The sequence below is a fragment of the Saccopteryx bilineata genome, chromosome 4 (assembly GCF_036850765.1).
Source record: "Saccopteryx bilineata isolate mSacBil1 chromosome 4, mSacBil1_pri_phased_curated, whole genome shotgun sequence".
Classification (NCBI taxonomy): Eukaryota; Metazoa; Chordata; class Mammalia; order Chiroptera; family Emballonuridae; genus Saccopteryx; species Saccopteryx bilineata.
In genome coordinates, this window is record NC_089493.1 from 54416408 (window position 1) to 54655332 (window position 238925).

Consider the following 238925-nt stretch of genomic DNA (forward strand, 5'->3'; position numbering starts at 1 on the left):
GGGCGATGCTCTGCCCCTCCGGGGTGTCGCTCTGCCGCGACCAGAGCCACTCTAGCGCCTGGGGCAGAGGCCAAGGAGCCATCCCCAGCGCCCGGGCCATCTTTGCTCCAATGGAGCCTTGGCTGCGGGAGGGGAAGAGAGAGACAGAGAGGAAAGAGGGGGGTGGGGTGGGGGTGGAGAAGCAAATGGGCGTTTCTCCTATGTGCCCTGGCCGGGCATCGAACCCGGGTCCCCCGCACGCCAGGCCGACGCTGTACCGCTGAGCCAACCGGCCAGGGCCTCTAGGCTCTGATCATTTTAAACAGGTTTCTCCCCCTGAATGTCTAGTGGGATATGTAAAAGAACAGCAATTCCACCACCCACTATGTGCCAGTAGCTGTCCCAGTTTGGGTGGTAACTCAATACACCCTTCCAGAGTTTCAGAACACCTCCAATGAGAGTCATTACTTCAGTGGTCTCAGCAATCAACTCCATTTCTCCATGCATAAAATGGGGTTAGCAGCTGCTGTTCCATCTTCCTCAGAATTTGGTGAGAATCAGGATCATGGATATGCAAGTACTTTGAAAATTATACAGCACTGCAGAGGTGAGGTTAATGTACCCTTTGTGTAGGACGTGAACTTACATTTAATCGCTATATCATTTCCTTCCACAGCCCTTGATGAGACTCCTTGCAACCCAACCCCTGAGAGCTACCTTATTCGGTTGCCCCATGATTGCTTCCAGAATGCTACCAACTCCTTCTACTATGATGTGGGCCGCTGCCCTGTCAAGACTTGTGCAGGGCAGCAGGATAATGGGATCAGGTGCCGGGATGCTGTGGAGTACTGTTGTGGCATCTCCAAAATGGAGGAGAGGGAGATCCAGTGCAGTGGGTACACGCTGCCCACCAAGGTGGCCAAGGAGTGTAACTGCCAGAGGTGCACAGAGACACGGAGTATTGTGCGGGGCCGTGTCAGCGCTGCTGACAACGGGGAACCTATGCGCTTTGGCCATGTGTACATGGGGAACACCCGCGTGAGCATGACTGGCTACAAGGGCACTTTCACCCTCCACATTCCCCAGGACACTGAGAGGCTGGTGCTCACATTTGTGGACAGGCTGCAGAAGTTCGTCAACACCACCAAAGTGCTGCCCTTCAATAAGAAGGGGAGTGCCGTCTTTCATGAGATCAAAATGCTTCGACGGAAGGAGCCCATCACCTTGGAGGCCATGGACACTAACATTATCCCTTTGGGGGAGGTGGATGGTGAAGACCCTGTGGCTGAGCTAGAGATCCCATACAAGAGTTTCTACAAGCCAAACGGGGAGCCCTACACAGGAAAAGTAAAGGCTAGTGTGACCTTCCTGGATCCCCGCAATATTTCCACAGCCTCAGCTGCCCAGAGTGACCTGAACTTTATCAATGATGAAGGAGACACCTTCCCTCTTCGGACATATGGCATGTTCTCTGTGGACTTCAGAGATGAGGCAACCTCCGAGTCACTTCATGTTGGCAAGGTGAAGGTTCATCTTGACTCGACCCAAGTCAAGATGCCAGAGCATGTGCCCACTATGAAACTCTGGTCTCTCAACCCAGACACGGGGCTGTGGGAGGAGGAAGGTGACTTCAAATTTGAAAGCCAAAGGCGGAACAAAAGAGAAGAGAGAACCTTCCTGGTGGGCAACATGGAGATCCGAGAGAGGAGGCTTTTTAACCTGGATGTCCCTGAAAGCAGGAGGTGCTTTATCAAAGTGAGAGCCTACAGGAGTGAGAGGTTCTTGCCCAGTGAACAGATCCAGGGGGTTGTGGTCTCTGTGATCAACCTGGAGCCCAGGACTGGCTTCTCATCCAACCCCAGGGCCTGGGGCCGCTTTGACAGTGTCATCACAGGCCCCAATGGGGCCTGTCTGCCTGCCTTCTGTGATGACCAGTCCCCTGATGCCTACTCTGCCTATGTCTTGGCAAGCCTGGGTGGGGAAGAACTGGAAGCAGTGGCATCTTCTCCTAAATTCAACCCAAATGCAATTGGTGTCCCTCAGCCCTACCTCAACAAACTCAAGTACCGTCGGACAGACCACGAGGACCCACGGGTTAAGAAGACAGCCTTCCAAATCAGCATGGCCAAGCCAAGGCCCAACTCAGCTGAGGAGAGCAATGGGCCCATTTATGCCTTTGAGAACCTCCGGGCATGCGAGGAGGCACCGCCCAGTGCGGCCCACTTCCGGTTCTATCAGATTGAGGGGGATCGGTATGACTACAACACTGTCCCCTTCAATGAGGATGACCCCATGAGCTGGACTGAAGACTACCTGACCTGGTGGCCCAAGCCAATGGAGTTCAGGGCCTGCTACATTAAGGTGAAGATTGTAGGGCCAATAGAGGTGAATGTGCGATCCCGAAACATGGGGGGCACCCACCGACAAACTGTGGGGAAGCTGTATGGGATCCGGGATGTGAAAAGTACACGGGACAGGGACCAGGCCAATGTCTCATCTGCTTGTGTGGAGTTCAAGTGCAGTGGGATGCTCTATGACCAGGATCGTGTGGACCGCACACTAGTGAAGATCATCCCCCAAGGCAGCTGCCACCGAGTCAGTGTAAATTCCATGCTGCATGAATATCTGGTCAACCACCTACCACTGGCAGTCAACAATGACACCAGTGAGTACACCATGCTGGCACCCCTGGATCCACTAGGCCATAACTATGGAATCTACACTGTCACTGACCAGGACCCTCGTGTGGCCAAGGAGATCGCACTTGGCCGGTGCTTTGATGGCACATCCGATGGCTCCTCCAGAATCATGAAGAGCAACGTGGGAGTGGCCCTCACCTTTAACTGCATAGAGAGGCAGGTGGGTCGCCAGAGTGCCTTCCAGTACCTCCAAAGCGCCCCGGTCCGGTCCCCTGCCTCCGGCACCGTCAGAGGAAGAGTGCCCTCCGGGAGGCAGCAGCGGGCAAGTAGAAGTGGCCAGCGCCGGCCTGGCCAGCGCAGGCTTGGAGGAGTGGCCTCTCTGAGATTGCCTGGGGTTGCTCAGCAGCCTCTGAACAACTGAGTTTTGTGGTTCTTCTCTTCTCCCCCCACCTCACGTGACAGCCATTGTGAGACTGAAGTACAAACTGTCACTCGGTTAATTTAAGCACATCTGTTCTGGTGCAATTGGCTTGTTTGTTTCTTCATGTCTTTACTTACTTTGTCCCGTGATACTGATTGGCATGTAGCCTCCCAAATGGCAAAATAAGGCCCCTTTGATCTGTTCTTTGAAAGAAATACCAGAAATTGGTCATTGGCAAACTCTGTGGCTTTGACTGTTTTTCGTATAGTACCTTCAATGGAAATACCCTTTCTTTTCTTTTTGCGTGGTTTGCCCACCTTTGTGATAATGATAATCTGAAATTGAAGATCAAATAATCAATATAAAGTATATTTCCTGGTCTTGCTTCATGGTACGTAAGTAAGGTCTTCATCACAGCTCAGATATAAATGATGGTGAAATAAAGGAATAAACTCCAATATTTTTACTTGAAATGTAAATAAGTTATTTCTTTGCGGAATCTGGGACTGTAGTGCACATTTAATGTTAAGCTATTGAATATAGGATAATCATAGTTCTCTACCAAGTCTGGAAAAAACATCTCGTGTCCATGACTGTACCAGGCTGCTAATGACATTAACATGTTTCCCTTTACATTTGCTTTTGTTCTTGCTAGAAGCCCAGTGCAGCCCAGAGCAGATGTCAATAAATGCACATTTTGTACTTGATTTTGAGACTGCTGTCCTGTCTTTTAACGATTAAAGCAAGTCAGCTGCTTGGGGAGACATAGGGGACTCTGGAAAGCAATCATAAGGTGGCGTGAGCCACTGCCCCCTCTAAGTGACAAGGCCGGGGAATTAGACACACACTCCACGATCAAGTTTGTTCTCATGGGTCATATTTTCCACTTCCAGGGAAGAGCAGAGATTCCTGGAGTTATGAACATGTTCTGGGCTCCTGAGCACAGCTAAACACGTCCCAATTTTTTTTCTTTCTTTCCAATACTGGGGAGCTTATACAATAGCTTGGCCCAGGGTCTGGCCAGCTGGCCAAGTGGTCTTTCAGCAACCCCCCACAGCCTGCTGCCTTCTCCAGCTGGGCTGGCTGACCTCATTCAGAAATGATGGGCTTTCTCTTTTTCTTTTATTCCCAGGCTATTCTATTCTAAATACACCCAGCTTTTCCAGACACCAGATTTCTACTGTGTAACAGCCTCTGTTCCTTGAGTAAAACAACTGTTCCAAATGAATAGGGTTTTGTTTTTAGAAAAGGTGTTTGGTTTAAAATAGTAAATCAGAGACTGGTGAATAGTGCCAGAGTGATTTTAGAGGCATCAACAGCCAGGGCAGGGGGGATGCACTGATTGCCCCTCTCCCAATCCCTCCAGAATCTGTCAGGAAGAGGCATGGGGATTGGCAGACATTTATTATCAGGGACAGAAAGCTTTCCTTGATCTCCTGGCTGACTCATTGCAGCTCCTTTGTCCACCTTTGCCCTGGACTGGATTTGTACTCTTGGATGCTGATCTGCCCAGCTCCCAGGAGTTTGGTTCATAATCAATTAGAAATTTCTCTGGCTGAGCACCCTTTCCCTATGACCTCTGAGAAAGTGAGCACATGCAGGGCTGGGGCCTAGTCGCCTTGTGATTGCTCTTTGACTCACTTCCAGACTAGGATCCCCAGGGAGCGGCTCTCACTGACTGCCCGGGGTGGGGTGTGACTGTCCCTGCTGAGAGTCAGTGATTAGCTATCTGCAGCACAGATGCCTTACTGCCTCAGGAGCCAATGCGTACTGCTTTCATCTGACCACCCAGTTCCCTTCCCACTCACTGAGAGGGGCACTGAAAAAGATGAACTCGCTGGGCTCCAGCCCCAGGCCCTTCCCTTTCTGTTCTACACTGAGGGTTGGAATAAATGGACTCCAGCAGGTGGCAACTGGTACCTGACTTTTTTCTTCACTCATCATTTATTGAGTGCCTACTCCATGCCAAGCTACATGTGTGCAAGTGGACAGAACTTTATTTTTTTTAATTAATTCTGTTTACATAGATTCTAGTAGAACTTTATAAGTATATAAAATAAGCCACACATAATGGCACTCCCACTTGGGGTGGTAGTCGGAGGAGAATTCTTGGAGAAGGTCTGATTTGTGGTTTCTAATTTGAGGTCTGAATTAGCTGAAGGCGTGGCTGTCAGGGCCAAGGAGCACAAGTGGAAACATCTTGGAGGCTGGGAGGGAATGGCATATACATCTCTTTCAGATAAAGAAACACTGTTGAGCTCATGACACCTAATTTCTAAGCATCTTACTCCCAAAGACAGATGTGCTGCCTTGCTAGCTGCATGAGTTTGGTCCAGTTGGTTTCCCTGGTCCTCATTTTCTTTACCTATAAATGAAGGAGTTGGTTGTACACCTAAAAACTAATATAATGTTATATCAATTATGTTCCAAGAGCTAGATATTTTTTAAATCATTATTAATAAAGGAGTTGGTCTAGATTAGAATCTAAACCATCTCTAAAGTCCTGCACATGGTTTTTAGTGAGGCTAAGAGCACAGCTCCCAGTATGCCTTTGCTTCACCAAACTGCTGATGATTCACCGGGTGTTTCCTTCCCCTGTGGAGACTCTGCACACTGGATGGACAAAACGTTCATTTCAGAGAAGCCCTGGGGTTTCGGTCTCAACCTGCTGTATGCTGGCTGAGCACCCAGTTACTGAGAGTGAACTGTATGAGGATGGACACCAGGTGGCAGGGAGGAAGGGCACAGACAGAAAGATGGAAGGGCCAGTCATGCTGCTTCTGCTCCTAACCTAGGAAGTTTTCCAGGCAGAATACTCTCTCTAGTTTGGAGAGCTCTGGGAGCTAGGGTGATAGAGGAAAATGTCAGGACAAGAACAGAGTTTTGAAAGATTGAGAAAACCTAGACAAGCCAAGTTGGAGGCAGTGCAGGGGTGAGTGGCACTTCCAGTACAGGGATTGGCTAGAGGCAAGGAGGAGAGGTGGGACTGTGCACTGGAAGGCTTTTGGTTACAAGTGACCTGGGTACTAGCAGACATGAGGAAGGATTGGAACCGGGAAGTGCAAAGCCGTCAGAATCCAGGCCATTACTCTCTCTGGTTTTGATTTTCTTATTTTCTCACACTCAGTGGTTTTTGTTCTCTGTCAATCTCTCAGTCCTGCTCTATATTTTCTGTTTCTCAGATTGAGTCTCTGACTCTGTTTCTCTCTCCTCTTTCTCGGTCTCTCTCTCTCTCTCTCTCTCTCTATTTCTCAGTCTCTTCTCTCTGCAGGAACCCTTCTCTTTGCAGATCAGTTTTCTCTATTCCCCTGGCTTCCTAGAAGAGGTGGCATTTCCTCAAGTCAAAGAAGAGCCCAGTCCTAAATCCAGATTTCTTGGAGAGAGAATCTAATTGGCTCAGTTTAAAAGCAGGCTCCACCTCTAGTCTAACTGACTGTGGCCATACTGGGGGTGGGCCATAAAGGGCAGCCCTATTAGCCAAGGTTGCTGAGGAGGTGGGGCAATTCTCATAGAAAGGGAATCCTGGTGAATTGGGGACACACCCCAAAAGGTCAATACTTCAGGGGACAGTGAGCAGATCATTGTGGGCTTGCTGGAAGTTCAGGGTTTTTCATTTTCAAATACCTGTATCAGGGGATTTTAAATATGTCAAATGAGATCTATTCTTTGAAATCTGAAGTCTTGCGTCAAGATTTAGTACGTGGTCAGTTTTTGCAGTTTCCATGTGTGGGGGTGGGGTGGTGGTGGGGAAAATTTATTCTGAATCATTGGGTACAGGTTTCCATATAAGACTATTAACTCACACTTGTTAATTGTTCAGTACAGGAAGGAGTGTGCTGAAATTGTCCACTAGGTGATGCACTTGCCATTTTCACGCTGTGATTCCTCATTTAGGCTTTATTTATTTTGAGGTTATTTTAATGGATGTCTATTATGTATCGAATTCTCATGTCTTCTTATATGTTGAATCTTTTATCGTTATACAGGGTGGGGCAAAAGTAGGTTTAGAGTTGTTTGTATGGAAAATACTAAAATAAACTGTTTTGTGTACTCACAACTATAAATTACCCCCCATATAATTAATGTTAATTGTTCCCATAATGCTTTTTTGACTTAAAGCCTATTTTGTATAATAATGTATCTCCCAACTTTCTTTTGGTATTTGCTCAGTATATCTTTTTCTTTAATTAAATTTTTTTTTTTTTTTTTATTGAAAGGCTAGGAGGCTGAGAGATAGACTTCTGCATGTGCCTAGACCAGGATCCACCTGGCGAGCCCCCTACAGGGTGGTCCTCTGCCCATCTGGGACTGCTGCTCCATTGATCAGCAATGGAGCTATTTTAGCACCTGAGGCAAGGCCAAGGAGCCATCCTCAGCACCTGGGACCAACTTGCTCAAACCATTCGAGCCATGGCTGCAAGAGGAGAAGAGAGAGAGAGAGAAGGGGAAGAGTGGAGAAGGAAATGGTTGCTTCTCCTGTATGCCCTGACCAGGAATTGAACCTGGGCCTTCCACATGCCGGGCCGGCGCTCTACCACTGAGCCAACTGGCCAGGGTCTTCAGTATATCTTCTTTTTTTTTTTTTTTTTTTTTTACAGAGGCAGAGATAGACAGGGACAGACAGACAGGAATGGAGAGAGATGAGAAGCATCAATCATTAGTTTTTCGTTGCACGTTGCGACTTCTTAGTTGTTCATTGATTGCTTTCTCATATGTGCCTTGACCGCAGGCCTTCAGCAGACCGAGTAACCCCTTGCTGGAGCCAGCGACCTTGGGTCCAAGCTGGTGAGCTTTTTGCTCAAGCCAGATGAGCCTGCGCTCAAGCTGGCGACCTCGGGTCTCCAACCTAGGTCCTTCCGCATCCTAGTCCGATGCTCTATCCACTGCGCCACCACCTGGTCAGGCAGTATATCTTTTTAAATCTTTTTACTTTTAACCTTATGTGTCTTGTTTGTGTTGTTAATTTATTTTGTTCCTTACAGTCCATATATGAGTGAAATCATATAGTACTTGTCTTTCACTTAACATAATACTCTCCACATCCATTCATGCAGTTACAAAGAGTAAGATTTCCTTCTTTTTTATGGTTGAGCAGTATTTCATTGTATAGATGTTCCCAGAGGCACATTAAGGTCAGCTGAGGCCCTGGGCACAGAAGAAACTATTGGGCTCCTTAAAAAAAAGAGACAGGGAAAATAAAAATATATGTTAACCATATTTTTAAATAAATAAAAAATATTATGTATTATTAATATTAAAATTGCACATATGAAACCAAACTTGGTGTCATTAGAAAAAAAGTGTGAAGTTGGGGTTTTGTGGGGCCCTTCAGAAGTTGGGGCCCAGGGTGCATGCCTAGTGTGCCCGCTGTTTAATCTGCCTTTGGATGTACCACAGATTTTTTTTTTCTTCAATTTATTTTTGTCCTCTTTTTCTTTTTTTCTTATTAAATTTAATGCAGTGACATTGATAAATCAGGGTACATATGTTGAGAGAAAACATCTCCAGATTATTTTGACAGTTGATTGTGCTGTATACCCCTCCCCCAAAGTCAAATTGTCTTCTGTCACCTTTTATCTGGTTTTCTTTGTGCCCCTCCCCTCCCCCCACCCCCCACCCCCATTGCCATCACATTCTTGTTCATGTCTCTGAGTCTCATTTTTATGTCCCATCTATGTATGGATTCATATAGTTTTTAGTTTTTTCTGATTCCCTTAATTCCCACCAGCAGTGCAGGAGGGTTCCCTTTTCTCCACATCCTCGCCAGCACTTATTCTGTGTTGTTTTGTTGATGAGCGCCATTCTGGCTGGTGTGAGGTGATATCTCATTGTGGTTTTAATTTGCATTTCTCTAATGATTAGTGATGTTGAGCATTTTTTCATCTGCCTATTGGCCATCTGTATGTCCTCTTTGGAGAAGTGTCTATTCATTTCTTTTTCCCATTTTTTGATTGGATTGTTTGTTTTCCTGGTGTTGAGATTTACAAGTTCTTTATAAATTTTGGTTATTAACCCCTTATCAGACGTATTGTCAAATATGTTCTCCCATTGTGTAGTTTGTCTTTTTATTCTGTTCTTATTGTCTTTAGCTGTGCAGACGCTTTTTAGTTTGATATAGTCCCATTTGTTTATCCTGTCTTTTATTTCACTTCCCCGTGGAGATAAATCAGCAAATATATTGCTCTGAGAGATGTCGGAGAGCTTACTGCCTATGTTTTCTTCTAAGATGCTTATGGTTTCACGGCCTACATTTAAGTCTTTTATCCATTTTGAGTTTATTTTTGTGAGTGGTGTAAGCTGGTGATCTACTTTCATTTTTTTGCAGGTAGCTGTCCAATTTTCCCAACACTATTTGTTAAAGAGGCTGTCTTTATTCCATTGTATTTCCTTACCTCCTTTGTCAAATATCAGTTGTCCATAGAGCTGTGGGTTTATTTCTGGGTTCTCTGTTCTGTTCCATTGATCAATATGCCTGTTCTTATGCCAGTACCAGGCTGTTTTGAGTACAATGGCCTTGTAGTATAACTTGATATCAGGAAGTGTGATACCTCCCACTTTATTCTTCTTTTTTAAGATTGCTGAGGCATTATGGCTGAATACTAGTTTATTTTATCTAATCTAACAATCTGCCTTTTAACCAGTGAGTCTAGTAAATACATATGGTGATTGGTTATATTTGGACTTGTTTTTAGCATCTTACCTGATGGTTTTTTTGGGGGGAAAATAACTTTTTTTTTTTTTTAATTTTTCAGTAGGGAGAAGCAGGGAGGCAGAAAGACTCTTGCATGTGCCTGACTGGATCCACCTGGCAAGCCCACTAGGGGGCGATACTCTGCCCATCTGGGGTGTTGCTCCATTGTAACCAGAGCCATTCTAGCACCTGAGGCAGAGGCCATGGAGCCATCCTGAGCACCCAGGTCAACTTTGCTTCAATGGAGCCTTGGCTACAGGAGGTGGAGAGAGAGAGAAAAAAAGAGGGGGAAGGGTGGAGAAGCAGATTGGCACTTCTCCTATGTGCCCTGGCTGGGAATTGAACCAAGGACATCCACATGCTGGGCCGAGGCTCTACCACTGTGCAAACAGGCCAGGGCTGAAATGACTTTTTTTTTTAATTTTTTAAATTGATTTTTAAAAATTAATTTATTTTTATTTATTTATTCATTTTAGAGAGGAGAGAGAGAGAGACAGAGAGAGAGAAGAGAGAGAGACAGAGGGGAGGAGCTGGAAGCATCAACTCCCATATGTGCCTTGACCAGGCAAGCCCAGGGTTTCGAACCGGCGACCTCAGCATTTCCAGGTCGACACTTTATCCATTGAGCCACCACAGGTCAGGCCTACTAAAATTGATTTTTGAGAGAGAGAAAGAGTGAGATATCAATTTCTTGTTCCACCTATTTATTCGCTCATTGGTTGATTCTTGTATGTGCCCTGATCCAGGATCGAATCTGCAACCTTGGTGTATCTAGACGACACTCTGGTCAACTGAGCTACCTGGCCTAGGTTTTAAATAATTTTTCTTTAATATTGTCAGCTTTAGGACTGAGTAATATTTTTTCTTTTTTTAAATTTCTATTTATTGATTTTAGTGAGAGAGGAAGAGAGAGAAAGAGAGAGACAGAAATAGGAACATCAATCTGTTACTGTATGTGCTCTGACTGGGAGTCAAAATGGTAACCTCTGTTCTTCTGGATGGTGCTCTAACCAACTGAGCAATGCAACAAAGTGAGTAATATTTTCCTTATACAAATTTTTCCTTATATTTATCTGGGAGTTTTACACTTTTTCTATTCTTTTAGTGTTTTCTCTTTAATTTTTTATTATACACACGGATTTTAACAAAATCAAACAAAGTTAAATTGTATCTTCACTTCTCAAACAATATTTTAAGGATTTTTGCCCCTCAAAACACACATTATTTTATACCATGTTTGTTTAGGTTTATTTATATGTTTATCACCTCAGACCTTGCTTTTAAGGTCATTTTTGTTTTTCCTGAAGTATAGCTTTTAGAAATTATTGTAGTAGAGGACTGTTTTTGGTAGAACTATCAGGTTTTTAAAAGTGGGATATAATTCACATGCCATAAAATTCACCATTTTAAAGTGTACAATTTAATAGCTCTTAGTATATTAACAAAGTTATAAAAACTACCATCACTTTCTATTTCCTGGACATTTTTACACTGGGAAGAAATCCCATACAGGGTAGCAGTCACTTCCTGTTCCTCCACTCCCAACCCCCAGCAACTATTTTGTCTTTATGGATTAGCCTATTCTTGACATTTCATATAAATGCAGTCAAACAATATGTAGTCTTTCATGCCTGGCTTCTTTCACTTAGCATGTTTTCAAGGTTTGTTTATATTGTAGCATGTATCAATATTCCACTACTTTTTTATGGTAGAATAATATTTCATTGTGTGGACATACCAAATTTTATCTATTAATCAGTTGAACATTTAAGTTGTGTCCACTTTCTGCCTGTTTTGAATAATGCTGGTATGAACATTCATGTACCTATTTTTTTTTTTTTCATTTTTTTCTAAAGCTGGAAACAGGGAGAGACAGTCAGACAGACTCCCGCATGCGCCCGACCGGGATTCACCCGGCACGCCCACCAGGGGCGACGCTCTGCCCACCAGGGGACGATGCTCTGCCCATCCTGGGCGTCGCCATGTTGCGACCAGAGCCACTCTAGCGCCTGGGGCAGAGGCCACAGAGCCATCCCCAGTGCCCGGGCCATCTTTGCTCCAATGGAGCCTTGGCTGCCGGAGGGGAAGAGAGAGACAGAGAGGAAGGCGCGGCGGAGGGGTGGAGAAGCAAATGTGCGCTTCTCCTGTGTGCCCTGGCCGGGAATCGAACCCGGGTCCTCCGCACGCTAGGCCGACGCTCAACCGCTGAGCCAACCGGCCAGGGCCCTATTTTTTTTTTTTTTTTTTCAAGAGCGAGAGAAAGACAGGGAGAGAGAGAGAAGCATCAGCTTGTTGCTTTATTGTTGTTGTTCATTGACGGCTTCTCATATGTGCCTTTGACCAGGGAGTGGAAAAGTGACCTCATGATCAAGTGGAACCAGTGACCCCTTGCTCAAGCTGGCAACCCCTTGTTCAAGTCAGAGACCTTGGGGTCAAGCTGGTGACCTTGGGATTGTGTTGATGATCCTGTGCTGGCTGGTGTTGGGGCTGGTGACCTTGGGTTTTGGTGACCTCAGCATTCCAAATGGGTGCTCTATCCACTGCATCACCCCTCATCAGTCTATGTACCCATTTTTATACAAATACATCATTTCAATTCTCTTAGGTATATATTCAGGAGTGGAATTGCTATGTCATGTGTGAGGAACTACCCAACTGTTTTCCACAGCAGCTACCCCATTTTAAATTCCCACCAGCACTGTGTGAGGGTTCTAACTTCCCTTTGTCCTTGCCAACAATTGGCATTTCTGCTATTTTAAGTTATAGCTGTCTAGTGAGTATAAAGAGGTATCTCATTATGGTTTTGGTTTGCATCATTTCTCTAATGGCAAATAATGTTGAGCATCTTTTCATCTCATTTGTATATCTTTTTTTTAAAGAAATGTCTATTCAAATCCTTTGTCCATTAGTCTCTTCAGGCTGCTATAACAAAAATATCAAAGACCAAGTGGCTTATAAACAACAGAAAAGGATTTCTCACAGTTTTGGAGGCAGGGAAGTCCAAGATCAAGGTGCTGACAGATTTGGTGTCTGGTAAGTATCTGCTTCCTGGTTCATAGATGCATGGTAGAAAGGGCAAGGGAGCTCTCTGAGGTCTTTTTTATAAGAGCACTAATCCCATTCATGAGGGCTCCACACTCACAACTTAATTACCTCCTATAAAGCCAATAGCCACAGCCACCATCACAGCCACCTGGCTCATGCAGGTTCGCATTTGATTCGAATAGATGGTAATGAAACAACAGAGCCAAGAACTGGTGGGCCATTAGCTTTAATCCTAGCTTGCACCCAGTGGGCAAGAAATACACATAGTGGGAAAACACTTCCCTTTCCATTCAGGGCTCCCAAAGCCACTGACTTATTCGAGTTTCCTAGAATCAAAGGTTTCTAGCTTACCAGCCTTATTCACCTCTGTTCCCCATCTCTTTCTCCCTGCACAAACTCTGCACAAACTGGCTTGTCCTTCAGTACTCCGCCATCTTGGCTGCTTCTCCTCTCCTCCACGTGGCCTTTTTCTGCTCTCCTCTCTAATGCTAATCTCAGGAACCAAGAGAGAGCAAGCTCTTGGTCTGCCCCATTTTATAGTGTAGAAATCAAAACCTTTAATCCAATATACAAAAAAGGAAGTCTCTGATACAAAGTCACTTAGGGTGGGAAAGGCTTAGTCTTAAACCTAAGCCTTAGGGTATAAAAACCCTGCCTGCTTACAGCCTGTCCCCCCCACCCAATGCAAACTATAAGCAGGCAAACATATACATCATATTTGCAAACTTATTTGACCCACACCTCCCAAAGGCCTCACATCCTAATACCATCACATTGGGGATTAGGCTTCAACATATGAATTTGGTGGTGGGGGCACCACAAACATTCAATCTATAGCACCCATTTTAAAACTGGGTTGTCTTTTTATTGTTCAGTTTTAAGAGATCCTTATGTAATACTGTAAATGCGATCTATATCCATGTCAATACTTGATTTGCAAATATTTTTCCCATTCTGTGGGTTGTCTTTTCACTTCTTGATAGTGTCCTTTGAAGCACAAAAAATTTTTATTTTGATGAAGTCTAATTCACTTATTCATTTATTTTTGGTTGCTTGTGCTTTTCGTATCTTATCTAAGAAATTGTTGCTTTAAGTAATCCAAAATCATAAATTGAACACCTATATTCTTCCAAGAGCTTTATGGTTTTAATATTTACATTTAGGTCTTTGATTCCTTTTGAACTAAATTATGTACAAGAATATAGGTAGGGGGTTTAACCATTTGTATTTGGATATCCTGATGAGCCAGCACCATTTGGCAAAAGGAGTCTTCTTTCCTCTGAATGGGCTTGGCACTCTTGTTGAAAACTGACTGCAAATGTGAAGGTTTACTTCTGAACTTTTAATTATATTCTATTGCTCTGTCTATCTATTCTTATGACAGTACCACTCTGTCTTGATTAGTTTTGTAGTTAGTTTTGAAACCATGAAGTGAGTCCTTCAACTTTGTTCTATGTTTTTATTATCTGCAAATGTATTTTGCCCTAATGCCTGAAGATAATTTTGCCACTACACAAAAACTAATTCAATTTATCCATGTATTTTAACAATTATATTTTTCATCTTCAAAAAGTTTTGAAAAGGAACAACAACAAAAACCATCTGGTTATGTTTGATAGCCTCCAATTGCTTGCTCATTTTAAAAATGATTCCTGGCCCTGGCTGGTGGCACAGTGAACAGAGCATCATTCCAGAGTGCCGAGGTCATTCATTAGATCCTAGGGGCTTCCAGCTCAAGCTTGGGGTCGCTGGCTTGGCCCCAGGGTTGCCTGCTCAATCCTGAGGGTGCCAGCTTGACCCCAAGGTCACCAGTTTGAACCTGGTCAGGACATATATGAGAAGCAATCAATGGATGCACAACTAAGTGGAACAACAAACTGATGCTTCTTTCTCTCTCTCTCTCCTCCCCTTTTTAGCTCTCAAAATAATTAAAAAAACAACAACCCTGGGTTGCCCTGGCCGGTTGGCTCAGTGGTAGAGCGTCAGCCTGGCGTGCGGGGGACCCGGGTTCGATTCCCGGCCAGGGCACATAGGAGAAGCGCCCATTTGCTTCTCCACCCCCACCCCCTCCTTCCTCTCTGTCTCTCTCTTCCCCTCCCGCAGCCAAGGCTCCATTGGAGCAAAGATGGCCCGGGCGCTGGGGATGGCTCCTTGGCCTCTGCCCCAGGCGCTAGAGTGGCTCTGGTCGCCGCAGAGCGACACCCCGGAGGGGCAGAGCATCGCCCCCTGGTGGGCGTGCCGGGTGGATCCCGGGAGTCTGTCTGACTGTCTCTCCCCGTTTCCAGCTTCAGAAAAATACAAAAACCAACCAACCAAACAAACAAACAAACAAAAAAACCAAAAAAAAAAAACACCCCTGGGTTTATTTTTGATTCTTTAAAACGTATATTATAAATTTTCATTTTATGTAGTAAAGTGGGACTAGTATGAGGATTAATTGAACATATATATGAACATATAGCAGTATATATTAGTTAAAAGCATAGAGTAACTTCTAAGTGTTTATTGTTATTACTGCTAGAAATGGAAAAGACTGAAAATTTGTGTAGATTTAATAAGGTAATGCTTCAATTTTGTGGTTTCACAGGAAATTGAATGACATAAAATGCAATTTTATTCCCTTTATTTAAGCTCCAAAACTTTTAAACTTTTATTTTGATCTGTTTGGAGTAGAAATCCTTACAATAAAGTATATATTCTATCTTTTACAAAACAGAAGTAACATAATTTAATCTTTTCTTGATGGATTAGTATTATTAATTATTATGGTAGTTAATAATGGCAAGTACGGCTGATATGATATATAAGAAATCTGACCAATACCAAAGGACTTCAGACTAGATACTCCTCTTGTTGAGATCTTATATCCATTTTTCCATTTCCTCCTTTTTAGTCAGGCTCTTAGATAACTCTTTGGCTGCAGTCAATATGCCTGGTTCTAGCACCTCTCTCATTTCTAATTTACTCAGTTGTAGGCTGGGGATCTATATCACCAAAGCAATATTAAAAATGAGTAAATAGACTCAGAATGAGATTATGAAGGCCTCGGTATGAGTAAAGTACATGAACTCTGACATGCCAACTCTGCAATATCCATTTTGTTGACTCAAGACTTTTCTCTTCATTTCCTTATTTTGACTAATTTACCAATGAGTACTACTTTACATACACAGCCCAGTGGGTGTGTGTGTATGAATAAATATTGCTTTTAAGTAATGAGTTATTACAGTTGTTATGAAGTAAATATCACTTTTATTATTTAATATTATGGCTAATGCAGGTTAATTGCAAATTGAAAAAGACATAAACCAAGAGTCCATATCCTCTCTCTTTCACCTCCTTTTCAGTTTTTCATTAGAAATCAAACAAGCTCCTTAGAATGCTAAGGTAAAAAAAGGCAGGGTTACGTCATTAACAAGCTGGCCAGGAATCACAACTAAAGGAATTTTTTATAGGCATAAAGGAGAGCCATAAATTACATACTGCACAGTAAAAAAAAATCTTTATTTATGAAGCATCTACTCTATAACATGGATCAAAGAATCATTTATTCCTCATATTAACCCTAGGAGGCCAAGAACACCTCAATTTATAGTTGAAAAAACAGGCTTATGAAATAACTTGCCAGAAGTCACACAGCTGGTAAGTGACTCAGCTGGGATCCACACACCAGTCATGCCCCCACTGACATCTGTGCCTTTTAGAGAATACTAAACAAGCATTTTCTAGCACTGTCTTCAAGATTTGGTATGCCAAAATTTCCAATGATTAGGCTTGAAAACACACCCTTCTTCCCCCTCCATTCAAAGAGGGAAGCCATGGTGAGTTAGGGCCATCTGCTGGTCATCTCCCTGAACATCAGAATGAAGGACTATCCTATAACTGAGGGCAAGGAGGGTCTTGTGCTCTCTGAAGTCTCCACAAAGGAAAAAGAAAGTTATAGACACAGGTAACAGCGTGAAGACTGCAGGAGGGAAAGGGGGTGGGGGGAGGTGGAAGAGGGTTTAGGGCAAATAGATGGTGTTGGAGCGAGACTTGACTTGGGGTGGTGAACACACATTGCAATATACAGATGATGTATATTATAGAACTGTACACCTGAAACCTGTATAATGTTATTAACCAATGTCACCTTAATCAAGTCAATTAAAAAATTTAAAAATAAATAAATATACACTAAGTATCCCACAGGTCACTTTCAGACATGCACACCATAGATGAATTCATAGGAGAAAATTGGAACCAAATTGCTGAGATTTGTTATCATTTATAACATATTTCTAATTTTATGAAATTAAAAAATGGTTGTTTCCACCAGAAAACACAATGTCACCACCAGCCCCCACAGATAGGCCCAGGAGGATGGTGAGCACCCAGCAGTACACCCCTTAGTCTCCCCACAATACCAAAGCTGGGCAGTGACTCCCTGAGGGAGAAAGCAGTGGCAATTGGAGGGAGTCTAATAAAGAGACCTTTAGCCTGACCAGGCAGTGGTCCAGTGGATAGAGCATCGGACTGGGATGCAGAGGACCCAGGTTCGAGACCCCGAGGTCACCAGCTGAGCGTGGGCTCATCTGGTTTGAGCAGGGCTCACCAGCCAAGGTTGGACCCAAGGTTGCTCGGTCTGCTGAAGGCCCATGGTCAAGGCACATATGAGAAAGCAATCAATGAACAACTAAGGTGTCACAACGAAAAACTGATGATTGGTGCTTCTCATCTCTCTCCATTCCTGTCTGTCTGTCCCTATCTATCCCTCTCTCTGACTCTCTCAGGGGGAGGGGGAAAGAGACCTTTAGAAATAAAAGCACAGGCTTCTACCACCAAAGTGAAAATTCACCTTATTCAGCTCTGCAAATATACCTTAGCATCACCTAATTCTAGTATTCTAGCAGTAAAAAATAGATTCCTGAGTCCACTCCAGACTATTTTATCAAAACTTTTAGTGGCAGGGCCTAGGTATATTTTAACACACAATCCAGGTCATTCATTCTTAAGGAAGTATGGGAGGGGGTGTCACTGCCTTAACGGAATGGCAGCTTTTTAGTCACTGATGTGAGATATATGGGTAGGGAGTGGAGATTCTGCAGACCCTTAAAATCTTTCCAGTTTTGGAGGAAGACATAGGAAAGTAATAAAAACAGTAGCAGTTAGGGTGTGAATCCTGGTTCTGCTGTGACCTTGGACAAGTCACTTAAACCCTCTGTCTTGATTTTCTCAGCTGCCAAACTGGAGTTCAAATAACAACCTCACTTGCTGTGACAATAAGATGAGATTAGAATGAAAGCATTCTGCATAATCCTATACAGCGTTGTATTGTTTTGAGTCTCATACTGTCTCTAGACATAAACTCTTTTTATAGTCCTTATCTTCTAAACTATAAATGTTGAGTTCTTATGTGCCTAGCAGAATCAATGTCTGCTTATCTAAAGGATCAGTGTTCAGCCTTGAAAAAAAAAATGCCTTTATTCAGAAGATACAGCAATTCCCAATGGAATGATGGCTCTCTGTAAGGCTCAAGCTGGCGACCTTGGGGTTTCGAGCCTGGACCTCAGTGTTCCAGGCCAACACCTTATCCACTGTGCCACCACTTGGTTAGGCAATTCCCGCTTTTTTATATCTGAAAAATTCAGTGCTAAATTGGATGACTCCCTGACTCTAATCTATATTTTTCACTTTGCAACTCACAATGTTCACAATCTTGGGAGGTAGAATCAAGTATAAAAGAAGCCTGACTAGGCGGTAGCGCAGTGGATAGAGTGTCAGACTGGGACACGGAGGACCCAGGTTCGAGACTCCGAGGTCGCCAGCTTGAGCGTGGGCTCATCTGATTTGAACAAAGATCACCAGCCTGGACCCAAGGTCGCTGTAGCCCCATGGTCAAGGCACATATGAGAAAGCAATCAATGAACAACTAAGGTGTCGCAACGAAAAACTAATGATTGATGCTTCTCATCTCTCTCCGTTCCTGTCTGTCCCTATCTGTCCCTCTCTCTGACTCTCTCTCTTCTCTGTAAAAAAAAAAAAAAAAGGTATAAAAGAAATAAAAAGAATTTTATGGAAAATGGAGACATGTCAAGTTCTCTGTCTTCAGCTATGTTGTTCATATATGTAAATATATGTAAATAAGATAAGGAGGCAGCTCCTAGAAACTGAGCTGAAAAATTGCAACTGACTTTCTTTTTAAAGCGTTATTAACCTGTCAGAACAGAGCTGAAAGTAGGTGTGATGTAGAAGTATTTTGTTCCAAAGAGCTGATAAGATGTGACCACAGGTATTTGCCACTTTTCTGATAGAGGACCCATTTTTATCACAGGGAAAATCTCAAATCCAGAATTTGAGGGGACAGCCTGTTAGGAACGTGGCCAGAGGTTATATATGAAGTGCCAGCTGAGAAAGAGGGTCCTAGTGAGTCTCTGGAGCCTCACTGCTCTTTGCTAGGATGCCAAGCTCTGCTCCATTTCATGGCTACCTGGCTATCCCCTGGAGCAAGGACAGTGTCCCAACCTGTGAATTTCAGGTCAGGGAATGTACACTCGTAAAATGGAACATGTTCCCTTGTCAAATAGCCAAGTAGTTTCTAAAGAATGATCCCTTACATTCGAACCCTTTCCAATATAGATGTTATTTTATTTAAACTTGACACTCCTCTGTGCTCAAATACCAAATGGGAAGTCTTGTTATATGCCCATGGTATAAGTTCTCTAATTTGAGCACAACTATAAGACTTACATCAACAAAGAGGTTAGTGTCCCAATCCATGCCTGTTGGGTGCTAATCCACATATATTCTGACCCACAGAAGACTGTTTTAAGGGGATGCATTGAAACTACCAAAATCATGTTGCCTGTGTGACGAAACCATCACTAGTCTGATGCCAAAGCCACATGACCCTTGTTCACATTACTGAGAAAAAGTTAAACAGCTGTGTATAGTTCCCTTTGTTTTGTACTTTCTAGGGCAAAGTCTACATTCTGCTAATCAGAAATCTCCTGGGAATTCCATCTAGGGCACTGAGTCAGTTGGATTAATCATTGTATAAGTTTGTAGTATTTGTGTTTATTAACACTCACCTCTTTGGCAATTATAATCTGCTCTAATTATATGTCAGGTTTTCTGAAGACATCATCACAGGTTTCTGCTAAACAAAAGTATTGTTGCAAGGTAAGTACTTAACCAAGTACTTCAAATTTCTACTGTGTATTCAGTACAAGCATGTAATTAAATACTTGCCTTCAAAGAGCTCCCAGTCCAGTTGAGATACAGGCAAAATACACAATATATCAGTTCATAGTAAAATGAAATGCTCAGTTGTCCTGAGAATAATATAAGGATATAATACCCAACAATATTAGGATATTCCTATGTCATACTGGCCCTAAAGTGGAATACACATATATTTTTACTTACTGTCTTTTATTTCTCCACTAGAATGGAAGCTCCATGAGGGAAACATTTTTGTTTAATGTTATTTCCTCAATGCCTAGCACGTAATTGGTGTTTAATAAACCGTTATTGACTGAGTGAAAAAGAAGTCAAATTCTTAGAGAAAGGGAAAGCTACATGGAGTGCTCCCAGATGAGCCTTGACTTCACTAAGCTTTTATTCAGCTTGCTTTATAGCACTCTATAGATTTTAGCAAACAATTTACTTATAGAATAAGAATGAAATGTGTATATAATTGAAATAGAAGAGTGGGATGAATATTTAAATCGGGTGTTAGGGTCCATGTAACCTGCTTAGGTTATTGCTAAAAGGAGAGATTTGTCCTACAATCGATGTTTTGAAACATTGTTTTAAAGCAGAACTCCTTTTTCAAACAAAACCCCAATACATGAAACAGAATAGAGCTGCTCTGAACGACTTTGGGGTGGCATGAGGGAGGAGACGGGAAAGGTCCACCCCCTTAGTCCCCTCACCACCACCACAGAAGCTATGGCTTCTGAGGAATTCTAAGAACACAATTTGAAAACACTGTATTGAAAGAACTTTAGAATCTCTACTTTCTCAAAATTCTATTAATGGAGGGAGCTGAAAAAAACCTGGGCTCTGTTCTGGTATCTGCCGCTTTAAGCTGAGGGAGTACTAGGAGTCAGCTGAGAGAGAGAGAGAGAGAGAGAGAGAGAGAGAGAAACACAACACGCAAAACAGCACTGCCTGGGCCAAGGCCAAGGCCCGTTCTCATAGACTCACGGAAGTAGAAGCCACATTTTTCTGCTCCAAGACTGATGAAGGCTAAATAATTTGTGTTGCCTAGTCTTGACTCTAGCTTGCACACACCCCCACCCCCCAAGTCAGAACTAGAAGCATCCAAACCCAACCTGCAACTTCTCTGGGCTTCTGAGTTAATCAGAATCTTAATACGCAAAGTAAATATTCAGGCGCCAACTCAGATGGGAAAAGAGTCTGATTAATTTGTCACCATCTTCCACTTCGTACAGGGTCAATTTGCTTTAGCTGTCCAGAGAAGAATCAGCCATGCACGCAGAAGACTCAAAGGGTAACAGAAGAGTTAATGAAGGAAAGGTTTAACGAACCAGGCAGAGTTGTAAAGCAGCTAGGGACTAGCAATAGCTCTAAGTCATCACCACTGGCTTGAAAAAACAGAGAGAGCTATCATCCAAAAACTGTTGCTAGGGAGACTAGGTAAAAATACCACTTCATATTAACAAGTGAGGAAACTAAGGAAAATAAGGAGCACAGGATGTGGAATCCCGATGGAAGAAATTTATTTAATCTGAGGGATTTAACCGCAGTGAAGACCTTTAAAGGCTCCACCGGGGGCGGGCTAAGCCACTGGTCTCACTTTCGTCCTTCCTTGCCACCAACCGAAAATGAGCAGAGCAGGACTTGACTGCGACAGATTGGGACTACTATTTCTGGCTTTTATCTTTCCGAGCCTATCTCAAACTTTTCAACACCAAGATAAAGGTGCTTCCGGAAGAATTGCATGGTGGGACTTGTAGTTCTTACAGTTACGACCAGCCTCCTTCGTAGAGCGTTCATTGGCTCCCAGGTCTCCGCCCCCTTCCCTCACCGTCCGTCGGTGTCTCACGTACACACACGCAACACGTGCCAACACCCCCCTCCCTAGGCCTAGGACGCAGGCGCGCGCACGCTCCCCGGGCTCTGTAGGCGGGTGGGGGAGGGATGGGGAGAAGGAGGAGGGGAGGGAGGGAGAGGGGTTAAGGTATCTACTCTCTTGGGTAGACGGCAGTGGGCCACTAACAGCTCGAAGGCCTGGTAACTGCGAGGCCGGTGAACTCTGCCCTGGGTCGAGGGTCGCGGTCGGGTCCGGAGCCTGGTCAGCGCACCCTGCGAGGAGGAGTCGGCCCACTGAGACTCGGAGGACAGCAGGGGAGAAGCCCCGGCCTAGGCCCCGCGGACATGTCCGGCTGCGGCGCTTGTAGTTGCGGAGCAGTCGCCGCGCGGCTCATCTCTTCCTCGCTCGCCTCCGCGCAGAGAGGTACTACTTTGTTACCACTGGGTCCGGAGTGTGCCGGCCGACGTGGGGACCCCGGGGAGAGCCAGAGGCCCACCCGACCGCGAGGGTGAGGGATGCGGGGCGCTTCGCCGGCCCCCCACCCCCACCAACTTTCCCCGTGGAATGGGGCTCTGCCAACCTCTGGAGCAGCTGTTTCTCAGTTTTGAAGTATAACCCCTGAGTTCCCCGGCCCGCGCACTTTCAGGCCCCCGGACTTGAGGGCCGGAATGTGGCCGCTTCGCAGGAACCCTGAAAGGCACCAAATGCTCCTCCTTTCGTTAGATCCCCAGACCGTACTCAGCGCTCCAGAGACTGCCGTCAGCCCCTGCTGCGGCTCCTCTTCCGGACCGCGACCGGGTTCCCCTCGAGCCGGTCGGGAGCTGAGAGAAGGGCTCGGGTGAGGGGCTGCCACGGTCGGAGCCTTGGGGCCGCGGGGCGCCGAGCAGGCCGTCGTGGCCGCGGAGCGCGCGAGACCCGCGGCGTCACTGTCATTGTGTGGCCGCTTACGCCGGACAGAAACAGGTCTCAGAGCACTTCCTGGCGCCCGGAAAACTTCCTGGGCCCGCAGGAAAGCGTCCGGGAGAGTCGGGAAAGTCCCCCACGAATTAAGTACTGAGATCGCTCAGCAGTTGTTTTTCCAGCTTGACAGTTCCAGATAGTTTCTTAAGCGTGGCGCTTGTTTACCTTTGCTTTCTGTGTATCAGGAGCTGTGACAGTGGCACTCCAGCCAGGAGATTCCAGAAAAGAAACCATTCTTTTCTCTTCCCCGAATCTGTGAATATCAGGCTATGAGGCTAGATCCTCTTATAATCACTAACTTATAAACAAATTTATTTTAATTTGGTTTGTCAGTTTATGACCCTTGGATAAAAAAAACCCAAAAAACCCATTTCCTAAATTTTAGGTTAATTATAAAACTTCAGTAAGTGTACATTTTCTGACAGTTTATTTCATGGAGGAATTAAATGAAAATGTGGGCAGAAACATTTTGTAAAATGATATATGTGTAAAGGAGTGAATTTAGTCCCAAGATCTTGTTAAACCTGAACAAGTATATGTCCCTATTCCAGGAATTTGAGTTGCAAACACTTGAAAGTTATACTTGATTTTATAGACTTGGCGTATATATGTTGAGGGTCTACTATGAGCCGGGCTGTTTTGGTGCTGGATATAGTGTGATGAACAAATCCTCACCTTCAATTTTTTTTTTTAAGACTTTATTTACTGATTTTAGAGAGAGGAGAGAGAGAGAGAAAGGCAGGGGGGTGGAGCGTAAGCATCAACTCAGTACGTAATTGTTTCTGGTATGTACCTTGACCAGCCGGGTTTTGAACCAGACCTCCAGAGACCTCAGCAATTCCAGGTGGAGACTTTATCCACTGTGCCACCACAGATTGTTTTTAGAAGTGGATAAAGTATATGTGTGTTCAAGACCATTATAGAATTTAATATTTTTGCACGACAAACAGCAAGAGATTTTCACATTGATATAGGACTTTCCCAAGAGTTAATTACATAAAATACTTATTTTCTATAGTAGAAGCTCTTAATTAAAAGTCTACAAAAATGTAGCGCTCTCTCTCTCTCTCTCTCTCTCTATATATATATATATATATTTTTTAAGGATTTATAAAACTCCAGGAGGATTTTTATTTGAAATTCCTGGAAAGAGGAAGAAAGGCAAAAGAGAAAAGTCAGAATTGAACTTTAGCTAGTTTATTATTCCTATAAATAATAGAATTAAGAATTTTAACATAAGACCAAAAAAAAAACTTGATCAAAATAATCTAACAAATTGTAAAATGAATTAAGGATAAAAGGGAGCCTGTTTTCTCTCTCACCTCCCAACCACCCCTCTCCTTCCCCCAGGCGTATATCCTTGCCTTTTTTTTCCTTCTCAACTCGGAGGGCCCTTTTGCCTCTGTAGCTTGTTTCCTGAGCCAATGCTGCCTAGCTGGCTCACTTCTACTTTTCTGACTTTCTAAATAAACTTTTGCTTGTATTTGAAATAAATAAATAAATAAATAAATAAATAAAAGGGGACATTTCAGAGCTGCTTTCAAGTACAGTGTTATTCTCTATTTCTACTCATGTTAATTTTAGACTTAAATTTTATATGGTAGTTTATGAAAAATTATTTGGTAAATTGTCATACTAGATACTGGATGTATTTTCCTGATGGGTTATGTTTATCCTACTTAGTATGTTTTTCCTCTTTAGTTTTTTTGAATATGAAACCTATAATAAAGTAGAAATTTTAAATAATTTTCTACCAAAGTTGCTGGTATTTTCCAGTTTTAATGTATATTTTTTTAAAATGTACTTTGCATATGTAAGTCATTTTGTTTTCTAAATATGAGTATTTGGAAATGCTTGATTCCATTTAAAAGATTCTGAATGGCACTATTTGGTCTGAATTTGGCTGTGAAAATTAAGGGATCACGTGCTTTCTGTCCTTGTCTATATAAAAGGTGTCACCTCATGAGGCTGTAATGATGTGAAGATGCCCATACATGTTGTCCATAATTTTCATGATAGTTATGTAATGTGCCTAGACTTTAATTTTAGTTCTCTCTCGCTCTTACTCTCGCTCGCTGCAGTTAAATACAGTACAATTTAAACAAGGCAGAGTAAATAAATGATATAGCATCTTTATCGCAATTTTTTTTTAAGTGACAGAGAGAGTCAAAGAGAGATAGATAGGGACAGACAGACAGGAACAGAGAGAGATGAGAAGCATCATTAGGTTTTTGTTGCGACACCTTAGTTGTTCATTGATTGCCTTCTCATATGTGCCTTGACCGTGGGGCTGCAGCAGACTGAGTGACCCCTTGCTCGAGCCAGGGACCTTGAGCCAAAGCTCGTGAGCTTTGCTCAAACCAGATATGCCCGTGCTCAAGCTGGCGACCTTGGGGTCTCGAACCTGGGTGCTCCACATCCCAGTCAGTCACTCTATCCACTGCGCCACCACCCGGTCAGGCCAAACTATTTTTTAATCAACATTTCTCTTTTCTTGGCATATTCATCTTCAAACCTTAGTGACAAACCTTAGTGACTAACCTTAGTGACAAACCATCAAACATTTTTAAACTCAAGGAAAGCTATCAAAGGAAGGATGCTATTTTTTCTTTTAAGATACTCTGAATTCATGGAACAATAACTTGAGCATAAAATAATTTTGAGACTGATAAAAGCAATAATCATGTACTAAGTTGCTGGTTTTGTTTGTGAGGTTTGAATTTTTTTTTTCCAATTTGTGGTAAAGGTTAGAGGCCAAGTGTTTAAGCAAGCGTTTAACTTGATTTGCCATTTCATCAATTGTTATGCACTTAAATATTGTCACTGCAAATAATTAAAGATGTTTTATTCTTTCACTCTCTAAAATATGAGTTAAAGAGTGGTTTATCTTTTAAACTGAATCATTTGTATGTTTTTGGAAAATACTTAATTCAAGGTTGAATATAGGCAAATATTTAAAAGTTGAAATAACTCTCCTAGTTTTTTTTTTTTTTTTTTTTTTTAATTCTGAAGCTGGAAACGGGAAGAGACAGTCAGACTCCCACATGCGCCTGACCGGGATCCACCCGGCACGCCCACCAGGGGGCGATGCTCTGCCCACCAGGGGGCAATGTTCTGCCCCTCCTGGGGCGGGGGGTCGCTCTGCCGGGACCAGAGCCACTCTAGGGCCTGGGGCAGAGGCCAAGGAGCCATCTTTGCTCCAATGGAGCCTTGGCTGCTGGGGGGGGGGGGACAGAGACGAAGGAGGGGGGGTGGAGAAGCAAATGGGCGCTTCTCCTATGTGCCCTGGCCGGGAATCGAACCCGGGTTCTCTGCACGCCAGGCCGACGCTCTACCGCTGAGCCAACCGGCCAGGGCCTCTCCTAGTTTTTAATAACCTGAAATAAGTGTACCTTACTCTAATATTTAAGTTGCATTGAAACTCAGAAAGCTTTATCTGTATGACAGAAGTTTTATAAATGGTTTAATTTTTAACTGTCTTTTTGTCATTGCTGCCAAGTAGCCTTTCAAAATATACTTTACAGAAATATTTCCCTTTTTGGTTTTAGGGTTTTTCATTCTAGGTTTATAGGCCTCCAAAGGGATCTAGGGATATAAATCAGAGATTCTGTGAACTTTATTTTCACAAATCTTCACATGAAACACAGCATTTTCTTAAATTTTTAATGCATGCAACAAACTACAGTAGTAGCAGTGAATTTGTTATTAATCAAAATCACAAATATTTTCATATCACATTACAACTGCATATATCTCAAAATACTGTTTATACTTTTCACATCTTTGAAATCATGGTAGTTATTAAAAAAGCTATTAGATCTTATTTAATTTTGTTAGTAAAGAAGGATATTTTAAAAATATTATTTTATTTTATTTTTTTAGAAAGGAAGTTCTTTTTTAAAAAAATTTTATTTTTTACAGAGACAGTGAGTCAGAGAGAGGGATAGACAGGGACAGACAGACAGGAACAGAGAGAGATGAGAAGCATCAATCATCAACTCTTCATCGCGTGTTGCAACACCCTAGTTGTTCATTGACTGCTTTCTCATATGTGCCCTGACCACGGGCCTTCAGCAGACTGGGTAACCCCTTGCTGGAGCCAGTGACCTTGGGTTCAAGCTGGTGGGCTTTTTGCTCAAACCAGATGAGCCTGCGCTCAAGCTGGCGACCTCGGGGTCTTGAACTTGGGTCCTCCGCATCCCAGTCCCACACTCCATCCACTGCACCACAGCCCGGTCAGGCTAAAAAATATTTTGATAACTACTTCAGTGTAATTACTTTTCTTTGTTAGATATTTTATTCTATACATTTAAAAACATTCTGAGCCTGACCTGTGGTGGCACAGTGAATAAAGCATTGACCTGGAATGTTGAGGTCGCAGGTTCGGAACCCTGGGTTTACTTGGTAAAGACCCATATAGGAGTTGATGCTTCCTACTCCTCCCTCCTTACTGTCACTGTGTCTGTCTCCTCTCCAAAATGAATAAATAAGGTCTTTAAAAAATAAAATGTTGCCTGACCTGTAGTGGCGCAGTGGATGAAGCGTCGACCTGGAGATGCTGAGGTTGCCGGTTCGGAACCCTGGGCTTGCCTGGTCGGGGCACGTGTGGGAGTTGATGCTTCCAGTTCCTCCCCACCTTCTCTCTCTGTCTCTCCCTCTCCCTTTCTCTCTCCTCTCTAAAATGAATAAATAAAATTTTAAAAAAATGTTAATTAAACAAAAACATTATTCTGAGAAGGGGCCTGTTCATAGACTTCCCCAGACCGTTAAAGGAGTTCATGACACAGAAAGGGTTATAAACTGATTAGTTTGCTGCAATGATTTCTGTGACAATTTATATGATTGGTGAGTGACTGGTTATTTAATTGTTTAGTGGTTTAAAAAGTGTGGTCCCGCCTGACCTGTGGTGGCGCAGTGGATAAAGCGTCGACCTGGAAATACTGAGGTCGCCGGTTCAAAACCCTGGGCTTGCCTGGTCAAGGCACATATGGGAGTTGATGCTTCCAGCTCCTCCCCCCCCCTTCTCTCTCTCTGTCTCTCTCTCTCTCTCTGTCTCTGTCTCTCTCTCTCTCTGTCTCTCCCTCTCCTCTAAAATGAATAAATAAAAATTAAAATAAAAAAAAGAATTAATTAAAAAAAAAAAACAAACAAAAAAATAAATAAAAAGTGTGGTCCCAAACCAGCAGTATCGGCATCACCTGAGAACTTGTTAGAAATACATTCTTGGCCTGGTCAGGTAGTTCAGTTTGTTAGAGCATTATCCTGATATGCCACGGTTGCAGTTTGATCCTGGGTCAGGGCACATACAAGACTCAATCAAAGAATGCATATATAAGTGGAATTAGAAAAATTGGTGTTTCTCTCTTCCCCTCTCCCCCATCTCCCCTCTCTCACTCCTTCCCCCCCCTCTCCTCTCCTCTCTCTTTCTCTCCTCACTCCCCTCCTCTTTCTAAAATCAATAAAGTAAAAAATAAGAAAGAAATGCATTCTTGTGTCCCATTTCATACTTTTTGAATCAAAACAGGGAAGACCTTCTGCAATCTGTTTTAATAAGCTCTCCAGGTGATTCTGATACATGCTTAAATTTGAGAACCATGGGTATAGTATTTATGGCATCTTGTTACTAGTCTATAGATTATAGGAATTTAAAACAGCAATATAGTACCATACCATCAGGGCCAGCAAAGAAATTCTTAAATTTAGAAGTTTAAATGATACCATGTTTATCAGGTAGTATTTTTTTTTTTTTAGGGAGAGAGGAGGGAAGAAAGATGAGGAGCATCAACTCATAGTTACAGCACCTTATTTGTTCATTGATTGCTTCTCATATGTGCCTTTACTGGGGTGCTCAAGCCAAGCCAGTGACCCCTTGCTCAATCCAGCAACTTTGGATTCAAGCCACTGACCAAGGGGTCATGTCTATGATCCCACGCTCAAGCTGGTGACCCCACACCCAAGCCAGTGACCTCGGGATTCTGAACATGGGTTCTTATCCCAGGCTGGCAGTTTATCCACTGCACCACCGCCTGGTCAGGCTCAGATAGTATTTTTTGTGGTGACTATATAGATGCATTGGTTTCATATGTTACTTGATAAGTTATTTAAGGGGAAGGATGTATTTTTCTTTCTATTCAAGTAGACTTTAATTTTTATTCCATTTAAATTTTCAAAGATATTTTCTTTCAGCTTATTTTCTAATAAATATTGTAAATTGTTAAACACTGTTTTAAAAGATATATTTTATTGTAAATGGGAAATAATATACTATATGTAGTACTTCATTGTTCTAAATATCCAAGTACAAATAGCCTCACATAATTTTGTTATAGTTTTTGTTTTCTTTGTGAATACATTGTATTAGCTCAATTAAAACATGCTTACATGACCAGGCAGTGGTGTAGTGGATAGAACATTGGTCTGGGTTGTTGAGGACCCAGGTTCAAAACCCCGAGGTTGCCAGCTTGAGCACAAGCTTATCTAGCTTGAGCACGAGCTCGCCAGCTTGAGTACAGGGTCGCTGGCTATAGTGCGGGATCATAGACATAACCCCCTGGTCGCTAACTTGAGCCCAAAGGTCTTCGGCTTGAAGCCCAAGGTTTCTGGCTTGAGCAAGGGAATCACTGGCTCAGCTGGACACCCCCCCCCGTATGCCCCCCCTAACAAGACACATATGAGAAAGCAATCGATGAACAACTAAAGTTCCACAAAGATAAGTTAATGCTTCTCATCTCTCTCCCCTCCTGTGTCTGTCTCTCTCTCACTACATAGGTTATAATTTATTTTGCTACTTTTTATATTATTATGAACATTTTCAAACACACAAAATAGAACAATGAACTGCCAAATACCTGTCGTCCAGCCTCAATGTCCATTTAACTCTGCATTATTGATTTCATCTATCCCTCTCCCCCATTACTTTTTCTAGACCTTTTTATATTGTCATAGTCTTTAAATCATATTATATCCTTGGACAAACATTAGTGTTTAGCTTAAAATTTATTAACTGTCTTAAAATGGCTGTTGTCATTTCCTGTAAAAAATAGAAATATTACACTTGAGAAAATTTGAAATGTCTTTTGAAAACATTACTTAAAAGAAAATCAAATGTAGTTTCTTTTCTTACTATATTTAAGTTTAATAATGTTAAGGAAAATTTTACAGTCTATAGATTAGGGACTTGGGGGTGTTATAAATCTAAACCTATTCTGGTATTTTTTGTGAATTTATGTACAGATGAGAAAACTTGGTTCCTCTTATTTATATCTTTCCTGAGAAGTTTAGTGGGTTCATTTTTGTACTTTGTGGAACAGGTGATGGCGTAGGGGGAGCGATCTTCAACCTTTTTTATCCCATGGCACATATAAACTAATCACTACAATTATGTGGCGCACCAAAAAATACATTTTTTGCCAACTTTATAAAAAATAGGTATAATTTGCCTGGCCTGTGGTGGCGCAGTGGATAAAGCGTTGACCTGGAATGCTGAGGTTGTCAGTTCAAAACCCTGGGCTTGCCCGGTCAAGGCACATATGGGAGTTGAAGCTTCCTGCTCCTCCCCCCTTTCTCTCTCTCTCTCTCTCTCTCTCTCTCTCCCTCTCCCTCTCTCCTCTAAAATGAATAAATAAATAAAAATAATTCTAAAAATAGGTATAGCCTGACCAGGCGGTGGCGCAGTGGATAGAGCGTCAAACTGGGATGCGGAAGGACCCAGGTTCGAGACCCCGAGGTCTTCAGCTTGAGTGCAGGCTCATCTGGTTTGAGCAAGGCTCACCAGCTTGAGCCCACAGTCGCTGGCTCGAGCAAGGGGTTACTCGGTCTGCTCAAGGCCCGCGGTCAAGGCACATATGAGAAAGCGATCAATGAACAACTAAGGAACCACAACGAAGAATTGATGTTTCTCATCTCTCTCCCTTCCTGTCTGTCTGTCCCTATCTGTCCCTCTCTCTGTCTCTGCCAAAAAAAAAAAAAAATAAAAATTAAAAAAAAAAATAAAATGTTAAAAAAAATAGGTATAATTTGATGGTTTACCAAAAAAAAGATAGTAATTACCTACCCTTTTTAGTCTGAGGTGACTTTAAAAAAATGAGGTGCCCATACTTGTATGCAAGGATTTCTGCTATCAAGAATTAACCAGTCAAACTTTGTGACCAACCAATAAGATGCAACTCTATTATATGACCTATATATTTATGGTTCAAGACAGGGCATTCACACTGGACTGCTGCCATTGTGTTGGCTGCTTTTTTTTTTTTTAATTTGACAGTTTAATGGAAAAGAGCTTGTACCCCGATTAAATAGTTAGGTATTGCGTGTTTTAAACTAATAAGAACACTTGAGCTTTGCTGAAAGACTGAGAAATGAGGGTATTGTGTGTTTTAAAAATTCTTGCAGCGCCTGACCAGGTGGTGGCGCAGTGGATAGAGCGTCGGACTGGGATGCAGAAGGACCGAGGTTCGAGACCCCGAGGTCGCCAGCTTGAGTGCGGGCTCACCTGGCTTGAGCAAAGAGCTCACCAGCTTGGACCCAAGGCCCCTGGCTCCAGCAGGGGGTTACTCGGTCTGCTGAAGGCCCACGGTCAAGGCACATGTGAGAAAGCAATCAATATACAACTAAGAAGTCGCAATGCGCAACGAGAAACTGATGATTGATGCTTCTCATCTCTCTCCGTTCCTGTCTGTCTGTCCCTATCTCTGCCTCTGTAAAAAAAAAAAAAAAAAAAAAAAATTCTTGCAGCATACCAGTTGAAAATCGTTGGGCTAGGGTGATCTAAAGAAACTAGTTCTAACGTTGTACACTATTGGAAAATTGGAATTAAAGCTAGTTACATGATTAAGCAATTGTTTTTGACTCGTTTGAAGGACATAATTTTAAACCACTTTTTGCCTTTGGATACAATACACAGTAAGTGTATGATCTCTTAAAAGACAGAAATAAAAATGTAAAACCTGAGTTGAGAATTTTTCAGGGAATACAATGAGGGAGGCAAAAACCTGCTTCTTAAATTTATTTAAGTACTTTATTAACATTAATATACATATTCTTTTTATTATTTATTACCTTCTAACAGCACTCTGGTAAACTGCTGGGAAACTTTCTTCTTGGCTATTCATTAATGTAGGTTAGCTTATGCAAAGTTCTGGGTATCCCTGGTCCTGAAATCTGTGGAATTTTGTTTAATTAAGTGCCATTCAGTTTTCTTGTGTACGAAACACTTTTTTTTTTTTTTAATTTTAGGAAACACTCTTAAAGACCAGCTTGGGAAATTGCCCCACAGTATGCAGTATATAGCTTTCTTGCCATTGCCTATAATTGTTTTGGGATTTATTTTGTATTCATATAAGTAAAACGAGGGGTCAGCAAACAATGACCCCATGGACCAAGGATGGCCACACCTGTTTGTTTATATGTTGTTTACATTTACTTTCCTGTTATAGGCAGAGTAGTTGTGACTTAGACTGTGTCGCCCCCAAAGCTGAAACTATTTACTGTCCTGACCTTTTACAGAAAAGGTTTGCCAAATAATAACTTATATTCCTTTAAAGACTTTTAACTTTATGTCAAAACGTTAAAATCTTTGAAAACAAAATGGTTACACAGCATTTATTGAATTATATTTTTCTGTAAGATTGAAATATTTCATTGAAATGTTTGTTTTAATGAACAACACATGACTTTTTAAAAAATATTATATATTGCAAGCAACACTCTGTGGCAGATGCAAAACTGTCTGACACAATTTCAGCTTGCTATACTAACAAAGTCTAACCTATTCGGGTACTCTCTTCTCCATGAGACAAACCTTTGTATAGACTTAGACAATGTAAAAATATATATATATTACCCTAGTATAACCAAAGAGACAGACAAGAATTCACGTCAACTGATTATTCTCAATGTTAGAAATAAGAATAAGAATATAGGATATAAATGGCCATTTCTTCCTACAAGTGAGGCAGATTTTGAACTACTTATTTTAATCTTTGAAAGAGTCACTTTATTCACTTTCAAAGGACAGGGCTGGGAAGGAATCCTTATTTACCTGGAATCTGTCCAAGGCGCAGGTCTGGCCTGTTTTTGAGAAGGCTTTGCCTCTGATGGTATCATCACTATTTTCTTTACCAGTTTGTACTACTGTGAAAACTATAGCTTTTTTTTAACCTCCTTTATGCTTAAGGGATTTTTGTTTCTAGGGGATTTATTGAAAGCATGGTAATATTTGATGTGTAGATAATAAATTTTATTACATTTTCAGGTATTTCTTGTGGTCGCATTCATATACCCGTTTTAGGAAGGCTTGGGACCTTTGAAACTTATATTCTACGAAGAGTTCCTTTTAGAGCCTTTACAGAAACACCAGCATACTTAGCCTCAAAAGATGGAATAAGTAAAGATGGCTCTGGAGATGGAAATAAGGTATTCTGTTTTTATTGACATCTATACATATATTCGAGTTCCTAGGTAATTAAATGTGATAAAAGTACTCTGTATCCCATTGGTTTATATATGTTTTCTGTGGGAAATCTGAAATACATAAAGTGAGCTGAAGACTTGTATGTAATTTTATTTTGTTTTCAGTTTTAACCATAAAATCATTTTATAAATTGCATTTAAGCTGTAATTTAAAAGTTGTAACAACCCAAAGTAGTAAAGTAGCTTCATTAAATAACCTATGTAGTCAATCTCTTGGGTTGAATTATGAATAGCCATCATTTCCTGCTTTCACACAACTTTTACAACTCATAATAGTATAAACCCACTTCATCCTCTATTTAAAATTCTTGGGTATCTCTATGACAATGCTGGGCTTCTTTATAGGTAGCAAGTAGATAGTTGGTGATTGTATTGGGTTGTTGGTGAATTACTACCAATTTTTATATTATATGAATTTTACTGACACTTGAGTTAATATTATATAGGAGACAAAATGCTCAGTGCTTTCATATTCGCACTTAATCCTAACAGTGAGTCTCTGACGTAGGTGATGTTATCTTCATTTTAGAGATGAAAAAAGTTAGATTCAAGAAAGTTAAGAATTACTCCTTGCTGTGATGATAACTCCCTATTCAATTTCATGGAAATGTAGGTTTATTGGGTAGTTTCTTTACTTATTGTAATTTTTTTCTCCTTAGTTCTTATTAAACTATTGATTATACATGCTGGCACACACCTACATTTACCAGCAATAGTAGAGATATAAATTACGCAAATAATTCCGTTCTAGAAATTATAAAAATTGTACGATTAATTATAAACTATGTGTGTATGTGTGAATATATATATATGTATATATATATATATATTTTTTTGTTTGTGAGAGAGAGAGAGACAGGTAGGCAGGCAGGAAAGGAGAGCAATGAGAAGCATCAACTCATATTTGTAGCACTTTAGTTGTTCATTGATTGCTTCTCATACGTGCCTTGACTGAGGGGCTCAAGCCGAGCCAGTGACTCCTTGCTCAAGCCAGTGACATGGGGTCCTGTCGATAATCCCACGCCCAAGCTGGTGACCCTACGCTCATGCTGGTGAGCCTGCACTCAAGCCAGATGAGCCCTCACTCAACCCGGTGACCTTGGGGTTTCGAACCTGGGACCTCAGCATCCCAGATTGATGCTTTATCCACTGTGCCACCACCGGTCAGGCTATAAACTATATTGTTTATATTTAAATTTACATATAAAATGGTTGCCTGAAAGTAATAATTGACACTCTTTTTTTTCCTTCTCCAAAAACATTAGAAATCAGCGAGTGAGGGAAGCAATAAGAAATCAGGCTCTGGGAATTCTGGGAAAGGTGGAAACCAGCTGCGCTGTCCTAAATGTGGTGACTTGTGCACACATGTAGAGACCTTTGTGTGTAAGTATTACTTCTGTTGTTCTTTTTCTCGACCTTTTCTGTAATTTAACTGCATATAAATATATAAAATTAAAAAAAATATATATATATATAAATTATATAAGCCAGGACTATTTTCTTCCTGAACTTACATAATTTCCTCTTATGTTCACCAGACACTAAAAATCCCCAAGACTAATAATATTTTGCACTGTGGTATAGGGAGAGTTTAAGAAATCTATTTTCTTTATTTTGCTTATGTGTGTTGATTTTAACTTTGGATTTTATGAATTTTTTAACTTTAACTTTTTATTATCTTTTAATTCAGTTTATATGATATGCATCTGTGAAAGAATTCAAATTTATTGAATGAAAGACTTTGCTTATGATTTACAAAACAGTTGAAAAACAAGTTGTTGAAGTGGTAGCATTTAGTGAATTAAATAGTACAGTTCTGTAGGAGGGATCTGTAATTGATGTACATTTCATTGAAAAAAACAGTTTTAGGTCACCATGCAGATTTATACAATAATCAAATGCAGAAAAACACAAGGCCCTGGCCAATTGGCTCAGTGGATAGAACATCTGCCTAGCATGTGGACGTACTGGTTCAATCCCCAGTCAGGGCACACATAAGAAGGAACCATCTGCTTCTCTTCTCTTCCCTTCCCATCCCTTCCCTTTCCCCCTTCTCTCTCTCTTACCCTTCCACAGTGAGTGGCTTAGTTGGTTGGAGTGTCAGCCTCGGGTGCTGTGGATAGCTTGGTTGATTCGAGCATCAGCCCCAGATGGTATTGCCAGTGGATCCTGGCCAGGGTGCTTGCAGGGTCTCTATCTCCCCTCCTCTCACTTAAAAAAAAAAAGGAAAGAAAAAGAAAACACAAAAAAGTAAAGTTCTACATGATCCCAACTGGGCTACCCTTTCCTTGATCATAAGAGAACCAAATGATTTTAGAAGCTAAAGCTATTAAGTTCACAGAAGTGTAATACACTCAACAAAGACTTTTTATTTTTAAGAAAAAAGTATGTTTTCTAATTTTCTCTTAGCATAAATTTTCATTCTATTCAGTGGAACCAAAACCTCTTGAACCCCTTTCACTGTCATCCAAAACTTGAACTTCCTGTTTCTGGGTGAAAAATCCGTTCACAAATGAGTTGTACAATTTGTTCACCCTTTTTTACTTCAGACTTTTCTATGCCAAAATTAAACAGTACAACAATATTTCATCTGTAATCTTCATTTATGACACCAGTTCCTACATCTATGAAGTGTTTTGCAGTCAAGCCAGAATGTGGAAGTACTTTTCCATAGCATCTAGGAGAAAGAGCTGTCTAAATGTCCGTTTACACAGGGTTTTCTCCTAGGGTACTGTATAGTCCTAGGCACTGTACAGGTCATAGCCCGCAGCCTGCACAGACCCCTTGTTAAGGGCAGTGGCTTGCTCTGAGAGCCAGGTAAAGCCACTTGCTGGGAGAGATGGCAAGTGTCTCTCCAGAGCACAGCATGGCAGAGCAGAAGGGGGATGAGAGGTGGCAGCAGAGGGAATGAGAGGGCACAGGGTTGGATCTTGTGAATTTTTGTGCATGTAACCATTAAGCTGTAGAATAACCAAGGCTTATTTATTCTGTATTTATTATTTCATTCTTGACATACCTATTGATCATCTCATAAAACTGGAGAGGTCAGTCATTCAAGTATTAAGGTATTTTTCTTCTCTGAGTACTTATCAGAGGAGTTATGCTCTCAATTCTAGGAAATATATCTGATAATCATTAATGAATCAGACACTAAGAGAAGGAAGAAATCAACAGTTCTACTTTTGCTGTTAGTATTAACAACTCTGAAATGCAAAGATGTTACTACAGATATTTTGTTTAGTGAATCAAATAACTAATTTCCTACATGATTAGAGTTAATGGTAATGACTCAAGAGTAAATTACCATTATATTACTGTGTCAACCTTCCTATACAGCCCAATTATGAAAAGGTTGATGGTAAGGTCTGGCAGAAGTTTCAGTTTCTGATGATTAGCTGGAGAGGATTCTCTGTATTCTAACCTAAATATTGAGACTTCAGTTACAGTTTTACATATATCAGCAGTATTAATTGGCCACTATATGAAAAAGTACTACATGTAGCATGTTTTGACAGTTTTGGAAAGACTATTAAAGTAATTCCAGTCTGTAGCTGGAATGTTATAGGTTCTGATTGTAGTTTTTACCTAGTAGAGATCAAAGAGAAAAATCAGTCAGAATGAATTATTAATTTGGATTGCAAAATAAAATTAAAATGGTAGAACTACATGATGTAACTTCTGTATAATATTTGCTGTTAACAAAATTTGGTATAATATCTAAAAAAGTCAACTTATAATGGCAGCATCATATTCTATATATTTTAATCAAGAAATTTCCCCCTTTTTCCAGAGAAAGATTTCAACTCCTATAGATCTAGGAGTAATTTCTTAGAGTAGAAAAGCAAAGGAACTAACATTTGATGCCTATATATTTTATTCTCACTGTCTTTTATCAGGACAGAAAATATCCTCATTTTTATCAGTGAAGAAGCTGAAATTGATTGAGCAAGTTTAAATAACATCTAAGGTCACACAGAGCACTCAAGATTTGCTTTTCAGAAGTCCCTATCTCATATATTTCTAGCAACTGGAATTTTTTGGCCTTGATGTTAACTTTATTTTTCTTTAATGCAGTGTTTTCAAAACCTACCAGGCCACTGTTGTTTAACAGTAAATTAAGTGAACATTGAGGGTGACTGTTAACCATAGATTCCCTTCTTTCCTAGAGATTAAGATTCTGTAGATGTTGGGTAGGATCCTAGAATCTGTAAATGTAACAGTGAGATCAAGTGTGGGAAACCCTCTATATTAATCAATTCAGTTCTGAGGTGGTCCGTTTCCTTTGGGAGTTCTAATAGGGTAGGGGGATATAGAAGAAAAGAGTAAAAGAAGAATACATATATGTAATTTAGTAAGCAATGCTCTGTTGAGTCAGACACTGCTAGGCTCAGAAGTCATAGCTGAACATGACACTCACTGTTCTTGTCCAGTGGATCTTTACTACTGAGGAGTAACAGATCCTCCTTTGATTTTGTTGATCCATAATAAAAGTCTCTTCAGAATGCATCCCTTTTGAATGCAGTGGATTTTCTGTGTCTACTCATTGAAAATTGGGTCATTGTAGTTCTAAATGGTTTTGTTTAATCTCAGACTATTCATTTTGTTTGAATCTGTATTTGTTTAGTTACTAGTTCATAAACATCTTTTTATGTGCTTTTAGTTGTAGTTCTTTTGTGAATGGCTTATTTAGATAATTGTCTACTTTCTGTCACTTTTAATTAATTTTTTAAAGATTTTATTATTCATTTTTTGGGGGGGAGAGAGAAATAGAATGGGAGAAGGAGCAGGAAACATCAACTCTCATATGTGCCTTGACCAGGCAATCCCAGGGTTTCAAACTGGCAATCTCAGCATTCCAGGTAGACACTTCATTTACATTTTTAATTACCTGAGGAATATATGTGGGTATCCCCCTTTGTGAAAAAGTAGAGCATTGTAGATAAAGCTAAAGATAAATTTTTGTAGTATATTTTTATTAAACATAAAACTTTTTAAAAGCATAAATAGCAAAATATTGTTCATGTTTTTACAAATTGCTATTCCAACTCAGCAATGTCTTGGGTGTAGTCCTTTCCTTTTTAAAATTCTATTATTTTTTTTTTAATTAAAATTTTTTTTTAGAGATGAGAAATATCAATTCATAGTTGCATCACTTTAGTTGTTCGTTGATTGCTTCTTATATATGCCTTGATTACGGGGCTCCAGCTGAGCCAGTGATCCCTTGCTCAAGCCTGTGACTTTTCACCTCAAGCCAGTGACCTTGGGATCATGTTTATGATCCCACACTCAAGCTTGGCACCCTGCGCTCAAGCTGGTGAGCCTGCATTCAACCCAGATGAGCCTGCACTTAAGCTGGTGACCTGGGGGTTTCGAACCTGGGTCCGCAGTGTCCCAGGTCAATGCTCTACTGCACCACCACTGGTCAGGGTCATTTTTTTTTTTTTTTTTGCATTTTTCCAAAGCTGGAAATGGGGAGGCAGTCAGACGACAGACTCCCGCATGCGCCCGACCGGGATCCACCCGGCATGCCCACTAGGGGGCGATGCTCTGCCCCTCTGGGGTGTCGCTCTGTTGCATTCAGAGCCATTCTAGCGCCTGAGGTAGAGGCCACAGAGCCATCCTCAGCGCCCAGGCCATCTTTTTGCTCCAATGGAGCCTCGGCTGCGGGAGGGGAAGAGAGAGTCAGAGAGGAAGGAGAGGGGGAGGGGTGGAGAAGCAGATGGGAGCTTCTCCTGTGTGCCGTGGCCGGGAATCGAACCCAGGACTCCTGCACGCCAGGCCGATGCTCTACTACTGAGCCAACTGGGCAGGGCCAGGGTCATTTTTGAAATTTAAATTTTTTTATTGAGCTATCATTTATATACCATACAATTCACCCTTTGAAAGTGTATATTTCGGCCTGACCTGTGGTGGTGCAGTGGATAAAGCGTCGACCTGGAAATGCTGAGGTCGCCGGTTCAAAACCCTGAGCTTGCCTGGTCAAGGCACATATGGGAGTTAATGCTTCCAGCTCCTCCCCCTGTCTCTCTCTCCTCTCCCCTCCCTCCCTCCCTCCCTCTCTCTCTCTCTCTCTCTCTCTCTCTCTCTCCTCTCTAAAATGAATAAATTAAAAAAAAAATTTTTTTTTAAGTGTACATTTCATGGGTTTTTAGTATATTCACCAAGTTATAGTCATAACCACTGTCTAATTCAGAACATTTTCAAACCCTAAAAGAAACTCTATACTCTTTTTTTTTTGTTGTATTTTTCTGAAGTTGGAAACGGGGAGGCGGGGAGGCAGTCAGATAGACTCCCGCATGCGCCTGACCGGGATCCACCGGCACGCCCACCAGGGGGCGATGCTCTGCCCATCTGGGGCATCGCTCTATTGCAACCAGAGCCATTCTAGCGCCTGAGACAGAGGCCACAGAGCCATCCTCAGCGCCCGGGCCAACTTTGCTCCAATGGAGCCCCAGCTGCGGGAGGGGAAGAGAGAGACAGAGAGGAAGGAGAGGGGGAGGGGTGGAGAAGCAGATGGGCGCTTCTCCTGTGTGCCCTGGCCAGGAATCGAACCCGGACTTCTGCACGCCCAGCTGACACTCTACCACTGAGCCAACCTGCCAGGGCCTAACTCTATACTCTTTTAGCAGTCACTTTCTACCCTTCCCCTCCCAGCCCTGGCAACCATTAATCTATTTGTTGTCTCTATGGATTTGTCTATTCTCGGTATTTTATATACATAGAATTATATAATATGTGGCATTTTGTGTGTGGCTTCTTTTATTTAGCATGTTTTCAAGGTTCATTTGTGTTGCATTATGTATCTGTACTGCACTGCTCTTTATGGCTGAATAGTAGTATTTCATTGTTTATTCAACCATTGATGAAGATTTGGGTTGTTTCTACTTGTTGGCTATATGAATAATGCTACAGTGAACATTTGTGTACATGTTTTATTTTTACCTGTGTATATGCTTAGGAATGGAATTGCTGGGTAAACTGGTAAGTCTATGTTTAGCTTTTTAAAGAACTGCCAAACTGTTTTCCACAGATTGTACCATCCTATAACCCAATTAGCAGTGTATAAGGGTTCTAGTTTTTCCTTATCATTTTCAACACTTTACATTATCTATCTTTTTTATTGTAGCTATCACAGGGATTTGATTTACATTTTTCTTAATGAGTAATGATGTTAAACATTTTTTTCATATCTATTGCCCATTTGTATGTCTTCTTTGGAGAAAAGAATATTTAAATCTTATGTTCATTTTAAATTGGGGTTTTTTTTATTGTTGAGTTATGAGAGTTCTTTATTCTGAGTGCTAGACCCTTATTCAAATACATGATTTGTAAATATTTTCTCTCATTCTATGGGTAGTTCTTTTCTTTTGAATGCTGTATAGCAGGAATCAGTAAACTTTTGCTATAAAAGACCAAATAGTAAATATTTTAGGCTTTGTGGGCCATATGGTCTCTGTCACAATTATTCTCCTTTGTCGTTATAGAGCCAAAGCAACCACAGATAATGTAAGTGAACGAGTATGTCTGTGTTCCAGTAAAACTTTGTACTGGACACTGAGATTTGAATTTCCTATAACTTTCATTGTCATTTTTTCTAAAATGTAAAGACTATTTTTAGCTCATGGACCTTGCTATATATAGTCTATCTCACAAGTATATTTGTAGTAATTTCTGTGTTGTCTTATAGTGGTACTACTTTTCCTTGACTTCGTGGAAATAAAATACCATTCTTATAGATACCATTATGAATGTATAGGAAATCATCAGAAATTGAAATAATATCTAAGAAAGTTTTGATTATAATGACTTAAGATATGCTGTTCTTAGCCCACTTAAAAAATAACTTGTCAAACCTAAATAGTTTCTCCACTTTAAGTAGAGGCTTTAGTTTTTATTTTTATGTATATAATACTTTTATTTTTTTCATTTTTCCAAAGCTAGAAATGGGGAGGCAGTCAGACAGACTCCTGCATGCGCCTGACTGGGATCCACCTGGCATGTCCACCAGGGGGCGATACTCTGCCCCTCTGGGGCATCGCTTTGTTGCATCCAGAGCCATTCTAGCGCCTGAGGCAGAGGCCACAGAGCCATCCTCAGTGCCCGGGCCATCTTTGCTCCAATGGAGCCTCGGCTGTGGGAGGGGAAGAGAGAGACAGAGAGGAAGGAGAAGGGGAGGGGTGGAGAAGCAGATGGGTGCTTCTCCTATGTGCCCTGGCCGGGAATCAAACCCGGGACTCCTGCACACCAGGCCAACGCTCTACCACTGAGCCAACCGGCCAGGGCCTGTATATAATACTTTTTGAAGGCTTACTGCACTTACATGTCCTATAGGGTGGAATTAAAGTTTTCTGCAGTGTTTTGGAGATTTTATGTTGAACCCTGAAACTTGTTTAAAATCATGAAAAACTTTTATTCCAACAAATCTCCTAGAGTTTTTACCAAGGTAGTCTCTCTGCTATTGGTATATTATACAGGCATGTTGACTAGGATCAATATTCGGTATATCCAAGGATGTAAGATACTTGTACTAATCATTTTTTTAAAAAGTGGTTTATTGGGCGCTGGCCAGTTGTCTCAGCGGTAGAGTGTCGGCCTGGCATGTGGAAGTCCTAGGTCAAATTCCTGGTCAGGGCACACAGGAGAAGCACCTATCTGCTTCTCCACTCTTCTCCCTCTCCTTCCTCTCTGTCTCTCTCTTCCCTTTCCGCAGCCAAGGCTCCATTGGAGCAAAGTTGGCCTGGGCGCTGAGGACGGCTCCATGGCCTGCGCCTCAGGCGCTAGAATGGCTCCTGTTGCCACGGAGCAACGCCCCAGATGGGCAGAGCATTACCCCTCATGGGCATGCGGGTGGATCCTGGTTGGGAGCATGCAGGAGTCTGTCCAACTGCCTCCCTGCTTCTAACTTCAGAAAAATACAAAAAAAAAGTGGTTTATTTATCCCCTGATAATTTAACAAAGTTAGAGCTTTGCCTTTAGTTTTTTAAATAGCATTTTGTTAAATAAAATCGAATCTTTAAAAAAAAATGTATTGATTTAGAAAGAGAGAGAAATATTCATTTGTTGTTCCACTCATGCCTTCATTGGTTGATTCTTGTATGTACCCTGACTGGAGATTGAACCTGCAACCTTGGTATATTGGAATAATACTAACCAACTGAGCTACCCAACTACTTAGCCAGAGCTAAAATGGAATCTTTCAACTTGGATATATGTTGAACACGTTTCAGTGTATATATTCCAGTAGAATTTTTTTTTTTTTACAGGGACAGAGAGAGGGATAGATAGGGACAGACAGACAGGAATGGAGAGAGATGAGAAGCATCAATCATCAGTTTTTCGTTGTGACACCTTAGTTGTTCATTGATTGCTTTCTCAGATGTGCCTTGACTGTGGGCCTTCAGCAGACCGAGTAACCTCTTGCTCGAGCCAGCGACCTTGGGTCCAAGCTGGTGAGCTTTTTTTGCTCAAGTCAGATGAGCCCACGCTCAAGCTGGTGACCTCGGGGTCTCGAAGCTGGGTCCTCCGTATCCCAGTCTGACACTATCCACTGTGCCACCGCCTGGTCAGGCTATTCCAGTAGAATTTAAGGAAACTTTCAACAGTAAGCAAAGAGGGATCTGATTCATTGGTGTTAAATCTCTTTTTGCTTTGACCTAATTTCTTCAGAGAAATATTTTGTTTGTGTGTCCTCAGGCCAGATTTTCTTGTCACACAGAGGCTTCTCTGTCCTTTAATCATTGCCCTGTTTATTATCACTAACAATTGTAAGCTGGTACCTCAAAATGAAGGCATTGATGGGAAATGGTGATAAAGTATTTGGGCTTGGATTAATTGAAAGTGCTTGGAATAGCTTGATATTTTCTTTAGATAAGCATTCCCTTTTTTAGTTTAAAATGTGCTGCTAGAATTCTCCAGAATGTGTTTGTTATTTATTTTTTTATTTTTCCATTGATTTGAAAGTGAGAGAGAGAGGCATCAACTCATTGTTCACTTAGTTGTGCACTCATTGGTTGCTTCTCGTATGTGCCATGACTGGGGAACAAACCCAAAACCTTGGCTTATCTGGACAATGCTGTATTCACTGAGCCACCTTGCCAGAGTCAGAATGTATTGTTATTTTTTAGGTGAGAGGAGGGGAGATAATGAGACAGACTCCTGCATGTGCCCCAACTGGGATTCATCTGGCAACCTTGTCTGGGGCCAATGCTCGCGACTGAGCTATTTTTATTGTCTGACTCTGATTGGCTCTGACCAACCGAGCTGTCCTCAGGGCCGTGCTCACACCAATGGAGCCAATGGCTACGGGAGGGGAAGAAGGAGAGAAGGGAGCGAGGGAGTGGGGGAGAGAAGTAGATGGTTGCTTCTGTGTGCCCAGACCAGGAATTGAACCCGAGACGTCCATATGCCAGGCTGACACTCTATCCACTGAGCCACCACCATCCAGGGCCCAGAATTTTTTTTGTTGTTGTTGTAGTTGTTTTTGTATTTTTCTGAAGTGAGAAGCAGGGAGGCAGAGAGACAGACTCCTGCATGCGCCCGACTGGGATCCACCCTGCAAGCCCACTAGGGGGGCGATGTTCTGCCCATCTGGGCCATTGCTCCGTTGCAGCTGGAGCCATTCTAGTGCCTGAGGCGAGGCCATGGAGCCATCCTCAGCGCCTGGACCAACCTTCCTCAAATGGAGCCTTGGCTGTGAGAGGGGAAGAGAGAGATAGAAAGGAGAAAGGGAAGGATAGAGAAGCAGATGAGCGCTTCTCCTATGTGCCCTGGCCAGAAATGGAATCTGGTACTTCCACACGCTGGGCTGACACTCGACCACTGAGCCAACTGGCCAGGGCCCCGGAATGTTAGTTTTGATTGGCCTTGTGTTTAAGAATGAATACATAAAGCCTGACCTGTGGTGGCACACTGGATAAGGTGTTAACCTGGAATGCTGAGGTCGCCAGTTCAAAACCGTGGGCTTACCCTGTCAAAGCACATAGGAGAAGCAATGAGTTGATGCTTCCTGCTCTTCCCCTCCCTCTGCCTTTCTCCTTCTCTCCTCTCTCTAAAATCAATAAGTAAAATCTTTTTTTTTTTTTTTGTATTTTTGTATTTTTCTGAAGCTGGAAACGGGGAGAGACAGTCAGACAGACTCCCGCATGCGCCCGACCGGGATCCACCCGGCACGCCCACCAGGGGCGACACTCTGCCCACCAGGGGGCGATGCTCTGCCCCTCCGGGGCATTGCTCTGCCGCGACCAGAGCCACTCTAGCGCCTGGGGCAGAGGCCAAGGAGCCATCCCCAGCGCCCGGGCCATCTTTGCTCCAATGGAGTCTCCGCTGCGGGAGGGGAAGAGAGAGACAGAGAGGAAGGAGGGGGGGGTGGAGAAGCAAATGGGCGCTTCTCCTATGTGCCCTGGCTGGGAATCGAACCCAGGTCCCCCGCACGCCAGGCCGATGCTCTACCGCTGAACCAACTGGCCAGGGCCAATAAATAAAATCTTTAAAAAAAAAAAATTAAAGGCCTGTCCTGTGACGGGCTCATCAGCTTGAATGCAGGCTCACCAGCCTGAACACGGGGTTGCTAGCTTGACCCTGCAGGATTATAGACATGATCCCAAGGTCACAGGCTTAAGCAAAAAGTCACTGGCTCAGCTTGAGCTCCCCAGCCAAGGCACATATAAGAATCAGTGAGCAACTGAAGTGGTGCAACTATGAGCTGCTTATGTCTCTCCCTTTGTGTCTCTCTTGCTCTCTTTCTCTTGCTAAAAATAAATAAGATTAACTTTAGTGTTTGAGAAATTAAAAGACTGTCAGCCAGTCTTTTAATGAATTATATCATAAAATGGGCCCTGGCCGGTTGGCTCAGCGGTAGAGCGTCGGCCTGGCGTGCAGGGGACCCGGGTTCAATTCCCGGCCAGGGCACATAGGAGAAGCGCCCATTTGCTTCTCCACCCCCCCCTCCTTCCTCTCTGTCTCTCTCTTCCCCTCCCGCAGCCAAGGCTCCATTGGAGCAAAGATAGCCCGGGCGCTGGGGATGGCTCCTTGGCCTCTGCCCCAGGCGCTAGAGTGGCTCTGGTCCCGGCAGAGCAACGCCCCGGAGGGGCAGAGCATCGCCCGCTGGTGGGCAGAGCATTGCCCCTGGTGGGCAGAGCATTGCCCCTGGTGGGCGTGCCGGGTGGATCCCGGTCGGGCGCATGCGGGAGTCTGTCTGACGGTCTCTCCCCGTTTCAGCTTCAGAAAAATACAAAAAAAAAAAAAAAGAAAAGAATTATATCATAAAATGAAAGAACCTAGTGGAAATTAAGAAAATGTAGTTTGCTGGCCCTGGCCGGTTGGCTCAGCGGTAGAGCGTCGGCCTGGCGTGCGGGGGATCCGGGTTCGATGCCCGGCCAGGGCACACAGGAGAAGCGCCCATTTGCTTCTCCACCCCCCCCCCCCTCCTTCCTCTCTGTCTCTCTCTTCCCCTCCCGCAGCCAAGGCTCCATTGGAGCAAAGATGGCCCGGGCACTGGGGATGGCTCCTTGGCCTCTGCCCCAGGCGCTAGAGTGGCTCTGGTCGCGGCAGAGCAACGCCCCAGAGGGGCAGAGCATCGTCCCCTGGTGGGCAGAGCGTCGCCCCTGGTGGGCGTACCGGGTGGATCCCGGTCGGGCGCATGCGGGAGTCTGTCTGACTGTCTCTCCCCGTTTCCAGCTTCAGAAAAAAAAGAAAAGAAAATGTAGTTTGCTAAACTTATCTATCTTCATCACCTATCTTAGATATAAACGAGGCTGTTTGTTGTGGCTAGGGAGTGAACTACAAGCCTACTTTTTGTCAAGCACATAATTTTAATTTGCAGTGAGTCTTTGAGGTGAAACACTGGAATTATTTATCTATTGACCTTTCTTTAACAGCATCTACCCGTTTTGTGAAGTGTGAAAAATGTCATCATTTTTTTGTTGTGCTATCGGAAGCAGACTCAAAGAAAAGCATAATTAAAGAACCTGAATCAGCAGCAGAAGCTGTAAAATTGGCATTTCAACAGAAACCACCTCCTCCTCCCAAGAAGGTAAAAAGTCTTAGCTCAGTCTTACAAGCATTTTATCTTGAAAACATTTCATTTCTCTCCTCTCCCTGATTTATATTGGATCCTAATACTAGTATCTAAACATATATTGTAAGTTATTAATATGGACTATCTATATCTGGCTAAATTGTTTTTGATATTTGATGCTTAGGATTTATATATGGAATCCATTGCCTTTCATGATTACTGTATTCAGTAACAATGAAATGTAGTCAGATGATTATTAAAATAGTGTTAATACTAAATCCAAAATGACAACCTTAAAATAGAGCAAATATGGATTTATTTTTGTTAATTTAAGCACCTAAATAATGCCAGCCTGTGATCCCCCATTAAATTTGTCTATTTTGTTTGTTTATTTATTTATTTATTAAGTGAAAAATGGGGAGGCAGAGAAACAGACTCCTGCATGCGCCCCAACCGGGATCCACCTGGCAAGCCCCCCTGTGGGGTTGATGCTTTGCCCATTTGGGGCCTTTGCTCCGTTGCTCAGCAATCAAGCTATTTTAGTGCCTGAGGTGAGACCATGAAGCCATCCTCAGCACCTAGGGCCACCTTGCTGAGCCATGGCTGCAGGAGGAGAAGAGAGAGAGAAGAGAAGAGGGGTGGAGAAGCAGATGGTCGTTTCTCCTGTGTGTCCTGACTGGGAATTGAACATGGGACATCCACACACCGGGCTGGTGCTGTACTGCTGGGCCAGCTGGCCAGGGCAAATTTGGCTATTTTATGATAAACGGTGTTAGACTAACAATGGAGGTCAGTAATTTTTTCATGGCTAGTGTGCTGGCACTTTCCATTATAGTATTGTGGCTTTTGTGGTATGGGCTCTTTCCAGGAGTCTCAGACAGACTATGATTTGGCCATATGAAACACAACAGAGTGTACTACTAGCTTCATTGGGTGGGTACTTGGTGTGCACTTCTTAGAACAGGGAGCTCTGCTGCTGGGCAGTGTGCCCTGTGTTCTGGCCATGTCTCAGATGTTTGTACTCTTCAGTTATTTCTCACCCTCTGTCTCAGTATAGCTTTCTTCTACTCTGTTTAGATATCATTACATTTATCTCTTCATCCAAATGTGCTGTGGCAGATTTAATAATTCATGAGTATAATTTGTGAGGAATGAAGATTTTTTAAAACCATAATAAAATGCTTATGGTTGACAGCTAAAGAATTTATCATATAAAAATAAATAATGTAATAGAAAATATAGCTGTTGCCCTGGTGGAATAGCTTAGTCAGTTAGAAAATCATCCTGATATGCAAAGGCTGCCTGTTCGATCCCCAGTCAGGGCACATACAGAAACAGATCAGTGTTTCTGTGTCTCTCCCTCTCCCTCTCCATTAATTTGTGTAGTCTTCAGACATCTGAGTCAAAGTTCTAGAAAATAGTCAATTAAACTATTTTCCAGAGTTAGTGAATATTAATAGTTCATTTCTATTTGCTGAAAGTTGAAGAAATTTATGCCAGTTTTTAAAGCTGTTGGCAATATTCAAACATTGAATAGAGCTTTAATTTCTTCAAAGAACAAAGCTCTTCTATTGCTGTGTAGATAAATAGTAGTTTTAAAGTTAATATCTAAGAAAAGGCTAAATGTGTGTGTGTGTGACTGTTAAAACATATATATTGGTAGTATAATGGCTTTTGATTATATAATGCCTACTTTAGAAAAGGGTAGTTTTATAATGCATTGTCTCTGTGAAGACTGTTATTCATATGATTGAGAGAGGTATAGAAAGGATTGATTTTAATGATTTACATTAATAATGATACCTTTAGACTCTAGGTATTCTAAGTGACTTTAATATTAACTTTTAAAAATTAGGATCAATGGCATTGTTTATAGAATAGAAACTAGTGTAGAACTAGAAGAAGACAGTGAAACTTTCAGGGGTCGTCAAACTTTTTATAAAAACGCCCACTTTTGCAGTGCTGGTCAACCTGGTCCCTACCGCCCACTAGTGGGCGGTCCAGCTTTCATGGTGGGCCAATCGCAGCGCTGTTTGGTTGCGAGGTAGGGACCAGGTTTTAAATTTTTAAATTTTTTAGTGAAGTGGGTGGCAGGGAGGCAGAGAGACAGACTCTGCATGTGCCCTGATTGGGATCCACCCAGCAAGCCCCTTACAGGGTGATGCTCTGTCCGTGGGGCTGCTGCTCCATTGTTTGGCAACTGAACCATCTCAGTGCCTGAGGCTAGGCCATGGAGCCATCCTCAGCACCTGGGGCCAACTTGCTTGACCCATTTGAGCCATGGCCGCAGGAGGAGGAGAGAGAGAAGAGGGGGGGAAAGGTTGAGAAGCAGATGGTCACTTCTCCTGTGTGCCCTGACTGGAATCAAACCTGGGCCCTCCACATGCCAGGCCGACACTCTACTGCTGAGCCAACTGGCCAGGGCCTGGAAAATTTTTTTTATGAGTCTTTGTTCAAATTTAAAACTGGAAGCAAATATGTTCAGTGTATAACTTTTTTATGTGTGTTTTTATGATAGCTCATATTAAATTATTCATACCTAATTACTTTTCAGATTTATAACTACCTCGACAAGTATGTTGTTGGCCAGTCATTTGCTAAGAAGGTGCTTTCAGTTGCTGTGTACAATCATTATAAGAGAATATATAATAATATCCCAGCTAATCTGAGGCAACAAGCAGAGGTTGAGAAGCAGACATCATTAACACCTAGAGGTTAGTGGTTTGATACTTGGCCAAAATAGAGATTACTGTGTTTAGAAATATCTTTATTGCAATTCCTTGCTCTTGTCTTAAAATGTTTTTAGTATAATACAGTCAGGTCACTTCTTATTAGAGGATTATGAAATGATTTTGGTAATTTGCCAACAGCAACTTTTTAAAAAAGTTAATTGATATGAATAGAAAGTACCAGAGCACATTAACTGTAATTAAATACCATTTCTTAAAACCTTTGCTTTTAGATATATGTGCATGGGTTCTGAGTCACAGAGTAAAATGTATTTCTTACCGAGGGTCTCAGTGAAAAATGTTTGGAAGTCACTGGGGTAGAGGTTGAGATATCATCCTGGATTATAGACCTCACCCCAACTAGTTCTCCGTGACTCTACCATTGCAATGCTCTATGTGACTCTGAGTTCTTCTCTTTTGGGTTCAGGATACAGATTTCATCTGCCTAAGTTTGTGTGTGTACGTGTATGTACACACACGTGCATGCACGTGCATATGGAGATAATGCTTTCAGAACATATATATGACTTTCATTTTTGGGCTCCAGCTGTAGTGCACAAGGTTGGGGCAAATTTGTAAGTGATTTAAAGTATAATTCCTATTAATGATAGATTCTAATGCAGCAATAAATGATGTAATCTCAACTTATTGTGGACAATAATGTGTTATATTAATAGAATGGTTTTATTAAAAAACTGAATAGCCTGACCAGGCGGTGGCACAGTGGATAGAGCATCAGACTGGGATGCAGAAGAACCAGGTTCGAGACCCTGAGGTCGCCAGCTTAAGCGCGGGCTCATCTGGTTTGAGCAAAAGCTCACCGGCTTGAGCCCAAGGTCACTGGCTCGAGCAAGGGGTTACTCAGTCTGCTGACGGCCCATGGTCAAGGCACATATGAGAAAACAATCATTGAACAACTAAGCTGTTGCAACGCGCAACGAAAAACTAATGATTGATGCTTCTCATCTCTCCATTCCTGTCTGTCTGTCCCTGTCTACCCTCTCTCTGACTCTCTCCTCTCTGTCTCAAAAAAAACAAACAAAACAAAAACAGAAACAAAAACAAAAACTGAATAAAGTGTAAATATTTAAAATTTTGTTATTGACCATGGAGCTCTGATTTCTTAAGTAAGTCTATAGTTATCATTTTACATTATTTTAGTCATCATTATACAATTGGAGGGTGTTCTGCTGAATTCTTACTTTTATAAAACTCTAATATCTTGTGATTACTTTTAGTAGCTACTAAATATATAACTGGCTCAATGAAGACTCTTGTTGAGCTTACTGCAAAATAGTTATGGGGTAGTATCAGTTACTCTATTTTTAGAAAGTATAAGTCATAGTAACTAATGAAGAGTTGGAACCTTCATTTTTATAAAGTCCAAATAGCACTGCTTAGTAATGGAGCAAACTGATTTTCCTGGTTTCTTCAGTCAACAAATCAATAATTAAGCTGTTCTAGTTGTAGAAAAACAATTGATTATATAATATTTATAGTATGAAGGGTTTAAACTCTTATGGAAGACTTAAATTATTACTATTAAAATAGATGCCAACTTTGTATTTAACAAGTGTGAATATTAGCAACTGGATAGCCATCATTAAGTATGTTAGGTTTTTTTTTTAATATAGATAGTATGCAGCATATAGATTCTTTCATAATCTTTTGAAAGGCTTAAAAAAGTTAATGAACACATTCTTTATCTTTGTAAGGGACAAGAAGTAGATACTCTTTATTTGTTCCCCTAAACAAATATGTAATGCTTTCATGTTGCCATTTCCATCTTTCTTAGAGTTAGAAATAAGAAGACGGGAGGATGAGTACAGATTTACAAGTAAGTGACCTCTCCTCAGGTCCTCCTCTGTAATCATTCTTCCTTTTGAGATTACCTCAGTGAAGTATATTCCCAGTAGTAATGGGGACATGTATTTGCTTGTGTTTTACCAAAAAAGATGTTGTATATTACCTAAACATATATTATCATACATGTTATATATAACTTTGGAACAATTTTCCATAACTAATTTGTGTAGTTTGTATATGTTGGGTTATTTCAGATATTTGATTTTATCTTTTCTGTTGTGGCATTTTGTAAAGCATAATATAGAGAGATTAAAAAGTATTGTGTAAGCTTTTTTTTTATAAATGTAGACCTACATATTAACAGGAGTTGTATTCAATATTTGTAAAAATTTATAGCTTGCCATTTTATCTCTTTCTCTTTTCTGCCATACAGTTAGAGTTGGTCTGCATAATTATAAGTGACAGAAATGAGGAGGGGGCGATTATTTTCCAGCTACTCTTTGCCAGAAACCACATTGTTTATTCTTTGGTGTATATGAAACCTTGCAAATTATGTATAAGCCCAACTCACTGTTTCCAGCCCTGGATTGCCCCTTGAAGCATCACAGGTCTGATAGAGGGTGTGGAAGGACCTGATACATCAAGTATAGTGCCATTTTGATGTCTTGCATCTATTTGTTTGGAGAGTGATATAATTGCTGCACAGAGGGTGAAGGTTTCAGGAATATCATAAAAAGATTTACATGGCCCTTTGTTTCAGTAATTAAAATAACAAATATAAGTAAACAAATAATACACTGGTATAAACATTTTTCACTTACAAGTTTGATGCATTTGCTTTGCCTTTGACCCAAGCAGTATTATCTACTATTTGAAGCGTACTATATATATACTTTGTGCCCTGAGAACATAACCAACTAATTTACCAACTCTGGCATGAGACTTTCTTCATGATAAAATGAAGAAACAGAAAGTTCAATAGAATTAGATTACATATAAGAATGTAAGATCTACTCCTGGCCGGGTAGCTTAATTGATTAGGGCATCATCCCAATACACTGAGGTTACAGGGTTGATCCCCAGTGTCAAACAGTGAATAAATAAATACGGGGAACAACAAATTAATCCCCTTCTCTCTCCCCTTCCCCCTCCTCTGTTCTCCCCTTTCTCCCCCCCATTCTCCCCTCCCCATCTATTCCCTTCCCTCATCTCTCTCCCTTTTTCCCCTCCCCTCCCCCTCCTTTCTTCCTTCCCTTCTTCCTTCTCCCTCTCTCCCTCTAAAAAATCAATAAATAAAATTGAAGAAAAGAATGTAAGGTCTAAATAATACACTTTAAATGCATATATAATATATATTTTATAATCCAACAATATAACCAAATGTGCTGTCAATATTATATTCATAAATTTGGGCAGATGGCTAGTGAAACTAGTAGCAAAGAAAAGTCTATAGTGACTATTTTGAAAAAATACAGATTATATGTAGTGTTTTAATGTAATTTAAATGTTAACAAGTAATAGTATTTACGAACTTAGGTAAAAATTTATATATATTGATTGACTTGAAAATTAATATTTTGAAAGCTTAAATAGAATTTGTTTCCATGTATAGTTTAGTCTTATCCTACGTGGGATTTTAAGTTCTAAGTGAAAGCATTAGGCCAAAGACATATATAATCAAAATATTCTTGAAAGATTCTTTGGAAATCACATTAGATATCAAATACTATATAATAAGACTGGTGACTGATAGTAGAAGTACCCCATGCCATAAAAATTTACAATCTGTATTTGGGACAAAGTGACTGGGAACTGGGAGTGGGACATTATACGGGTCTCATTCATGAGCTTCTTGATTTCTTTGTATCCCAGGTCTTGTTCATGAGCTTGTTCATTTCTTTGTACAAAAAGAAGAGAAAACCCACTAAAAACAAAAAAGACTGATGGTTTTTTCTCCATCATTGGAACATATATTTTTCTTAAGTTGAGCACCAGGTGAAATATACTGCTCACAAAAATTAGGGGATATTTCAAAATGAATATGAAGCAATTAAAAAAAAGCATTTGATTTTTTTTATTAAACAAGAACATCAGAAAAGCAAACAAGTCAAAGAAAGTTGTTCAATTATGCAAATGAGATGCAAAACCAACTTTTAATTCATTGGTGAAATGCACTATACAAAAGGCTGAAAGTACTGGAGTATCTGCACGTTCCCTGATCCCCTAATTTTTTGTGAGTGGTGTAGTTGGCTTGCATTTAAGGGCTATATTATAGAAATACTTAAAAAACTAGCTGAATAGCAATGCTAATAGCAAAATCTTCTATGATGCTTATAAAACTGTCTTACCAGGCACTCTTCTAAGTGTTTTACCTATATTAACTCATTTAATCTTCCCAACCTCTTGTAAGACAGAAACTTATTTTCACCCTCATTTTACAGATGAGAAAACTGAAGCGCACAGAAATTTTAAGTAGTTTGTCCACGGTCATACAGCTGATGAATTAGTTATGCAGCTAACTACTATACTGTCTGCCTGTTCATAGTCCTCATTATAGACCGTTGTTTATGCAGTGAGCGATATGCAGAAACAGGACTAAAAGAATGTGGCATATTTTCATAAAATGTAATGATTAACATCATCTAGGTTCTGCACTATTTAAATTCTTTAACTTAAATCATTTTTAAAAACTTTTTATTTAGAAAATTAAATTTAACAGGGTGACATTGATGAATAAGAGTATAATAGGTTTCAGGTAAACATTTCTATAGCATTTGAACTGTTGATTATGTTGTATACCCATCACCCAAAGTCAAGTCATTTTTCGTCACCTTATATTTGTCCCTCTTTACACTCTTCCCCTCACTGCCTCCCCCCTTCAACCTAAATCACTGAGGAAGTCAAATACATGCATCATGCGTCTTAGTTGTAGTTAATATGCTTCTTGCAATTTTATTCAAATTATTTACCTAAATCATTTGTTTGTAGTTGGGAAAACACCTACATTGGACCCAAGCTGCTTCTTAGTTTGTTAAAATTCCTAACTAGATTTTTCGGAAATTTTTTAAAAAAGCAAACAGTTTTGGCCCTGGCCGGTTGGCTCAGTGGTAGAGCTTCGGCCTGGCGTGCAGGGGTACCGGGTTCGATTCCGGACCAGGGCACACAGGAGAAGCGCCCATCTGCTTCTCCACCCCTCCCCCTCCCCCTCTCCTTCCTCTCTGTCTCTCTCTTCCCCTCCGGCAGCTGAGGCTCCATTGGAGCAAAGATGGCCCCGCTGCTGGGGATGGCTCCTTGGCCTCTGCCCCAGGCGCTGGAGTGGCTCTGGTCGCGACAGAGCGACGCCCCGGAGGGGCAGAGCATCGCCCCCTGGTGGGCGTGCCGGGTGGATCCTGGTCGGGCGCATGCGGGAGTCTGTCTGACTGTCTCTCCCCGTTTCCAGCTTCAGAAAAAAAAATGCAAAAAAAAAAAAATAAATAAATAGATAAAAGATATTTTAAAAAAAAGCAAACAGTTTTGCTAGGGACAACTAGTTAACTAACTGCACTCAAATAAGGAACTGCATTTTTTTTTTTTGGCCTGGTGTGGATTGTAATGAAGCATAGCATTGTGAATTAGTCAGTAATTCTCAAATGTAGCACAATTCAATTTAAATTTATTAAATGCCTATTACTTTTGATGAATAGAATAACCCTTTATCTTAAGTGTGACCACTAAGATAGTTTTAAAGTGTGACAGCCCAGATGGCCTGATCTGTGGTGGCACAGTGGATAAAACATCAACCTGGAACGCTGAGGTTGCTGGTTCGAAACTCTGGACTTGGCCCAGTCAAGGCACATAACGGGAGTTCGTGCTTCCTGCTCCTCCCCCCTTTCTCTCTCTCTAAAATGAATGAATTCTTAAAAAAATAAAAAATAAATAAAAAATAAAGTGACAGCCAGATGGACTAGGACCATAATAATAGTTGTGTCTGCTGGACATCTATCTACTGTTTTAAAACAATAATGCATTGGAAAATACTGATATTCTTAACCCATTTATTAAGAACAACTTAAAAATAAATTCAGAAAATATAAGCAAGTATGATATGAGCACAAAAGCCTGAAATGCTGAGAACCAGGAGTGATATGGATATTTATATAAGTCTGGACAATTGAAAATACTATTGGGATTCTTTCCTTCAGTCAAGGGAGAGTGAGAATAAAATTTTATTGTTTATTTTTGTTTTAGGAATCTGCTGATAAACCGATAGATAGTTCACCAGCAGTATCAATCCTATCATAGTTAAGTGTTGTATCTTTAATAAAGGGACTAGAAAGATCCAGTTGAGATCCTATAAATCCAATTCAGACAAGGCCAGGGATAGTGAGTCTTACCATATCTGGTTTCCCTGGTAGACTCACAGAATTATTCTTAGATGCTAAAGAGACTGTATATTCTTACACCTCCCACAACCATGTTTTTGAAATTGGTAGGAAAGCAATTATTACCACTTTATAAATTAGGAAACAGCACTAAGTTTGTATGACTTGCCTCAAATCATATAGCCATTTAGAGACAAAAGAAGGATCAAAACTAAAGCTTTCTGACTTCTAGCACTGTTCTCTTTCCTTTATACTGTTTTCCCTTGAGTGAAAGGGCATTCTTCATATAGGCTTACATAAATAAGAAGAGGAGTTTAAAGATAATTCATCCCCTTTGCTTGAGGTTCCCTGAGTAATCGTGTCTTGTAAATTTGTTACTAGATAATTGGAAATTTTCTTTCTTTTTAGGTAAGACATTGTCAAAAGATTTAAATTTTTCTAAGTAAGTGATAAGTTTTAGATAAAAGATTTTATTGGGCATTTTTTCAAGTAAAATCAAATGAAGTTCTAGTAATTTCTTTGGCATTTTTTCAGAATTACTTCAGATTGCTGGGATTAGTCCACATGGCAATGCTTTAGGGGCATCAGTGCAGCAACAGGTAAATCAGCAGATGCCTCAGGAAAAACGAGGAGGAGAAGTATTGGATTCCTCCCATGATGACATAAAACTTGAAAAGAGTAATATATTGCTGCTTGGACCAACTGGGTCAGGTAAATAACTTCCTGAAAAAATGTACTGTTCATTTTTAAAAATACAATGTAAATGATTCTGTAACCTGTGTTTTGTGATGGGGAGATCCTGGCTCTTGAGAAGAATCGAAGGCTAATCTTATGCATACATTATCACTATTTCTGCATAGACTTCCAAATGAATTTGAGGCATTGGTATTGCCCTTAATACCAGTTTCTAACATTTTAACAAAGATAATAAAAGTAACGTACCATTGCCCTTAATACCAATGTCTAACATTTTAACAAAGATAATAAAAGTTTAGTAACATACCATTAGGTCTGAATAATAGTGGAGAAAAGATGTGATTTTTTTATTGTATACTATTCACATTTATTTCTCATTTTTTAGAGAATTTGTATGTCAGCGTATTTTTACTAAACTTTTTGTTACTGTTTTCTATTTGTAGGTAAAACTCTGCTGGCACAAACTCTAGCTAAATGCCTTGATGTCCCTTTTGCTATCTGTGACTGTACAACTTTGACTCAGGCTGGATATGTAGGTGAAGATATTGAATCTGTAATTGCCAAACTGCTCCAAGATGCCAATTATAATGTAGAAAAAGCACAGCAAGGTATGTTTTCAGCATAGCTCGTCTGTCCCCAGATGTAGTCTATTGAGAAAACAGTCTAATATTAAGAGCTAATACAATTCTTATTTTGAATCAAGGAGTAAAATTCTATAATTATATAAAAGTAGCTCTGTTAAACATTTTCTAGTATACTGAGGGCCAAAAGTTTGCTTTGTTTTGTCGTCATTAGGTGACTACTAGAGTAAAAACTGGCTAAATTACTATTTTATTAGGTCCTTAATACTGTCGTTGTGTTTGGTGTTCTGACTCTCCTCTAGACCTCTAATGCTAGGGTGGGGTGGGGAGGGGGACAAGGGCATGGGCAGGAAAGTGCAGGATGAATCTAGAAACAGAATAGCCTGTTGTCCTATAGGATGTCATAGCTACTGCATTTCTCCTTTCCCCATGTATCACCTGTCCTTGTTTACATGAAGAGCTTGACAGTTTCCTGTCCAAATTCCTTTGAGACAATAATATAGTTGGGAAAGAGTAAGCCAAAGTTTTGCTAGTATCAGCACTGCGTGTACCTCCTGCTTCTACGCTAGACATCTGTCTCAGCTCCTAGCATAAAGACCCTGAAAACATCAGTGGGGTAGATAACTATTGTTAGAGAGAATTGGTTATCATAACCAACTGATATTATATAAATGATAAAAAAGTTGTAGAAAATGATGAATAGGAGAGATAGTGGTATATTTTTATAACATTAAGCCATTGAATAGGTGAAGTGTGAAAGATCAAATAAATTTGTTCTCTGGCTACCTAGTCTTTTAAAGCTCACGTTGTCTTGTGTATATCTTTTTCATATTATAAATAGATTCCTCCTTAAATTATAGGAATTGTCTTTCTGGATGAAGTAGATAAGATTGGCAGTGTGCCAGGCATTCATCAGTTACGGGATGTAGGTGGAGAAGGCGTTCAGCAAGTAAGCAGTTGAATATTTTGTTCAAGCCCACTAAAAGGAAGGGAATACATCAACCTCCCAATATTGTACGTTTGGTTTCATATTCAATTAGATTCTGTTTTGTTTATTTTTTCCAACCCCAGCTCCACGTACCATTTTAAAGTACTTCGGATCCTAAGAGAAAGCTATTGACAATATTAAATACCAAATTATCTTTCTTAGGAAATGAAAAGTATTTTAAAGAACAGAAAAAAATGAAATTTAATTTTTGTTGGTTTTATTCCTCAAAGGCCCAGTTAAACATTTCTAGAGGAGCCTTAAAAGTTCTGGTTCTAATGAGACACAAATAAACTATATAAATGTATCTCATTCTTTTTACTGAGTTAGATAGGATAAAATAGTGTTTCATTCCTTGTAGTATCATAATTGAAGTCTTAATGATATGTTGGTCAAATGACCTTTTACTGGTAACTAATTATGACAAACTACAGAATAAGGAAAATTTTTTTCTTCTTTTTCACCAAGACATAGAGAGTTACAATTACAATTTTAAAATATGCTAGATAATTTTTTATAAAGGCATAATATAGATATTCTCAAAGGTTAACACTAGGAATAGAATAAAATTTTTATTTATATGTAAGACAAATCTATATTTTCAAATTTTGAATGTTCCCACAAATGTGGATACCTTCTTGTAGAGTCATAGTTCTGTATGTCAGAATTATGTCTTCACCGTCAAAAACAACCTCTCAGTTAATGGTTTCCCAAATGCATCAGGAGTCCTGTAATTATTCCAAATAAATTTATAAATTATTAATGTGATAGACGCATTAGATTTTCATGTTAGTTGTAGAAATTTAGGAGTTTTCTTTAGTTATGCTCATTGACCATAACCACATATTATTTTCCCCATTGAATCCCATTATCTAAAGTAGAATAAATGATACATTTGTATGATGATGCTCTAAATCATTCATTCTTTATTTAGGGCTTATTAAAACTACTAGAAGGCACAATAGTCAATGTTCCAGAAAAGAATTCCCGCAAGCTACGTGGAGAAACGGTACAAGTTGATACAACAAACATCCTGTTTGTTGCGTCTGGTGCTTTCAATGGTTTAGATAGAATCATCAGCAGGAGGAAAAATGAAAAGGTAAGTTTTTCTGAGGGGTTACTGGGATAGAGAGCATCTGTTCAGAGGATAGACACTCAGTTTCCATTCTCATATCTGCTGGCTGCCAGCTGTGAATATTTTCTTTTTCAATTGTGAATTTTTAAGAGTTAGGTTTTCTTAGAGCATACCAGAAATACATTTCTAGGTTTTTTTATTTTATTTCAGAGTAGTAAATGCGAAGATTTCTAAATATCATCTATATATGGGCATTTTTAAAGTATAACTTGATTTCATATTTATATTTCATTTAAGGAGTTACTTTATTAGGTACTGTATCAGTAAAATTTCTATTCATTCCTCTCTCAATTCACTGAAGCCCAGTAAAGAGCTTGTCTCCATTGGCCCAGCTGATAGATCACTGCTGATATTCACAAATGTAAGGAAGCAGTTTGGGGATTGGAGGAAAGGTTGTAAATACCTTTTTTATAGATGCTTCTTAAACATTCTTATAAACCTTGATTTTAACTGGAACTTACTTATTGTATCCTCAAGGTACATGGCCAGTACTATTTGTTGATAGATTATAATAAAACATATTATCAACATAGAATCCCAAAAGGCCTGTATTTTCTGTGTCTTTGTGTTTTACATAATGACTAGCCACAAACAATTTCTTTTACATAACAATGTTCTACCTAAATGAATACAGCTTTGCTGTATCATTTGCTTTAAGTCTCTCTCCTTGGCTTTGCATGCACTAGTTTCAGTAGTTTAGTAGTAGTAAAAATATAATGCTGCTATTGGGAAGGTTGCCTGTGGTAATTCCTTTGCATAGTCTAGATGAGAAACTATTGTACAATTACTAACAGAGCCATGCAATGCTGTTTTATTATTCCTCAGTACCAGGTCTTATTCAGTATGGATCAAGTTATATTTTCTACTTTTCATATTATTAATTTGGATTATTTGCTTCTGAAATTCTATATAAATTAGCCTAACAAATTTGAAATTGTTTGTGTGTGTGTTTGTGTGAGTATGAAAGAAAGAGAGAAAGATAACTTTATATTTGAAATTCTGTAACCAAAGGCAGAAAGGCAGGGACCATGTTCTGATATTTATAATTAACAATTCCAGCCCTGGCTGGTTGGCTCTGTGGTAGAGTGTCAACTGGGCATGTGGATGTCCTGAGTTCGATTCCCAGTCAGGGCACACAGGAGAAGCACCCATCTACTTCTCCACCCTTCCCCCTCTCTTTTATCTCTCTCTCTCTCTTCCCCTCTCACAGCCAAGGCTCCATTGGAGCAAAGTTGGCCAGGGCGCTGAGGAAGGCTCCATGGCCTCCACCTCAGGTGCTAGAGTCTTTCCGGTTGCAACAGAGCAGTTGCCCAGATGAGCAGAGCATCACCCCCTAATGGGCATGTGGGGTGGATCCCTGTTGAGCGCATGCAGGAGTCTATCTCTTTGCCTCCCTGCTTCTCACTTCAGAAAAATAAAAATTAAAAAAAAATTGTCAAAAAATTTGAAGCTAAAATATGTAGAAAAGAACAGTTAAAATTGGCCCTGGCCGGTTGGCTCAGTGGTAGAGCGTCGGCCTGGTGTGCAGGAGTCCGGGTTCGATTCCCGGCCAGAGCACACAGGAGAAGCGCCCATCTGCTTCTCCACCCCTCCCCCTCTCCTTCCTCTCTGTCTCTCTCTTCCCCTCCCACAGCCAAGGCTCCATTGGAGCAAAGTTGGCCCGGGAGCTGGGGGTGGCTTTATGGCCTCTGCCTCAGGCGCTAGAATGGCTCTGGTTGCAACGGAGCAACACCCCAGATGGGCAGAGCATCGCCCCCTGGTGGGCATGCCGGGTGGATCCCGGTCGGGTGCATGCGGGAGTCTGTCTGACTGCCTCCCCTTTTCCAACTTCAGAAAAATACAAAAAAAAAAAAAGAAGAAGAACAGTTAAAATTAATGTGAGTAAAAAGTTCAGAAACACATAAAAGGTAGGTTTAGGTCATATGAGGTCTTCAGGACAGACAGATTAAAAAAAAAGTTTGTCACGAATTTTTTTTTTTTTTTTTTTTTTTACAGAGACAGAGAGTCAAAGAGAGGGATAGATAGGGACAGACAGACAGGAACGGAGAGAGATGAGAAGCATCAATCATCAGTTTTTCGTTGTGACACCTTAAGTTGTTCATTGATTGCTTTCTCATATGTGCCTTGATGGTGGGCCTTCAGCAAACCGAGTAACCCCTTGCTCGAGCCAGCGACCTTGGGTCCAAGTTGGTGAGCTTTTTGCTCAAACCAGATGAGCCTGCGCTCAAGTTGGCGACCTCGGGGTCTCGAACCTGTGTCCTTCCGCATCCCAGTCCGACACTCTATCCACTGCGCCACCACCTGGTCAGGCTGTCACGGATTTTTATGAAAAGGAGACAGGCATAAGAATCTTCAACAGCCTGACCTGTGGTGGCGCAGTGGATAAAGTGTCAACCTGGAAATGCTGAGGTTGCCGGTTCAAAATCCTGGGCTTGCCTGGTCAAGGCACATATGGGAGTTGATACTTCCTGCCCCCCCCCTTCTCTATAATAAGTAAATAAAATCTTTAAAAAAAAAAAAAGAATCTTTAACAGTGATTTTATAGAGGATTAAACACATCCATGTGGCTATTTTATCAATCCTTGTTGAAAGCCAGGGGTACAATATTAAATAATATACTTGAATTCCAAACATATCAAAGTGCTTGCAGCCCTAAGTTTTATTCCTCTAGCTCATGCCCTCCACTTCCTCAGTCTAGTTGGCAAAACATATTCATCCTTCAAGACTTGGTCTGTTAAGTGATTAGGCAATTTCTCTGTGAAGGCTTTCTTTACCTCTTACTCTCTCTCCTCTGTAGGTGCCTTTTTTCCTCCTTTCTACTTCATTGTTTCCTGTACAGTTGTCCTTTATTGCACCTATGATACTTGAATAACTTTAAGTGTTCTCTAAATAAGCCCTTTTAGGGTAAGGACTGTGGTCAGTTTGTGTCCCCGGTATCTTATAATAATGCTTAATTTTTATATAATAAATATGTATATACTTATTACTATATATAATACATGCTTATTAATAAGTGCTCAAATTACTGAATTAAAGGTATTTTGCTTTCTGATACACTAACTGTTCATGTACACAGCTTAGAGAATCAGAGAATTGATTTTTAACTTAGGCTATTTTTTCACACATCATGTGCTTACACTTTTGCCAAAAGCTATATATCATATCAAAATTAAACTTTCTTATGATTGCCTAGACTAGTATAGTTCTTTTATATTGACTGAAGTAAGATTCATACACCTTCAATATCCAATCTTTTATAGCAAAGTTAGCATCCTTATTTGTCATCTTTATAGGTTCTTTATAAAAATCTAATCTTGTTATTCTAATTCATTGGTAGCTGTATGCAATCCCAAATCATGATTTTAATAGAACAGTTAGCAGTGACTAATAAGGCTGCTTGTTCCATAGGCATTACTCCTATTTACATTATTACAAAATTAACTTTCTTACACAATAATTACTATCTCTGTTTTCACAGTTCTTACACATTTTGGAAACCACATTAGTTCAGAGATCTCACAAAATCCCAGCAATATCATTATCTGTGTTCTAAGGGACTTCCCTTCATAATTCTTACTTACCTACTTTTACTAGATATCATTCTTTGAGAGTTGGTTACTATATAGTGGTACGTTCTCAATTCTGAAGGCAGGTAGACTTGAGTTCGAATCCTGTCTTTACCACAATAGCTTGGTCAAGGTACTTCTCTAGTCCCATTTGTTTCATTTGTAAAATGTGAATGATAATAGAACTTTTTCTGTTGCAAAGATCACATGAGATGTGCATGCAAAGTACTTAGTGTATTTCAACTTTATTCTGCTGTTTATAATATCCACCTGTTCTTCTGCAGTATCTTGGATTTGGAACACCATCTAATCTGGGAAAAGGCAGAAGGGCTGCCGCTGCTGCAGACCTTGCCAATCGAAGTGGGGAATCAAATACTCACCAAGACATTGAAGAAAAAGATCGATTATTACGTCATGTAGAAGCCAGAGATCTCATTGAATTTGGCATGATTCCTGAGTTTGTGGGAAGGTTGCCTGTGGTAGTTCCTTTGCATAGCCTAGATGAGAAAACACTTGTACAAATACTAACTGAACCACGTAATGCTGTTATTCCGCAGTACCAGGCCTTATTCAGCATGGATAAGGTAAGATTTTTATTTTTCATACTTAGTTAATTTATGGGTTTTTGCTGTTGAAACTACATAAATTAGCATAAGAAATAAAAAAGTAGGCCCTGGCTGGTGGATAGAGTGTCAGCCCAGCATATGGACATTCCGGATTCGATCCCCAGTCAGGGCACACAAGGGAAGCAAACCATCTGCTTCTCTCCCCCCCTTCTCCATTTGTTCCCTCTTCCTCTCATAGCTGGTGGTTTGATTGGTTTGAGCATGGCCCTGGGCCCTGAGGATAGCTCGGTTGGCCTGAGCATCGGCCTCAGGCATTGAGGATAGCTTGGTTAATTTGAGCATCTGCCTCAGATGAAGGTTGCTGGTGAATCCCAGTCAGGATGCATGTGGCTGTCTGCCTCATTATCTCCCCTTCTCTTACTTAAAAGAAAATACAAACAAAGATAAAAATAAATAAAAAAGCAGTCCTGTTCATTTGGAATACCAACCTATTCCACACTAAATATAGATCTAGGAATCAGATAAGGTACATTTTTGTTGTATTAGACGTTTAGGAGTTGCCTTTGTTTTTTCTTAAACTCTTCATTGTAGTTTAAAGTCCAAAAACATATAAATGAATGAATGAATGAATAAATGATTCTACCAGCCTATTATTCTCAACCCCTCAAGCCAGACACACAGGATTGTCCTTTCAGCCTTGATATTCTAAATGCTGTTTTTGTTATATACTGTGTATACTTTTATATACCATACTTTTTTCTATGAAGTTTTATTAGCTCCCACATCCGCTTCTCTGGAGCCAGGTGCATGGAGGTCATTCAAGCCCACACAACCAGTCTGATAACAAATGTTTTGGGGTGTTTTTTTTTGTATTTTTCTGAAGCTGGAAACGGGGAGAGACAGTCAGATAGACTCTCACATGCACCAGACCGGGATCCACCCGGCACGCCCACCAGGGGCTACGCTCTGCCCACCAGGGAGCGATGCTCTGCCCCTCCGGGGCGTCACTTTGCCACGACCAAAGCCACTCTAGCGCCTGGGGCAGAGGCCAAGGAGCCATCCCCAGCGCCTGGGCCATCTTTTGCTCCAATAGAGCCTTGGCTGAGGGAGGGGAAGAGAGAGACAGAGAGGAAGGGGGGGGGGTGGAGAAGCAAATGGGCACGTCTCCTGTGTGCCCTGGCCGGGAATCGAACCCGGGTCCCCTGCACGCCAGGCCTACGCTCTACCGCTGAGCCAACCGGCCAGGGCCTGTTTTGGGTTTTATGAACTTAGTATCTCTAAATATTAGTCTCCTCTCCATTGCCACTGCCATTACCTCAACTCAGGCTCCTTTATCATTTTTCACCTTGACCAATGCATTTGGTTCCTGACTGGTCAGTCTCCCTGTCTCAAATCTGTCTCTGACCATCACTACTATCATCTTCCACTCACTTCCAGAGTGAGTCATTTTTAAATGATTGAGCACAGTGCCCAGAAAACAGATATTAATGAATGTTAATAATATAATAATTCTTAATAAATATTTACTGAGCGAATAAACACAAAGCTAATTATTTTACTCCCCTCCTTAAAACCCTTTAGTGGTCCCTGCTCTTATTTAGCTGCCCCCACTTTGGTGTTCTACTAGCACAGTGTGCATTCACTGTGCTGTTTATGGTAGTTTGCCAATTTGTCAGCATGTAGTAGATTAAGTTCCTTTAGGGCAAAGAGGGTGTCTAATTCATCATTCAGTCTCTAATATATAAACACATTGGGGTTCAATAATTGTTGAATGAAGTCCTAGAAAGTACATGTTAATCTAGGAAAAAAACTCCTCAAGGATTAAGGACAAACTTGTTCATAATACTGATGCCTTCTGATAGGTTAACTGATTGAAACAGGTGGTGCTTCTTGAAGGCAAGGTTCTAAAACTCCATGAGCTATATACCTTACTTAAAATTACATTATCTGGAGGTAGAAATTAGTAACCAAAAGCTGTTTAATGCTAAGATTTTGTGAAATCTGTTGTTCCCAAGTACTTGATTTTTTGGTATGTTAAATTCTTGATAATTTGAACTCTGTTTTGAAATGTGTGGTAATGTAGAGACTTGTGTAAAGTTTTATCTTTGTACTATGAGAGGGTTAGTAGCACTCTTTAAAATGTATGTTTTCTAGAAAGAAATTGATAGTCTAAAAATGCTTTAAATATAAGAGGGGATAGATGGGGTTAGTCAAGACATAAAGATTCTGGCCCTGTATTTCTAAGTAGTAGGTAAGCAGTGTACTTACCCCTCTGGCATGCTTTTTTTTTTTTTTTTTTTTTTTTTTTTTAAGCGAGAGAGTGAGAGATGTGAGAAGCATCAACTCAAAGTTGTGGCACTTTAGTTGTTCATTGATTGCTTCTCATATGTGCCTTGACTGGGGGGGGGGGGGGGGTAAGAAGCTCCAGCCAAGCTAGTGACCCCTTGCTTAAGCTAGCAACCTTGGGCTTCAAGCCAGCAACCTTTGGACTCAAGCTGCCGGCTTCCGGGTTTTGAACCTGGGACCTCAGTGTCTTAGGTCGACGCTCTGTCCACTGCATCACCGCCTGGTCAGCCTCTGGCACTTTTTTATCTGTGAAGTCAGGGCATTTGTTCCTTTTTGTTCTAAAAAGACCATTAATGGTGGTAGGTAGTAATAGTTAATAGGTAAAATGCTATATGGATATATTGAGAAAATATCATGTATTATATAAGTTCTCATTTTCTTTAAATGTATTTTTAGTGTGAACTGAATGTTACTGAGGATGCTTTGAAAGCTATAGCTAGACTGGCACTGGAACGAAAAACAGGTGCACGAGGTCTTCGGTCCATAATGGTAAGTTGGTGTTATTATTACAAAAACTAGATTATTTTTTATCTGAATTTTGAGAATATTAGGCTTCCATGTTTTCTTTTTGGAAATATAGTATATCCAGATAATTGGCCAAGTGTTTTAATGATTTTTTTTTTTTTTTGGTCACAGTAGATTATATTTTCCTTCTTTCTAAAAAGAAATTAAAGTGTTTGCAACAAAGGACACATATGATATCATTAATGAAATAGAAATCAGATCAAGGGAGGGAGAATTTCAGAAAATTCTGCACAGGCTTTTTAACTAAGCCTTAGAGTGCCTTCCCAGAGCCATTGAAATTCTCCTTTTTGTTATTTGCTTGAAATTAATTTGCAGATACCATGCCACTGTAACCCTAAATTTTTCAGTATGGTATGAACTCACTATTTTTTATTTTGTAACAAATCCTAGATACCCAGCCTGTTTTCAGCCACAACCTACACTTTCTTAGAGTTCTTTTCCCTACCCCAAGGTCTAGCTGTATAGTAGATTACTATTTCCCTGCATGCTCCCAAAGCAAGATCGTGTTCCTATTTTCTTTTAAGGATTTCACTGCTAACTCTTACTTCTCTCATCTTTGTAGGATAGTTTGAGATTATACTCTAATGAAGGCCTAGACTTCAAGTGTTACTGATTAAGGACAAACACACACACACATATATATATGAACATGCAAACTAGAAGAGTAGGTGATAGTGTTGACATTTTTTAGGAAATTTGATGTCCTCAACCAATATTTTTCTTAAGATGGAATGTAATCCAGCCTCTACTTAAGCAAAACTAGTTTTCTTTTTTGTTATTTAGAAACTTAAATTTAAGAAGGTGACACTGATCAATAAGAGTACATAGGTTTTAGGTCAACATTTCTATAGCATTTGAACTGTTTATTATATTGTATACCCGTCACCCAAAGTCAAGTTGTTTTCCATCACCTTATATTTGTCCCTCTTCATACCCTTTCTCCTATGTTCTCCCCCTGAACTAGTTTCCTTTAGTCAACAACTTTAGATCTACTGCAGTACTTGAGATAAATGCTTATTTGAAATCATAGTAAAAATTGAAGAGCTTGGTAGGGTAGAGATGATTTAGGATTAAATCTTTTTTTTTTTTTTTTTTAGGTGAGAGGAGGGGAGATAGTGAGGCAGACTCCTGCATTCACCCTGACCGGGATCCACCCGGCAATCCCATTTGGGGCCCATGCTCGAAGACCGAGCCATTTTTAGCACCTGCGGCTGGTGCGCTCATATGGAGCTATCCTCAGTGTCTGGAACCACAGTTGATCCAATCCAGCCACTGTCTGTGGGAGGGGAAGAGGGAGAGAAGGGGGACCTGGGAGAGAAGCAGATGGTTGCTTCTTCTGTGTGCCCTGACCAGGAATCGAACCCTGGATATCCACACACTGGGCCAATGCTCTGTCCACTGACCCACTGGCCAGGGTGGATAAAACTATTTTACAAGTAAGGATTACCAGTTGGTCATTCGTGGTCATAGAATATGCCAGGAATGCTTTTGAGAAACAATTGAATTCAGAAATAGTGTTTTTTTATATGTATGTGCATGGTGACCTAAGGAGGCAGAGTACAAATAGCCTTTCCTTATAGAATGACTTCCTTCTGAATTTAGTTAGAAGATTTTTTAATATAAAGAATATAGGCCTGACCTGTGGTGGTGCAGTGGATAAAGCGTCGACCTGGAAATGCTGAGGTCACCGGTTCGAAGCCCTGGGCTTGCCTGGTCAAGGCACATATGAGAGTTGACGCTTCCAGCTCCTCCCCCCTTCTCTCTCTGTCTCTCTCTCCTCTCTCTCCCTCTCTAAAAATGAATAATATATACATATACATATATATGTATATGTGTATATATATATATATATATATATATATAGAATATAAAAGCTTTTTCATTGACTTTTACCACATTCAGTTCCTGGTACATAATAGGTACCCAGTAATAGTTATTGAGTTCTGATTTCTATTTGTGGCCTGTAGAATACAAGTATGCTGTGTGTAACCTCAGTTTCCTATGTCATTCATTACTTTTTATCTCTTTAGGAAAAGCTGTTACTAGAACCAATGTTCGAAGTCCCTAATTCTGATATTGTATGTGTGGAGGTTGACAAAGAAGTAGTAGAAGGAAAAAAGGAACCAGGATACATCCGGTAAAGTTTATTGTCAAGCTAGAACAGATCTAAAATTTAAGATCAGCTCTTTAGTGCTGTAGTTTATTGGTTCATCATAAAAACCCTTATATTTAGAAGGGAAGTAATAATCATAAATTTTCTTTAGAAAAATATTCTAATTTTGGTTTATAAAATAATGTTTTTTGAGTCTTTTGAAAATTTATCTTTAAAATCAACCTAAAAATGACACAAAAGTTATCCAAATGAAGAGATTTAAATAAGCTTTACTGCTAATTCTGTAATTTGTGAATTGGCTTGTTTTGTGATTTTCACAAGACCAAAACTTTGTGTACATAATTTTTCTCTCATTTGTATTATATCAGTTGACAAATTTGACACATAATTTTTACTGCTTTTTCTATTCCAGGGGTCAGCAAACTTTCTTGTAAAGGGCTAGCTAAATACTGTAGGGCCATACAGTCTGTATTGTAACTACTCCCACTGCCCTTATAAAAGCAGATACAATCTGTAAATGAATGAGCATGTCTTTGTTCCATTAAATCTTCATTTACAAAACAGGTAATGGGCCTGTAGGCTGTAGTTTACTGACCTGATCTATTCAGTAAATATTTATTATACAGTGCTTGATGGTTAATGTTACTTATACAAAAGTTTGGTTTCTGTTTTAACTGTCACAAGGTATGTAATGTTTTATGTTTGTTTATCTTCTAAGATAACTTAGGAGGCAGCTGACTGGTTTTGAACAACTTTGGTTATTTAAAGATACAATCTTTTATTTTTGTTTTTTAATGACATTAAAGGAATTGTGGTAGTCTGATCATAATTTTGACTAGTTTGATTCAAGTCAAATTTGATCAGAAGCTGTCATCTTCTTTACCTTGTGTGCTAAAAGTCTAGCATTTGACTAGAAATAATACATTCTAACTTTTTGCTGAAGAAATAGATGTTTTTAAGCCTTCACAATTAAAGCCGTGTCAGTTTATTTCAATAATACATTTGTTAGGGAAAATGTTGGGAAAAGTACTTCTAACTCTTGGTTGTGGGGTCTAAATGTTTCCCATATTTCATTAGGCAATTTTTTTTTTTTTTTTTTTTTGTATTTTTGTGAAGCTGGAAACGGGGAGAGACAGTCAGACAGACTCCCGCATGCGCCCGACCGGGATCCACCCTGCACGCCCACCAGGGGCGGTGCTCTGCCTCTCCAGGACGTCGCTCTGCCGCGACCAGAGCCACTGTAGCGCCTGGGGCAGAGGCCAAGGAGCCATCCCCAGTGCCCGGGCCATCTTTGCTCCAATGGAGTCTTGGCTGCGGGAGGGGAAGAGAGAGACAGAGAGGAAGGAGGGGGGTGGAGAAGCAAATGGGCGCTTCTCCTATGTGCCCTGGCCAGGAATCGAACCCGGGTCCCCCGCACACCAGGCCGACGCTCTACCGCTGAGCCAACCAGCCAGGGCTCACTAGGCAATCTTAATATTAAAAGTGCTTTTTATATTTCCATTTTTTGTGGGCTATGTTAGCAAGGTGGATTACTATATTGAGTCTAGAAATCATGTTTACCCCTCATTTTTATTTAAAAAAATAAACCAAGCTGATGGCTTTTCTTTTTAGGGCTCCAACGAAAGAATCCTCTGAGGAGGAGTATGATTCTGGAGTTGAAGAAGAAGGATGGCCTCGCCAAGCAGATGCTGCAAATAGCTAAACTGTCAGATTTTTGTCCTGTATATAAAGCTTTTCCTTCTGTGTTTAAAATTGTAACTGTCTCTACAGTCTGACATTAAAAGCATTGGATCTGTATTGGATATCATACATGGTCAGAACCTTTAGGATGAAAATCAGATCATGTATATTAGGTAACATCACATTGATTGGTACAGAGGACATTATGTGGACTTGAATGACACAGTGTTCAAAGATAAAATGTACATTATCATAGTTCAGTTTTTAAAAAGATATGCTGAAACTAAATTCTTAGGGATTCTTTTAAGCAATGCAGGTGTTGTAATAACTGTGGATTATAATAATGTTACTCTACAAATGGGAAAATAAATTCTTTAAAATGGAAGATTGAGATACCATTTTTTAGTTTAATTTTTTTTACCCATATTTGTTTCCTAAAGATACTAGAATTTTATTCATCTTAAACATTGGAACAGGTAGTTCCCAAGAAGTTAAAATTTTTATGGAAAATGTACCCTGAAGAACCATATTTTAATGGTTTAACTGTATTCTTAGTCTTATCTGCTAATGCATGACACTATCTTCCCAGTTGATACTATAAAAAAGATCATTCTCTTGCTGACTTGTCTGATTGACTTGCCATCTTTAATACATAGTACCACAGGGGAGCAGATGGAATTGAAGTCTGCCTTAAATCTTCAGAAAAAGACTACATCTAATTCTAAAAGTAGCATGTAGCATCAGTCATAATAGCAGCAATATGCTGAACTAAATAAAACATCCTAGTTGTGCACTTACCTAAAGTACTCAGCTAGTTTTTTGTTTTATTTTTTTCGTGCTGGATATTTGTCTAATTCTTTGGTTTCATAGAATATTAAAGAAAACTGTACTTTGCTATTGGCATAAGTTAATGTGTTCACACTAAAATATTATTAGTCTTCATTACAGGGTGGGGCAAAAGTTATAGTTCATATGGAAAATAATACAATAATAAGAATAAACTCTATTTTGCATACTCATGACTGTAAACCTACTTTTGCCACTCCCTGTATATATATAATAAAACTGGGGGAACTTTGGGGGACTTAAAAAATTATTTGTTTGCATAAATATTAAAATATTTGGGTACCCTTTAAGCTTTTTCTTCTGTTACAATTTTCTATGCTATTCAGTTTAAACTTACTTGAAATCGTTTAAATCAGAGTACATTGAAATATTGGGTTTTATTTTTTGGTTTATAGACTCTTGAGTTTTCCTTTTACCCCCTTTTCCTTAGGAAGAGAACCTAAATCTATTAGCAAATTCTAAATCCTGTTGGTGAAGAGTTGGCTTTCTATGATGTAATAAGAGAAATGAACTCTCTATCTATGTCTGGGGTAGGACCAGAAGGGCACTTTTACAGAGTGTTTATTAAGCCTGGTTGCTGTAGTCTGGAACAGGAACAAGTATCCGTCTTAGTCTCCCTAGTAATGGTTAAAGTTTTTCTCAGGAATTCTTTCATATTATGATTATTCAGTGTCTTTTTTCTATGGCCTCATTATTTTCCTTTTTGTAGAGTGAAATTGGAGTAACAACTAAATATATTAAAGGTAATCCTCCAGAAATGGACTGAGAGGTATTTTAGTCCCGACAACTTACATTTGGTTTGGAATTTGTTAACAAAATATAATTGATTGATGTTTTTAAATCAAACTCAACTGAGTATAACATTTGTATCTTGAAACTTATGTTTTGGCATTTGAATAAAACACAAGGACTAAATGAATGCCAGTGTGGTGGTGTGTCCATAATGCAGTGCCATTTTTAAAAGGACACAGATATCATGAGCTGCTTTATTCTAATGTTTAGTTAATCCTTGGCACTTGCATATCCTGCTAATAAATTCTAGTTATAAATTCCATGAACAAAAAGTCTGATATTAAAGTTTATGTTAAACATTTTTTGAAAACCCTTGAATATCCTGCATGGGCCTTATTTAGGGACCCAGGCCAAGCTTTTAAAGTAGCTTACTAGTATAGTAGGAGAAGCAAACACAAACATCGCTGTGTTATCATAATAGAAGTGAGGTAGGTACCAGGTTTGGTGGCACAAAAGGTGGTGGCCCAGATGAATCTGGAAGAGCAAGTATGACTTTTCCAGAAAGGAATAATGAAAATATCAGGAATTTGAAACAACTAAGGAGTTTTAGGAGTTGCTAGGCAACAAATGTGACTTCAAATTACTGCTCTGAGATGACCATTAAATATATATTCTCTCCCTCTCCAGTCAACTGAAGAATTTTTCTCATATTTCAGTGAGAAACCAAAAAGATGAAAGTCACCTTCCCATCATCAAATCTATACCTACTTGAGCACCCCACCTTTTTTCTCTAGTTACAACTGAAGAATCCCTCTTACAAACTCTCACTCCGCATCCTTATTATGAAGGGATTCCATCATTCCTTCTCATTTCTCAAGACCTTTATTTCTTTTGTCAGTATCTCTACTACGTTATTTGTCTTCTGAATCATTCCCAGCAGAATCTAGTATTTCCTGTCCTATTAGCAAACCTGCCAAGTTTATTTTCACTTGTCTTTCTGACTACATGTGGTGAAGACCATGCCTGTTTTAACTGTAACAGCACTTACTAAAGTACTTCGTATATTTGGTGCTCCATACATTTTTTGTTTTTTTGTTTTTTTTAATGAGAGGAGGGGAGATAGACTCCCACATGTTTCCTGACCGGGATTCACCTGGCAACCCCTGCCTGGAGCTGATTCTCAAATCAAAGTGAGCTATTTTTAGTGCCTGAGGCCAACCCTGGGACCAACTGAGCCACCGACTGTGAGAGCGGAAGGGAGAGAGAAGGGGGGAGGGAAGGGGAGAGAAGCAGATGGTTGCTTCTCATGTGTGCCCTGACTGGGTATGGAACCTGGGACATCTGCACACTGAGTGGATGCTCTGTCCACAGAGAAAACAGGCCAGGGTACTCCACACATTTTAAAACAAATTATACCTTGTAAGCCAGGTTAACTTGTAATTTTATGCAGAAAGTAGTGGGGTATCAAAAGGGTTTTAAGAGCCTGACCAGGCAGCGGCACAGTGGATAGAGTGTCAGACTGGGATGCAGAGGACCCAGGTTTGAAACGCCAGGTTGCTGGCTTGAGCTTGGGCTCACCAGCTTGAGAGCAGGATCACTGGCTTGAGTGTGGGATCATAGACATGACCCCATTGTCGCTGGCTTGAAGTCCAAGGTTGCTGGCTTGAGCAAGGGGTCACTCGCTCTGCTGTAACCCCCCAGTCAAGGCACATATGAGAAAGCAGTCAATGAACTAAGGAGCTGCAGGAAAAGAACTGATGCTCTCCCTTCCTGTCTGTCTGTCCCTATCAGTCCTTCTCTCTGTCTCACAAAAAAAAAAAAATTTTTTTAAGAGAACAAAATGTAAAAGGGTTTTAAGTAGAAAAATTGGATATCATTAGTTGTGTTTTTAGGTTGTTGGGAAGTGGAGGTGCTGAGGAAAATGGAGGGAAACATGATTAGAGGCCTACTCATGGACATTTCTCTAGCACTTGCCCCTTTATCTCCTACCTCATCACTGTCTTCCTGTGTTTCAGGACAGTTCTCATCAGCATACAAGTAAAACACAAGTCTCTTGAACTCAGGTCCCCTCCACAGTAAACTAAAAGTTGATCTTGCTCTTTCCAATTCCAGTTCCTTTCCAAGCTTTGATTCAAAGTGAGTTTAGAAGTTAGTGGAAGACTTTGCACAGAGAAATGACAATCTGACTTAAGTTTTGACAGACCATTCTGGTTGCCGTGTAAGTGAATAGAATATAGAGGAGCAAGGATTGAATCAGGGACACGGGGGCTATTATAATAAGCTTGCCAGGCAATGATGGTTTGGACTAAGGTGCTAGCAGTGGGAGTGGAAGAGTGGGTGGGTAGATGATTTTGAAAATCTGAAAAGTGGTATCCTGTGTTCTTCAATGGGGAAACTCAGTATTCCAAAGGTGTCCATTATCCCTGCATTAATTTATATATTTAATGTTTCAATAAAATACCAATAAGGTTTTAAATTAAGACATTCTGAAGTTTATATGGAAAAGTAGGCAAGAATGGTAAAAATAATGTGTACTCATATAGTGCTTACTCTGTCACTGTTCTTTTTTCTTTTTTTTTTACAGAGGCAGAGATAGACAGGGACAGACAGACAGGAATGGAGAGAGATGAGAAGCATCAATCATTAGTTTTTCGTTGCGCGTTGCGACTTTTTAGTTGTTCATTGATTGCTTTCTCATATGTGCCTTGACCGTGGGCCTTCAGTAGACCGAGTAACCCCTTGCTGGAGCCAGCGACCTTGGGTCCAAGCTGGTGAGCTTTTTTTTTTTCTCAAGCCAGATGAGCCTGCGCTCAAGCTGGCGACTTCGGGGTCTCGAACCTGGGTCCTTCCGCATCCCAGTCCACTGCGCCACCACCTGGTCAGGCTGTCACTGTTCATTTAATGGAACAACTTGATGAGGTAGATTCTATGATCAACCCTTCTTAAGAGGTGAAACTGAAGCCCAGTGGTTAAGTAGCTTTCCTAAGGTCACACAACTAGTGACAGGATTTAACCCCAGGTAGATTGGTTCCAGAGCCTCTCCACGTAACCAACACACTGAAAAAATAATGAGGTACTACTGCCTCTTCTATTAAAAATAATTATATATATAGCTTTACAAGTTTAAGGATGTGCCAGTATATGAATTAACAGGCAGACCAAAGGAAAAGAATGGAAAGTCCAGAAATACTGTAGATTCCAGATATATATGGGGATTTGGTATTGGAAATAATGATATTTCAAATTAGGATAAGAATATTCAATAAATGGTAATGACAATTGAGTATCCATCTAGAAAATACAAAGTTATAGCCATGCCTTACCTAATAAATTTTAAGATAAGCCTTTAAATGTTATGTCAAGGATTACATAATACATAAGTAAATATTATATAGAGTATTACAAAGAATTTCTGAGAAATAGGAGAGATCCCTTGGGAAGTGGGGTCAGGTCCTGCTTGGTTCTTTGCTACAGAGCTGGGCTCTTACTCAAAAGGGCACTCATTACTTTTGCTTTAAAAGGTAAAGAAATAGGACCTGGCCAGGTAGTTCAGTTGGTTAGAGTATGGTCTTAATATGCCAAGGTTTTGGGTTCAATACCGGTCAGAGAACATACAAGAATCAACTAATGATGCATGAATGGGTGAAACAACAAATTGATGTTTCTCTTTCCCTGTCTCCCTCTCTCCCTAAAAACCAGTAAATAAATTAAAAAAAAAAATTTAAAGATCTAATCATATTAGGAAAAAGTAAAGAAAAAGAATTTAAGGACCTATGGCTAAGAGTTCTTAGACTAGACTCCAAAGGCATGATCAATAAAAGGAAAAACTGATAACTTGGACTTCACCAAAATTAAAGACTTATGCCCCACAAACAAAACAAAAAACCTTTTTAAAAAGATGAAAAGACAAGCTATAAACTGGGAGAGACTATTTGTAAGCCATGTTTTAGATAAAGGGCTGGTATCTAGAATATATAAAGAACTCTCAAAATCATCAATAAAAAAACAAATTAGAAAAATGGGCAAAAGACATGATCAGACATCTCAATGAAGAAGATATACAGATGGAAAATAAGCATATGAAAAGACATTCACATAGTCATTAAAGAAGTGCAAATTAAAACCACAGTGAGATCACTACATACCTATGAGGATGCCTAAAAAAAAAAAGTAATGCCTGACCAGGCAGTGGCGCAGAGGATAGAGCATCAAACTGGGAGGCAGAGGACCCAGGTTCGAGACCCCGAGGCTGTGGTTTGTTACTTTTCAAACTTTTTCCAGTCTGCCCTTCCTCCCTCAGTCCAAACCCTTGAGGTCACTAGTTGGAGCGTAAGATTATTACAGGTCCCACCTCTTCTGCATTTTTCTGGTTTCTCCTCTCAATATGAATCTTCAATGATCTCAAAATAGTTTAATTTTTTAAAAAACCAGTCATGCAGCATGGCCTTCCCTTTGGTGACTCATTGTTCCTAAGATTTGAGATCCTGGCGTCTATAATCTCCACCTCCTAGGATCACCAGCTCCCTTCATGCTTTTTGTGCTCCATTCGCACTGGCGTTCTCTCAAAAGCTAGGTGGCTTTTGCAAATGCTGTCCCCATCTGAACCGTGCTTCCCCTTCTTCTATTTAATTCCTACTTTTCAGACCTCAGATGAAGCCTTTTCCTTAGGCCAACGTTCCCTAACCTCTCTAAAATCAAATTCTCCTATAAACTCCTTGCCCCGTATTTTCCTTTTCGATAGTATTGTACTTATATTCACCGCGACACTTTAACATTAGTTTGCATAATTACTTGATTAATGCCTTTTCTTTACCAGACAGTTTCACAGGCGAGAAACTGTATCAGTCTCACTGCAAAGCAGCTGGCTCCACATCTAGAACGCTCAGTAAGAACAGTATGAAGGCTTGAATGAATGGTTACGCCTGCGCCGGGTTCTCTAAACCGGACGCACAACACTGGCGTTGCACGTGGTATACGTCGCACGAGGTATACGTCACTTTCTCCCGGAAGACCCTTTCTCGGAAAACCACTCAAATTGCTGTCACTTCTCAGAATCCTTCGGTGGTGGCCATGGCTCTACCGCCCTTCTTCACCCCGGATCGCCCGGGCCCGCTGCCCCCGCAGCCGCTGCCTCCTGCTCCCTTCGGCTGCCCACCGCCGCCGCTGCCCTCCCCGGCTTTCCCACCGCCTCTTCCCCAGCGGCCTGGCCCCTTTCCGGGGGCCTCCGCCCCCTTCCTCCAGCCTCCGCTGGCTTTGCAGCCCCGGGCCCCTGGGGAAGCCTCCCGCGGCGGCGGCAGCGGCGGTAGCGCCTTCTACCCGGTGCCGCCACCGCCCCTGCCTCCGCCGCCTCCCCAGTGCCGGCCCTTCCCGGGGATCGACACCGGCGAGCGCCCGCGGCCGCCGCCTCCAGGCCCGGGGCCGCCCTGGAGCCCGCGCTGGCCTGAGGCGCCGCCACCCGACGTATTTGGGGACGTTGCCCTGCAACGCCTGCGCGACCGGCAATGGCTAGAGGCGGTGTTCGGGACCCCGCGGCGGGTGGGCTGTCCGGTGCCCCCGCGCACGCCCGTGGGGCCCAGCCTGGGCGAAGTGCGCGCGCGGTTACGCGGGGCTCTGCGCCTAGTGCGGCGGCTGCGCGGCCTGGGCCAGGCCCTGCGCGAGGCCGAGGCGGACGGCGCGGCCTGGGCACAGCTGCACGCCCAGGCGGCGCCCCTGCGCGCGGAGCTGGCCGAGCGACTTCAGTTGCTGACCCAGGCCGCCTATGTGGGCGAGGCACGGCGGAGGCTCGAGAGGGTCCGACGTCGCCGGCTGCGGCTTCGCGAAAGGGCCAGGGAACGCGAGGCCGAGCGGGAGGCCGAGGCCGCGCGAGCTGCGGAGCGCGAGCAAGAGATTGACCGCTGGCGGGTCAAGTGCGTGCAAGAGGTGGAGGAGAAGAAGCGGGTAAGAGCAGTGGTTGCGCATGGGAGCAAGGATAATAGTGTTTGGAACGTGAAGGTGCAGGAGGTTTGACCTACCATTTCCCAGGTGGAGCCTCTTTTTCCTCATTTGTATAACAAAAAGATAGCTTTTTCTTTCCGACCTCATATCTTCGTATTGATCGCGTGTTGATGATATGTAGTATGTGTACAACGCAAATGCCCTAGGTGCACTACAAAGACCTGTAATCACAAGATTACATAGTGGCGTTGCAGGGATGACATCTCCTGCGCCAAGCTTCTCGCATTCTGACATCAACATTCAAGACTAACAAGCATCTGGTCCTAGATGATTTATTTTAAGACTACAAAATATAGAGACCTTGGGACATTTGCTCAGAGAACATATACCCTAATTGGCTGATGGGTCAATAGTGATGATTTCCCTAGGATTCCTTTGTTTACAAGCTTTAAATCACATATCAGGAGATTCAACAATGGTGTTTTTTGAGCACTTACTATATACTAGGCACTATGCTAAGGTTGATACATATACCAGATCGTGAATCCTTTTAACAGCCTGACAGGTAGGTTAGGTATTAACTCAACTTTACAGATTGGCAAATTAAGGCATAGGGAGATTAACCTGACAACAATCACACAACTGGCTTGTGGCAATTTCACTCCTGATTGGAGCCCAGGTTGTGTGATTCCAAAGCCTGTTGATCTGTTTTGAGGGTGAAACTGGAAATTGGTCAGATGGTTGTTTAAGACACTGTCATTACTTTTGAGTGCTTCTAGGCATCCCCCCCTTCCTCCACTCTCCATTACCAGCTAGCGTTTCCTCCTCCTCCTCCTGGTGTCTTCTACAGCCAGAGTTTGATTTAACTCCCCTTCTGAAGTGTATTGATGGACAGTTTTGTCTTCAAGTTACCAAAAACATCAGTGCTTTTGAGAAGAACACTTGGAGGCAACACTTCCTTAATCTAAGGAAGTTTGAGTTAGTTCAGACATTTAATGAGGGCCCACTATATACTAGGCCCAGTGCTAGGTGCTAGGAATAGAGAAATAGGGCATAGTGCTTGTTCTTAAGGGGCTTAGAGCCCCATAGGGAATCATATCTGTATAGCGTTGCGTGTTAGGATGTCATATGTAGGTGCTATAGGAGCCCAGAAAAGGAATATCTAATCCTTTGAGAAAGGTGTCTGGGAAGGCTTGGATGATAAAGTGACAACTGAACTGAGTCTTAAAGAAATGTCAAAGCCAAGTGAGAGCAACAGGTGCTGTTCAGGCAGAGGGAGTAACACACAGAGAAGTGTGAAACAGCATGATATAGCTGAAATGGTGAAACAGGTTCTGGTTTGACAGATGAGAAAGAGCTTTAGGCAAAAGCATCCTTACCACCTATGGTGAGGGTGTTGGAGATAGTCCCTTGAGCAGTGGATTGAGGAACCAGAATTAGTGAGCCAACTTAAGAAGAGTAGGATAGGGTCTTCATATGTTTGTTATGTTGATGATCCTTGGCAGTGGTGATTTTTAGGTTGTCATTGAGCATTGTAGAGTCCTGCGCCTTTTCAGTCCCATTCCTTATCTTCCTTGCTAGCTCCAATCTTTGGGTCCAGGTTTCTACATTTTTAATCAGAGCCCCAACTTTACAAGGAAATTTGAATGCAGATGTTTTTTGGACCACACTTTGAGAAACTCTGAGGATGAAACAAAGACCAATGCCATGTGGAAGCTGCAGAAAGGATAATCCTTTGGATGCACCAGTGTAGAGGGGTATTTTTGTGCACGATCTGGGAAATTGGAGTGTAGGTCTAGTAGAGTCTTTCTTAACCCTGGGACTCTCTGATCTCCGAAACCTCACTGCTGGGCACCTGTCCTGTCCTCATGGGCTCTTTTCTCCTCCAGGAGCAGGAACTTAAAGCTGCTGCTGATGGTGTCTTATCTGAAGTGAGGAAAAAACAAGCAGACACGAAAAGAATGGTGGACATTCTTCGGGCCTTGGAGAAATTGAGGAAACTCAGGAAAGAGGCTGCAGCAAGGAAAGGTAACCATGGCTTTCTGTTTCTACTGGCACTTCTCCCTTTGTTCCCCTGCTTCTTGCCTTTCTTTACCAGAGTGTTTGCCCTCCCCCAAAATTTTGAAAGAAAATGCTTGATACAAACTGAGCTTGTCAGCAGTACCTCAGAACTTTTGAAGTAGGAAGTCTCAGAAGATGTTTAGCACTTGGTAGCCAAAGCTGAAAGACAGGTGTGAGATCCCACTGTACCATCTTCCCCTTCACTCATCATTCCCACCCCAGACATTCCTGGCTACATTTTTGCAAGTGAAGTTAACATGCTTGGTCAACTTTACTCATGTGCGTAGTTGAAAGCTATCCTATCCTATCCTTACTTGATGCTTCTGAAGGTGTTGAAACTTGGCATGTTCCTTCAGATACATTTCAAACCTGAAACATGGATATTTGAAGAGGCAGGAAGGATTGGACAGGGAGTGAGTGCCCTGTAAAAGCCTCTTCATCTGCATGTCCCTTTTGGACTCAGAAAACCTCAGTGGTCTCCTCTTGCTTCTAGAGTTCCCAGTTTGCTTTCCATTTGCCTGTTCAGGTCTTTGCTCTTGACAGTCTATTCAGCTGGAGGGCCCTCATTCCCATCTTCGCTATTTGAAGTTCTCACTGTCCTTCAAAACCAAATTTAGATGGAATATCTTCCATTCTTCTCTGCTCTGGGTTGAGGCGACCTCCTGCTCCTTCTCACTTGCACCTGGTTTGGGCTACATGCTGCCTTGTTTAGTAGGTTGTAGGCATTGACCTTCATCAGGGATATTTGAGAGTACACAAATTAGCAAATACCATGATAGCAAATGCATTATTCTCTGTGGTTTAAAATAAAAATGAAAAGGACCTGTGGTGGCGCAGTGGATAAAGCGTCGACCTGGAAATGCTGAGGTCGCCAGTTCAAAACCCTGGGCTTGCCTGGTCAATGCACATATGGGAGTTGATGCTTCCAGCTCCTCCCCCCTTCTCTCTTTGTCTCTCTCTCCTCTCTCTCTCCCTTTCTCTCTCCTCTCTAAAATGAATAAATAAAATTGAAAAAAATAAATAAATGAAAAGTACAATTCAGACCCTTAAATAAAATGTTGTTGGGATGTGACCATTGTGTGTTCAGCCAGGTTTATTCACTAGCTAAGTGATGTGCTTCTGCATTTCATCCCTTAGAGTGGCTGAAGGTGAGGTCAGCAATATTTTGCCAAGTGAATTTACAATCATAATTTCCCACAATTAGCCTCCCTCTATTTGGTCCAAAAGAAAGAATAAATTTTAGGAGGAATTATAATTTATAAAAAATAGGCTCTGGCCTGACCAGGTGGTGGTGTAGTGGATAGAGTGTCGGGCTGGGACATGGAGGACCCAGGTTCAAAACCCTGAGGTCACCGGCTTGAGCGTGGGCTCATGTAGCTTGAGTGCGGGCTCACCAGCTTGAGTGCAGGGTCACTGGCTTGAGCATGGATCATAGACATGACCCCATGGTCACTGGCTTGAAGCCCAAGGTCGCTGGCTTGAACCAAGGTTACTGGCTTGAGCAAGGGGTCACTCAGTCTGCTGTAACCCCCTGATCAAGGCACATATGAGAAACCAATCAATGAACAACTAAGGTACCGCAATGAAAAATTGATGTTTCTCATCTCTCTCCCTTCCTATCTGTCTCTATCTGTCCCATTCTCTGTCCCTCTTTCTGTCATAAAAAAAAAAGGCTCTAAAGTTTACTGATTTGAATTTTAAAATGACTTGGTTGCTTTGTGTACTTTAAAAGAAAACAAGCAGCTTTCTTAACTTCTCTCTTCAGGCGTATGCACCTTGAAGAGTAAGTTGCTTACCTCCAAGTAAGTACTAAGAAAATGAGGCTGGATATGTAAAGTAGGGCCACATCACAAAGTGTGTTATGGGCCAGGCTAGACATGTCACCCTTGCTTACAGCTGAGGGGAACCATTGAGAGAGTTTAAGCAGAGAGTGAAATGATGACAAAGATCAGTGCTGACAGAGCAGAGAAAGGTCTGGAGCATCTAGGAAGAGAGACCAGTAAGGCTGTTGTAGTCTGGGCAGAGATAATGTGGGAGTATGAACTACAGGCCAGATGGTGAGTTGGAGAAAAGTAAAGTGGAGAGAGCAAGACAGTGTGTGTGTGTGCATAGAAATAAATAATTTGGGGAACTCAGCATGTAGGAGCTGAAGGGAAAAAATGATTTCCAGGTTCTGGCTCGATGTACTGAATGAATGATGATACCATTTTAATTGGTCAGGAAGGCAGGAGGAGGAGGAGAAGGAGGAGGCGGCGGTGGCTTTGGGTTGACAAGTTCAGCTTGGGACCTGTTGAGTATGAGATGCCTTTGGGACATCCGGATAAGGGTTCATGAGCCTGTAAATGGACCGTAAGGACGTTGTACAGTGTGTTCGTAAAGTCATGGTGCACTTTTGACCAGTCACAGGAAAGCAACAAAAGACGATAGAAATGTGAAATCTGCACCAAATAAAAGGAAAACTCTCCCAGGTTTCATACCTATTCAGTACAGTTCGATGTGGGCTCACGCACAGATTTTTTAGGGCTCCTTAGGTAGCTATCCCGTATAGCCTCTACAGACTCGTCACTGACTGATGGCCTACCAGAACGGGGTTTCTCCACCAAACTGCCGGTTTCCTTCAACTGCTTATCCCACCGAGTAATGTTATTCCTATGTGGTGGCGCTTCGTTATAAACGCGCCGATATTCACGTTGCATTTTGGTCACGGATTCGAATTTAGCAAGCCACAGAACACACTGAACTTTCCTCTGTACCATCCACATCTCGACTGGCATATATACTGCTCCGCTGTATACACGGTGTTATGTCATCATCTGTGCATGCGCACATGCTGCCACATCATCCTACAGAAACTGGGAGGGTTTTCCTTTTATTTGGTGCAGATTTCACATTTCTATCGTCTTTTGTTGCTTTCCTGTGACCGGTCAAAAGTGCACCATGACTTTATGGACACACTGTATATTGTGCTGAGTGCCAAAAAGACAAAGTCCAGGAGAATGTTAAAATTAAGATAAAGAAAGAGGATGCCACAAAAGAGATAAAGAGAGGTCAGAGAGCCAGGAGAAAAAGATTACTTCCTGCAGAGTGGCAAATGCTCAGAGAGATTGTGCAGTCTTGGTATGTTTCCTTGAACTTCTTTGTGCTTCAGTTTCTTCATCTGTAAGAAAGGAATGATGATAGCACTTACCCAGGAGGTGTTACAGTGATTAAATTAGTAAACATGAGTAAAGTACTTAAAACAGTCCTGGAACATAGTAAATGCTGTATAAGTGTTTCATCTTATTCTTATCACATAATAAAAAGCTTGAGAAACATCCATAGGAATTAGTACCCTGCAGATTACTGACCTATGTTAGGGGCATTTCAGTGGAGTGGTAGGAGTAGAATCCTACTGCTGGAGTGGATCAAAGGGAGTAGGACATAAGAAAAACAAAGAGTGAGTTTAACTTACTAAAAGTTTGCCTGTGCCTGACCAGTGGTGGTACAATGGATAGAGCTTTGACCTGGGACACTGAGGTATCTGGTTTGAAACCCTTAGGTTGCCGGCTTGAGCACAAGCTCATTGGCTTGAGTATGGGCTTGCCAGCCTGAGTGCAGGGTTGCTGGCTTGAGCCCAAAGGTCGCTGGCTTGAAGCCCAAGGTCGCTGGCTTGCACAAGGGGTCACTCGCTCTGCTATAACCTCCTGGCCAAGGCACATATGAGAATGCAATCAGTGAATAACTAAGGAGACTAAGGAGCCACAGCAAAGAATTGAGGTTCCTCATCTCTCTCCCTTCCTTTCTGTCTGTCCCTATCTGTCCCTCTATCTGTCTCTGTCACAAAAATAAAAATAAAAAAGAATAACATTTTCAAGGACCGACAGGATGGACCACATTTCCATCACTCTAAGATGACTCATTTAGCATTAAAACAGCTTTTATATTGTGAGGCCATTCTGGTATGAGTGCACAATTGCAATCTACATGGGTATTCATTAAATTTAAAAAGTTTTCCTTAGAAAATTTTATGAAAAATTTTACACATACAAAAATAGAACACCTAAATAAAATAACCATCATCAATTATGATGCCATTATCACATGAAATTGGTAATAGTTCTTGGATATCACCTAATAACTAGCCTAAAATGTTCCCAGTTGTGGCTCTAGCTGTGTTGGCTAGACTATTAGCTGACTCCACAGTTAAATCAGGGTGACCAACCACCCCAGGTTTCCCAGGACACTGGGCTTTCAAATGCTAAAACCAGGCACACTGAAACATGTGGCCACCCTCGTCTTTGCAGCAGACTGTGACGTCAGTGTGTTTGGGTGAGTGTATTTCTTCCTTAATATTTACATGTGTTCTTCATGAACTTCAGATTGAGAGGGAGAACTGGGGGAGTATCACAATGAAGAAGTACAGACAGTGCCTTCCTGTAGTGAGCCTACTCTCCAACTGTAGGGTCAAAACCATTAGAAATAAACAAAATCACAGGTTAAGTTGTATGCTCCAGAGAGAAGAATCAGAGGAAAGAGAAAATCAGGATAGGGTCAGATTAATTAGAGACTCGAGGAGAGCAAATTTGCCTGACCAGGTGGTGGCACAGTGGATAGAGCATCGGACTGGGATGTGAAGGACCCAGGTTCAGGACCCCAAGATCACTGACTTGAGCACAGGCTCACCAGCTTGAGCGTGGGGTCGCTGGCTTGAGCGTGGGATCATAGACATGACCCCATGGTTGCTGGCTTGAGCAAGGGGTCACTTGCTCTGCTATAGCTCCCTCCATCAAGGCATGTATGAGAAAGCAGTCAGTGAACAACTAAGGAGCTGCAACAAAGAATTGATGCTTCTCATCTCTCTCCCTTCCTGTCTGTCCCTATTGTCCCTCTCTCTGACTCTGTCAAAAAAAAAAAAAAAAAAAAAATCAAATTTATCCTTGAAGATTGGTTAGAATTCACAAATTCTAAGCCAATTCCTTCTGTAAGTGAGACTTGGAGTCTGCTCATTAGAACACAGACTTTGGGGTGAGAAAATGTTGTAACTAAAATACCATTTGGATCTCGTTGCCTAGGGGTCTGTCCTCCAGCCTTAGCAGATGAGACTTTCGAGCATCATCTTCAGCGACTGAGAAAACTCATTAAAAAACGCTCTGAACTCTATGAAGCTGAAGAGAGAGCCCTCAGAGTTATGTTGGAAGGAGAACAAGAAGAAGAGAGGAAAAGAGAACTAGAAAAGAAACAGAGGAAAGAAAAAGAGAAAATTTTACTGCAGAAGCGTGAAATTGAGTCCAAGTTATTTGGGGATCCAGGTAAGTTCCTCTGTAACCAGTGGAGAAAAGGAAAATACTAGATTGACTTTTCCTCATGGGTGACCTCACCCTAAGCTAAGGGGTAGTAGGCAACAGTGACACCTTCGGGGTTTGAAATTCTAAACTGCATTCTGGAAATCATGGATAGAGATGAAACCCATTTGATCATATTGTTGTTATAGGCTTGGTCATCTTGCCTTGACGACTTTAGATATGAAATACGATAATGTGCTGTTCTGGCTTTTCTTTTTCAGATGAGTTCCCACTCGCTCACCTCTTGCAGCCTTTCCGACAGTATTACCTCCAAGCTGAGCACTCCCTGCCGGCGCTGATCCAAATAAGGTCAGAGGGGCACGCTCTGTGTCACATGTATCTTTTTTTTTTTTAAGTTTCTAGTGGGCTTATATAAAGTTTCCGAGTTTCAGGGAAGCTGCGCACGTCTTGTGTAGTCCTCATTCACCCTTGAGAACCAGATGTCCCTATTTTAACAGGTGAAGAAACAAAATCAAGTTGTGGCTGGCTCTTTTGTGTTCTCTCAGGCTGTGCTGTTATATTGACTTGAAGCTTTGACCTCTGTTTTCTAGTTTTTTTCTGTTAAACAGACCCGCCTCCACTTGCCTGTAGAGACGAAGACCCATGCTGCTGACTTGTGAGTTCTTACAGATCAAAGCCAGGAGAGCTAGGAACAAGGAGTCTCATCTTTATATGCTAAATTTTGTAGCTCTCTAGGTCTCACTCTATTCACCTATAGAATGAAAATGGTGGACCAGAATGTGACCTTCAAACTTTGGCAATAGTTCTCTTCCCAAATGCAGTCTTTGGACAAATCAGTTTATAAGACAGAATGATTGAATGGGTTCCACAGGCAGCTTAAATCTGTTATTGACTGGAGGCACTTTGTTGTTTCTAGACTCCCCAGACCATCTACTTGGGCCCTGGGGGCTTCAAAGCCTGTTTTGAAAACCTAAGTGATCTGCCCTGGCCAGTTGGCTCAGTGGTAGAGCGTCGGCCTGGCGTGCGGAGGTCCCGGGTTCGATTCCTGGCCAGGGCACACAGGAGAAGCACCCATCTGCTTCTCCACCCCTCCCCCTCTCCTTCCTCTCTGTCTTTCTCTTCCCCTCCCGCAGTGAGGCTCCATTGGAGCAAAGATGGCCCGGGCGCTGGGGATGGCTCCTTGGCCTCTGCCCCAGGCGCTGGAGTGGCTCTGGTTGCAACAGAGCCATGCCCCGGAGGGGCAAAGCATCGCCCCCTGGTGGGCAGAGCATCGCCCCATGGTGAGCATGCTGGGTGGATCCCGGTCGGGCGCATGCGGGAGTCTGTCTGACTGTCTCTCCCTGTTTCCAGCTTCAGAAAAATACAAAACAAACAAACAAAAAAAACCCTAAGTGATCTGTTCTCTGAGATTCCTTCCAAAGCTCCGACAATGCTCTTTTGTATACCAACTTTATGTTCTGGGAAAAGTGTATTTCTGGCTAATATACAAGTTTTAGCTTTTAAATGTGAGTACATCTAATTCTTATTATTTAGGGTAACTGTTCTAAAAAGCCACAAGTACTGAATGAAAGAATACTGAACTGCCGTTCCTAAAAGACGTACAGGGTTAGGTTTCTATGAGCCTCTGGCCATAACATTTTTGTCAAATGATCAATAGAAAACATTGTTTTATGGGACCTGGCCGGTTGGCTCAGCAGTAGAGCATAGGCCCAGCATGTGAATGTCCGGGGTTCGATTCCCAGTCAGAGCACACAGGAGAAGCGACCATCTGCTTCTCCACCCCTCTCCCTTCTCTCTCTGTCTCTTCTATCTCTCTTCCCCTCCCGAAGTCATGGCTTGGTTGGAGCAAATTGGTTCTGGGTGCTGAGGATGGCTCCGTGGCCTTGCCTCAAGTGCTAAAAACAAACAAACAGTAGCTCAGTTGCAGAGCAACAGCACAACAGCCCCAGATGGGCAGAGCATCACCCCATAGGTGGCAGGCCGGGTCGATACGGGTTGGGGAGCATGCTGGAGTCTGTCTCTCTGCCTCCTCACTTCTCACTTAAGAAGAATTAAAAACAAAAACATTATTTTATGAGTATTTCTTTTGAAAAACACTGTTATTTACTATATCTTGTTGATTCATTAACATTGAACTCATGGCTAACAGCATAACTTATGCCTGAACGTAGTTTATGTAACATACATGTATTCTCCGTAAGGCACATCACAGCCTTCTCGTGCTCGCTAGCACTTCGGTACTATACTTTGGTGTCATTTTAAATGGCAAAATTGCCAATAAAAAACACAAAAATGCAAAAAAAGTGATACTAAATAGACTGTTTACAGTATGAGAGCTGAAAAGAAGCAGAGTGTCACCTTGTTCAACCTCAGTTGGAGTGTGCCTGTTGGTGACTCATACTTTTCACCACTCTGCATGTTGGCAAGTGACCACAAAAATACCACAAGTAATGATTTGGGGGTTACAAATAAATTTTAGTGAATAGGCAGATTTACAAATATGGAATCTGCAAATAATGAGAATTGACTATACGTATATTATCTGTAAGATTATAAGTTCTTTGGAGTTTTTTCCCCTTTTTATATGTACATTTAAGAAATACAGTTTTTTGCGTAATTCCTAGTAATCTAGTTCTTTTAGTATATGTACTTCTGAAGTGAGCACAGGAATCTAGTTCTTTAGTGGACTAGTACATCAGTCATTGAAAAGGTAAGTTCTGAAATAGAATACTTAGTTGCTGAACATCTTGCTTGGACTAAAACAGAAATAAACATTTATTCTATGATGTTCTTATTAAGGCATGATTGGGATCAGTACCTGGTGCCATCTGATCATCCTAAAGGCAACTTCGTTCCCCAAGGATGGGTTCTTCCCCCGCTCCCCAGCAACGACATCTGGGCAACTGCCATTAAGCTGCAATAATAAAGATGCTCCAGGCGTATGGACCAGGCAACGCTCTTTCCAGCTGTAAATACTAGTGATGCTGCCATCTTCTTGTGCTGTAGATTAAACAACCACCTGTAAACTCCACATGGCATAGCCTTACCCAGAAATTATATTTGCCTTCTGTGCTCTGTCCTGGCCAGAGGGGCTTCTTGAATCAGGAGATTAATCTGGTTCTTTAGGTAGGGACCTGGATAAATTGGGGCTCTTACCACATGCCCTGGTCCACTGAATTTGCCTCTGTTTTGAGGGGCTTGGTCCAGAGTGACTTGCTGATTTACTCAACTTTCTTGTGTGGTAGTGGGTAAGTACACACTCTACCCTCGACACAGGTGTGCACTGGGTGGTTCAGCAGCCCTGTGCCCAGCACTGAGTGCGAAGGCAAGCCTGATGCAAAACTTCCTTGCCCTTCTTACCCAAAAAGCCCCCTGACTTCCAGGTAGGAAGGTCAGAAATGTTTTACCTTTGATTTTGTGAATCCCACTTTCACTACAGACTGAGGAGCCATAGACTGTGGGCTGGGCTGGGCTGGCAGGAGAGCTGGCGGCGTAGTCGGATTGTCCCGTGGAGAACTTGGAGCACCTGAAGGGTGCCTGTACCCAAATTGGATCATGTTTTAATGGATGATGGCACACTTTCCCCGTGTTGGAAGGGTCCTAATGAAAGGAACTGCTTTTTAAGTTCCTAGAGGTCTAGTTGTTCAGAATCCCTAAGGATAGAAATTTATTTCCCTATGGGAGTAAGAACTTAATCTAGTGCACTCAGTAGGGGACGGAATTGCTATGGAATTTTCTTTGGAACTCAAGCTCCAAAAATATCCATGCGGTTAAAGCTGGGGAGAAGCAGATAAAAATAATAAAATTTATTTTTTTACATTCATTAATAAATGCTGTTGTGCCTGGAGATGATCAATGATATGTCAGTTTTTTATTTTGTTTTGCCTTTTGTCATTTATTATTATTTATTTTTCAAAAAAGCTAAATAAATATCATTTTTATTTTTTAGTTTGAGCCATTGCCCCCAATTTGTTCCCTCTCAAGTCACTACACACACATTCGCATTGATAAAACACATTTTTCACTGTAAAATTCAAACTTAGGCATTTGCTATAGGAGAGTGAATCTCAAACACTAAACTTCGTAGAATCCACCTCTGGATAGGCAGGGAAGGACACCGTTAACTTTGGAAGTGATTTCATGAAGTTGAAAGCTGTTGGGTGCAAGATGCCAACACCTTTGTCCCTTTGTGTTGTTTAACCCACTCTTAAACTTATGTAGAGTGCATTGCACAGTTACCAGGGTGTATGCAAGCCAGCATGCCTCCCAAGTGTGTGTCTAAGCTCATAAACCTGAAAATCTGATGTGATTAGCCTCACATAACCCCATGGGCACATGCCTCACATAACCCCATGGGCTTGTGTGCCCTTTTGTTATATAAATCTCCACCATTTGCTCTGGTGAGGTACAGAAAAAGTAGAAATGAAAGATGACTTGTACGTTGTACGTTTGGTTTCCGGACAGCCTTGCCGTTAAGACATTGCTTTGATGGGGCAGGGACGTGAAGCAGGGACTCTGGAAAAATCAGGCAGCACAACCCAAGAAGGCATTTAATGCCAGGTGGAGAAAACCATTTCCTTTGCTCTCTGGCAGTTTCTGCAAAGTTTTAATAAAGTGAGAGTTATCTTTGTCTGGTTTTTGTTTTGTAACTTTTTCTTGATATATTGCCTTGTGTAGTGGTGGTGGCAGCAGCCACTGGTACTTAGAAAGAAAAGATTTATAGTGGTATCTTTAACAAATGATATGTCTGAGAATATGGACAGTGTCATAGTAATCTTATCCCACAGTCTTAAAAAAACTTTGTAGAAAATTTCAAACATATCAAAAGTAAAGAGAATAATACAATATTTCCCATATACCCATCATCCAGCTTCAAATAATTGTCAACTCATGGACAATCTTGTTTCATCTGTACCTTCACCAAACACTCTGCAGTATTTTGAAGCAAATCCTAGACATACTTCATAAGTTTTTCAGTATATACCTCTAAAAGATATTTTAAAATTTTAACCACAGCGCTCTATCACACCTAGTGAAATAAATAACTCCTTTCTTAATAACATAAAAAAACTAGTCAGTGTTCAAATTTCCTTACTAATGTGTGTTTTACATTTTGTACAAATCAACCTCTTGATGCAATCTATGCATTGTTGATTGATATGTCTGTTAAGTGTTTGATAATTTATAGATCTCTCCTGTTTACTTGTGTACACTCCTGCACTTTTTCTCTCCCTTGTAATATATTACTTGAAAAAAATCAGGTCATTTCTTCCTGAAGAGTTCCCAGTCTGGATTTTGCTAATTGTATCCTTCTGATAGCATGTTCCTCTGTTCTGTATTTCTTATAATTTGGTGATTAGACAGAGCTGTACTGTCTGATATGGTAGCCATGTGTAGTTATTGGGCACTTGAAATTGGCAGTTTGAATCGAAACAGATTGCATTGAGATGTACAATTACCTATGTGGCTCACATTTCTGTTGGACAGTGCTGATCTAAAGACTTGACCATATTTAGATTGAAATTTTCTGGTAAGACCATTTCCTAAACCTGGTGTGCACTCCAGGAGAACTAATGTCGGTTGTCTTTGTGATCTGAGCAACCACTAATAATCAAAACCTAGATTCATTCATTTCGGGTTGCAAAATAGTGATAGTTTAATTCTGCCATTCTTTCTTTGTTAGCTGGAATACTTCAAAAAAGAGAACTATTCCCTTATCAACTATTTTGTTACCTTGTGGGGTATAATTTGCATTGGAAAGGCAAGAGATAAATATGTTATTTCCTTGATTTACTAGTTTTCAAAATAATGGTTTCCTAGCCCAACCAAAGGTGACTAGAGAATTTTGTGTTTCAAGTATCATTATGAAGTCAGATCTAAACATATTTGTCTTTCAATTATTTCATTGTTCTCTTTATTGATTGCACCACCTTTAGTGGGAGGAGCCTCTAACTCAGCTTTTGAGTTCCCATTTGATCTCATCATTCTGCTCCAAATTTATTTTTCTATCCCAGGTCTGGAAGCAGTCATTTCTCCAATGACCTCAGGTCCCTCTAAAGTGGAAAAGGTATTTATAGGCCATAACCTGCAAGATAGGGGTGCTCATTGTTATTGCTGGTCATTGCTAATCAATTATTTTTTTCTGTTAGAATTAAGTGTTAGGTTTGGGTTCAGGGCTCCTTTATATCCAAAACCCCTTTAATCTCAAATTCCCCTCACTTAACCTTCCACTAGGGCAACTTCTTCATTAAGCATCTCCCTCACCCAACCTCCCCATCACTTTAAGCAACTCCCCCCACCCTGGGAAAGTTCTGAGAAATGTCCTTGGGACAAGGCCATCAGAAGGGACCTGAGGGTTGGGAAAGGGAGACAGTCTGTGACCAAGGCCATAAACCAGGATATGCTAATCTGAGCATGTCTAGGTGCACCAACCTCATGCCAGCAAATGCCTGCAGCAACCCCTATATCTAACTCTTCTTCCTGCAGCTTGGGGCTGACACCCTTTGTTGGCCTCATCCCATCTGCACCCAGATGCTTTTAAAATAAACTTTCCTTTGGAACACACTAGCCTTGTGTTTTCAGTTGAGCCCACTGTTTCTGCCTTTCATTAAGAACTACAGTTCTGGCCCTGGCCAGATGGTTCAGTGGTAGAGCGTCGGCCTGGTGTGCAGGAGTCCTGGGTTTGATTCCCGGCCAGGGCACACAGGAGAGGCGCCCATCTGCTTCTCCACCCCTCCCCCTCTCCTTCCTCTCTGTCTCTCTCTTCCCCTCCCACAGCCAAGGCTCCATTGGAGCAAAGTTGGCCCGGGCACTGAGGATGGCTCTGTGGCCTCCACCTCAGGCGCTAGAATGCCTCTGGTTGCAACAGAGCAATGCCCCAGATGGGCAGAGCATCTCCCCTTGGTGGGCATGCCGGGTGGATCCCGGTCGGGCGCATGCGGGAGTCTGTCTCCCTGCCTTCCTGTTTCCAACTTCAGAAAAATACAAAAAAAAAAAAAAAGAACTACAGTTCTGTTGAGCCTCCAGCCCTTGTCTAAGTCATGTCTTTTTTACACCTATATGTAAATGCTCTATATATTCAACATTAATCAAGTGAGAGAAACTCAGCCAAAGACTAGCCAGAAAAGTGTTGATTCATTGTGTCCTATATGCAAGAATATTGTTTATCTTATTTCCCAGTAGAGGAGAACCTGGACTTGTGAGAAGCTTTAACAGAAGCATTCATTTTTGAGAAGTAAATATAGGGAAGATTATAAGATGAAATAAATAGATTAATTATACATTAAATACTAAGAGTGTTCATCCCAAGTGGCTGAGTTTATGACGTCAAAGACTTTGCTGTAAGCCAACCAACTTAATCACTCTAAAACCATTCATGTTTCTGTGGGCACGTGACTTTTGTGCAAGGAAGTATCAAGAAGCTTAGCTGGGATTATACCATCTGTTATAGCATTTCACTCACTTGTACGAGTTTTGTCCGCAGGGACAATCCTGGGAATTGCAAGGTGAGTTCAAATTATGTCTTATTCTATTCAAAGAAATAAATATATCAGGAATGTGAAATGCTATGAAACATTAGTGATACATATTAAGGACTAGAGGTTGCATGAGGCATTTCCAACTTAATCTCTTTTTTTTTAATGCTTGTAATCAATAAGCTATTTCTGTATAATTCACTGTTTGCTTCTGGGTACTTCCTGACCTGCCACATCTGGCTATCCAGGAAGAATTTGTTTCCAAAGCAGGTTCCATTTGCCTTTTGGAATAAACTGGGTTTCTGAAGCCAAGATTGAAGTCTTTGAGGTTATTGGTGTTAAAGTGCATAACTAAGCAGAGGGAGACACTTCTCAACATTATTAATTCATGCTTGATAGAATCTAGACACCTGGATTTGAACTTGTACTTGGGAAATGACTTTTATTTATTGTTTGCTAGGTATGATGTTAAGAGCTAGAGACATAAAAAGTAGCAAACAGGATTCCTGCCATCCTGGAGTTAAGAGTCTAGAGTAAAGAAGCCCAATGATTACACAGGTAATTAGAGTCACTTATAATTTTAATAAATGCTAAAAGAAAAAGTGCTTAGTCACTAATTTTTATATTTCGTTGTTCAAATATTTATTAAGTGACTGTTGAGGTTCAGATAATTTGCTAAAAACAAGGGCTATGAGCAAAGTACTAAATAAATCCTAACACAGGTTTTAAGGGAGATAAGATATTATCCAGTAATCATAAAAAGTGTGCTGAGTGATTTGAAGGACAAATATGGTTCTATAAGATTAACTAGGCCTCCCCGCCCCCCAAATTGAGTGTTGTGTAATGCATTTAGGTGAAGTAGAAAATATATAGTAAGGGTAAGAATTGTCATTATTCAGTTTACAAAGTCAAATGTATTTCATCCTGTGAGTCACAGTAAAAAAAAAAAATGTCTGGAAAGCCACTGTGCAAGGTAGATCTATCCAAGTTTGGGGGTCAGGGAAAGCTTTTTTGAAGAAATGTTTCAGCTGAGCTCTAAAGAATGAACAACTATTAACTAGTAGGGAAGAGACATGGAAGAATATAGCAAGTATTTGGAATAGCATATGTAGGAGCCCTGTGTTGGATCAAGAGACCAGAGACCGAAACGATTGAAGGTCAACACAACTATTATAAATTAAGACAGTGAGAGGGGAGAGGCAAGTCACTGCATGGCTTTGGAAGCCCTGTCAGGAGTTTGAGTTTTGCTTCTTAGAGCAGCTGGTAACGACTGGAAGCTTTTAAGCAGAAGAATGGCTTAATTTGCTGCTTTGAAATGATCACTTTTGTCCCAGTGTGTAGAACAATTATAATAACAGGGCACAAGAGGAAATATGGACGCCAGTTGTCCAGGTGAGAAATAATAGGGGCTTGGATTCTCATGACAGCAATGGAGGTAGTATGAGATTAAAGAGAAAAACTTGGCAGGGATTTGAGATGGGTGGCAATGAAGGGGAGGAAACTGTGGGAGTGAGTCCCAATATTGTGCACCTTAGACATTCCTTGAGATAAAGAATCCTGGGGGGATGAGGAGCAGCTTGGGGGAGGGGAAACTCAATTTCCTTGGGGTATGTTGCATTTGAGGCACCTGTGAGACATCGTGGAGGAGCTGCCTTGTAGGCATTTGTGTTTATGAGTTTGATCTCAGAAGAGGACTGGAAAATTTATTGTATGAGCATATAGATTACTGAAGCTATGGGCAAGGATGAAATCATTTAGAGAGTATAATGGAGATCTTATAAATAATACTGGCCTTGGCCAGTTGGCGCAGTGGTAGAGCATTGGCCTCATGTGTGGAAGTCCCGGGTTCAATTCCTGGTCAGGGCACACAGGAGAAGCGACCATCTGCTTCTCCACCCCTCCCCTTTCTCTCTTTCTCTCTCTCTCTCTCTCTCTCCCTCCCTCTGTCCTCCCCTCCTGCAGCTATGGCTTGATTGGTTCAAGCAAAGTTGGCCCCAGGTGCTGAGGATGGCTCCATGACCTCACCTCAGGCTCTTAAATAGGTCGGTTACTGAGCAACAGAGCAATGGCCCCAAATGGGCAGAGCATCGCCCCCTAGTGGTCTTGGCGGGTGGATTCCAGTTGGGGTATATGCAGGAGTCTGTCACTCTGCCCCCCACTTCTTCACTTAGTAATAATAATAGTAATAATAATAAATAAAAATGCCATTGCCTGGGTTCCTTGTAGACTGATTACTATAACCCCCATCCACTCTGCCCCTGTCCCCAGCCTCAGATGATAGCCAAATGGGCACAGACCTAGGGACTGGTGTTGGAGAGATCCTGTATGATGCTGTTTGCTGAAATATCACAGATTGGTGTTCCTAGTATCCTCACTTGCTCCACTGCCTACTGCATGGAGTCAGCACCCAGCCTAAACTTTAGGGTCTGCTCAGCTGTATTTACCCCAGTCTATCCTTTCAGTCTTACTACAGACTGCTTCCCAGCACATACTATCTACTTGGGTCTCCCCTTCATTCTGCCCACCTCTGCTCCCTGGCTCAGGTTGTTCCGTACCTGAAGTTATGCTCTCCATCCCCCCTTTTCCTTGCTCACAGGCTGTTGGCCCACCCTCAGGGTCCAGGTCAAGCCCCATCTTTCTGAAGCTTCCCAGCCCCCACAAGGACTAGAATACTCACCTTCCTTTGAAGAATATCATCACTTAATGATCTGCACTTCTCATTTGGTATTTAGCAGAAGTGATTGTCATTTTAGAATATGTTCTAATTAGATTACTGTAGCCCTTGCTATTCTTCATTTTTTAATTATTTTTATTTATTCATTTTTAGAGAGGAGAGAGAGAGACAGAGGAGAGAGAGACAGAGAAAGAGAAGGGGGGAGGAGCTGGAAGCATCAACTCCCATATGTGCCTTGACCAGGCAAGTCCAGGGTTTTGAACCGGCGACCTCAGCATTTCCAGGTCGACACTTTATCCACTGCGCCACCACAGGTCAGGCTAGCCCTTGCTATTCTTAAGAGTTGTATTTCTAGAACCCTCAAATGCTTAAAGTACTCCAGAGCAGGTGTAGAACTGAGTAAAGAATATCTATTTAGGATGCAGATGCTGGGTCAGAGGTAAGGACAAGGGTGGCCCTGTACCTGCTCAGTGGACAGGCAGTTTACTTGGGTCTCAAAAAAACTGTGGTCCTTCCCCATAGCTCAAAACTCTAATGATAGCCAAAAATGTAAATGAGAAACCTGAGAATGCCAAAATTTGCTAACTTTCCTGGGTTCTCTACAACCCACTGTACCTCAATGTCCCTTGTAAGAATAGGGGGATGGGACAGATAACTTATTGATCACACAGGGACCTGTCTGGTCCTGTAGCATAGAGAGCCACTCTAAAGTGCTGGGAGACAGTGTTTTGAGTCTTATAGACAGTAAGATATGGATAAGAATGAGTTTACATCGGAAATAAGGGAATTAAGGGGATTTGCCCATCTGGCCTCATTTGATCTCTCTACACTCAGATTACCTACTCTAAGTCTTCACATGATGCTCTAATGTGGGCATGGGGATGACCCCAGGGAACCCTAGCAGCAGGGCTTTGCACCATCTTGATAGGGATGACATTATATTAAGCCAGAGGTACTCCCTGGTAAACATGATTGTTTGCAAAATGCCAGACTGCAGTCAGAAATCTAGATTAAAGTATATTTTATAGGCAGTCATGAACTTGAATTCTTGTGAATGCATGTTGTTTTGTTTTTTAAGGCAGCAGAATCTTTTATGTAATATTGTTTAAAATACATAAAAAAATCGCCTGACCTGTGGTGGCGCAGTGGATAACGCATCGACCTGGAAATGCTGAGGTCGCCGGTTCAAAACCCTGGGCTTGCCTGGTCAAGGCACATATGGGAGTTGATGCTTCCAGCTCCTCCCGCCTTCTCTCTCTCTCTCTCCCTCTCTCTCTCCTCTTTAAAAATGAATAAAGAAAAAAAGGAAAAAAAAGATTAAAAAAAAAAAAATCAAATCCCTGGTTATTGTGATTATTAAACCAACAGATACTATACTTGATCTCAGCCAAAAGGCCCATAAACTATGTGTGAATGAGTTTATAAATTCTTAGATTTCAGCTTTAATGGATACTGTTAACTAATACTAATTGACTTTCTCACCAACAATGCACGAGAGTTCCAGATGTTTCCACATCCTCATCATTTGATATTATCAGGCTTTAAATTTTTTAATTATGTCTGTTCGTGTGTGTGTGTATGTGTGTAGTGATATTTCATTCTTTAATTTTGCATTTTCCTGATAGCTAAGGAGGTTAGATTATATGTTTGTTGGCTATTTGGATAGCCTCTTTTGTGAAGTGCCTATTAAAATTTCTTGCCTATTTTTGAACTGGGACTTTTCTTACTGATTTGTGGAAGTTATATATTGAATATGAGTCCTTTGTCGGTTACATGTGCTGCAAATACCTTCTACTCTTGTGATATATATTTTTTTACTCTCTTTTTTAAAAAATATTTTTAAATTTATTTATTTTTTACAGAGACAGAGAGAGGGATAGACAGGGACAGACAGACAGGAACGGAGAGAGATGAGAAGCATCAATTATTAGTTTTTCATTGCGCGTTGCAACACCTTAGTTGTTCATTGATTGCTTTCTCATATGTGCCTTGACTGCGGGCCTTCAGCAGACCCAGTAACCCTTTGCTGGAGCCAGCGACCTTGGGTTCAAGCTGGTGGGCTTTTTGCTCAAACCAGATAAGCCCATGCTCAAGCTGGCGACCTCGGGGTCTCAAACCTGGGTCCTCTGCATCCCAGTCCGACGCTCTATCCACTGCGCCACCGCCTGGTCAGGCTATTTTTTTTTACTCTCAATGCTATCTTCTGATGAATGAAAGAAACTCTAATGCAACCCAATTTATCAGTATTTTCCTTCATGGTTAGTCATTTTTGTCATCTGTTTAAAAAATATTTGCCTATTCTAATCCCATGAATGTATTCTCCAATTTTATCCTCATGCTTTACCTTTATATCTTTTGCATTTTGATCTGTGGTATACGTAAAATTAATTTTTGTGTATGATGTGAGGTAGAGGTCAAGATTTTTATTTTCTAGATGAATATCAAATTGATCCACAACAGTGATTTTTCAACCAGAGTGTCACAAGAATTTTTAAAATATGCAGTACCTAACTATTTAGTCAGGGGCACTGACCTCTTTTCCCTTAGATCGTCAAATAGGAAAAATGACAGCAGCCAATACAGCAATAGCTATCTGGTATGAATGAATCAAAATTATACCTATTTTTTTTATCACATTGGCAAAAAAATAGATATTTTTGGTGTGCCACAGAATTTCAGTAATTAGTTTGTGTGTGCTGTGAAATGAAAAAGGTTGAAAATTGCTGATCCAGAATCATTTCTTGAAAAGACCTTCATTTTCCTATTGCTCTGCAGGCTCGTAAATTAAGGATCTATGTATGTGTGGATCTGTTTCTGGACTTTCTTTTCTGGTCTATCGGTCACTTCGTAAGTCCTATGTGTCAGTTCCGCACTGTCTTAGTTCCAGTAACTTTAAAATAAGTCTTGATATCCAGAAGTATAAATCTTCTAACTTTGTTGCATCTTCTTCAAGATTGTCTTGGCTTTTCTTCGCTCTTTTTACATTTCATTTAAATTTTAGAATTAGTTTGCCAATTTCCACCAAAAAAAGTGATGGAATTTTGATACGTGGGATCCATAAATCAATTCAGGGAGAATTCATATCTTTATAATATTGAGTCTTAGAGCCCATGGTTATGGTATGATCCTCCCTTTATAGTTTCTGTGTAGACATCTTATACATCTTGTGTTATATTGAGTCCCAGGTAGTTGATGCTAATATAAAAGTTATCTTTTAAAAATTTCATATAAATGGTATCTTTTAAATTTTTTATTTAAAAGTAATTTTTGTTAAGCTTTTTTCGTTAATGTTCATGAGATTGGCCTCTTATTTTCTTGTCAAGTTTGGTATTAAAGTGATGCCAAACGAGTTTGAAAGTATTCCTTCTTTTTTGGAAGAGTTTTGTAATTTGATATTTCTTTCTTAAACGTTTGAGTGAAAACTCTTTTTTAAGATTCTAATCCACTGCTTTTGATGTTTATTAGGTTAACAAAAACTGTACACTTTTGGGGGGTGTTGAAAGCTCTTTTGACACGAGACTTTAGAACTAGTTATAGACCACGTTTTGGGAAACAATGGCCTAGAGTTAGATTTAAACATGAAATAGTGAATTCTGGTCAGCTTGAATGCTCTTGTTTTTATTCATTTCCTCCCTTATGCAGCACTGGCCACTTCACCTTTTCCTTTTCGGCTGTGTGGGACTCAGCTAAGTCACCACACAGAGCACTGAGGCCACCGGAGACCTGAGCAGAGTCCTCAGGACTGTGCTCTCTCCCTGCCACCAGGCAGCCTGCTCAGCCTGCTCAGGCATCTCCACACTCCTCTGACAGAATGAATGCCCTCGATGATGTCCCTTTCAAGGTGCCCAATGGCTTTGTGATAGGCACAGAGCTTCTTCCAGGGCCAGAACTCAGTGTCCCAGCCTGCAGGGAGCTTCTGCTTGGTTCTATGGTGAGTGCCTCTCTCTGTCTGTCTGTCTATCCCCTAGTCCAGGGGTCCCCAAACTACGGCCTGCGGGCCACATGTGGCCCCCGGAGGCCATTTATCCAGCCCCCGCCGCACTTCCAGAAGGGGCACCTCTTTCATTGGTGGTCAGTGAGAGCACATTGACCATCTCATTATCCAAAAGCAGGCCCATAGTTCCCATTGAAATACTGGTCAGTTTGTTGATTTAAATTTACTTGTTCTTTATTTTAAATACTGTATTTGTCCCCCCCCCCTTTTTTTTTTTACTTTAAAATAAGATATGTGCAGTGTGCATAGGGATTTGTTCATAGTTTTTTTATAGTCCGGCCCTCCAGTGGTCTGAGGTACAGTGAACTGGTCCCCTGTGTAAAAAGTTTGGGGACCCCTGCCCTAGTCCCTGCGTCTGTGGGTCTGATGCTAAGCCTCATGGGACCTTGTTCCTTGATTTTAAAGGGCAGCTAGGCCTGCTCTGGTATATTCCATGGAGTTTGGAAATAACCTAAGAGGAAAAGGTGTTTCATGAGGAAGGCTGGTTGCCTGGTGATGGGGATTATGGAATGGGTCTTATTTTAGCCTTCAGATAACTGGAAGGTCACCTATATAAAGTGCCTGAGGGTCATAGCACAGATGTTCTGTTTCCTCCCTTCCCTATTAGCTTGCTGCCATGTCTAAAATTCTACCATTAGATTCACTCCTTTGGGTTACATTAGTTCCTGAATCCTCTGTTAAAATGCAGTTACCTGGGACGGGACACATTAGAAAGGATTACTGTGCCCCATGTCTTCCCTAGAGGCACCCTTAAAGCGCCCTTTGCCCCATGGCTTACCGACTAGGATATGGCCCAGTGTATGTGGTCATATAATATATGGCCTCAGGATAAACATGATTATTTAACTTCCAGGAGAAGTAAGTTTATTTGAAGATTTAAGGGGAACTTAGTGCATTTAAATTATTACACAGATGTATGATGGGGTAGAAGGCAAAATCCACATGAATTCTTTTGTTTGTTTATTTATTTATTTATTTATTTATTTTTAACAGAGAGAGAGTCAGAGAGAGGGATAGACAGGGACAGACAGACAGGAATGGAGAGATGAGAAGCATCAATCATTAGTTTTTCATTGTGCATTGCAACACCTTAGTTGTTCATTGATTGCCTTCTTATACATGCCTTGACCGCGGGCATTCAGCAGACCGAGTAACCCCTTGCTGGAGCCAGCGACCTTGGGCTCAAGCTGGTGAGCTTTTGCTCAAACCAGATGAGCCCTCGCTCAAGCTGGCGACCTCAGGGTCTTGAACCTGGGTCTTCCACATCCCAGTCCGACGCTCTATCCACTGAGCCACGGCCCGGTCAGGCCACATGAATTCTTTTAAATGAAAGAATAAGATTGCAAACAACTGTGGAGCTGGCATTGGGCCTCTTGGGGCTGAGTCCTCAGACTCTTGCGTGCTTATTCTCCAGTCTGCAAAGTGCTTCGTGGAATAATTTGAGGAACATGAGAAACCCGAGGCCCAGAAAAAGGAAATGAATTGGCCAAAATTAGCGGCAAGACACAAATCCAGGTTCTGACTCCAGATCATTTAATATTAGCCAAGAGCAGGATTGCAATGTGAGAGACACCAAACAGGTGATGTTTGAAGACAAAAAAAGGGGTTGTGGGAAGTCAGGAGCAGAGAGCACAGTCCAGGAAGGAGAGGCCTGGGGAGTCAGGTAGAGAGGATTGAGTGGCCTGGGCACAGCAGCAGTAGTGGTGCAGTTAGCTTCATCTGCAGAGCTGGAGTTGCGCTGAGGCTCCTCAGGTCAGAGGTTTCCAGAGCTGAAATAAGCTTCTTAAAGCCCAAAGCAGTCTGTGTGGGGCAGGAACTCTTGCTCTCCCCAGGCAGCCTGTGCTGTGGGTGTTCACTCTGGCAGGAGCCTGTATTGTTGCTTTACTGAGCTCCAGTGGAGGTGGGATTACCACAGCTTTTCCCTTCCTGCTGAACTCAAGCCAGGCTGGGAAGAGGCTATTCTTCTCCTAGTAGCAGAAACAAGGCACATTCTGCCAAGTCCATGACTAGTGTCCTAGCCAACTGCTGACCTCTTGCTTGTAGGGTGAACACCTGCAACCCCCTGAGCCTGTTCCCTGCCTGAGCCTCCATTTCTTTTACTGTTTGGCCAAACTAACAAATAGAGAAAGATGAGATTCTAAGTATGATTTACAGCCTCTCCTGATCAGTCCTTTGAGTTCACTGAGCTGTATTCCCCATGTTAAGAACTTGAAATGCATTTTCCCATAACAACAATGTTATCTATGGTGGTTAGAGTACCAGATAGACCTATAGTGGCCTAAAGGGGGAAAATAACAGCTACCATTTATTGAGCACCTGCTATGCACCAAGCCCATGCTAGGTGCTCTTTACATGTTTACTCTTCTCTCTCATTTCTATGACCCTTTCAGCAGCTGGGTGTTTCTACTCCATGGCACAGGAAATCAAATCTTCCACCAAGTGAGAGCACAAGTAGGAGCTCTCACAGGGTCTCATGGCTTGTGAGTGATACAGCCAGGATTCCAACAGAAGTCTGTCAGATCCCAAAGCCCATGCCCACCCCTTCACCTTGCTCCTTTCCAAGGAGCCCTTTCTTGCATTTTTTTTTTTTTGTATTTTTCTGAAGCTGGAAACAGGGAGGCAGTCAGACAGACTCCCGCATGCGCCTGACCGGGATCCACCTGGCATGCCCACCAGGGGGCGATGCTCTGCCCATCCAGAGCGTCGCTTCTGTTGCGACCAGAGCCGCTCTAGCGCCTGAGGCAGAGGCCATGGAGCCATCCCCAGCGCCCGGGCCATCCTTGCTCCAATGGAGCCTTGGCTGCGGGAGGGAAGAGAGAGACAGAGAGGAAGGAGAGGGGGAGGGTTGGAGAAGCAGATGGGCGCTTCTCCTGTGTACCCTGGCCGAGAATCGAACCGGGGACTTCTGCACGCCAGGCCGACACTCTACCACTGAGCCAACCAGCCAGGGTCCCTTTCTTGCATATTTAACAAGCAAGCTTGACTCGAAAGAACCACTGAGCTGCCTGACCAGGCAATGGAGCACTGGATAGAGCGTCGGACTGGGATGCGGAGGACCCAGGTTCAAGACCCCGAGGTCGCCAGCTTTAGCATGGGCTCATCTGGTTTGAGCAAAGCTCACCAGCTTGGACCCAAAGTCACTGGCTTGAGCAAGGGGTTACTTGGTCTGCTGTGCCCCCCCCTCAAGGCACATATGAGAAAGCAGTCAATGAATAACTAAGGTGAAGCAACGAAAAACTGAAGATTGATGCTTCTCATCTCTCTATTCCTGTCTGTCTGTCCCTATCTATTCCTTTCTCTGACTCTCTCTCTCTGTCTCTGTAAAAAAAAAGAAAGAAAAAAAAGAACCACTGAGCTAAAGCCAGCCCATTCCTTGCATATTTAAAGCCTCTTCAAGTCTGTTTTGTCATTTTATAGTATATATAGTCATAGAGCGGGACTCGATAATTATTTTCTATGAAGGGCCAGAAGTAAAAATTGTAGGGAAAGAGCAGACTTGAGTGATTGCCCAAGTTTTTACAGACATTAGGGAAAGGAGAAGATGGGCATGGCTCTGTTCCAATAACACTTCATTTACAAAAACAAGGTGAGGGGGTCAGTGTGGCCCCCAGACACAGTTTGCTTACCCTGCCACCATTGCCTTCCCTTCTGCTCTATTCCCCTCCCCACCCCACCACAGGCCACTCTGTTACTCACTGTATATTCTTCTAGAGATTCTTATGTCTGTATATACAAGCAAATACAGCTATTTCCTCCCTTTTTCATCCCAAAGGTAGCATTTTATATACATTGTTCTTGATTTTTCACTTAATATATATATATATATATATATATATATATATATATATTTTTTTTTTTTTTTTTTTTTTTTTTTTTTGTATTTTTCTGAAGCTGGAAACAGGGAGAGACAGTCAGACAGACTCCCGCATGCGCCCTACCGGGATCCACCCGGCACGCCCACCAGGGGGCGACGCTCTGCCCACCAGGGGGCGATGCTCTGCCCCTCCGGGGCATCACTCTGCCGCAACCAGAGCCACTCTAGCGCCTGGGGCAGAGGCCAAGGAGCCATCCCCAGCGCCCGGGCCATCTTTGCTCCAATGGAGCCTTGGCTGTGGGAGGGGAAGAGAGAGACAGAGAGGAAGGAGGGGGGATGGAGAAGCAAATGGGCGCTTCTCCTATGTGCCCTGGCCGGGAATCGAACCCGGGTCCCCCGCACGCCAGGCCGACGCTCTACCGCTGAGCCAACTGGCCAGGGCCTCACTTAATATATTTTAAGATCTTCCATATCTGTACATAGAAAGCTTCTTTAGTTTTGTTTTTCACTGAAGTATTGCACTATTATGGATACATTGGACTTTATCCGCCAAGTCTGGTTTTGATGGACACTTAGGTTCTCTCCTTTGTTTTACCATTACAAACAATGCCTCAGGAAAAAGTATTGAAAATGGCCTTTTGCATTTGTTGAAGTATATTGCCAAATTGCTCTCCATAGGGGTTATACTAATTTACATCCCAACCAGCACACTAGAAGAGGCCTGTTCCACCTACATACCTAACAGAATGTCTTTGTCTTTGGGTCTTTGCCGAGGAATAGGAGAATAGTATCTTAGCGTAGTTTTATTTTGCCTTCTTGTGAGTGAGGTTGAACAGCTTTTCCTGTTGTAAGGCCAGGGGCCGGTGCTATGGCCATGCAGGTTCACATTGGATTAGGGCAGACAGTAAAGGAACTGTGAAGCCAGAAAAAGGTGAGCCATTCATTCTGTTTATTAGAGTCTCCTAACGGCAGACAAGCAAACAGGCAGAGAAGACCGCTTCCCTCTCACTCAGAGCTCCCAAGCCCCTCAGCACTCCAGATTCACTGGACTCATTCTCTCTTTGGACTCCCTGGACTCAAAGGCCCCCACCAGCCTCAGCACTCCTCAGCAAAACAGACCTGGCAGAAATACCCCTTCTCCAGCAAACAATAGCAAACAATCCTCCCTCCCGGTGGAGGCAGGCAATCCGCAATTTGCAATCTGCTGCCCTGAGAGCAAACACCTGCAACCTTTCATAGACTATACACACATGGTGCTGCCCCAATACAAGCGAAAAAACCTAAAAAGCACTTATTACAAACTTGTTTTCCCAACACCCATATTTAAGAGCCATCTGTATTTCCTTTTCTTTTCTTTCTTTCTTTTTTTTTTTTTGTATTTTTCTGAAGTTGGAAACGGGGAGGGAGGCAGTCAGACAGACTCTTGCATGCGCTGGACCGGGATCCACCCGGCATGCCCACCAGGGGGCGATGGTCTGCCCATCTGGGGCTTTGCTCTGTTGCAACCAGAGCCATTCTAGCGCCTGAGGCAGAGGCCATAGAATAGAGCCATCCCCAGCGCCCAGGCCAACTTTGCTCCAATGGAGCCTTGGCTGCGGGAGGGGAAGAGAGAGACAGAGAGGAAGGAGAGGGGGAGGGGTGGAGAAGCAGATGGGTGCTTCTCCTGTGTGCCCTGGCCGAGAATCGAACCTGGGACTCCTGCATGCCAGGCTGACACTCTACCACTGAGCCAACCAGCCAGGGCCTGTATTTCCTTTTCAATGGACTGTCCATATTATCTTTTGTCCGTTTTCCTGTTGGGCCGTGGGTCTTTCTCTTACCTATTTCTAGGATCTCCCTATATTAGTAAAGGTAGCCCTTTGTGATATGAATGCTATTTCCCCCTAGTTTGTCATCTGTCTTTGACCTTGACCAGAAGGAGTATTTGCCATGCAGATTTTGGACATATGCCTGTGTGAACTTTTATAGCTTCTGGATTTTGATTTAGAGTAAGAAAGGCTTTCCCACTTGAAGTTACAAAGGCTTTCTCCTAGTTTTATAGTTTCACAGCACACAGTTGAATTGTTGATTCTTTTGGAATTTATCCTTGCATATACAATGTGAGAATGGATCCACCTTTATATTCTTCCAGATAGCTAACACCATTTATTGGCTAGTTCTTTTTCCCATTGCTTGAGATACCATCTTTATTATTTACTAAAGCCCCATAAATATTAAAGTCTATTTCTAGACTTTCCATAATCTATGTGTACCAGTACCATAGTTTTAATTATTGATGTTTTATAATATAATAAATCAGCTGGTAGGGTCAGTCCTATTATCTCTTTCTCTCCAGAGTTTTTCTGGTTATTCTTATTTATTTGTTTTTCATAGTTTTCATAGGAACTTGAGAATCATCTTGCTTAGTTCCACAAATTACAGGTGTTGGTATTTTTATTGGGTCTTTGTGTCGTTTTATTCCCTAGGTCCCACCGGCTGTCTCTTTATCTCCTAGTCTCTTTCTCTGCAAGTCTGCTTCATTAGTTTTGAAGTTGTCTTTTTCCTTTTCCGTTTTTCACAACTCGTCTATTTTGCTCCAATCTCTTTCTATAACCATGTGTTCTGCACACACTTACCAATGTCCTCTCTGTGCCAGGCCTGCACCTGTCCTCTCTGAGGACACAGAGAGGATTAAGACATGGTCCTTGACTTCTTCAGTCAGGGAGTCACCCTGGACCAACTTAAATTATGCTCCTCTGCCCAACCTAGGGTCATGTCAGTGGCGGGAGGGAGTAGTGCCTGTGACCCTAGCATGTCTGTGTTCTTCTCTCTGTCCTCCTTTTCCCTCACATGCTACTTCTCCCAGACTCTTCCTTCATTGTCTATCATAGAGCATTAAAGTTGCCTTTTAAAATTTTTAATACTTTTCATGGCTGTTTATATTCCTGTTTCTTAATTTGAAAGATAGGCAGCAGGAATATTTTATTTTTGCCTGATCTATTTGTGTGGGCTCCAGATAGCCTTTTTAGGTGGCCCGACATGTAGTGGATAAAGCCCCTCAGTCTGATGCACAGAGAAATCCCAGCTCAGCCACTCACCTTCAATCTGACCTCCAGCAAATGAAATGTTCTGAGCCTTATTTTCATAATCTAGAAATAGGAATAACACTAAAATGTACTAAGTAGGGTTTAACAAAGATTAGGGAACTTTACATTTCCTGGGTCTCAAAGTAATCTCAGATGGCAGCCAGGATGGGGGAAGGTGTTACTCGTTGGGAGGTTTATGTGCCTGGGCAGGCCTCCAGGGCTGACTGCTTACTGGCAAATGGTGCTGGGTGAACGCCTTTGCTAAGAACAAGTCTTATTGGAGAAAGTTTTTAAGCTGCTACTGTTTAATTACATACTACATGGCAAAGGGACTTAGATATTAGATTTCACCACATTTCATCCTATTAACCTATTCTTCACTTTGTCCTTCATGCAGTTTACCATTAAATTGTGATTGATATCCATCTGCCCCGTGCTAGTTTAAACAGAGGGTGGGAGTGGGTTGTGATGGCTGCTTGGGGCTCAGGATTGGAAGCTGTGGGAATCTGGCAAGTTCTGTGGCTAAACAGGGTCCCCCAAGACCAGGGGAGAGGCGTGTGCCCTGGGTCCCTGGTTTACATGGCCGAGTCACACACAGCCTCTTTCTCAGCAGCATGACTTCAGCCTGGAGAGGAGGACTCTCTTCTGGGTGGAGGCTGTGGTCTGGGGACCCTGCCAATTCCAATGCGACGACGCCGTTGGGATAGCATCAGCCCCTCCGGCCTGGCATTTGCTGGTCAGCCCGGAATGCGGGCTGGTGCCTATGCCACCTGCAGCCAAAGGCCCTGAGGCTGAACCCCAGGAGCAGCCCGAGGAGGAGGAGGAGGAAGAAGACGAGAAGGGGGAAGAAGAAGAGCAAGAGGAAGAAGCCTCCCTTGCGGTGGAGGAGAAGCTGGGTCCTTGCAGCCCCCAGCCCAGCGCTCCTGGGAGCCCCAGCCCTGGCCATCACCGGTGCTCGCTGGATGTGCTGCGCGGTGTGAGGTCGGAGCTGGCGAGTGCCCGGCAGAGGCTCTCTGAGGGCAGGATGGCCGCCAGGCCCCGCGTCCTCCTGCAGCGCATCCGCCACCGGGCGCTGAGCTTCTGCCCCAGCCCCGAGCCGCCCCAGGCTCCCACGTCCCGACTCCCCAGTGTACCTGTGCCACCCCCGCGGCCCTCCACCGCCGGTGCCATGCCCCCACTGCGGAGCCACAAGCCCACGGTTGCGGTAAGAAACTTGCCTGCTTGGCCAGCGCCGCAGATTAGCAGCAAGGCAGTCATAGTCTGGGTTCCCAGTCTGGTCCACAGCTTCGGTCCCCTCCTCTCTGCACTCCTCCCTACCCTTACCGCTGCTCTCACCATGCTGTTCTCCTGCGGCCCTTTGCCAAGAATATTCCCTGCTCAGAGGACCCCCGCTGTGCCTGCTTTGCCTCTGTTAGGGCGCACGTCACATAATTGAAGTTACCCAGTACCTGTCTCACTCTTCCAGGGGAATATGAGTTCTTCTAGGGCAGGGGCTGGAACCGTTCCTTTTTGTTTCCAGAGCAGCAGACTTGGCCTATAGGGGGTGCTCGATGAATGTCTGCTGAATTAATTAATGTGACTCAAAATCTAGGGCTTGCCAGAGAGCGAAGTTTGCTGTAAACGGGGTGAGCTATAGGTTGAGTCAAGGTATTGTCACTGTCAGTTAATTCCTGCCAGACACTGGGCTGGAAGAGACAAGGTCAAACCCCTGGACCAGAAGTGTTGCCCAAGGTGGTGTGGGGACAAGACAAGCACTGTATAGGGGGAAGGATCAGGTGTTGAGAAAGGTAAAGGTTGTTGCAGGCTGGGTAGGCTTCAGGACAGAAGGCTTACCCAGAAGAATGGGGAGCAGAAATGAACATACCATGAAATCAATGAAGCTTACACCTCAGGCCCTTGACTTTGCTCCTTTCAAAGCTCTGTACCTAATTTTATAGTTATAATTGTCTTTTTTTTTTTTAAAGAGATTTAAATTGTATAAACATGAAACTCCACACAGTCTGGATTCAAGCAGATTGGGGGCGGGGTCAGGATTGGTAGCAGGAGATATCAATAGGGCACAGTTTTCTGGCTCCCAGCTGCCCCACAGTAAAGCCCATAGGTGCAAAAGAAAAAGGCCAACATGAAATTAAATCCAAAAGAGACTCAAAGACTGGCTTTTCTACTCACTGGTTTGTGATCTTACACAAGTCAGCGAAGCGCTCTGAGCCATCCTTTCTCTACCTTGTAAAGACAGCCAGCAACCATTCCCACAGATGTTTGGAGAAAACAGAGAGAAGAGGCTCTGTGACCTGGACTAGCCATGCCCACATCAAAGACCAGATGTTGATGCCAGGATGGCTCTTCTCTGATCCAGATTAAATATAACTCTAGCCACAACCCTGTGTGTGTGTTGGGGGGAGGAGGGCACAGTTTGGAGCAGATTTTCTGTAGAGAAGAAAATTGAGGCAGAGCACAGCTAAGAATCTTTTTCAAGGTCACCAGAGTAGACTTATCCTAAGATTTTGGATGTTTTCCTCTCGGGGTAAAGAGCAGACCCAAGGGTGAGGTCATCGGAGACAACCCCTGAGCTATGGGGATGGATGAGGAATTCATATGTCACATGTACCATGCCCCAGGAGCGAGGGCAGCAGCTGGGCTTCCTTGGGGAGGAGGGCACAAGGCAGTCTGTTCAGAGCTGGCAGATAGGCGCTTCTTCATGGGGAGGGATGTTAGGGTTGATGCCACCCAGACCAACTAAAGTGCCCTGAAGTCACCCATCTTAGCCCAGGATCTGCGTCCAGTCCCTACCCTGCTCTATGCCTCTCTAAGCTTCAGCCCAGCCAAATTCAAGAGTGAGGGTCTGGCTGGAAGACCCCCTTAAAGTGGGGGGTAAAGAACCCTGGATTTGATTTTGAGTCAGGTTCTGGTCCCAAATATGTGTTGCTTACCAGGTCATTAACTTCTCTGAATCTTGATTTCAATATCTGTAAATGGGATAATAGGATGGATCTATCCAATTTCTCTGGCAGGGTTGGTTCTAAGCTGTAGATGAAATTAATCATGTACTGACAATTTCTGTATGCCAGGTCCTTTGCTAATTACTTTTCTCACATTGCCTTATTAAGCCTTGTAACAACCCTTAAGGTATCCAGTATGATTGCCTCCATTGTACACATAAGTAAACTGAGTAAGCAGTAGATATCTGGGGTTTGAACCCAGGTCTGTAGAACTCCACGATCTCCACAGCATTAGCCCTACACTCTGTATAAAGGTGGCATGCAAAGACACTTTTAAAAATGTCCTGCCCAGCTAGATGTTGCTTCCAGTGCTGACACATCCAACTTGTCTCTATTTCAGTCCCTCAGCCCATACACCTGCCTGCCACCTCTTGGGCAGGAGCCCCGACCTCTCATCACCCACAGAGCACACCCTGATTCTGCTGACCTACTGTCCGCCCTTAGCCAGGAGGAGCAAGACCTCATTGGGCCAGTGGTTGCCCTGGGGTATCCCCTGCATAGGGCCATCGTGGCTCTGCAGGCGACAGGGCGGCAGAGCCTGAGCCAGGTGAGTGATTGTTCAGAGCTGGGGGGCTGTGGGGCTGGAACCAGGTGGGAAGTCACGTGATTTTATCTTTAACTTGAAGAAGTTTTGTTTCCTTCTCTTTAGAGGCAGAATCTCAGAGTGGCATTAATTATTGGAGATTGTAAGCAAGTGTCTAGATCTGAATGCTATTTTCTCAATAGGAGTTTATCAGGAATCCCCCTGCCCACTTGGAGGATCTTGAATTCTACTCCTCTTCTGTTTCTGCCCCAAATACAGGGGGCTGGAGCTTTGGGCCTCCAAGAATCTCTCTAGAGCTGCCCAGTACAACCTTCTGCAGTGAGAGAGATTTTATACCTGTTGTCCAGGTATTCACTAGTGATTATATGGTTACTTAAAATGTGGCTAGTATGACTGAGATTTTTAATTGTAATTAATTACATCTATGTGGCTACTGAATACCATATTGAATGGTACAGCTCTAACCATTTTCCTCAGTGAATGGTTTACCCATACTCGTCTCTTTCCATCTCCCATCTATCCATGTAGTCAACAGTATTTATTGGGTGCTTACTGGGTGTTTAGAAGCAGACTCAGATGAACTTTGGCATGCAGGATAGTTACTAAGGAGGCTCTTGGGATCAACTCCTGGAGAAAGGAGTGGACAGAAGCAGGAGTGAGTAGATGGAGAAGTTGAGCTTTGTAGACTCAGCGACATCATCAGCCCACCCCACAGTCCTGGAGCATATATGGCACTTCAGAGTTGTCCTAAGTGGGGCTGAGATGGGCAGACCTTTATATCTCTGCATCAATCAGTCATTAGTGGTGTTAATATTTAGTAAACACCTTCTTTGTGCTAGTCCCTCAACCTGAGAGTATACAATTAGGTCTTCTTAATTCTGCAAGGTTGCTACTACTGTCCCCACTTTGCCGATGAGGAAACTGAGGCTCATTTAACGGCGAGTCTTTGTTGCGCAGTGTTTTCTCTCATTTTCTGTGTGAGAACCTTCCAGGGCAGCACCTCAGGCTGATCTGAGACTTAAGAGTGGATCTAAAGTTGCCCTCACCTTCAGCTGCCACCGAAAGTCAGGACCGTGGCCAAGAGGATTGTTAGGGTTCAGAGTCACAGAGGGGGCTCTGTAATGTCCCCCCAGTCTCTAGGACTTGTGAAGGCTGAGGTCCCAGGCCATTGCTCTGGAGAGCTGAAGATTAGGTGGAGCCAGCACAGGCACTGGCCTCCCTGTGGGTGGCCTGGAAGAATCCCACTGCTCTAGGAACATTGTGTTTCCAGACACAGACTGACCACCTGCCTGGCCTGCTGGATCTCTGGGTGGCCTTTTTCCCTGGTAGGAAGTTAGGGGCTAGGCTCTGAGGGGTGGGCCTGAAGGGCCATTGGATGACTTCATCTGTCTTCCCCCACCAAGTTAATATTTCCTTCTCTTCTGTGAAATTCCACTGTTACCTAAGCAAAGCCTTTGGGTTCAGTTTCCTTCTCCCCTTGAAAGATACACTATAATAAATCCTTTATGGTTATGAGGGAGGGCATCAGGTATCTTCACTTAGAAGAGCCCGGGAGAACAGAGGACACACAAAAGATAAGCTTTGTCCGTCACTCCTTCTACAAGGATCAAAGCCCACTGACTGCCTGCAGGACAAGCACGGGTAGCATAGGAGAAGGCCCAGGGGCCAGGCCCAGACTTGCTATGGGACGTCAGCCATATCAGGGCTCCTCGTTGAGCCTCCCTTTCACTATTAACAGAATGGAAAGAGGATATGTGCTTATAATCAATGACTGCTGGGGACCCCAGCCTGGAGTCTGAGGCAGGCCAGGTGGCTGCTACAGTCCTATAGGCCCCAAATCTGATCAAGCAACAGAATATGTACAAATGCAGATTCCCGGGACCTACTCTCCAGGGGCCCAGTCAGTGGATCTGGAGTATGTCCAAGGGCCTATCAAAGATCTGTAGATGGTTCTGGTATGCAGCTTGGCATAGGGTCCTGTGGTATGGATTGATGTCCGCTGTCCCTTAAGTGGTTCTCAATCTTGGCTACATGTTAGAATCACCTGGAGAGCTATAACAACCCCAGTGCTCAGGCTGCACCCCCAGACCAGTTCTATCAGAGACTCTGAAGGCGAACATCAGTGGTTTATGGGTAGTTTTAAAGCTCCTAGGTAGCCGCAATCAACACCAAGGCCAAGAACCATTGCTGTGGGTAAACTAAGAGGGGAAGGGAGCATTCCCTGTCTCTCTTGCCCCCGCTCCTGTTTTCACCTTCAGAAACCCTGTCTACTTTCAAGCTAGCTCAGGCCCCTCTAGCAGCTGGCCTGTGGTGGATAGGCACTGGCAAGAGGTCAGGTGATCTAGACCCTAGTCCTGAGACCCTGGGAAAGCTGCCTGCATTGCTTGGACCTCAGTTTCCTCAAGTGTGCAAAGAGGGCTTGGCTGGGTGGTTTTCTAAATAAACTCATAGCAAGGTTTAGGTATCCTGGGACAAGTGATTAGATAGTTCAGAAGCTAAAACCATTAGTCTAGATGATCCGTGCTTTCTGCCCAGCTCTGAAGGTCTGCAGAAACCCGTCCTGTTTCTTTTCCACTTCTACCCATAATTCTTATGGCCTGGCACCTTCATTTGACACTGACTCCCTGTAAATCCTGCTTTGATGTGCCTGGTCCTGATGATTTCCTGTATCTGGTTCATCTCCCCCACTGAGCTGTGAGCGCCTTGAAGGTAGTTCTTAAATCACTTTATAAACACAGCTTGTATTTATTGAGTTCCTCTGCCTGCCATGCTGGTGCTGGGGCACAGTGGTGAACAAGACTGGTACAAGCCCTCCCTCGTGGAGCAAAAAGTCAGTGGATGAGAGATGAGAAAGGCAGCAGAGGCCCTGGCCGGTTGGCTCAGCGGTAGAGCATCGGCCTAGCGTGCGGAGGACCCGGGTTCGATTCCCGGCCAGGGCACACAGGAGAAGCGCCCATTTGCTTCTCCACCCCTCCGCCGCGCTTTCCTCTCTGTCTCTCTCTTCCCCTCCCGCAGCCAAGGCTCCATTGGAGCAGAGATGGCCCGGGCGCTGGGGATGGCTCTGTGGCCTCTGCCTCAGGCGCTAGAGTGGCTCTGGTCGCAATATGGCGACGCCCAGGATGGGCAGAGCATCGCCCCCTGGTGGGCAGAGCGTCGCCCCACGGTGGGCGTGCCGGGTGGATCCCGGTCGGGCGCATGCGGGAGTCTGTCTGACTGTCTCTCCCTGTTTCCAGCTTCAGAAAAATGAAAAAATGAAAAGAAAAAAAAAAAAAAAAAAGAAAGGCAGCAGAGCAGTTACAACGTTGTATGTTCTGTGGGAGCACCAAGCACGGCACCCTGAAAACGGGGCAGAGAGGGTCCCCGGGTAGGAGTGAGGCTGGCGTTGGTTGGGAGCCAGATACACAGAGATTTTGGGGGGGGGGGAGCTGAGGTGACTGACAGGGGAGGAGCAGGCCTTTGAGCCTGGTTGGGAGGCAGCACTTCATCCCCATGATAAAAGCAGCCCTGATGACTAAGCAGGAAGTGACCTGAACAGGTTTCAGGCCTGTGAGAGCCTCCTCTGTCTCCTCTTCTTTCCAGCACTGATGCAGGACTGTGGGCGCTCACGAAGCCCTGGGTGCAGAGATCTCGGTGTCTAGGGGTGGGGTGGGGGTACACAGGTGTGGAGGGTACCCTCAAGCAGTTAGGTGCTCCCCAGGGAGGGCGAGCGGGCTAGGTGGGTGGTAGGTGAGACCCCTGTGTTGCAGGTATGCTCCACTCCCCGCTTAGGTTCTGGGAGCACCGTAGTTCACCCTGACAGCCCTTTTCCTGGATTCCAGCCCCCCAGTTTGGCATATTTGGTGAAGACTTGCTGTCTACCTGTCCCCAGGTCTCTAGAGAGGCCTCTGTTTCTCTTCTGTTGGCTCACGGGGTTTCTGGGGCCCTGTCCTGTGTGGTGGATTGCCTAACCAGCAGGCCTGAGCTCAGACCTTAATGAAGTTCCTGGGGTACCTCCTCCATCTCATCTGCTGCCTCTGCCACTCCTTTTATCGCCCCTTCTTCTTTCCGGCCCAGTTTCTCAGCTACCTTAGCGCCTGTGACCGGCTGCTGCGGCAGGGCTATGAGGAGGGCCTAGTGGAGGAGGCCATGGAGATGTTCCAGTTCTCTGAGAGCCAGGTCAGCTGGGCCGCCCGCCTGGGCACTAGGGGAGGGGAGGGATGGGGGTGCACATGGACCTGGGTGCAGGGGCGCACTGGTGTCTGCTTGCTCAGCCCTGGGGAGAAGGAGACAGCCCAGGGAGATGAAGGAAGGAAGGGGAAGGGAGGAGGAGGGTAGGGAAACCAGAGGCAAGGCTTTTTGTATTATTTAGCTGAATCAACACAAGTGTCATCGAATGCCCACTCTTTGTGAGACACCACATAGGAGCCACAGGCAGAACAGAAATGCTTGAACTCCCTGGGCAAAGGGTTTGCCACCTACTCGGAATCCAGAGTATGGGTAGCTGTGGGCCCAGTAGTGATTCTGAGTGCTGGATGGACCTGTCCACACTCAGCAGCTGGTGCGTGCTCTCTGAGCAGCTGGTCACAGAGGCTGAGGGACAGAGGGCGGGAGGAGAGGCAGGGAAGTTTAAAGCAGTGCTGGGATTCAGTTGGTTTGCACCATTTCTGGCAGAACCGATAGCTAATTTTTTTGTTGAGTTCCATGAAGCAGTTGTTACAATGGCACTTGTAATCAGGGTTCTCTCTAAGGTGGGCCCTGGGCAGCTGCTCAATGTGGAAATCACAAATTTACCTTCCTCACTCTTTTTTAATGTTCATCTGCACAACAGCATATTCTAAGTGCCCGTAGTAATGTTCATTCCGTCCATAAATTTGACAGAACTATGCTTATAATATTTATTTATTCATTTCATAAAACTCATTATACCTTTGATGAAATTCTACATTTTAATTCTCTCACATTGGTTATTTCAGTAAACATATAATGTAAAGAGAAAAAGTGCCAAATGACCAGAGGTGACAAGCTCTCACTGGAAATATCTTAAATAACAGTTTTATTGGTTTTTTGTCAGGTATTATTTATTTTTTCATTCATATTTTAAAACTCTTTTTTATAACATAATCTAGTTTTGTGTACCTCTTTTGTTGTTCTTACTTAAGTATTAAATGCAAGAAATAATAAACTACCTTTTGGTATATCACTTTTTTATACTTAAAAGGGTCATTAGGGCAGAGAACCGGTTGTTAAAGTATTTGAATCCTACCCCTGGTTTAAAGCACTGGGGCCAGAGGAGGAAGGGAGGTGCAGGCTGCACTATGTGAAACCTGGGCTGGGTTTGGGGCCTGGGCAGGGGCCCCGGGCTGTGCATCCTTGGGCACCAGTAGTTGACTTTCTTCCTCTTCCTGCCCCAACACCCAAGCATAGGCAGTCAGGAGTGAGCCGGGGTGGGGGAGTAAAGCCAGGACCAAGCAGTGGCCGGGTTGGGGCCTCCTTCCTTGGCACAGGATGAGAGGTCCACGCTCATGTCTCCTCAGAAGCACAGGGGTAACACAGGTGTTGGCCAGGATCAGGTTTACCTGGTCTGTGGGGGCCAAAGCTTTCTGGGAGTAGTTACAAAGGACACAGGGTGGTGGGAGGAGAGGGGGCGGGCGGTTCCCCACAGTGGAGGCCAAGCCTCAGCACCCTCTCTGCCTCCCCTCCCTCAGGCAGGGGAGTTCCTGCGCCTCTGGGAACAGTTCAGTGACATGGGCTTCCAGCAGGACCGGATCAAGGAAGTGCTGCTGGTCCATGGCAACCGTCGCGAGCAAGCCCTGGAAGAGCTGGTGGCCTGTGCCCAGTGACCACTGTGGCATTCTGCAGTGCCTGGCATCCCAGACCTGTGTAAACCTGGCAGTCCATTCTAACTGGAGACCACATGAGAACAGCAAAGCGACGCACGTTCATTGTAAAAATACAAATGATACCAAGTGTGGGAGCGGGTCCAAAGATCTAATTTCTGATTTTGGTTCAGCTGATGGCTGGCTGAAGGCTTCTCTGGGCCTCAGTTTCCCCAGGAAAAGTAGAGCGATTGGAGCTGGCTGCTATTGATAAGAATCCCCTGAGGAGTTTGTTAGCGTCCCAGGCCTCACTCCTGGACTGACTCAGAAAGTCCAACTTGATAGCCCCTGGGGATCTGTTTTGTTTTTACAGGAGCTCTCTGGAGACCCCCCTTTTTTTTAATCTTTAAAAAATCTTTGCTATTGTTGTTGATGCCCTTTACCCATTTCTCCCACCCCCACCCCCACCCCCACTTCTGGCAACTGCTACCCTGTTCCTGGTGTCTATGAGATTGGTTTTTTTTTTTTTAATTAAATAATTTTATTTTTTTAATGGGGCGACAATAATAAATCAGGATACATATATTCAAAGATAACAAGTCCAGGTTATCTTGTCGTTCAATTATGTTGCATACCCATCACCTAAAGTCCGATTGTCCTCTGTCACCTTCTATCTAGTTTTCTTTGTGTCCCTCCCCCTTTCCCTCTCCCTCTCCCCCCTTCCCCCGTAACCACCACACTCTTATCAATGTCTCTTAGTCTCACTTTTATGTCCCATCTACGTATGGAATAATGCAGTTCCTGGTTTTTTCTGATTTACTTATTTCACTTCGTATAATGTTATCATAGAGCTTGGTTTTTTTATTTTTAGATTCCACATATGAGATCATACAGGATTTGTCTTTCTCTGTCTGACTTATTTATTTAGCATAATGTCCTTGAGGTCCATCTATGTTCTCCCAAATGGCAAGATTTCATTCTTTTTTTATAGCTGAATAATATATCACAATTTCTTTATCTATTCATCTGCTGATGTATTGATAGACGCTTAGGTTATTTCCATATCTTGGCTATTGTAAATAATGCTGCAATGAATATGGGGGTGTGTATATCTTTTTGAGTTAGTGTTTTCATTTCTTTGGATAAACACCCAGAAGTGGAATTGCTAGATCATATGGTAGTTCTACTTTTAATTTTTTTTGAGGAAGCTCTGTGCTGTTTTCCACAGTGGCTGCACCAATGTGCATTCCCACCAGCAGTGCCCAAGGCTGCCCTTTCTCCACATCTTCACCAACACTTCTTTTTTTTTTGAGGATAGCCATTCTAACAGGTATGAGGTGGTATCTTATGGTTTTGATTTGCATTTCCTTGATGATTAATGATGTTAAGCATCTATTCGTGCACCTTTTGGGCATTTGTATATCTTTGGAAAAGTGTCTATATGGATCTTCTGCCTATTTTTTTAATCAGGTTTTTTGTTTTTGCTTTTAAGTTCTTTGTATATTTTAGATATTAATTCCTTATCAGACATATGATTTGCAGATATTTTCTCCCATTCATTAGGTTGCCTTTTGTTTTGTTGATCACTTCCTTTGCTGTGCAGAGCCTTTTAGTTTATTGTAGTCCTACTTGTTCATTTTTGCTTTTTTGCTTTTGCTTTTGATGTCAAATCCAAAATATTGCCAAGACCTACGTCAAGAAGCTTACTACCTATGTTCCTATGTTTTCTTCTAGAAGTTCTATGGTTTCAGGCCTTACATTTAAGTCTTTAATCCATTTTGAATTAATTTTTATGTATGGTATAAGATAATGGTAGAATTTTATTCTTTGCATGTAGCTGTCCAGTTTTCCCTACACCGTTTACTGAAGAGACTGTCATTTTCCCATCATATATTCTTGGCTCCTTTGTCATAAATTAATTCACTATATATGTCTGGGTTGATTTCTGGGCTCTCTATTCTGTTCCATTAATCTATGTGTCAATTTTTATGCCAATTTCTCTGGGGAATCTTATTCAAAGTAATGGGCCCATGGCTAGTGTGTGTGACCCTCAGGGCCCACAAATCTGGGCTTCCTTCTGCTTTGCCAACTGATGGTCCTATGTCAGTCTATTCTCGTTTGGGGAGTGGGCTTGTTTGGAGCAGTGTTGTCTTCAGTCACCCAGGCCTACCCTCTGGAGTTCCCCAGGGATTGAGGGGACCAGTTTTTGGAGCTGCTGTGACTCAGTCAAGCAGAGGACAGAAGCCAAGACACTGGTGCCCCTGCCCTTCTCAGCTGGCCCAGTGCAAAGGCCTGAAGCAATTTCCACAGCATAAAATCTTCTCACTCCTCCACCCAGCAAACAGGGCTGGACCTGGAGCTAAGTCCTATAAAAAACCAAACACTTCCACATGTCTCCTGGCTCCAGACACCTTGTTTGAGCATTAGTGAGGATCTCTGCAGACCCACACTGGCCTAAACAAGTTTGAGACTAGAACCCAGGTCTCCCAAGGCCCATCCAACCCCTGGGTCTGTTCCACTAAGCCTTGATGTCTGCAACTTGAAATCACATTAAAAATATTCTTTGGCCTTAAAACTTGCTTTGAAAACTAGCAGCAATGCAAAACTATTTTGAGAAAATTAGCAAAACGTTTGAAAGTTGGTCAAAAATAAAACTGCACTTGGAAAAGAATAAAGTTCAAGTTCAATTTCTAAGATGAAATGTTAAGTCCAAAGTTATTTATGTTTCGATTAAGGTAATCTGGTCTCGGTCTGCCACTTTATTAAGTTCCCTACATTAGTGGTGACCAGTTGGCAGGCCCCTCATACACATCACATGTCCTTCTCCACTGCCACGCCTCCCATCCTTTTCCTACTTGCTCAAACCTTCCCATTCCTAGAAAACTATTGTTTGACTAAAAATGAGACATCAAGGCCTTGGCCAGTTGGCTCAGTGGATAGAGGGTCAGCCCAGCATGAAGATGTCCCAGGTTTGATCCCTGGTCAGGACATACATGAAAAGCGACCATCTGCTTCTCTCCTCCTCCCTCTCCCTTTTTTCTCTCTCTTTCCTTTTTGCAGCCAGTGGCTCAATTGTTTTGAGCATTGGCCCCAGGCGCTGAGGATAGCTTGATTCAAGCATCGGCCCCAGACAGGGGTTGCCAGATGGATCCCAGTTGGGGGCATGCAGGAGTCTGTCTCACTATCTCCCGTCCTCTTACTTAAAAAAAAAAAAAAGAGAGAGAGAGAGATAGAGACACCAAGACATCATTATTAGTTTAAAATATTTTTAGGAGGCAGAATAATGTGGTAGTGAAATGTATGGACTCTAAAGTCAGACCTGGGCTGAAACTACAGTCCTGTCATGAACTAGCTGTGTAGCCTTTTGAAAGTCACATAACCTCTCTGTGCCTCAGTTCCTTTTCCATAATATTGAAACTTCCCAACTGGGAAGATTAAACAGGATAGTACACAGGAGGCCTGTGGCATGGTATCTAGTAGAACTTTATTTATACATATTTATATCCTCCCTTGTTCTATAGTCAGTACTACCTTTACTCTGATCCTTCTCCTCTTCATTGCTATGTTAACAAATCTCCAGCATTTACAGTCAAACTCAGGAGACCTGGAAGAACCTCTCCCCATCTCTGGTCAGAGATTTTAAAAAGTTGGCTGGAGCAGAGGGTTCTGTGAGTACCACCTGGGAGAAGGAATCTCTACAGCAAATACTAAGGGTCAGGTGGCTGCATTGGTGGCTCCTTGAAATAGCAGCAGATGACACATTCAGTTCCCTGAAGGCATGATCTAGATAAGATGAGCCTTGGAGAGGAGGCCAGGAGAATGTAGAGTCTGGGCACCAGGTGGCGACCCAAGGCCTGGCCCAAGGATGCAGAGTGAAGCATGTTCTGCCCTGATTGATTCTTGCTCCCCTTATGCTCGGCCTCCTCTTCTGTGTCCCCACTATGTTCCCTCAGAGACCCGGTGCCAGCAGGTTGAAGAAGGTCTCCTGCCTCTGATGGGGGAGTAGGTGGGAGCGTTTTATAAACTCTCTCAGTTTTTTGTGTGTTCCCTTCCCAGGCTAATGTGCACATTGTTCTCTATCTAAATTGCCCCTTCTCCCTGCTAGTTACAAGGACCTTTGCAATTACATTGGGCCCACCTGGATAATCCAGGATAATCTCCCACTGCAAAATCTTTAACTTAATCTCATCCGCAAGTCCCTTTTACCATGTAAGGTAACATAATTCCAGGGCTTAGGACATGAACATCTTTGGGGGGCCATTCTGCAGCCTACCAGAGAGGGGCGATGGCTAACCCAAAATAATCCATAACTAATGGTGGAATTTCAGGCAGTCATCTAGGGGAGTTGTGTTGTGTTTTGTTATATAAAGAACATTTCTATTTTGGAGCAGAATGACAGTGGAGTAGGCCTTACCCAGAGGTCAAGGTCTCAGGCAAGGCTGGACCCCCGCCCCCAGGTTCAAGCTGATACAGCTGGCTCTGATCTCTCTCACCTCGGCTAGGAGCCTCTCTGGCTCTTGCATCAACTTGAGCCAGCCTCCTGCAGCTGACAACATTCTCCTGGCACCTGAAGCAGGGCCAGCTGAGGGCCTGCCAGGGCCTCCTCTCAGCCCTGACCCTTCCACTCTGGGGATGGAGCGGGGTGTGCCCTCAGGTCACGGTTGGCCTCCCAGGATCAAGTGGAGAAGCCAGGAGCTTCCTCCTCTGAGACCTTCCTCTCCTCTCAGACCCTCTTCCTTCTGCTTCTTCTCAGTCTCTCTCCCCAGCCTGACCTCTAGCTGCCCTGTGCTTCCACTTCATCTGGTGATTACAGAATTCCTTTGTTGGCCCCTGCAGGGACACTGTTTGTCTTTTAAGAGGATTTAGGGAGAGGGCAATGCTTAACTCATGAGTAGTGACTCATAAATGCTGGGGTTTTAGGCCCAGTAAAAGCTGGCAAAGGGAAGGGTGGCCCTCCCAGCTCCTCCTGTCATCCAAACATCCGCGCCTATAGGTAGGACTCGCCACCAGGAGGATTTGGGTCCCTGGGAGCTCTGGAAAGTCTTTGCTAGTGAGGGTGGGGAAGGCTTCCCTTCCCTCCGTGCGGGACCTCCTGGTGCTCACTTCTCCTCACCCTCAGATCCTGAAGACCAGGGCTTTGTTTCTAGGTATGCTGGGGTCAGAGGAACATTTTGACAACCAGGGTTTTCCTGGAAGCTAGCTCACTCTCTCTCTCTCGTATCTCTAACTTGCTCTCTCCCCAAACACACACATATACTGTCCTCAAGGGGAGTGAAACCCCTGCCACAGACATTATCTGGAGTTTTGGAGTGTGCATGCCTTCCCGTTGGGGACAAGTGTGACCCTGCGTGAGTCAAGGACTGCTCAGCTCTACTCAAAGGCAGGCCCCACTCACCCACCGAATCCATTGTTAAGCTCCTACCGTGCACTCAGTCCTGCACTGGGCCCTCTGAGAGGTCGCTGTCCCTGAGTTCCAGGTGCTACAGCCCAGTTGATGAGCCAAAACTACCACCGAAGGACCCCTCACTCACTAACTCTCCCACCCAGCAAACCTTTATTGCAGACCAGCTGAGTGCCAGGTCCAGCTGGGCCCAGGCGTGGGGGAAGGTGGGAAGAAGGATGAGAAACAGCCTGTCCTGGGGCGGAGGTTCCCAGTGCTAGGCTGGGCAGTGTGGGCTAGCGTGGCCGTCGGGGGAGAGCAGGTCCGTGCCTGTGCCGGTGACGATGGCAGTGAAGGAGGACAGGCAGGCTTTGGCCCAACGAGGGCCTGTGGAGGCGGCACTTTGCCAACTTCCCCCATGGAACTGGGTCCTAGCCAGCACCCCTGCTGGCTCCACGCCCGGGCCAGTGGTGGGGCACCCACCCCCACCCCAGCATCCCCCTCTTCTGGCGGGTGGCCCTGCCTCCTGCCCACTCTCCTCCTGAACCTGTCCTTATAAGGCCACCCACTCAGGAGACGTGTGTTCTATGTCCTCTGGGAAGTTGCCCACACAACGTCATCTGCTCTTTTACTGCTCAAGATCTTTAACCTCTGATTTGATTTTTTTTGTCATTAAGAAAATGTTTTTAGGTTTAGCAGAGACATTAACTGGGTGCCAGGTGAAGAAGGAAGAATGGAGGCAGGGGGTTGAGGCGCCGGGGAGCCGGGGTATGGCTGAATCAGATTCTGAATCCCTCGGCAGGCCCTGTGCTGGGCACAGGAGGAAAGAGGGATGGGGAGACCCTCAGGGACTCTGCAACGGGGACAGACAGCTCATAAGCCGTACATTCTGGTGCAGTAAAAGTGGCCCCCTGGCAGACGTGAGGCCAACTGCAGGAGCTCGAGCCAGGCTGAGAGCCGGCTTCAGGCTGGCCCAAGGCATCGTCTGGGAGGGGCCACACGAAACCAGGCCTTGCAGGTGGCTGAAGTCTTTACATGGGAAGCAGAGGAAGGACACTCCAGGCTGCAGTCACTTAGGCATGGGACAACCTGGGACAAGAGGGGAAATGGGGACCTCCTCAGTGTGCCTGGAAGGTGGAGTCTGGACCTTGAAGAATTTGAACTTGACGCTGCAGCCAGGGAGCAACGGAATGAACACAGCGGAGCCCACGAGGGTGACGGAAGGGGAGACTGTGGTGGTCACTGCTGTTTACTGGCCACCCACCTAGGAGCTATTTCTCCTTATTCTTAAGTGACACCCAGTAGACTTGGAGGAATTACTCTTCCTTCCATTGTGGACCATGTTACTGTGTTGTCAGTCAAAGTGCTCTGTCCTCTGCTGGCCAGACGCTGGGGCACATGTCACCCACACAGGGCCGGGCCGACTCTGACATGGAACCCTGGGATCTTGAACACAGTCACTCTGGCCACAGCCACAGAGGAGCTGTATACAGTTCCTGCTGCTGCAGAACCTCGCTGCTGCTGGGCTCCTGTCCTTTCCTGGCCCCACCCTCACCTTTACCGGGCGCCTATACAGTTCCTGCTGCTGCAGATCCCTGCTGCTGCTGGGCTCCTGTCCTTTCCTGGCCCCACCCTCACCTTTACCGGGCGCCTATACAGTTCCTGCTGCTGCAGAACCTCGCTGCTGCTGGGCTCCTGTCCTTTCCTGGCCCCACCCTCACCTTTACCAGGCGCCTATACAGTTCCTGCTGCTGCAGACCCTCGCTGCTGCTGGGCCCCTGTCCTTTCCTAGCCCCACCCTCACCTTTCCCGGGCGCCTGGTGCTCCCAAAGTCCTTCCAAGAGAATCTTGTTCTTAACTTTGCTGACAACCAAAGCCCCCTGCTGGATGCCATGAGAGAACATGAGTAAGGGCAGCAGCGGCCAAATAGGGCAGAGTGTGTGTCCTGTCGGTCCTGGAATCTACAGAAAGGTCTACGATGGCAAAGCAGGACAAGGAAGGTTGATTGCCAGATGTTGGGCAGATAAAATGTATTATGCTCACTTTGTTAAAGAGGCCGTTGCCCAGGTGATATTAATGTGTGCTGAGAATTGTTGTAGCCTGAGGCTTGGTTTTGGGATTAAGCCTGTCCCACCCTTTTTGGCGTGAGGTGGTACAATCCTATCATGCCTCATAGAAGTGATTTTGTATTAGAGACTTCCCCATTATGTATATTGGATTAAGGGTTTGGATTTCTACACTATAAAATGGGAACGGAGCGGGAGTTTGCTCTCTTGGTTCCTGAGATTAGCAAGAGAGAGCAGAGGAGAACAGAGAAAGGCCACGTGGAGGAGGCCAGGAGAAGCAGCCAAGATGGCGGAGTGCTGAGTGAGATGCCAGTTTATGTAGACTTTGTATCTGGGATAAGGAAGGAAATGGGGAACTGAGGAGAATAAGTCTGGTGAGCTAGAAACCTTTGATTCTAGGAAACTCGGATAAGTCAGTGGCTTTGTGAGCACTGAGTGTGACTGGGTTTTGGAGCCCAGTGTGTATTTTTACTTGCCCGCCGGGTGCAAGCTAGATTAAAGACTATGGCCCACCAGTTTTTGGCTCCATGGTTTCTTTACCGACTGTCCGAATCCAATGCGAACCTGCATGGGCTGGGCTCCTCTGATAGTGGCCCTGGCCTTGGCTCCTGGCTTTACACCAGAGAAGGCTTGGAAGTCCTGGTTCTCACCGAGGGATGTTCTCTCACCAGGGAATTGCCGCGGGTGGTCCTGTAACTGCCAAAAGGCCACCCCTTTATTCCACTGTGCAGCCCTGGGGGGCAGGACTGAACCTGGTTTGTTTCTCTGCATTCTCCACCCTCCAGCTTGCAGTTAGAGGAGCTGCTCTGAAGTGTTTGCTGAATGGAAAGGAACAAAGGGAGGGAATGAGGGAAGGCAACCCATGGAAGTAAGATAAGCCCTCTAAGGAGTGGCCCATGCCGAAAGGCTTCCAAAGAGGTTCCACCAAATTGCTAAGTGAAAGATGCACCAGAAAGTATTCAGGGAAGCTCTGGGTACTTGGGATGACACTATCAGTGAGGTGACTTCAGGGGACAAAGGTGACCATCCCCTGTTCCTTAGTGCCTAGCTCCTCAAAGCCTGGAGGGGCCACACTGCTGAAACTAGATGAATAAGAGATCCTGGTGGCTGCAGGGAGGGTCTTGATGTTAATTTGCACAAGGCCCTCTTAATGCCCTGTGGAAGGGACAGAGGTCCAAGTTAGTTCATGGCTCCTGCGATGTGTTCCTTTGGGGAGCACATGGCTTTCTGATGGCAGCAGGGCTGGGCAGAGACCAGCGTGGGTCACCATCCCTGAGCCGGCCAGAAGCAGTGGCCACACTCTCTGTGGCAGGCCAGGCTGAGCCCTGAGAAGAGGGCTGGGTGCTGCTGGTCAAGGAGGCCTCCACTCCTGTCTCTGTGATGAGGAGCTTTGCTCTGTCCACCCCAACCCCAGGCCATGGGGGGAATGTGGCCAATGAGATGGCTTAGAGTTCAATCCAGAGCTATTTTTAGGGTTCAAGGTAGGTCACTGCTTCTGAAGGGAAGAGAAGCATTTTGAGCTCCCCAGGGGTGCAGGGCCTTCAGTTACGGGGGCTGGGGCCCAAGGATTATCAGGATGATACCTTCTCAGTATCTGGTGAAAGGACTCACATACCTGCCCCTCCACTTTACCTGTCTTATGTCCCTAAGACCGTGCAGGGTCAAGGAATTACATTCTGGAGACAATGCCTACCAGAAGGAATAGTGGGAGATGTTTTTAAGGCCAAAAGCCTCTCTTTGGGGTTCCCAATCATGTATTCATTAATTGCCTTATCCATCTGAAGCCAGACCAATTGCTATTGCCAAGATAAGCCACCGTGCTCACCTGAGGGTAGAGGGCTTTCTGGTTTGTTGACACTTGCTGTGGGCTGGGCACTGTCCTAAGCTCTTTCTGTGTACTATCTCACTCACTTTCGACAACGCTCATCAACAGATGCCATCTGAGGCTCAGAGAGGTTAACAGCTACCCAGGGTCACATGGTTAGTAGTGCTAGAGCTGGGTTAGAATCCAGAAAGTCTGATCTAGAAGCTGGAGCATCTTAGCTTTCTTCACTCTGGGCCTGCACAGTTTCCTTACCTGACCACACAGCAAATGCTGCTCAGGCAGGGGCTACTGTCTTCAATGATAGATGCAAAATTGGGCACAGAGAGGTAGGGCAGTCAGCCTCAAATCGCCCAGCAAATGGGTGGCAGGGCTAGGCCGGGAGTGTGGGTATGCAGGACCCCTGGATAAGCCTGGTAAAGGCCAGGTCTGGCCAGAGAACCAGGCCCTATCTAGGGGCAGGGCCTGCAGACCTGCCTGGCCCCCTACTTGGGAGGGGCAGCGGAAGTTATGCTCCCTGGAGGGCATGCATATGGTTCTGTTTCCATTCTTCACCATTCCTCAGAGAGCTTCAAAAGGTCACTTTTTTCCCCTCAAATTCAAGTGGCTTGGGAGGCAAAGCCTTAGCTTCCGGTCACTGAAGCCCCACCCCTTCTGGTAAGACACTCCTCTGGTTCCCATCACTGTGTAATTACTAGGCTAAGGCATTGAAATGGACATTTCCCAGTATTCTTTTCTGTGCCCACACTGAACCACTCAGTGACAGATGCCCAGAGGGACAAGGGCCAGAGGGGACAGGGCGGGAAAGAGATGGCATACTCAAATGGGGTCACTGGGGGAGAGTTGAGAAAAGAAGCTGTCTACAGGGGAGGCTACTATAAGGATGATGTAAAGCTAGTGACAGCGGGGCTCTCACCTCTCCTACAGCTGGAGACGGAGAGGGCTGCACAGAAAAGGCCATCTGACAGGAGTTGTGACCCTGGTTGGTGGAGAAAAAAGATCAGTCCGAGGCAGTCCTGCAGGGAGGGATCCGGGAACAAAGTCCCCTGACTTCCCATTCCTCCCCAACCCACGTTCCGCTAGAGTCCCCATTGGGAGCCAGAGTTCAGTGAGCCCGTTGCTATAACCCAAAGGAGCACCCTCCTGGGGTGTGGAGTTTAGAAGGAGAGAGCGCATCTGGAGGGGCAGACAGGAGCCATGCGGCACAGGGCAGGGTGCGGCGCTGGGTACTGGTGTCTGTCTTCCACGGTCACCAGCTCAAACACTAGCTGTGGTTCCCACTTCCTGCAGAGGAAGGCCCAAGTCCTCAGTCCGGCATTGAAGGCTTTTCACACGCAGGCTCCAATCTACCTCCCTACTGGGAGAGCTACAGGTGCTTCACACAGCCTGTCCACAGAACAACTCTGCACATGGCAGGGACATCCCATCATCATCATCATCATCATCTTCATTATCATTTTATACAAAACCCAAGTTCTCCCGAGATGACACAGCTGGCGAGCGATGGAACTGGATTATGATCCCAGGTCCCTGTCACCAAAGCCGCTGCTTACTCATTCTTCCACCCTGCCGCCTCACTGAACCATCAGTGCATAGACAGCAGAAACCGATGAGGCTCATCCCACCCCGGCCTGCTCCACGAAAGGGTCTCAGTCAAGGGGTGAGGGGGCGGAGTAAAAAGGAGGGGAGGAGACAGGAACAAGGAAGGTGAGCATAACATAGGCTGGCCTGTCGGTTCTCATTTTACTCCTGTAATGGTCAGAGCCAGGCTTTGGTTTGACTCAAAAAACCAGCTGGTCACCTGGCAGGCAAAGCTAGCCTCTGCAGAGTGGCGCCTGCAAGGCGGTCAGCCTTGTTTCCACCCCAACCCAATGCTATGTCCCTTTCAGCACGCCCAAAGTTCCCTCTGCTAATCGTGGCTTGGAGTTAGGCACATCTCTAGAAGGCCCCTGTGAGAATGAAAGTGTTACTGGGAAGAGAAGCATTCTGGGCCAGTGGCATCAGGCCACCCTTAAGTTGTTAAAATTGTGTGTGTGTGTGTGTGTGTGTGTGTGTGTGTGAAAGAGAGAGAGTATTAAAGGATCCAGGTGCCCAAATACCACCATTGGAGATCAATTCCTTTGTCTTAGTCTGCCGAATGAAAGCAGAGTGCCTACCAAGAGGGGTGAGAGACTTACTGGAAAAAATTAGGGTAGAAGTCTGGAGTCAGTGGGGTAGGCCTGATGGGTCATTTGGGGGAACCCCCCTCATAGAGCTCCTGGAAGGCAGCACAAGAGATGCAGCATGGTGTGGCAGGAAGAGGATTCTAGAGGCACGGGGTTTGGCTCGGGCTAGTCCACTGCACTGCTGTGTCTCCAGGCAATTTACCTGCCCCACCTTGATTTCTCTTTCCTTTCTATAAAAAGAGAGGGTTTGGATGAGATGCTTACATCATGTTCTAAGACCCTGTGGCTTTACAGAAGTCCCCTTTTATCTTTTGTCAGCTGTTGAAGCACCAGACAGGGGCTCCCCATCCATCTAGGGCAGAGGACACTGCTAGAATGAGTACTGGGAGACCCTCTCCATTGGGGTCCCATGTCCCGTATTCATGACTGATGTGCTCCTAGGTGGCCTGTCTGCCCACAGCTGTGTCTCTCACCAACACAGTTAATTTGCTGCTGTTTCTGGGAAGTGACAGCAACTTGAAGCAAAGCAATTAGGATGAAAAAGAGGCCCAGCTGCTTGGGGCCAAAGGAAAATAAACAGACCAGCCCTGTGTGTATTCCACCGCCAAGAGGAGCAATTCTTCACAGAGTGATTACCACTTCCAGTTCCAGTCTCCTCCTCTCCACTGAAGGCACAGAGGTGACCTACCGGCTGCTGCTGTCCTCAGATCCCGCTCTTCACAGAATGTACGGTGGACCTGACAGCTCATCACCGCTTCATGAAGACTCCCCTAATTACCTGGCCCCTCATCCCCTGCAGAAATGATACCCTCTACTCCGAAATCTAAACAGCTTCTATGGGTTTTTCCTTTGGCTGATGAATCAGTTCATTCATTCTTCTGACATCCATTGAGCACCATTCATTCATTCATTCATTAACATTTATGGAGCCCCTACTATATTCTAGTCACTGTTCTGGGACGTGGCAGATACAGCAATGAACAGACAAAAATCTGTGCCTCATGGAGCTCAGTTTTAGTAGAAGAAACAGACACTAAACAAGTAAAAATATAACACAGTAGGTGATTCTAGAAGCTATGGAGGAAAGTGAAGCAATAAAGGGCAGTATGGAATGTAGAGCAGGAAGAGGTATATTTTAAGTAGGGTAGTCAGGAAGGGCCTCTGAAACTGACATCTGAGTAAAGCCTGTAGGAGGTGGGGAGTGCACCAGACGTCTCAGTGAGGGAGGTGCGCCGTCAAGGGGCACCAAGGAAAGGCCCCGAGGTGGGAGTGTGCCTCACGAATCTGAACTGCAGTGAGGCTGGGGGACAGTGGTCAGAGAAGTCACAGAGGAAATGGAGCAGTGGATCCTGAAAGGACTTATGTTTTCACTCAGGTGAGATGAGGAGCCACCTAAGGGTCTGAGCAGAGGAGCAACAGGTCTGGCTGGCATTTCATTCTGGCTGCCACGTGAGCAGACTGAAGGGAGGCAAGCAGGACAGCAGGCCCTGGGTGAAGTGTGAGGAAGTCTGGCTTCTCCTCTGGCCTCTGTCAGGCAGGCTATATAAGCAGAACAGAATAGTTTCCAGGGAGAAGAAAGCTTGGGGTGCAGGACATCCAGACACTAACCAATCAGGGTCAAGGAGAGTTTGTAGACAGCTAGAGAGAGCTCCGGAGAGTTGGGCTGCAGGGCTGTCGTGGAGGTTCAGGGAAATGCTCCTTGCTGGGTCAAGATCTCCATGTGAGTGTCTGTGTGTGTGTGTGTGGGGGGGGGGTCTCTCTGTTAGGAAAGATTTCTCATAGTGGATATGTGGGCAGGGAGAGAGAGGTTTCTTTACCTACAAACCAGGCATAAGTTACAATCCTTGCCAAGAGTGATGGGTTGTGGGAGGAACAATGGAGTCTGACCTTTGAGGCCAGAGAAGAAGGGGTGCTGGATTACTTCATGAGGGGGAGTATCTGTGAGAGTGCAAACACACCCAGGGCCTTAACCAGACATTAACAGCCTCGTGAAGTGGGCCATTAGTCTCCTAGCTAGATCTGAAGGCAAAAGAACCCAGGACAGTGAATTTTCCTATTGAAGGAGGAGGGAAAAGGCTGGGTCCAGGGAATGGATAAACCCAGGAAGAGGAGGTAGAGAGAGAAGGATAAAGGAGTGTTAAGGAGACAGGCAGAAACACTTTGTCCATCTTAGAATGGCAGCCAAGCAAGGAGGCAGCAACAGAAAATAAGTATGTGGGCTTTGGTTCAAAGCTGGGCTCTGCTACTTGCTAGCTGTGTCTCTTCCAATCTGACAACCTTCTGATGTTTTGGATTGATTTTCCCCCACTTTTTCTTTAAGAGGGAAGAGAGAGTGTTTCTGAGCTGCCTATCACTTAAAATTCTTACAAAGCTTAAATAAGTCAACTGTGGGAAAACTATAAACATTGTATTATTATTATGCACAAAAGACATCAGAAAGGGCTACTCTGGACCAAAGAATGACCAAACCTCAGGAGCCAGCAGGCCATATCAAGGCTGGTCCATGCAGCCAGCTGCAGAAGCTGACAAACACAAAGCTCTGTGTTTTGTGAGAGAGCAAACGAGCCAATGGATCTCGAGATTGCAAGTCTCAGGGTGGCCGGCACTGGACTGAGCAAAGAGATCACTCTGTACTGCTAAGTAGGCAAAAGCAGGGCTGCAGGTCTTTTCAATGTCATTCTGGGGCAGAACTGAACAGCAAGAGTTAGATAATTAATGCACCTGTATTTTTATAGTTTACTACTGATAAGGTCCTGACTTTGGGAACTTATATGCTAACATGTATCTGCATGTACAAGTATGTATGAGCATGTACGTAAAGATGCAAAGGATTTTAGTCCAGTAGTAACCACAAAAGTTATGGCTTTATTGCCCTGTAAGACATTAACCAGCTTCATTTCCTATCTTGGCACAATTATTTCTGTATGTCTTTTCCAACTAAATATACAAATCTCTCTCTCTCAAATCCTCCTTTGATGAACAGCTTTACTATTTTTCTGGTTCCCTTATTGAGTTAAATAAATCCTGGACAAGTGATAAAAATAATACTTCGACAAAACCCAAAAGGGAGGGCTATATCATACTTTGGCATAGACCAGTGGCTTTGGGCCACTCAGCCCCTGAGCCTCACCTATCTCATCTGCCACAGGAAGGATATGCCCAACTCCCAGGACTGAGGTAGGGCTACAGTGGGAAGAGGGACAGGAAAGCACTTTGGACTTCATTCTCAGGAAGCAGAAGTCAGGATTTATTATTGTGATTTGTCAGATTACGCCAGGGCTAGAAGGTCCCAGGCTTCTGAGGGCAGCATTGTCCAAAGCTTGGGACATAGGTCAGGGGAAAAGGCAGCTAGAGGCAGCCTTGACACTAGACTCCATGTCCAGGGGGTGCCACGCTGATGCTGCATTCTCCACTTGGGATGAGGCCAGGATTTCCCATGAGCCTTAGGTCCTGGAGGATGAAGACCACTCAGAGAAGTCTGCCTAAGAGCATGGAAAGGGAGGGGCACCTGACCAGGAACCAGGGTGGGGGGTATTCTAAAGAAGGGAGAAGAGTCCTTATCTAACACCAGGTCCCTAACTAATGGCTTCTATAGCCTGGGTTCTTTTAGAACCTCTTCAAGTTATTTTGTAGGCAGGGAAGTGCCCCCCAACTCAATTGCCAGCACAATAGGACCTCTACCCTTGGTATCTGCCTACGTGCATGGTGGTGCACACAGAACGATATCACTCAGGGGTCCAATAAACAATGTAGGCAGCCAAGGTCAGCAACAGCCAACTCTGCACAGAAGAGGTGGGTACAGAGCCAACAGAAAGCGAGGAACAGGAAAGGCATTCCAGGCCCAGGGAATAGCAGGAGCAGAGGCAAAGAAGAGAGAATTAACCTGTAGAATGTGGGGGAAGGATAAGATGAGGCAATTAGACCTTGCCAGGACTGGAGCACACCTTGAGTGACCCGTAATCATGGGAGTTAATAGTCCACTGCCCCTGGAGTGATGGCAAAAAGGAGAGTGGGCAAGGGGCTTACTACTGGGTTCTCCTCTGCAGGTCCACACCCCATAAGGGGCTGTGGGAACGCTTTTACTCCTCACAGGCCTCACTCCAGATTCAGTTTAGTTATTATCTATACAATTCAGCCCAGCCTTGCCCCACCCCAAATGCCTCCATTCACAGCTGCTCTGCCTTAAAGGTGGGGTTCACAGAGACTCTTCCCATCCGCTTAAGCCTTCCCCCAGCTCTCTTCTGAGCTCTGCCTCCACCATACGAACCTCCCTTTTTAGCATCTGTCTTCTTCACAGACTTAGTGTACCCTCCTTCCTGGAGTTATGTATTTTTCCTCTCCCTATTTTCGCTTTGCCCTGATTTCTTCAGTACTATATTGTGGTTTTTTGTTTTGTTTCTGCATGTTGCCTTCAACCCGCTGTCCATTTAGACAAATATGTGTAAACCTTATGTTATCCTGTAAATGTTCTGTTGAGTTTTTCTGGGCTATACTCGAAGCTTCGTGGACCCCTGTCTGGCAACTACAGACTATATTAGGACAAGCAGTGTGCTGGGCACACAGTAATTGCCTACTTCTTGCCTAGTGATTGGCAGTTTGATTAAGATCACTTAACCCACTCCTAGCCATGCTCAATTACTGGCCCATTCACACAAAAGCCTAGATGACAGAGATCCCCCAATTCCTTCCACTGACATTGTGACCCACCAGCTCTCAGCGAAGCACAAGTAATTTGAGGGCTCGACCCCAGCATCCTCATTGCTCCCTGAGTTTCTTGAACATGTTCACACCAGAAGACATGAGATGCCCACGTCTCAACCAGGGAGTGAGAAGTTCCCCGCTCCTCCTAAGGCCAGATTCAGCCGTGGCTCAGAGAGGACTCAGGAGGTTGTCCCCTCCTAAAGCCCAGCGGTCACAGTTCAGGCGTTGTCGAGGCCACAGGCCCCAGAGGACCAGGAGGCAGCCTCAGTAGAAAGGTCTGCAAGGAGCCTGGCCGTGGGAAGCCCGCCTTTTCCCTGAGTAGCCGCCAGGTGCTGCCCTCAATGGCATAGAGCACCGTGAACATGCGGTTGACAGTATAGACTGTGTCGCCACGCACCACCGCCGTGAAGAGTGCTCCCTTGCTGTTGACATACTGGCCAGGCAATGCTGTCCACTGGCCAGTGGCTAAGTTGAGGCAGTCGATGGCACAATGTAAGAAGTCGTCGGACGGTCCGTTGCGCACCACGTAGAGGCTGTCGCGGTGGGCCACCATGCAGTGACCATAGCTCTGCGGACGCCGCAGCTCAGCCACCGGCAGCCACATGTCAGCCCGCACCGTGTACTCCACCACAGCTGTGGTGTCGGCGGGCCGCCACAGACACACAAAAAGGCGACCGCACGCTTGGGCGCAAGGCACGCCGGCAGCTGGCTGCGGCAGGTCTGCCACGAAGCTCCAGCAGCCCGCGGCCGGGTCGTAGCGCTCCACGGAGCTCATGGCCGTCCTCTGGAACTCGCCGCCAATGGCATAAAGGCAGCCGTCGAAGCCGGCTAGCGCCGTGTCGTAGCGGGGCTGGTGTGGGCTGGGGAACTGGCACCATGCCCCGCTGTCGGGATCGTAGCAGAAGCCCAGCTCCACCACCTCCTTGCTGGCGCCCCGCACGCCCCCCACAATGTAGAGCTTGTTGCCCAGCGTGGCCACGCCTGCCAGTAACGTGCTGGCCTCCAGGGGCAGCGCCACCAGCGTGCGCCACGCGTCCTCCTCCTCGTCCAGGTAACACATCGTGCGCGACTCGTCCTCCAGGAAGCCGGGCGCGGGCGTGTGTGTGCTCAGCGCCACGTAGCTGCTGGGCCGTAGGGCCGCCACGTAGGCGCGGGCCTCAGGCAGAGCGAGCTCGGTGGCCAGGTCCTGGGCGCCGTCGCGGATGAAGAGCGCGGCGCTGTGGAACAGGTCTCGCAGGCCGAAGGCGGCGGCCGCGTCGCACAGCAACGCGCAGTTGTCGGACGTGAGGCTGTGCTCTAGGAAGCGCGCCAGCGCCGGCGCCTGCAGGAAGGCGGCGCACTCCACGGCCTGCAGCAGGTCGTCGGCGGCCTCCAGTGCCGGCCGCTCGCCGCGCAGCACCTGCAGCGTGGTGCCGAAGCCTCCGGCGCTGAGCGCGCCCAGGCGCACCTCGGCCGCGCGCGCCTCCCTCATGCCGGAACGGAAGAGGCCGCGGAAGAAGCCGCAGTGCTCTACCAGCAGGGCCTGGTCGGCCTGGAAGAGCTGGCCGCTCACCCACACCTGCACCGGGGCCTCCGGACCCCGAAGCATGGTGAGAGCGAGGGCAGAGGCCGCTGCTGGGGGCTTGGATTCAGCGGCCACCGACTCTGGGGCTTCCCGGTAGCGGAAGAAACCTCTCCGGGATATAAATATCTCCCTGCTAAAGATAGTATGGTTCATGTGATGTGGTGGCTAGCAGGTTGTATGGCCTTGGGCCCAGAGCATGTCCCGAGATCAGCACGGTCACTCAGTCCCTCATGGGAAATTATAACAGTGACCATATACTGAACACCTATCTACCTACTGCATGCTGGGCACTGTGAGGGACGTGGGCAAGAACCATAACTCTTTGACTCTCTATTTCCTCAAAAACAGGGCCAATAATAACACCTCTTTTATGGTACAGGTATCCCCTGCTTTGAAAGTTCACTTTATTCCGTTTTTCTTTTTCTTTTTTTAATGATAGAGGGAGAGCCATGAGAAACATCAACTTGTAGCTGTGGCACCTTAGTTGTTCATTGATTGCTTCTCATATGTGACTTGACCTAGGCAAACCAGTGACTCCTGACCTTGGGTTCAAGTCAACGACCTTGGGCTTTAAGTCAGCAACCATGGTGACCCGTCTGTGATCCCATAGCTCAAGCCAGTGACCTCGGGGTTTTTGAACCTGGGTCCTCAGCGTCCCAGGCTGAGGCTATATTCACTGTGCCGCTGCCTGGTCAGGCCCATTTTTCTTTCTTGAAAGACCTACTTTAGTATCTGTTTTCACTAACTAAAAGAAAATCCAAAAAGCAAAAATAGCATTCAGTGTTTCACAGCCAGACCTTATAGAGTCAGGGTACACCCTGAGCAGCAGCGAGAGTGGCCCCTCCAAGCGCCTTCCCTGGGATCTACCACTTAACATCTCAGCATTAAGCTGCTGTAACTCTGAACTGTCTGGGAGCCTCTGAGTTTTAGGAATTTTTTTTTTTTTTAATTTTATTTATTCATTAGAGAGAGAGAGAGAAGGGGGGAGGAGCAGGAAGCATCAACTCCCATATGTGCCTTGACCAGGCAAGCCCAGGGTTTCGAACCGGCGACCTCAGCGTTCCCAGGTTGACGCTTTATCCACTACGCCACCACAGGTCAGGCGGGAGCCTCTGAGTTTTATCTCGATCTATTTTCTGCATCCATTAGCAAGATGTTTCCTAAGGTGATTGAGTTTTTGCTTTAGGCCCTTTCGATTTACAAAACGTTTTGTAGGACGGCTCTACTTTCAGATAACTGGGGAAACCCGTATTGGGACAATCTGTAAAGTGCTCAGAATGAGGCTCAGAAATTTTGCATGTCTTGTTCAGGGTCATTCAACTGGAAAGAAGCTAGGACAGGTTTAATACCTATCCCAGCCCATCTGCTGATGGGGGCAGGGGGTACGTGGGCACTGGAGGGAGGAGGCAGAGGTGGAGCAAATAGAGTGAGCCAGGCTGGGGTCTGGAGCAGAGTTCTAATTTGGCCCAGGCCCTGACTCTGGGCTAGTCCAATTTCATTTTGGGCCTGGTTTCCTTCTCTATAAAATGGGAGGACAGCAGGTAGTGTCCAATAAGCCCCTGAATGTGGAAGTACTTCCTGACTGGGGATGGGAATGGGAAGTGGATGTCTATTCTCCACTTGGCAGCATTCCTCCACTGCTGTGTCTCTAAAGCTTAAGAAAAGGAAAGTGCAGCTGCAGATCATGTACCTGTGGGTGAGAAGGGCAAGGGCTTCTTGAAATAATAATATGTAGTTAACACTTATATTACACTGTGTCAAACTTTTATAAGCACTTTAACTCGTATAATTCTTGCAATAATCCTATAATTAAACACTCTTTTTTCTTGTGACAGAGACAGAGAGAGTCAGAGAGAGGGACAGACAGACAGGAAGGGAGAGAGATGAGAAGCATCAATTCTTGGTTGCGACACCTTAGTTGTTCATTGATTGCTTTCTCATATGTGCCTTGACCGGTGGGGGGGGGGGGCTACAGGAGACCAAGTGATCCCTTGCTCAAGCCAGTGACCTCGGGATCTCGAAGCTGGGTCCTCCACATCCCAGTTTGACGCTCTATCCACTGCGCCACCGCCTGGCAGGCAAGGAAACACTCTTCCCTCACTTAATAGATATTATCCACTTATTGCTTATAGCAACTTATTGCTTATAACTATGAGTTAGATAGTATTGGCCCCATTTTATTGATTAGTTCACTAACGCACCAGGAGCTTTAGTCAGGTACTCAAGGTCACATGGCTGGAAAGTGGCAGAGCTAGGACTGGCATGCAGCCAGTCTGACTCTGTGCCCTTAAACTGTGCTTGCTGTCTGTGCTACAAATGCTGGGCCAGGAGGTCACAGTTGGAAGGAACTTCAGGCTCAAACGGTTCAACCCCTTCATTTATAGTGGAAGGTCAGAAAGAGAATTGCCCAGGGTGATTTAGCTTGGGGCAGACAGTCCCAGGTCTTCTGCTACCCAACCCCAGGGCACTTTCCCCACGGCACTGAACTTTTCTGGGTGACCAGCTAAGACTCTGGACCCCAAAATGTCAGGTGGAAGGGAGCTTAGTGAGTATCTTCTTCTGCCACCTCATTTTATAGGTGGGGAAACTGAGGCCCAGACTTATCTAGGCTGATATCTGCCATTCTGGAGATGTTCAACTGCAAGGCTTTTTCAGGAGGATGGAGAGGCTCACAACGACAGAGCTGGAGTTCAGAGCGGGCAGGGGAACCTCTCTTCCCCCAGGACACAAGCAAGCACAGACCCTCATGTAAGAATCTGCAGGCCCAACACAACCTCCCCTGCCAGGGAAATCCCACCCACTTTACTCCATCAAAGCAGGTCTGGGATGTGGGGACCTCTTGTGTGAGCCTGGGAAGCCAAAGGCCTGTAGGAGGCAGCCAGAAATATCCCCGATTCTCTGCCCTAGGGACCGGACAGGAAGAGGAGGCGGAGATGGAGGGGGTGGGCAGAAGTCCCTATGAATACTATCCCAGGCCCTCGGCCAGCTCCTTTCCTTCCCTGCGGCCAGTCATTGGCTGTCAGGAAACAGTTGTGACAATCTCCCTCTTGGAGGAAAATAGGCTCTGCAGTGCCTAGTCCTAACTGTCCTTGCTAGTGGGCTCAGGGGCAGGAAGAGGGTGTCTGACTATGCCATTTCACAGGTGAGGAAAGAGAGACCTAGAGATGGGATGGACTTTTCACTTTGATTCTGAACAAAGATGTAAGACTGGATTGAACCCTATCCATTGATCCCAAGTCCTAGGACAGCTGCCTCTCCGCATCAGCACTAACCTTGTCTCAGGGGAGACACTGCTGTCTCCAATGGAGTTGGGGAGGGGCTGACCCCGAGGGGGCCACAGTTCACTCCCAGATGGCCTGTTTCAGGCACTTAGTAACTGGCAGACACAATAAGATGGAGCCACTGCCTGGACTTCTTCTGAGAGCAGGAGGGAATAGGAGAGCAAATCCCTCCCAGCTGAAGTTGCTCCCAGTCCCAGTTTTTCCCAAGTCAAGCCCTGGGTTGAGACACTGGTACACACACCCAGCTCCTACCCTCATGAGCCAGGGGTGGGGAGCAGGTCACCCAAGGTAAAGGTCATGGTTCTGAGGCTTGGCTGAGGATCAGGCCTTTGGCTCTGCCCCAAAACCCCAGTGGGGTGTTGTCTGCAGCTGGTGAGTTCCTCCTCCCAGACAGTGAGCATCCTTCTGGGACTTGAGAGAACAAAGAACTCTTCTGCCTGTGGGCAGCCCACGGAGTTCCCAGGCCCTGTCCACCCCCCACACCAACCTCCCTCTCCACTTTGCACCCACTACACTGGGGGCAAGGAAAGGGGCTATGTGTCAGACCTCGAGCCTTTCTAGAGCACACATCCAGCCTTTTTTGTCTCTATCCACAATGAGTGGCCCACAATAAAGGGTCTAGTAAGCCTGACCAGGCGGTGGCGCAGTAGATAGAGCGTTGTACTGGGATGCAGAGGACCCAGATTCAAAATCCCGAAGTCACCAGTTTGAGCGTGGGCTCATCTGGTTGGAGCAAAGCTCACCAGCTTGAGCACAAGGTCGTTGGCTCGAGCAAGGGGTCACTCGGTCTACTGTAGCCCCCCAGTCAAGGCACATATGAGAAATCAATCAATGAACAACTAAGGAGCCACAACGAAGAAATTATGTTTTTCATCTTTCTCCCTTCCTGTCTGTCTGTCCCTATCTGTCCCTCTCTCTGTCTCTCTCTGTCCCTGTCTCTCTCTCTCTCTCTCTCTCTCACACACACACACACACACACACACACACACTAAATAAATAAAGGGTCTAGTGGGTGGACTCCTGGGCCATAATGTAAAGAAGGAGTCCCCAGTATGTTGGAGGAGAAACAACCCGATACCAGAACCTCTAGTCCAATGAAGGAGACATAGCCCTTGCCCTAGGAGACCCCCCTCCCTACAGCCTGATGGAGGACCCCTGGTCTTTACCATCCCTGGTGCTATTTCTACACACAGGGTTGTGAGGAGCTGGCTTGGACCTGAAGGAGGAAGAGCACTGGGCTTAGAATCAGGATTAGTGCTGGGCTCTGATGCTGGGACTACCACTGGCTTGCAAAAACTACCCAGCTTCTCTGACATCTGAATTTATCATTGTATAACCTCACAACAGGGTCTCAAAAGCTTGGCTTTATGTGGAATGCCTCCTGGGGGGGTAACTGGCAAGGGTAGGATCTGGCATCCTGAAATCCCCACAGGCTTTATCTGTCTAGACCTGTACATGCCACACTCATTCACTTCAGAGACATGTGTTGGGCACCTGCTACATGCCTACTGCTAGGCCGGGTGCCACATCCTCTGCGTTTTGAGTACTTGACCGCCTCCTATAAGAACCTCAGAGAAGGGGAAGTGGTGGTAAGGAGGGCAGGGCTACTTGCCCTAGCAGGAAAACCTCTCTCTTGACTTGAAGTGTCCAAACTTCTGGCCACTAAACAGTTGTGGCTTCTTGGCAGGTGAGTGAGAAGTGTGTGCTATTCATGTCCAGGGGAGTGGAGGGAACGATCACTTGCTTTTCTGGGCCATCGACCAAGCTCTGGGTGGGACACTTTCATGTTATCTCATCTAATCCTTAATATTATCCCAATTTTAAAGATGAGGAGCTGAGGCCCCAAAGGGCAAAGCAGCTTATTCCAGAGTCTGACAGTACGTGATAATTCCAAAGGCTTTTGCAGTCCAAAGTGGCACTTCTGGGTGGTGGACAAGCAGCCTGCAGATGAGGAGCCTGAGGATGAGAAAAGGGACTGGTTGTAGTTGTAGATCAGCAGTTTTCCTCCCAAGCCTCCGAGGAGGGGCCAACTGTGGGCATTTCGCAGTCACAGATGAGGACCTGAGTAACCAGCTGACAACTGGTTTAAATCATCTCTGAACTGGAAGGGGATTAAGGATCATCTCAGATCCACTCCTGAAAGTCATGATGGAGTCCCCTCTACAGAACCTCCTTGAAGTGGTCACCCCTTGGTTGCCTTCAATGTTGGGGGGCTTCAGATGGTTAGAGCTCACCCGCACCCTGAGCTAGAACCTGCCTCCTTGAAGCTCCCATCTACTTTTGATCCGGGTTTTTTTTTTTCTTTTCATTTTTCTGAAGCTGGAAACAGGGAGAGACAGTCAGACAGACTCCCGCATGCGCCCGACCGGGATCCACCCGGCACGCCCACCATGGGGCGATGCTCTGCTCACCAGGGGGCGATGCTCTGCCCATCCTGGGCATCGCCATGTTGCAACCAGAGCCACTCTAGCGCCTGAGGCAGAGGCCACAGAGCCATCCCCAGCGCCCGGGCCATCTTTGCTCCAACGGAGCCTTGGCTGCGGGAGGGGAGGAGAGAGACAGAGAGGAAAGTGCGGCGGAGGGGTGGAGAAGCAAATGGGCGCTTCTCCTGTGTGCCCTGGCCGGGAATCAAACCCAGGTCCTCCGCACGCTAGGCCAACGCTCTACCGCTGAGCCAACCGGCCAGGGCCTGATCCGGGTTTTAAAGATAAGGAAAATGATTCTTCCAGCCTCACACAAGCAAGCAAGCAGCAGAACCGAACTTTACACCTGGTTGGGCTAGTTTGTCTTCCCATAGAGCCCAGCCAGAACCAGCCTGTCCTTACAGGACTGGGGCCAGTCCAGGGATGTGCCTGGAACTTGGCTCCCACTTGCTCTCCTCCAACTCAGAGGAAGATCCTTCACCGTTAGCTCCGTGAGCAATTCTGACCTGAGTGTGTAATATAAACAAATTCCTTCCAACACCTTAGAGCTGGTTTACCATGTTCTCTCAGAAACACAATAAGACTGAATCGATATTAATGTCCTGTCCTAAAAAGTAGTTATCCTTCCTTTTTTAAGCGCAAGAAAGAGGAAGGGAGAGAGATGAGAAGCATCAGCTTGTAGCTGTGGCACCTTAGTTGTTCTCTGGTTGCTTCTTATGTATGCCTTGACCGGGGGGCTCCAGCCAAGCTAGTGACCCACTGCTTAACCAGCGACCTTTGGGCTCAAGCCAGTGACCTTGGGATCATGTTGATGATCCCACGCTCAAGCCAGCAACCCCACATTCAAGCTGATGAGTCTGCACTCAAATTGGATGAGCCCGCATTCAAGCTGGTGACCACAGGGCTTTGAATCTGGAACCTCAGTGTCCCAGGTCAACACTCTATCCACTGTACCACCACTGGTCAGGCTCCTTTTATTTATTTATTTTTTATTATTATTTCTTACCGGGACAGAGAGAGAGAGTCAGAGAAAGGGATAGATAGGGACAGACAAACAGGAATGGAGAGAAATGAGAAGCATCAATCATCAGTTTTTCGTTGCGACACCTTAGTTGTTCATTGATTGCTTTCTCATATGTGCCTCTACCGTGGGCCTTCAGCCAACTGAGTAACCCCTTGCTGGAACCAGTGACCTTGGGTCCAAGCTGGTGGGTGAGCTTTTTTTTTTTTTTTTTTTTTTTCCTCAAACCAGATGAGCCCATGCTCAAGCAGGCGACCTCAGGGTCTCGAACCTAGGTCCTCCACATTCCAGTCCGAAGCTCTATCCACTGTGCCACCACCTGGTCAGGCTCCTTTTATTTGTTAAGAGAAACAGCTTTTATTTTTGTTTGCAGTCTGTAAAATTGAATTCTTTTGTTGATATAAAATACCAAAACCTCATTTGAGGACCATGCTACCTTCTGAAAATGCTACACACCTGCTTATTAAACATGTCAAAGTTACAGCACATCTTAGACATGTCCAAAACTGAAGCAACAAACAGCTGACTGACTGTTCTTTAACAAGCGCTTTCTCAGGCCACTCTCTCACTGTTGCAAAGCAGCCATGGAACAAGACAGTGTAGCCAGATAGAAGGCATGTTTTATTTAAAGGCAAGCCAAATGTCTCTCTGGCATCTCCTTTTGGCTGTGTAAATGAGTCCCTACCTCGAATTTCTTATTTTTTAAGGGGTGATTTGGATGGACTTGTTGAGAATGGTATCCATTATCTAAATAAGTAATGAAAGAGATCTCTGTAGTAACGTGTAAACTTGTGATGGGTCTACAGATGAAGAGGTGAAGAGTGTAGTGAAGAAGTCAGCTACAATCCATCTATGTGAAGGTCACACCAGCTTCACTGTCCACCTTGAAGACTTTCTCAATGGCATTGATGTAAGTAGCCTTTCTGGTCCAATCCCAGGTTATACTTCATGGCTGTGTGCATGGTTTGCTTGGCTGAGCGCTCCATAGTGTAAGCGAAACCAGAGTGTACAATGTCTTTCTCAGATGCCCCCGCTATCCTGTCTTGGAACTCTGCTGTGGGCACAATAGGAATATTCCATTGTGCTTTCTAAATTTTCTTTCCAAACTCTCTTGAACAGACATGAGCAAGTGATAGTTAGAATTCCTTTCATATTTCAAGGTCAAACAGCCATAGCACACATGATTTAGGTTCTTCAGCTACTCAAAGAAAGACCCTGTCACTCCTCTGGAGTTCAAGTAGAGATCTGGAATAACCATAATGTTCCTCTGCAGGAAAATCTTTTTAGTGTCTGGAGTTGTTGGTCCATTGACACCTTCAGCAATGACCTTGGCTTTGATTCTGGGTGCATTGGACTTGGTCCAATGTGGTTCTCAGTGGCAGCAGGGATCAATATGTCACAGTTGACCTCTAACATTCTCCCTTCATAAAGCTTTGCCTTGGGGAAGCCCAGGATTGATCCGTGTTGCAATTTAAAGTCTTCTAGTTCCTTTGGGTCAATACCATCTGGATTCCATATGCTGCCATCAAATTCACCAACACCAACACATTTAGCACCAGTGCAACGCAAGTATCTCATAGCGTGCAGGCCCACATTACCAAATCGCTGAACAACAAATGTTTTATCTCCAAACCCTGATCTCATTCCTAAAATACTCTTGTAAGCAGCTTCATTGATGAAATTTTCAATCCCATGGAAAATGCCCTGGCCTAGAGCAGAGAGCCGTCTGTGGATTCTACCCTGATTGATGGGCTTACCAGTGACACAGGCATGGGAATCAATATCATAGTGCTCTATGATGTTAGCATAGGTGTCAGCAATCCAGGACATCTCCTGCTTGCCCGTGCCCATGTCTGGGACAGGCGCATCAATGCCAGGACCAATAAAGCCCTTCTTTGCCAGTTTTATGGTGAACCTCCTTGTGATCTTTTCTAATTCATTATTGGTATTGATCTTAACACCAGCTTTGGCACCTCCAAATGGTACATCAGCCCCTGCACATGTATATGCCATCAGAGAAGCCAAAGCTTTTACTTCATTGACACATCAGTGCTGTAACGAATACCTCCCTTGAAGGGCATGCAGTGCTGATTGTGCTGGGCCCTGTAGCCCTCGATGACCTCCCAGGAGCCGTCCTCTGTCCGGATGGGGAAGGCAAGCTCAGCACATGGTTGCAGGGCTTGATGATCACAGGATGCCGTGCACCCAGTTCCGCTTCTGCTCGTTCTTCTGGGTCTTGACGTCCTCCACCAGCTTGTCCTCCACGATGCTTATGCCCTCATCAAAGAAGCCCCACACCATCTTGAAGAAGTTGGGGTCGCTCTCCTCCTGGTCGGCTGGCGCTTTGCTGTAGTGTCATTTGGGAAGGCTATGTGAGCCCCAGCTGCGAGGTGGTGGCTATGGGCGGGTTGGGCCCAGTAGCACCGACAAGTCAGCGTCTGCCTAGCCCATGGGGGGGGGGGGCAGCACGGGATAACAGCAGCACTTTGCCTAGGCTGCGGTACATGGCTAGTAGGGGGGTGGAGGCAGCAGAGGAGAGGAGCTCTCAAAGACTTGGCGACCATGAGAGGGAGCAACAATTCAATTACTTTTCCTGCTGACCTGTGTTTCCATGGTTTTTCTTGTTCTGGTGGGTAGATTAGCTGGTGGGTGGGGGAGATAGGAGCTGGAAAAAGAAGTGCTGCAGTGAGAGGTGTCAGACTTCCATTCCCTTCCCCACTCTAGCCTGCAGAGTTTTCCAAAAGAGAGGTCTCAGTCAGGCCTGGAGCCCCCAGGGCTCATCCTTATCTCTCTCTGTTAGACCTAAATCATATCATGGTGTTTTGGGTTTATTTCCTCCCTTTTTAGTATTATAGATGGGGACAAAAAAAAATCCCAAAGAGTCTGACCAGAGGTGGCGTACTGTGGATAGAGCCTCAACCTGGAATGCTGAGGTCCTAGAATTAAAACTCTGAGGTCACCAGCTTGGGCGCATGGTTGTCAACTTGAGCTGGGATTGCCAGTTTAAGTGTAGTATCCTGTGGTCATTGGCTTGAGCCCAAAAGTCACTGGCTTGAAGCCCAAGGTTGCTGGCTTGAACAAGGGGTCACTGGCTCACCTGGAGACCCCCAAGTCAAGGCACGATGAGAAGCAATCAATGACCAACTCAAGTGCCACAATTACGAGTTGATGCTTTCTATCTCTCTCCCTTCCTGTCTCTGTCTCTTACTCAAAAATAATTAATTTAAAAAATCCCAAAGAAATAAGGTGACTTACCGAAGGTTACTCAGTGAAGGAGCTGGTGGTGGATCCTAAGTGTTTGGATTCCCTGTCTCCAGCATGACCAGATTTACCCTGAGTCCTAAGGGCAATGACAGGTGACATCTGCCAGGCTCATCTACCAATGCCAGAATCATTATAGGCAAGAGGGAGAGCCAGGTTTTAGGACTAATTTAAATGACCTATTTACACAGTAGGCCACAAACACATGCAACTCATTAGCACTGGTGGGGTAGCAAACAGTAATCCAGGATGGGTTAGGTTTCTTAAAGCTGGACCTGTATTGACCATGAAATATTAGTCAGGAAGTCTCATGCGCCCCCTTTGAAAGCCTGGGTTCTGCCTGGGTGCTGCAGTGATGCCTAAGCGTCTCCTGCAGGGCAGGGTAATGTGACCTGGGAGCTATGTGCTGAACTTGAGTTGACTGGGACCAAGAAAAGGGAAAGGCTTGGAGTTGAACCCAACAGGCTTCTCAGAGGAAGAGGCGGAAGCAGCTGAGTAGAACAAAGGGAGAGATTGATTATCTTGCTGGAAGGAGAGATTGAGTGGAGGTTCAAACTCCTCTCTATTGCCCTACCCCGGGTCTCGCTCTCTGGTCCTTGTCCTTCCCTGCTGGGTCTGGGGCGCTCCCGACAGAGACTGCGCCCCAGCCCCCTAGGCCAAGCACGGTGGGGTGCGCGGGCGGTTAAGCACCCTTCCCCACGTCTGCGGGGTGAGTGCGCCCCGCGGGGTGCTCCCACAGCCCTAACAAGGAGTTTGGCGGCGCTCCGGGCGGTCCCGCCCGCTGGGTTCCACCAGTCCCTCCCCCCAACTGCTCCGACCGAGCCGAGGAACAAGCCCGCTCCGCGCGGGATCCCGGGCGCGGACACCGACGGGGCCGGGCAGCCACTGCCAGCCAGGGGAGCCCGCGAGTCGCCCCCGAGGTCCCGACGGGCGGGCAAGCTGCTTGGGGACGTTCGGCAAGAACCCGTGTCCCTCTCCGCAGCGTCGCCATGTCCTCGGTGTTCGGGAAACCCCGCTCGGGCAGCGGACCGCAGAGCGCACCCCTCGAGATCAACCTGGCGATCCTGGGGCGTCGCGGAGCGGGCAAGTCCGGTGAGTGGGGCGGGTGCCCCGAAGGGAAGGGGTTTGGTGGGTCGGGGGAGCCGAGGGAGGGATCCAGGCGCTGTGGACGTGAGGGCAGACTCTTCGCTGGCTTTGGGCGCTTCCTGCACCAGGTGAGCTGGCAAGACACTGATTTTCTTCTTTGCCTCAGTTTCTCTGTTGCTTGGCGCTCTCTCTGCTTTGTTCTGAGCTCCTCCATTTCTCATCTGTCCTGTTTTCCTTGCCTGGCTCTCCTTCTGTATCTTCCTACTGTGTCTCTGTGCTCAGAGTCTGTGACCCCAGCTGTCTCTTCCTTCTGTCTGTCTTCATGTCTCCCAGTTCTCTGCTGGTCTCTCCCTCTGGCCCCCTACCCTCTGTCACCTCTCCCTGGGCCAGCAGTCAGCTCTGGTGATTGACACGGAAGGGACCTGTTAGGCACTGATCTCCACTCAAGGCCCCTGTGAGCTTAGTGACAGCCTTGCTACTCCGTGGCTTAGGCTGGAGATGAAGGAGCCGCTGGCCCCTGAAGGGAGGCGGTAGAAGTTACTGGCTATTGGATTTCCCAGGTCACAGCCCCCACTCTCCTCTTCAACTCCTCAGGCTTCTGGAATAAAGTGTGCATTCTTATCAAATGTATTTGTTTCAAGCCAGACCCCTCTCTTTTTTGGAAACAAATTGGACGGTGGTCCCAGGTGCCTGGAACTATCCTTAACAAACCAAGATCTTGAGCTTCCATTGAGATCATTTCTATCAACACTGAACTCTGCCCTTACCACTCTTGGCAGCTCTTAGCCACCTGGAGCCAACCCAGAAAAAGGTCCAGCCCTCCCCCTGCCATTCACAGTCCCAAGCAGCTGAAGGTGGGAGGGGAGAGGGGCTCCTTCACTGGCCTTTTTCCAGTTACAGCTATTAGTGAATGGCCAGCAGCTGCTCAGATCGCTGTTGGCTCCCATCCCCAGAGTGTTCTTTAGGTCTCGCTGGGGGTTGCCTCTCCGCTTTTGAAGCCATCCCTCTGTCTCAGAGAGAGATGACTCTGAATCACATTTTCCAACATAAAAGACTTGCCCTCTTCCCTTTGAAAATAAAATTATTATCTGGAGCTCTGTCACTGGTACAGTTTAGCCAGTGGCTACATGAATGAAAGAATTTAAATTAAAAAATATGTATTCCCTGGATATTACTTTACAAACTGACACTGATAGGAATCCTGGGGAAAAAAATGTAAGGATTTTCTTTAAAATATCACATTACTTTTTAAGAGTTCAGTATAATAGCCTGACCAGGCGGTGGCGCAGTGGATAGAGCCTCGGACTGGGATGCTGAGGACCGAGGTTCGAGACCCCGAGGTCTCCAGCTTGAGCGCAGGCTCATCTGGTTTGAGCAGAGCTCACCAGCTTGGACCCAAGGTCGCTGGCTTGAGCAAGGGGTTACTCGGTCTGCTGAAGGCCCCCGGTCAAGGCACACATGAAAGCAATCAATGAACAACTAAGGTGTTGCAACACGCAATGAAAAACTAATGATTGATGCTTCTCATCTCTCTCCGTTCCTGTCTGTCTGTCCCTATCTCTCTCTCTCTCTGATTCTCTCTCTGTCTCTGTAAAAAAAAAAAAAAAGAGTTCAGTATAATAGTTGGCTGGCTCTTGGCTTTATGTGGTTAAATTCTGAACAAAATCAGAATTCTGTTAATGCATTGCACCTGGGGATAACTTTATTCTAGAGTTAGTTTTACATTCTGCAAGGAACCATGATGAGTGTGGAGGCTCTAGAGCCAAGACTTGAGACGTGAAGCACTGAGGACTTAAGTGTGTTTACTTGAGACACGGCTCTTGCCTGGACCTCGCCTGGAAATCCCAGGCCCTCAAGGGGTCATATTGCCCCCAGGGATCACCCACTGATCAACTTGGATCTTATTCTCTTTTTGGCTTGTAGCCAAAACTGGAATAAATGCCCCCACATTTCAGAATCCTTGTGACTTGTCTAGGGTGGGGGATGTCTCCCTTTGGTTGGGGCTGACCCTAAGGTAGCTGGTTGCATGGGTCCTGACCCCTTCCTTCGAACATTCAGAGACACCCCTTAGACTTTCCTCTTATTGCTTTTCTTGACATTAAAAAAAAAAATCCCAGGATGTAACTGAAGGGACATAAGACCCCATATTTCTGGTTTTTCTGAGCTTCTCAAACCAACTCCTCAGCTCCCAGCCTCATTCCTCCAGAGACTTGAGCTTGATGTCAGCCAGGGGTCACAGAGGCTAGATAGGCCTCCAGAAAAGGAAAGGGGTAAGCTGCAGGGGCCAGCAGCCAGACACAGCAGGGGAGATTGAGCCAGTTTCTTTCTGCTTCTTGCAGCCCTGACCGTGAAGTTTCTGACCAGAAGGTTTATCAGTGAATATGACCCCAATCTGGGTAAGGACCACTCCTCCCTATTCCTCCTGCAGTGTCCCCTTAGAATCACCCTCAGCCCCACCATCACCCAACAGACACCTACCCTGTGGAGGGTCCAGGTGCGACCAGGACCAAACACCTGGAGGCAGGGGGAAGGATCCACCAGAATGACTCGGTTCATGGAGGGAAAATGTTTAAGTGCCAGAAATATGCTCTCCACAGCCCACCCCAGACAACTTGGGGGTTGGCCAAATTCAGAGAGCTGTGTGATTTTCTCTAAATATGAAGTATGATGAGACTTATTTTGAAAAAAATAATTAAACATAGTAGAACATCCATATTCATTAAGTATTGTTCTTTAAGATGGTTACTTAATGCACTTTCCCCCCCAAAAGCTAGATAAGACCTTTGAGAAATTCTCTAATAGAATTGGCTTCTGAACCAGTTTTAGAACCACACTAGTCTTGTTTTATTGACATATGATGATATATTGGGAAAAGGGATGCTCTGGTGTCACTCAGAGCTGAGTTTGCCTGGCTCTGCTCCATGTTGGCTGTGCAACCTTGAGTAGCCACCTACCCTCTCTGAGCTTCTGTTTCCTCATATATAACATGGGCACAAAACACCTATCTCAGAGAATTACTGTGAGGATTAAAGAGCTAGCATGTAAAAGAGCTAGACTAGTGCTTGACCGTCAGTACACATTTGATGCATACTCGCTTATCCTTCCTTCTCTTCCCTTCTCAAATGGCTTCCCATCTATGGTGGCTGAGATCCCCTCAAATTAATCAGATCAGTGTTTCTGAAAGTTATTTTTAGCAGCAGGATCTTTTCCTTAAATAACCCTTACATGGAACCCCAATATCTAAAACAAATAAAACAATCTTATTAGAACCTAAAGCTCACATTTATAACATTTGTTGTCGTAAAATAGACACAGAAAAATGAATTGTCTGGAGCTCTTAGCCTTTTGAAAATGAAGGTTGCCATCTTAGATTACTTTCCTCATTCATAAGGATTGAATGAAGCGTCTGTGGTCCCCGAGGACCCCCTGAGGGAACACGGACTGGGCTTTGGAGCAGGTTAGAAAGCTGCACAGTACAGCACTTCCTGCTGCAGGCCCAACAGAACACCACGCCCCACGCCATGCCACGGTGACACCTGAGCATCCCTTTGGGCACTCTTAGCCTATTGGTGCCCATTGGCCCCTCAGATCAGGCTGCTGTACTGAATCCCAGCGTCAGAGCAGGAAGGGACCACAGGGCTAGTTAGGCCAATGGTTTTTAGAATGTTTTCCTTGAGTAGCAGAATCCCTTCTTCTGACCAGGAGGTTTGTTGGCGACTGTGATCCCAACTTGGGTAAGAAACCACTTGGGCAAGGAGATCTTAAACAGAACCCCAGTGTGTTGAACAGAGAAACTGGAAGGGCTCTCCTGGCTAAGTCAGGTGTGCAAAGCAGGTGACTGGGCAACAGCCCCTTAGCGGTTTGTTCCTCGAAGTTTGGTTTGACCACCAGTGCTTTGACACAACCCCTCCATGCTGCAGTGGAAGAAATAGGCCCAAAAAGCTGAGACTTCTGGGCCAAGGTCACACAGCAGATCTAAGGAGAGTCCATTTGATTAGCAGAGGTCAGGGTCCATGGGAATAGGACACAGGATGCGATTGTGTGCAGCGGGGCAGGTGTTGGGAGAAGCCAGAAATTGAAGTCAGATGGAGTAGGCCAGGGGTCCCCAAACTTTTTACACAGGGGGTCAGTTCACTGTCCCTCAGACCGTTGGAGGGCCGGACTATAAAAAAAAACTATGAACAAATCCCTGTGCATACTGCACATATCTTATTTTAAAGTAAAAAAACAAAACAAAACAAAACAAAAAAACAGGAACAAATACAATATTTAAAATAAAGAACAAGTAAATTTAAATTAACAAACTGACCAGTATTTCAATGGGAACTATGGACCTGCTTTTGGCTAATGAGATGGTCAATGTGCTCCTCTCACTGACCACCAATGAAAGAGGTGCCCCTTCCGGAAGTGCGGCGGGGGCCGGATAAATGGCCTCAGGGGGCCGCATGTGGCCCGCGAGCTGTAGTTTGGGGACCCCTGGAGTAGGCAAACTGAAGAGAGGAGGGGAGGGGGGAGGCGGGGAAGAAGAGGGGAAGGGAAGACACACAAGCAGGAGAGTCTGGGCAGGGAAATCAGGGATTCTGAAGGACGGTGCCTCAAAAGACCGAGTCTGCCTAGCTCAAATACTGCCCATGTATACTAAAACTTATTTTCCCTCTATCTGAAGTTCACATTTAACTGGGCACCCTATGTTTTATCTGGCAGTCCACCTCCAGTCTCTCTTCCTCCCAAACTCCCAGTCCATACCCTTTGTGCAGGATCCTGTTACAGAGGAGCCTGTTACAGCGATGGTTTGAGCTTCCTGATTGAGTAATTTTGGAATTCTGACCTGATAGTGGAATGTGTGGTCAGACTGTGGGGAGGCAGTGACCCATAATGGTTAGTCATTCCACCCTGAGAGCCTATGAGCTGGAGAGATGACCAGACACTCTCCCCTGGGGGGAGACATTCTCCCTGGGGGGCCAATGCCACTCCTGGGGGTTCTATTTCACTGTCCAAACATTTTGGCCTCTATCCCATGGCGGGTTCCAGCAACAGTGGGGACTCTGGGACCAGCGCCTTCCCCTCTCTGCAGAAAGGTCTGAGCACCCAAGGGCAGAGTTAGCCCTCGGGAGGGGAGAACCACTCTTTCCCCTTTTCAAAGGTCTTCCAAGAGCTTGTGCTCAAATGGAGCCTCTTTACTTTTTAAATCTTTTCTTTATTTATTCCTAGAGAGAGAGGAGAGAGAGAGAAAGAGAGAGAGAGAAGTAGGAGGAACAGGAAGCATCAACTCCCATATGTGTCTTGACCGGGCAAGCCCAGGGTTTTGAATCTGTGACCTCAGTGTTTCAGGTCGACACTCCTTCCATTGCGCCACCACAGGTCAGGCTCAAATGGAGCCTCTTAAGGGTGGGAACCTGTATAATTTGTCCCCATTTCCAGCATAGAGCACAGTACAAGGTACAACATACTACTCATAAACATGACTGTGAATTTTAATTTTAGGATTGTCTTTTAAAAGAACAGCTTCTATTATTATCCCCATTTTACAGAGAAAGAACCTGAAGCTGTGCCTGACCAAGTGGTGGTGCAGTAGATAGAGCATTGACCTGAGATGTAGAGGAACCAGGTTCGAAACCCTGAGGTCACTGGCTTGAACACAGGCTCATCTGGCCTGAAGGCAGGGTTGCCGACCTGAGCGTGGGATCACAGACATGACCCCATGGTCTCTGGCTTAAGCCCAAAGGTTGCTGGCTTTACCCTAAGGTCACTGGCTTGAGCAAGGGGTCACTGGCTCAGCTGGAGCTCCTGATCAAGGCACATATGAGAAGCAATCGATGAACAACTAAAGTGCCACAACTACGTGTTGATGCGTCTCATCTCTCGCCCTTCCTGTCTGCCCACCCCTCTAAAAAATAAATAAATAAAAAATGTTATTACTGTAAATGAGAGAAAAATGCTTTGAGAAAAGAGCATTCTCTCAGCCTTAATTAAAGTTCACATAATGTTGTTTAAAATTAGAAGTTTTGAGACCTAAAGACACCAGAATGCCCTTAGGGCAGTAACCAAGCAACGGGAAGAAAGGATATTCCTGTGACTTGGAAAGGAGCCCCAACCCCCCAGAGTCACCTCACTTGCAAAGGGGGTGGAAGCTGGATAAGATGGTCTCTGAGTTTCATCCAGCTCACCCAGGCATGTTCCATGTCCTCCCATGGCCTGGGAGGGAGCTTCTGCCCAGATAGAGCTGGAAGATTGGCTGGTCCACTGAGCACAGGGGGCTTGGAGGTCCCAATGGGGAAGTAGCCCAGACTACAAAACCTGAGTTTAAGTTCCTTTACGGGTAAGTGTTGAGGGGCTGTGAACAAGTTCCCTCCTTCTCTAGACCTCACCTCCCTGTCATCTCTCCACAGTGCAGCTAACAGCAAGCTTGAAAGGCTGTTGTGCTACAAGCGACTATGGAGACCAGGACCGGGATTGGGCTAATATTTTTCCTTGGACTGGGCAGGACATGGTGCCTGTTTGGGAACAGAATCTGTGAAGTGCCTAAAAGGGGTGCATAAGACAACTTGGGCAGGAAAATCTGAAAGAGATGTCAGCATCTAGGGGCAGCTCTTCTTGCACCAAATATAGTTAAACATTTGGGGCATATTTTCCATTAGGATTTTTTTTTTTTTTTTTTTTTTTTGTCTTTGAGTAAGAGTGGCATTTATCCAAGTCCCCAAAGCAGGCTGGGGACGGGAGCTGTCTGTGATTCCTGCTGGCTGCTAGTTGACGTGGAATGTGTCCAGGCCTTGCTTGGCTGCCAGTGGCTCTCAGAGAGAAGTGTTTGACTCAGCCAGGGTTGGGGGTTCTCTTCTCACAGTGGCTGCTACCAGGAAGACAGAGAGGGCCTTAGTTCTTCCCAGAGGGGTCTTCTTTGATGTCCCTTGGGACATGGAGCTACCCAGGGAAAAGTAAGGACCAAGTGCACTCATGAATGTGAGCCAGTGGCACAGGGAAGGTTGAGGGTAGGGAGCATGATTGCCAATAAGGCAGCGAGGTCCTCTTTGCACACCTGGCTACTTGCTGCTTTCTTAGGTTTGAGGTCATGAGAACTAAAAAAAATAAAGTAAAAATCCATGAAATCCAAGTAAGGTTGGTAGTTTACTTGACAGTATAGTGCTAATATCAATTTCCTGGTTTTGATCATTGCGTTAAGGTTAGGTAAGGTGTGAACAATGGGAGGATGGGGTTTGATGGTCGTGCACACATGTAGACAGGTGTACCCACGTTTATACAGAGGCTTCCCTGGCCCAGCTGGGGGGATGGTGCACAGGAACTGTATGATTGTATAACTTCCATATGAGTCTAGAATTATTTCAAAATAAGTTTTAAAAAATCACCTGGTAATATGAACCTACCCTGTAAACTCTGAAGCACCATGGTCCCCACTGTCCTTTATCAGACATTTGTGGAGGGCAGGGCCCTCTCCCAGGGCCCCTCCAGTCCCCACACAGCCCTGTGAAATAGTGCCAGGACAAGCATTTAGCACAGTGCCTGGCACAGAGTGAAAGCTTGAAAACTGTTAGCCAATGTTATCATCTTATACCCATTTTAAAATGAGGAAGCAGCTCTTTTCTTTCTTTTTTTTTTCTTCCATTTTTCCAAAGCTGGAAACGGGGAAGCAGTCAGACAGACTCCCGCATGCGCCCTACAGGGATCCACCTGGCATGCCCACCAGGGGGCGATGCTCTGCCCCTCTCGGGCATCGCTCTGTTGCATCCAGAGCCATTCTGGCACCTGAGGCAGAGGCCACAGAGCCATCCTCAGTGCCCGGGCCAACTTTGCTCCAATGGAGCCTTGGCTGCGGGAGGGGAAGAGAGAGACAGAGAGGAAGGAGAGGGGGAGGGGTGGAGAAGCAGATGGGCACTTCTCCTGTGTGCTCTGGCCGGGAATCGAACCCAGGACTCCTGCATGCCAGGCCGACGCTCTACCGCTGAGCCAACCGGCCAGGGCTGGAAGCAATTCTTTTCAAAGAGCTGAAATGACTTGACCAAGTCACACAGCTAAAAAGTAGCTGAAGGGAGATTTGGTTCCACATCTCCACCCTAGATTCCTCTGCTATTATTTTGACAAGGATTATTTGTAAAACCTTCTTGGGACTTCTAAACAGGGTTCTCCCACTTTGGGCAGGAGAACTGTCCTTGGGGACTTCCTGTGGGCCAGGTCCTGTGGTTAAAGGGGAAGAGGGTAGAGGAGCTTGGAGTTTGGGAGGAAGGGGCTGGCAGTGCAGCTTCTGAAGCTTCTGGAGCTACCTGGGCTCATGGCCACACACTCTGTCCTGCAGGCTTGGTCGGTGGACCCAGAACACATCCCGTCCCCCATGGCACGTTTTGTGAGTGGCCTCTGTTACTCTGAGCCCTGACAAGGGGAGCGGAATCTCCTTGGTGGAGGGTCTGCTCATGTCCTCCGTGTGGATGCGAGCCAAGGCCTTGGCAGTGGTCCTGCTCGGCCAGCCCTGGGTTAGGTCCCCAGGGCGGCATGGGGGTCCAACACAGAGCGGAAGCTGGGACTCAGACCTAGTCCATTATCTATCTATTCAGTGCCCTGCTCTGCTTTTCATCTTGCTGATTATCTGTGTTGCAGAGGACACCTACAGCTCTGAGGAGACCGTGGACCACCAGCCTGTGCACCTGAGGGTCATGGACACAGCAGACCTGGTACAATCATCCCCATTACAGCGGAGAGGCAGTGCAGGCTCCTGAGAAATCTTGGCCCCACAGTGGGGGCTCACATGGGAATATATATATCTCTTATAAGCTCCAGTTTTCTGTGTGACCCTCTCTGGGGCTAAATGAGAAGGGACGGGGTGGGACCTGGGGAAACCTGAGGACCGCCGGCAGCAGCTCTGAGATCCTTGCTCTGGGGTTTGATGCTCATGCACACGTGGGGACAGGTGCACACACACATTTGCACAGAGGTTTCCCTTGGCCCAAATTCCTCCAGTGCACACATCTCCCCTGCGTTCTCACCACCTCTTGCCAAGGCTAGATGCCAGTTATTCTCAAAAGCCAAAAGGCACCATGAACCTGACCCAAAACCAGCAGTGTCCAGAGATAGCCAGGTCTCTGTAGGGGCCATGCCAGAGTGTTGGCTCTGTGCCGCAGAGGTCAAGGTCTCCAAGTCTCGGGCTGAGTGTTGGGAGGAAGGCTTACAAGACAATGTCTCCTTTCACACCAAGCCAAATCCATACTCAAGTGCCCCTTTGACAAGAGTTCTGCTGGGGGAACAATATACAAAGACCCAGAGAGTGGGGGGGGGGGATGGGGTAGCTCAGGTGAAGACCGTTAGCCTGACCTCCTCTGTCCCTGACCAAGGCTTCCCTCCTTTGCCCCAGGACACCCCCAGGAACTGTGAGCGCTATTTGAACTGGGCTCACGCCTTCCTGGTAGTATACAGTGTTGACAGCCGCCAGAGCTTCGAAGGCAGCTGCAGCTACCTGGAGCTGCTCGCTTTGCACGCGAAGGAGACGCAGCGCAGCTACCCCGCTCTGCTGCTGGGCAACAAGCTGGACATGGCCCAGTACAGGTGAGCACGCGGCTTGTCACACAGCTCCAGTGCTCTCCTTCCTCATTTGTGAAGTCTGGGTGTCGTCTCCAGGGATTATTTGGCTGCTAAGAACAGTAATCTCCTCGACTTTAGGTGAAAGGGGGTGTGTTGTAAGGGTGTGGTTTCCTTTTTTTTTTTTTTTTTGCATATTTCTGAAGCTGGAAACAGGGAGAGACAGTCAGACAGACTCCCGCATGCGCCCGACCGGGATCCACCCGGCACGCCCACCAGGGGCGACGCTCTGCCCACCAGGGGGCGATGCTCTGCCCATCCTGGGCGTCGCCATGTTGTGACCAGAGCCACTCTAGCGCCTGGGGCAGAAGCCAAGGAGCCATCCCCAGCGCCCGGGCCATCTTTGCTCCAATGGAGCCTTGGCTGTGGGAGGGGAAGAGAGAGACAGAGAGGAAGGCGCGGCAGAGGGGTGGAGAAGCAAATGGGCGCTTCTCCTGTGTGCCCTGGTGGGGAATCAAACCCGGGTCCTCCGCACGCTAGGCCGACGCAGGGTGTGGTTTCCTAAGCAGCAAGGACAGGAAGGGAAGGGCATCTGTCAGCACAGGGCTGGACTTGGAAAGTCAGAGGAGAGGCCACTCTTCCATCCTCATGGGGATCTGTGGTCTCTCTCGGCCTCACCCTTTCTTACCCGAGTCTGTATGACCTTCTGTTCCCATTCGGTGCAGCTGGCTAGTCATTCTGTGCCCAATTCCAGTTCTAGGGAGAGAGGTTTTAACTGGTTTCCTGGGTCAGGTGTCTGCCCGGTGCAGCCAGCTCCCAGTTCACCTATGCATGGCCCCCATGCTCACTTCCATGGCTGGCTAGGCTGAGGACAGGTTCTCTTAGAAAGGGTTAGACTTGACTCAGAGGTCACAGCCTGGGCCAGGCATCAATGCTGCAGCCATATTTTACTTGGCCAGTGCTGTATTTTAGAAGACCTGGAATTGGAATGCTTGGAGGCAGGGCATGCTTTTTCTAGCTGACCACAGGCCTCACTGCTCCCCATGGCTTAACTCCACCCTCTCCACACATTTAAGTTGCCTGCTTGCCCTGACACATTCGAGACTCTGATGCCTCTACTTGATAAGTAACCCCGCTGGCCTTCTTCAAAACTGACATTTGTGCCAGTCTGCCAGCGAGGTTTGGCCCCTTCCAGCAGCCTTCCACCGGTCCCTCCCGGCTCCCGGCCAGTCACTCCTGCCTTCCCGGGCCCCAAAGGTGCATTGACTGGCGATGGCAAGGAGGGGATCCTTTGTTTGAAACAGGTGAGATGGACAATGGGAAAGGAGGTTGCAGTCTCATGAAAGGGGGGGCATGGTAGGAGCCTTTAAATGCGGGCAAGCCTCAGACCCAGAAAGACATATTCCATTTCAGGGAATGAGGGAGTTGTGTGATCTTAAAGCCAGAAGTAATCGCAGAGCCCCAAAAGCCTACAAGAGGGGTCAGAAGACTGGATTGAGATAAACCAGTTTTCATTATGAGGAAAAAAACTAGACTGCTATTTTTATCACAATCTTTGTCAAATAGAATGTCTAAAAATGGTTTGGGAGCAAATAACAGATAATATGGGCTGCAGTGAAGCAGCATCAGATCCCTAAGAACAAGTTCATTTATCCCCACTTTCTTCTTTGATCAGGTCCCTAGGTTAGGAGATCAGGATTTGATGGACATGGTAAATCTAACTTTGACCTGAGCATCAGTGTCTCTTATGATTGCCTGCAGCGAAAAGGTAAAATGTTATTTAGATCAGTGGTTCCCAAACCACTGATAAAATTTTTACCAGGCTGCAACAAAATAGGAAAAAGGATAATATTGGGCCGTGGCTGGCTGGCTTAGTGGTAGAGCGTCAGCCCAGCCTGTGTGGAAGTCCTGGGTTTGATTCCCAGCCAGGACACACGGAAGAAGCGCCCATCTGCTTCTCCACCCTTCCCCCTCTCCTTTCTCTCTATCTCTCTCTTTCCTTTCTGCAGCCAACGCTCCATTGGAGCCAAGTTGGCCCCAGGGCAGGGGGGTGGGGTTAAGGACAGCTCAATGGCCTCCACCTCAGGTGCTAGAATGGCTCTGGCTGCAAGGAGTAACACCCCAGATGGGCAGAGCATCGCCCCTTAGTGGGCATACCGGGTGGATCTCAGTCGGGCGCATGTGGGAGTCTGTCTCTCTGCCTTCCTGCTTCTCACTTCAGAAAAATACAAAAAAAAAAAAAAAAAAAAAAAAGGATAACGTTACATGCCTGTGTCGCCCATACACACACACATGCATGCATGGGCTACTTGTTTCTGAAAATTCATTATTCAAGCCCCACGGTGACAAAGTTTCAGGTTCAAGTTTATTATAAAAGTAAATAATACTAACTAGTCTTTCAAAAGGGGTTCCTCAGGAAGCAGTGAGCTTATACAGGACACCAGCCCTGGGTGTGGAGGGGATTAGGTGCCCCTCCTCTGACCCTTTCTGTCCCAGTCACGCTGTTTATTGGGTACTCCCCTGAGTAGCTAGCTCACTCCCACCCCCTACACCTGCCAAATGAACCTTGGCTCAGAAAGCTTTTCCATCAGTATCCACCCTGGTGTCTCCTCTCATCTCATGGGCTGTGCCATTGTCCTCAGGAATGGGTGGGGCAGCTCCATAGTGGGGGTGGGGGGTCAGAAGAATTCAGCCACTGAATCTTGGCCTCCAGACCTAAAGGACCCCCTGTCCCTTCTCTTTTCTGGACATCTGACCTCCCCAAGAACAGTCTTCTTTACTCTCTCACCTTAATTCCCATGGCTTCCAGGGCAGAAGCTTTCAGGACCTTCCCACTTGCAAATATTTGGTCCCACCATTCTGGGAGGTGGTATACAACCAAGCTGGGATTAGGTGCTGCTCCCTCGCTCCCTTTCCCCCTCCTTGCCATGAAATGTTGGCACCCCCAACCCGCCCCTCCTTCGAGCAGGCAGACAAAATTCCCCACGAGCCTGAGCGCTTTCCCAGCCGCAGGCGTCCTGAGTGACCTTGGCCCTCCACGCTGCTGTAGACGCTGTGGCCTCACATCCTTCAGTCCAAACCACTGCCTTTTTCTAGAGCTGATTCCACAAGCGAGGGCTGCGTGTGGCTCATTTCCTGACCAAATGTGGGGGTCAAGGAGAAATGGGGCCGGGGATGGCTGTCTTCCTCTGGCCACGGGCAGGGCCTAAGTGGGGCCTTTGCGTCAGCTTCTCCCTTACCCTCAAACTCGTTCCTAAATTCTGTCTTTGGTAACATCAACCACCATTTCTTGAGCCTGACTCTTTTAGATACTGTGGTAGACAGACACTCAACAGAAATTATTTTTCCTAATCGTCTTAACAACCCTGAGAGGCAGATGTTATTATCCCACTGTGCTGATGAGAAAGCTAAGCCTCACGGAGATGGGGATGAGCAGCTGGTGAGTGGGAGCCGGGTGGGGGCCCAGGCCTGCCTGACTGGGTGCATGCTCCTGACCCACCTCGCCCTGCTTCCCCACCAGGCAGGTCACCGAGGCGGAGGGTGCAGCCTTGGCGGGCAGGTTTGGGTGCCTGTTTTTCGAGGTCTCTGCCTGCCTGGGCTTTGAGCACGTGCAGCACGTCTTCCATGAGGCAGTGCGGGAAGCACGGCGGGAGCTGGAGAAGAACTCCCTGGCTCGGCCCCTCTTCATCTCCGAGGAGAGGGCCCTGCCCCACCAGGCCCCGCTCACTGCCCGTCATGGGCTGGCCAGCTGCACCTTCAACACGCTTTCCACCGTCAGCCTGAAGGAGATGCCCACCGTAGCCCAGGCCAAGCTAGTCACTGTGAAGTCATCCCGGGCCCAGAGCAAGCGCAAGGCACCCACCCTGACCCTCTTGAAAGGCTTCAAGATCTTCTGAAGACCCCCTGAGGATCCTAGGCTCAGAGGCTGGGCAGGGCTCTGCAGGACGGTGGTGGATTTCTGGCCACTGGCTTTCCCTCTGATGGGACAATAGCCTGTGCCCTCTGGTGGACAGCTGACCTCTGCTCCGGCACCCAAGAAGTGTTCCGACACCCAGTTCAATGTGCGAGCTGGAAGGAGAAAGAAGAATGCAACTCCTATTCCCTGCAGGGCCTTGGTTTCCATGGTTACCACTGTGGTTCTGATGTGGAAGGGAAACAGCCACTGGGACAATCCGGACACCTGGGGTCAGCCTTAAGCAGGAGGAAATGGCAGTGCCCATCATGGTGTTACCACTTCCTGCTCCAGCTCCAGCCAAGTCAGCTGCGGTCCCTGCGGACAGCTCCAGGAGACCCTGCAGAAGTTTAAGCCTCAGAACATCCTGTAGGAAGGACAGCCCTGAGGTCCTCAAGCCACCTGGTGGACAGGAAGGGCAGGGTGGGTACAGATTTTGGAGGGCCAAAGTCTAGCCCAGCCCTCCCATTGTTTTCTGCCCTCATGGAAGCCAGAAGCCGCAGGCAACAAACCCCACAGTTTACCTATGTAATACCTACTTTGCACCTGCAGGACCTCTTGTAAGAAGCAAAGTTGCAGGAAGGGCTGCTTCTACTACTTTGCCTCTCAAAGAAGATAGAGGGAGAGGCTCTGGGTTGTCCAGTATAACGGGACTCTAGATTGTTCACCAGGAAGCAGGGCCCCCTTATTTTCCCACCTTAAATTAAGGACTTTTCACAGCCAGGACCAGCCCCCTCAGTAGAATGATCAAAGCTGCAGAACGAAGTCATTCTTTCCGGTGACAATGACTCAGGACTCCAGGGAGCCCACAGCTGGCAGCATCAGACATCCAGGCACTATGAGCCTGTTCAGGGTCTGTAGGTAAAAACAGTGGACTAGTTTGTAGCCTGGTTTGACAGGACCTAGTACCCTTGATAACGGGTCTGAGTGTGCAAAGCCTTCTTTTGTAAGATAGAACCTAAAGCATTTTGGGTTCCTAAAGCAAATTTTTGCATAAATTATTTGGGGTTGCCCCCACATCTATACCACAGCACTGTGGCTCAGACAGATCAGGACCCCCCTGGGGACCCCATGGTAGCAAGAGAGGGTCTCAGAAGTTGGGCGTTTCATAGTACCATGGAACTGGTTCTCAATGCACCATGGGACCCCTGGCTCAAGGGCAGTCTTTCATGGACCCTCAGCAGATGAGCAGATAAAAGAGGGCTCTTGGGGAGGAAGGGGTGGGAAGGGGAGTCTGAGTCCAGAATTGTGCCCCTTCCCCTGTCAGCAGTTCCTGGAGCTTGGATCTAAAACAACAGCCCTAACCCAGCCTTCAGCCCCATTTTATAGAGATGGAGAAGCTGAGATCAGAGAGAGGCTGTGGACTGACTCCTCCAGACCACACGAGGCGTCCTGGCCGGGCTCCCTGACCCACAGGCTGGCCGTAGGGTTTGCACTTTCGCTCCACGCTGCTTATGTGTGGACCACCACCGTGTGAACAAACCAAGCAATTCCAACTGCCCGTATCCAGAAGCGTTTTAATAAAAAGGTTTTTTTTTCTTCCCACAACACAATTTTAGTTTGATGGCCGTTCTTTCATTTTATCTGCTAACAACATGGGGGAAGCTGTGCGCGCCCACTAGCTCTCGGATTCTTGCGGGTCTGGAAGGACGACGGGTGGCACATCCTTCTCTTTTAACTCAATTTCCACCTGGGCCAAACTTGGCTTTTCTGAGAGCAAAGTCTCTGTTAGGATGTTCAGACTGCTGTCATCTTTGGTCCTGGCCTCAACCACGACTTCTGGAGTTTGTATTGCCGGTGGCAGCATCTTTTGCTTCCTGGGAGGAGAGAAAACATGGTTGGCCGTGAACTCCCAGAGCTGGGGCTACTGAGTGGCTGAGCCAGGCCTGGGTTTCCCAGACCTGCATGAGAGAGTTCAAGGAGGCCGTTCTGGAAACTGTTGGGGGAGAAAGCTGAGACTGTTTGATTTTCTTTCAGCAGAGAACCAGCTGATCCTTGTGTGGGCCTCTCACCAAATCCTCACTGCCACCTGTGAGTGAACTATTCTTGCTCTTCCTTACCAAGGAAATATGGCTCAGTGAAGCATGTACCTGGGGCCTGCATATAAGTCTCCGGACTCTGAGTCCTGAGTTTTCACCAAATCACATTTTCTCCTGTCCTGAGACTATCATCATACTTAGAATAGGTCTTTGTCACTTTACATCACATCCCAGGCAAACTGCAGGAAATTCCTAACTAATCTTCCTGCCTGTGACTGCTGCTTCTCCAGACCAGCCTGAACACACCAGTTATGTTTCAAAGCCTCAGTGTGCACATATCACTCCCCAGCTCAAGCACCTTCAGTGGCTCCCCACAGCCCACCTCCTTAATCTGCCATTCAAGATCCAGCCCTCCTTCCAATAAGTCTCCCACATGTCTTCCCTCTGTGATGGTTTTATTCAAGGTATACTTCCTGGCCGCAGTGGAGGGACTCAGCCGTGGTCAGAGCCAACTACCCAGAGAACAGAGAATCTGCTTGGGCCGTCAGACGAGCAGCTTGGTGTCTGCTGCTCCCTGGGACACCTTGTCTCTCAGTTGACCTTGCTGAGGGGGCTGGCAGCTTGGTGTCTGCTGCTCCCTGGGACAGACACCTTGTCTCTCAGTTGACCTTGCTGAGGGGGCTGCTGTCTGACAGGGTGAGGAGGGCAAGGTCTAGAGGCTGCACACCGCTGAGCCCTTCTGTGTCTTGCGTGCAGAATGATCTTGCTAAAACACAAGCCTTTTATGACCCTGTGCAAAGCCTTTCTCATGAGCTAGAACCTCACGTCCTCAGGATGGCCCTCCAAGTGTATAAACTCTGGGCCCTGCTGCCTCTTGTCCTCCCTCCTCCCCTCCTTCAGCCCCTCCCACGCCGCTGCACAGTCCCTCCCTCCTGTGCTGGGTACACGCTCTCCCTTGGTCTGGAAGGTTTCTGCAGCCTACCCTCCCTCTCTTTGCCAAAGGCTCCAGATCCCACAAGACTCTGTATGTCCCACAGTCATCATCTGTCACTTTGAACTACAATCATCTTCTCACCAAACTGTTAATTCCATAAGGCCGAGGCTGATCTATCTTGGCCACTACTGTGGCCCCCACTCTCAGCATGGAGCTTGGCACAGAGCAAGTGCTTAGCTCATACCTGTGGAATGAATCATGAATGGGGCCACAGCCGTTCATAATGACCAGTCCTCAGTCTGAACTAAGTAGGGTTATTTCTCTTTGTCTTTAAAGCAGAACTGTGAGGAAGATTCACAGATGATATAAACTAGCTGCATAGAAGGAAGAGCACAGAGGTTAGGCCAATCCTCCCATGGATTCTTATTTTTTATTTTTTTTTATAGAGACAGAGAGTCAGAGAGAGGGATAGATAGGGACAGACAGACAGGAATGAAGAGATGAGAAGCATCAATCATCAGTTTTTCGTTGCAACACCTTAGTTGTTCATTGACCGCCTTCTCATATGTGCCTTGACCGTGGGCCTTTGGCAGACCGAGTAACCCCTTGCTCGAGCCAGCGACCTTGAGCTCAAGCTGGTGAGCTTTGTTCAAACCAGATGAGCTTGCGCTCAAGCTGGCGACCTCGGGGTCTCGAACCTGGGTCCTCCACATCCCAGTCTGACACTTTATCCACTGTGCCACCGCCTGGTCAGGCAGATTCTTTTTTTTTTTTAAAGGCAAACCTATATGTTTATTTTTTTAAATTATTTTTATTTTATTTATTCATTTCAGAGAAGAGAGAGAAGGTGGGGAGGAGCAGGAAGCATCAACTCCCATTTGTGCCTTGACCAGGCAAGCCCAGGGTTTCAAACCGGCGACCTCAGCGTTCCAGGTCAAGGCTTTATCCACTGCACCACCACAGGTCAGGCCAGGCAGATTCTTAATGACTTTATTCTCTACAATGAGAAGAAACAACCTGTGCCTTCCCAACTTACAGAGCTGCCTTGGGGCTCAAATAAGAGAATGCGAAGGTGCTTATAAAGTTACAGAACATGACAGATTTGAGGAAGAGGTTCTCATTATTGTTTCAAAGTTACTGATGGTTATGGTTGACGGGTATATAGCTGAGTGAGTGAATTAATGGGAATGAGTGAACTAAGCATTTATTGAGTGATTTCTAGGACCAGACACTGTCAGTTGCTTGGAGAAACAAATGCAGTCCCTACCCTCAAGGATCTCTCAAGCATTAGTCCTGGGATCATCCAGAGAGTTTAACTAAATGCCACTCCCCAGGTCTCACCCCAGACCCTTTGTAAGAATCTCCAAGATGAGGCATAGCATTCTGTATTTTTTTTTTAAGTGAGAGGAAGGACGATAGAGAGACAAACTCCTGAATGTACCTCAATGGGGATTCACTCAGCAACCACTGTCTGGGGCTGATGCTCTAATCAACTGAACTATCCTCAGTGCCCGGGGCCGATGCTTGAAGCAATGGAGCCACTGGCTGTGGGAGAGAAAGGAAAGAGAGGAGGGGGAGAGAGGGGGAGAGAGAAGCAGATGGTCGCTTCTCTTGTGTACCCTGACCAGGAATCGAACTGGGACATCCATACACCAGGCTGATGCTCTATCCACTGAGCCACTGCCAGGGCCGCATTTTGTGTTTTTAATATTGCTTCTTGATTTGTTGTGCAACCAGGGTTAAGGAGTATTATCATTATAAAAATATTAAAATTACTTCAGGTGCCTCATTTTATCTTGGAGCAGGGCAAAGCTTTCCCCTTTAATAGCATCCCTGACTCTGCAATAGCCCCCACTGAGCATTCCCCACAAGGGATTAGTAATTACCACCATTTATAGAAGAAACTGGTTCAGAGGTATTGAGTGTATTACTCTGCTAGTAAGTGGTATGAACCCAGCCTATGTGACTCCAGAGCCAGAGATCCTGACCTCTGAGACATACCAGCCCTTGCCCTGCTCACTGGCCATGGCCAGCAAGTGGTAAGCAGGGACAGTTGTGAGTTTTCCAACAATTCTAAGTTCTCAAAGGACCCTGAAGGCTGCATTTTGCTGTCCCTAAGGGTAGACAGCCAAGGTCCACAGAAACCCTTCTCTAGGTCTCCCTGGGGAGGATGGGGCCCCTGCCTTCCAGAGGCCACCTTCCCCAGACTAGCTCCTCACCTGTTTGCCTTGATGCTTCTGCCCAGGAGGAAGATGCTTATCACGACCACCACACCCATCAGAGCAAAGATGGAAATGTTCCAAGGAGATGCTGGGGAGAGACACACAGGACAGAGACTTGAGGAGAGGCTGGGTCCCTCTCAGGCCTACTAACAGTTGGGGTTTGGGCTCAGACACAGCTCACAGCATCAGCTGTTCCCTGCTGGGGACCAGTATTGTAGAGAGACTCAAATTAAGGCAAAGATAAGCTCCCTGCCCTGCGGGAACCCCCGTGTGTGTGTGTGGGGGGGGGGAAGGACTATCTCTGCCTCGGAGCAGCCCTAATCTAATGGGGGACAACACTGCAGGTGGATGGTAACGGGGTGGGGATAGGGTGGGTCAAGATGAACTTCACAATCTTCAGAGTATTGCCAGGGACTGGTGGTAGCGGGCAATACAAAGGAGGGAGGGAGAGGAGCAAGGAAAGGGAGAGAGGGAATGAAGGGAGGGAGTGAAGGGAAGGAGGGATAAGAGGAAGGGAGGGATGAAGGAAGGAAGAAAGGAAGGAAGGGAAGGATGGAGGGAGAAAGGGAGGGGAGAAAGGAAAGAGGGAGGGAAAAGGAAGGAGTGGCAGTTAAAATGGACCAAAGAGTTGCCCACAGACAATACATGAAGTGGCTAATCTGAGTTTGGATAATCAAGATTTGTCCACACTGTCCTGCAATGAGGCAGGATCCAGCCTCAGAGCTTTTGCATTTGCTGTTTCCTCTACCAGGAATATTCTTCCCCCATGTAAGCTGCATAGCTAAATCCTTCACCTCCTGCAGGCCTGTGTTCAAATGTCACCTTCTTGGGGAGGCTTCAGGGCCACATTACCTACCCTTGCTGCATACTTCCCATTCCCTTTCTCTGCTTAATTTTTTTCCTTATTTTTCTTAGCTCTGGAATCACTCAGTGAGTTTAACAAAATCCTGCTGCCCAACTCATTACCAACACACTATGCATTTTGGTTGTTTATCCTGCTTATTTTTTGTCTCTTTTACTAAAACATATGCTTCATGAAGGCAGAGATCTTTGTGTTTTATTCACTACTGTAACCCCGCTGCTGAAAACAGTGTCTGGCGCACAGAGCAACTTAAATATTTGTGAACGATCGGATAGATGAGTAAATGAGCCCTGAGAAAGGAGGGTGAGGTTCTGCCAAACCCTTCCGGGTACTGAGACCCCTCAGCTCAGTCCCTGCTTTGAAGGAGACGTGCAGCCTGCTGTGGGGGAGAGGACCCAGTCAAGGGCGTCAGCCAGAGTCCACCGCTTGTGTTCTGGGTTGAGGGCACACACCCACACACCAATCCCCTGCCACTTACCATCTTCTGTGCGGAAAAACCAAAGCATTTCTTCCAGCAGCTCCTGAGGTACCACAGTGCCAGCTGGGGCTCCGGTAACCCCCTGACCATGGTACATACTCTGCTCCTGCGTGGGGGACATTTCTGACAACAAAATCCTTGGGCTCCTTCGCTCCCCAAGCTGCCCTCTTGGCCTCCCAGGTTCTGGCCTCTCAGCAAAGCCCTGAAATCCCTGGAAACAAAGTAGAGAGCATGACCACACAGCCCATCCCAGTTTGAGCTCCCCTCCCTGCCCAGACCAACTCTCCTCTGGCCCAGTTACATGACCCTCAGAACAGCCTGACTCCAGAATAGGCGGGGCCTGGAGAGGCAGAGACCACAGCCTTGGGGGTCACTCCGATCTTTATTAAAATCCATCACACGCGGGGAGTGAGGAGGACTAAGCCACTAATGGGCAGTGGGACCCCTGCAGGGGACATCTCCGGTTTTTGCCTGCTGAGCATCTCCATCCAGCCTCGACGATAGCCCTCAGTTTCCCTTCTCCCTGGTTCCTTAGCAAAGAGTCCAATCCCGCCCATTGATTTTTATGTAGCAGCCAATCACAGGATCCACGTGACAAAGACTGGACCTATCACAGTCTCTCATGTGGAGATTGGCATGTCTGTGACCCAGAGCTGAAAATAAGAGAAAGTACCAGAAAAAGGTAGCTGTCAGGCCCTGGCCGGTTGGCTCAGTGGTAGAGCGTCGGCCTGGTGTGCAGAAGTCCCGGGTTCGATTCCCGGCCAGGGCACACAGGAGAAGGCGCCCATCTGCTTCTCGACCCCTCCCCCTCTCCTTCCTCTCTGTCTCTCTCTTCCCCTTCCGCAGCCGAGGCTCCATTGGAGCAAAGATGGCCCGGGCACTGGGGATGGCTCCTTGGCCTCTGCCCCAGGCGCTAGAGTGGCTCTGGTTGCAACAGAGCTGCCCCCCGGAGGGGCAGAGCATCGCCCCCTGGTGGGCAGAGTGTCACCCCCTGGTGGGCGTGCCGGGTGGATCCCAGTCGGGCGCATGTGGGAGTCTGTCTGTCTCTCCCGTTTCTAGCTTCAGAAAAATACAAAAAAAAAGAAGAAAAAAAAAAAGGTAGCTGTCAGTTACTGCTGCTGAGAGCTGGGAGCTCCTTTATCTCAGCTGCCATCCCTGGGCCTGATTGGTGAGTGCGGCTCTCAGTCAGCAACCCCCTGATAACTTCTTCTTCTCTTGGACATACGATCAGAATTGTTTTATGTCGTTTGCGGTGGAAGAACCTGAATTCATGCTCCCTGGCTAAAACCCTTCATTAATTTCAGCCTATTTTCATCCCCACAAAACAAAGCAGGTTAAGCAATCTGTGTTTACTAAATCTCAGTCAGATGTTGAATCCTAGTAATAAAAATAATAATTTCAATTTTGGATGTTGAAATGAGGCCATATCACTATATCAAGGGATCGAACAGAAATGTCATAGAGACCTATGTACCCATGTGAACTTAGTGTATAATAAACGTAGCTGTACTAACCGGTAAGGAAAGGAGGAATCAATTAGTAGAAGGTGTCAGGGAAACCGGCTCATGTGTGCAGAAACTGTGGCTTATGGCATGTCCTGACAAACAGCGCACACAAAAGCAGACTCCACAATTAAAAGCCTAAATGGAAGAGAAAAAAATATATAAAGTTAATAAAAGTAGGGTAAAACTTTTAAAACAAAACCATAAATGCTCAAATCATTCAATAACAAAAAACTGATTAGTTCAGTTATATTAAAAATAAGATTATCAGTTTAATAAAGAATACCACCAATAAAGTAATTAACACCTTTCTGATTGGGATAAGATACTTGGCAGCGCTTAAAACCAGGAAGAGACTGATAGCTAGGATACATAAAGCATTCTTGCAAATTAACAAGAAAAAGATAGGAACCCTAAGAAGTGGGTAAAGGATCTAAACCCACAGTTTACAAAATAGAAAACTCAAAAGGCTAGCAAGCATGTGAAAAATGCTCAAACTTTTGGTAATCAAGATGAAAATTCAAAATGAAATACCATGGCCTGACCAGGCAGTGGCGCAGTGGATAGAATGTCAGCCTGGAACGCAGAGGACCCAGGTTTGAAACCCCAGGTCACCAGCTTGAGTGCAGGGTCGCTGTCTTGAGCATGGGATCATAGACATGACCCCATGGTCGCTGGCTTGAGCAAGGGGTCACTCTCTCTGCGGTAGCCCCCCCAGTCAAGGCACACATGAGAAAGCAATCAATGAACAACTAAGGTGCCTGGGTGCTAAGAAGCATCAATGAAGAATTGATGCTATTCATCTCTTCCCTTCCTGTCTGTCTGTCCCTCTCTCTGTCTCTCTTGCAAAAAAATAAATAAAAAGAAACATCACTTAACATCTATTAGCTCATCATAGTTTGAAAGGTGAATAATGCTGTGTGTTGGTGAGGCTCTGGGCCTAGCCTCATGCACTGATGGGGAGTATAGTTTAGGGCAGCCATCTAGAGAGCAAATCAGTCATAGCACATGTACACAGCTGCGCTGCTCCTGAGTGTATATGTAACTGCATTTTTAATGTGTGTGGTATCTCTCTCTCTCTCTCTCTCCATATATATATTTAATATATATATATAATTACCCCTCAGGATCATAGGAGACATGCCATACTGTTTTATGAAAATGCAAAAATAACACACACAAAACAGCACAGCACATATTTTATAAAAACACACTTTAGAAAAGACACATTAAACACATTAGGTTAGTTCTCTCTGGAGGAAGAAGAAAAAGGGAAAAGGGATGGTGATAAAAGTCACTAAAGAAATATAACAGAAGGGTTTTGAAGAGACCAATCATGGAAGCATGTCATGGAACACATGTCATGAGGCTAACAACAATAGGAACAGAGATGGCCCCGTGCTAGCTCAAGGGCCCCTGCTCCTACCCTGCCTTCCAAACTAGCTTTCGGAGGCTTAACCAGAAATATTTAAAATAAAATAAAAAAGGATGGCAAACAGCCAAACAGAAAAGCAAAACACTAAAAAAGGACTTGATTGGCATCAGAGTTTTCTTCAACTCTGAGAAAACTGAGGAAACATCTATAGATTTTGAGGGGAAATATTTTGACAGAAAATATAATATTGAGCTAAGGTTTTCATATATGAAAGATCATTCACGTGTCAAGGTGGAGATGGTATTTACAATAGAAAGAAAGACAGACCTTGAGTAGACTCCCAGGGACTCAGAGGCATACATCTACTTCCAGGGGTCCCCAAACTTTTTACACAGGGGGCCAGTTCACTGTCCCTCAGACCGTTGGAGGGCCACCACATACAGTGCTCCTCTCACTGACCACCAGTGAAAGAGGTGCCCCTTTCGGAAGTGCGGCAGGGGGCCGGATAAATGGCCTCAGGGGGCCGCATGTGGCCCGTGGGCCATAGTTTGGGGATGCCTGATACCCTTTTGAGGGATATATGTATATATACTGAATAATGAAAGGACAATGTTACAGGGATGGCTAATCAATATGATCTTGTTTCCAGCTCCAGCTGTCTGTCCAAAGTGTTTGGTAAGAAGGGTTGGGACTTTCTGTCCAGTCTCAGATGCTGGAGTGCCTGGAGTAAATAGAAACATTTCCCATAGGCCCCTTTTGCTTATGTAGACATCCACACACCCACAGAGAAAAGAATGGAAAGGTTGAGAAACCAAGCACTGACTCCTACAGAAGTTGGCTGGGGCCTAGACGCATGGGAATGCTTTGAATACTTCTGTATTGCATACATTTCTCATGAGTACGCACGATCTTCATGAAAACAATACATGGAATTATTATATACAATATTTTAAATGTACATACTTTTGTGTGTATATTTGAAATATATGTTTATTATTTGTATGTGTTTTTAATTGTATGTCTATACTGTATTTATACCCTTTGAGACAGTAATTCCAGTTTTGGATGGGATGTTTAATAAAACTAATCAAGATGTCAGCTCTTCCCAACTTGACCTATGGATTCAATGCAATCCCAATCAAAAGCCCAGCAAGTTATCTTATGGATATCGACAAAATGATTCTAAAATTTAGGTGATGTAGCAAAAGGCTCAGGGTAGTCAACACAGTGAGGAAAATGAGCGGAGCCAGGGAGCTGACGCCGCCCAACTCCAAGACTTCTCATCAAACTGCAGCAATCAGGACAGTGTGGCACTGGAACCAATCAGGTAAGCGCACAGCTTGCACATGGGCTGATTCCGCAGTGGACTGTGTATTTTAAATATGGTACTATTGTTATAATAAACATATATTTATTAACCAACAACCAACAAACAAAATGACAAGACGATACAAGTCCAGAGCTGAGAGTCTGCCCTCCCAGACTGCGTTAGACATTACAGAAACCAAGATGCATTTCCCTCAGGTACTTCATCAGCTTCTTCTAGAGTGAGTGTCATATTAATTTCCCTGCTTTTCAAAAATCAACTAAATTTCATGATTTATTTGGATTTTATTTTTCCATCAATGTCTTTTTTCTGTTCCAGGATCCTATCCAGGATATCACATTGCATTTAGTTGTCCTGTCTCCTTAGGCTCCTCTGGGAGATGTCTGCATTTTAAACAGAGTGTAACCATCTGCTACTGGACTGCATTTCTTACCAGAGACCCCGGGCCACCCATCCCCATGGGAGGTTGAAGACACTCACCCCGGACCCTGGGCCTGCCGGGACCTGTGCTTGGGAGCCGCGCTGACTTCTGTCTTCCTCCTCCTCCTCTCCCAGGAGCACTGGCTGGTCTTTGCTCTTGAGCTCCCCACACAGCTGTCACCTGGGGTTCGTGCGGCGGGTCTGCGGCTGCCCAGCCCATCTGGCTGCTCCGCTCTTAGCACACGCCCAGGCCTGAGTCTTCTCTGCTACTCTGGGGTGACTGACCTCTTGAATGGGAGCCCTCAGATGGCAAACAGTCTCCACCCAACTTTAACAACTTGAAAGAACGAGGAGCCCAATGCTTTCTTTCTTATATGTTGGCCTCAAGTAAAGTGAAAACACCCAGACCCTCTTGCCAGGCCAGGGGGATGGTCTGGGGGTTCCATCATCGCAGGGGGATACGTGGTGTACCCTCTCTGTCTCCTCTATGTCCAGGCCTCTGTCTCCTGGTGTTATCAATATTTAACCACAGGGCACAGAGCCAAGCCTGGCCTTTTATAGCCTGCTCTTGCTCACAGGGAAGGCCTTGTATGAATTCCTTACAAGAAGCTATAAAATAAGACCTTTGGAGGGCAAGGGGTGGAGAAGACAAGGCAAGTGAGGCCGAGTGACACAGAAAGAAGGAAAGAGCCCAGGAAACAGCACAGAACGGGGTGGAGTTGGCAGGGAAGCAGGAGTAAGATGCTTCCCCACCAGGCCAGACCCATTCAGTTCTGATCATCAGTGGGCTCTGGGCTTTCCCAGCCAATGACTCCTTGTATCTCCAACAACCCCGGGAGCAAGGAGAAGGTTTCCCATTTCACAGATGAGGTAACAGAAGTCGAGTGAGATCAAGTGACAGGTGCAAGTTCCTCTAGGAGTTAAGCACAGGTCAAAGGTATGGACAACAGCCCAGTAAAGAGGAAAGGAGACCCAACGTGGAACGTAGGGGTCTGCATAGAACTCCAGCAACTCATTGTTTTGTAACTCATTCATTCATTCATTCATTCATTCAGTAAATATTATTTAAGCACCCACTACATAGATGACATAATAAACAAGACAGGCAAGGTCCCTGTTAGAGAGTTCACACTCTGGTGGTGGAGATAGGCAAAAAAAGAGTTAGCAATACATAAGATAACTTTAGCTAGTGAATTCTGTGAATAATTTAAACAAAAAAAAATGATATAGAAAGAGGTAGGGTAGGAGAGCTACGATTGCTACATTCCTATACTAAAAACTGAAGGACAAGGAGTTAACCGTGCAAAGACCTGGGATAGCAGGTACTAAGTCACCTAAGAAATAATGAGCGCCATGAGTTTGAGAAACAAAACGGAGAAAACTGAAGGGCACTGCGGCTGAAGCGGGCGCGGGGGGGGGGGCATGGGATCAAGTTGGAGGGTAGACAGAAGTAGATCTTGCAGGGCCTTGTGAAACAGGATAAGGGTTTGAAAGTAATGAGAGGGCACTGGAGGGTTTAGGTGGGGAAGTGACATGATCTGGTTGACATTTATCTAAGATCGCTGACCTGCCCCGTGGAGGAGAGTAGGGAGACAGTGAGAGGATGTTGCATTCAGTCAGGTAAGAGATAGCGGTAGTTTGGTCCAAGGTGTGGCTGTGGAGATGGTGAGAAGTGGTCAGATTCAGGGTGCTTTTTGGAATGAAAGGCAGCTGATAGATTTCAAGAGAGAGAGGACCTCAACACTAACTCTCTTAAGCAGCAAAGGGATTCAAAAGTAACTTTTTGCTCATATAACTGGGAAGAGCAAGGTGGAGCTGACCTTAAGGAGAGCTGGACCCCGCAGCCTGAAGACCCTTAGCCCTTTCTCTCTCTAGCTCTCTCCCTGATTCTCTCTGGATATCAGGCTCATTTCCAGAGGTTAGCCATCTCCAGGAAGCTGGGTCAGGCTCCAGAAGTCCAGGCTCACACCCTTGCAGCTGGAGGAGAAGGGGCTCCTTTTCTCTACTCTAGTCTGGCAATTCCTAGAAAAGGGCTCTAATTGTTCTGTTTTGGGTCCTATACCCATGTTTTGGATCAGTTGTTTTAGCCAACAGCGAGGTACCGTGAATGACCAGTTCAAATCTCATGCCTGTCGGGGTGCCAGGAGAGAAAGGCTGTGAGCTGGGTAGCTGCTCCAGTGTGGGTCGCCAGAATGACCCCTTGACTAGAATTCTCCCTGTCAGCCTTAGAGGAGATTCGTGGGGAGCCTACCCCACCCCAGGCTTTCCACTCCTCTGCCTGTTTCTTGTTTATTCCTCCTCTTACCTCAGTTGTCTCTGCCGTAGGTTATCCAATCGTATTCTGTGTCTGCTCTGTGCCAGGCACTAAGCCAGTGATGAACAATCACAGACACTGTCCCTGACCTCATGAAGATCTCAGTCTAGTGGGGAATCAGACCAGTGGTCACCCCAGGGGTGGTGTAATTATGACTGCCGTGTAACAGGTGCCGTGAAGGAAATGTGCACTCAGAAATGAAAGCACATCACCAAGCTCTCCCTTCCTCATAGTTTCAAGCATCAATTCTGGACAAGTCAGTTCTGCCTTAGAATCTCCTTTCCTAATGTCTCCAGTCCTGGTCCCCCTGCCTGGCAGATGGTGGGCAGTTTGGAGTGGAGTGGAGTGGAGCGGAAAGGGCTCTGGCTTTTCCCTAATATTACCATATCTGCCATGTCACAATTCTAGCCACTGCTTACATGTTAGCTTGTCAGGAAACCCTTTCATATCTGTTAAAAATTGTGTTTTGCTCTGGGTAACAAAGACCCAATTTAAATGGTTTAAACACATAAGGGTTTGTTTTCTCATATAAGAATTTCTGAAGTAGCTAGTTGCTGATGTCAAAAGCTCAAGGAAGTCAGGGCTAAGATTTCTGAGATTCCCTCACAGTCCCAAGATGGTTGATGCAGCCCTGGCCATTATGTCCAAGTTCCAAGCAGAAGAAAAGAAAAAAGGGACCACAAAATGTGGCCATCAGATATAATGGACAAACAACCTAGCAGAGGGTAAATCCGGACAACAGGGAGAGCTACGGACAAGGGCTAACAGGCCAGAGGCTTCACGGTGGTAGACACTAATCTATGTTTCCAAGTCAGCCTGTTCCGCTCCCTGGGGTGAGCCATCCATCCGCTGACCCAGGAGGGCTCACACTCTTGACTAAGGTTTATTCTTATCTTCATTTTTACAAGCATCACTTACACTCAGAAATCAATTTAGTGATTCAATTTGGACAATAATTCCGTCAAGTACCTGCTAGCACGTTCTCTTCTAAGTAGAGAAAGCTTCATGGAAAATAAAATTAAATCTAAAAGTGGTGAAGTAAAGAAAGATAACACACAGGAGCAGAGATATATGGACAAAGATATTCACTGTGACTTTGTTAAAGATGGTAAAAACAAAACAAAACCTAAATGTCCACCTGACTAGGCAGTGGCACAGGGGATAGAGCGTTGGCCTGGGATGCTGAGGACCCAGGTTCAAAACCCTGAGGTTTTTTGCCGGCTTGAGCGTGAGATCACAGACATGACCCCAAGGTTGCTGGCTTGAGCAAGAGGTCACTGGTTTGGCTGGAGCTCCCCCACCCCGGTCAAGGCACATATGAGAAAGCAATCCATGAACAACTAAGGTGCCACAACTATGAGTTAATGCTTCTTATCTCTCTCGCTTCCTGCTTGTCCCTGTTTGTCTCTTGGAAAAAAAAAACAACAACAACAACAAAAACCCTACATATCCAAGAACACAGGAAGGATTAGATTACAGTATCAATGAAACTGGATGTCTCTTCTAGGGGCCAATTTTTTTTTTATTAAACCCAGAGTGGAGAAACATATGGTAGAATAAGGATGGACATTTTTGAAAAAGTAGGGCAATTAAGTGCAGACTCTTTTGTTGCTTAAGCACTGACTTGATGCCTCCATCTGTAATAGGGTGGTTGAGAGGAAGCATGGGCATCCAATGGGAAGCCATTGTTACACTGAAGTAAAATGATCCGAATGATTAAATGCTTTTTCTTTCTCTCTCTTTCTCTCTCTCTCTCTCTCTCTCTATAGAAATATATATAAATATATATTATAAAATATATATAAATATATATATAAAATATAAAAATATATGTAAATAGTTAGATATATTTAAATATAAATAATTCTTTATATAAATATATTTAGAAAAATATATATATATATATTTTTTTTTAAGCAGGATGAGGGGAGATAATAAGACAGACTCTCGCATACACCCTGACTGTGATCCACCTGGCAAGCCCTTCTGGGGCCAATGCTAGAATCAACCAAGCTTTCCTCAGCGCCTGAGGCCAACGCTGGAGCCAATCAGACACTGGCTGTAGGAGGGGAAGAGGGAGAAAAGACAGAGAGGGGAGGGGAGAGAAGCAGATGGTCGCTTCTCTTGTGTGTCCTGACTAGGAATCGAACCTGGATATGCCAGGCCAATACTCTACCCACTGAGTCAGCTGGCCTCAAATGCTTTTTCAACACACACATATTTTGATGGAAGCAATTTGGGAACATCTACCAAGTATTGGAAGTTTGGGCAGAAACTGGTATGAAACAAGAGATAAAGTGTGTACTTTCTCTATGAAAGATCATTCTGCAACCACCACCTTCATTCCTTTCATCTCAGCTGTACACATTTGACACATCCTAGGTCACTGGCCCTTCTTAAGAATACTTAATACCGTCTATGTCTTTGACCCCTTGCTTCTGGTTACAGTATAACCAAATATCTTCTTCAGTCCCTGAATAAATCAAAGTCCAATAGCAGAATAAAATCAAAGTCTCTCAGCCTTTCGTTTGAATTATATGAGTGTTTGTGCTTAATCATTCCCATAAACAACATTCTGAACAGCCTCATCTTGAAGGGGAATTACTCAATGAGTTTGAGGAATGTCAAACAACTTGGTAAATCAGCATTGTGTGTTACTTTGCATTTTGTTGCTCCCACATTTTATAAGCAAGTCAGCATTCTTTGAGGGAACAGAGGTGGCCCCAGTATTAAAAAAAACACAAAACAACAGTTCAGACAATTCAGTTAAGATTATTTTATTAGTTAAAGTTTTATTACAATCTTTCCATGAGGGGAAAGGCCTCTGGTAAGTCCATTTTAGAAATTCACTTTTGGTGAATGCTTAGATAGATAATAGTGATTAGACTAAATTTTTTAAAAAAAGAATATTCAATTAAAAAGTCAATAAGATACTTGACTGGGTAAGTGAATGAGTAGGTTTTCAGGACAAGTCTTAATCCTTTTAAAGTTTATCAGAAAACTTTCTAAGCATTTTTACCAGGAATCATAATTTTTTTCCAGAAGGAAATTGTGAATTAAATTATTTAAAAAGAAAAAAAGTTCTGTCCTGGTTCAGATTTGGGACACTTTTCCTTCCTTCCTTCCTTCCTTCCTTCCTTCCTTCCTTCCTTCCTTCCTTCCTTCCTTCCTTCCTTCCTTCCTTCCTTCCTCCCTCCCTCCCTCCCTCCCTCCCTCTCTCCCTCCCTTTCTTTCTTCCTTCCTTCTTTCCTTCCCCCCTTCCTCCCTCCCTCTCTCCCTCCCTTCCTTCTTTCCTCCTTCCCTCTCTCCCTTCCTTCCCTTTTTCCCTTCTTTTCATTCTTTCTTTCTTTTTTCAATTACAGTTGACATTTAGTATTATATTAGTTTTGGGTGTGCTGCATAGTGGTTAGACATGTATATAACTTACAAAGTGACCCTCCTGGTAAACCCAGTACCCACCTGACACCACACACAGTTATTACAATATTATTGACTATATTATATACTGTACTTTACATCCCCATGACTACTTTGTGACTACCAATTTGTACTTTTCAATCCTTTCACCTTTTCACCCAGCTCCCACCTTTCCCCCCACTGGCCACCATCAGTTTGTTTTCTGTGTCTATGAGTCTGTTTCTGTTTTGTTTGTTCATTTATTTTGTTTTGTTTTGTTTTTTTTTCTTTTCTTTTCTTTCATTTTTCTGAAGCTGGAAACAGGGAGAGACAGTCAGACAGACTCCCGCGTGCGCCCGACCGGGATCCGCCCGACCGGGATCCACCCGGCACGCCCACCAGGGGCGACGCTCTGCCCACCAGGGGGCGATGCTCTGCCCATCCTGGGCGTCGCCATGTTGCGACCAGAGCCACTCCAGCGCCTGAGGCAGAGGCCACAGAGCCATCCCCAGCGCCCGGGCCATCTTTGCTCCAATGGAGCCCTGGCTGCGGGAGGGGAAGAGAGAGACAGAGAGGAAAGCGCGGCGGAGGGGTGGAGAAGCAAATGGGCGCTTCTCCTGTGTGCCCTGGCCGGGAATCGAACCTGGGTCCTCCGCACGCTAGGCCGACGCTCTACCGCTGAGCCAACCGGCCAGGGCTATTTTTTTTTTTTTAATTCCAAATTTAAGTGAAATCATATAATATTGGGACAATTTTTCTTTTAAAACCCCTCCTTTTGGCTCAGATAATTTTTTTTCCCATATTTTTCTGAAGTTGGAAACGGGGAGGCAGTCAGACTCCCACATGCGCCCAACCGGGATCCACCCGGCACGTCCACCAGGGGGCGATGCTCCGCCCATCTGGGGTGCTGCTCTGTTGCAACCAGAGCCATTCTAGCGCCTGAGGCAGAGGCCACGGAGCCATCCTCAGCGCCCGGGCCAACTTTGCTCTCCTGGCATCAGCCAAGCCATTGGCATTATCGGCAGTGCCCACAGTGGCATCCGCAGACCGGCTCAGATAATTTTTAAAGATCAGTCTTGGTTAAAAATAGAAAGGATGTCAGTCAGTTGAGTATCAACCCAAAACAACACGATTGCAGGTTCAATTCCTGGTCAGGGCACACACGGGAAGCAAACAATGAGTGCACGACTGAGTGGAACAACACATGAATTCTTCCCTTTCCCCTCCCTTCTCTCTCCCTTCCTCTCTCTGTCTCTCTAAAAATCAATCAATAAATTAAAAAAATAAAACTGAGCCCTGGTCGGATGGTGGAGTGTGGTCCCAGAGCACGGAGGTGCCAGGTCCATCCTCGCTCAGGGCACACACAGAAACAGCTCGAGGTCCCTGTCTCTCTCCCTGCCTCTAAATAAATAAATAAGTAAGAATGAAAATTTAAAACAAAATTAAATTAAAAAATAAAAAGGATAGACCTTGAGAACATTATATTAAGTGAAATAAGTAAATCAGAAAAAGCTCATGAACTATATGATTTCACACAAAGGTGGGCTATAAAACAGACTCATGGACATAGATAACAGTGAAGTGGTTACCAGAAAAATGGGGAGTGGGAGGGGTATAAATAGGGACAAATATATGGTGATGGAACATGATTTGACTTTGGGCGATGGGCACACAACGTAATCAACAGTTCAAATGCTATAGAGATAGATGTTCACCCGAAACCTATGTGCTCTTATGGACCAATATCACCCCATTAAATTTAACTTAAAAATTAAAAAGAGTTATTTAATTTCTTGCCTAGATGACCCCTTTTTACATTTTTTAAATGTATTGATTTTAGAGGAAGGGAAAGAGAGAGAAAGAGAAACACCAGTTTGTTGTTCCATTTATTTATGCACTCATTGGTCGATTCTTGTACGTATCCTGACCTGGAATCCAACCCCCAACCTTGGCATATCTGGATGATGCTCTAACCAACTGAGCTACCTGGCCAGAGCCTTACATTTTTTAACAAATGGATGTAAGTAGGGATATAAAACATACACAATCATTGCTGCCAGAAGTGTTTGTATCCATATTGATGTTATTCTTTTGTTAAACAACAGCCTTCATGGCTGAAAGCTTTTCTGAAAGAAAGGGTTTACAGTATTGGGCCATTCGCTAGCCAGAGAAAGGACCAGGTCCTGGGACATACAGTCTAAGCCACCAAAAGCAGGGTTGGATGGAGAAGACAAACATGTCCACCATCCTGGAGCTACAGGGCTGTTAAAAAGGTGAAGTGGGGCCTGACCAGGCGGTGGCGCAGTGGATAGTGCATCAGACTGGGACCCAGAAGACCCAGATTCGAAACCTCAAGGTCACTGGCTGGAGTGCGGGCTCACCAGCTTGACAGCCAGGTCACTGGCTTAAACATGGGATCATAGACATGACCCCATGGTTGCTGGCTTGAGCCTAAAGGCCACTGGCTTGAAGCCCAAGGTTGCTGGCTGGAGCCCAAGGTCACCAGCTTGAGCAAGGGGTCACTTGCTCTGCTGGAGCCCTCCCCTCCCCCATCAAGGCACATAATGAGAAAGCAATCAATGAACAACTAAGGAGCTGCAACGAAGGATTGATGCCTCTCATCTCCCTCTCTCTCTCTCTATCCCTATCTGTCTCTGTCTCTGTCTCTCTCTGTCTCTCTCTCTCTCTCTCTCTCTCTCTCACACACACACACACACACACACACACACACTGAAGTGGGACAGTTCAAGGATAGCAATGACAAGGACACAACTCTGAGATGTCCTGAGTTAAGTTATTAGCAGGCTAGAGAAGGGAAGGGAAAACCAACTAAAGACTGCTTACATTACTGAATCCTGAAACTCTGAATTAACTTCCAGGTGGCTATTTCTGCAGTATCTAAACAGAATATCCAGGAGCCACCAACCCCCAGGAGCCTATGCTTCTTGCTTAACACGTGAACTTTCTAGACTGTTGCCCATAAGCAATCTTAAAGAACAAATACTTTCCCTTAACTCTACACACCAGAACTAACCCTGCCTCTTCTTCCATTTCCCTTAGCTATAGCCAAATGAAATTCTTTCAAAAACAACACACATTGTTCTTCCCCAGCTTGGTGTATAAAGAGCCTGTCAACTCCAGGACAGTGGATATGTTGCTTTCTCTATCCAGCCCTGCTGCTGGTGGTTTAGACTTCAGGACCTTTACTGGCTAGCATTTGGTTGAATAAATCCTTCCTTTTTAAAAAGCTTTCGGCCATAAAAGTTTCTGGGTTTTTTTTTAACAGGTGTTTAGTCCATAAGGAGGAAACATTTACTGCTTGGGATCGGTTGTGGGCAATATTTGTATTTCCCTTAGTTTATTAGGTTGTCTGTCAGCAGCAAAAGGATGCTTCCTTATCCCTAAGCTGCTTGGTCCAGTAGTCTTACATCTGGCTTCCTTCAGACGACATGTGCCCTCTCCAGTCTCTCTCTTCAAGGACACCCTGTCCTGTTGGCCCACACTGCCTCTTTAGCACTTGCCTGGGGCAGAACGACATTCTGTATCCTAATAGCCGGGAGAGTGTTGCATAGAACAGCCTCATTAGTATTTATCACATGTAAGAGCTGTGAGCATGGGGGATGGCCAGCGTGTCCCAGTCTGTCCCCGGCAAGTGGCCTTGCAGCCCTAGCCCTGCTTTAAAGAGAGGGTGGACAAATTTGGCAGTAACATATCCTACTGACACCACAAAGGACAGCAGCAACACAGACAGCCTAATCTGAATCAGAAGCGCTGCCACATTGTGCTGTCCTCACGGTCAGTGGCTGGAAAGGTTGTGAGCAGCGCCCCCTCGCGGACATCCTCTACAACCACAGGCAGGAGATTGCAGTACAGTACATGGAACTTCTCTCTGAAGGCTTCGCTGGACTGTGACAATAGGTCCAGTTCGGAACCCTGACATTGGTCCGATGCATGTGTATGGCAGACCTTCCGCTGGTCAAATGGGGCATTGCTTCCCCAGGCTACGTTCAGGAGTTCTTGTGAATTCAGGCATCCGCCACCTTACCAACCAGAGCTCTGACCATTTTCTTCATCATGCCCTGGCTCCATCTTCCCCTGAGCTATGGTTGCTTCTCCTCTTTCACCCTCAAAGCCAAAGGACTGATTATTTGCACACACACACACACACACACACACACACACACACACACACCCATCATGGAGGTCAAGCCCATGTGTGAGATTTTTACCAACCACCTCTATCTACTTACTTGTCTCATCACTTCCATGGACGTCTAAATTTATTACCTAAAACTCTTTGCCACTAGGTAGCTTCAGTTTTGCTGTGTGCTTTATAGTAACTCAAGCAATGGATTTATCTGGGCTTGGAAGTGGACACCCCTCCCCCATACATCCCTACTTACTACCAAGAGTTTCAGAAAGATTTCCATTTTAGCATCCTGGGGAAACCTAAATCACTACAATTTCATACTCAGTTGTTTAAAGAGACGTCTGCTGCAAATCAGAGGTGGATTTAACACGGGCGCACCAGGCACGCCCCCTGGGCCCGGACTTCTGAAGAGCCCTGCAAAACCCCAACTTTACACTTTTTTCTAATGTAAGGGTCCCAATATTATCTTCTGTGCCCGGAGCCTCAATCGACCTTAATCCCCCTCTGCTACAAATCAAAATACCATACACTAGAAAAGTAGCTGTCTGTGGCAGGTAGCAACTCCGTAGAGGATGTCTGCCCCTCAAACTGAGAAGTCGTTGTATGGTCAGCAAAGGGCAGTGTGAACAGCTCAAGGTGGCTCTAGGGGACAGCTGTGAAGAACTGTCTGGCTGCTGAAACTTAAATGTAGCATAATGCAGACTCTCTAACTCAAGGAGAGAAATGACATTAGCACAAATATAAAGAGTCACACTTTAAACAGCAGCCAGGTTCTAAGGTGAAAACCCGAATGGCTATCTGGGTTGTATTTATAGGTCATGTTGTATGGGAAAAGATCATTTTTAAAATATTAGAATCATATTCTCCTTACCCTAAGAAAGGATACAAAAAGAGAACTCCGTTGAAAGAACAGAAGGTTTGGGGTCCCATCTCACTCTCCTTCTCATATATGATCACATGAGCAGAATCACTGGAAATTCAGTCTGTCCCTTCCTCTTTGCCTCTCTTTTCTATTCAACACACAGGTGAATTTGTCTGTCTATGCGTACATTAGTCAACTTCCCTCAGTAACTCTAAACTTGGTAAGAGGCGGAGGTCCCACAGAGCATTAAGGAGATGCATTCAGAAAGACATTAAATCCATACAAGCAGGAGCTCAGGGGAGGATGTCTGAACTTTGTATTGAAGAACTGATAGCATTTAGAGAGAAGGGAAGTGGAGGGGGCATCTAGGAAAGACAGCATGAGCAACGCACAGGAGCAGGAATGTATAGAGCTCATAATTTAGGAACAAGGACTGGTCCAGGGTCATTGAATCTAAATGTGTGTGATGGGGAAAGATGGTGAGAGTGACTAGAAAGGAATCTGGTCTCCTCTCTATAGCCAGGATATGTGACCACATTCAAGGAGAAGGACATTGCATAGGCCTCAGGGATACAGATCTAATCAGTAGAGGTCCTTAGAGGTCTTCTAAGAACAGCCCCTCACCCCGGCCCCCCACCCCAGCCCATTTTCCCTAATAATCTCTTCTATGGTATCCCTCTGTGCGGGAGGAAACCCACAGGATAGGGACAGAGTAGGGCCTTTGATTCAGCAGAGTGACTATGAAAGTAAGTAATTGAACCTCATTTTTTTCAGGTGCAAAATAGGGACACCAACTTTCATAGTATATAAGATTGCTATGAATGTGAAATGGTTAGGATCACACTCTGGAGCTAAATGGTCTAGCTGTAAGGACGTTAGCTAATTACTTAGCTTCACTGAGCCTCAGATTCTTTTCAGTAAAATAGTTGTAATCAGTGGTGGGATTCAAATAATTTAACAACCGGTTCTCTGCCCTAGTGACCGTTTTTTTGGGTTTTTTTTCTGAAGCTGGAAACAGGGAGAGACAGTCAGACAGACTCCCGCATGCGCCCGACCGGGATCCACCCGGCACGCCCACCAGGGGGCGACGCTCTGTCCACCAGGGGGTGATGCTCTGCCCCTCTGGGGCGTCGCTCTGCCGAGACCAGAGCCACTCTAGCGCCTGGGGCAGAGGCCAAGGAGCCATCCCCAGAGCCCGGGCCATCTTTGCTCCAATGGAGCCTTGGCTGCGGGAGGGGAAGAGAGAGACAGAGAGGAAGGAGGGGGGGTGGAGAAGCAAATGGGCGCTTCTCCTGTGTGCCCTGGCCGGGAATCGAACCCGAGTCCCCCACACGCCAGGCCGATGCTCTACCGCTGACCCAACCGGCCAGGGCCATGACCGTTTTAAGTATTAAAAAAATGATATACCAAAAGGCAATTTATTATTTCATGCATCTAGTACTTAAATAAGAATAAAAGAGGTACAGAAAACTAGATTGTGTTATAAGATTTTTTAAATGTTTTTTTCTTAATTTACTTCTTTATTCTTTTTTATTATTAATTTTAATTTATTGTGTTAACATGGATTCATGTGTCCCACTCAAAATAACTCTCTCACCCCCACCTCCTTGTCCCCCATTACTCCCTCCTCTTTGCTCCCCTCCCCCTAACTCCCTCCCTCCTTCCCTTTGGGATTTACTGTCCTGTTATCTGTATCTATGTGTTATGTATATATAATTTCACTAATCCCTTCACCTTCTCTGATCTTATCCCCTCATCCCCCTTCCCTCTGACAGCTGTCCCTCTGGTCCCTGTGACTCTGCCTCTATTCCGTTCTTCAATTCACTTTGTTCATTAGATTCCACATATAAGTGAGATCATGTGATATTTGTCTTTCTCTGCCTGGCTTACTTCACTTAGCATAATAATCTCCAGGTCCATCCATGCCATCACAAAGGGTAAGATTTCCTTCTTTGTCACGGCGCTTAGTATTCCATTGTGTATATGTACCATTGCTTTTTAATCCACTTGTCCACTGACGGACAACTGGGCTGTTTCCAGATCTTGGCGATTGTAAACAATGATGCAATAAACATGGGAATGCATACCTTCTTTTGAATCAGTGATTTGGTATTCTTAGGATATATTTCTAAAAGAGATAGCTGGGTCGAAAGGCAGTTCCATTTTTAATTTTTTGAGGAAACTCAATACTATTTTCCACAGTGGCTGCACAAGTCTGCATTTCCACCAGCAGTGCAGGAGGGTTCCCTTTTCTCCACACCCTCACCAGACTTATTGCGTGATGATTTGTTAATGAGCGTCATTCTGACAGGTGTGAGGTGGTATCTCATTGTGGTTTTTAATTTGCATTTCTCTGATGATTAGTGACATTGAACATTTTTCATATGCCTATTGGCCATTTGTATGTCCTCTTCGGAGAAGTGTCAATTCAGGTCCTTTGCCCATTTTTTTTAAAATTTATTTTTAGAGAGGAGAGAGAGACAGAGAGGGAGAGAGGGAGAGAGAGGAGAGAGAGATAGAGAGAGAGAAGGGGGGAGGAACTAGAAGCATCAACTCCCATATGTGCCTTGACCAAGCAAGCCCAGGGTTTCAAACCGGCGACCTCAGCATTTCCAGGTCGACGCTTTATCCACTGCGCCACCACAGGTCAGGCCTTTGCCCATTTTTTAATTGGAGTGTTTACCTTCCTGGTGTTGAGTTTTAGAAGTTTTTTATAAATTGTGGTTATTAACCCCTTATCAGATGTATTGGCGAGTATGTTCTCCCATTGTGTGGGTTGTCTTTTTATTTTGTTCATGGTGTCTTTTGCTGTGCAAAAGCTTTTTATTTGATCTAGTCTCATTTGTTTATTTTGTCCTTTATTTCACTTGCCTGTGGAAATAAATCGGCAAAAATATTGCTATGAGAGATATCGGAGAGTTTACTTCCTATGTTTTCTTCCAAGATTTTTATGGTTTCACAACTTACATTTAAGTTTTTTATTCATTTTGAGTTTATTTTTGTAAATGGTTTAAGTTGGTGGTCTAGTTTCAGTTTTTTGCATGTACCTGTCCAATTTTCCCAACACCATTTATTAAAGAGACTCTCTTTACTCCACTGTATTCTCTTACCTCTTTTGTCAATATCAATTGACCATAAAGGTGTGGGTTTATTTCTGGGTTTTCTGTTCTGTTCCATTGATCTATATGCCTGTTCTTATGTAGTACCAAGCTGTTTTGATTACAATGGCCTTGTAGTATAACTTGATATCAGGAAGTGTGATACCTCCCACTTTATTCTCCATTTTCAAGATTACCGGTGCTATTCGTGTTCTCTTTTGGTTCCATATAAATTTTTGGAATATTTGTTCTATATCTTTGAAGTATGCCATTGGCATTTGATAAGAATTGCATTGAATCTATAGATTGCTTTGGGTAATATAGACATTTTAATGATATTTATTCCTCCTATTTATGAACACGGTATATAATTCCACTTATTTGTTCTTCCTTGATTTCCTTTTTCAATGTCTTATAATTTTCCAAGTACAAATCTTTTACCTCCTTGGTTAAATTTACTCCTAGGTACTTTATTTTTTTTGTTGCAATAGTGAAGGGGATTGTTTCCTTAATTTCTCTTTCAGAAAGTTTATTGTTGGTGTATAAAAATGCCACTGATTTCTGAATATTAATTTTATATCCTGAGAGTTTTAAAATATTAATGAAAATATTAAATATCTGACCAAAAAAACAATAAAACTGTCATTTAAGATATTTCCATATTGCTTCTTAATTGGTGTTCTCACTTGCAATTTTTTTCACCTATGGATAGAATGAAAATTACGGGTGCTTAGAATATGCTGTTATGCAGATGAACATTAAAAAAGAGTAAGGAATGTAAATTTGTGATTTCCACATTGGGCGGCTGCCCAGGCGCCTACCTGATTACAAGTGCCATTGTAACAGCTGGTTCACCAAACTCAACAAAAACTTAGGCATTGGTTCTGCTGAACTGGTGCAAACCAGCTGAATCCCACCAGTGGTTGTAATAATGTCTATCTGGTATGGCTGATATGAGGATTAACAGGACTAATCAAAATGCTTAGCCAAAGTGTGACGTATAGCAAATACACAGTAATTTTTTTTTTTTTTAAACGAGAGAGACAGAGAGAGGGACAGACAGGTAGAAAGGGAGAGGGATGAGAAGCATCAATTCTTCATTGCGGCACCACGTGCTGCAGCTAAGGCTTAGTTGTTCATTGATTGCTTTCTCTTCTGTGCCTTGACCTGGGGCTACAGCTGAGCCAGTGACCCCTTGCTTAAGCCTGCAACCCTGGGCTCAAGCTGGTGAGCCTGGGCTCAAGCTAGCGACCTCAGGGTTTTGAACCTGGGTTCTCTGCTCCCCAGGCCCACGCTCCATCCACTGCTCCACAGCCTGGTCAGGCACACAGTAAATATTCGTTACCACCACGGGTAAGAAAATGACACCAAATTATGGAAATAAATGAGATTTCAGCCCTGGCCGGCTGGCTTAGCGGTAGAGCATCGGCCTGGCGTGCGGGGGACCGGGGTTCGATTCCCGGCCAGGGCACATAGGAGAAGCGCCCATTTGCTTCTCCACCGCCCCCCCTCCTTTCTCTCTGTCTCTCTCTTCCCCTCCCGCAGCCAAGGCTCCATTGGAGCAAAGATGGCCCGGGCGCTGGGGGTGGCTCCTTGGCCTCTGCCCCAGGCGCTAGAGTGGCTCTGGTCTCGGCAGAGCAACGCCCCCTGGTGGGCAGAGCGTCGCCCCTGGTGGGCGTGCCAGGTGGATCCCGGTCGGCACATGCGGGAGTCTGTCTGACTGTCTCTCCCCGTTTCCAGCTTCAGAAAAAAAAAAAAAAAAAAAAAGAGATTTCATTGTCTGAAAACACACGATTTCTTCCCAAAAGAGTTATTTTGGGAGAGTAGATAAATCGTGCAAATAAATGCAACAAAAATCATGTAGACTCTTGAACTTGCAGATTTCTTCATCCTCTGCAACACCAACGGCCACGCCTCCAGCCAGACAGACCCCGCCCCCAGCCGCGGACAGACCCCGCCCATCGGGTTTCTTCCCGGTCCCGCCCCTCCAGTGTCGCTCACTCACCCTCACCCCGATGCGCTTGCGCAGTGTAGACCGCTCGCGGAAGCGATGAGGGTCCTAGTGCGGCGCTGCTGGGCACCCTTGCCAGCGGGTGGCGGCGCGGGTCGGAGGCCGAGCCCTCAGTGGCGATCGCTGGCCGGGCTCGGCGGATCCCCTAGCGGGGAGGACTCCCGGGGCGCCCGAGTCCGCAAGAAGCCGCCCTGGCGGGTGCTCTTCTTCGGCACAGACCAATTCGCCCGTGAGGCACTGCGGGCGCTGCACGCCGCCAGGTACCGGGGCCGGGGCTTAGGGGACCCGGCTGCTGACGGCGCCGATGTCCAGCCGCTGCGGCCGGCCCAGACGGTTTGGACTCCCGTTGGGGAAGGCAGCGGCACCGGAGGGGTGTGGGCCTACATCGCGGCGAGTCCGGATGCCCGGAAGGTGCGCCGCACCCGCTGAGCGCTGTCAGATCTACACCCTACGCTCCAGGCCCTGTCCGCTTGTTCTCTGGGCATTGACCGGCTCCCCGCGACGCCATGAGCGTGCCAGCCGCTGTGGCTGCATCACTTCCGTCTAGTCTTGCCACCTCCCTGCCCGTTTGAGTATTAATAAAGCAGAGCTCGGAGAAGTTAAGCGCTTGCCTAGGGTCATCGTTGAGCGAGTGGGACTAAAATGGGGTCTGACTTGTAAGTCCTTCCCTTTCTGCTTCCTCGGATTCATCTAGTTTGTACCTTCCAATGCCTTGGGCTTCTTCACAGGCGCAGGCATCCTCCTGCACACCCACGCCTTATTCCTTCGCGCCCAGCTCCCTGTGTACAGCTGGACCTAGTTTGCGTCTGCAATGAGGCCATAGTTTAAAAAATGAACTCTTTTCAAATGAATAAATTTATAAATCAGAAATGTTAGGTATGTATTTAGTATTTCTAAAATTTAACACGTCTTGTTTACTGGAAATAATTTGTGATCCAACCTGTCCTGAAAGTGGATGGCATGTGGTGGCTTTACCCATACACAGCTCACAGAAATTAGGGGGTCAGGGAACGTGCAGCTACTCCAGTACTGCCAGCCTCTTGTATAGTGAGTGCATTTTCACCAATGAAGTAAGAGTTGGTTTTGTGTCTCATTTGCATAATCAAACAGCTTTCTTTGACTTATTTACTTTTCTGATGTTCTTGTTTAATTTTAAAAAAATCAAATGCTTTTTTATCGCTTCATATTTATTTTGAAATATCCCCTAATTTTTTTGAGCAGTATATGTACTGCTCTGCCTCCTTCTCCCAACCTCCAGTTTATATTTCCCCATTTTGTTTTTTTCTGATGCATGCCGCCCCCACTCCTGTGATCTTACTCCATCAAGTCTTCCCTACAGATACTTCACAGCAGCCCCTCATATGCCTCCCTCCACACTGTCCTCTGCACACGCAGTGAAACACTCCCTTCCCACATGTTCCCTTTGCACACCCTCCATGTGCTGCTTTCCCCATGGTGCCCTCCACATCTCTAGCCACATGTATCCTGACCCTTCCACTTGGTGCCTCCATTACTTTTGCACGTTTAGTGCCCTCCTAGATACTCCTTTTCTCATAACTCCTCAACATGTGATGCAACACCTGCTGAATAAATAAATTAACAATTCCCACCCCCACCCCCCGCCTTGGCACTGGAATGCCATGTAGCAGGTTAAAAGAAAGAGGTAGTGTGGTATGTACTGTCATGGAATGTTGCCCATGGAATATGTATTTTTTCCAAGTATTTATTGTTTGAGTAGCACATGGTTATGGTACAAAATTCATAAGATTCAAAGACTATATGGTGAAGAGTCAGTTTCTTCTACCGTTGTCTCCCAGTTTCCAGTTCCTCTCTTCAGAGACAGCCACTGTTTTTAGTTTCTTGTTCTAAAAATGTTAGTTGCATATACAAGCACATGTATAATAAAACGATGTTTTCAAAAGACTCCCATAATAGCATATATAGTGTTAAAAGGAAAAAATATATATAAAGCTGTATATATACTATCCTAATTGTATAAAATGTTTGTACTGTGTATGTTTTTGTATACACAGGAAATATCTAGAGCCATGCTATCCAAGCAGTAGCCACTGGCAACATATAGTGCTTTAAATTTAAAGTAATTAAAATTAAATAAAAAATTAGGACTCAGTCTCTCAGTTGCTTCCTGAATTTAATCATAAAAGTAATGTAGAGGTGTGGGAAGTAGTTTAGCTTTGAGTCATTGTCTTAATGCTGTCACATTTTCTTTCAATCTTTACAATTTAGGGAAAACAAAAAAGAAGAGTTAATCGAAAAACTGGAGGTGGTCACTGTGCCATCTCCGTCACCAAAAGGTCTGCCAGTAAAACAATATGCTGTCCAGTCTCAGCTGCCGGTGTATGAGTGGCCAGATGTGGGATCTGGAGAATATGACGTTGGAGTGGTTGCTTCATTTGGCCGACTTTTGAGTGAGGCTCTTATTCTTAAATTTCCCTAGTAAGTTTTATTTATAAGGAAATATAGTATAGAGACCTGATATCTATAAAATGCAATAACTTGAATTCTAATTTTGCTTTCTTTAGTATTTTCTCTTAAAAAGAACTTTTATTAGTGGCATGAATTGTTAGAATATATGATGCTCTTCACTATGGGCTTTCACCCACCCTCATTTAAATTCCATATATATGCTGACAATTCCCAAATTTATCCCTCTGGTTCAGATCTGTCTCTGAACTCCAGGCCCCTGAGACCCACTGCCTCCTCCATAGCCCTGTTTGACTGTCTAATAGGCTATTTAAGCAGTCCATATCTATATTGCCAAACTTTTGCCCAAAATCTGTTCCTCCCCAAAATCCTCATCTCAGCAGATGGCACCTTCAGCCTTCTAGTTGCTTAGTTCCCAGACGTTGGCATCATTCTTGATTCGTTATCTCACACCACGCATCCAATCCATCAGGAAATCCTATTGGCTTTGCCTTTGAAATCTGTCTAGAATCTGACACCACTTCTGCTGCTGCCACTGTTGCCTGTAGTGCTCCGGTAGCTTCCTAACTGGTTTCTACTTTTGTCCTTGGTTCTCTCAGTCTTTTACCAACCCAGTAGCCAAAGTGATCAGTTTAAAGCAGGGGTCCCCAAACTACGGCCCTCGGGCCACGTGCGGCCCCGAGGCCATTTAACCGGCCCACTGCACTTCCAGAAGGGGCACCTCTTTCATTGGTGGTCAATGAAAGGAGCACATTGACCATCTCATTAGCCAAAAGCAGGCCCATAGTTCCCATTGAAATACTGGTCAGTTTCTTGATTTAAATTTATTTGTTTTTTGTTTTAAATATTGTATTTGTTCCTGTTTTGTTTTTTTACTTTAAAATAAGATATGGCCCTGGCCGGTTGGCTCAGCGGTAGAGCGTCGGCCTAGCGTGCGGAGGACCCGGGTTCAATTCCCGGCCAGGGCACACAGGAGAAGCGCCCATTTGCTTCTCCACCCCTCCGCCGCGCTTTCCTCTCTGTCTCTCTCTTCCCCTCCCGCAGCCAAGGCTCTATTGGAGCGAAGATGGCCCGGGTGCTGGGGATGGCTCTGTGGCCTCTGCCTCAGGCGCTAGAGTGGCTCTGGTCGCAATATGGCGACGCCCAGGATGGGCAGAGCATCGCCCCCTGGTGGGCAGAGCGTCGCCCCTGGTGGGCGTGCCGGGTGGATCCCGGTCGGGCGCATGCGGGAGTCTGTCTGACTGTCTCTCCCTGTTTCCAGCTTCAGAAAAATGGAAAAAAAAAAAAAAATAAAAAAAAAAATAAGATATGTGCAGTGTGCATAGGGATTTTTTTTATAGTCCAGCCCTCGAACGGTCTGAGGGACAGTGAACTGGCCCCCTGTGTAAAAAGTTTGGGAACCCCTGGTTTAAAGCATAAATCATATCAATCATTTTGTTTCAAATTCTCTGGTAGTTTTCCATCTCACTCAAAATAAAAGTCAAAATCCTTATTTTGGCTAATGAGGACCTGTCTACTTGATCTGATCCCCTGCTGGCTCTCTGCTAGTACTATTCCTCAGGTTTACGCCACTCGAGCCACGCTAGCCTCCTTGCTATACTTGAACTTGCCAGCTTCTACTTTCCTCAAAACCTTTGTACTTAGTGTTCCATCTGCCTGGAAAGCTTTTCTCCCACATGTCTGCCTGGCTGTTCCTTACCTCCTCCTGTTTTTGCCCAGTGTCTTAATTGGTAAAAACTTCTTTGACCACTATTAAAATTGTAACCTCCCACCCAATAGTCCTATCCCTTTCTCTGTTTTATTTTTCTCTAAAGCTCTTAGCACCAGCTGACAAACTTTTTTATATACTTTTTTACAAACCTTTACATCCTTTGTTGTTTTTTTTATTGCTGATCTCCCACTCTTTGCACATAAGCTCACTGAGGGCATAGTTTGTTTTATTTTGCTCGCTATTGCTTGTATCCCGGAGATCATAGAACGTTGCCAGCACATGGATTGTGCTCAGTTAATGTTTGTTGAATGGGTGACACTGAGCTGAACAGTGGAACTTAGAATGGAAGACTCATATACACACACTCTCAAGTGTATACTCAAGCTGATGGAGACATCATTAAACTAATGACAGATCAGAAAGTTATTTAAATTGCTCATTAATGAGAAATAGCTGTATTGGGGTAAACAGTGAAGGTGATGGGGACTCAAGAAGCTTGTTTTAGGCATTCTGTGCAAACTAAGAGAAGTGAGGATAATGATGTAACTAAACTATCAATGTCACTCACACCCTCCCTGAGATGCATGCACCATAGGGTTTGAGTAGTTCTTCTCATCTAGTAAAAAATGCACTTTTTGTGTTTATTTAAAAACTCCCAGACATCATGAGCCATTTTGCAACATCTTTGGAACAATAAATAGTTGTTCTTGCTCTGTTTAAAATTGAGTTTCATTGGCCTCTTGTGGTAAGAGAGTGAACTGCCTCCCTTTTCCAATAGTATAAGACTAGATTTAACTGTTAGTTTTTTAAAATTTCTGTGGAAGTTTAATGACAAAAATGTAGCATATTAGTTTAGGTAGCAATAACTAAATTGTACAGGTCATTGGCATACTAACTTCTGTCTCTCCTAACTCAGTGGCATATTGAATGTCCATCCTAGTTGCCTCCCGAGGTGGCGTGGTCCAGCCCCTATAATCCATACAGTGCTTCATGGAGACACAATTACTGGAGTAACAATTATGCAAATCAGACCTAAAAGGTAGAGCGTTTTTTTCTTGAGATTTTTTTTGGTGATTTTGAATGTTGATATTGGCTTGGGGTGGGGGAAGAAATGGATAAAAGAATGGTGCTCTAATTTCTTTGACTCCAGAATCCTTCCTTTGCTTTTGTATTCTTTCTACTTTTTCCTGGCTTCTAACATTCTAACATAAGCCATATTGTTTGGGTATTTGTGCAGTATCTCTTGCTCTTTCTTTTTAAGATTTAAATAAAAAGTTTAATGTATTGATTTAAAGAGAGAAAAAGGAAGGGAGAGAGGGAGAGAGATAGGAACATCAATCTGCCCTGTATGTGCCCCAACTGGGGATCGAACCAGCAATCTCTGCGCTTTGGGACAACTCTCTAACCAACTCACCTATCCAGCCAGGGCTTTTAAAAAAGATTTTTATTGCCTGACCTCTGGTGGCGCAGTGGATAAAGCGTCGACCTGGGAACACTGAGGTCGCCGGTTCAAAACCCTGCACTTGTCTGGTCAAGGCACATATGGGAGTTGATGCTTCCTGCTCCTCCCTCCACCCCCTCCTCTCTAAAAATGAATAAATAAAAAATAAATAAATAAATAAAAAAGATTTTTATTTATTGATTTGACAGAGAGAGGAGAGGGGGCTGTGGAGCAAAAAGTATCAACTCATAGTTGCTTCACTTTAGTTGTTCATTGATTGCTTGTCATGTGTGCTTTCCCCAGGAAAGCCCAGGGGTTCGAACTGGTGATCTCAGCATTCCAGGTGAACGCTTTATCCACTGCACCACCACAGGCGATTTATGAAATCTCTCTTTAAGCCCTTGGGAAAATTTTAATTTAATTGAAATAAATTACATTATTAACAACTGGATTTTTAGAAAATATATTGTGTAAATGAGGTATTTTTTTTAATTAGTTGTTATAAATCTCAGTTCCGCTGGCCTTGATTTCTATAGTCAAACTTAGGGCCAAAATTTTTGGAACCTGACATGAGAATATATTGTATACCAATAATTGTCTTCAACATTTAATTTTTTATTACATCTACAATCTAAGAAACAATTACTTCAAGTTGCTTCAATAATGTACTGTAGTAAGCCTCTTCCAGTTGTCATCTAATGTCCCCATAGAAAAGAATAATTCACAAGTTCAAACAAAACAACTCAGTATCTAGGATTTGTTTTAACTTACTTCAGAAAAAAAGAAAGTAGATGAAACAAGAGTGGCAAAACTTTGATGATTCTAAAATTTGGTAATGTGTATGTGGTGACTCATTCGACTATTCACTGTTTCTCTGAATGTTTGTAATTTTTCATAATAAAAATTTTATCAAAGCTCATAGGTTAAAAATAGAATTAAGAGAATCACAAACATATTCAAAATAAAGCATACTTCTAATAAAGGTCAATGACCAGTATTTACAGAACTTGATGTAAAATGTAGGACTTGTAGGAATGTAGGTACTGGTACGTACTTATGATCAGCAACAATTAAAATCCAACAAAACCCTTATCCTTTGAGAAAGGACATATAGAAAGTCATAATTAAGAATTTCCTGGCCCTGGCCGGTTGGCTCAGCGGTAGAGCGTCGGCCTAGCGTGCGGAGGACCCGGGTTCGATTCCCGGCCAGGGCACATAGAAGCGCCCATTTGCTTCTCCACCCCTCCGCCGCGCCTTCCTGTCTCTCTTCCCCTCCCGCAGCCAAGGCTCCATTGGAGCAAAGATGGCCCGGGCACTGGGGATGGCTCTGTGGCCTCTGCCCCAGGCGCTAGAGTGGCTCTGGTCGCAACATGGCGACGCCCAGGATGGGCAGAGCGTCGCCCCCTGGTGGGCGTGCCGGGTGGATCCCGGTCGGGCGCATGCGGGAGTCTGTCTCTCCCTGTTTCCAGCTTCAGAAAAATGCAAAAAAAAAAAAAAAAAAAAAAAAAGAATTTCCTAATTGTAGCCTGACCAGGCGGTGGCACAATGGATAGAGCGTTGGAATGGAACACGGAAGACCCAGGTTCAAATGCCCAGGGTAGCCGGCTTGAGCCCAGACTCATCCGGCTTGAGCACAAGCTCACCAACTTGAGCATGGGATCTCTGGCTTGAGCATGGGATCATAGATATGACCCCATGGTCCCTGGCTTGAGCCTAAAGTTCAATGGCTTGAAGCCCAAGGTCACTGGCTTGAAGCCCAAGGTCTCTGGCTTGAGCAAGGGGTCAAGCTGGAGCCCCCCAGTCAATGCACATATGAGAAAACAATCAATGAACACCTAAGGTGCTGCAATGAAGAATTGATACTTCTCATCTCTCCCTTCCTACGTGTTCCTATCTGTCCCTTTCTCTCTCTCTCTCTCTCTGACCCTAAACTTTTTGCTAAAAAAAAAGAAAAGAATTTCTAATTATACTTCCTGGGAAAAGAGATTCTTTGCTCTATGCTATACAAATAAGATATTTTTCATACTGTTTATTACTAATTATAGAATTATCTATAATTGCAATTAAGCCAATGCAACTTTATACTTTTTTCCTTTAGGAAAAAATGAATTTAAAATTAAGTACAGGCTAGATTTTACTCACCTTTCTTTCAAACTGACATTTATCCCTTGCTAATAGCTAACAATCAAATTCGTGGCCAAGGTTAAACTATCGCTGTGGTATGTAAACACTCATGTAGACAGACATTTTGGTTGTAAGAAGCTGTCAGTAATCATATTATTTGTTTTCTATTTTTTTTTTTTTGGTAGATTTGATGTAGGCCCAATTCTCAGACAGGAAACCATTGCTGTGCCCCCCAAGAGCACCGCAAAGGAATTGGAAGCAGTGCTGTCAAGACTGGGTGCCAACATGGTACAGTTCTCTGATATCCCACTGCTTTTACTCATTTATTAGATTTCCTAAGTGGTTATGATGAAAAGAACAATTTTATGATATGTAACTTTAAGTCTTTTTAAAAATATTTATATCCCTGACTTCCTAAAAATTAGCTTGGCATTTGTAATCTTATATAAGTCTTTGAGAATTTATACATAGTGGATACTTAATAACGGTTTTCAAATGAAACGTGATCTTATATGGGCCACTGCTTCACACTGAAGCTTTAGACCAGTGATTTTCAACCTTTTTCATCTCATAGCACACAAAAGTAATTCTGAAAATTCTGCGACACACCAAAAATATATATTTTTTGCTGGTCTGACAAAAAAACCAATAGGTATAACTTTGATTCATTTATACCAGATGACTATTGTTGTGTTGACTGTTGTCATTTTTTTATTTGACTATCTAAAGGAAAAGAGCTCAGTGCCCTTGACTAAGTAAATAGTAGGGTATTGCATGTTTTAAAAATTCTTGCGGCATACCAGTTGAAAATCACTGCTTTAGACTATTCTTCCCAATTTCACTCTCCTCAGTCTCACAGAGACTTTTATACCTGTCAGACTGAACCCATTGCATTTCCTGAGTGACTCCTAGCCTTCCTCCAAGCACTTCTGTTCCAGTCATTGGCATCCATATGCACTGGAATTCTGCTGGTCCCGGCTATAAATGTACTCCATGGCTTTGTACAGTTCATTGAATCTGTATACAGTAGGGTCTGAGTAAATGCTTAATGACCAAATTAGTGATTTTCATGTGAACTGGTTAATTTTTTCTAGAGGAAAACTTTCCCCCAACTATATAGATGGTGCTTCCTATTCTAGGCACTGACCTCAGAAATGCTGTTATAATAGTGACCGTCATTTTTTGAGCACTGGCTTGTGTGCCAGGACTGTCCTAGATACTCCAGAGACTTATTTTTTTTTTACCTTCCAAACAAACCTCTTAGGGCAGGGGTCCCCAAACTTTTTACACAGGGGGCCAGTTCACTGTCCCTCAGACCGTTGGAGGGCCGGACTATAAAAAAAAACTATGAACAAATCCCCATGCACACTGCACATATCTTATTTTAAAGTAAAAAACCAAAACGGGAACAAATACAATATTTAAAATAAAGAACAAGTAAATTTAAATCAACAAACTGACCAGTATTTCAATGGGAACTATGCTCCTCTCACTGACCACCAATGAAAGAGGTGCCCCTTCCAGAAGTGCTGCGAGGGCCGGATAAATGGCCTCAGGGGGCCGCATGTGGCCCGCGGTAGTTTGGGGACCCCTGTCTTAGGGAGCTCTTGCTGTTGACTGTTTTACAGATGATGATATTGAAGGCCACAGACAAGTAAAATAACTTTTTCACAATGACACAACTAGTAAGTAGTGGAACTGAGATTTGAATCCAGAAATATGTGATTCTAGAAAGCACTCCACTTCTGTGAGGCTCCATTGCCTTCCTCCCTGCAGGATGAGAGTGTGGTTAACTGGGCATAGTTTGTCCTGATATTGAGAGCTTGCACAGCCGGGCAAAGGTCAGCATTCTCCCGCAGCAGATCAGTGACCTGCACTCTACAGAGAGTAACATCTACTAAAACCCCACCCAGCAGACATGTAGGCTCCCAGCTGAAGCAATTTACTACCTTATCTGCCACACAGCTCTCTACAGCTATAGATAATGTCATGATACTAATTGTAATGTATCTCTGCTTTTGTTCTTTTCATCTTGAATACATTGCTGTCCTTTTTTTTTAGCTTATTTCAGTTTTGAAAAATTTGCCTGAAAGTTTGAACAACGGAAGGCAGCAGCCAGCTGAGGGAGTGACCCATGGTGAGTGCAGCTGCAGAGACCCTTACCTCCTCCATAGGCGTCTTCATGGCATCTGGACACTCCGACTTCTTCATTTGTACATTTCCCTTAATTTCTTTTTTATTCTTTTTTTAAATTTTATTTATTTATTTATTCCTTTTTAGAGAGGAGAGAAAGAGAGAGAGAGAGGGAGAGAGAGGAGAGAAAGACAGAGAGAGAAGGGGGGAGGAGCTGGAAGCATCAACTCCCATATGTGCCTTGACCAGGCAAGCCCAGGGTTTGGAACCGGCGACCTCAGCATTTCCAGGTCGACGCTTTATCCACTGCGCCACCACAGGTCAGGCCATTTCCCTTAATTTTGACTTAAGATGGAATGCTCACTTGTATGTCCTTTTCTAAGAAATGGTTGGTAAGATCTTCCTCTCTTTTCTTTTTCTTTTAATTTATTGATTGATTTTAGGGAGACAGAGAGAGGAGAGGGGGAGGGGTGCATTCATTTATTGTTCCACTCAGTCATGCATTCATTGGCTGCTTCCCATATGTGCCCTGACTGGGAATCAAACCTGCAACCTTGGCATTTTGATAGGACACTCTAACCGACTCAGCAAACCAGCCAGGACTCTTCCTCTCCTTTGTAACATGCAGTCTCATGATTCTTTTTTGTTTTGTTTTGTTTTGTTTTGTTTTCCCTGTACCTTTCTGAAGCTGGAAACGGGGAGAGACAGACTCCCGCATGCGCCCGATGGGGATCCACCCGGCACGCCCACCAGGGGGGGCGCTCTGCCCACCAGGGGGCGTCGCTCTGCCGTGACCAGAGCCACTCTAGCGCCTGGGACAGAGGCCAAGGAGCCATCCCCAGCGCCCAGGCCATCCCTGCTCCAATGGAGCCTTGGCTACGGGAGGGGAAGAGAGAGACAGAGAGGAAGGAGGGGGGGTGGAGAAGCAAATGGGCGCTTCTCCTATGTGCCCTGGCCGGGAATCGAACCTGGGTCCCCCGCACACCAGGCCGACGCTCTACCACTGAGCCAACCGGCCAGGGCCAGTCTCATGATTCTTTGTGCTGCTCAAGTTGTCCCTAATTGGCCAGTGGGAGCCTCTTAACATGGGCTCCTGCATTCTTTTGACACTTTCCCCTGCTCCCCATTAGTGGACATTTGGGTTGTTTCCAATCTTTTGCTATTTCAAATAAGGCCACTATGAGTCATCTTATGCATATGTTACTTCCTAATCTAATAGATAAGAATTATCATGAAGTAGTTTTGATTTATATTACTCCTTGAGTGAGGTTGTGAATCTCAATATGTTTGAGGACTATTTGCATTTCTTTTTTCTGGGGAGGATCTATTATCTCTTTTGCCAATTTTTCTATCAAGTTCTTTCTTTTTTTATTCTTAGTTTTTAGGAATACTTTGCATAATAGATATAAATAAATCTATATAATAGATATAAAGTCTTCTTAAATATCAGATGTAACTATATATAAATACAATGTGTCTGTAAAGTCATGGTGCACTTTTGACTGGTCACAGGAAAGCAACAAAAGACGATAGAAATGTGAAATCAGCACCATATAAAAGGTTTCTGTAGGATGATGTGGCAGCATGTGCACATGCGCAGATGATGATGTAACACCGTGTATACAGTGGAGCAGCCCACGGCCATGCCAGTCAAGATGTGGACGGTACAGAGGAATGTTCAGTGTGTTATGTGGCTCGCTAAATTAGAATCCGTGACTAAAGTGCAATGTGAATATCGGCGCATTTATAACAAAGCGCCACCACATAGGAATAACATTACTCGGTGGGATAAGCAGTTGAAGGAAACCGGCAGTTTGGTGGAGAAACCCCGTTCTGGTAGGCCATCAGTCAATGATGAGTTTGTAGAGGCTATACGGGATAGCTACCTAAGGAGCCCTAAAAAATCTTTGTGTGAGCCCACATCGAACTGCACTGAATAGGTATGAAACTGGGAGAGTTTTCCTTTTATTTGGTGCAGATTTCACATTTCTATCGTCTTTTGTTGTTTTCCTGTGACCGGTCAAAAGTGCACCATGACTTTACGGACACACTGTTTATATTTGGCTCTGGCCGGTTGCCTTAGTGGATAAATCATCAACCCAGCATGCAGATGTCCCAGGTTCAATCCCTGGTCAGGACATACATGAGAAGTAACCATCTGCTTCTCTTCCGCTCCTTCTCCTCCTCTCTCTCTTCCCTTCTCGCAGCCAGTGTCTCGATTGGTTCGAGTGTTGATAGGTCCCAGCATCAACCCTGGGAACTGAGGATAGCTGGGTTGATTAGAGTATCAGGGGGGTTGTCAGGTGGATCCCAGTGGGGGGGGCGCATGTGACAGTCTGTCTCTCTATCTCCCTTCCTCTCATTTAAAAAAAATTATATTTGTTATATAGCTGTATGTCTTAAATATATCTATGTAAATAGATATAAAGTACAGGAGGGTCCTCTGGTTACAACAGTCTCGACATACAATGTTTTGAGTTTACAACTCTGACTCCTATAAAAACTTTAAAAAATTGAGATCTGAGTGTTTCAGCTTATGCCATTAGCATCATACTTACAGACTCCATGGGCAAACTAGTTTGGTTGCAAGTAGCAGAATACACAGTATAGTGTACAGTACAGTATATTTATGTCCTTTCCTTTTTTCTGAGGCTTAGTTGTGTTTTTATGTTCTAGATTATGATTTTACAACTGTGTTAATATAGGTAAGTGACTTAGGTTAGGCTGTGTTTCGACCTACACCAAAATTCAGGTTACGTCACTGTCATAGGAGTAGAACTGTGTGTGTCTTAACCCAGTGATGCCCTGTATTGTTATATAAATTGCAAATACTTTTGGTTTGTCTTTTTTTTTTACTTGAATTATGGCATTTCTTTTTGTCTTGTAAAATTTTTTTTTTTTAATTTTTATTTTTATTACAAAGACAGAGAGAGAGTCAGAGAGAAGAATAGACAGACAGGAACAGAGAGAGATGAGAAGCATCAATCATTAGTTTTTAATTGCACATTGCAACACCTTAGTTGTTCATTGATTGCTTTCTCATATGTGCCTTGACCACAGGCCTTCGGCAGACCGAGTAACCCCTTGCTAGAGCCAGCGATCTTGGGTTCAAGCTGGTGGGCCTTCCACTCAAACCAGATGAGCCCGTGCTCAAGTTGGCAACCTTGGGGTCTCGAACCCGGATCCTGTGCATCCCAGTCCAACGCTCTATCCACTGCACCACCGCCTGGTCAGGCGTAAAATTTTATTTTTATGTAGTCAGATTTATCAGCCTTTTCTTTAATTGCTTTTGTATTTTGAATCATAGAAGATTTTTTTTCTGCACCTAGGTTATAAAGAAATTCAATGATGTTTTCTTGTTATACCTGCATAATTTATTTGTTTATTTTTACTTTATATTATGTGAAATTTTAAACATATACAAAAATTGAGAAAATAGAATTATATCTATCATTCAGCACCAATAGTTATCAATTCATGGACATTAAACCTGATATTTATTCTTGTCATTGGCTTAATCTTGTAGCCCCTAAGATTTCTGCTGGTACCAGCTGTATACAGTGGGAGAAACAAACTTCAGAGGAAATATTCAGACTTTATCGTGCCATTGGAAATATAGTAAGTTGCAAGTTAGATTGCAGTTTCACTTAATTGTGTGTGTGTGTGTGTGTGTGTGTGAGAGAGAGAGAGAGAGAGAGTATGTAATTCACTTTCCGAATATTCTTATTTAGGAATGAGTTTCATAAACTAAACCTAAGAATCTTGAAATTTATGTTTTAAAAAATAATTTTTTGTGGTAAAATATACATAACATAAAACTTATCATTTTAACCATGTTAGGTCAGTGGTGTTAAGTAATCTCTGATCTTTAGTTTGTTCATCAGAAAATTAGGGCTGTTAAATGTATGTAAAGCATCTAATACAGTATATAGCACAGAGTAGGTACTTATTAATTATTAAATGAATAATAATCTGTTACATTGATCTTTATTATAAATTCACACTTTACATCTAGGTTTTCTTTTTTTTTTAAGTGAGAGGAGGGGAGATAGTGAGATATTATTTCTTCTTTTACTTATTCATTCATTAAACAAAATATTGAAGGCCTATATTATGTCAGGCATTATTTTAGGTACTAGAGATAAAGAGGGTGTGGAAGAAAACAAATAAGCAAATAAATAAAAATATCAGTTAATATGGTAAGTTCCTTGATGAAAATTTAAAAAGGATACTGAGATAGACTAACTGGAGGTAATTTTAGATTGGATAGATGAGATCTGAAAGACAGTAAGAAGCCAGAGCATTCCAGGCAGAGCAATAACTAGTACAAAACCCAAGGCAAAACCAGATAAAAACATTATAAGAAAAGAAAACTAAAAATTAATATCCCTGGCCCTGGCCAGTTGGCTCAGTGGTAGAGCGTCGGCCTGGTGTGCGGGAGTCCCAGGTTCTATTCCCGGCCAGGGCACACAGGAGAAGCACCCATCTGCTTCTCCACCCCTCCCCCTCTCCTTCCTCTCTGTCTCTCTCTTCCCCTCCTGCAGCCAAGGCTCTATTGGAGCAAAGTTGGCCCAGGCACTGAGGATGGCTCTGTGGCCTCTGCCTCAGGCACTAGAATGGCTCTGATTGCAGCAGAGCGACGCCCCAGATGGGCAGAACATCGCCCCCTGGAGGGCATGCCAGGTGGATCCCGGTCGGGCGCATGCGGGAGTCTGTCTGACTGCCTCCCCATTTCCAACTTCAGAAAAATACAAAAAAATTTAAAAAAAAATTAATATCCCTTATAAACATAGAGGCAAAACCCTCAATTAGCAAACTGAATCAAATAACATATATAAACAAGGCAAACAACTCAGTTTCTTTAAAAAATGGGCAAAGAGCCTGACCAGGCAGTGGCGCAGTAGATAGAGCATCGGACTGGGATGCCAAGGACCCAGGTTTGAGACTCTGAGGTCACCAGCTTGAGCGCGGGCTCATCTGGTTTGAGCAAAAGCTCACCAGCTTGGACCCAAAGTCGCTGGCACGAGCAAAGGGTTACTTGGTCTGCTGAAGGCCCTCGGTCAAGGCACATATGAGAAAGCACTCAATGAACAACTAAGGTGTCGCAATGCACAACAAAAAACTAATGATTGATGCTTCTCATCTCTTCGTTCCTGTCTGTCTGTCCCTGTCTATTCCTCTCTCTGACTCTCTGTCTCTGTAATAAATAAATAAATAAAAATAAAAAATGGGCAAAGAGCATAGTTTTCAGAGAAATAAATAAAATGCAAGCAAATAAATAAAATAAAATACAAAATGCTCCTTGACCTCAATAATAATAAACAGCAACATATTGTTACCCCCCCCTTAAGGCAGTTTAACAATAAAATGTTGATGTTCTTTAATTCAGGTACCCTAATAAAAAATAATAATTATACTCCAGAAATATAAAAGTCCTCAAAGATATCTCTACCAGGCTATTTATTTATTACCACATTTTACAATGTCATAATAGCAAATATTCATTATAAAGGTATTGGTTGCATAAATTTGGTACATTTATAAAATCAAATACTCTGCAGCAGATACAAGGAGTGAAATCAATAAGTGTATACTAGTGAAATTTGTCTAAGATTTATGGTTAAGTTTAAAAAGTTCCTTATATGTTCTAGATTTTTAATAATACTATTTATAGGGAAAAACAAGGATATTAATATGCATCAAGCTATTAACACTGGTTACCTCTAGGGATGGATGTAGAGAATATTTTTACCTAAATTTTTAAACATAATTGTTGAAACGTTTGCATTTTTATAATGTGCATACATTTTTAATTGAAATATTAGTAAAGATATAAACATTGATTTTAAAATAGTGTTTAGTGTTAAGCGCTTATAAATCCTGGAGAATGATATAGAAGATCATGTTTGTGTTCTGTTCTGTAAGATTTAGAAACTTAGTTCCCAATTCCTCTGTAATTGAGAGACAAGTCAGAGCTGATTAACACAGAATAGTGGTTGGAAAGGGTTTCAGGGTTGAGGGTATTTCTTTAATCATACCTTCTTTAATTATATTTGCAGATTCCGTTGCAAACACTCTGGATGGATCATACCATTAAACTTCTGGATTTGGTAGAAGTTAATAGTTCGGTCCTTGCTGGTACTAACTTTTGAATAGCTAACATGAAAAATGTTTTCACTATAGTCTATTTGAAAATGTGTCTGTTTTACCATAGTTGAAATTTACTAAAAATAAGGATTCTTTTAGTTTATTTAGGTTCAATAATGATAATACTCGACATTCATTTAGTGTCCATTCACATATATTGTCTCATTTAATCATCAGAGGAACCTGGGAAGTAGGCAGAGCAGTGTTACTATCCCACTTTAAGCTCTGTGATTTCCTATACTAAGGTTTTCAGGAAGTGCAAAATGACTTGGTTGATTTCATTCTGGTGCATATCATAATGAAAATCTCTGGGCAGCTCAGTGAGACTGCTTGACCAGGGTACAACATTTACAACAACACAGGTCTGTTCTAAGGCCCATCAGTGCCCTCCCAATGTGGTGGACTGAGGAGTGGGAGCCACAGCAGGTGCTGGTGTAGTTCAGTGGGAGTCAGAGTTTCCCAGAAGTCTAAGAATTGGGTTTTGTTTGGTCATGGATGAAAAGGCCACCTTAGATCCTAAGCCTCCTATGTATCTCTCTATTGGTAACTAGTTAGTTACCCCCAATGGCCAAAATTTGTAGATTCAACATTTTTAGGTTGATCTCTAAGAGCCTGGGTAAAGAACTCATAGCTTCTTATGTGTATGGAAATCCTCTCTTTGAGTTCAAGATAGCACAGAGTACCATCGTAGGTTTTGGGTTACAAAGTCAGGTCATCGGCAGTTGTGTCCTCTCTAGTATTAGTACTGCTTCCCATGATGTTTTTCATCTTTCAGAAGCACAGTGAAATTGTATAATTATTCTCGCTCTCTTTTCCCCCCCTCATTCTTTAGATCCCAAATTAACAAGACAGGCTTTTATTCCAGGATCCATAATATACCACAAACAGTCACAAATACTTCTGGTTTGTTGCAAGGTACATTTCCTTTAGTTTTTAAATTATACTTGTTTTACTGACTTTATTGTGTGTATCATTTATCATTTTTAATTAGGGTTTTACTAAATTACTTGTCCATCGGATTGAGTCAATGGATAGTTTTTCTTACGAAATAGTAGAATCTGGCCCTGGCCGGCTGGCTCAGTGGATAGTGTTGGCTGGCATATAGATGTCCCAGGTTCGATTCCTGGTCAGGATGCACAAGAGAAGCAACCATCTGCTTCTCTTCCTCTTCCTCTCCCCCTTCTCTCCCTCTTCCCCACTTGTAGTCAGTGGCTTGGTTGACTTGAATATTGGCCCCAGGCAGGGGCTGCCAGGTGGATTCTGGTTGGGACATATGCGAGAGCCTGTCTCACTATCTCCCCTCCACTCAATTAAAAAAGAAAGAAAGAGAGAGAGAGAGAAAGAAAGAGAGAGAGAGAAAGAAAGAGAAAGAAAGAAAGAAATCGTACAATCTCTAGTATAATTTTTGAAAGTGATCAAGTTTTGCCAAGGCATTATTATTACTCAAACAGTGAAAAAAGATTCAGTAAATTGAGTGCTTCCTTCAAAGAAACTTATATATTCTAATAATCCAATTTAATTAACAAGCTCTTGTTTAATTGCCAGTCTCTTAATAATTAACAAGTCATGCCTGACCTTTGGTGGTGCAGTGGATAAAGCGTAGACCTGGAATGCTGAGGTTACCAGTTCAAAACCTTGGGCTTGCCTGGTCAAGGCACATATGGGAGTTGATATTTCCTGTTCCTTCTCTCCTTCTCTCTCTCTCTCTCTTTCTCTCTCCTCTCTAAAATAAATAAATAAAATCTTTAAAAAAGAACCTTAATTAACAAATCTTGTTAATATGACTGTCATAAAAGATAGTCATTTCAAAGTATTTAGCTGAACTACAGAACCTGTGTCCTACTTGCCTTTACATGGGAGATTTCTTGACTACTTAAAATGACTTTGGAACCATTATTGTTTTATTAGACAATGCTGTGTTCCTAAGAAGTGTTCCTCATTCCTTCCATTTCCTTCATGTGGTGTTTATGAGATGTTTCATGCTCACGCAGAGGTGTTTAAAATGTGTGATAGATGGATCTGATGACCTACACAGACTGTTGATACAGAACTCCTACATCAACTTCTCTTCAATTTTTTCTGGAATGACACTGGGTGCATATGTCTCATTGTCCTTGTTTGAGTCTGTAGTTTGCTCTCATGGAAGAAGCTGGTGTTGTCTGAAGATGCGAGTTTGAGTCCCACCACCTGTGTCACGTTGGACCAATCACTCACCCTCTAGCAGGGGTCTCAAACTCGCGGCCCGCAGACTAATCCACGAAGTTCAAAATATTTTGGATAAAATTAAGTAAGCCTGTGGATTAGGCTGCGGGCCGCACAAAATTGTTCGGCGGGCTGCGTGCGGTTTGAGACCCCTGCTCTAGGGGCATCAGTTTTCTCTTCTAAAATCAGTTTTCTCTGTGGATGATATTGGATCTGTGTACCTTATAGAGTGGTTATATTTTGTTGACTAGTCATAATAAGATACATGGAGCCTGACCAGTTGGTGGCGCAGTGGATAGAGCGTTGGACTTGGGATGCGGGAGGACCCAGGTTCAAGACCCCGAGGTCGCCAGCTTGAGCGTGGGCTTATCTGGTTTGAGCAAGGCTCACCAGCTTGAGCCCAAGGTCGCTGGCTCGAGCAAGGGGTCACTTGGTCTGCTGTAGGCCCCCGGTCAAGGAACATATGAGAAATCAATCAATGAACAGCTAAGGAGCTGCAATGAAGAATTGATGTTTCTCATATCTCTCCCTTCCTGTCTGTCTGTCCCTCTCTCTGACTCTGTCTCTTGCAAAAAAAAAAAAGATACATGGACACACTTAGGAAACTGTAAAGCACCCTGCAAATATATCTTTTTATTCTCCCTCTGTTTAAATAGATTTATGCAGGTCTGTACATTTATCATCACTCCTTGGTAATAAACTTTTAGAGTCAAAGAATAATGTATGTTACAGTGCTCTTTGCAGCTAGACATTTAGTAAACAGTTTTTGGTTGGTTTATTTGTTTTCATGATAAAGTTTTATAAACCAACATTTACTTAGTTTTACTACCATTCCATATTCACAATTTGTCTTTTGCCGTTTAGGATGGCTGGATTGGTGTTCGATCAGTGATGCTCAAGAAAACACTAACGGCTGCTGATTTCTACAATGGCTATTTGCACCCCTGGCACCAGAGAAATTCCCAGGCTCATCCAAGCCAATGCAGATTTCAGACTCTCAGACTTCCAACAAAGAAGCCGGGAAGAAAAATTGTTGCTATGCAACAGTACATTAAGTAGTTAGGAAGAAGATGGAGAAGACCTATTTGTAATTTATTAAAAGCCTTATTTACAAGAAATTACTTTGACTTTCAAAGAGTATAACACTGTTGGAGAAGATTACTGTCAAAAATATTAATTACCTCACTTCCCAGTTTTTGTTTAACAGTAGTTAAAAACAACTTTTCTATTTGAATAACAAAAGAAGCTTTGAATAAAATTTTTATTTATGTCAAAGTCAAGGAGATTGTATCTTTCCCCAAGAGTAAGTGGAACTAACTGGTATGCATATATATACTGAAAAGAAAATACATTCATTAAAAAAATGCATCTAGCCCTGGCCTGTTGGCTCAGTGGTAGAGCGTCGGCCTGGCGTGCAGAAGTCCTGGATTCGATTCCCGGCCAGGGCACACAGGAGAAGCGCCCATCTGCTTCTCCACCCCTCCCCCTCTCCTTCCTCTCTGTCTCTCTCTTCCCCTCCCGCAGCCGAGGCTCCATTGGAGCAAAGATGGCCCGGGCGCTGGGGATGGCTCCTTGGCCTCTGCCCCAGGCACTAGAGTGGCTCTGGTCACAACAGAGCAACACCCTGGAGGGGCAGAGCATCGCCCCTGGTGGGCAGAGCATCGCCCCTGGTGGGCGTGCCGGGTGGATCCCGGTCCTGCGCATGCGGGAGTCTGTCTGACTGTCTCTCCCCGTTTCCAGCATCGCCCCTGGTGGGCAGAGCATCGCCCCTGGTGGGCGTGCCGGGTGGATCCCGGTCCTGCGCATGCGGGAGTCTGTCTGACTGTCTCTCCCCGTTTCCAGCTTCGGAAAAATACAAAAAAAAAAAGAAAAAAAAAGCATCTAACCCTGGCTGGGTAGCTTAGTTGGTTAGGGCATCATCCCAATATGCCAGGTTGAGGGTTTGGTCCAAAATCAGGGCACATACAAGAATCAACCAATAAATGTATAAATACATGGAACAATGAATTGATGTTTCTCTTTCCTCTCTCTCAGATCAATACATTTTTTTAATGCATCTATTAAATTTTAAAAATTTATGTCTCCTCTGACTAGGTTTTCATTTTAGGAGTATTTACCATATTTCTCCATGTATAAGACACACCCTTTTTAGAAAACTTTGGGGTTTAAATACTTGGTGCATCTTATACAGTGTCTGTAGATTTTTAACTTGCACTTCCTGCTTTTTCGTGCTTGTCTTTGCACTCATTGTTGAAGATAGTAATTCGTCATCAGACACAGATGAGGACAAGCTAATGGATGGGAGTTTTGACAGTGATGAGTTGTATGAATTTTATGATGAATAAAACTTGAGTTCAAACTTTATGTAATATGTTTTTTTCAAATTTTGGGCCCCAAAACTAAGGTGTGTCCTTTTTTTTTTAAAAGACTTTTTATTATTATTATTTTTATTTATTTTTTACAGAGACAGAGAGTGAGAGAGAAGAATAGACAGGGACAGACAGGAACGGAGAGAGATGAGAAGCATCAATCATTAGTTTTTCATTGTGCATTGCAACACCTTAGTTGTTCATTGATTGCTTTCTCATATGTGCCTTGACCGTGGGCCTTCAGCAAACCGAGTAACCCCTTGCTTGAGCCAGCGACCTTGGGTTCAAGCTGGTGGGCTTTTTTTTTTTTTTGCTCAAACCAGATGAGCCCGCGCTCAAGCTGGCGACCTCGGGGTCTCGAACCTTGGGTCCTCTGCATCCCAGTCTGACGCTCTATCCACTGCGCCACCACCTAGTCAGGCAAGATGTGTCTTATACATGGGAGCATCTTATACACGAGGAAATATGGTTATCTGCATTTCTGATTTTCAATTAGTAGTAAAGTCAGTTTTTTAAATTCCTCTACTATCTGACTCCTATCAAGTAGTAAATGGATAATAATCTGTTACATTGATCTTTATTATAAATTCACATTTTAGATCTAGGTTTTCCTTTTTTTTTTTTTTAAGTGAGAGGAGGGGAGATAGTGAGACATACTCCTGCATGAGCCCCGACCGGGTCCTGGCAACCCCTATCTGGGACCAGTGCTCAAATCAGCTGAGTCAACTCAGCACCTGTGGCCACAGCTCTAGCCAATTAAGCCAGTGGCTGCAGGAGAGGGAGAGGGAGAGGGAGGAGGAGAGAAGCAGGTATGTGTGTGCCCTGACTGGGAATTGAGCCTGGGATGTCCATATGCTAGGCTGATGCTCTATCCACTGAGCAAACTGGCCAGGACCTAGGTTATCTTGAAGTAGGAATATCCTAACATTTTTCAATTCACTTACGCAATAAAAGTCATTGAGCATCTGGTCTGCAAACTCACAAATGCTTCTTTCTGGAGGAGGATGCAGGTGCAGTAGCCAGCTGTTGAATTTTTATTTGAGGATATTTACATATAAGCTTTTCTATTCAACAACATTTATTGATAGTGCAATCATTTAATTGACCATTTAAGTAAGAACATGTTCATGAGTAAAGCAAGTACTTGTAGAAATTATTCCTGGACAGCAGGCATAAGCTAGGACTCTCCCAGGCGCACTGAGTTATATAAACATCCTATTTCTTGAGCACTTTCTGTGTAACTAGCCTTTATGCCGGTTGCTGGAGATGAAGAGATTAAATAATATTTGGTATCTTCAACCTTCTGGGAAGACAAACATAAGCAAATATAATACTGTTATAAATGCCATAATGGAGGTGTAATAGAAGCATTCAATCTCCCTCAAGGGAGTCAGTGGAGGTTTTCCAGAGGAGGTAAAGCTGAATCTGAGGTCCCAACCTGTGAGTTCGCTATGCAGACTAAAGCCTGGAAGAGTGTTCCAGCATGTGCAGTGGCACAGAGGCATAAAAGAACACGCTCACGGTGGGGTTGGTAATCCTAAACTGGCTGGTGGGAGCATGGTTGCCTTTTATTATTCCTTAAGCCATAAATTTGCTGTGCATTCTCTTCAATGTATGGGCTAATTACCTACTTAACATACATATAAAGCTGTCTGGGAAAAAGCTGACAATGGATCATGAAAGAGAAACAATGGCATGTTAAATCATTTTAAGACCAGTGTTTGGAAGATACTAGAATTGATACAAATGGAATACAAGGATGGATATGAGACTGGAAGAGCAAGACTAGAAGGCCACATCATTGAGGGCTTTGAAATCCATGAGAATTCAGACCTTTGTTTTGTATACAAAAGATTTAATCAGGGAAGTCACATGGCCAGACTGCATTTTTGGAAGGTAACCGGTTATGGGATAAAAGGTAGATTGGAGGTAAAACCTGGGGCAGGAAGATCTCTTGGGAAGTTGAAAATGTGAAGATCTAGATTACAGCTCCAGTTATGGGGGGGTGGGGGTGGGAGGACAAGAATTTAAAATATTTTTACTGTGGAAATGAAAGAACTTGGTTATCACTTGGGTACTATTATATTCTTATGGAGAGTTTTGACTCCACACCTGATTAGCTCCTTGATGTCTAACAAGTCAATCATGATCACTGAACTTTAGTTTCTTCATGTGTGAAAAGGGGCTGAAGATAAAAAACAAAGCCAAAACACTCCCTAAACAGTTATGAAAATGATAGATGCTGTGAACGTGCTTTTATGTTGTTTTCAGTTAGTGTGTATTGAGCACTTAGTTACTCCCCCCTCTGGGCACTAAGCTCAGATAATGAAATTCAGAGAGAAGGAGAATCAGTGCCCTCTGGGAGCTTGTAGGTCTGCGGTGGAGGTGATTTCTGCAGAGGATCTGAGAAGTGCCCACTCAGATACCGCCACAGGGAGTGGGGATATCTTCCTGAGGACACAGCTTTCTGTTTATTAGTTCTGATCTCTTACTACCTAGTGGTTAATGGTCTCAGGTCTCTCACCCCACATGCTGGGGGGATCCTATCTGGTTGCTTAGCCAGTTACCATTTCCCATACCAGGCCGAATCTTTGTCAAACCACCTCCAGTCCTTGGCCAACTGTGAGTCAAAGCCCACCCCAGTCCAATGACGTCACCTGCACAGAAAACAGCCTAATGCTGAGCAGGGGGCTGTGGGTGACACAGTGTGAGCTGGAGGGAAGTTGGTCATCATGACTGGCCTGGTTGGTATACTTAGGACTATATGAAATACCTTTCATACATGCAGAATCTTGAGACAAGAGTGCAAAGCCCATCCTGTAGCCAATAGTTTCCTATCCAGGAAGCCTTGAGCCCATCCTGGAGAATAAACACCAGATTTAGAAATACCATCTTCAAGTTGACAGCCCATTCTTTGAAAAAGTAAATAGTGCACATCCTAGATAGGCCTCAGGAAGCTATCTGACTCATTCTGTTCAAGCTCCTATAGAAACCACAGTCCAGTGTAACTGAGCAGGGCTTCTCACCTGAATGAAAATCACCTGGCATATCTGTTTAAAATGTAGATTCCTGGGCCCTACTCCAGACCAGAAATCAGAATCTCTGGATATGGGACTCTGCATTTTATCATACTCAACAAATAATCTGTATGTTAGAGTACTAAATAGCTTTAACTAGCTTAAGTGCTGCACAGGGATCTGAGCTATATGCTGGCCGCTAGGTCCAGGGTCCTCTCAGGGAAGGTGAAACACAATCTATTTTGTGCTCTGGCAAAAAAGGATGGATTTGCAAACACATTCCCTCCTTTGCAAGATGCTTCTATTTTGGTTCTTGTTGCTGAAAAAACATCAGACTCCAAACCGAATTCAGTTACTCGTTTACTAGTTGGGTTACACAGGACAAGTTACTTGAAATGTTTAAACTATGATTTCTCAGTTTAAAAACATGGATAATGTCTGCCTTGAAGAATAGAAATACATGCGGAATAAGCCCAGGTAAGTGCCTGGCACATACAGTAGTAAACACTCAATAAATGGTAGCCAGTTTTGTCACCAGAGTGTAAAACGTCCATAATTCCTTCTCTGGGCCGCAACAATGTTTCTCCTCTGGATGGCAGCAACTGATTGCAGAGCTGCCTTTAGACCCGCAGGAGGGAAAGGATTTTAGCGTGGGAAAGGATCTATGATTCAGTAACTCAAATTTTCATTTTAGAGAAGAGTCAGGGGTCAAGCAGCAGCTAGCTATTGATAATACTAAGATTAGAACCTGGAGACTAGAGATTTTGTTTAAAAGAATTTTACTCTTGGGTCAGTTTGGGGAACAAAAGAAACGTTTCTGAGCATTAAAAAGAGCTCTGAAGAATGGCTGCCAAAAAGGATGCTTGTTTCTATACTTTGTACTTAAGACAGTAAAATCGATTTTCACCACTTTCCTTTCGATTACTCAAACAATATCAATGTAAAAATACACTCTTTTTAGAGTCAGAATCTTAGATTTAACAAACATGGTGTGAGCCCTGGCCCTGCCTCTGAATGAGCCTAAACTAATTACCCACTCTCTTGGAATCTGTTTCCTTAGCAATGAAATGAAAATTGTACCTACTTTGCGAGGGTTGTCATGAGAAATAGAAATATATGTAGTGCATCTAGCACAGTGCCCAGAACACAGTAGGTTCTCAATACCATTATTATTAGCTAATAGTCTTTTGAGTTCTAGCTATGTATCTACGGACTTAACCTGAACTATCTCATTTTATCCTTACTCTAACCCTCTGAGCCAGGTACTGTTATTGATCCTTCTTTTTCCAGAATGTTAAATAGTTCATAAGTGGTAGAGAGTTCACACTATTTGTGATGAGTGGCTAGAAGAAGTTCACACTCCAGTACTCTGACACCATGGCACCAGTCTGTGGTCTACCTTGCCTCTATTTGCAAATGTGTTTTTTTTTTAATGTTTATTTTATTGATTTTAGCAAGAGAGGAAGGGAGAGGAGGAGAGATAGACAGGAATACTGATCTGTTCTGTTTCTGTATGTGTCCTGACGGGGAATCAAATCAGCAACCTCTGCGCTTTGGGATGATTCTCTGACCAACCGAGCTATCTGGCGAGGGATATTTGCAAATGTTTTTTATCTTTGATTAGGGAATTCAATGTGTTATGCTTTAGTGATTAAAACAAAGAAATGGGAGCACATTTTAATTGAGTGCCCATTATATGTAGGCGTTGTGCTAGACTATTTCAAAACATATTTTTCTCACTTTTGTTGCTGTTTAACCACTGTCTTTATTACCACTAAGAATTCATAAAGTTTTCTAGAACTCTCCAGATTTGTTTTGCGTTATATTGTAGTATATTAGTGCAGCCCTTATGTTGCAGGGTTTGAAGCTAGATTATCACATTGTTGTTTACAGAAGAAACAATGAGATGCTAGGTTGGCAGATGATACCTTTGCTTAGGAACTTTTATTTTAAAAAGTTAATATGGACAAACATGAACTTATCCAAGAAATTAAAATACTGTTTTCATTGAAGAGGCATTTTTGTGATACTTTATTATAGGTTGATTGGAAAGGGAGAGGCAGTGTGGAGGGGGATTGTCAGGGAGAAGCAACTTTGAGGAAAGGCTACAGTAAAGAGTCTGTAACATAGCTCTCATATATCTATAAAATCTAAAATCTTAGACTTGGCAAGAACTTAGTGATCATTTAGTCTAACCTGGACTTATTTTATAAAGAAGGAAACCACTCTCAGAGAGAGGAGTGTCTTGCCCAAGGATAGAACTCAGGTTTCTTAACTCCCAAAGGATAATAAATGTTAATTAAATATAATTGTACATAATTTGTTTAATAGGACCTTTAGGTAGCAATCTATAGAAGAGTCACATCTGTATCTTCCTTGAGCAGTTCCAGAATCCTCACTCTGTGGCTGATCCCTATAATCCAGTGTAGTATGTATCTGACACAGACTTTGTCTGGCAATGAGGAAACAACATTTATTTTCAATCTTGGATGTCAGCATGATTTGATGTATAACACTGCAGTCACTTGTACCCTGAGAAGCTTTCAAAGGATGGTATTCCAAGAATTGGTATTATTGTGAAAATCTAAGTGTTTTGTTTCTTTTTTCACATACCCACAGTTATTGGGGGTACAAAGGGGTAAATCACTCTGGTGGGTTAAGGAAGGGAGGCATTTTAAATGGTGGGAAGACCATATACAAACATCTGGAGGTTTGAGACTTCGTAGGGTGTTCTGGGCCCTTTGAGAGAGCCAGACCTGCTCTAGCCTGTGGACCTTGAACTTCAGCTTCAAGACAGTGGGGAGATATTGCAGGATTTTGAGCAGGGTTTAGGGTAGCTTTAAAGCATGAATAAAGTAACACAAATAAATAAATAAAAAGAAATTCATCATTAAAAAATAAAGCATGAATAAAGTTGCTTTTAATTATTTTTATCACACAATAACATCTGAATACATTCTTATATAAATTCAAATACTAAATCTAAAAGCCAAAGTTCTCCTTTAGCACTCCTTATATTCCCAATTTTTCCTAGAGGTAATCACTGTTTTGTTTGGTTTGTGTACATGCATTAGAGATATATCTAGGATTATTTTGCATGTGTGTTTTAAAAACAAATATCCATGGCCTGACCTATGGTGGCGCAATGGGATAAAGCATCGACCTGGAACACTGAGATTGCCGGTTCGAAAACTTGGGCTTGCCTGGTCAAGGCACATATGGGAGTTGATGCTTCCTGCTCCTCCTCCTTCTCTCTCTCTCTCCCTTCTCTCTAAAAATCAATAAATAAAATATTTTAAAAACAAATATCCTGTCAAGAGATCAATTTGAGAGAGAGTGTGGGTTTGAGTAATTCTGAGAGCCAGCTGGCCATCTGTTTACTTTAGTGTTCACAGAGTATTCTATGAACATTCCAGATTTTAAGTGAAATTCTCACACAGGGATTGGTGTTGTGGGAACCATGTGGCAGACCCCAATAATGACAGCTGCAAAACTTCACAGCCTTAAACACCAGGTGTGTTTCTTTCCTGCAGTTGTGCAATTACAGGACAGCTGGAATTCACAGATATTAAATGTTCCTCATTCCGATTAGGGGATGGACAATGTGCTTGCCATGTGCTATAGAACAACTGAGGATCCAAACATGACCATGGTGTCCTTTTCTAAAAGAAACAAAACATTGAGTTTGATCTTTTACATTTTAATGAAAGTATATATGTAACAAAACATATCTACATAGTGAATGGTTTTTCATTATCAACAGTGAAGTTAAAACTTATTACCAAACAAAATATATATTTATATTGGGGTTGTTACTAAAGTAACGTTGTTAGTGATGTCTAGGGTGTGGGATCTACGGAATACAGTTTTAGGAATACATATGGATAGTTCTATTTTTTCTCTGATTAATTCATTCAATATATATTTAGTACCTATTATGAGCCTGACAATTTGCTAAGGCACTGGTTGAATCATGCTCTTTCCTTTCCCCCCTTTTCCCTAAATTAAAGCTCCCAACCCAGTTGGACAGATAAATAATGTGATGAGTACCCATAATAGGTTTTACATACAAGCAGTGATTTGTCAGTTATTCCACTCATTACAACTATTGCAAAGTTTTGAGGAAAAGCACCAAGGTTAAAAGTCTTCCGTGGGAACATGCCCTACACATGAAGGTGCTTATAATAAAAGACTGCTTCCTGTGACTAACTCGAAATTCCAGAAGAGGTTATGATGGAGGAAGGGGGACGGGCTGCGAATGTGTTACTGTGCTCTTGGGAAATGTTTTTGGGATTTGTCCAAGTTCTATACTGGGACCCAAGACTCCTGAGCAGGGCAGGGCAGAGGTCATACCTAAAGATGCAATTTACTAGGATTCTCCCCTGACCTTAACCCTATAAACAGGTGCCTGAGGTAAGGGCAAAATCCAAAGGCATGTAAACACGGTACAAGCTTTCCCTAAAACAGATTAGGGAGAAGCACTTGCAACAAGACCTTGTGACAGGACCCCTAAGAACTTCAAACAAGAAGACCTGAATGTCATTCAACCTTACCAATTTTTGCAGCACATATTATACTCAAAAAGTGATGACATCTGCAACATCTTGCTTAAGAAAAATGATTATAAATAAATCAATATTCTCTACTCCTTTAAGAGAAAGTGATGGAGCTGGCAGCTCCGTGGGAGGTGTTCCCAGAAAGCCGTCAGAACGTCAGCACGACTCTGGAGAGGGAAGGGGATGTCTTCAGTGGAGGACAATGGAGGGCGTCTGTGGCTGTGCCAAAGGAACAAGACTTGCTGAGAAGAGAGGACTTGCCAAGGAGGAGTCCCACCCAAGCCCGGGACTCAAAGAGGTCACCTCAACACGGCGGAGAGGGAACCTGCTTAGTCCAAGAGGGCGCGAACTGAAGCCAGAGGCAGGTCGCAAGGGGCTCGGCGACCCAGCTTTCATTCCCAAAACCTCTCCTCGGCGCCCACGTTCCGCAGACGACCCAGAGCTGACCCAGAGCTGACCCGGTGGCAGCTCGGATCGCCTCTCCGCGTCCCCCACCACAGCGGTGGCGGAGCCGTCTTCCCTCCTGACGGGAAAGAGCTAGAGTGCTGGAAGTCTCTCACTCAGCCCGTCACCATGGTGACCACCGTACCCTGTAGCCCCACCCCTTCCTCGTGACGTGGCCCCACCCCTTCCAAACCCGGAAGTGGGAGAGTCGCTCCCGATGCGCGGACGTTTTTGGAGGAGGGAGCGGGGCGGCCCAGGTTCGCTCGGCTGCGCGCCCCGCCCCTCGAAGGCTGCGGGTCCTGGCTTCCCTACTGCCTCCTGCACCTGCGGGTCCGGAGCCCTCCGGCCGCCGGTCCCCACGCGGGCCCACCATCTCCCCGGCCCGCCCCCGTGCTGGAGGGAAGAGCCGCCTTGGGGAGGTGGAAAGGGACGTGGGGGCGACCTCGGCAGGTGAGGGGTGGAGCAGGCCCTGGGAAGCGGGGGTTGTGGTGTGTGATGTGTAGGGGGTTGCGGGTGAGTGTGTGTGTAGTGTGCGCGCTGCCTTAGTCGGTGTGACTTTGTGAGTGGGCCGATCCATGTGACCGTGCACGTGATCACATGTCCGTGTGTGTGTGTGTGTGTGTGTGTGTGTGTGTGTGAGCTCAGTCTGAGTTTATGGGGGTGGTCAGTGTGGCTGTCACCGGTGGGACGGGAGAGGATGGGGATCCGTGTGGGGGTCGTAGGGTGAAGGTGGGGCGCTTGACCAGGGCTTACTCCTGTAATCACATCGCGGGGCTACGCTGCTGCAGCCCAGGATCATGTTTTCCAGTAAACTTTTAAGAACTCTGAGCAGAGGCCAGTTATTTTGGAGAAGGCGCCTCAGCCTAAAATTGACAAATGACTTTGTCATTGCTGAGTAGGGCCAGGTGTGAGGCTTGTGAATGGGGGTTGAGAAAAGTAGCAGGGCTGGAGTGTCTCACTTTTCCTCTTCTCGTTTTCCTGAGTTTTGAGTTCTGCATTTATGCTGCTTCTCCACTTACAATGTTTCAGCTCCTGTTTGTACAAAGATTCAAGAGACTGAGGAGTAACTTAATAGCTGTGTGCAAATTTCCAAAAGCTTTTAAACCAAGAAAGAACACAAGATGAGGTGTCACAGAAGAAATGTCAAGTAGGCAGCTTTTCTCTCATAAGGTTTAGAAGATAAAGAAAAAACATTCATGAACAACAATAAAAAAAAGGAGGGATAAATCTTCCCTTTAAGAGATCTAAAAAAGGATAGCTATTTACTGGTGTGGTAATACCAGTAGGTAGTACCTGGAGACTCTGGTTCAATATTTTGTTACTGTGGTATTAATAATAAGCACAGATTGTCCATATGTAGATCAACTACAGACTGAAATAAAGGATCAGAAACTAGTGTAGCTAGTTATATGCCAAAGGGGATTTCATTGACTGTAAGCTGTGAGGTTCTGTTGAAACTCTGAGATGTAAGTACTGGTAATTCTTAGTGTACACTCACAACTGGCAGTTTTTTATTGTTGAGCAGCACTAGGGCCAGGGAGGACCAGGCGTCTGAAGACCTCCGGAGGAGGGGCTTCCTTGGGCAAGATTAAGGCTGATCTCTGCAGCCCTTTCCCTACCAGCGTGAACAGGTGCTTTTGTTTTTGTGAAGAATTGAACTGTGAGAGATCAAATCAGTGTTGAACTCGTGGTCCACATTCTTTCTTTTTTAATACCAACCAGTTTGGTTACAATCTCAGTTAACCTTTTTTGCCATGTGCAGAATGTTCCTCTTGTGAGTTGGAAAAGTATACCCCTTTAGTGGATGAAAGAGAGCTGGGAGAACAAACTTCCTTTTCATACTGCTCACAGCTGCTTTCCCTTTGCATCAGTCAGCTTAGACGTCAGTTGGTCGTAAGCAGCATTTGGTATCTGTTTTACCTTTCATGTCCTTCCAAACTAGCACAAGTGTTAAAATCACTTGCCGCTACAAAAATTTAGGCACAGTTGGGTGAAATCTCTCCAGCCAGATTAGTTATAAAATGTTATGATACTGGAGTGGTTGTGAACAATATTGAGGACTGTGGTAAGGAACATCTTTCTATTTATTGCTATTGGAAGGAGTGGAGGACAATGTATGTATGTGCTTGTGTATAGTAGTTTGGTTAATACATTGTAGTTGATTCCAAAGTATGAATAATTTGTTTTATGCCAAGTTTTGTAAATCTAGAAGGAAGCTTTCTGGTTTTAATTAGCTAAGGTGTTTTATCAGTTAATTAAGTAGTATTTGGGTTTTTTGTTTTGTATTTTTGCTAAACATGATTTTGAAATTTCCCTCTGTAAAATAGTAATTTATAGTAATGCAATAGTTTAAAAAATGTCTCCATTAGGAAGTATTTAGATGATATAGGAGTATTTCAAATCTGTCCAGGTTGAAATACTCCAGAATTAACATGTGCTAGTTGCTTTCAATTAAAAGTGGTAACCAGCTCAGAGAAAGGCTATAGATTTTTTAACATGTTAATATTTAAGAGAAAATGGGCCTACAAAGAATTATTTTCTTTATTTCAGTATGAATAATAACTGTCTGTCCATACTGAGTTTCTGGATAAGACTGGCTAATGATTTTCAACTTACGATTTTTAACTAATTTTTCTGAAAGTACAATCTTAGCCTCAAGAGAAGAGAACATTAGTGCAATGTCAAGGTTGTAAAATCAAGTTTAATATTGGATGTCTACATTTACCATTTACTTGGGGTAAAACCCCCAAGATTAGAAGTAACAGTTGAGACTGCTGAGTGCCCTGTGCTGAGGGAGCAGATGTGGAGGGCCAAGGAGGAAGGGCGCCATTGGTTTTGGAATCCTCTGCCCCTGGTCAGTGTAGAGAAGCCCCTCTAAAACAACAGTTCTGAGTGAGCCCAGAAGCTAAGTCCTAGGGTCTCAAATTCATCCCAGCCCTACTAGGAAATCCAGACTTGCCCTGTGTACATTGCAAGTATTTGAATCCTTCAAAACCAATGGGTGGAAGTTCCTCATTTGACAATAGGAATCTGCAACAGGGAACTAAAATTTCAGGTTCCTGTTATGAAAGAACAAAGAGAGCAGCCTTTAAATTGAAGATGCTGCCTGACCAGGCGGTTGCGCAGTGGATAGAGCTTTGGACTGGAATGCAGAGGACCCAGGTTCGAGACCCCGAGGTCGCCAGCTTGCGCGAGGGCTCATCTGGTTTGAGCAAAGCCAGCTTGGACCCAAGGTTGCTGGCTTGAGCAAGGGGTCACTCGGTCTGCTGAAGGCCCATGGTCAAGGCACATATGAGAAAGCAATCAATGAACAACTAAGGTGTCACAACGAAAAACTCATGATTGATGCTTCTCATCTCTCTCCATTCCTGTCTGTCTGTCCCTATCTATCCCTCTCTCTGACTCTCTCTCTGTCTCTGTAAAAACAAACAAACAAACAGATAATGCCTGCTGTGTGCCAATACTGTTTTAGGCTTTGGAGATACTATGGTGAAACATCAGAGATGAGAAAAACAAGCCCAAAGAAGGTCAATGACTGTTCCAAGGTCACACATTTTTTCTAAAGACACGTTTAGTTTGGGTGTTAGTTCTAGTGCCTTTAAGCATACCCTGGTATGGTATATTACCATAGAGCTTTCAGAGGATAATAATGTCATTTTAATCACACCTATATGAACAGCACTTTTCCAGTATTTTGCCTTAAGAACTATGTGTGAGGTTCTGAAGTTATGTTCTACTGGATTTAGAGTATTTTGTGAATCAATCAGGAAGCAAGCTTGCATTAACTCCTCTCTCTAGTGTGGACTGTTTTCTATAATTCTATCAGACTGGAACATCTTTATTAAAATGGATTAGTAAGATACTGTCAAAAGATAGGTGATGGATGGCCCTGGCCAGCTCGTTCAGTGGATAGAGTGTCAGCCCAGTGTATGGACATCCCGGGTTCGATTCCCAGTCAGGGCACATAAGAAAAGCAACCATCGGCCCTGGCCGGTTGGCTCAGTGGTAGAGTGTCGGCCTAGCGTGCGGAGGACCCGGGTTTGATTCCCGGCCAGGGCACACAGGAGAAGCACCCATTTGCTTCTCCACCCCTCCGCCGCGCTTTCCTCTCTGTCTCTTTCTTCCCCTCCCGCAGCCAAGGCTCCATTGGAGCAAAGATGGCCCGGGTGCTGGGGATGGCTCTGTGGCCTCTGCCTCAGGCGCTAGAGTGGCTCTGGTCGCAATATGGCAACGCCCAGGATGGGCAGAGCATTGCCCCCTGGTAGGCAGAGTGTGGCCCCCACGGTGGGCGTGCCGGGTGGATCCCGGTCGGGCGCATGCGGGAGTCTGTCTGACTGTCTCTCCCTGTTTCCAGCTTCAGAAAAATGGAAAAAAAAAAAAAGCAACCATCTGTTCCTCTCTTCCTTCCTCTCCCCCTTCTCTCCCCCTTCTCTCCCCCTTCTCTCCCCCTTCTCTCCCCCTTCTCTCCCCCTTCTCTCCCCCTTCTCTCCCCCTTCTCTCCCCCTTCTCTCTCCCTTCTCTCCCCCTTCCCTTCCTGCAACCATTGGCTCGATTGGTTCAAGTGTTGACCAGGCAGTGAGATAGCTCAGTTGATTCGAGCATCAGCCCCAAACAGGGGTTGACTGGTAGATCCCAGACAGAGCACATGTGGGAGTCTGTCTCACTATCTCCCCTCCTCTTATTTAAAGGAAAAGAAATAAAACTAGGTGATGGTACTGAAGTTTAGAATCATTTAACTAGTACAGGCAATCTCATACTGTTGTGTGTCTGGTCCTCAGTTTGCAATAGTTGTAGCATCTCTGGTAAGTGGTTTAAATTTTCTAGACAAGATGCCTGAAGGAACTGAGAAGGTTTGAAATATTATCTATCAAGGACCCTTCCTGCTCTATGATTATAGCATTTCACCAAATTGTTTTCTGTAATTAAATATATACCAGCAAGGTAAAATTAGCCTATTTTCTTTATTTTAACCTTTAAAGTATGTATTGTTGGTATAGCTAGACCAGACTATACGTTTAGTTCTGATGTAAACACAAATTCTTGACATGAAACATCACATGCTTTTATTTCAGGGTTAACCTCCATTTCAGCTAATCATGGGAGAGATTAAAGTCTCTCCTGATTATAACTGGTTTAGAAGTACAGTTCCCCTTAAAAAGGTATGTATGGTTTTACTACACTTACTTGCAAAATCTTACATTGTTTTTATGTGTGATTTAGAGGTTATATATTAGAATCTTAGTAGTGTTTTAGAGTGAAGGTTATTGTCAAGTATCATGACTTTAAGTTGCAGAGCATGAAGTTCACCCCTTCTCTGTTTAGTACAATCAACTTTTGAGACTCATTCAAAAATAAAAGCAAGTAGAACTACACTCATTATTTTATAATACTTCTATATATTCAAGCAAGCAAGAAATGTATATTCCAAAGTATAGTTTAGTGGAAAGCTCACAGCAACAGCAATTATATAGTAAGGGCAATCAGATTCTATTATGAAGTATTTTTCTATTCCTCAGATATAAGATTCACAGTGGGTTACATTAGAGGTGCACTGTTAGTAATGATAGACTCGGCCTGACCTGTGGTGGCGCAGTGGATAAAGCGTCGACCTGGAAACGCTGAGGTTGCCGGTTCAAAACCCTGGGCTTGCCTGGTCAAGGCACATATGGGAGTTGATGCTTCCTGCTCCTCCCCCCTTCTCTCTCTCTGTTTCTCCTCTCTGTCTCTCCCTCTCCTCTCTAAAATGAATAAATAAAAAGTAAAAAAAAAAAAAAAAAAAAAAAAAGATAGACTCTGCCATAGTCATCTCCTGGAAATTTTGAGCAAGGGGTCACTGGCTCAGCTGGAGCCCCCCAGTCAAGGCACATTTGTGAAAACAAGGAACAACTTAGGTGCTGCAGTGAAGAATTGATGCTTCCCATCTTTCTCTCCATTCCTGTCTGTCTATCCCTCTCTCTCTTGCTAAAAAAGAAAGAAAAGAAATAGTTTTCTGGAAAGTTTTAGAGATCTTTTCTCATATGAATTTATTACTACAAGGTTGAGATTTACTTTGTGCACTGTCAAAGGCCATTGAAAGGTTTTTACTACAATTACAGCAAAAAGACATAAAAAGCAAAAATGTGAGTGGCAGAATACAAAGGACAAAAAAGGAGTATGAGATCCTATTGTGACTTCTATGACCCGGGGAAATCCAAAATGGAATTGTCAGGGTCCTCTGGACTTTGCCGTGCTCTGTTTTCTGCTCCCAGTGACATCATTGACCGTAGTTAGTGTGCTGCCACCCAGGGTGACTGCCAGCTAGATCTAAAAAAATGGAGCCTAAAGGCCTTGAACTTTTTAATGTAAAATTACGATAAATATTGATTTGCATTGGCAAAAGTTCAAACCATTAATATGCTTTTCCAAATACCACCAAAAGTCAAAGAAAACAAAAATTAAACTGCCACGCAATGAATAATACTAATAGCCAACAGTTATTGAACACTTGAGTATCTGCCAAACTCTGCTGAGCACCTGAGTAGACTCAACTCATTTAATGCTCATTGTTTTCCCCTGTGGGGTCAAGACCCATTAAATCAGGATGACCTACCTTCTTTCTACCCACAGTTTTACCCCCCAAAAGCCAGTTTTTCTTGTACCCGTTTCCTACCCCCAACTGAATGGTTTGAAACATTCTCCTGGGATAGTGACATCCACACCTGCTTTGTCTCTACTCTCTAGCTGAAGTCTCCCTTTTGGAAGCTTGGTCTAGATCAGGTTCCTGAAACATCTCCTGAGCGGTACCATCTATACCCAGTTTCTTGCTAGAGCCTAAAGTCTTGCCTCCCCTGTTCACTTTGACCATGCTGATCCCAGTCAGTGCTCTAAGCCAGCACCAGAGAATGACTCTGCCAACTGCCCTTCCCACACACAGACACACACACACACATGAATAACTGCCAACTGCCCTTCTACACAAACACATACACACACAGATGACTGCCAACTGCCCTCCCTACACACACACCCCATCCTCCCACCCCGCCCCCCAGAAGTATGGGGAAAAACAAGGTGCCATGTACAGAGTTTACTGTTTAAAGATAAACAAAACAGATTTCATATAATTATGGATGATAAGGAAAATTGCAAACTGATAGAAAAAGCAGCTCTTTGGAAGAGTATAAGCAATTCTGTGGAATATTTCCTTAGCACCAAAGAAGGAAAAGATCAAAGCAGTTTATTTTATATACTGATCTGGTGTGACCTCCTAGATTACCTTTTAACAAACAAGGCAGTGGTATTAAAATTGTAATACAAAAAAAAAAAAAAAGCAATACAAAACCCAAATCTGTAAGGTTTTCCATTTTTTTTATAACTTTTCTTCCAGATTATCGTGGATGATGATGACAGTAAGGTATGGTCGCTCTATGATGCAGGTCCCAGAAATATCAGGTGTCCTCTCATATTCCTTCCCCCAGTCAGCGGGACTGCAGATGTTTTTTTCCGGCAGATTTTGGCTTTGACTGGATGGGGTTACCGGGTTATAGCTGTAAGTATTACTGATTCAAAATTCCAGTTCAGGTCCCCATTTTATATATTTTTTGTGCTTGTATTTCTCATCAGCTGTGGTATGGGGCACACTTTTTATTGAAGTAAAATACTGGTTTCCTTTTTTAAAATGTGAAATGAAACCTTTTGAAAGAAGGTGGTGTGGAACACAGACATATGAAGATGCAGAGGGGACAGACCTTTGTTGGAAGCCTTGTCTGCTCCCAGCTTTTCTGTGCATTCTCTCCTGTAACTCTTCTCATAAGTCTTATCAGTAGGAAGCATTGTCCCTGTTCATTGATAAGGACAATGTGGTCCAGGCCATTTTAGTGATCACTGCCAAGTCACACAGCCACTAGGTCAGGCGGGGCCAACAGTTTTTGCCCCTGGGCCAGATTAGAAAACAAACTTTTTTCATGGGCCAGACGAAATATTAAAATTAAAAAATGTTAAATACAAAAACAATTAGTTTAAGTAAACAAAATTTTATTATGTAATTTTTTATGAATAAATACGAGTGAAAAGAATTTAATATACAATATTTTAATAAAAATATTTTTTAATAAAATATAATTACATACTGTATAAATATCCAAACTATCGCAATTGAAACAATATTTAATTAATAGAATGAGTTGAAGGGGTTATATCGCAAATAAAACAATTATTTCGTTTTACAAACAGCCTGGACACGTTTTCAGTTATCAACTGCAGCTATTGTCTATGCTACAATGCCACTTGATTCAGCACACTTGACCACAAAAATAACGATTTGTTTGACCTTGGGTGCGCACTGGCAAACTCCGCCTAAAAGAATGTGGGTTTCACATCGCTGCTAAACATCAAACAGTTCATATCAAGTACAGACATGTACAAAAGTAGTAAATCTTTATAATGGAATTTTTTTAAAAAATAAAGAAGTACCGTGAATCCATTCGACCAATTATTGGAAGTTAACCCTAGGTTAGTCACACGCGAAATTCTTTTCCATGTATCACTATCTTCTTAAATATCTCGATTTCCAATAATCAAAGATGCTTCCGCTTCAGAGTAGCTAAGATTTTAAAGTAGCGGAGAATATTAAAAATTTGATCGCAGGCCACATAAACTCATTTCGCGAGCCCGCCCATGGGCCGTATGTTGGCCATGCCTGCACTAGGTGATGGAGGGAGAGCCTTGCTCAGTCTTCGACTCCATTTCCACTTCTCATTTTGTTACACCATTGCTTCCGGGGTAGGCGAGCATGGAATGTTAGACAGCAAGGTCTCTGCTAACATCCTGGTGACTGAAGGCTTCCTTTAATGTAAATCTTTGACAGTTGAAGTGAGGTGATTAGTTCATATCCTTAGCATTTCATTAAGAACTTTTTGGTTTCTAGTTGCTGTTTCATCATTGAGCTTGGTCTGAATCTAGTTTCCCATTGCTCGTTCTTGAGTCTTCTTCCCTGGAGAAAGGACACATTGCTGGTGACTGATTTTCACAGAATGCCTCTGCTGTGTAAGGACAGTGGAAGTTGATCTAACTTCCAAAAAGGAGAAACTCTTTTTGCTTTGGAGTTGGCAGTTGTTTCTGGGACCTGGAATATTAACATATGAATGGTACTTCCTATGGAACCACTGCTGCTATTACACCTTTTATTTACTGTCTAATGGAAAGAAAATATGGGCCACTTCTCTTGAAAGGTAACGAAAAGTTCTGAGAGCTCCACTGAGTAGGGCTGCACAAATTTCGCTTCCTCCTGACAACCATTTCCTTTTTAGAGTAAACTAGTTATCATCAGCAGGTACTACTGCCTGCTTGCCTTCCTAGGTCTTCTGTGATTGAATTTCTCCAGATTCTTGAACCATTCCTCAAAAGGCATGCTTGAGTCTCTGCAACACAACCTCCCTTGTTCTAGGTTTTCAGTAATCCCTCTTCAGGATTCCGTGAGAGCAGGGCGGTAACCACCCTTCTCCCAGCCCTCTGCAGCCTCGCACAGGACAGACAGTACCTTTCCTGGTGGCCACTGTTGATAAGCCAGGGAGGAGGAGACCCCGGCTTCTGTCCCACTGTAGAGTGCGGCGAAAGCTCACTTATGTTAATCTCCTCAAACTGGCAGACTGTGAAACCTTGCCTTCTGGTTGGATATTTCTTCTTGCCCTAAAGCTTTTTGACGGGGGATTTTCCTATTTTATTGGCTAAATAGTTAATCAAGAAAAGGCCAGTGGTGTTTTTAAAATTACTTTGTCCTTACAATTTGAATAGAATACCCAACCCCATGAAGTTTTGAAACTTATTAGATATTTGTTAGTATCTAGCAGTTAAAATGCACAAATACTTTTTTCATTTAAATGAAATTTAATCTGGAAAGATATCCCTTTTACACTAGGTCAGGTTTCCTCCAGTGGTCACATTTTGCAGAACATCGCTATCACAACCAGGGCATTGATATTAATATAATCCACTCATTCAGATTTTCCTGTCATACATATACTCAGTTGTGTGTGTACTAAGTTGCATACAATTTTTTCACTTGTCCAGGGCACAGATATTTTTTAATTAAAGGTTTTACAAAAGTGTCTCCCTTTTAGGGTATCATCTGACTCAGATTCTCAAATTTTCTGCTAGGGAGAGTCTGTTCTCCATGCTGTCACAAAATAGCAGAATCTTAACCACAAATAGAATTTTAATAGTAAGAGTAACACATTACATAAATCTGAAATTATCCCATAATTTACATGGCAGTATTTATCCCAATGATTCATTAATGACAGAATGAATATAAGTGCTTAAAACACCAAGCCTGGGCGATGGATTACATGCTATTAAAGAGAGGGACTTCTTAGGTGACAAGACTGAGTTCCCTAGAAAAGAGTTAGTGACTTGTATTTTTTTTTCTTCTCCTCCTCATTAATAGGTGACTTAGAGGCAAGCACCATACTGTTTTGATCACACACAAAAAAATGTTCAAGAAATCATACAGACTGACTAAGTCAATTGAAAGAAAAGGAACAATTTTACTGAGAACTCCCTTAAAGAAATGCTATCCAAAGGAGAGGGAATTCTCCTTATAATAGATTTTGTTTCTATTCAATAGTTCTGAGTCACAATTCAAAATGAAATTGGATTTAAGGGGAAATAGTATTTCTTTACTTGAGCAGGTTCTGCTCTATGTACCCTTGAACCTCAGACTTTCTCAGCCATTTGGAAAGGAAATTGATGTGAATTGAAATTGTTATTCATACAATATCACTACTAGAGTGCTTCTTAAAATTGGTCTGTTGGGTAAAATGTGAATTGTGACAGGAGGTGAGAAATGTATTTTCACGTTTTTGTTTTTTTGTTTTTTTTTGTATTTTTCTGAAGTTGGAAACGGGGAGGCAGTCAGACAGATTCCCGCATGTGCCCGACCGGGATCCACCTGGCATGCCCACCAGGGGGCGATGCTCTGCCCATCTGGGGCATCGCTCTGTTGCAACCAAAGCCATTCCAGCGCCTGAGGCAGAGGCCATAGAGCCATCCTCAGCGCCCGGGCCAACTTTGCTCCAATGGAGCCTTGGCTGCGGGAGGGGAAGGGAGAGACAGAGAGGAAGGAGAGGGGGAGGGGTGGAGAAGCAGATGGGTGCTTCTCCTGTGTACCCTGGCCGGGAATTGAACCTGGGACTTCTGCACACCAGGCCAATGCTCTACCACTGAGCAAACTGGCCAGGGCTTTCACATGTTTTGAACTAGGAGCAGAGTTTGAGCAACTGAGAAATGCTATTATGAGAGTCCTAAATTTTTCAGATATATATATATATGAATTACATTTTACCTTCAAAGTTTTGAAATAAATTAATTTTTTTTATTATTATTTCAGTTGCAATATCCAGTTTATTGGGACCATCTTGAATTCTGTGATGGATTCAGAAAACTTTTAGACCATTTACAACTGGATAAAGTGAGTACCATGAAACTAATTATTAACATGAGACTTTAATGAAATATTTACATTACAAAGCCTTGTGATGTCTTTCTTTTATATTTTAATAACAGCTCTTAGGAGATGAAAGTCGCATACCATTCAGTTTACCCTTTTCAAGTGTATAATTCAATGGTTTTTAGTATATTTACAGATATGTGCAGTCATCACCACAGTCGGTATTAGAACATTTTTTTCACTCCAAAAAGAAACCCATACTCCGCAGTCACTCTCCCCTCCCTCCCTAACCTGGCAACCTGCTCCACTTTCTGTCTCCATGGATTTGCCTGTTCTGGATATTTTGTATAAATGGAATCATACTATATGTGGTCTTTTCTGACTGGCTCCTTTAGCTTAGCGTAAAGTTTTTGAGGTCCATCCATGTTGTAGCATGTACTTCATTCCTTTTTATTGTCAAATAATATCCTGCTGTATGGATATAGCACATTTCATTTATCTGTTTATCGGTTGGTGCTCATTTGGACTCTTTTCCAGAATATGTGGCTATTATAAATAACACTGCTGTGAACGTTCCTGCACAGATTGTGGTGTGGACATCTGTTTTCAGTTCTTTGGGTATAGAGCAGAATAACTGAATCATAGTTTTCTTAAACAGAAGCTGCTCAGTGGTTTCATTTTCACTAATGCAGTCTGTGAACAGTAGCTTTTTTAACTTGTGTACTTTGTATGCATGGTTGTATTGTTTTTTTGAAGAATGTATAAATTGCATTTAACTACAGTATTTCCTAAAATTCTAACTGCTATAGATATTTTAATCTATTGGCTAGTAGTGACATTCTATTTTTGGGTTGGTGACAGTTAAAACAACCTTTTTGTTTATATATTTACGTTCAGGATTGATCATTGTTACAGGATCCTCCTTGTTTGTTTACAATTAGGTTCATCTTTTTGGGGCTTCTTTGGGAGGCTTTCTGGCCCAGAAATTTGCTGAATATACTCACAAATCTCCCAGAGTCCATTCCCTTATCCTCTGCAATTCCTTCAGTGATACCTCTATCTTTAATCAAACTTGGACTGCAAACAGGTAAGAACATAAACATTTGACCAAAATTCTTACTAATTTTGTTCAATGGAATTTTGAAAATGCTAGCTTTTGGGTTATTTTTTTGTTGTAACAGAGAGGGAGGTCAACTCTACTTTTGTCTTCTGAAATCACCTTGGCTTTTAAAATTAGAGTCACCTTTGCAAAAGAAAAGAATGGAATGAACTCGGAATTCAGTTCTTTCAGCTACTGTAAATTATTGTTTAGCTTTGTTTAGTACACATTCATATGTTCTCAGTTTCTCTCCAGTGTATACATAACTACTCTGTGTTCTGCTTGTTCTGTTTATTTTGTGTGAGTTCTGTGTATTGACTACCCAGTTTCTTAGGCATTTGGCTTCTCCCAATTTTTCATCATGTTCTACTGTAAATCTTTGTACAAATTAATTTTTTCCTTCCCTTCCTAGGTTATTTTCTTGAGATATATTCCCCCAAATGGAGAAACTAGAGCATTTAGTCTGTCAGCAGATGTTCTGCAGGTCATGACATTTAATGTTCATCTGCTTTTCAGAAAGATGGAGATGGTGGATGGCTTTGTGGGGCAACCAGGGGCGCACCTGCTGCCTCTGAGCATCCTTTCATTGATTTTGTCATTGTAGTTAGTCTGATGGATACCTGATGGTACCTGAAAGCTGACTTAATGTGCATTTCTTTCATTGTTAGCAAGGCTAGGCTCTACCCTAAAAAAAAAATCCCGTTGACTAAGCATACCCATCTGATCAGATTGGTTTTCATATAATGTTATAGATAAATGTTTTAATGATTTTCACATCTACTTAAGATTATACTTAAGATGTCATCTCAATAGTTTACTCAGCATTCATCCACAATTTCTTGTATACATGAGCTACAAGTATGTCATATCCAGGTGATGTACTAAACCTCATTGGTGGTTTTTGATGATCTTTAATGTTTCAATCGTCAGATGCCAATACTGATCTCATTTTGTGCTCTTGCATATTAGCTACTTTTTAATCAAATATCTAAGCCCTTACTGTGTGCAGTACACTGAGGCCAAAGGAGTGAGCACAGCCAACAGGGTCCACCTGCACAGAGCATACTTAGGCATCAGGTCTTTTCAGAGGATGAGAAAGCTAGGGGGTGGGGAGTGGAGGACTTAGGTAAGTGAAAGAGGGCCGACTATCCTTGTAAGGGGCCTGACCTGTGGTGGCGCAGTGGATAAAGCGTCGACCTGGAAATGCTGAGGTCGCCGGTTCGAAACCCTGGGCTTGCCTGGTCAAGGCACATATGGGAGTTGATACTTCCAGCTCCTCCTCCCTTCTCTCTCTGTCTCTCTCTCCTCTCTCCCCCTCTCTCTCCTCTCTAAAAATGAATTAAAAAAAAATTAAAAATAAAAATATCCTTGTAAAGGAAGCTCAACAAACTGTTCGACTGAGAAGATGCATCAGAAGGTGGTCTGCGCCTTTTATAAATCATTTTCAGTATACGTAGTCTTAGAGAAATTAGTGTTTACCATACATAATGGCACTCAGCATTTGTAATTAATGGAATAAATATTAACCAAAAATCACATATAAATATCCATAAAAGTAGAATTGCCTTGAATTAGCCCAGTTAAATCTAATAGTAGCAAACTTTGGGAGGTACAGTAACTCTTTCATTTTGCTATTTTGAAATCTATTTTGAAATATCAGTCAATCCAAAGGTGACATAAATGTGAAGGGTGATATCTTAGGTTTTCAGTCTTCTAAAGCAAATAGTTTAGCCTGTCCTGTGGTGGCACAGTGGATAAAGTATCAACCTGGAACACCAAGGTTGCCAGTTTGAAACCCTGGGCTTGCTTGGTCAAGGCACATATGACAAACAAGCAATGAACAACTAAAGTGAAGCAACTCTGAATTGATACTTCTCACCTCTACCTTGTCTGTAAAATAAATAAATAAAATCTTATAAAACAAATTTAAAAAAATAAAGGAAATAAGGCCAATTAGGGGGAAAAAGTCTTAGAATCATCAGAATATCTATCTTGCTAAAGGAGTTTTGAAATATCAGTTATAATTATTCAAATCCTCAAAGTGTAATTATATTAAGCCATAACTCTTTGGGAGCTTGGGAAAGTGTATATAAAATCAAGGCGCAGGCCCTGGCCGGTTGGCTCAGCGGTAGAGCGTCGGCCTAGCGTGCGGAGGACCTGGGTTCGATTCCCGGCCAGGGCACACAGGAGAAGCGCTCATTTGCTTCTCCACCCCTCCGCCACGCTTTCCTCTCTGTCTCTCTCTTCCCCTCCCGCAGCCAAGGCTCCATTGGAGCAAAGATGGCCCGGGCGCTGGGGATGGCTCTGTGGCCTCTGCCTCAGGCGCTAGAGTGGCTCTGGTCGCAACATGGCGATGCCCAGGATGGGCAGAGCATCGCCCCCTGGTGGGCAGAGCATCGCCCCTGGTGGGCGTGCCAGGTGGATCCCAGTTGGGCGCATGCGGGAGTCTATCTGACTGTCTCTCCCTGTTTCCAGCTTCAGAAAAATGAAAAAAAAAAAAAAAAAAAATCAAGGCGCTAAGTTCTTTGAAAGAAGAGACTCGGACTTTTTATCTTAAGATCCCAACAACCTAGCTAATAATAACGCTTCATGGTTGAATCAATATTTGCTATTTATGTGTTGTCTTGGAAGTTTAAATGATCAGGTCTTTGTTTTACAGCTTTTGGCTAATGCCATCATTTATGCTGAAAAAAATAGTTCTTGGAAACTTTTCATCTGGCCCAGTGGACCCTGTGATGGCTGATGCCATTGATTTCATGGTGGACAGGGTAAGGATCATGGCGTTGGGGTGGGGATACCTTGTACTGGGAGTTTTCATGTTTGGAGTGTTCATGTTTGCTTGGTTCTTGAAGATATGTTTATCTCATTGAGTATGGATTATATATGCTTATTAAGCAGTCTTCATATTTATTTTAATATATCCAAAAGCTGTTACTGTTAGAAATTCATTAGAATCAGTAGGTGGAGCTTTTCCAAATACAGATTCCAAGGTCTCACACCGGTCCATCAAACTGAAATTCCTGGGAATGGGATCTAGGATTCCTGTATTTTTACTCCACTTCCTCCTTCTACCTCCCCCAGGTGAATCGAATGTAGCAGATCTGTAGACACAGTTAGAAACTGCTGGGCTAGATGACTTTTCTGAGGTCTTATTTAGTGCTAAGACTTCCTAAGTGTTTGTTTCCTGTCTTTGAGCTGCAGGAATTCGCCTGCTGCCCACAGGCATGTACTGCACCCACAGGCATGTACTATAGTTGAAGAAGCAGTTCAGGTTGAAGACTAAGAAAGCCCAGGTTCCCACCACCTGAGAGGCCTAGTTGATGTCTCTCAAATACGTTGTGTTTCCTTATTGGTAAACTTTCTGGCCCCACCACACGTGATGCCACCTTTATAAGCACAGATACTATATGTAGATTTAATGGAAATGTGAAAAAAAATTAATTTAAATTTTTTACCTGTGTTTCTTTCTGCAGCTGGAAAGTTTGGGTCAGAGTGAACTGGCTTCGAGACTTACCCTGAATTGTCAAAATTCTTATGTGGAACCTCATAAAATACGGGACATCCCTGTAACCATTATGGATGTAAGCTTTCTTTTGAGTAAAATAGATGCTTTATCTTTTTAAATGTGTATGTCAAGATCCTCATCATAATTATTTTATAATTTTTCAATATTCTTCAAATTCTTCGGATTTATTTTTTAACTCTCCAGCTTTCTTGATTCCAAAACCATCTGTTTATTGCTTACCCTATATTTTTCCTGGCAGGAATAACACCTTTGAAGACAGAATAAATTTAAACAAACATGGTAGTTCTTACCCATTTTGGTGTATTTTTTTTTTTTAGAATAAACACCTTTATTACATGAGAAAAGATAGGAGGGAAGGGGATTTCTTGCCTCTCCAGGCCTGGTTTCCTCAGCTGGGACCCCAGCGCCTTGCTCTCTAGCACGTAGCCGTCCACTTGGCCGCCCTGGCCTGGTCTTCAGGCGGTGCATGCGAGAAGCTTGCCCTACTGGGTCTGCTCCTCTGGAAAATGGCTGATTTGGGCATTCTTTCTCCTTTCATCTTATTTCTTCTGAATTTTCTTTGATCATTTTTTTTGTTTAAAATCTCTTCCTCCTCAGAAGTCAGCGTGGCCCCCTACTTGCAGCCCAGAGGCAGTGCCTAGTGGGGCTCAGACCACTGGCGGTAGTGTGCTGTCAGTGAGCAGATGCAGCTCTTTCCTAGGGTCTTGGTGCCGACCGGTTTGTTATTGCGTGCATCGTAGACACGTCAGCAGTCCTTGTCCTGTGCATACAGCTCTCTGAGCTCCAGGAGAAGCTGTCCACGTCCAGCCTCAAGGCTCAGCACTTCTTGTTGCCTCCCCGCACGCAGACTGTGTGTGTGTGGCAGGGGCTGCTAATCTCAGTGTTGGCGGCAGGGCTTATAGTTTTGCTTCCTGTGGGACTTTCTCTTGCCCCGGGTCTTGCTTGTATACTGGTGCCAATTGTTCTAAGTGATGCCCATGGCTTGGCGCTGGCAGAAAAGAGAACTATTTTTGTTATTCCTATCAACAGAGACTGCACTTTAGCTAGTTCACATCTGGGCAGCAAAGAGAAGCTGTCTCAGGAGGGCAGAGAATCAAGAATTCCATAAAGTCTAATTGTTACAAAAATTTCTTATATACTTGAATTATGGTAAAATATACATCACAGGTCCTGGCCGGTTGGCTCAGCGGTAGAGCGTCGGCCTGGTGTGCAGGAGTCCCGGGTTCCATTCCCGGCCAGGGCACACAGGAGACGCACCTATCTGCTTCTCCACCCCTCCCCTTCTCCTTCCTCTCTGTCTCTCTTCCCCTCCCGCAGCCGACGCTCCATTGGAGCAGAGATGGCCCGGGTGCTGGGGATGGCTCTGTCGCCTCTGCCTCAGACGCTAGAATGGCTCTGGATGCAGCAGAGCGACTCCCCAGAGGGGCAGAACATCGCCCCCTGGTGAGCATGCCGGGTGGATCCCGGTCGGGCGCATGCAGGAGTCTGTCTGACTGCCTCCCCGTTTCCAGCTTCGGAAAAATGAAAAAAAAAAATAAAAAAAAATACACACACACACACACACACACACATCACAGATTTTACCATTTTAACCATTTTAGAGTGTGCAGTTCAATGGCATTAAGTACCTTTACAGTATTGTGCAACCACCACCATTATCTATTTCCAGAACTTCATCATCCCAAACTGAAACTCTGTACCCATTAAAAGATAAGTTCCCACTGCCCCCTCCTCCTAGCCTCTGTAACCATGTAGCAGGTGTCAGAATGTCATTCCCTTTTAAGGCTGAATAATATTCTATTGTGAGTATGTTTCATCCATTCATCTGCTGACGAACATTTGGGTGGTTTCTACCTTTTGGCTATTGTGACTAATGCTGCAATGAACATGGTGTACAGACATCTGTTTGAGTCTGTACTTTTCATTCTTTTGGGTATAAACCTAGCAGTGGAATTGCTAATTCTGTGTATGGCTTCCTGAGAGACCATATCGTCTTCCACAGTGGCTTCCACATTTTACATTCCCAGCAGCAATGCACAAGGCTGCCAGCTGTTCCATATCCTCACCAACACTTGTTATTTTCTGTGGTTTTGACAGTAGCCATCCTAGGGGATGTGAAGTGGTATTTCACTGTGGTTTGGCTTGTGATTTTTTAATATCATATAACTATTATGCCTCAAAAATAGATTTATTCCTGAAGTCAAATACAGTGTGTTCGTAAAGTCATGGTGCACTTTTGACCGGTCACAGGAAAGCAACAAAAGACAATAGAAATGTGAAATCTGCACCAAATAAAAGGAAAACCCTCCCAGTTTCTGTAGGATGATGTGGCAGCATGTGCGCATGCACAGATAATGACGTAACACCGTGTATACAGCAGAGCAGCCCACAGCCATGCCAGTCGAGATGTGCACGGTACAAAGGAAAGTTCAGTGTGTTCTGTGGCTCGCTAAATTCGAATCTGTGACCAAAGTGCAACATGAATATCGGTGTGTTTATAACGAAGCGCCACCACATAGGAATAACATTACTCGGTGGGATAAGCAGTTGAAGGAAACTGGCAGTTTGGTGGAGAAACCCCATTCTGGTAGGCCATCAGTCAGTGACGAGTCTGTAGAGGCTATACGGGACAGCTACCTAAGGAGCCCTAAAAAATCTGTGCATGAGCCCACATCGAACTGCACTGAATAGGTTAGATATGAAACTGGGCGAGTTTTCCTTCTATTTGATGCAGATTTCACATTTCTATCATCTTTTGTTGCTTTCCTGTGACCGGTCAAAAGTGCACCATGACTTTACGGACACACTGTAGTTGATTTTTGTCAGGAAATTATTCATTATAAACATGTAAACAAGAACTTTTTTTTTTAATCATTTTCTACTGTAATTGCTACATTCTGACATTTACTATGGTGCAAGAGAGCCTTCCAGTACGCTTCTTGAAATATTTGCTCTTCACAGTACATTTGATCTGCTTGTTCATCCTTTAAAACTATGCCCACCATGTGGGTATGTGGTCACTGAAAATTGTCTATAAGCTTTAGCAAGTTGAGATGCAATTTTTTTGCTCCTTTTAAGTTACTTTTTGAAAAACATTTTGCAAACATGTATAAGCATCAGTTTGTATGAGCCTTGAGAAATGTCTGGAATCATAGGCCCCAAACGGCTAGCAGTGGCTCTCCTAGGGAGGATCTGGACTTTTTCTTATAGTCTTTACATTTGTTTGGAATTGTTTTTACGTCTACGGCCATACCACCCTGAACACGCCCGATCTCGTCTGGAATTGTTTTTACTGAGCATATACTACCTGTATAGCTCTGTTATTAACTAATAATAAAATTTAAGAGTTCTTTTGGGGTTTTATGATCTTTTTGAAAATTAACTGGCATTTGCAATAATAATAGTTTACTATTAATATTTGCTAATTTAGGTAGCTATGTTTGAGGGAAAAGTAAATTCATAGGAGTATTCCACCCCCACCCCCCAAAAATACAAAAGACATTTGGCAGCAGAATCTGTAGCCAATGTCTTATATTGGACTTAGACTCACCAGGGGTCAGCAGGAAGAGGAGGCCCAAACTGCACGGGGGTTCAGCAGTGTCTCCTTACGAGAAAGAAAGGTTTGGGGTAGCACTTTCCGTCATGTGAAAAGAACATAATACCAGTAGGTTTCAACCTTGTCTTTTTTTAAAAAGGTATTTGACCAGAGTGCACTTTCAACTGAAGCTAAAGAAGAAATGTACAAATTGTACCCTAATGCCCGGAGGGCTCACCTTAAAACAGGAGGCAATTTCCCATACTTGTGCAGAAGTGCAGAGGTGAATCTTTATGTACAGGTGAGTCCAAGCTTGGAACCCAGAGTACTTTGAACCCAAAGTGTATGGTTTGAAACATAAAGCTTTTTCTTTTTTTTTTCTTTCTTTCTTTTTTTTTTTTTTTTGATAGTGGAGTAAAAGAACTACAGAATTTTCTATAAGAATGAGGCATTGATTCAATAAAATTGGTTTACATTTATAACTTATATGAGAATTCAAGCAGGTATATTGGAGATATCTAGCTAACTCCCTTCCCACCATCCTTTTTCTAAGAACAGCAGGACACTTATGTAGCCATTTGGTGTGATGTGACCTTGCCTCCTGGACACAACAAATTCAGTCAGAGCAGGACACCGGACCTCAGTGGGGTCAATCTGAGTTCCATGAAGCAACTTCTTGATCTATTTTAATGCATTAGAAACACACACACACACACACACAAAATAACAAAACCATCTCTTCATCCTCTACCTAAATGAGTATTAGAATATCAGTGAGAAATAATTGTTTTGGCAGTTTGGCAGAAAGTATCAAGAGTCTTAAAAAACCAATCACGCCTGACCAGGCGGTGGCGCAGTGGATAGAGCATCAGACTGGGAAGCAGAGGACCCAGGTTCGAGACCCCGAGGTCGCCAGCTTGAGCGCAGGCTCACCTGGTTTGAGCAAAAGCCCACCAGCTTGAACCCAAGATCCCTGGCTCCAGCAAGGGGTTACTCAGTCTGCTGAAGGCCCGCAGTCAAGGCACAATTGAGAAGGCAATCAATGAACAACTAAGGTGCTGCAACGCACAATGAAAAACTAATGATTGATGCTTCTCATCTCTCCGTTCCTATCCCTCTCTCTGATTCACTCTCTGTCTCTGTAAAAAATAAATAAATAAAAATTAAAAAAAAAAAATTTTTTTTAAAAACCAATCACGTTCTTTGATCCTGTCATCCTCTTGTGGAAACAGATCCTAAGGAGAGGATCTTAAATACAGAAACACTTGGTGGCCGGAGACATTCATTTCTAGCATTAGGCAGAACAGCAGAGGCTGCGAAGGCCCTGTCTCACAGCAGCAGCAAGGGAGAGTAAACACCTACTCATGGAGCAGTGTGCACCATTTAAGATGTTTATGAAGAGTTTATAGGAACTTGGGAGAGACTGGTTACATATTAGATGAGGAACAAAGATCCCAAATTATGGTTTTTAAAAATGCTTCTTTGCCCTGGCTGTTTGGCTTAGTGGATGAGCGTCAGCCAGGTATACAGACGTCCCAGGTTCAATCCTTGGTCAGGGCACACATGAGAAGCGACCCTGCCCTCCTTCTCTCTCTCTTATCCTCCTGCAGCCAGTAGCTCAGTTTGAGCATTGGCCTTGGGCGCTGAGGGTAGTGGGTTGGTCCAAACATCAGCCTCAGGCACTGAGGATAGCTCCATTGATTAGAATGGTTGATTCAGGCATTGGTCCCAGATGGGGGTTGCCAGGTGGATCCTGGTCAGGACGCATGCGGTAGTCTATCTCCCCTCCTTTCACTTAAAAAATAAATAAAAATGCTTCTTTGACTTTTCTGTGTTTTCCAATTTTTCTCTAATGGGTATGTATTACTCTGTAATTTTAGAAGTACAAAGCATTTGTATACGATGGTGATACTTGAAATAATGAACCTGCATTTCAACAGATACATTTGCTGCAATTCCATGGAACCAAATATGCGGCCATTGACCCGTCGATGGTCAGTGCTGAGGAACTCGAGGTGCAGAAAGGCAACCTCAGCCTCAATCAGGAGGAGCAATAGCTGGGGCTTTCGCTGGTGCTGACGAGTGATCCAGCATGTTCTCGTGCGGTCAGCGACGTCCGTGCCCAGCAGTCGGCCTCTCTGTTCAGTTCATCAGGCTCACCGGGTATCACTGTTTGGAAGTAGGACTGAGTCTCACCTTCATGACAGGAGGCAGCTCTTCTAAGCCAGTGTAACTGTTCCCGCTTCGGTTTTTTTAGCTTTTGAATTTGAAGAAATACTTTTGAAGATTCCCATTTTAAGAATTGTGAAAATTTTGCTACCAAAAGTCTTCACCATTATGTTCTTATGTGAATGTTAATTTCTGAGGTTTGGAATTTTGTAGCTGGTTTTTTCCTTGTCCTTTTCCTTATCTTTCATTTCATCCTTTCTTCCTTTTTATATTATTTGCTATAAATACCGCACATCCAGACTATGTATTGGAAGGCCAGTGTTTATTTTATGCTTTCCTGGTTATAACCGTTACGGAGGTGCCAGGCTGTCTTCACACCCTTTGCTCTCCTGCCAATCAACTACTTCTGATTTCCAGTTATGCAAATTGTTTTGAGTTTTAGCTGTTGTCTTTCTAGCCATTACAGTCATTTGGAATAAAAATACAAATTCAGTTTCAGTGAGTGGCTTTTATGAGTATTGTAGCTACCTGACTGGGCTACACAGACAGGGAGTTCTGAGTAGCAGGCCGTGGTGTTTGCCAACTCAGTGTGGCCTTAGTTATTTCATCTCTCTTAAGTACAGTTTGCTCATTATAAAATAACAGTAGCTTTCCTTTATTGAGCTGCTACTGTGTATCAAGTACTTTTCATACTTTCATGGAAAATTTTAAACATGCATAAAGAAGAGAAAATAATATAGTGAACTATGTCCCAACCACCCAGTTTCAAAAATGATCAATTCGTGGAGAGGGTTGTGTGTCTTCCCTAACCCCACCTCACTTCTTCCACACCTACACCCATTACTGGGTTATTTATTTTTTTAAAAAATTTTCTGAAGCTGGAAACGGGGAGAGACAGTCAGACAGACTCCCGCATGTGCCCGACCGGGATCCACCCGGCACGCCCACCAGGGGCCACGCTCTGCCCACCAGGGGGTGATGCTCTGCCTCTCCGGGGCGTCACTCTGCTGCGACCAGAGCCACTCTAGCACCTGGGGCAGCGGCCAAGGAGCCATCCCCAGCACCCGGGCCATCTTTGCTCCAATGGAGCCTTGGCTGCGGGAGGGGAAGAGAGAGACAGAGAGGAAGGAGGGGGGCGGTGGAGAAGCAAATGGATGCTTCTCCTATGTGCCCTGGCCGGGAATCGAACCCAGGTCCCCCGCATGCCAGGCTGACGCTCTACCACTGAGCCAACCGGCCAGGGCCTACTGGGTTATTTTAAAGCAGTTTCTGATACCATATGATTTTATCTATAATTTTTCTATAGATAACCTTCAAGAGGTAAAATAACCATAATGCCATTAACATGCTTGAAAATGCACCAGTTCCCTTATATCATTAGTCAGTGTTCCCATTCATGACTATCTCATCAATGTCTTTATGATTGACTTGTAACCAGCTTCCATACAAAGTTCACACTTTGTATTTGATTGAAATATCTCGTCTTTTTTTTTTTTTTTTTTTTTTTGTATTTTTCTGAAGCTGGAAACGGGGAGGCAGTCAGACAGACTCCCGCATGCACCCGACTGGGATCCACCCGGCATGCCTACCAGGGGGTGATGCTCTGCCCATCTGAAGCGTCGCTATGTTGCAACCTGAGCCATTCTAGCACCTGAGGCAGAGGTCATAGAGCCATCCTCAGCGCCCGGGCCAACTTTGCTCCAATGGAGCCTTGGCTGCGGGAGGGGAAGAGAGAGACAGAGAGGAAGGAGAGGGGGAGGGGGGGAGAAGCAGATGGGCGCTTCTCCTGTGTGCCCTGGGCGGGAATCGAACCTGGGATTCCTGCACGCCAGGCCAATGCTCTACCACTGAGCCAACTGGCCAGGGCCTCAAGTCTCTTTTAAAGTATAAGTTCCTCTGCCCTCTATTTTTTGTTTTCCTTGCCATTTATTTGTTGAAGACATGGGCTTGTTTGCTCTGTAGAAGTCACCACAGCCTGAGTTTGGCTTATTGCAACCTCATAGTGTCCTTTTACTTGTTCCCCTGTTCCTGGTGTTTCTCATAAACTGGTGGTTATATGTAGAAGCTTGAGCAGGTTTGAGCTTTCTTTTTTGGCAGAATGCTTCATAGGTAGAGTTGCATGCTTCCTGTTTGGAACTAAGCTGTTAAGATTGCTCTGTGACTTCAGGTGTTATGAGCCTGCTCCAGGCACTGGAAAATTCCCGATAGTTTAACTGCCACTGCTGATCATTACATAGAAGCATATTTCATTAGGGGTTACAGAACAGTGATGATACTTTAATTTTTATCATTCCTTCTGCATTTATTAACTGGAGTTTGCTGATTAAACAAAAAAGCAACCACAGCGTTTTCTCATTAACTATTTGGTTGCTGAAGTACAATTTAGACTAAAAAACAGTAAGCATCTATGTTTCTTTCTCTTTAAGTTTTCAGAATATTGAGTTGGCCATACTTTGTCAGATTTTATCCCCCCCCCCCCCCCCCGATTAAACAGATTTTACAGATGAAGTCACAGAGACTGGGAGAGGTTGAGTCTTGCTCAATATCACACAGTCAGGAGTGGAAATGGAGTGCCGGGTTGGATCTGACCATCCCTAAAGCCAGTCACCCTTCCACAAAGGCCACAGTGTCTTCCCTGACTACCTTGTGACTTGACAACTGTCATTAGTTATGGAAGCAGTTGGTAAACCATGAAGGCAGGGCTGTTTTTAACTGTTCGCATAAGTCTTCCTTGAGGCTGCCACACTTTTCACTGTGTGTGACTTCCCAGCAAAGCGGGAGCTCCTGTGGGCAAGGCCAGGCCACACGTGGTCAGCAGCCCTGCCCTGCACCTGGTGCAGTAATGGACCAGAGTTGCCCTCCACTTTCTTTTCAAATTCTCCCTTTGCGAGCCATGCCCCTAACAGCTTTCACTGCTCCCTGGCTCTACCCCCTAATGACTGCCACTTCCAGCCCTGACCGATTCTGAGCACTGGCCTTGAATGCCTATTCAGGCCTATCTATCAGGCCAGTCTTCTACAGCCACCCCAGCGTCTGCTGAGAAAAGCCATACGCGGCCACTATCCAACCTGCCCCTCCTCTCCCAGACCCCATCATCTCAGTTCCCAGCACCACTGCCTCTCAGACTTCCCAGCCACACAAACTCAGCCATCTGAGACCCCCACCCCCACCCCTCCACCCCCATGTCTCAGACAAGCAGATGCTGAGATGAAACTTTGGGTTCAAGATGTTTATTAAGGACAAAGGAAGGAAGGTTGTGGAAGGAAGATGGCTTGGGCATCTGAGATGCAGGCCCAGCCAAACACCAGTTGACAGAGAGGCAGGGTTCTGGGGCCAGTAGAGCCCACTGGAATAGTCTCATGAGGGCTGGAAAGGCTGACCCCTATGCACACCCTGCCCCTGGCAGCGCTTCTGCCTCTCTAGCACATCTCTGCTCCCATGCTTCCTGTGACCCAGCCACCCTGTTCCCCAACAGACCCATCTCCATACCTCCATGCCATTGCATAGACTGCTTTTTGCTTGGAATATGCTTTGCCCACTTCTGTCTTCCCTGTGAGCCTCTCACCTTCCTCCTCCTTACCTTCTCCAAGGAAGAATAAATCCCATAGTTCTCTGCAGACACCCATTACAGCACTAAGTGCATTACATTACATTATTGGTATTTGAGCCCGTCCCTCGCCGAGGCCACCAGCTTCCAGAGGACAAGAACTGTGGGCTACTCCACTCTGCTCCCCGGCTCCCAGCAGACTGCCCGGCATGGAAGACAGTCAACACTGACGGCTGATGGTGAGTTGAACAGTTGTGGTTACGCAGAACCAAACCACAGCTGTGTGTCTGGTTTGAAATTTGGCCATAGACCTCCCAAACAAAAAAAAATGAGTATTGAATTTGAGAGCTATTTCATCATTTCAATTTAATTTAAGAACTTGCTGTTTTTGTCTCCAAAAAAAATACAAAACTCAATGGGAAAAATTCAACCAGATAAATTATCTAAAACCCATGTTGTACAAAATACCTTTCCCAAATGGAAGATAAAGAGGAGGGGTTTCCACCTCAACACAGCATGTGCAGGGGATGGGGGCCAGAGGGCACAGAGGCTGCGTGCAAAGTGGGGGTCTGACTCCAACTGGGAACTGTGGGGCCTCGGGCAAGACACACCTCTGATCATCAGGTACTGGCTGTACAATGGGCTGGTTTCAAAGCCTCTCTTAGTTTGTGTTTCTTTTTATTAATAGACTTTATTTTTTAAAAGTAAAAAAGAAACTGACCAGATAGTAAAGAGTTCCCACATACCTCTCTGCATGGCCCAGTTGCCCCGATTTTAACTTGCATTAGTGATAGCATAATGTTTGCAGGTTTACCTGTAGGGTAACTTCCTAGAGGTGGGGTTGCTGGGTCAAAGGGTGAATGCATGTGTAATTTTGGTAGATAATGCCTCATTGCCTTTCAGAGGATTGTACCATTGTGAATTCCCACTAGCCATGTATGATAGCTGAAACTCCTTCCCAGGACTCAGGCCCAGTGGGTAACTTTGTGGGGAGTTTTTCTAGGATGTGGGTTCCTCTACTGGCTTAGCCAGCTGTGCCATACGCAGGGAGAGCTCAGATTAGACAGCGAGAGTTGCAGGCAGAGCCTCCAGGCTTTCAGCAGGTACTCTCCACATGCTGTGAAACCATGAAACGTTCAAGGTCACAATGCCCTACAACCACGTTCTTGGTCTGGTGGGGCTGAGCCACATCATAACCTGTGTTTGCTCATCATCTAAAAGTGAAACTCCAGACCAGCTATGCCACCCAACATGGTTGCCCACTTGCCACAGGTGCCTATTTAAATTTCAGATAATTAAA

The 238925-nt window shown here is 44.2% G+C and overlaps 9 protein-coding genes, 3 non-coding genes and 2 pseudogenes across 25 annotated transcripts in view; 8 read left to right on the forward strand and 6 right to left on the reverse strand.

The window, feature by feature from the left end:
* The window catches only part of CILP (cartilage intermediate layer protein), a 14796-nt gene extending 11069 nt beyond the window's left edge, over positions 1–3727 (forward strand). Inside the window, exon 9 of the mRNA XM_066276129.1 lies at positions 656–3727. Coding sequence (XP_066132226.1) covers positions 656–3039 — 2384 coding nt within the window. The 3' untranslated portion in view covers positions 3040–3727. The remainder of the gene's footprint in view (positions 1–655) is intronic.
* An 18202-nt stretch (positions 3728–21929) lies between these two features.
* CLPX (caseinolytic mitochondrial matrix peptidase chaperone subunit X) lies at positions 21930–71114 on the forward strand. Of its 2 annotated transcripts, XM_066273598.1 has the most exons (14): positions 21931–22238; positions 33028–33188; positions 34511–34628; positions 46121–46275; positions 48815–48974; positions 50785–50826; positions 55691–55867; positions 56296–56460; positions 57294–57382; positions 58353–58517; positions 62404–62703; positions 65428–65520; positions 67587–67693; positions 69281–71114. In XM_066273598.1, the coding sequence occupies exons 1-14, from the start codon at positions 22160–22162 to the stop codon at positions 69369–69371; spliced, it is 1902 nt and encodes a 633-aa protein (XP_066129695.1). In that variant the 5' UTR covers positions 21931–22159; the 3' UTR covers positions 69372–71114. The 2 variants fall into 2 exon arrangements, with proteins under 2 accessions (XP_066129696.1, XP_066129695.1); XM_066273599.1 differs by lacking the exon at positions 50785–50826 and having other exon boundaries at positions 21930–22238.
* LOC136337126 (small nucleolar RNA SNORA28) lies at positions 32472–32595 on the forward strand. Its single transcript, XR_010731827.1, has one exon. It is a non-coding gene; the product is annotated as a small nucleolar RNA SNORA28 (small nucleolar RNA).
* Positions 35669–36193, reverse strand: LOC136333883 (deoxyuridine 5'-triphosphate nucleotidohydrolase pseudogene; annotated as a pseudogene).
* Positions 71115–75950: 4836 nt separating the features above from the next.
* Positions 75951–88834, forward strand: PDCD7 (programmed cell death 7). Its single transcript, XM_066276271.1, has 5 exons — positions 75951–76864; positions 78751–78889; positions 83974–84210; positions 84465–84552; positions 87004–88834. Exons 1-5 carry the CDS (start codon positions 75998–76000, stop codon positions 87125–87127), a joined length of 1455 nt encoding a protein of 484 aa, XP_066132368.1. The 5' UTR covers positions 75951–75997; the 3' UTR covers positions 87128–88834.
* Positions 88835–91649: 2815 nt separating this feature from the next.
* Positions 91650–117258, forward strand: UBAP1L (ubiquitin associated protein 1 like). 4 transcript variants are annotated; one of them, XM_066274009.1, is made up of 7 exons: positions 91650–91709; positions 92140–92237; positions 97996–98284; positions 105837–106430; positions 108566–108772; positions 112823–112924; positions 114454–117258. In XM_066274009.1, exons 3-7 carry the CDS (start codon positions 98165–98167, stop codon positions 114586–114588), a joined length of 1158 nt encoding a protein of 385 aa, XP_066130106.1. In that variant the 5' UTR covers positions 91650–91709; positions 92140–92237; positions 97996–98164; the 3' UTR covers positions 114589–117258. The 4 variants fall into 4 exon arrangements, with proteins under 4 accessions (XP_066130106.1, XP_066130107.1, XP_066130105.1 ...); XM_066274010.1 differs by lacking the exon at positions 92140–92237 and adding an exon at positions 97129–97200; XM_066274008.1 differs by lacking the exon at positions 92140–92237.
* On the reverse strand, positions 95574–95760 carry LOC136336819 (U2 spliceosomal RNA). Its single transcript, XR_010731607.1, has one exon. It is a non-coding gene; the product is annotated as a U2 spliceosomal RNA (small nuclear RNA).
* A 9807-nt stretch (positions 117259–127065) lies between the features above and the next one.
* Positions 127066–132286, reverse strand: KBTBD13 (kelch repeat and BTB domain containing 13). Its single transcript, XM_066274002.1, has one exon. It carries the CDS (start codon positions 132284–132286, stop codon positions 130910–130912), a length of 1377 nt encoding a protein of 458 aa, XP_066130099.1. The 3' UTR covers positions 127066–130909.
* Positions 132270–158175, forward strand: RASL12 (RAS like family 12). Of its 6 annotated transcripts, none has more exons than XM_066274016.1 (6): positions 132270–132287; positions 143231–143340; positions 145674–145730; positions 151939–152012; positions 152690–152880; positions 156374–158175. In XM_066274016.1, the coding sequence occupies exons 2-6, from the start codon at positions 143238–143240 to the stop codon at positions 156747–156749; spliced, it is 801 nt and encodes a 266-aa protein (XP_066130113.1). In that variant the 5' UTR covers positions 132270–132287; positions 143231–143237; the 3' UTR covers positions 156750–158175. The 6 variants fall into 6 exon arrangements, with proteins under 6 accessions (XP_066130113.1, XP_066130109.1, XP_066130111.1 ...); XM_066274012.1 differs by lacking the exon at positions 132270–132287 and adding an exon at positions 139793–139897; XM_066274014.1 differs by lacking the exon at positions 132270–132287 and adding an exon at positions 142770–142796.
* Positions 139838–141493, reverse strand: LOC136334142 (glutamate dehydrogenase 1, mitochondrial-like; annotated as a pseudogene).
* A 127-nt stretch (positions 158176–158302) lies between the features above and the next one.
* On the reverse strand, positions 158303–168125 carry SLC51B (SLC51 subunit beta). The gene is made up of 5 exons (XM_066274024.1): positions 167965–168125; positions 164795–164920; positions 163281–163491; positions 161938–162028; positions 158303–158622 (listed from the first exon to the last, which is right to left on the reverse strand). Exons 3-5 carry the CDS (start codon positions 163399–163401, stop codon positions 158424–158426), a joined length of 411 nt encoding a protein of 136 aa, XP_066130121.1. The 5' UTR covers positions 163402–163491; positions 164795–164920; positions 167965–168125; the 3' UTR covers positions 158303–158423.
* Positions 168126–174611: 6486 nt separating this feature from the next.
* On the reverse strand, positions 174612–174663 carry LOC136337087 (small nucleolar RNA SNORD35). The gene has a single exon (XR_010731798.1). It is a non-coding gene; the product is annotated as a small nucleolar RNA SNORD35 (small nucleolar RNA).
* A 9077-nt stretch (positions 174664–183740) lies between these two features.
* Positions 183741–203683, forward strand: MTFMT (mitochondrial methionyl-tRNA formyltransferase). Of its 4 annotated transcripts, none has more exons than XM_066274003.1 (9): positions 183741–183995; positions 185983–186192; positions 188808–188930; positions 191642–191744; positions 193518–193593; positions 197116–197207; positions 199649–199727; positions 200569–200651; positions 202803–203683. In XM_066274003.1, exons 1-9 carry the CDS (start codon positions 183775–183777, stop codon positions 202995–202997), a joined length of 1182 nt encoding a protein of 393 aa, XP_066130100.1. In that variant the 5' UTR covers positions 183741–183774; the 3' UTR covers positions 202998–203683. The 4 variants fall into 4 exon arrangements, with proteins under 4 accessions (XP_066130100.1, XP_066130101.1, XP_066130103.1 ...); XM_066274004.1 differs by having other exon boundaries at positions 188832–188930; XM_066274005.1 differs by lacking the exon at positions 183741–183995 and adding an exon at positions 184005–184391.
* An 8952-nt stretch (positions 203684–212635) lies between these two features.
* On the forward strand, positions 212636–234576 carry SPG21 (SPG21 abhydrolase domain containing, maspardin). 2 transcript variants are annotated; one of them, XM_066273716.1, is made up of 9 exons: positions 212636–212774; positions 217397–217483; positions 219691–219852; positions 223690–223770; positions 224691–224836; positions 227508–227616; positions 228322–228429; positions 232070–232210; positions 233850–234576. In XM_066273716.1, the coding sequence occupies exons 2-9, from the start codon at positions 217421–217423 to the stop codon at positions 233964–233966; spliced, it is 927 nt and encodes a 308-aa protein (XP_066129813.1). In that variant the 5' UTR covers positions 212636–212774; positions 217397–217420; the 3' UTR covers positions 233967–234576. The 2 variants fall into 2 exon arrangements, with proteins under 2 accessions (XP_066129813.1, XP_066129814.1); XM_066273717.1 differs by lacking the exon at positions 219691–219852.
* Positions 234577–238925: the final 4349 nt, after the last annotated feature.

Coding starts and splice junctions, on each gene's coding strand:
- CLPX (XM_066273598.1), top strand. CDS start 22,160: ATGTCCGGCTGCGGCGCTTGTAGTTGCGGAGCAGTCGCCGCGCGGCTC. Junction 46,276..48,814: donor CACCTCCTCCTCCCAAGAAG/GTAAAAAGTCTT, acceptor ATTACTTTTCAG/ATTTATAACTACCTCGACAA. Junction 55,868..56,295: donor GCTTGGACCAACTGGGTCAG/GTAAATAACTTC, acceptor TTCTATTTGTAG/GTAAAACTCTGCTGGCACAA.
- PDCD7 (XM_066276271.1), top strand. CDS start 75,998: ATGGCTCTACCGCCCTTCTTCACCCCGGATCGCCCGGGCCCGCTGCCC. Junction 76,865..78,750: donor AGGTGGAGGAGAAGAAGCGG/GTAAGAGCAGTG, acceptor TTTCTCCTCCAG/GAGCAGGAACTTAAAGCTGC. Junction 78,890..83,973: donor AGAGGCTGCAGCAAGGAAAG/GTAACCATGGCT, acceptor CTCGTTGCCTAG/GGGTCTGTCCTCCAGCCTTA.
- UBAP1L (XM_066274009.1), top strand. CDS start 98,165: ATGAATGCCCTCGATGATGTCCCTTTCAAGGTGCCCAATGGCTTTGTG. Junction 98,285..105,836: donor AGCTTCTGCTTGGTTCTATG/GTGAGTGCCTCT, acceptor CCTCTTTCTCAG/CAGCATGACTTCAGCCTGGA. Junction 112,925..114,453: donor TCCAGTTCTCTGAGAGCCAG/GTCAGCTGGGCC, acceptor CCCCTCCCTCAG/GCAGGGGAGTTCCTGCGCCT.
- KBTBD13 (XM_066274002.1), bottom strand. CDS start 132,286: ATGCTTCGGGGTCCGGAGGCCCCGGTGCAGGTGTGGGTGAGCGGCCAG.
- RASL12 (XM_066274012.1), top strand. Junction 143,341..145,673: donor TCGCGGAGCGGGCAAGTCCG/GTGAGTGGGGCG, acceptor TGCTTCTTGCAG/CCCTGACCGTGAAGTTTCTG. Junction 152,881..156,373: donor CTGGACATGGCCCAGTACAG/GTGAGCACGCGG, acceptor CTTCCCCACCAG/GCAGGTCACCGAGGCGGAGG.
- SLC51B (XM_066274024.1), bottom strand. CDS start 163,401: ATGTCCCCCACGCAGGAGCAGAGTATGTACCATGGTCAGGGGGTTACC. Junction 162,029..163,280: donor GTTTTTCCGCACAGAAGATG/GTAAGTGGCAGG, acceptor GTCTCTCCCCAG/CATCTCCTTGGAACATTTCC. Junction 158,623..161,937: donor AGAAGCATCAAGGCAAACAG/GTGAGGAGCTAG, acceptor CTCTCCTCCCAG/GAAGCAAAAGATGCTGCCAC.
- MTFMT (XM_066274003.1), top strand. CDS start 183,775: ATGAGGGTCCTAGTGCGGCGCTGCTGGGCACCCTTGCCAGCGGGTGGC. Junction 186,193..188,807: donor CTTATTCTTAAATTTCCCTA/GTAAGTTTTATT, acceptor CTCCTAACTCAG/TGGCATATTGAATGTCCATC. Junction 188,931..191,641: donor ATGCAAATCAGACCTAAAAG/GTAGAGCGTTTT, acceptor TTTTTTTGGTAG/ATTTGATGTAGGCCCAATTC.
- SPG21 (XM_066273716.1), top strand. CDS start 217,421: ATGGGAGAGATTAAAGTCTCTCCTGATTATAACTGGTTTAGAAGTACA. Junction 227,617..228,321: donor TTGATTTCATGGTGGACAGG/GTAAGGATCATG, acceptor TTCTTTCTGCAG/CTGGAAAGTTTGGGTCAGAG. Junction 232,211..233,849: donor AGGTGAATCTTTATGTACAG/GTGAGTCCAAGC, acceptor GCATTTCAACAG/ATACATTTGCTGCAATTCCA.